General features: G+C 49.6%; 1 protein-coding gene and 1 pseudogene across 1 annotated transcript; one reads left to right on the forward strand and one right to left on the reverse strand.

Annotated features, from left to right (window-relative positions):
• The first annotated feature begins 28,148 nt into the window (after positions 1 to 28,148).
• Positions 28,149 to 28,759, forward strand: LOC140709328 (uncharacterized; annotated as a pseudogene).
• A 55,895-nt stretch (positions 28,760 to 84,654) lies between these two features.
• Positions 84,655 to 224,592, reverse strand: AJAP1 (adherens junctions associated protein 1). The gene is made up of 6 exons (XM_007980836.3): positions 223,861 to 224,592; positions 165,414 to 166,207; positions 106,789 to 106,876; positions 104,222 to 104,467; positions 102,203 to 102,334; positions 84,655 to 94,374 (listed from the first exon to the last, which is right to left on the reverse strand). The coding sequence occupies exons 1-5, from the start codon at positions 223,887 to 223,889 to the stop codon at positions 102,262 to 102,264; spliced, it is 1,230 nt and encodes a 409-aa protein (XP_007979027.1). The 5' UTR covers positions 223,890 to 224,592; the 3' UTR covers positions 84,655 to 94,374; positions 102,203 to 102,261.
• Positions 224,593 to 288,358: the final 63,766 nt, after the last annotated feature.

Raw genomic sequence — 288,358 nt, forward strand, 5'->3', positions numbered from 1 at the left:
AAGGTCTGGGGAAGAAATTTGAATTATTTCTTAAATTTTATGAAGCCCTTTTACTGAGAGGAAATCTAGTATAGTGGTTAAGAACTTGGACATGGGAATCAGACTGCCTGGTTCAGATCCTAGCTCTGTCATTTACCAGCTGAGCAATCTTGGGTAGTCAGTCTCCTCACCTCTCTGTCTTAGTGTCTGTGTGCTTGGTGTCCTCATTTGTAAAATAGGACAAAAATAGTGCCTACTTCAAGATTTGTTACGAGGATTTAATGAGTTAGTATATTGACAGTGTTTGGAACAGTGAGCACATAGAATTACAACATATCACCAGGTATTTCTGCTGTTCTTTGATGATGTATTCCCATTCATCGTTTTTGCTCTTTCTTTATCTAACTTTTTTCTTTTTGGGTAATCTTCTAATTTTCTTATCTTTTCTATATCACTTTGTCATCTTGCTACTTTCTTGGAAGTTTCTTCAGCTTATCTTAGAAACTTTCTATTGAATCTTGAATTTTTGCTCTTATCTTTTTAATATTAACTACTTTGTTTTCTAAATGTTCCTTTTTAACAACACCCTCTTCTTGTTTCGTGGATGTGATATTTTCTCTTACAACCCCAAGGGTAGTATTGGCAAGTTTCTTGTTTGTTTGCCTTTGGTTTTCATCTCTCTACATAACTGTTTCCTCCCTGGGGTTCAGTTTGCTTGTGTGGCATGTCCATGTTACAAACCTTCCTCAAATATTTTGGAGATCCTTGAAAGTCTGCTCATATTTAATAGATGAAACTTTAAGGCTGGTTGGAAACTGTAAGTGGGTAGTAGCACTTGTCAACTTTGGTCTTGTGGTAGGATGATCTGCCTGGGATGTCACTGGGGAGACGCTGCTGTCAGTATCTTTAGGTCTTTTCATTTGGGCTGGTCAGATTTTCCAGAAAACAATCTTCCAGTCTCCTGTCTGGAAGGAAGAGGTCTGAGGATTCTGGGAGCCAACTGGGGGGAACCTCCATTTAATCATCCTGTTTTCAATTTGTTCGTTGATCTAATCCTCACGTCTTCACTGACTCTGTTTTAGCCTCTACAAAGAATAAACCTAGTCTCCTGCCAAGGTCGGGAGGTTGTTCTTGCACACACAGAATCTGGAAGGCAAGTCAGGTGAGGGCGTGGTCCACCTACTTCCCACACCAACCTCTAATCATCCTCCTGTTTTTACTGTACCTCCACGTTTGCTTCCAGGATGTAAGGGGCCCCCAAGTTCTAAGCCCTTGGGAGATTCTGCAGGGCTGGTGACTCTGCCATGTTTTCTGTACTGCTGATTGGACTCTGCTTTCTTGGGTCAGCTGAGTCTGGAAACACTTGTCCTGCTTCTCAGCATGCAGAATAATGTTATTGTCTCCTCTCCTGTTCTCACTGATCTTGAAACATTATGTGTTGTTTAAATTTTTTTTCATTTACTCTCCTTTTTAGTAGGGTTCAGGTGGGGACTGGAGATAAATATGTTTGCATTCATTTTGAGACGAATAACCTAAAATCCTAGATGTCATTTAAAAATGACAGCATGTTTCATTGAGTGCTTTCTAAGTTATTTGGTTAATTTTCAACAAACTGCTCATCATCTTAGTGTCAAAAATTTCTTGTGGGCGTGTATTTAGGCTCCTTCATAGCCCTGAAGTAAATGGGGAGGACCTGCAGGGCACTAGAATGAGGTGGTTGGGGCTGGAGTTCTTGCATTCAGAGTCTATCTCCATCACCAGTAGCTGCATCACCTCGGGCTGAGTGCATGAACTCCTTCTCCTTTGGTGCCTCCACCCAGAAGAGGAGGATGGAGATCATACTATACCTGCCCAGTAGGGTCATTGTGAGTTATGTACAGCAATGTGTCCACAATACTTAGATTTGACCCTGATGTCTGATAAAGGCTAACTGTTCTTTTTTAAAGGCTTTATAAAATCTGTGATAAATATTGCCCCTCACCAAAAAAAATAATAATAATAAAATAAAAGCAGTTTCTATAGCCACTAGCAATGAGTAAGACATCGTTTCACTAGCTGGTTGCTAGAAAGTGTGTAGTCATTTCTAACTTGATAGGCAAACACACGCACACATTACACACACACTGTGTCTCATTGTTTCATTTGAATTTCTAAGTGTTACAGTTGTTGGACATTCTCCCATTCATTTGCTTCCTAGTCATATTTTTACATTTGTGGATTGCCTGCTCGTGGCTTGTGCTGACTTAGATTTAGGGCCCTCCTGTTTTACCCATTGTTTGTTAAGACACAGTCGATGTTTCCCAAGGAAAACTACAGAACAGGAAAGCGTTCACTGGCTGTTGGCCCCCTGCTCTTTCTAGAAGCATCTTTTCATCCGAGAAACCTAAACATCCAGAGGGCCAGTGTGGATGGAGAAGAGCTGTGTCCACGAGCTGGGTTCTGGAGGCCTATTCTGAGGGCACTGTCAATCTTTGGCAGCGTAGGGAATAGTACATGGACTCTTGCTTCCAACATCGCTGGGAAGGCTTGCAGACATCTAGGAACAGGGTGAGAACTTCCTGATTTCCATAATCAGACCCCTGCCAAAATGATAAACCTCTTTCCGTCCAGCAAATCTTGAGCAGATTTTCTCGGTGAGATCCCAGGCGCTCAGCTGCCCAATGGCTCGGAGCTGTCCTTGTAGATGGGAAACTCACAGTAGCAGAGAAGCCGAATTGACATTCTCGGGGAGAGCTGTCTTTCTTTTTGACAACTGTTGCAGCGAAGTGAAGGCAGCAGCCCTTGCCTTTTGCTTGGGGGAATAAGAGGGAAACACAGTCTCTGAAAATGAATGCCAGCTGATTTTTCAAACTGGAAGGCAGAGGACCAGCAGAAAGGCTGAAATGCCACCGACGACGATTCTCATCCCGCTGATACCGAGTAATGACTTTGCGGAGAGTGTTCACCCAGACAGGAAAAGACATGAGAGAATAGGAAAGCGGGTGGTTTATGTTGCCCTCCCTGTGCCATCTGTGGGGAAGGAAGGCTGATATTCCTTTTTATTCTGCTTTCCATGTATTTTCGTAAGTGCAAGTTGCCACTCAGTCATGGATAATTAGATGAGAGAGATTTTGTTATTTAATGAGCATTTGGGGACACATTTCCCAGGGGCATTCTTTTGGAAACTAGTAAGGAGATGATCCCACAAAAATAATATTCTATGGTATCCTGCACACCACACCCCACACCCTGCACACATTCGTGTATTAAAGACTCACAGAATCTCAAAGTTCAAGGGATTTGGTTTAGTCCAGAATTGAACAAAAGGATGGGATTCTGTACACTTCTCTTTGCGTCGTAGGAGACTTGCCCTCTCATTTAGCAAGGTCAAAAGGAGGAGAAACCTGCTAGGCTATGAGATTTTCAAGCCAGCAGAAGACCTGGGATCTTGAAAGTCTTGGTTCTGGGTTCTTTCTAGTGCTAATTAACCTTTCCAGACCTCAGCTTCCTGGACAGGCCATAAAACAACAGAGCCATCAGTCAGCACCTCCCAGGGCCAGTGCCTGTGAAGAAGGTGAGCTCAGCCAGCAATCACCCCCAGTGGGTGCTCAGGAGTCATTAACTGCAAAATGAACCAAGCACTGCATGCAGCTGATGCAGGGTAAGCTCTCGGAAGCATAACCGTCCAGATTTCTCTCTACTGCCTTAATTATTTCTAAAATAATTAATTAAGCTTTGACCAATCCTGGGCAACAATCAAGAACCCCAACTTAGTCCTCACCAGGCCCTGATTTCTGCACTTTGTGTATATTAATTCGGTAACTCCTCACTGCCCCATAAGATAAGGTTATTATTGTCCTCCTGTTGAAGATGTGATCCCGGAGGCACAAAGAAATTAAGGCACCTACCTACAGTCACTCGGCTGAGTCAGGAGTTGAGCCAGGACATGAACCTGAGCTACCCAGCTCTGCGCATGCGCTGATGCCACCCAGGCTGGGTGCTGCGGCTGCAGCTCATGGAACAAGAAGCTTAGTCCCACTTCTTGAGAAACGGTGACAGTCAATGGCCACTGCAGAACAGATCTCACTTCTGTGCCTTTGAAGATGCCAATAAAATGACTTAATAGAATAAATAATGGATAAGGGGAAAGACACTCAGTGCACGTTTCTAAAAAGCAAAATAAAAGGAACAAGATAGGCTTGGCTAATCCATTTATCCACTTGCCCTAGGAGCAAGCATCTCAGCTGCCAAGCTCCATGATGGTGCATAATGAACTTGGCCCCCAGCTGGCAGTAGTAGGACTTGCCCAAAACTCCAGCATGAGGCACAGAAACCCCAGGCTGACCCAGTGGCCCACATCCCATTTCTGGTTTCTTTGCTTAGACTCCCTCTGCCCTGAGACACTTGAAGGGGCAGCATCTGTCTAATCTGTCTCCTCTTTGCCACTGAGAGCTGTCTACTGACTTGTACCGGTGTCTCCAAAAAGCCCGCAGGGGATCTCTACCTAGCAGGATGCACCTGGTTCTTCCATATTCCTCCTCTGGGCCAGACAAAGTAGAATTAGGAAAAGGGCCTCGCTGTTCTCTTCCCTCCCAGTGCTTCCTGGAGGCTCTCAGGCCAACCTGAGAAAGAGTCTCCAATAGCCCAAGTGCATTCATCTCACCAAGATCCCCCTGTTCCAGCACTAAGAGGCTACACTCGGCACAGGAATGTGCCTCCGCGGAGAAAGGAGGCCAACGACCCAATGCCTGTCCTCAAAGGGAACACCTCAGAATTCCTTAGGGAGGGACATAGGGGCAAACAAGGGGAGTTTTAAATCATCTCATGCCTGAAGGAAAGAAAGAAATGCCTTCTGTTGCTGGGGAACATAACAAAACAAAACCACCCAGAGCAGAAAGGAGCTCATTAGTTTCCTGTTGCCCTGAGAGTGCCAGGTGGCTCTCAGGGCTGAGCCACGGGAGATGATTTGGGATTGTTGGCCCAAATCTGAGTCCCACAGAGGTTCTTGCACATCTATTAATTGGAGGGCAGTGCTGCTGTGTCTGCCCTGCTCCAGGCCCTCCGTGGCCTGGCCACAGTGAGTCACATTTCTAAATGAAAACTCCTCATTGAGCCATCATTACCGAGCCCTTCAAAGGCATCTTTCCAACGCATCTGTTAGGGTCTGGCTTCTAAAACTGTATATGAAAGTGAGGAGCTCTGGTGTCTTTGGCCTCAGGGTCCTCAGGGTGATGATTAAGGTAGAAGCGCTCTCTTCTATGTCCTCGCTGAATTTCTGTCCTCTCTCCCTAGGTTGACAGAACCCCCACCGAGTCCCCACCTGAAATCTCAGCACTCGCGAAGTTTCCATCCTCCACCAGCTGCTGGGAGAGTTGTTGATGCCTCCTTAGTTATGCAACAGGCTTTTGAGGATGGTTCCTGTATTAAGGTTCTCCAGAGGGAGAGAACTAGTAGGATAGGTGTACATATAAAGGGGAGTTTATTAGGAGAATTGACGCACAAGTTTCCAAGATGAGGTCCCACAATAGGCCATCTGCAAGCCGAGGAGCAAGGAAGCCAGTCTGAGTCCCAAAACCTCAAAAGTAGGGAAGCCAGCAGTGCAGCCTTCAGTCTGTGGTGGAAGGTCCAAGAGTCCAAAAGCTGAAAAACTTGGAGTCTGATGTTCAAGGACAGGAAGTATTCAGCATGGGAGAAAGATGGAGGCTGGAAGACTAAGACGGTCTAGTCTTTCCATCTTCTACCTGCTTTTTAGTCTGGCTGTGCTAACAGCTGATTAGATGGTGCCCACCCAGATTGAGGGTGGGTCTGCCTTTCCCAGTCCACTGACTCAAATGTTAATCTCCTTTGGCAGCACCCCCACAGACATACCCAGAAACAATACTTTGCATCCTTCAACTCAATCAAGTTGACACTCAATTTTTTTTTTTTTTTTTTTTTGAGACGGAGTCTCGCTCTGTCGCCCAGGATGGAGTGCAGTGGCCAGATCTCGGCTCACTGCAAGCTCCACCTCCCGGGTTCACGCCATTCTCCTGCCTCGGCCTCCTGAGTAGCTGGGACTACAGGCGCCCGCCACCTCGCCCGGCTAGTTTTTTGTATTTTTTAGTAGAGATGGGGTTTCACCGTGTTAGCCAGGATGGTCTCGATCTCCTGACCTCGTGATCCACCCGTCTCGGCCTCCCAAAGTGCTGGGATTACAGGCTTGAGCCACCGCGCCCGGCCTGACACTCAATATTAACCATCAGTCCCTTACCTCTACATCCCCGTCATGTGTGGGTCCTGTTCTGGATTCTGGACTGTGGGTGCTCTCCCACTCCTGGTACCTGGCTTGTAAAGCTGCCCTCATCTCAGCTCCTGAAGGACCCTTCTTCACCCAACACCTGTGTCCAGGGGCCACCTGAGTCTTTTGTGCTGCTTAAAGGCCATTCATTCTTGTAACTCCAGGCATTCCTTTTATGTCGATGTGTGTTTACTCAAAAGAGAGGCATTGGTACTTATGGTCTCTATTCTCTGTTCATTTTCTCACAAGCCAAACTCCCAGGCTCAGCAGGGAGAGAAGTCCCAGTTTCTTGCAGACCAGGGCTTGGTCTGTGACTTGTCTTCTGAAAGCTCCCAAAGTCCTCTCCATTTGGAGACCTCCAGGCCACTTAGGGCCGAGGTTCTCTACTGAAAATTCAATGGAGTAGAGCTGGGCTTAGCCTGGGGTACTTGTGGATGAGTCAGAAGAATGCCATTGTAGCTTTAGGAGCGTGTATGCACCTCCTGACTGACAGAGGTCAGGTTCGTGCTCCTTGCATGATACTGACTTAGTCATGAAATACAAGGTAGAGTTTGATTTGCCACAGCTCTTCATATTAGTCTGTTCTCATGCTACTAAGAAAGACATACCCGAGACTAGGTAAGTTGTAAAGGGAAGAGGTTTAATTGACTCACAGTTCCACATGGCTGGGGAGACCTCACAATCATGGTGGAAAAGTCAGACACATCTTACATGGTGGCAGGCAAGAGAGAGCTTGTGCAGGGGAACTTCCCTTTATAAAACCATCAGATCTCATGAGACTTATTCACTATGACAAGAAAAGCACAGGAAAGACCCACCCCCATAATTCAATCACCTCCCACTGGTTATCGCCCACGACATGTAGGAATTGTGGGAGTTACAATTCAAGATGAGATTTCGGTAGAGACACAGCAAACTATATCATTCATATACCCAATGAATTCACATTGTACATCTATCTATTCTGCATTTCCTAAGAGGGTTCCAGAGGCAGAGAGAAATGACCCCATAAAGTCCTTTAGAGTCAATTATCCTTTAGGTTTGAGCCCCACACCCCAGCTGCAGAAGGCTTACTTGGTTGCTTGGTTCTGTAGGAATCTGTGGATATGGCTGTGTCCAGTGTATTGGTCAGGGAATAAGTGGTCTCTCCATGCTTGCCAACACGGAAATAGATGTTTCCCCTTTGGCCTCACTGAGTCAGTTGACCCTATCACAAGGAAAATGGCCCACTGCCTGCGGCATGGAGAAGGGAAGCAGTCCTGGCTTTGATAAAGTAGGTAGTCCCTATCCTGAATGGTCACCTCCTGTCCTTCAATTTGTCACTCAGACTTTCAGTTATTTTATCCCTTTCTTGTATCCTTTGTGATTTTTCTAAGATTGCAGCTTCTCATGGCATAACAAGCTCCTCCTGCCTCTGCCAACTAAGACCACTGCCAGCAATACCCTCAGGATGTCCCCTGGGTCATTTAATGAGGAATGAGAGAGCCACAACCAACCGAGCCTTTGGAACAGGTGCATGGAAAGCCTACACTCCTGCCTTGCAGAGCTACAACCCCAGGCTCTCAGTGGCTCTTTTGAAAGTGCCTAGCTGAGGACATGGATCTCTCTACCACCCCATCAACAGAAACCACACTGGCCAGGCCTCCCAGGTCAGCAACCTTGGACTCAGGCAGCCACAGTATTTGCTGAAAAAGAAGATCCAAGGGACTCCTCCCGAGCCAGTCACTTGGGAAAGCAGGAGACTCTTGACCTTGACTTCACCATCAACACATCTCAGCTCATCAGATGCTGCTGAATGAATTGAACAACTTATCTTTTCTACCTTTTGTAGAGACAAAAGGTGAGGAATTTTCTCTCATGTTGAAAACCACCATTGAGCTGCCTTCTTGGTGGGATGAGAGGTGGGGAGGGACAAGAATCCAGACAAAGCGTTAGCCCTTCATTTCCCCCATGACATTACAACTGTGTAACTACATTCTGTATGTCCCAATGACAGGGGATACGTCAGCCCAGCACTCAATAAAAATACATCAAACAAAAGAATTAGTGAATGAATGAAAGATGCTCTCTGTCCCCACTCGATGGCTGACTTACTGACTGTCATGAATTAAAAGTATGTGGCCCCACAAAATTCATATGTTGAGATCCCAACCCCCAATGAGATGGTATTAAGAGGTGGAGCCTTAGGGAGGTGATTAGGTCCTGAGGGTGAAGCCTTTAAGTATGGGATTTGTGCTTGCTGTGGTTTGCAGCTGGTTTGTTTGTTTTCACCAAATCTCATGTTGAAATTTGATTCCCAGCAAACTGGCTAGCCATATGTAGAAAGTGGAAACTGGGTCCCTTCCTTACACCTTATACAAAAATTAATTCAAGATGGATTAAAGACTTAAATGTTAGACCTAAAACCGTAAAAACCCTAGAAGAAACCTAGGCAATACCATTCAGGACATAGGCATAGGCAAGGACTTCATGTCTAAAACACCAAAAGCAATGGCAACAAAAGCCAAAATTGACAAACGGGATCTAATTAAACTACAGAGCTTCTGCACAGCAAAATAAACTACCATCAGAGTGAACAGGCAACCTACAGAATGGGAGAAAATTTTTCCAAACTACCTATTTGACAAAGGGCTAATATCCAGAATCTACAAAGAACTCAAACAAATTCACAAGAAAAAAACAAACAACCCCATCAAAAAGTGGGCAAAGGATATGAACAGACACTTCTCAAAAGAAGACATCGATGCAGCCAACAGACACATGAAAAAATGCTCATCATCACTGGTCATCAGAGAAATGCAAATCAAAACCACAATGAGATACCATCTCACTCCAGTTAGAATGTCAATCATTAAAAAGTCAGGAGACAACAGATCCTGGAGAGGATGTGGAGAAATAGGAACGCTTTTACACTGTTGGTGGGAGTGTAAATTAGTTCAACCATTGTGGAAGACAGTGTGGCGATTCCTCAAGGATCTAGAACTAGAATTACCATTTAACCCAGGAATCCCATTACTGGATATATATCCAAAGGATTACAAATCATGCTGCTATAAAGACATGTACACATACGTTTATTGCGGCATTATTCACAATAGCAGAGACTTGGAACCAACCCAAATGCCCATCAATGATAGATAAAGAAAATGTGGCACATATACACCACAGAATACTATGCAGCCATAAAAAGGGATGAGTTCATGTCCTTTGCAGGGACATGGATGAAGCTGGAAACCATCATTTCAGCAAACTATCACAAGGACAGAAAACCAAACACCACATATTCTCATTCATAGGTGGGAATTGAACAATGAGATAACTTGGACACAGGGAAGGGAACATCACACACCCAGGCCTGTCATGGGGTGGGGGTCTGGGGTAGGGATAGCACTGGGAAAAATACCTAAAGTAAATGATGAGTTGATGGGTACAGCAAACCGACATGGCACATGTATACCTATGTATCAAACCTGCACGTTGTGCACATGTACAGTAGAATTTAATGTATAATTTTTAAACAAAGAAAAAAAGAAAAGAAAGAAATTCCCAGCATGGTGGTATTGGGAGGTGGGGTCTAGGCGGAGGTGTCTGGGTCATGAGGTTGGATCCCCTATGAATAGATTAATGCTCTCTCGGTAGTGAATGAGTTCTTGCTCTATTCATTCCCGTGAGAGCTGGTTGTTAAGAAAAGCCTGGCACCTCCCCTCTGTCTTGTGCCATGTGGTCTCTGCACACACCAGTTCCCGTTCACCCTCCCCATGGGTGGAACAGCCTGAGGCCTTCACCAGAAGAAGACAACGAATCATGAACATTCCAACCATCACAATCTGAGAAAAAATAAACTTTTTTATTATTTATAAATTACCCAGCCTTAGGTGTTTCTTTATAGCAACACAAAACAGACTAGGACAGGACTCCTGTAAAAGAGACCCAGGAGAGCTCTCTTGTTATTTTTCCACCATGGGAAGATACAATGAGACGCTGGTTGTCTGCAACAAGGAAGTGGGCATCACCAGGACCCAATCATGCCAACACCCTGATCTCAAACTTCCAGCCTCCAAAATGGAGAAATACATGTCTTGTTGATGAGCTGCCCAGTCGGTGGAGCTTTGTCATAGCGGCTCAAGTAAACAAAGACACTTATCCACCTTGCACCCACCTCATCCAACCAGCAAGCGTAAGCCAGATGACTCTAGGGGGAGCTTCTGGGCTGGGCTCTGGAGACTGTGAATTAATTTTAGCTCAGCCTAATTACTGATCAGTCATGTAACGAGAGTGGGATCAATGCCATCAACAACAAACTGTAACAGATGTGCAGACGTGGTGCTGGGTAGCACAATCAAGGAGAAGTTGGAACAAAGGGGCTGAGGAATAGCCAGAACACTCCATTGTAAATGAGAGGGGAGTATGTAGGGACTCCTCGGTATCAAGGCACAGTGGAAGCATCCAGAAACCATGTCTAGAATGACCAGGTTTAATCTTGGCTCCACCTCTTTGTAGTTCTGAAGCTCAAAGTAAATTACTGAGCCACTGAAAACCCAGGATGATATTGACTGCATGTGGCCAAGGATCCAGCGACATAGGGTCATGGACAGTGTCTTATTAGAAGGGCTGTGACCCCCAACTCCTTCAACTCTGACTTTGTCCATGCACCCAGCAGGGCTGCATTTTGAGGTGAAGACTGAAAGGTCTATCCACAGCTTCAGCTTGGAAAAATCGCTCTGTGCACAGCAGGTGGTCCTGGCTCTGGAGCTGGCTTAAATTGCTGGTGGGAGGGTGGGCCATGGCTGTGAAGTGTTGGAAGACAGAAGAGGTGCCAAAATTGCGTGAGATTTAGTCTGTGAATGGGGGCCTTCTGGAGGGCTCCTGGGGCTGGGCTGGCAAGCTCTGGGGACGAGCCCTGCAGAGCAGGTGCCTCTTGTTTTCTCCTGGCAGAGATCGTGGCAAGAAAATGTGGCTCCCCTGGGTCTTGCTAGGTACTTTGGGGGTGAGTTTAGCAGTGATTAAAAACCCAAACCAAACCCACATGTCAAGGGATTGGTGAATTTCCTATGTGAAGACTGAGCACTGCAGGGCACTTGAACACCGTCACCTTTCCAGCATGGAGGGAGCTCAGGGCTGTGTCGGCCCAGGGAGCCTGAAGAATGGCATCGGGGAGCCGTCGGCAGGCTCAGGCGGGCTCTCACTGGCATCTTAAATCTTTTGCAAAATGGAGTCAGCAAAACCATAACCCAGGGATATTTCTGAGAAATTGTTCTCTAGAATTAGCTGCAATATGGCACTAATAAAGAGAATAGTCTATAAAACATTATCAGTTCTAATTGATAATTGGAGTTTTTGTGTCGCCATAAGTAAAGTTAAAAGCTTTAGATATTGTATTTAAATTTCTACTTAAAAAAAAAATCTCAGGAAGCCCAGCCAGGCTCTTCTATTAGAGAGAAAGTTGGGGGGGTGGGGAGGAAGAGGGAAGGAGAGGGAGAAAGAAAGAGAAAAGGAGAGAGTAATTTGCATAAAATATGCTAGAGATAAAACTGGGAAGCTGGGAAGACAGGAGAGGACCTAGGCTTTGGTAATCCGGAGCGCTTAAAAATTATTTTGACTTCAATCTACTATTCCTAATCACTTTGCCAACTTTAGCTGACACTGTTATCTAAACGTGGGACAAGTTGGGTTTCAGCTCTGCAGGGTTAGCCCTAGGCAGCGTCCTTGGGCTTAGAAAGGGTCAAGCTCCACAAGGAGCCTTTGGCCAGAGGATACCATCTTGGGGGCAGTCCTAGCGAGCCTCTGTGCAGGGAGGGCTGGGGGACAGCACTGTTTGAAGACCTGCTGGTTTTGCAGGCTGAGGTAGAGAACTCTTTAAAGGGAGGGTCTCCATCCCAGAACCCAGTGCCAGAAGGGTCCCTAAGAGCATCCAGCTCAATACTGTCACTTGTGGGCTGAAAACGAAGGACTGAGCCCAATGGTCTCCAGAGGCTGTGGATTTGGGGGCACAGGTGTGAATTCTGAGTTCTAAGAGGGAAGGTACGAGCAGCAGCTGGTCAGGCATTGAATAGAACATAGTGCACCCAAATGTTCTTAGCACTGAAAAATTCTGCTCTGAAAGACTCATTCTTTGGGTTTAAACATTGTCCTTTGCTTCAAACTTGCAAACGATACAGAAATCATGGTATTGTCAGAACCCATTGGAGCTGATAATGACACATAAAATTTCAGCAGCCCTGCCTAAGTGTCAGGGATGGGGCTAGGGTAAAGGGACCTTTATCCTCTAAAGGAGAGAAGGCCACCCAGACAGCCCCTGAGCCTGTACTTCGACTTCCATCTTCTTCCTTCACAAGCTGAATTCTCCATTCCTGAGAGGAGAACGCAGCAGGCCAGGGAAGGAATCTGTTTCTCCAACAGGTGTTCTCTGGGAAACTGAAAGAAGAGGTGGGAGGTGATGGGCTTGGGGACACAGCAAGCGAGGTGCTGGGGGAACCCACTCCAGGTCCTCTGACCTGACCACAGGTTCTGGCTCTGCAGCTAAGGAGATTCACAGCATGGACAAGCCATGTCTCCAAAGCCCAGATTTCTCTGCCTGGCTGCAGAAGGGACTAGAATGAGCAGGTGTGAGCAAAGCCCTTGGTGTATAGGGACTGACCTTGGTGAACGGAGGACTGTGGATCAACATCTTTGCATTGTTCCCATTGCATAAAAGACCCCTACCCTCAAAGCACTGAGTGAGAGAGGAGGTTACAAAAGAAGAGTGTGTGGGGGGCATGCATGTGTGTGTATGGCAGGTTGTGCAGTGTGTGTGCATGGTGTGTAGTGCGTGTGCATGTGTGTGTACAGGGGATTGTGTGGTGTGTGTGGGCATGTGTGTATATGGGAGGTTGTGTGTGGTACGTGTGTGTGGTGTGTGTGTGCATGTGCATGTGCATGTGATACGTGTGTGTTGGGGCAGAGGGAGGCACAAGAAACAAGCCCTGGACTCAGTCTGGTTGAAGACTGTTCCTCCATGTGTCTGTGGCACCCACAGCCTTGATTCTGAATTTTCAAAGCATCTCCCTTGACTGTGAAATCTGGGAGCTTAGGGCCACGCTGTGCGGCAAAGGGCCTCTCAGGAAGGAGTGGACCCTCCATCCCTGAGGTGGCCTGGGTTCTGCCCCATATCTGCTCTGACCCCTCCAGAGGAGCTGGCAGTGCCAGCAAGGATGTGCCACAGTTCACCTCTGTTGTAACAGAAGAGTGCGCTCCTTACATGTGCCCAATTGCTACAAATCAGACTATAATCACTTCTGTTTACATTTCCAATTATGGAGGAAGTGAATTTTACCTACTAAACAATTCATCAGTTGAAATTCCCCTAGAGAAATACTACTGACTTTCTGGCTGTTGCCTCAGAATAGAGACCTGGGGCCAGCGGTGTGGAAGATGATAGGCACTCACCATCGGGCCTGGGGGAAGCTCCTTGCAGCTCACCTCCACCACTCGGCAGCTGGGAGAATGTGGCCTGTAGGAACATTTGCCTGTTTTCTTGGCCACATGGCCATTAGGATCAAAAGAGCTCGTCTACAGGAACGAGCATAGCCACCGCAAGCAACTGTACAGCAATACGGTGTCTATCGAATCCTAAAGCCCAGAGCTGAACGTCCCCAAGCGTGGTTGCTCAACACCTTCCTCACCCCACGTCACGATGGTTCCATGGTCCCTGCCACTCCCAGCCGCATTTCTGCCAGCCAGCCGGTGCCCAGGGCGAGGCATCAACACTGTCAGTAAAGGCATCGATGCCCATTGCCAGCCCTCACGTGGAACGTACCTTAGGGGTGGTCTGACCTGAGCCACATCCTGTAGCTGCAGGGCTTGGGGATGTTTGCTGCAGACTGGGCACTTAAACCAACAGAAACTTATCATCTCCCAGTTCTGGAGGTTAGAAGTCTAAGATCAAGGGTTGGTTTCTTCTGAAGCTGTGAGGGAAAACTTGCCCCACGCCTCACCTACCTGCTGGCGGTTGCTGGCAATCGTTGGCACCTCTGGGCTTATGGATGCATCACCTCGAGGTCTGCCTTTATCTCCATCTGGCCTTCTCCCTGCACCTGTGCCTCTCAGCCTGCATCTCCCCTTTTTATAAGGACACCAGTCCGACCAATTAGGGGCCCACCCTGCTCCAGTATGTCCTCATTTTGACTTAACCAATTCCAACCACAGGATCATATTTCTGAGTAAGGTCCCGTTCTAAGTTACTTGTAGGTAGAACTTCAACATAAGATTTTGGAGAGGGAACAATTCAACTGCAGCGTAACCCACCTCTCCCGTGATACGCTCACGATAGAGGAGCCTCGAGGGAATGCAAGTTAATGACTAATCATGAGGCCTCAGCAGATGGTGGACTGTGCCCCAGGCCGAGTCTCTCGCACCTCACTGGGCCTCAGTTTCCTCATCCATAAAGGGAATGTGGGACCCACTCCGGATGGAATATGGCCACGTGACTTTGCTGTGGGATCTGCTTTCTGGGGTCCAGGCAGATTCTGGCCTTAGCAGGGCACCTGCAGTTCCTCCACCATCAGGCCCGCTGCATCCCTGTGCCAACGCCCCGACATCTGACTGCAGGAGATCTGCCTCCACCTGCACCCCTGACTCCTATTTCGTGTCTGCTTCTTGGGCCCCAGGGTTGCACCATCTCAGCTCCCTCTGTCCTCTGTGGTCTTCCCACCCCACTGAGAAGGACCCAGACATTACAGGGTGGACTTGAGTGACCAGTGCTTCTGGGCTTGCTTCTGGAAGGCTCCTGAGGCTGCTTCCTCATCAGGGCCCATCCAGGATCCTAAAGACATAAACAATGTGACTCAGCACAGGGGATCATGAGCAATGGGGGGCTGCTAAATGCTTCCCCTGTTTGACTGATTTTTCCAGCCTCGGCCTTAATGTGTGCACTTCCCTCTTTGCTAGCCTCTTCTTTTACTGGCGATGATAAACTTCAGTAACGTAACACCCAGAGCTCCATCGGGCCGGGGTATTTCTTCTCTGCCTCCTTGGAAGCCTTGGAAAGCTCAGGACGTGGCTGAGCCCCAGGGAAGCCAAATTCCATGCCTCCCTCTCTCTCTGAGCTCTGCAAAATGTCCTCTTGGCACCTGGAATCCGGATCCACTGCCAGGATCACCCGAGTGGTCTTAGAAGGCAGACACCCCCTGAGAGGGCAGATTTTGTCATTTCAGGGGGGCCTCCTCCCACGCTTTTCATTTATTTGAGACAGCCCCCGTGGGATTGTCCCTGAGCATGTGCGACAGGACTGATGGCCTCCAGGCCGGGCCCTTGGCCGTTGTCTTCATGTCACACTAATGAGGAGAAGTGAACCTTGTGCAGTGAGTGCACCGCTAATGGGTGTCCACAGCAGCCTGCTCTAAATGAACTGACTCTCCTTTTCTCGTTCTATTTACCGAAAAAAGTTCCCTTTAAAAAATTAAGAGTTGAAGAGAATTTGTCAAAAGGCCATTACCTGCAGACGTGTCTACCAGGTTGTCTCTCGGAGTGCTTGTGCATAATTAATTAGCAGGCACAGCTCTTACAGTCTCTACATAAAAGTTAAAAACCCATTTTACCGTGTTCTATATTTTCTGCTCAGCATCACTGTCAGGCAAGTTTCAAGGGAGACAGGTATTTGCATACAGTGCCAAGCTGAAGTTTCCATAGCAACAGGCTTCCTTGGAGAGCTCTGCAAATGGGCTCCATCCTCACTTTCAGGTTCCACCCAAAACACTGTGGGTGAGAGCTGCGTGTGAAGGAGGACTGGCACCTCCAACACCTACAGCCACTGCAACTCACCTCTTGCCTGTTTATTTATGAAAATAGACTTGATGAGGTGAGATACTGACCAAAAAAAGAGTGTTTTGTAGTCACAGTTTCAGACTAAACAAGAAAGAAGAAGGCAGAGGAGGAGATAGAGGAGGACAAACATGAGGAAGAGGAAGAGAAGGAGAAGGAGGAAGGAGATGAGGAGGAAGAGGACCAGGAGAGGGGAAAATGAAGAGGAGAGAGGGAAGGAAGAGAAGAGAGAGGAGGAGGAGAAGGGAGAGGAAGAGAAGAAAAAGGAGGAGAAGGAGGAGGAGGAGGCAGCTCCTTTGACTTTCTTACCTTGGAGACAATGGACTTTTCTTTCCAAAATCCCAGGCTCCTCTGCAACCAGGGCTGCCATTTTATGAAGGAGGACAGCGTGTAGGGCTGGCATGAGCTGTTTTCAAGGGGGAAGCACATCAGGGTTGCACTATCCTGGAGGGAAGGAACTGGAATCTGTCATTAGGAAAGAGAAAAGTGGTCCAAACTTTGCAATTGGGATGTGCCAGGGACAGGACCCTAACCACAGGTGTTTGTAGAGGCTATGATTTTGAACATGGGTCCCTAGGGGCCTCTGCAAGATGCCTGGTGGCTAACCTTGGACAGAGGAGATTACTCACAATGGGGATATGAGCTTGGGCAGGGAGTCTCAGAGGCTTTTACCTGTCATGGATGGAGACCCTGCCTTGGGGACTTCTAGAGCCTCTGGTTCTAGGAAACACAGGAGAGGGAAAGGAGGATACAGAAAAATGAGACTTCTCTTCAATCATATTGAAAAAGGGCTAGAAATAAATGCATTTCAGAGATGCCATGTTTTAAATTGCACCTCATGTGCCATGGAGCTATTCCTGCCTGTTGTGTAGGGCAATTCATTAAGCAAAGCTGAACACAGATGTAGTTGCTGGGAAAATTATGCATATGAGAAGTTAAGGGAAAAGAATTTCTCCCATATGCACAGTACTTACAATTTATAAAACATATCCACACACTTCATGCCTTCTAAACTTGTCAGCGATCTTTAGAGGCTGCCTAAAATGGGGACTGTACCCCCATTTAACTTGTGGTAAAAGGGAGACCCAGAGAGGCAGAATGACTTGCCCAAAACTTCATAGATAATGATTGGAATCATCAGCGCTAACTCCTATCAGCCTCAACAGAATAATTCAGAATTGGTTCAAAATACAAAGATCATTTGGAAGCCTTATTGAAAAAAAAAGATTAAAAACTCAGGTGACAGGATTCTTGGGCTCCAATCCTAGCTCTGCTATAAGCTTCCTGCCCGACTGCACCTGTGTTTCATCATCAATAAAGTGGGGATAAAACTGGGGTCTCCCTTTGCTTTAGTCTGTTCTCACACTACTAATAAAGACATACTGGAGACTGGGTAATTTATTTAAAAGAAGAAGTTTAATGAACTCACAGTTCCACATGACTTGGGAAGCCTCACAATCATGACAAAAGGTAAAGGAGGAGCAAAGGCACATCTCACATGGCAGCAGGCAAGAAAGCATGTGCAGGGGAACTGCCCTTTATCAATCCATTAGATATCATGAGATTTATTCACTGTCATGAGAACAGCAAGGGAAAAGCCAGCCCCATGATATAATTACCTTCCACCAGATCCCTCTCATGACTTGGGAGATTATGGGAGTAAAATTCAAGATGAGATTTGGGTGGAGACACAGTCAAATCATGTCATTCCACCCCTGGCTCCTCCCCAATCTCATGTCCTCCCATTTCAAAACCAATCATGCCTTCCTAAGAGTCCCCCAGAGTCTTAACTCATTTCAGCATTAACTCAAAAGTCCATAGTCCAAAGTCTCATCTGAGACAAGGCAAGTCCTTTCTGCCTATGAGCCTGTGAAATCAAAAGCACGTTAGTTACTTCCTAGATACAATGGGACTACAGGTGTTGGGTAAATACATCCATTCCAAATGGTAGAAATTGACCAAACTGAAGGGGCTACAGGCCCCATGCAAGTCCAAAATTCAGCAGGAAAGTCAAATCTTAAATCTCCAAAATGATCTCCTTTTACCCCATGTCTTGGATCTGGGTCACACTGATGCAAGAAGTGGGCTCCCACAGCCTTGGGAAGCTCTGCCTCTGTGGCTTTGCAGGGTACAGCCTCCCTGCTGGCTGCTTTCACAGGCTGGCATTGTGGCTTTTCCAGGCACACAGTGCAAGCTGTCAGTGGATCTACCATTCTGGGGCCTAGAGGACAGAGGTCATCTTCTCACAGCTCCACTAGGCAGTGTCTCAGTGGGGACTCTGTTTGGGGACTCCGACCCCACATTTCCCTTCCACACTGCCCTAGCAGAGGTTCTTCATGAGGGTCCCACCCCTGCAGCAAACTTATGCCTGGACATCCAGGCATTTCCATATATCTTCTGAAATCTAGGCAGAGGTTCCCAAACCTCAAGTCTTGACTTCCATGCACCTGCAGACTCAACATCATGTGGAAGATGCCACGGCTTGGGGCTTGCACCTTCTGAAGCCACAGTCTGAGTTGTACCTTGTCCCATTTTAGGTATGGCTGGAGTGGCCAGGATGCAGGGCATCAAGTTCCTAGGCTGCACACTGCAGGGGCATCCTGGGCTTGGCCCACACACCATTTTTTCCTTCTAGGCCTCCAGGTCTGTGATGGGAGGGGCTGCCACAAATGTATCTGACATATCCTGGAGACATTTTTCCCATTGTCTTGGCAATTAACATTTGGCTCTTCATTACTTATGCAAATTTCTGCAGCTGGCTTGAATTTCTCCACAGAAAATGGGTTTTTCTTTTCTACTGCATTGTCTGGCTGCAAATTTTTCAAGATTTTATGCTCTGCTTTCTCTTGAACATTTTGCTCATTAGAAATTTCTTCCACCAGATACCCTAAATAATCTCTCTCAAGTTCAAAGTTCCATAGGTCTCTAGGGCAAGGACAAAATGCCAACAATCTCTTTGCATAGCAAGATAGCAAGAGTGACCTTTACTCCAGTTCCCAACAAGTTTCTCATCACCATCTGAGGCCACCTCTGCCTGGACTTTATCGTTCATATCACTATCAGCATTTTGATCAAAGCCATTCAACAAGTCTTCAGGAAGTTTTGAACTTTCCCACATCTCTCTGTCTTCTGAGCCCTCCAAGTCTCTAAGAAGTTCTAAACTTTCCCACTTCTTCATGTTTTCTTCTGAGCCCTCCAAACAGTTCCAACCTCTGCCTGTTACCCAGTTCCAATGTTGCTTCCACATTTTGGGGTATCTTTATAGCAGCATCACACTACCTGATACCAATTTATTGTATCAGTCTGTTCTCATGCTGCTAATAAAGACATACCAGACACTGGGTAATTTATAAAGAAAAAGAAGTTCAATGGACTCACAGTTCCACCTGGCTGGGGAGGCCTTACAATCATGGCAGAAGGCAAAGGAGAAGCAAAACTATGTTTAACATGGTGGCAGGCAAGAGAGCATGCGTGGGGGAACTCCCCTTTATTAAACCATCAGATCTCATGAGACTTATTCACTATCATGAGAACACCATGGGAAAAATCCATCCCTATGATTCAATTACTTCCCACAGGGTCTCTCCCACGACACATGGAGATTATGGGGGCTACAATGCAGGATGAGATTTGGGTGGGGACACAGCTAAATCATATCATCCTTCTAGAGTCATATGGCAGTTTGGTATTCAGCCTGCAGAACAGTTCTCCAGTTGGCCGTGGACCGAACCAGTTCTCCTCCTTTACTCACTTTTAGTTCTCAAGAATAACCATAGAACATGCTGAGAATACAATATCTTGAGCTAAGGATGAACTGGCTAGAACAGCCTGGGCTCCGTTTTTGTCCCTTGTAGAACAGAATGTCCTACAATGCTTTAGCCCACAAGTCATGTTTCACCCAGGATATAAAACGGAGGGTAGGCTGTGTTCCAGAGTTCCTCCGCTATGGAGAAATTAAGGAGAAAAGGTCCTTGCACTCTGAACAACTTACCTGAGTCTTGGAGAACTGGCTTACCATGAATCCCAGGCTTCTGTTGTTCCTTGCTGTGAGTAACAGGCTTAATGTGTCTTGTGTGAGGGTGTTCTGCCTCAGTAGACTCCGACATGTGATAGAAATTGTTCCAGCTCATGATACAGTGGATAAGGTGTTCAGAGTTCTCCCCTGGGATTGATACCAGTGCAGTGTGAACTTGCTTCACACAGACATGCAGGGTGGAGCACAACATTAGTGCATGTGTGAGCTAGTGCATGAGCTAGCCCATGAGTTATTGCAAGAGTGTTAAGGTCATGTTTGTGGCTGACTGGTGTTTACTGACACATCCATGGTACACCCAATAATGTGAAGACTTGACGGAAATTCTTCCCCCAAATTATTTTCCCATATTTAACTTCTCAGCTCTCCTACTAGGCTCTCAGACCTAGTAAGAATTTTCACATTCACTTCCTATGATGGGCACTTCCATGTGTCAACATGGCTAAGCTGATGTACCCAGTGACTCAATCAGACACCAACCTACATGCTTCAGTGAAAGTATTTGGCAAATGTGGTCAGCATCTACAAGCAGTTGGCTTTCAGATATGGCGATTATCCTTAATAGTCTGGGTGGGCCTTATCCAATCAGTTAAAAGGCCTTAAGAGCAAAACAGAGGTTTCTCCAAGGAAGAAGAAACTCTCCCTGGGGATTGCAGTGTCAGCTCCTACAGGAGAGTTTCCTGCCCGCCCTCCTGCTTTCCCACTGGACAGCTTCCCCAGTCATGTAAGCCAATTCCTTTTCAGTAAATCTCTTAATATAAGTGTATCTATGTATCTATGTCTCTATATCCACGTCTCTGTCTATATTCATATCCATCTCTCTCTATAAAGTTATATAGATATAAAGATAGAGATCTATCTATAAATATCCCTATATAGATGATAGATAGATTCAAATATATATATGATTATAAACATAGATACCCCTCTATTCTATTTCCCTGTACAGAGAGATCTTGGAGATCTCTCTCTTTCTCTTTATCCGGCTCTCTTTTCATAAACACACACACACACACACACGCACACACTGTTTTGTCTGTTTTGTGTTGCTATAACACAATACCACAGACTGAGTAATTTATAGTGAACAGAAATGCATTTGGCTCATAATTCTGGAGGCTGGGAAGTTCAAGATTGAGCAGCCTCTTCTGGTGAGGGCCTTCTCACTGCATCATCCCCTGGGGGAAGCAGAAGGAGAAAAGAACGCATGTGAGAGACAGCAAGAGATCAAACTGGCAGCCTCAGATCCTTTTTTAACCAGCATTAATCTATTCATGAGAGTAAAGCACTCATGGCCTAATCACTTCTCAAATGTCCCACCTGTCAACACTGTGACACTGGGGATTAAGTTCCCAACAGAGGCTTTCTGGGGGGCACATTTAAATTATAGCATGCACAGATACAGATATAAAGATACATGGATATAGATATGGAAATTAGGTATAGAGGTAGATATATCTATATCCATATTAATGTATCTATCATATGTATAGAGATTTATTTAACTATGTATCTATTAAGGTTGGTGCAGAAGTAACTGTAGTTTTTCCATTACTTTCTTTTTTTTTTTTTTTTTTGAGATGGAGTTTTGCTCTTGTTGCCCAGGCTGGAGTGTAATGGCACGATCTTGGCTCACTACAACCTCCGCCTCCTGAGTTCAAGTGATTCTCCCACCTCAGCCTCCTGAGTAGCTGGGATTATAGGCATGGGCCACCATGCCTGGCTAATTTTGTATTTTTAGTAGAGATGGGGTTTCTCCATGTTGGTCAGGCTGGTCTCGAACTCCCGACCTCAGGTGATCCACTGGCCTTGGCCTTCCAAAGTGCTAGGATTACAAGCGTGAGCCACGGTGCCTGGCCAGTTTTTCCATTACTTTCAATGAAAAGAAAAAGTAGTTTTGCACCAACCTAATACATCCATGTTCATATCTCTACATCTGTATCATATAACTATGGTTATACATGTAGAGATGTAGGTAGAGATATAGATGTAGAGATGTTGATACGGCTGTAGATATAGATCTTCTAGTGGTTCTCTTCCTCTCGTAGAATCCTAAGTGATACATTTCTTAAATGAGCAAACATTGCCAATAAGCTGTCCCCAAGGCAGAAAGTTATGAGGGAAGAGGAACCCCTTCGGATCCTCAAGATTCATCACTATCATACCCTGGAGATACTTTTCTCTTGCTGATGGTGAAAAAGTGTCTTGAATAAAACTCTTAGATTTCTGTGAGTTAGCAGCCGAGCATTGCACACCCAGGCAATACTGGAAACGGAGGCCTGTGTTTGTCTCAGTCTTCCTATTGCTGATCAGGCAGCCCCCACAACAAACCCCCCTGAGCCTGAGAGGAGAGGTCAGCCTTCTCTCAGATGCCTGGCTTTGATACTGTGTTGAGGCCGCTTCATCAGAACCACGCTCTGTCTCCTGCGTTGTACCGCGGGGTGGCAGGCACTTCACATGTGTTTATAAACACACATTAATCAGGGGCACAGGGATTCCTAATTGTCATCACTCTCTGTGAAACCCCGCAATAACCAGTTTCCCCGTGTATTTGACATCCGAAAGGCCTTGTTAAGGCTCTGTGTTTCTCAGTAACATACACAGCCAAGGAAGAATAAAAATGCATGGTGGTTGCTATGAACTCTAATCTCTCAGTGCATTGTCCTGCAAAATATGTAATAACAAGAAGACAGGTGAGTGTCTCCTGATACCTAGGTGGTGAATGAAATATCAAGGATGATAATGCCTGCTTGATTAACAATTACAGAATTTACTCCAATGCAGCACCCTACTGAAGCTCTTCATCAGCACTTTCTGTGTGTACCGTTGGCTCTGATTAGGCGTCTGGCTTGATGTGGGCTGTGGCTTCCTTATTCTTTTCCACTAGACTCCTCAGGGAAGTGTTTGCTCCCATAATGTTTTATGTGGCTGGTTTAATGAGCTGTGAATTTATGCCAGCGTTGCATAACTCCATCAAATGGTTCACCAGGAAACAAATACTAATTCAGGCCCTGCTTCTAAAGCACAGGTATGTTCAGTATATTTTCAAAATGTTGAAGTGAGAGTCTGGGGTGGAACTTTTTAAATGAAAAAATAAAGATTAGAAAATAGAGCATCTATCAGGAAAAGCGAACTTGGGGAAACCTGCTCTTCTGTGTGTTTGATTGTAGCTGGGAGAGAGAATTCGTTACAACATTAATCATCAAGTAGCAGTTGAATGTAATATTGATGATGGAGATAAAATATCATGGAATTCTGTAGTTTTTAGAGCTTTTTCATTTGCATTATGTAATTTTATCCTCAAATCTGCCATAGGTTTAAAAAAAAAAAAAAAAGGGTGGGAGTAGAGGCGAAAGAGGAAAAGCAGTGTATTAGGCCATTCTCGCATTGCTGTAAAGAAACACCTGAGACTGGGTAATTGATAAAGGAAAGAAATTTAATTGGCTCGTGGGTCTGCAGGCTGTACAGGAAGCATAACGGGTTCTGGGGAGACCTCAGGAAACTTACAATCATGGCAGAAGGCGAAGGGGAAGCAGGCTTATCTTACACGGCTAGAGCAGGAGAAAGAGAGAGTGGGGAGGTGCTACACATTTTTAAACAGTCAGATCTTTCGAGAACTCTACCACGAGGCAGCAGTATGGGGATGGTGTTAAACCATTAGAAGCTGCCCCCGTGATCCAATCACCTCCAACAAGGCTCCACCTCCAACACTGGGGATAGCAATTCAACATGAGATTTGGGTAGGGACACAGATCCAAGCCATACCAAGCAGGAGCAGGGGGAGGAGGATAGAAGAGGAGGAGGAGGAAGGCAAGCTTGGTACAGCTGCCAGCTGTGTAGCCCTTTGCAGTTTTACTGAGAGCACTCATTTGCCTCGGTTAGACGAACAACCTGAGAGGTGATTTTGACTTCTTCCCTGTTTTATGACTGAAGAAACTGAGGCCTAGAGAGTTTAACCAGCTTACTGAAAACCCCACAGATAGTTTGAGACTAGGCTTAAAAGCAGCCAAGAGATAAACCCTCCATGCTGAGTAGAGCAAGGGCTTGCCCACGGGAGCGGCACAAATGGATCAAAAACAACAGAGAACTGCTTATTGATCAATGGACAGGTTTGTCTAAGGGAGCAAGGTGACTCAGGGCCATGTATCAAGCTGGTGGCTGTTAGGCGCACCTAGGACCATGATGTCAAAGTAGCAATTGGTGAACCTGGGAAAGTATTTTGTGTATGACTTCTTTCACAACCTGGTCTAAAGTGGGAGGTTTTATTAGCATTCCTTTCCTTGGTGGGGATAGATTTTAAAAGTTAATTTGAAAAGTAAAGTCAAAACAGAGAGCAATCTGCTCATTTACTATGGTTAGAGGACTGAAAGGAGGGAAGACGCATCCCCGGGGAGTGGTTCGACTTCCAGGAAGACAAAGGCTCTGTGTCGTTCTTAATGGAAGAATGAATGAATGAAGAAAGGAATGGGCAGGTCAAGATTATTCCTAATTTAACTTTAGAGCAATGATGAAATCCTGCATATTAACAATGTACCAAGGCTTGCTGTTCACTGGCCACTTGTACCCACCACCTCATTCAGTCCTTACATCAGTTCAGTGAGGCCGGGATTATTTTCCTCTTTCACAGGTAAGGAAACTGAGGCTCAGCGATGTCATGAGACTTCCCTCCAAGAATTCCTGGTTTTAAGGATAAGAACCTGTGCCCCCACTCCCAGTCCCAACTCCTTCCTTCCATCCTGACTTCCCACATTGTCACGGAGGTGAAGCCCTGTGAGTCACACCCATGCTCTGCTCCAGGCGCCCACAGAAGCCACTTCGGTCAAAGCAGGGAGCTGGTTGTCAGCTTCCCGTTGGGGACATGGTTTCCCCTTCTAAGCTTCATCATTTTGAATTGGTGTGGTGGCTCTCATTCTGAATAGATGGAAGGCTGCTTCCCAACAATGGAAGCAGGCTCAGTAAAAGCCAAGCGCTGTTGATACTCTTGAGCTTGAAGAGTTTGGAGCATAAAGCTGTGTTTGTAGCTTGGCAATGCAATGCAATGGTGAGAGCGCCCTTCAAGCACCCCTTGGACAGTTCTTACACATGGATGAGTCTGCAACTTCATCTAGCGTGAGAGCCAGAGGACACAAACCAACCAAGCCGCTGAGATCAGCAGAATTCCAGGGTGGAGGGAGCTGGCGCTCACTGCACACACACAGCTCCAGCACAGCTGAGGAGCAGAAGGAGAAGTGAGACCCCCGACCTCATGTCATAAGGTGTCCCACCCACATTATAACATGGGTTCGTCTCCCCTGGGGATGATGTAAACTTAATGTGAAGGTCTGTGCTTCCTCTTCTCTGCCTGAGTGGTCTGCCCAGGCACAGAATCTCAGATTATTATTGCCCAAGCAATCAGTTCGGATCACTCCTCTGGCCCTGTAAGACTGGCTCAGGGTGGGGATGTGATGATGGCAGCTAACATTCACTGGGCTCTTGCAATGTGCCATCCACACTGTCCTGTGCTCTTGGTCTGCATAAGCCTATCTGAGTTTCACACTTTCCCTAAGCAACAGGTACCAGCCCTCTTTATAGATAAAGCTCAGAGAGGGTTGCTAAGTTTACCCAGGTCACAGGGCTGGGCTGCAAACCAGGAAATTACTTAGAGCTTGAGCTCTTGACTACCACACTTCAGTGTGTACCCCCAGGTCAGTTGAACTAGTAAAGGCAGAACTCTGGGGTCCACAGAAAAGATTGTCATGTGCTTCCTGCTCATCTTAATTGAAAGACTGTGAGGCTGGAGATGGCTCATCCATCTGTCACCATGATGGCAGAGTTAGAGCTCCCTGGCTAGAGTGTATAGAGGGAAAGCGGAGCTTGGCAATGAAAATTCTGAGAACTTTGTTTTAATTCTTGGTTTTAATTCTGCCTTAAGCTGAATACATCCCAATATTTTTGCTTGCATAAGCCAATAAATTCCCATTTTTGCTCGAGACAGTTTGTGTCAAGTTTTATCACTTTCAGTAGAAAGAATCACAACTGATTCAATATTCTCTCATTTTTCACAACATAAATAGAGTGTGAAATCTAAAGTTGACATTTCTTTTTTTATCACGACAGAAGCTGAAAGCAACAAAAAGCTATGTTTAGCATCTCAAGGCTACCTCTACAACTACAGAGTCAGACTGTGCTGCCCTGACTCCAACTCTTGGATTTGTGCTATGCCTTTGCCTCTGTTGTCAGCTTTGGGCCACCCCAACTCACAACATGCAGGAAATGGGTGGCTATTCCACATGCTGTCATCCCCAGTTCAAATCTGTGGCTTCCTTTATCACTGCACAATCAAATTTGGAGGAAAATTTACTTACATACATTTTAAACTTTCAGACATCGATGTCAGCAGGTGCCTGAAATGAGAAAGGAGGTGGGATGGGTGAGAAATAGGTAGCAAAAATAAATGTCAAGCTGTGTTCTTTACAGACAGCGGGCACTATGCTTGAAGGCTGGACTTTTCAACTGCAAGTAAGAGAAAATGAGATGATGGTGATGAGTATCTCTACTGGCGGGAGACCAAGAAGACCAAGTGCTGCTTTTTCTTCAACCATTACTGCTCGTTTATGCTCTTAACGGCATGATACTGTCTCTGAGCTCTTTCACCCACAGCTGATTAATGTGTTTCAGAATTTTCCCCTAACTATCAACATGGGTGAGTTGATTAGCACATTCAAAAATTTTTCTCTTTCTTCTCAGCAAGCACTAAATTACATTTGTCTTAATTCATTGATTTAAATTACCTATGGTTGCCCTCTAACATGTCTCAATTTCACAGGGAAAAATAATTTGAAAAGTTATTTATCTTAATGTCGATTAAGACTAGTTAATTAGACATAATGTTAGTGGCTTGGACTTACTGAATTATAGTCGCTTGAGTCCTGTGACGATGTTCATGAATCTGGAAGAAATTTGGAGAATAAGAAATAATACCAGATAGGAAATTTGCATCCAAGCACACCCTACTTCCCACCCAGGTTCATGGGTTTGTGAGGGCATCACTTTCCTCCTCTCCTTCTGCTACTGAAGTTGTTACATTCCTACTATGGGGTAGTATTAACAGTGGTAACAATAATAGCAATGCTAATCAAAATAAACAGTAACCATAGCCTGTGATATTATGCCAGGCAAGATTCTGAGCACTTTCTACATCATATAACAGTTAATCTTTACAACAAACCTTTCCTTCTTATTGTGGAGGAGACTGAGGCACAAGAAGATGCTATCACTCAGTCCAAATCCCACCACAAAGCCGGTATCCAAACCTGCATTTGTTTTCTCACATCAGTGCTATGGGCTTCTCCCTTGTCAGGAAGGGTTGGCATACAAGGCCACAAGGCCACAAGGCTACAAATGTGGAATCTGATTCTGCTACCACTGGGTAAGTCACTTAAACTTGAGTGTGTATGACTTTGTCTGTAAGTCAAGGGCAACAATGTCTAGCTCGTGAAGCCATTATGAACACCTGGGAACCAATATGTTTGGAAGAATCTGGTGTAGGGAAAACACTCAAGATTTGTGAATATGAATATGAATGAGATGGGAGATTACTCTATAATTAGGTCACATTAGATGGCAAAGGTGAAGGAATGTGCAGTGCAATTAAGGTCTCTAGTCACTCGGCTTTAGTTAATCAAAAGGGAGATTATTCTGGGTGAGTCTGGGAGATAGACAGATAAATGGGCAGTGGATGGATGGATGAATGGACAGATGGATGCACAGGTCGGGAGAAAGAGAGAGCGCACGTGTGTGTGTGTGTGTGTGTGTGAGAGAGAGAGAGAGAGAGAGACAAGAATAGATAGATAGAGTTGGGGCTCAGAAACTGATGTAGGGAAAAGAAAGGAAGATCAGACTGTTACTGTGTCTATGTAGAAAGGGAAGATATAAGAAATTCCATTTTGACCTGTACCTTGAAAAATTGCTTTGCTGAGATGCTGTTAATTTGTAACTTTGCCCCAGCCACTTTGCCCCAACCTTGTGCTCACAGAAACATGTGTTGTATGGAATCAAGGTTTAAGGGATCTAGGGCTGTGCAGGACGTGCCTTGTTAACAAAATGTTTACAAGCAGCATGCTTGGTAAAAGTCATCGCCATTCTCTAGTCTCAATAAACCAGGTTCACAATGCACTGCGAAAAGCCGCAGGGACCTCTTCCCTGGAAAGCCGGCTATTGTCTAAGGTTTCTCCCCATGTGATAGTCTGAAATATGACCTCGTGGGATGAGAAAGACCTGACCGTATCCCAGCCCGACACCTGTAAAGGGTCTGTGCTGAAGTGGGTTAGTAAAAGAGGAAAGCCTCTTGCAGTTGAGATAGAGGAAGGCCACTGTCTCCTGCCTGCCTCTGGGAACTGAATGTCTCGGTATAAAACCCGATCGTACATTTGTTCATTTCTGAGATAGGAGAAAAACTGCCCTATGGCAGGAGGCGAGACATGTTGGCAGCAATGCTGCTTTGTTATTCTTTACTCCACTGAGATGCTTGGGCAGAGAGAAACATAAATCTGGCCTACACGCACACCCAGGCATAGTACCTCCCCTTGAACTTAATTATGATGTAGATTATTTTGCTCACATGTTTTCTTGCTGATCTTCTTGCTATTATCACCCTGCTCTCCTACCTCATTCCTCTTGCTGAGATAGTGAAAATAATAATCAATAAAAACTGAGGGAACTCAGAGACCGGTGCCGGTGCACATCCTTGGTATGCTGAGTGCCAGGCTCCTGGGCCCACTGTTGTTTCTCTATACTTTGTCTCTGTGTCTTATTTCTTTTCTCAGTCTCTCATCCCACTTGATGAGATATACCCACGGGTATGGAGGGGCAGGCCACCCCTTCAAACTGATAACACCAAAATATGGTCCTTTGACATGCTGGACTAAAGAAGCAGTCTCAATGTCTCTCTAACCTTCTCCCCACTTTCCTGTATCTCAATCCTCTTTCTTTCTTTCTTTCTTTTTTTTTTTTTTTTTTTTTGAGACGGAGTCTTGCTCTGTTGCCCAGGCTGGAGTGCAGTGGCGCGATCTCAGCTCACTGCAAGCTCTGCCTCCCAGGTTCACACCATTCTCCTGAGGAGGCTGAGGCAGGAGAATGGTGTGAACCTGGGAGGCAGAGCTGCAGTCCCAGCTACTACAGGTGCCCACCACCACGCCCAGCTAAGTTTTTGTATTTTTAGTAGAGACAGGGTTTCATTGTGTTAGCCAGGATGGTCTCGATCTCCTGACCTTGTGATCCACCTGCCTCGGCCTCCCAAAGTGCTGGGATTACAGGTGTGAGCCACTGCGCCCGGCCTCTCAATCCTCTTTCTTTCCCAAAGCACAGGAGGAAGCTTTTCTCTAAAGTTCCCTCATCTGCCTGAAGTCTAGACCTGCCAAAGAAGAACACAATCACCTCTGGTTCCTTCCTTGAGTTTTCATTAACTTAACTCATATCACAAGAAGAAAGAACGCAGTCTGCCAACACACCTGGACCGACGTTTGTCCCAAATCATTGTCCTCTATTTCGGTCCCATTCAGAATTTCAAAGAAAATCATTTACCAGCCACTGTCTGCACTGTGGGCTCAACAGACTTTGTCCCGGGTCATTGTATGTCCTCCAAGTGCATTCATTTCTCCTCAGAATCATTTACTACCCTCAAATTGCCACGCTTCTCCCATCTCCCCTCTTCCAGTGAAGAAGAGTACATGAACACCTACATCCCACTGGGTGATTGGCGGATTGACCATTTTCGTGCTAATCCCCCATGCTAAGCACATTAAAATAAATTTTGTATACCTTTTATCCTATTAATCTGTCTTGTTTTTTTCTGTCTCTTTTCAGCAGACCTTCTGAGGGCCAGGGAAAGTTTTCCTTTGGCCCCAATGGTTATGGTTCTGTAAGCAGGGTAGCCAAAAACCACTGTGCTCTTCTGAAAGTCACAGTCGAGGAACCCCGGGACCTGACAAGCCAGCAGAGAGTAAGAAATTCTTACCAGAGTCCTGGTCTCTCTCTTCAGAATCCAGTCAAGTAGATGGTAAAAATCACTCTCTTTTTTTATTTTTATTTTTTTAGCCAAACTTAAGATTAATAGGAGAAAAGCATTTGTATAAGTAGGACTTTGGTTTACCGACCCTGATATATTTTTTGGTATAAATAAATACTCATATCACATGATTCCTTTTTTTCCCCAGAAATGGTCTGGGTTTCTTTTGCTTTCGTCTTTCTGTGCTGCTTGTCCCTCATGTCTTGTTTTATGTCCATGAGACCTTGATCTGTGACAGAGAGGGAGCACTGTTTCTTGGTCTTCACCATCCAGAGGGCATGATTTTCAGGCAACGTCTGGTGGCCAGATTAAAAGGACTGAGACCCCTGGGACACACGATATTCAGCAGCACTTTCTTCTGAGTGTGCCGAGTTCTCAGGGGAGTTTGTCTTATTAAGGAGTCTCAGCTGTAAGGAACTCTGATTGTCACAACTCTTGTTACCTGGTTCGTCCTGGGAAAGTCCAGTCCCCAGAGGGCTTGCCTGGTGTCATGGACTGATGAACCTGGGTCTAGCTAACCCCCACAAATCTGTGAGATGCTGGAGGCACCACACACACAAACGCCATCCTTACCCATCCGTGGCGACAGAAGTTCTTTTGCTTTCTCTACTCCTGAGAACGAAGTTTTGGGGGAGATCATAGGGCCTTGCATCTTCTGAACCCGTTTTAAAAATGCCGCTTACGTCCGTGGTATGCTCAACCTGGAGAGCTACCTCTGGGACTTTCCATGAAGAAGGCTTATTGGGTTGAGTCCTGTGTGGAATCAATAAACTGTCTATATGTAAAAGAAAACTTTTTATACCACTGTTGACTTAAATGGCTATCTTACTGGTACCTCTGAAAAGACACAAAAGAAACATAGCCTTAGAAACTCCACTGGCAAGATTTTTTAAAAGGCGGAAATCAGACTGGAAGCAAAGTTAAAATCCTTTGTACATGCAAACTGCCTTCATTGGATTCCCCGCAGAATTTACAAAAGGCCACCCCGACCTGTGGTCTAATGTCTAGGATTTCGCGTTTCATCATCCTGGCCCTGGAGTGATTTCGGATCAGGGAACCTGTCCCTTGGACATGTAAATCCTTTAACTCTTTTAATGAGAAAAATGGAACGTTTATAAGAACTAGTTTCAATTATTTGTTTGGAATTTATATTTGCATGACTCTTGACGTTTTGGAGTACTCATTTGTTATTGATGCTTTTCTCTCCACAAACAGCTATTATTTTCCTGGTTGCTTCTATTTTTTTCTTCCAGCTGTCTTTGAGGCTGGCTTTGGATCTTGTGAGGACTGTCTCTTTGCACCTCCTTGGCCATGTGTTGTGTGTACTTAGTTAAGTCATAAAAGGTGTATTTTTGGTTTAGTTCTGAGTCACTGCTAGATACATTTTTCTTTAAGTTTTGTTGTTGTTTTTGTTTCATTTGTTTTTTAAGCCAGGAATATTTGCTGTTTTTCCTGGCTGAAATCTAATAATAAGAAATTTAAAAGGATTTTTTTTTAAAGAGCTCTATGATTAAAAGTCAGCTTAGTTAAAAGCTGATGTTCAAGTTATTTTTAAAGCCTCTCTGTTCTTTTTTCGACTCCATTTCTCCCTTGGGAACTTCTTAGTTGACTAGGCCTACTTTTTCTCAAACTCCTGCTAACGAAAACTTCATTGGCCTTTCGGGGAAGCTTAAAATCTCCCCAAATTGGCTCTTCTAAAACATGTTCTTAATGAGTATACATGGACACAAGGAGGGGAACATCACACCCCAGAGTGTGTTGGGTGAGGGAGGCTAGGGGAGGGATAGCATTAGGAGAAATGCCTAACGTAGGTGACAGGTTGATGGGTGCAGCAAACCACCATGGCATGTGTATACCTATGTAACAAAGCTGCACATTCTGCACATGTAACCCAGAACGTAAAGTATAATAATAATAATAAAATGTTCTTCCACATACTTCCACCTCCCCTTCCTTTTGCTACCTGCAATACCACGTGAAAGGATCTAGAAGGGGCTTCTAGCAACCCTGAGGCTTCTTGAGGACCACAAAAATGGCACCACTGACTCCTTTCACTGGGACTGGGGTTTCCGTCTTCCTCACTGAGCCTCAAGAGTCTTGGGCTGGTTCCTCTTGGATGCAAAGTTCTGGCATCTCTTACATGAAGCCCCCGTTATTTTTCACTTTGGGATACATACGTGTGCGCTGTATGTCATGTCTATATGTATTGTATGTATATGCCTGTACATACATTAATATATATTCTACGTGGTACCGAGCTGACTTATTTTAAATGAGTTCTCATAAATTAAACAAATTAACCCAAATGTTTTTCAAGTTCACATGACCTTACTAATGTTTGGTAAATAAGGCTAGCTTTAAAATTGTTGGTAAAATAAAATGTCTTCAACATTTAACTCATACATTTTTTCCTAGGTCTGCTGGTCAGACAAATTTACACTGTCTCTGCTAGGTGTTTTAAAGACATAAAAGTGTTGTTTCTATGATATTGTTGATACTTGCTTGGGATTGTCTTTGGTTCTGAGCCTCTGAATTCTAGGCTGTAGACAAGCGGTCATGGTGAGGCCTAGGCACATAGGCATGGATATGTTATTAATATGTGTTCCACAGTGCCTGGGCCACCAGCTGAGCCAAGTCCAATATGGCCCCATCCTCCCTGGACCCCATTAATATGTGTTCCACAGTGCTTGGGTCAGCAGCAGGGCCAAGCCCAGTATGGCCCCAACCTCCCTGGACCAACTCTGCCTCCTGACTATGCTGGAGGGGTCAGATCCTCCAGACATCCTTCTCACAGCTCTGTCCTCTTTTCTGGGCTCTGCATCTTCTGTGTAAATCCAGGACTCAGATGGGCCCTTTCTTTAGTGACCATTCTGGGTACCATGTGGGTACTGGGGACCCAGGACAGTTGGAGGAAACATAAAAGAGGGTACTTGTGCTCAGTATATCAGTGGCCTTGGTTAAGATGAGGCTGGCCAATGCAGCTGTTGTCCAGTTTTGCTTTTTTAAAAGAAATAAGATGGCTAGCATTGTTTTCAATGAACAATTCAAATGTAGTTGTTAAAGCAAGTAAAACAGGTAAATGTAAAGAAGACTAATATTTACAAATGAACTTGTCATTTCAAAAATTTTTCAATAATTTGAAAACTTAAAGTCATGTTATATCAAATGAGGTAATAGATCATCATAAAATATCTCAGTGATTTCTAAGTAAGTTAATCAAAATATCAATTATTAAGCATAGGTTTAAGTTTACACAATTTGACATCCTATTGTTCTGTGATATAGAAAAGCTAAATATGTCTAGATCTGTTAATGAACATAAAACAATTGAGGAAACATAACTTTCTAAAAATTGTGAAATAACTTTGATCTACAAATACAGATATAAAACAATTCAAAGTTGCTCACTTCCTGGACTTTTTGGTAAAAATTGGAGTTACTAAGAGTTAAATTTGTATTTAATTTATTTATCTAAATCTACTAGATATAAGAAACAACTCTTTCTGAAAAGTATACAAGGAAAGTAAGATGTTATAAAGGTATGATGATGTGTTTTGCTGAGAAAAAGAATAACTTAGTCTAGTTTAGAGGTAACTTACAGGTTTTTCTTAGAATAAATGAATGGAGGAAAATATAGATAAGACAAAATGAATACAGAAAGTTGGGGAAATAATAAGAAAAAATTGATAAAAAGTTGTAAAAGCTTTGTGAAAATCTTGTGTAGTCAAAGCTGACTGAGATTAAAAGGATTTGTTTATAAGATTTTATTAAAAACAGTTCTGGTTTTAAAAGTACACTAATACAAAGAAAGAATTTGGTTTTCTCTTTTGAACAAGATTTTTTGTAATATTGCTAAAAGATAGCAAAAACTTGGTTCACTTTTTTAGTAAACTACAAATTAAAAAAAAAAAAAGAGAGAGAGAAAAAAGGAGAGAGAGAGAAGCAGATTTTATATGCTCCATGCAATCGTTACTGAGTCATTTGATTATTTGGAAAATGGAATCTCATCTCTATCAAAGAGTAAAGGTTTTTGCTTTTTGAATATTTGAATTATCATTTGGCTAAATGAATGACTATTACTTTGTAGTAACCTGTGATCCTGTTTTAATCAAGTGTTTTAAACCTTTGAAATATTTGACAGGCTTCTCAAAATCAAAATTTTAAATCTAAAATTAATCTTTTAAATCTCAAACTAACTCAGGGATGTTCCAAAAGGCCCTTGAAGCATCCAAAAGAGTGATACTAAACAAGCTTATCTCATATATTAAATTATACAGGAAACATCAAATAAGAAATAATGTGTAATCTTTTTCTGAGTTATTATATTATTATTAATATATTTATATGAATATGTTATTAATATGTCTCTAAATTGTATGAGATTTTTAAAAATCTGTTAAGTCTCAGTATATGTTGGCAGTCATAATTATGTTTAATTGTTGTAGGCCACAAAAAATGAGCAAATTTCTTTGCCAATTGTGCCTTTCACCATGGCCATTTTAATTCTCGTTGTTCACAGTTGCTTTCTGCTAATTCTTTTTTTTTTCAAAGTTCTTTGCAAATTATGAAATGTTGTGCCTTCAAGGAGGTTCACAAAAAAAGACTACAACAAGTACTCCAAAATACAGGTTTCTGACAACTTTGAGATCAGAAAATTGAACTGCGTAAGAATTTTGTAAACTTCAATTAAAAAAGAAATAGACTCATGAAATTGCTAACGTTACATCAGGTAGACTAAGAATTAATTACATGGTGTTGAAGTGATGGAGGATTAAATAATTTTTATGACTTTTTTGTTTGAAATATTGCTGATTCTTTTTATGTTTTGTTTTCTAGAGTCAAGAAAAATTTTTAAGGCAATTTAGAGCTTTACAACAATTTGGTAAAGTATACTTTTGCAAGCAAAATTGAAGCATTTACCTTTCTCTCTACCTGATCTCTTCAAAATCTGAAAACTATTCAATAGTATTCTCAGTTTACGGTAATATAATTATTTGCATAAATTTGATAAATATCTGTTTTCTTTTGTAAAAGGACACAATTGGAGACATTGGTTATTTTAGCAAGCCTCTGAATAAAATGTCATATTTTCAGATATAACCAGACAGCTTTAAGGAACTGAAGTTGAGATTATAAAACCAGTAGAGATCCTTGGAAAAACTAGCCTGATACTTCAAATAATGGTTCACATGGATGCCTTGTGGAGTAAAGAATGCCACTTTTTGACAGACCCAGGAACCTCAAGATATTCGGAGAACTTGAAAAGAGAGGAATTCGCCCAATATGTATGAGTATTGCAGACAAAATCACAGGGCAAGTCAAATTTTTTGATTGGCTTCCTTGCTTCTGGAGACTTTTAAAATCCGATCGAAGATTCCTTATGAAACGTTCCAGTAAAGCGAACTTAAAAGGAGCCTAAATGATACTTACATTCTTGCTGTACTTTATGCAAGTAATCAGGCCAAGTTAATGAAACAACATTTATTTTACAAACAGATTCGTCTTATCGTAAATATCTTTGGTAACAGTGGATCACCAAAGAGAGAGAAAAACTCTTTCAGAAATAAAAACAATAGTGTACTGGTTATTAGATTCCAGCCCTGCCCATTGTTTTTGAGGTTTCTCTTTTTTTAATTATCTGGGCTGATTTTTAGTTCTCTCCGATATCGGGCTGTGACTCTCCAGACAAACATTTTTAATTTTTCTCTCACCCTTCTGACTTGAAATCACTAAAAATTAAAAATGCCTTTTTCCTAAGGCCCTAGGAGCTGTAGCTCATCAACTTGACTTTGAAGAAAAATCACTGCGGCAGTTTATATTTGGACAAACTTTACACACAAACTGCAATCCAGGAAAATCCATCAGATAGCCACTGGGCTTCTCGGCTCAATTCCCTTCAGACTCTAGAAGAAACTAGTTTATAGACTACTCTAGACATTAATCGTTGTTTTTCTTCTGTGTCCATAGAAATGCCTTTTGCTAAAAAATCTGTTTGCCGGCATCATATATAGAGGCCTAGCTTTGAGAACCCATCTACAACACCATCTCTTGAAAGGCAACATAATTTTTCAGTTGGACTGGCCTATTCCCAGAAATGACAGACTGTTTTAATGAGAGCCTTGCCACTCTTGTACTAACTTGATTTTTCTCTCCACAGTCACCAACTCAGCTTTCAATGTGTGAGGTTTCTAGGGGAGTTTCAGACAGGGGAATGCCGGGGCTCAGAAATGAGTACCCCAAAAATGGTGTTTTGACATGCTGGACTAAAGAAGCAGTTTAAGGTCTTTCTGACCTTCCTTCCCTTCCTTCCTGTCTCTTGATCCTCTTTTTTTCCTGAAAACACAAGAGGAAGCTGTTCTCTGAAGTTCCCTTATCTGCCTAAAGGCCAGATCTGCCTAAGAACCTAATTTTCCCTGACTTTTCTTGAACTTGACTCATATTGCAGGAAGAAAGACTGAAGTCTGCCGACATACCTGGACAAATTTTTGTAGCAAAGCATTGTCTTCTATTTTGGTTTCATTCAGAATTTCAAAAAGAATCATTTATCAGCCATTGATTGCTCTGTGGGCCCAACAGACAGTCCTAGGCCATCGTAAGTTCTCCAAGTTAATTCATTTCCCCCAAACATCATTTAGTGTCCCTCAAATTGCCATACTTCTCTGTCTCCCCTTTGCCTATAAAGAAGGGTGTATAAACACCTGTACCCCACTGAGTTAGTGAGTAATCATTCTCATGCTATTCCCCTATGCTACACATGTTAAAATACGTTTTGTATGCATTTTCTCTTATTAATCTACTTTTTGTCAGTTGGCTTTGAGTGAAACATCAAAGGGCTAAGGGGAGGTTTTCCTTTGGCCCCTGCAATAGACACAGATAGGTTGATTATGCCGGTCAGATATTTTAATCTTAGCTCTTAACTTGTCCATTGAGTGGTGAGCTATATTTTATATTAGTTTTCTGTTGCTGCTTAACGAATTACCACAAACTTAATGGCTTAACACAACACAAATTTATCATCTCACCATTTCTGTGGGTTGGGAGTCTAGACATCAGGTAGGTGGGGCCTCTGCCTATAGTCTCACTAGGATGACATCCAGGTGACGGCAGAGGCTGCAGTCTCACCTAAGGCTCAGGGTCCTCTTCCAAGCTCAGTAGCAGGTAGAAACCCATTCCTTGTGCATGCATGACTGACTGAGGCCCTCAGCTCCTAGGAGCTGACCGTTGTCCCCTGCTAAGTAGCCCTTTCCACATTATGACAGTGAACTTCATTCCCAGACAGCAAGAGAGCATCTCCTACTTCGTGTCTCTTTTAAGGGTTCACCAGATGACGTTAAGAGCAAACTCCCTTTGATTAACTCAAGATCAATTAGTTTGATCAATCAATCAACGACACCTACAAAATTTCTTGACTTTTTCCATATGGTGTCATCTAATCACAGGAGTGACATCCCATCACATCCATAAATTTTGTCACATTCAAGAGGAGGAAATGTACAGGCCATGTACACCAGGGGTGGCAATTGTGGAGGTCATCTTAGAATTTTGCCTACCACCCATTAGAAATAAAAACCTATTTCAGTTCTACACCTTTGAAGATTTCCATCTCTGATGGTTTCTGATGTGGTTTGCTGTGTCCCCATCCAAATCTCATCTTGAACTGCGGCTCCCACAATTCCCACATGCTATGGGAGGGACAGAGTAGGGGGATAATTGAATCATGGGGGCAGTTTCCCCTATACTGTTCTCACGGTAGTGAATAAGTCTCACGAGATCTGATGATTTTGTAAGGGATTTCCCTTTTCTGTTGATGTTTATTCTCTTTTGTCATGGTGTAAGATGTGCCTTTCACCTTCTGCCATGATTTTGAGGCCTCCCCAGCCACGTGGAACTGTGAGTCTATTAAACTTCCTTTTCTTTGTAAATTACCCAGTCTCAGGTATGTCTTTATCAGCAGTGTGAAAACGAACTAAAACAGTTTCCAATGCCATTTGGTTGAGAACTTGAAACTTTCATGCTCATCTATCAAAAGGAAATAAATATCTGCCCTTCCTGCACGGTTCTTTCAGGGGTGCTTTGCGATGTGGGGAATAAAAATCCCAGCTCAGGTAGTATAGCAATAAGAATAATCTAGAAGTAAATGGTTTTCAGTTATGGTTTGGTCAAGGAACCAGCTCTGTGACTCTGTTTTTTGATTGTTCCCTCTCCGTGTGAAGGCTGACTTCTCTCATGGTGGACAAGTGACTGCAGGAGTGTGTGTGTGTGCATCAGCCGTCTTCAGAGTAGGCAGATGCTTCTCTTTCTCAAAACATCAAGCCACAGAATACCTCACCACTCCAATAAACCAGTCCCTGGGGCCAGGGAGACTCCGTGTGAAGATTAGCCTCTGGCTGGGTTTTTGTCCGTCCCTGAGCTCATCTCTGTGGCAAAGTGAGCAGGATCAGAGCCTACTGCCGACCCTGAGTCGAGAGTGGAATCAACTCCACCCAAACTGAGGCTGCTACAATTTAGGGAGGGCACAGTGGCTGCTTGAAAATTCCCCCTCATCACCACCCCCAACCCGGGTCCCTATGGTGCCCACCTCGATGTTGCTGAACTATAAACTCATCCAGTCTTATGGTACTTACCAAGCTGCGAGAGACACTAGGCTGAGTGCAGGGGTGGAAAAGGCAGACACGGCCCCATCCACCTGCTGCACACACCATCCTGGGGAGAAAAACACAGCTGAAAAATGCTAATAGGAAAGCATGAGCTTGTTGAGACGTGCACCACAGGAAGCCTGTCTTGGGACTGTCATATACTCCATGGATATGGACACAGTGGGTGGGTGGTACCTCAGAGGAGTGTGGGTGTGTGGTGCACAACTGGCCCACCCTCCCTGCTGGGCCAACTGTGCACTTGCCCCCTCCTATTTAAAGCACACTTTGGCTGGCCAGATGCAGAGGCTCATGCCTGTAATCCCAGGCAGATCGCTTGAGCCCAGGAGTCCAAGACCAGCCTGGCCAACACGGTGGATAAAACCACATCTCTACAAAAGATATGAAAACTTAGCAGGATGTGGTAGTGCATGCGGGTAGTCCCAGCTACTTGGGAGGCTGATGTGAGAAGATTGCTTGAGCCCAGTAGTCCAAGGCTGCAGTGAGCTGTGATTGCATTACTGTACTCCAGTCTGGGCAACAGAGGAAGACCCTGTCTCAAAAAAAAAAAAAAAAAAGGTACACTTTGGCTATCTATGGCATATAACAAATGGCTACAGTCCCAGCACAGGCTCAACACACGATCTATTTATCTCCCGGATTCCCTAGGTCGGGAGTCTGGGAATGGCTTAACTGTGTTCTCTCCTTAGGGTCTCACAGGGCTGCAGCTGAGGTGCTGGCTGTGCTGCATTCCTCTCTGGACCCTGGGATCCTCTTCCAAGTCCATGTCATTGTGGACACTATTCGGTTCCTTGCAATGTGGGCCTGAGGCTCTGGCTTCCTTGATGGCTGGCACTCTCAGCTCCTAGAGGCATCTGCTGTTCCTTGCCACGCGGCGCTCACAACACTGCAGTTTGTTCTGTCGAGGTCAGGAGGAGGGAGTCTCTGCAGCTTTAGATCTCTCAGCCTTCTTCTGTCTCTGTCCCCAAGAATCTCTTTTCAAAGGGCTCACCTATTGAGGCCTGGCCCACCTGCACTTAAGGGGTGGGGATATACAGGGCATGCAGGCCAGGAGCTGGGAATCTCAAAGGCCATCTTCCAATTCCGCCTGTCACCAAGTTCCACACCCCCATGCAAAGAAAAGCTTCTTGAGTGAATGGAGGCTTACAATTAACTATTTCTCTTTAAAAGTGCTACATTCTGAAGGCCACTGGGTAGGTAGTGATGAAGTGGCTGACATTTAGAGCCAGAATAATTGCAGGAGGGCATGCTGCTCCCACCACAGTGGCCTCAACTGCTGACTCCAGCAGATGACAGCTTGCACAGTCCTCTTGGAGAGATGTGCAAGGTCAGTTCTGTGCACACTCCACACCCCCAAGCTTTGCTCCTTCTGCAAGATTCACAGAGAACTTCTGCATCAGGAAGTACCAGGGTGCACCTGCCATCCTCCCACCCCATGTTCCTTGGGTGAGGCTCAGCTTGTCCTGCAGTTTGGCTGCCTGTTTAAAGGGACAGAGCCTGGTGATGGGGTAGCTCTGTAGACCCTCCATGCTCCCTGAAAATCCTGCTAAGGTTAGGAGCTGCCGCCGCTTGTGGAATCAATGTCCAATCTGCTGCTGTCCCACAAGAAACTTAAGTTTAGAGACAATTAGCTGACAAATTTGAAAAGACTAATAAGCCCTACTCAAACCTTCCTGGCAAACTGATATTGTTTTCTCTTCTGCAGCTTGCAGAGAGGATTCCTAACTTGTGGGAGGGACAGGGAGTGTGGAGAGGGGATTGAAGGCATCCTTTTTCTCCCTTCATTAAAAATGACACCTCTCGTTTATTTTGAAGAAAATGGGAGCTTTCTTGAGGTTTCCTGTCCTGGCACCTGGAGATTTTTCTCTGTTGTTAAGAACTTGCAAAATATGCAAATGTCCTGCATAGAATAAGGCAGCCATTTTTTTTTAATTGGTTCGTTCTGATGAAGACTGATTTTGTCCAAAAATAACTGGTTTTCTTGAGCTCTGGGTCTGTTTTCATTCTTCCGCCTTAAGTGAGATTCTGCCGTGTTTTTAACCTCTGCTTGGGGAGATTGCAGGTGAGAAAAGCGTAGTGCAACCTTGGCACCAGCTCATCCACCACGTGGCCACTTTACGTGGGGGTCACTTCAGTCCCAGGTGAGTAGCTCTGAGTCCCGATGGGGAGGAGGATGCCTCGTTTCAGACACTCATGGTGTCTTGGACTCAGCTGTTTCAGACTTGGTTGAACTAAGGCACACTGTCCCCTGAGTACAGGTAGGCTGCCCACTTTCAAAGAGGACTCCAGAGGGAATTGCTGAAACCACAATATACCTGTGTGCACACTTGCACACACGCGTACCTACACAAGCGACAATGCATGTACATGCGTAATACACGTATACACTTGTATACACTTGTACTAAGAAAATATCTTTATTTTATTTCCTTTCTCCTTTATCATGTGACATAAGATTTATTGACTTCACATCGGCATTTCAGCATGGTTATCTTTATGTAAGTATTCGGGTTGGGGATCAGTGCATTTCTGGTTGTACGAAGGAAAGTTGCATTATGTTAGGCATAATTATGACCTTATTATTGTCTTTATTTGAAGATTACGTATGATCTCAGGAATGTGTATGGGTTCAAGTTGACAAGGGGTGGACTTGTGATGGTTACTATTGAGTGTCAACTTGATTGGATTGAAAGATGCAAAGTGTACCTGTGAGGGTTTTGCCAAAGGAGATTAACTTTCGAATCAGTGGGCTGGGAAAGGCAGACCCACCCTAAATCTGAGTGGGCATCATCTAATCAGCTTCCAATGAGGCTGGAATATAAGCAGGCAGAAAAATGTGAAAAGAGAAACCAGCCTCGCTTCCCAGACTACATATTTCTCCCATGCTGAATTCTTCCTGCCCTCGAACACCAGACTCCAAATTCTTCAGTTTTGGGGACTCGGACTGGCTTTCCTGGTGCCTCAGCCTGCAGACGGCCTATTGTGGCACCTTGTGATCATGTGAGTAAATACTTAATAAACTCCTCTCATATATATATATATATATATATATATATATATATATATATATATTTTTTTTTCCATTAGTTCTGTCCCTCTAGGGAACCCTAATACAGTTCCCCATTCATTAAAGGTCCAATGCAGGTTGGTAGGGGCCTGAGCTAACTGTCATCCCTCAGGGAGGGAATCTGCCAAGCCTCCCTCTCGGAAATAAGGAACATGCTCGCCCTGTCATAGAAACAGGCAGAAGGGAGTGTGATGAACCACATACTGGATTTGGATGCTTCTATCCAGAATTCACACACATATCTCTGCCCACATTGCACTATTCAAAGCAAGTCCTGTGGCCATCCCCAACTTGAATGGGCCAAGAAGGTAGGATCTGGGTGTTCCCACCATATGCCCAAAAGAAGAACCAGAAATATCTGGTGATCAGCAACAGTATCTGCTACACCTCTGTGTTGGCTTGCTTAGGCTGCCATGACAAAGCAGCACAGACTGGAGGGCTTAAACAACAAAAATGTGTTGTCCCACAGTTGTCCCACCATACCAGGGGGCCAAGAGCCCAAACTCAATGTGTGGGCAGAGCTAGGCCCTTCTGAGGGCTGTTCAGGCCTCTCACCTACCTCCTGCTGGCTGCTGGCAACCTTTGGTGTTCCTTCACTTGTAGAAGCATCACTCAGTATCTGTCCTCATCATCACATGACTTTCCATGTGTGTGCCTGCATGCATGTCTCTGTGTCCAAATTTCCCCTTTTTATAAAACTACCACTCATATGGGATTGGGGCCCATCCTAGGACCTCATCTTATCTTGATTATCTCTGTAAAGACCCTATTTCTAATCAAGGTTATATTTACAGGTACTAGGAGTTAAGATGTTTGTATATCTTTGGGGGACACAATTTAACCCATGACATCTCCCACCTCCAAAGCTCTCCACTGGTATGAGCCATACCTTGCCCTCAGTCTTGGGAATAGAGAGATAAAAACCACATCAATTCTGATGTTGTGAGCCCAAGGAAACACATACATGTGATGAAAAGTGATAAGAATATAACTAAATGTTTATCTGTGATCTGTGATAATCCCAATCTTTCGATCTGTGACTGATATGGTTTGGTTGTGTCCTCACCCAAATCTCACCTTGAATGGTAATAATTGCCACTTGTCAAGAGTGGGGCCAGGTGGAGATAATTGAATCACGGGCGCCAGTTTTTCCCATACTGTTCTCATGGTTATGAACAGGTCTCATGAGATCTGATGGTTTTAAAAAGGGCAGTTCTGCTGCACAAGCTCTTCTTGTCCACTGCTATGTAAGACATGCCTTTGCTCCTCCTTCACCTTCCACCATGGTTATGAGGCCTCCCCAGCCATGTGGAGCTGTGAGCCAATTAAACCTCTTTCTTTTATAAGTTACCCAGTCTTAGGTATGTCTTTATTAGCAGCATGAGAACAGACTAATACAGTGACCCACTGAGGCGGATAGCAGATTCTTTGCTAAGGGTATACCCCTTGGTCAGAGATGTTGCCTGTTTCATGGACAAGAAGCCTGGGGCTGCACAGCTGATGTGGCCTGAATGTTCGTGTACCTCGCAGTTTCTGTGTTGTAATTCTAACCCTCAAGGTGATGGTATTAGGAGGCGGGACCTCTGGGAGGTGACCACCTTATGAAGGTGGAGTCCTAAGGAACAAGATTAGTGCCCTTATAAAAGAGGCCCTTGGCTGGGTGCAGTGGCTCACGCCTGTAATCATAGCACTTTGGGAGGCCAAGACAGGTGGATCACCTAAGGTCAGGAGTTTGAGACCAGCCTGGCCAACATGGCAAAACCCCATCTCTACTAAAAATACAAAAAATTAGCTGGGTGTGGTAGTGCCTGCCTATAATCCCAGCTACTCAGAAGGCTGAGGCAGGAGAATTGTTGAACCCGGGAGGTGGAGGTTGCAGTGAGCTGAGATCACACCACTGTACTCCAGCCTGGGCCACAGAGTGAGAATCCGTCTCAAAAAATAAAATAAAATAAAATAAAATAAAATAAAATAAAAGCCCCAAAGAGTACCCTCACGTCTTCTGCCATGGGAGGACATTGTGACAGGACAGCCGTCTGTGGACCCAGAAATGGGCCCTCACCAGACACTGAATCTGTTGGTTTTCTAATCTTGGACTTTCCAGTCTCAGAACTGTGAGGAATAATTATCTGTTATTTATAAGCCACCAGTCCGTGGTCTTCTGTTGTAGCAGCCCACATGGCCTGAGATGCAACTTTGGGACTGGGGAGATATCATTGAAATGTTTCTTTGTTCTTTAAGATTCCAGGAAAAAAAAATACTCAGCTTACATGCGGTGTGTGTATGTTGCAAGGGTATATTATAGGACATATGTTGGTGTGGGGACAAAGGGCTGCATCATCACTCAGTGCCAATGCCTCTTAGGCTGGGCCACAGGGCAGCCTCGTGGAGAACTGAAGAACAGCTCTGCATCTCGCCAGGCATCCAGCTGGAGTCAGCGTCTTTCTTGGTTCACCTACTCACAACATTCAAATACACATTTACTGAGAACCTACCAGGCACTGTTCTAGGTGCTGGGGAAATATTAAAATATTTCCCCATTAAAAGTAATGACAAAAACCACACTTACTTCTGCACCAACCTAGTAGCAGTGAACACAACAGACATACATTCCTGTCCTCATGAGCTTAAGAAAAAGTGAGATGTGGGGTATGTTCCAGAGTACCTGGCTGTATCCTGCAGATGCTAGTGATTTGAGGGAAGGTGTGGATTCACTTTGAGTAGAAGGTTAGCAACTCCACCAACACCAGCACCCTCTCCTTCCAGGAGCACTCCTGGCAGACATTAATAGACAATTGCAGCGTGGCAGACATTAGCAGATGATTGCAGCAATCTCTCGACTTCATGACTGCTGACATGGGAACAACTCAGGCAGCCCTCCCTTCCATTTGCTTTTCACCCTACAGCCACCCTAGAGTTACGGCCGTTATAGAGCAGAGACGTCACTCCGGATATAAGAATTGCTAATATGCCAGGCAGAGCTCTGAAAGCGTTCCTTTGCCAACCCATCCAATCCTCTCTACAGCTTCATGAGGCATAATTTTCTCTGTTTTCCGGGTGGGGGAACTGAGGCCACCAGAGTCGCCAACTCAGTAGCAAGAAAGGATGTGCAGCCTGGATCCAGAGACTGTGCTCCTAACAACCAAGGCAGATCCAGGCCCTGGGGCTTGGCTGGATGACTGGGTGCTGGCCACTCTTCCTCCATAGCACAGCTTGGAGTTCTGCAGAAAATCCGACTCCCAATGTCTTAGGAAAGCAAGGATTTGGAGACACGTCCCCTTGGGAAGTCTCTCAATTTTCCAAGCCCTCACATTTCCTTATCCATAAACTATGGATAAAAATACCTACCCCTTGGGATTCTTTAGAGAGTAAGAATAAAATCAAGCCTAGAGAGCCTTGCCATGAACAGGACAGGTGACAAGTGACAAGCACACCCTTTTCCCTGGTGATGACTTCATGGACATGCGACCCGAACATGGTCTCAGGGCCCTGTGCTTAGAAAGGCTCGTGCTAGGTTTAATATCTTACTATCACCATTTTGAAATTCTTAATAATTTATGAATAGGGAGAACTGATGTTTTCCTTTTGCTTTGGACCCTGAAAATTATGAACTCAGCCCTGCTTCCCCACCAGAAAATGGGCTTCTTCCCGGGAAGGAATGTCTTGGTGTGGTTGTCCTTGTCATCATTGTTGTTGTTTTCCATTTCTTTTCCTATGCAAGGTGGGCTGTGGGGATGGGAGGAAGGAAACACCCATGTACCCAGAGGATGCCCTGACCCCGTGGGCTGCCCCTTGGGAAAGGGAAAGGCGTGCTGACTTGGAGTAAGGGAGGCTGCTGGCCAGGCAGCAGGAGAAGGGGGTGCTCTGTTTTCTTGCTCTTGCAGGAGAGCTTGTGCCCACCGCTGGCCGGGCTGCTGTCCATGCCTGGCTTTGCTTCGGGAGCTTTCTCTTCTGACCTCATTTACTCCTCAGGACAGCCCTGCGGGTTGGTGTTATGCTCCCCAAGTTATAAACGAAGAAACTGAAACCCAGCAATTACTCCCCCACCCCCAAGGTCGAGCAGCTGGCAGCTGGATTGCAGCAACCTCCTGTTTTCTCAGGGCCAAGATGCCAATTTTCCTGAGACCTTAGTGAGCTGGTAAATAAGGCATTCATGAGAAAGAGGCCCAGCTCCATACCATGTGGAACAGAGCTGCTCTTAGAAGTCACTTAGCAGCATATTTTCAAGTAAATAAAATAAAGGAAAAAAATAGGAGAAGGAATGGGAGATTCAGGAGTTTTGCACGCTAAAAAAGGGGGACTCGAGAACCAATCCTGCTGGGCATTTGTACTTGCTTGTTTCCCCTCAACGAGATTTCCAAAAAGAGATGTTTAGACACAGTGGGGCCTGTCTGTCTGGACTCATAAAATGTTTGATAGCATCTCGTGGAATTTTTATTGGCAGAATTACTTAAATTGGCTGGGATCAGAACATTGTCACAAGAATGGAAGGCTGGATCATTGCTTGTAAATACAAGGTCATCATGAACAGCAAGGGGAGAGCACTGGAAGACTCTGAGATCTGTGGAAGTCCCATATTTCAATTAACTTCCCTGTCAATAATTAAAATAAGTAAATGTGGTTATCTGGGAAAGGGGGGTGTCGTGGATGTACTTGGAAACACAGATATTGTCTAAACATGAACAGCAATGACAGTGGTGATAATATTAACCAGTAAACCACCATAACAACCTCATAATGATGTCACCCACAGGAGTCCTGGTCAGCAAATCAGGAAGGAGCTGCTCAGACGTAGCCATGACTGTGGCATGTTATGTCTTTGAATCTGGCTCCAAAAGAATGGACTCCAGGCCATGACTGGTAAGCAGTGAAGAAGGTCTGGTTCAATGTAGTCCCACCTACTTCTGTGTTTACTTCCAACACTAAAACACAAGTGTCAGGAAAGCAGGGACTTCACCCGCCTCTCACCTCTACGACTCTGGAATCTGGCATTGAGCAGGCTAGAGGCGTGCTTCTGAGTCCATGAACAACACAAAAATAGCGAGGGAGTTTGACAATGGAAAAACCCCAACAGCTGACCCCGTGGTGTCAAGGTCGTCCTCAGGGTTGACCTGTATTAATTGGAATGGGCTCTGCAAAAGCTGATCTCCACCTTTCTCCCCAAACGTGCCAGTATCAGCGACAGCTCAGTTTCCTAGAACATGGCATAATTCACCTTCCGCAATGTTCTGCGGTCTGATCTTCATGACAGCCAGAAAAGGTACACAGAGCTGACGTTCTTACTGCCTTGTTTTACTTGCCAGGAAACAGAGACAAAAGGAAGGAACTGACTTATCTGGGACTTGTGAGTGGGGACGACGTGGGACCCCAGCCAAAATCACGCTGACTCCCCATACTGCCTCTGAGAGTCCGCGTCACCAGGACGTCAAGCCGCAAACCATCTCAACTGCCTCTCCAATATTTTCTAACCCTTCTAATATTCCTTCACTTAAATAATCACGAGTTCTATGATGATTGCATTGCAGTATGTTTTCATAACATCCACAGAGGATATTGTAACCGCAAGTGTTAAGCCACATCTTTTTCCAGTCCAATGTAACGATCCTGAAGAATCTTTGTCCCCCAGATGAATGCATTTATCAGTTCTGGTTCTGCTCTGGGGGAGGTGGGAGGAGCTCGCTGTCCACAGTCCGTGGCCTCTCGCTTCCCCCTCTTAGGGGTACCCCGCTTTGTGTATCTGAGGGAGGTGTCACAGCATGCCCTTAAGAGCTAAAGTTTCAGGGAGACAGGGCTTTACTTCCAGACTCCTCACAGTCTAAGAATTTACAGGTGAAGGTTGTATTCTACTTGTCAAATGAGTTCTCCCGAACTCTCACAGGTTTCCATTTTGTTTCAGGCCCACAGAATCATAAGCACAGGCCTCCTTTTCACATGAGGCTTAAGCCTGAATCTCCTCTTTCATGTTTGGGCCTCTGTGCTGGGCTCATCCCCCCTTCGGAATGACAGCTTCTTTGAGACCTTCAGAAACCGTAGACATGGGTAGGGAGTTACAAGACCTTCAATCTGCCCTTTTCCCTTTATCCTGGCTTTACAGTTGGACCAGGAAGTATTAATAGCGGATGCTTGCTCCAGGCCAAAGTGCCCGCTTTCTATCCCGTTGCGTGTGGGTCACAAGGTGACACTCTCAAGCCAAGGCCCAGATTTCTGAACGCTCAGTCCACCCAGCAGGTGGGGAGCAGCAGAGAGGCCTTCCCTGAGCGGAGCTCTCCTTCGCTGTCTCTGCCGGCAGAGCCGTTGGCTCTTGTCTCTTGGACTTCGCTAAAATCAACAGGAAGCTGCCTACCCATTTTCTGACTCTTTCCACCCAATTCTTCCCCAGCCTGTGGCTGACTGTCGCTGGCGTTCCGGGAATCCTAAGACTGTATCGAGGATGCTCTGAAGCACCTCAGCCTCCAGCTTGCGAGGCCCGGGTCCTCACTGCCTGCTGCCTGACAGACAAGTCCTGCATCCTTTTGTTTCATGTATGGCAGTTCCATTTCTGGTACCCATTGCTGTACTAACGAGAGAACAGTCTGCACAGGGCCCAGACTAACCACAGTAGAACTTTCCCTCCCATGGTCTAGCTCAGATGTATGCAGCCATGGCCCAAAGGGCAGCTGTGACTGCTCAGCTCACAACATCCTCCTGGGGTCACCGGGAAGCACCAGCCCTTGGTGTCACCCAGCCTGAGGAGAACAGAGGACCAGGGAGGGCATAGCTGCACCCTGAAGGGAAGACCCCTGGAACCAGCACACATCATTTTCATCTGCACCCCATGGCCTGGACTGAGCTCACATGACCTCAACACACAGGAGGATGCATAGGAAACGCAGGATTAATATGGGCAGCCACAGTCGTCTGCCCAGCTGGCAAGGAAGATGCCAGGACTGAAAGAAGAGAAGACAGGACCAGCAGTCTTCCCCAAGTGACCCAGGGCGAGCTCTGTCACCTGAGCCCCAGCAAGGAAAATAGCATCACTGCTAGTGTTGCCATGCGGAGTAAAAGGAGACCATCCACACGGAAGACGCAGTACGGTGCCTGTCACACTGAGAGCACTCACAAAGGACCACTGTCTTCACCACCAGCGCCATTTGCTAGTGACATCGGTTTGGGGAAAACGCTGATGAGGGCTGTTAGCACCTGAATCCCAGGACCAGAGCTAAAAGGAGGACAGCTCGCTCTCACAGAGTCCCGGCTGTCGTCCTGGCAGCATGAAGTCCCAGAGAAGGTAGACGACGGAGGTTGCTTCTGCCTCCCCGTGGACTTTTCCCTGGGGGGTGGTAAAGCTTTGCTTTCCTGCATGTCTCAGAGTGTTCAACGGCGTGTGTGTGTGTGTGTGTGTGTGTGTGTGTGTGTGTGTGTGTGTTTAGTTAAAACGTATTGTTCCCTCTCTCGGTTAGAACATGAAGCTACCCAAGAGGTCGGGGAACCTGGTCTGTAAGTGAAGGCATCCACACTGCCCAGCCCTTTGATCCTGCTTTGAGTCCCGCTGCTGGCTGGAAGAGGCTCCTACCCTCTCTGGCTGGGAGAGACTTCAAGTTTAAGAAGGAACCTCTGGGTGGAAATGAAGAGACACCCTCAACCCTACATATCCATTCCATTAGTGACGGAGACACAGACATTCCACGGCCCCATGAACACCCTTGCCTAGGTGAACACCAACCCTCACGGGGCCACCCCTACATATCCACACCATTAGTGATGGAGACAGACATTCCGTGGCCCCAGTAACATGCTCACCAACACATGTCACCGATGGAAGTCCCGGCCACACTCCCCACACGTAGATCCGCACACACTCTCCCACTTCCATGACAGCGGCACAGGGACACACGCACCCGCCCTGTGTACGCGGCTCACCCACGCACACCCAGCACAAACGCAGGGCACACCCTCTCAGCTCGGGGTCTGGGGATCAGTTTGGGTCAGGGGGATACCCTTTTGCAACATCCCTTTGCTTTTGCTCGGAAATCACACTCCGAACCACAACTTCATCATCCTCAATCGATAGGAAGCGATCTCAGCCATCAGCCTGTCCGTGCATTGACATTTATTGCCAGTAGGTGTCAGGCAGATATTATCTGCTCCTGCCTGGCAAGCAGCCCCTTTGGAGTTGAGTCCCCTATAGGGGAAAGATGTGTTAAGGGAAGAAACAGAAACAGGAGGGAAAAGGCGAGGGCCTTAGGGCTCTTAGCTCAGAGGTGGAGCCGGGGCCTGTGTGGACCTGGGCATTTCAGGCCCTTGAGTTAATATGGAGCACGCCTGTGGGCAGGTGGCAGGGGCTACATATGCATGGGTAGGATGGGGAGTTGTGTGTTGCCAGAAGTGCCCAGTAAGTGTGATGGATGTGGTGGGGGGAGGGCATCCCCGTGAACCTGCAAGGCCCTGTTGAGTGTGTCTGTGTCACAGAGCAAACCCCACAACTGGGGTTCAGCCTGGGAGACCATGTGGGTTCTTGCTTTCCTACAAGAAGGAATTCAAGGGCCAGCCAACAGAGTAAAGTGAAAGCAAGTTTCTCAAGAAAGTACAGGAATAAAAGGGTGCCAGAACAGCCCCGAGGGCTGCAGGGATTTTTATGGTTATTTCTTGATTGTAGGCTAAATAAAGGATGGATTATTCATGAGTTTTCTGGGACAGGGGTGGGGAATTCTCAGAACTGCAGGCTTCTCTCTTCTTTAGACCACATAGGGTAGTTTCCTGACATTGCCTGACATTTGTAAACTGTCATGGCGCAAGTAGGTGTGTCTTTTAACATGCTAATATATTATAATTAGCATATTATAATCAGCAAGGATGCCCAGAGGTTGCTTTTGCAGCCGTCTTGGTTTTGGTGAGTTTTGGCAGTTTCTGGCTGGCTTCTTCACTGCATCAGGTTTTATCAGCAGGGTCTTTGTGACCTGTGCTTTGCAAACCAGGCCTGCGGATTTCTATCTCACCTGTTCTAGATAGAGTCACTCTGGTGCAAAGGCCTCTGACATCCATGTGTGCGTGGGCGTGGGTAATTATATGACCACTTCCAGAGTGCGGGTGTGCAGACCCTTGTGGCCCCAGAGGTCAGATCATGTGGCAAGCAGCCTGCAGGTGGGCTGGGGTGAGGGTAAGGAGGGGGCTCTGTGTGAGCCTCTAGCTCACTCAGGCATGGCTTTGGGGCCTCAGCACACAGCTTGGTTTGGTGTTGTGCTTGCCACACAGAAGGGACTTGCATCTGGTCTGGGTCTGAATCAAAGGAAGTGGTGGCCCCAGAGCAGGGGCTGGAGGGCTGTTTACGAAAGATTTTGCTGTGTCTTGATGGGGGCTGCAACTTGAGGCTTCTGAATTCTACTTTCCATTTCTCAAGATGATATGTTGGCTGCCACTTAAAATATCCCAGACATTCCTCCCTGCTTTAATAACAATCATTAGACTCAGATAATGGCTATTGATGAGGGTGTTTTGTTATTGTTTGTGGTTTCTTGCTTTTTACCTGGCTTTTACAGTAAACCAGGTTTCTTATAGCCCCCATGAATTGTGGCAAGGCCCCTTCCTGGTGGAAACCAAACAAAATTCCAAGCCCCCAACCAACTGAACAGACACCACCTCTTGGCCAAGAGGATCCCACAGAAACCTGAAAAAGTAGCTCAGGCTATGATAGGAAGGGAGTAGGGCATACTTCCTTATATCCCCTCCCTTTGGAGTTTAGGCACAACTGACCAGAACTAATGTTAAAGTAGAGATCATAAGATGGACAAAACAGACTCTTTGTGGCAATAAAATTCCAAATTCCAACCTGACTCTGGTATAGCATCACCTGACGGAGAGCAGACCCTGAAGGAAATCAAAGTATTTTACTCTAAAATATATTTCTTTGACATATTTTGAAATGGCTCTGCAAAGCTGTCTCTTGTGGGGAACATTTACATTCAATACAGAATTTTCTTCCTTTTCTAGGTCTTTTCCTGTTCTAGGAGAGATTTAACTACAGCCTAACACCTTTTAAGTTCCCCAAGGAGACATTTACCCTCCATTCTCTCTGAAACCTGCTACTTAGAGGCTTCATCTACATAACAAGAACCTTGGCTTCCACAGCCCCCTTTATCTTAACACAACCATTTCTTTCTGCTGACTTCAGCTCTTAAGACAAAGCTTAATTCTTTCAACCAATTGGCCATCAGAAAATCTTTGAAACCATCATGACCTATAAGCCCTCCCCACCCACTACCCCTGCCCCACTTCAAGATGTCCCACCTTTCCAGGCTGAACAAATGTATACCTTACACATATTGATTTACGTCTTTGCCTGTAACTTCTGTATCCTTGAAATGTATTGGCTGGATGTGGTGGCTTATGCCTGTAATCCCGGCACTTTGGGAAGCCAAGGCAGGTGGATCACTTGAGGTCAGGAGTTTGCAACCAGCCTAACTGACGTGGCAAAACTCCATCTCTACTAAAAGTACAAAAATTATCTGGGCATGGTGGCAGGCACCTATAATGCCAGCTACTGGGGAGGCTGAGCCAAGAGAATTGCTTGAGACTAGGAGGGGGAGGTTGCAGTAAGCCGAGCTTGCATCACTGCACTCCAGCCTGGGCAACAAGAGTGAAACTCCATCTCAAAAACAACAACAACAACAACAACAAATCAAAGAAAAATTATCCAGGTGTGGTGGTGCATGCCTGTAATCCAGCTACTCAGAGGCTGAGACAGGAGAATAGCTTGAACCCGGGAGGCGGAAGTTGCAGTGACTGGTGATCAAACCATTGTACTCTAGCCTGGGCAATAAGAGGGAACTCCATCTCTCTCTCTCTCTCTCTCTCTCTCTCTCTCTCTCTCTCTCTATCTATCTATATATGTAATACTCAGAATAAACCTCTGTAAACATTGTTAATAGAAAAACATTAGACAAATTAAATCTAACAGAGTTTAATTGAACAAGGAAAAGAAAGAGCAATTCTTGAATTGGGTAGCCTCCAGAATCACAGCAGATTCAGAGAGGCTCCAGGGATGCCTCTTGATCAGAGTAAATTTATAGACAAAAAAAGGAAAGTGATGGACAGACAATGGAAGTGAGATTCAGAAGCAGCCAGATTGGTTACAACTGGGCATTTGCTTTATTTGAACACAGTTTGAACAGTCAGCAGCCTATGAATGGTGAAAGTCTGGCTGCTGAGATTGGCCGAGACTCAGCTGTTGCCACCAAGGCAGCCTCCTAAATCAGGTTTCTACTCTCGTCTGCTTACTAAGTTAGGTTACGATTCATCCACAAAGACTCAAGTATGGAAGTATGGAGGCTTTCTCAGGCTCTATTTAACAATATTTTACAGAGTTTGGCCTTTCTCATCAACACTGGCTTGAGGACTGTGGGCACATTATTGCCACAGTCTCTGCTCAGGGGAGCCCTCAGAGGCTTCTAACTGCAAACACCGAGTTGTGAGTCTTTTCCTGCGATGTACTTCAAGTAATACCCAGCTCCTAGTGAGCACCAAGGAAAGGTCAGCTGTTACTTGGTATTCTTGTTCAGCAGTGGCAAATCCACATGGGGGCTGGGAAGAGAGAAAGAGAAGGAGAGATTGAGAGAAAGATTCTCTCCTGTAATTCATTAATTCATTTATAATTCTCTCCTGTAATTCATTAATTCATTAATAATAATGTTACAGAAGGTAACTGGTCAGACATGCACAGGGCAGGAGAGGCCCCACCCAACACCAACCAGAAATATCAGGCGATGATCAAGTGATGGTTCAACCTGGGCGACAAGAGGGAAACTCCATCTCTCTCTCTGGGAGGAGAGATGTGTCTCCTCTCCTCATGCTCTCTCCTCATGCTAAGGGGCATGAGGCAGAGGGAGACAGTGAGGCAAGTTTTAGAGCAGGAGTGAAAGTTTATTAAAAAGTTTTAGAGCAGGAATGAAAGGAAGTAAAGTACACTTGGAAGAGGGCCAAGCAGGTGAGAGATTCAACGGCACAGTTCAAACTTTGACTTAGAGTTTTATATGTTGGCATACTTCCGGGGCCTTGTGTCCCTTCTCTCCTGATTCTTCCCTTGGGGTGGGCTGTCTGCATGCACAGTGGCTGCCAGCACTTGCAGGGAGAGGGGGCACCACATGTGCAGCGTGTTTACTGGAGTTGTGTACATACACACTTAAGGCATTCTTCTCTTACCAAATGTCCCTAGGAGGGGTCATAGGCCAGTTAAACTCCACCATTTTGCCTCTTAGTGTGCATGTTTGAACCCACTTGCCCAGCTCCTGAGATGTTATCAGGAAGCTGCTGATCACAAGCTTCAGATGTTTCTATCTATTGCGAAACCGCCTTTCCCTGGCGCTGGCTGCAACCAATTATTATTTTAGAGAAACAGTTTAACCGCTGCTTGACCATCACATGATCATTCCCTGATATTTCTGGTTGGTGTTGGGTGGGGCCTCTCCTGCCCTGTGCATGTTTGACCAACTACTTTTTGTAACATTATTATTAATAAATTACAGAAGAGAATCTTTCTCTCAATCTCTTCTTCTCTTTCTCTCTTCCCAACCCCCATCAAATGATAAGGTGCCTTGTCACCACTGCACACAGTCATCAGGGCTAAAGCTGGGGTGGTGGGGAGGGGAGAAGAGTGGCTTCCCTCATGGTATTAGTCTGGGCCTCAGATGGGTTGGTAGGGTGGAGGGGGTCTGTGAATCCCCTCAAAGAGTCCACAGTTTTGGGTTCACGTTACCTTCTCTGGGGAGGGAATCCATGACTTTTCTTAAAAAAGCAAAAAGTACAAAAGTCTCCAAGAGTGGCCAATTCCTGCTCCACTGGCCCTCCCTGGGGCTTGAGTTTCCCCCATTAAGGCACTGAAGTTCCTATTATTATGCAAATATGTTAATAGAATAACATTTCTACCCATCAGGAATCATTAACATGAGTTAATCTACAAATTTAGAATAAGAAATGAAGAGGACAGGGATCCTAGGGGAACAGCCTGACTTCAATGTGACAAGAACCTTGAAGGGCTTCCTTCAAGCCTGGGCATTAACTCTCTCTTGACCAAGAGGAGGCCACATGTGTCTCTGGGACTCCAGTTTTCACATCCACAAAAGAAGAGGGCCAGTACAGAAGACCCTCCTGTGGTTCCATCTTCATTTTAGTGTCTTTTTTATGGCAAAGCCTCTCATGTCCATTGTAAATCCTTTGCTGTCTCCCTGGGAGGGGCCCTGGAGCACTGACTACCTGTGGCTTTGATTGCAGCTGCATCTGGGAGTGTCCCGTGGGAAATCCAGGAGGTATGCTTGGGAGAGCTATGGGACCTGGCCAGGGACCACAGGGAGGAATGGTCGTTCTCTGGGAGCTGCTTTTCAGGGTCTCTTGTGGGCTCTGCACTTCCCTGGTTGGCTGCCTGCCTTTGGAATCGTTGATGTCCGTGGAAGTGATGTCATTGGCATTGTGCACTCTGTGCCCCATGCCACTGTGCCCTGGTGACCCTGTGTGTTTAAAACTTTCATTGACCACCCCTATTTTGCTGACATTGTTGAAATGTTAAAGTCATGAAATACAATATGTGTAGTGGAGCAAAAAATGACTTTACCCTTCTAGGTTCCTTGGCTGGGCTACAAATTAAATTGGCATAAGACAGATTAGCAGGAGAAAAATTATATTTAGTTGTGTATATGCACACAGGAATCTCACAAAACATTAGACTTCAAGAAGGGTCAGATGATTAAAATTTATACAGCATACTGAGCTATGAAAAGAAAAAAAACAGGAGCTTGGAGTTCTGAGGGGGGATGGGGGACCACAGGTTATGGCAGGGCAAGAGGAGAAAATGTATGGTGAAGAAAGGCGGTCTTGTGCAGATAAAAGGTCGCTCAGGTAGTAATAGTCTGGGCATGGTGTCAACTTCCAGTTTTCTCCCCTGTGATCAGAGTCAATCTTCCCTGGTTGATAAAATTTCTGGGGAAATGATTCATTACAAGGGAGCTCCTTTTGGATAATCCAGTCTTTAGGCAGATCAAGGAAGCTCAGAGAAAGCCACTCCCTGCATTTACTGCTTCCCAACTGCCTTCAGTTTGAAGTAGTCAGCACACAAAGCGGCATGTTTGGGGTAATGTTTTCTGAATACTTTCATTTGCATAAAGAACAGTGCATGAAACATCACTGTTCCAATTAATACATAGTTCTGAAGTACACGACCACGTAACCATCATTTGAACCAAGACATGGAATATTAGTAGCATCCCAGAAGGAGCTTAGGATTCCTTCAATACGGTTGGCCAATGTAGGAGAAAATAAAATTTCAGGACTCCTTAAATTTATTATGCCAAGGGGGAAGGTAAGCCCTGGAGACTGTGTCAGTAACGTGTTTCCAATTCGCTTCTTAGATTATAGCATGACTGTCTTCCTCATTGCTCTTGTTCTGTAAATGACTAGGAGAGACAGAGACCAGATCTCCCCTCTTTCATTCACTGATCTTTATTATAGATTAAGTTACTTTTTGTTGTTCCGTACCTAACTCTGACCAGATGGCCACCAAGTCCCCATGACTCTTACATCTTCGGTGTGGAAGGTTAATATACCTTTCCCGTAAGAAAAAGACCACCTTGACTAATAAGATCGTTGTAACTATCCATTAAGGCTTACGTAGAAAGATGCTGACATTCACATTCTGTTAAGCTTCCCCAAAATTTATCTATATACACAGTCCCAAGGTTCAACACTTCACAAGACTGAATGGAAGTCAGTGGAAGACTGGCTTCTACTCTTTGGCATCTGTGCTTTCCTGAGCAGCCTGTCTTCAAACTTTGGGCTTGAATAAACCCTATTTAAACTAGATTCTAACTCTTTTGATAATTTTAGGTTGACACCATCATCTTGACTTTCATTGTGACAGTTTTCTTGCTTTTGTTGTTGTTGCAATAGTTATGCTGCCTAAGTGTGTATCCCTAAATACCAGACATCAGCTTTGCCTGTTGTGGAACTTAACAGAATGTGTCTTATGTTGCATCTAACTTCTTTCATTCAAAATTACATTTGTGAGACTCATCCATGTGTGTAGATGTACTTCATTCATTTTACTGCTGCTTAAGTATTTTTTCATAAGCATATACACAATTCATGTATCTATTCTACCAGTGATGGAAATCTGGCTTGTTTCAGTGTGGGCTGTGAAAGTATATAATTCAAACATAAAGCTGTTGAAACTTTAAATTATTTTGAGCCTTGAGAGGAAAGTGGCTATGTGGCCTGAGTCACATAGCATGCAGCTACAACTTCTGCTTTTTCCTGTAAATGAATAGGAAAGGCCTTGTGGCACTAGAGATAAGATCCCTCAGATCATCGCCCCTCTTCATGTAGTGCTAAAGTGATCTTCCATGGAATATAGTGAAGTGTAACCAACCAAATCTCTGTAACATATGTACTGGCCTTGTATGGAAAATGTTGCAACCCTGTCAACAGCCTGTATAAAGGAAACCTTAACCTCCCCACTTTGGAATGCTGACCTAGTCTTTTGGAGTCTGTATTTTCAGGGAGACTGTTCTCAAGCTTTGTGCTCAAATAAACTCTCAGCTTCATCATATTTCCTGAATCTCATTATTTAAGGTTAACAGGGCTATTATAATAAATGTTGCTATGGACAATCTTGTATATACATACAGGTGCATTTAGGCACCAGGATATATACTTGGGAGTGAAATCAATGTGTCATACGAAATGTGTATATTCAATTTTGGTAGATAACACTCCACTGTGTTGCAAAACAGTTGTAACAATCAACACGTGTTTCTGTTGCTCTGCATCCTCAACCAACATTTGATGATGTCAGACTGTAACTTTTGCCAATCACATAGTACAAAGTGACATATTCTCATGGATTTCATTTGCATTCCTCTGATCATTTTTTTAATGTGTTTATTGGCCATAGGTTGATATTAAGAAAGATTCTTTGCTTGACCAAACTTTAGTCAGGCTCCTGAACCTTCTCCTTGGCCCATCTGTGCACTTCCTTGCAAAATTATATTTTAGCAAAAAATCCTGCAAAGCAGTTTAGCCAGAACACACCATGCTGGTTACCCTCAGTGATATCTGATGAGTTTCCTCATCCTCCACCCTCCCCGAGGTGAGGTCTGATCACCTTGGCCTGCCTTCAGCAAGGATCCTATTAGGTGATCTTGTTAGCAGAATGCCCCTCACTCCTGGTGTTTCTTTCCTCTTAGTCATTTTCCATGCATTGACTTCTCCCTGTTATCTGGCTATAAATGCCCACTTCCTGTGTTGTGTTTGGAGCTGAGCCCAATCTCTCTCTTCTACCACAAGACTCCTTTGCAGCGGTCCCTATGCCCATCACAATGGTCCTAAATAGAGTCTTCTTTCCTGTGCTTAACAAATGTCATTGAATAATTTTTCTTTAACAAGACTCTTTCTGAGGTGTCCGCTCAACATATTTGGCTCTTTTTAATGGGGCTATCTCACCTTAATTTCTTTTATTTGTACATTTGCTTGTTTAATGGTGTATTAGGATTCTCTGGAGGGACAGGATAAATAGGATAAATGTATATATGAAGGGTAGTTTATTAAAGACAGTTAACTCACACGATCACAAGGTGAAGTCCCATAATAGTCCAAGAGTCCAAAAGCTGAAGAACTTGGAGTCCAGTGTTCCAGAGCAGGAAGCATCCTGCGTGGGAGAAAGATGAAGGCCAGAAGACTCAGTCTATTTCTTCCATGCTCTTCTGCCTGCTTTATTCTAGCTGCACTGGCTGGCAGCTGATTAGATGGTGTCCACCCAGATTGAGGGTGGGTCTGCCTCTCACAGTCCACTGACTCAAATATAATCTCCTTTGGCAACACCCTCACAGACACACCCAGGAATAATACTTTGCATCCTTCGATTAAGTGGACACTCAGTATTAACAATCACAAATGGCTTGTCTGCCCCTCATCCCTTGAACAAATCAACTTCCAAATCCTTTCACTTTTTATCTCTAAATGCTTTTCCTCAGCTGTGCTCATTTTCCTCTGCTTTCTACATATCTAACTTCATCCCTAAGTCTTCTGTCTGACCTCTTGCAACTGCCTAAGAGGTTCACCTTGCCCATTACCTAGACATAGCCCATTCATCAAGACAGGGGAATTGCAAATAAGAAAGAGTAATTCATGCACAGCCGGCTGTGCAGGAGACCAGAGTTGTATTATTATTCAAATCAGCCTCCCTCAAGCATTCGGGGAGCAGAATTTTTAAGGACAACTTGGTGGATGGGGGGAAGCCAGTGAGCCAGGCGTGCTGATTGGTCAGGAATGAAGTCATAGGGAGTCGAAGTGCTCCTCTTGTGCTGAGTCAGTTCCTGGGTGGGGCCACAAGATCAGATGAGGCAGTTAATAGATCTAGGTGATGCCAGCTGATCCGTCAAGTGCAGGGTCTGCAAAATATCTCAAGCACCGATCTTAGGAGCAGTTTAGGGAAGGTCAGAATCTTGTAGCCTCCAGTTGCATGACTCCTAAACCATCATTTCTAATCTTGTGGCTAATGTTAGTCCTACAAAAGCAGTCTAGTCCCCAGGCAAGAAGGGGGTCTGCTTTGGGAAAGGGTTGCTATTGCCTTTTTAAACTATGAACTGTAAGCTAAGTTTCTCCCAAAGTCAGTTCATGAATGAACAAGGGCAGCTTGGAGGTTAGAAGCAGGATGGAGTTGATTAAGTTAAATCTCTTTTCCTGTCTCAGTCATAATTTTGCAAAGGTGGTTTTAATCTTACAACTTATTATCCACACAAGTGCCAGATGTGAGTATGGGAAATAAATCTCGATACCTTAGTTCCTGATTGAAACCCTTCATTAGTCAACATTCACGAGATACATCTAATTCTTAGTCGACCACGTGAGTGCCATAGGTGGAGACCTTGCTCGCCTGTCGGTGGGTTCTGCTGGGTCTTCCTTTTCATACTGTGGACTGTAATGCTAGACGGATTGCAGTTGCCCCTGCAGGCTTCTGTGTTGTTGCATCTAGTTCTTCATGCTTGCCCCTGGAATACCCTTTGTACTTTAAAATATCAGCTCTAGGCAGGGTATGGTGGCTCACATCTGTAATGCCAGCACTTTGGGAGGCCAAGGCAGGAGGATGGATCACTTAAGCCCAGCAGTTCAAGACCAGTCTGGGCAACATAGCAAGACCCTGCTCTAAAACAAACAAAAAAAATTAGCCAAGAGTGGTGGCACAGGCCTGTAGTCCCAGCTACCCAGGTGGCTCAGGTGGGAGGATTGCTTGAGCCCAAGAACTCAAGGCTGCAGGGAGTTGTGATCGCACCATTGCACTCAGCCTGGGTGACAGAGCAAGACTCTGTTTCAAAAAAAATAAAATTAACTTTACAGATGTGTACGTTAAAAGCCATAAAACGTATTCATTTTAAGTGTAGACTTTTGATGAGTTTTGGCAAATGTGTAGCCATCACTGACAAATATAAAATATTTTTACCACCCCCAAAAGTTGCCTTATGTTACTCAGCGATCAACCTCCTCACCCCCAACACTTGACCCCAGGCAAACTCTGATGTGCTTTGTGCCATCAAAAGCTAGTTTTGTCTATTTTAGAATTTCATATAAGTAACATCATACAGTGTGTGCTTCTGTTTTTGTTTGCCTTGCTTTACTCCTCCATACCAACATATCTATCCATATTCTGATCTCTTGTGTTGCTGACTAGTATTTCTGCATGTGGATCTATCTTCTCTTTATTATTTCACCTGAGGATGAACATCTGGCTCTTTCTCAGTTTCTGCTATTATGAATAAAGCGGCGTTGAGCACCTGTGAGCACATCTCTGTGGACATGCATTTTCATTTCTCTTAGGTAAACGTCTGGCAGTGCATTGCTGGATTGCACGGTAAGTGTATGTTTAACTGACAAGAAGTTATCAACACCATTTTCCACAGTGGTTGCTCATGACCAGCAAGGCATGCAGATTCCAGGTGATGCATCTCCTTGGAACACTTGGGATTCTCACTTCAATTTTAGCCATTTTAGAGGTACAAAGGGATATCTCTCTTTACACACTTTAATTTGTATGTTCTGATGACTGAGGATGCTGAGTGCCTTTTCTTTCTTTTTTTTTTGTTTTTTTGTTTTTTGGTTTTTTTCTTTTTTTTTTTTTTTTTGAGATGGAGTCTTGCTCTGTCACCCAGGCTGGAGTTCAGTGGCGCGATCTCGGCTCACTACAAGCTCCGCCTCCTGGGTTCACACCATTCTCCTGCCTCAGCCTCCTGAGTAGCTGGGACTACAGGCACCTGCCACTGCGCCCGGCTAACTTCTTTTGTATTTTTAGTAGAGACGGGGTTTCACTGTGTTAGCCAGGATGGTCTCGATCTCCTGACCTTGTGATCCGCTCGCCTTGGCCTCCCAAAGTGCTGGGATTACAGGTGTGAGCCACCATGCCCAGCCCTGAGTGCCTTTTCATGTGTTTATTCGTCACTCATCTTTGTGATGCATCCAATTGTTCTGCACATTTTAAAAATTGAGTTGTTTGTCTAATTTTATTGAGTTCTTTAAATAGTCTGGATACATGTTCTTTGTCAGGAATGTATATTGTGGATATTTTCTCCTAGTCAATGACTTGGCCTTATTTTCTGTTTATTTTTATTTTTATTTTTGTGAGCAACATGGCTGTTTATTTCACCTAGGTGCAGGTGGGCTGAGTCCAAAAAAGGAGTCAGCAAAGGGTGGTGGATTATCGTTAGTTCTTACAGGTTTTGGGATAGGTGGTGGAGTTAAGAGCAATGTTTTGGGGGGTAGGGGGTGGATCTCACAAAGTACATTCTCAAGGGTAGGGAGAATTATAAAGAACCTTCTTAAGGGTGTGGGAAATTACAAAGTACATTGATCAGTTAGGGTGGGGCAGAAACAAATCACAATGGTGGAATGTCATCAGTTAAGGCTATTTTCACTTCTGTGGATCTTCAGTGGCTTCAGGCCATCTGGATATATACATGCAGGTCACTGGGGATATGATGGCTTAGCTTGGCCTTATTTTCTTATTGATATGTTTTTTCTTTTTTGAAAAGTCAAAGCTTTTAATGTTGAATGAAGTCCAATTCATAATTTTTTCTTTTGTGCTTGTTCTTTTTGTATCCCATAAAATCTTTGCTTACCTCAAGGTCATGAAGATGTCTATATTTTATTCCAAAAGTTTATAGTTTTAGCTTTTACATTTAAATCTAAGATCTATTTCAAGTTAATTTTTACATATGGTGTAAGATAAAAATGAAAGTTCTTTTTTTTTTTGTATATGGGTGTTCATTGCCTCTGGACCGTTTTTGGAAAGACTATCATTTCCCCATTAAATTACCTTGACACCTTTATTGAGCATTAATTGACCACTGAAATGTGAACTTACTTCTTAGATCTCTGTGCTGTTCCACTGACTTATATGTCTATCCTTATGCCCATACCACACTGTCGTGATTACTGTGGCTTTATAATTCGTGTTGAAATCAAGAAGCAATAAGCCTCTTATGTTGCTATTCTATTTTCAAAAAATTATTTTGTCCATTCTAGGTTTTCTTTGCATTTCCAGTAAATTTTAGAATCAGTTTGTTGTTTTTTTAAAAAAAAATGTGCTGGGTTTTTAAATGGGGTTATGTTGAATTTTTGGTCAATTTGGGATGAATTAACATCTTAATATTGAGTCTTTTAATCTTTGAACAAGATATTTCTCTCCATGTTTGTAGATCTTTAATTTCTTTTAGCAATGTTCAGTAATTTTTTAGTGTATGCTTAATATACATATGTATGTAAACATATATCCCCAAATATTTATGTATTTTATATATTTGATATAGTATGTTATACATTATATAATTATACAGCTATATTGAATATCTATCCTTAAATATTTCACTTTTTTGATGCTATTATAAATGATGCTGTTTTATGTCTCATTTTTCATTCTTTGCTGCCATTATATGGAGATAAATTTGATTTTTATATTTTGAATTTGTTTACAGAGAACTTGTTGAATTTAGTTATTTATTCCAGTAATGTTTTTAGACATTCCTCAGCATTTTCTACATTCACGGTAGAAAATCTGTGAATAAAGACAATGTTACTGCTTCCTGTTCAATTTGTGTGCCTTTCACATATTTTCTTTGTATTGTTACGCTGGCTAGGATCTCCAATAACATAGCAAATAGAAATAATGAGAATAGGCATCTCCTTGTTATGTTTCTATAAGCGGCCAGCTTTTCATCATTCAGTGTGATTTTAGCAATACGCTTTTGTTCATGCTTTGAATGCCCTTAATCAATTCATAATGTTTCGTCTGACTTCTACCTTGATGAGAGTTTTCAACATTATAGGTGTTGAATTTTGCCAAACACTTCTGAAATGATCTTATGGGCTTTTTTCTATTAATATGATGAAATATATTAATTGATTGAAATATTAGACCTACTTCATCCCTGAATAAACCCAGTTGGTATACCCTTTTTATGTATACCTGAATTTGGTATAGTAAGTTTGTATTAAAGATTTTTGCATCTATGTTAATGAGGGATATTGGTCTACAGGGTGTGTGTGTGTGTGTGTGTGTGTGTGTGTGTGTGTTTCCTTGGTAAAGTCTCATTTGGCCCCAATGCATAAATGAGGGGGGAAGTATATATTATTTTATTTCATGAAAAAGGTATGGAATTTGTATTAGTTCTTCAGAACTGGCATTATTATTATTTACCAGTGTGAAATCATCTGGATCTGGCCTTTTCACTGTAGAAGGTTTTTAGTTGTGAATTGACTTAATAGGTATAGAGCTATCCAAATTTTTTCTTATTGTATCAATTTTGGTCACTCGTATCTGTTAAGGAATTTGCCATTTCATCTACATTGTTCATCTTATTGGCCTAAAGTTGTCCCTAATACCCCCTTATTGCCTTTTTCATGTTTGGAGTATCTGTGTCCCATCTTTATTCTGATATGTTATTTTATCTGTTTTTATTCATGATTTGTTTAGCTAGAGTTGATGGTTTCTATAAATATTTCCAAAGAATTCATTTTTGTTTCATTGATTTGTATTGTTTATTATTTTTTCTTGATTTTCACTCTTGTTTTTATTATTTTTATATTACTTTTGAGTTAATTTCTTTTTTTTCTAAATTCTTAAAGTGAAAAATTAGATCATTGTTCTTAGAACTTGATTATTTTATAATATAAATATTCAAAGTTATAACTTTTCCTCTAAGCACTATTTTAGCTGCATCACTCAAATTTTCATATGCTGTATTTTTATCCTCATTCAGTTCCAAATGTGTTCTAATTCTCCTTTGTGATTTCCTCTTTATGTTTTCATTGTAGTCTGCTTAAAATATTTTCTAATGTCTCTTCTAATTTTTGAGTGTTAATTTCTAAATGTTTAGATACAACGCAAACATGTTATTGTTTTTCATTTTGAATAAAATCAAAATCAGAGTACATACTCTGTATGATTAAAAATATTTTAAATTTATTGAAACTTGCTTTATGGCCCAATACATGGTTTATATTGGTGAATGTTGCATGTGCACTTGATAAGTATACATATTATTTTGTTGTTTGATGTAATTTTTGAAAAATGTCAAAAAGGTCAAAGCTATTGAAAGTGTTGTTCAAATCTTCTGTATCCTCCCTGATTTCCTGTCAAATTGTCCTGTCAATACTAAGGAGTGTTGAAACTATAATTCCAAGTATATCTATCTTTCAGTTCTGTCAGTTTTTCTTTAGTGTCTTTTGAAGTTCTGTCATTAGTTGCATAAATATTTAGAACCATAATGTCTTCTGGATAAGTAGATCCCAATATTTTTTAGCATAAAATACCCTTTTTATAAAAATTTTCTATGTCAGAAATTAATGTAACCACTCAAATTTTCTTATGCTTGTTAGTAACATTGTATATCTTTTACCATTTTTTATAGTTGCAACTTATCAGTGTCTTTATATTTATGGTGTATTTCTTATAAACAGTATATAGATGGGTTTTTAACAGTGATGTGCTGGGGCCAGCACATACTGACTCACAAGAGCTAATTGTTACATCTTCAGGAATTTTGCAAGATGGTAGATGTCACCTTGTACCTTGACATTGATCATAATGGAAGTCTTTACACCACAAAACCCACAATTGATACAAATTAGGACATTTATTCCTCTGGGGAGCTGGTTGTTAAACATTTAGCAGCAGACCACTGCTTCTTTCTTTTGTTTTTTTTTTTTTTTCTCTTCTATGATCTCTTCCTTTAAATAGAATATCACAACCATTTACATTTAATGTAATTACCAACATGGTTAAGTTTAAGTGTATTATTGTTCTGGTTGTTTTCCATATGTGTCATTCTTTCTGTTTTAAAGAAACAGACTTTATTTTTGGAGCACTTTTAGGCTTACAGCAAAACTGAGCAGAAAGTACAGAGATTTCCCAAATAGCCCCTGCCCCTACACATGCGTAGCCTCCCCCATTATCAATATCATCCACCAGAATGGTACGTTTGTTAGAACGGATGAACCTACATTGAAACATCATTATCACACAATGTCCATAGTTTACATGGGGTTGATTTTTGGTAGGGTACATTATATGAATTTGGATAAACTTATAATGATAGCTATCTACCATTGCAATATATACAGAATAGTTTCACTGCCCCCTAAATCCTTTGCCTATCTCTCTCTTTCTCCCCTCAACCCTAGAAACCACTGATAATGGTACTGTCTCCATAGTTTTGCCTTTTGTAATGTCATGTAGTTGGAATTATATAATATGTATGTAGCCTTTTTGTATTGGCTTCTTTCACTTAGTAATATATATTTAAAATTTATCTATGTCTTTTTGTGGCTTGATAGCTCATTTCTTTCTAGTGCTAATAATATTCCATTGTCTGAATGTACTACAGAGTATTTACACATTAGCCTACTAGAAGATTATCTCGCTTGCTTCTAAGTTATGGCAATTATGAATACAGCTGCTATAAATGTCTGTCTGCAGGTTTTTGTGTGAATATAAGCTTTCAACTTCTTTGGGTCAATAACAAGGAGTACAATTACTGACTCTGTTAAGAATGCATTCAGCATGAAACCATGAAACTGTCTTTCAATGTTACTGTGCTATTTTACATTGTCACAACAGTCAATGAGAGTATCTGTTGCTTCACGTCCTCATCAGCATCTGCTGTTGTCAGTGTTCTGGATTTCGGACATTCTAATAGATGTGTAATGGTATCTCACTGTTTTAGTTTGCATTCCCTAATGACTTACAATGTGGAGAATATGTTCATATTCTATTTGCCATCTGTATATCTTCATTGGTGAGGTGTTTGCTAAAGCCTTTGGCCCATTTTTAAATTGAGTTGTTTATTTTCTTATTGTCGAGTTTCAAGAGTTCTTTGTATATTTTGAATCACAGTCCTTTATCAGATGTGTCTTTTGCAAATATTTTCACCCAGTTTGCAGCTTATCTTTTTATCCTCTTGACAGTGTCTTTCACAGAGCAGAAATTTTTGATTTTGGTGGAGATCCAGGTTATGAGTTCTTTCATTTATGTATCATGCCTGTGGTATTGTATCTAAAAAATCATTACCAAACTCTAGGTCATATAGATTTTCTTCTATGTTGTTTTCTAGGAATTTAGTTTTGCATCCTACATTTTGAGTTAATCTTTGTAAATATGTAAGGTCTGTGTCTAGATTTATATCTTTGCCTATGAACGTCCAGTTGTTCCAGCATCATTTGTTAAAAAGGTTATCTTTTCTCCACTGTATTTTCTTTTGTGCCTCTGACAAAGATCAACTGACTATATTTATGTGAGTCTACTTCTGTGCTCTCTGGGTGTTCCATTGATCTTTTTGTCAGTTCTTTCACCAGTACCACATTGTCTTGATTATTGCAGTTTTATAGTAAGTCTTGAAGTTGGGTGATGTCATTCTCTCAATTTTGTTCTTCTTCAGTAATGTGGAGGCACTCTGTGGCCTTTTGGCTTTCCATATAGACTTTAGAATCAGTTTGTCAATATCCTCAAAATAACTTCCTGGAATTTTGATCAGAATTGCATTGAATCTATAGACCAAGTTGGGAAGAACTGACATCTTGACGATATTGAGTCTTTCTATCCATGAACATGGACTAGTTCTCCATTATTTAGGTTATTCAATTTATTTTATCAGAGTTCTGTCATTTTCTTCTTATAGATTTTGTACATAATTTGTTAGGTTTCTATCTAAGTATTTATTTTGGGGGGTGCCAATGCAAGTTATTTTACTTTTAATTTCAAGTTGCAAGTGTTCATTGCTGGTATACAGGAAAATGATTAAATTTGGTATGTTAATCTTATATTCTATAACCTGGCTATAATCACTTATTATTTCCAACAGTGTTTGTGTGTGTGTGTGTGTGTGTGCGCACGCGCCAATTCTTTTGGATTTTCTACGTAGATAAACACGTCATCTATGAACAAAGACAGTTTTATTTACTCCTTCCCTTCCCAATCCATGTACTTTTCTTTTCTTGCCTTATTGCCTTAGCTAAGACCTTCCTTCCAGGAGTTGAAATTCAAAAATGTTTGGGGGCCCCAGTGAAAACCTTAGTTTTTTTTTTTTTAATCTTTCATACTTGTTCACTATGAGGCCTCAGCGGTTAATCAGTTATTCTACCTTGGCCCTGGTTTCTGCGGAGGTTTGTGCTCTCATGTGTTGTGATTTTCTGTATCTACCATCTGTCTCTCCAATTTTGAGGGCAATGGTTTGCTTGTGATGTTACTTCTTTTATGGATCTAGGAAAGTTGCTGATCTTTTCCATCTATTCAACTTTTTACTTTTGTTAGGCTGAACTGGAAACTGTGTTTTAAATTTTTATTTTCCATCTTTTTCTGCCATACTTTGGATTAACTGAGTATCTTTTAGTATTCCATTTTATTTCTATCTCAGCTATACCTCTATTTTAATTTTTTAGTTATTTATGTAGGGCTTACCATATACGTTTCAACTAACCCTTGTCTGAATTCATCCTAATATCATACCATTTCATGTGTAACATGAAAACTTTACAAAAATGAACTTTTATTTCTCCCTACCATTCTTTGTGTTAATATTGTCATATATTTTACTTCAATATTTGTTTAGTCTCTGCTGAAAACTATGTTTTTTGCTTTAAGCAGTAAGTTATCTTTTAAAAAGTCAATAAAAATGTTTTGTATTTACTCACTGTATTACTCACTGTTCTCACACTGCTGTAAAGAAATACCTGAGACTGGGTAATTTACAAAGAAAATAGGTTTAAATTCGCTCACAGTTCTGCAGGCTGTACAGGAAGCACGATTCTTGGCTCCTGGGGTGACCTCAGGAAACTTACGATTATGGCAGAAAGCAAAGGGGAAGCAGACTCATTTTACATGGGTAGAGCAGGAGTGAGGGGAGCGGGGGTGGGGGCAGGGGGGAGGTGCCACACACTTTTAAATAACCAGATCTTGTGAGAACTCACTCACCATACAATACCAAGTGGGAATGGTGCTAAACCATTCATGAGAACCCTGCCAGCAATCCAATCACTTCCCACTAGGCCTTACCTCCAACATTGGGGATTACAATTGAACATGACATTTGGGTGGGGACACAGATCAAAACCATATCACCCCCATATTTACCATTTATGTTTTTCATTGTTTTGAGAAAATATGAGTTTCCTTTCAGTGTCATTTTCTTTCAACCACAAAAGTTCCAGTATTTCTTTGTGCAGGTCTGCAGATCATGAATTTTTTCAGCTTCTGTTGTCTCTAAAAGTTTTTATTGCCCCTTTATTTTGAAGAATATTTTTTCTGAGTATAGAATTTCAAGTTTAACATTTTTCTTTTATTTAAATTCAGAATTTCAGAGATTTAATTTCCTTGACTTCTGTCTTGAATTGTTTTCAATGAGCTGTCTATAATAAGTATTATCTTTGTTGCCCTCTATGAAAGGTGTCTTCTTAACCTGAATATTTTGAAGATTTTCACTTTATCACTATTTTTTTTTTTAGCAATTTGGTGATAATGTGTCTTTGTGTGGTTTTCTTTATGTTAATCCTGATGAAGTAGGCTCCTGATGGATCTATTTGGCTTCTTAGATCTTTGGGTTATATTTTCATCAAACTGAAAAAGTTTTCAACCATTATTCATTCAAATATTTCTCTGATCCCTTTCCATCCTCTCTTTCTGGGCTTCTAATTACACATATGTGACACTGCTTGATTTCTTGATTTTGCCCTACAGCTCACTAAGGCTTTGTCCTGTTTTTTTTGTTGTTTTTTTGTTTGTTTGTTTGTTTGTTTTTTAGTCTTTTTCTGTGCCTCAAATGGGTAATTTATACTTACGTATCTTCAAATTCAGCAATCCTTTCTTTTTACTCATTGAATCTGCTGTTAAGTTGATCTAGGGAATTTTTCATTTCAGACACTTTATATTTTAAGGTCTAGAAATTCCACTGGGTGCTTTTTAATATCTTCTATTTTTCTCATTATTTTGGTATTTTTCTTTAAATCCTTGAGCATGTCTATAGTTACTGTTTTAAAGACCATGCCAATTAATTCTATCATCTTTGTGGTTTCTGGGTCTGCTTCTGTTTAATAAGTTTTCTTTGCATAGTTGGTCAAATTATCTTTCTTCCTCTCATGTCTACTAATTTTTGATTTAATGGTAGACATTTTGATTATTACATTTTTAAGTGTCTACATTTTTTTATCCTTCAGAGTACATTGAGTTTTGCTCTGGCCAAAGTTAGGTTACTTGTGGATCCTTTTGACATCTCGGGTTTTTTTGTTTCATTTTGTTTTCCTTTTTGAGACAGTGTCTTGCTCTGTTGCACATGTTGGAGTGCAGTGACATGAACACAGCTTAGTGCAGCCTCAACCTCCTGGGCTCAAGTGATTCTTCCACTTCAGCCTCCCAAGTAGCTGAGACTATAGGCTCATGCTATCACACTGAGCTAATTTTTGTATTTTTTGTAAAGACAAGGCCCCACTATGTTGCCCAGGCTGGACTCGAACTCCTGAGCTCAAGTGATCAACCCACCTTGGCCTCCCAAAGTGCTGGGATTATAGGTGTGAGCCACTGTGCCCAGTCTCTGAGATCTACTTTTAACATCTTTTAATACAAGTCTATAGTAGCCTTTAATCTATAGCCCTTTTAATAAGGCATAACTCTGTGGTCTCCCTTGAGTGGCACAAGGTGTTAAACAAAGTGTCTCTATTCTGGCTGACCAGAACTCAGGATTCCAGGAAGATTTCTGAAGCTCTTTATGTCAACATGATTCTCTTTTCTTCAGCATCTAACCCTAGAACTTCCAGTCTCATTTTTCCCAAACTCCTGACTCTGTCTCTTCACCTCATTGAGGCTGCTGTTGTCTACTTAGGTTCCCCTTCTCTATGCCACAGTATGAAAAATATGGCCAGGGAGAAAGGATTTGCCTTACTTGTTTCCCTTTTCTTAGGGACAACAGTCTTATCCTGCCAGTTGTCCAGTGTTTCATAGTTTTTAAAATCCAGCTTTCTAGTTGTTTATGATGGGAGTACAAATCTGATTTTATCTGGCATGATGGAAACATAGCTCTATCTTCCTACCCACTCTTGAGTCAGTAAATCAGACCAGTCTGTCACTCAGTGTCTGGCTTCTCATCTGTAATTACCTAGAGGACATTTCCTGCCCTGCCATTATCTCTGAGTCACCATTTTCTAAAGTAAATTCCTTATCTTTCATTTCTCATCAGCTCTTCTTTCCAGCTCCCCTGTGTCTGTCAAGCTGAAAATCTTGGTCATCTTTAAATATGCACTTAATTGCTCATCTCCTATTTTTAATCAATTCCCGTTTCAAGGCATGCCAATTTTTCCTTGAAGATCTTTTAAATCTACTCCCTTCTCTCCATTTCCATTGCAGCCTTACTAGGGCAAGCCTCATCAATGCAATAATAACTTTCTAAATGGAAACTGTAGGGGGAAGCTGGATGAAAGCATGTATACCAAAGGCACAAGAATACCTCTGAATAATCAACAGGGTGCTTCAGAGATGCCTTGCCCACTTCATGTCCTGTGCCCTGAGCACATAAAGAACAATATTTATCCCCTCCACCATGCTTTTTCCCATCTCTGAATCATCCCTTGTAGTATTCCCTCTTCTAGACTCACTCTTCTTTCCAACCTCTCGTCCCCACTCCCAACCACAGTTGGGAGGATAAGGTCTACTTATCCTTCAGTTCTCAAATTAAATACTATTGACCCTTGAACAACATAAGAGGTAGGGGCGACCCACCAGACACACAGTTGAAAATCTGCATAACTTTTGACTCCCCAAGAACTTAACTGCTAGTAACCTACTCTTGACCAGAAGTCTTACTGATAATGTAAACAATCAATTAACACTATTTTGCATGTTATATGTATTACAAACTGTTTTTACAATAACATAAGCTAGAAAAAGGAAAATGTTATTCTAACAATCATATGGAAGAAAAAATATATTTACTATTCATTAGGTGAAAGCAGATCATCTTAACAGTCTTCATCCTTGTCATCTTCACATTGAGTAGGCTATGGAGGTGGAAGAGAAGAGGTTAGTCTTGCTATCTCAGAGGTGACAGTAGTGGAAGAAAATTTATGTATAAATGCACCTGCACAGTTCAAACCCAAGTTATTTAAGGATCAATTGTCTACCTTCTTTTAGAAATACTTCCCTTTCCTCCTTTTCACGGTTGGGGTTGGGAGGCCCCTGGGTTTCTTTCCCAGTGGACCATTTCTCTCATTGCGCAGTTTTGAAATTCTATCCTCCACTAGATTTTAGGATGAGGTTCCTGTAGCTTATATATTCATGGTGCTGCTACAATTACTACCCTATCAACAGTGCCTAACACAGGACCTGGCACAAGACGAATTATCACAAGATGATCAAGAAATATTTTTTGGGCTGGGTGCAATGGCTCATACCTGTAATCCTAGCATTTTGGGAGGCTGAGGCAGGCAGATCATGAGGTCAAGAGATCGAGACCATCCTGGCTAACACGGTGAAACCCCGTCTCTAATAAAAAATACAAAAAAATTAGCCAGGCATGGTGGCGGGTGCCTGTAGTCCCAGCTACTCAGGAGGCTGAGGCAGAAGAATGGCGTCAACCCAGGAGGCGGAGCTTACAGTGAGTCGAGCTCGCATGACTGCACTCCAGCCTGGGCAACAGAGCAAGACTCCGTCTCAAAAAAAAAAAAAAAAAAAAAAAAGTAATATTTTTTGAATAAATGAATACCCGGATGAAGAAGTAGAGTGATGTATACACTGTATGTTCTTGGTTCCATCAATACAATCAAACAGATTCAGAGATTTATAGGAAGTCAGAGTTAGAAAAGACCTACAGGTAACTTGGGCTAATCCTCCATTTAGAGTGGACACCCCCTTTGCCACTCCCTAAGCAATAGTCAGCCAGACTGTGTTGAATCCACTCAATAACTGGGAACTTATTTCGGGTCATGGCATCCTGTTCCATCTCGGAGCTATTTTATTGTTAGAGATTGCACCAGAATCTTCTTCCATATAACTTCTATCCACTGGTCTCAGTCCTCTCTGAAGGAGTGTAGACAAGTGTTGTTCTTTATGCCCATGATAGCTCTTAAGTATCTGAAGATTTTCTGCATCATCCAAGTCTTCCGGATAATGATAACAGCTGTCATTGTATCAGCTGATATTTTCAAGTGTTTACCTGCTCGCTTGAATTTTACAACAATCCCCCGAGATACTTCATATTTTCATTACTGTTTTAGAGATGAGAAAACTTAAGCTCACAAGAGGACCATGGAGAGATAGAGAGAGATGCCTAAGGAGCCCCAGCTCCTTGAGTCTCCCCAGCCCAGGCGCCACACACGAGTGTGGAAGTGGTCAGAGGATTCCAGCCTCAGCCACTATCCACTGCAACCATAGGAGAGACCTTGAGGGAGAACCAGTTAGCTGAAGCCAGTCAACTCTCAGACAAGCTGGCCATAAAAAATAAAATGACTGTTTTTATTTTAAACAACAAAGTTGTGAGTGGCTTATCCCACAGCAACAGATGACCAGACCGCTCACATCTTGCACTGTCCCTTTAGGCGGACATTAGGACAGACTGTACATTAGGTGTGTGCAGGGTAAATGCTCAGTAGATGGTACTGTTGTTGCTGCTCCACTATCACCAATACTGCTGTTACAGCAATGGGCGCTGTGCGACGGGCATAGCCAAATATTGTGGGAGGATTGGGCAGGGATTGAGTAAACCCAAGTGATAGATAGGAGTGTTCTGGAAGAAGGAAAAGTGTCAGATGAATTGTATCCTGGAGAGTATGAAATACCTTTCCTGGGAGGATAATGTATGCTGTGCAAACAACTCAAGCATGGGCCCTGAAGAATAAGTTATATTGGGGACAATTGCTTTAGTCCCTGGATTAAAGGGTAAGACGGGTGAGGAAGGGGGCTAAAAAGGCTGGAAAGGTGGGGAAGAGCCCGTCCAATCTGGTGTCTTTTGAGAAAAGGAAGCAACTTCTCATCGGCAGAAAAATAGCCAGGCTCTATAGTCTTAATGTTTTGGCTTTTCTCTGATGTCCCAGCCTGTGTGGGTTATCTTACTTGGGGTTCGAAAGCAAGAGTAATGGCCTTCCCACTTTATCTCAGGAGTGAACAGAGTGAACAGAGGATTTATCAGATGCTAACAGAAGGGCTACATCCATAAAAGATATGATCCTGATTTGGCCATTTCCCCACCATAGTTTTAGAAGTTGAGATTGTAAGGTCTTGCCTGGGCACTCTCCTTCTGGCTCCTTGTGTGCTCAGCCCAGCATCCCCAGCTGCAGGCAGGATACTGTGGAATGCTTGCCTACGCTTCCAGAACACAGTGGGAAAGGGCAGAGCAGAAGACAGATAGGCTGCCCCTCCCAGGTGTCCAGCAAAGGGCCTCAAAATGCCTCCATGGGCTAGTGTGTGTGCTTTCTGTGATGTTTGATATTCTTATACCTGTCACCAGCCAGAGCCAAACTTTAGTAAAAGGGAAATAAAGAAACCCCCTTCTGGTGGTGGGTTTCACCTTGGTCAGTTCCCAAAACTATGTACAGATGAGATAAGACACCCAGAGAATAGCTTTGGGAGAAAACTGCTGCCTGACCATAACTGAACTAGACCTAGAAAGCCTGGATAAGACAGAAGTGAGAATCCCCCATGAAGGAGAAAATGGAAATACTCTTAAAATAATTGGCTTTATCTTTGATGGAATAAAATACCCTCCCATTCCCAACAGTTGTCAGTTTCTGGGGGACTGCTCTTTTTTTTGGCAAAAAAAGTGATTTCAACGGTGTCTATTTCCTGGGTGAGTGGATGAAGTGAACCCCAGCTTTTCCTCAGGACTGTCACAGAGACAGAAGATGAATGAGTTTAGAGTTCTGTTAAGGCATTTAGACCAATAGGGAGCCACTGGAAGTTTGTGCAGAGAATATTAAAGGTCATGTTTGCGATGGCAAATATGGGAAGAAGAGGAGAGAATCACAATAAGGACGTGGTGTAGACAGACTGGGTGCAGGTTACTGAGGCTTCATCAGAACAGCATGTGTGTTAGTCCATTTGTGTTGCTACAACAAAATACCATAAGCTAGGTAATTTATAAAAAACAGAAAATTTATTTCTCACAGTTCTGGAGGTGGGGAAGTCCAAGATCAAGGCACCAACATCTGGTACTTGGTGAAGGTCTTCTTGCTGTGTCCCCTCATGGTCAGTGGGAGGGAAAGTGGGGAAGAGTATTGTGCCCTCACATAGCAGAAGAGCAAGAAGAGTGAATTCCCCACCCACTCTGTAAGCCCTTTTTAGAGCAGCATTAATCCATTCACGAGGGAAGATTCCCCATGGCCCAAACCCTCCCAAAAGGCCGTATCTCCCAACAGTGTTGCATTGGGGATTCAGTTTCAACATAACTTTTTGGAGAGGACAATAGCATTCAAACCATAGCAATGTGGGAGAGACGGAGACAGGGGAGGGTTCAGAGCCATTTCTGATGGGGGATCCCTGACACGCGTGGAGAGTTGGCCTCCCCAGTGATGGTGTCTTCATGCTTGGGTGGTCCTCGTTGGCTTCTTCGGGACTTGGAAGCTCCCACGTTCTGCTCTTGCTCCTCTGTCCTCACTCAGTAGCACATGCGTCTTCCTCCCATCTAGCTACCTTCCTGCCGGCTTGAGACACAAACAACTGTTGTATCGAGTCCAGTGGGTGGTGGGCAAGAGGGCATCCTGGAGGAGAGTTTGGGGTAATGGGACTCTCATGACCTGGCCAGGATCCAGGTGTCCATTTCCTCCCCAGATCACACCATAAGACCTTCTGCCCCTGCCCAGCCCCACTGTCTTTGTTACTTGTACACATCACTGCCAGGTCCTGGCTTGGGTTTGGAGCAGCTGTGTGTGGACATTTTCCAGCACAGACATCTGGCTTCCTGGCGAGTACCCCAGTTGGCCATGGAAACAGCTCTGTGTTTTGCTCCTCCTGCAGGCCTGTCCCCTCGGCCACGGGTCTTCCTCAAGTGGCCTGTTGGTCTGGCTGCCTGTTCTCAAGGCTCCTCTCTGGACTGCTGGCTCTAGTTTAGCTTCCCACTCAACCCCCTGCCTGTATCTCTTTTTTCAAATTCAGTCCTGTTCACAGCACTTCTTTGCTCAAAAGCACAAAGGGCTCCTCTACTCCTGAAGATGTGATTCTGCCCAGGTGGGGCACATCTGAGCCACCTGGGACACCCTCTAACATGAGACCCATTTAATCCGAAAGTGAGCCTCTTGTCCAGGTGACCCAGTGTGTTCCCCACTGGTCTACAGAATGAAGTCAAAGTGTCTGAGCTCAGCATCAAAGCCTTCCATTCACAGCCTTGACCTATCCCAACGACCTGCTGGAAATTGTACCTGGAAAAGCTTCTGTGGCAGACTGGTCTCCTTCATTTCCCAACTTTGCTACCATCTACAATTTCCCTGGATACCTTCCCATCCTAGCCTGAATATGAGGCCCTGCAGGACTTATGTGTTAATGCTTTATTACAGGGAGTGTCATTCTGGGAGTGAAACCGTTTGGAGGAAAGGAAGAGAGTAGGGGTGGAGGAAAACACATGCAAGCTGGTACTGAGTTATTGTGCTGGCCACAGCCTCCCAATGACCTTTACTTGGTCAGGCTGGAATTCTCCAGAGAAACCACCTAGCAATGCCCTCTTTGGAGCAATCCATTAGGGAAAGGAAAGAGAAGAATTTATCCACACAGCTCCTTCTTTCTTTCCTTCTCTCAAAGTTGGTCACTCAGTTTAAATGACCTGGCATAGTGTGGCAGTCTCTGGGGAAGCTAAGCCCTGTGTTTTACAGAGGGAGCTTCCAGGAACAATGTGCAGGGTGCACCACAGGCATGGGCCATGCACTGTCTGCCAACAGCCTCCAGCTGCATCTCACAGCCTGACCTTGCAGACAGGCACGTGTGTAAGGGCCAAACAGGTCTTGGGGCATCTCACACAGCTAAGGCGACAAGGAGGGTGGAAGATGGGAGGTGGGGGAATCAAATGAAGCCTTGTCTGGATGCAAGGGGCAGACACAGTGGCTTGAGAAGCCCAGTGAGCGGCTTGTTCAGGGGCCCAACCTCCACCATGGAGGCTGTGATGAAGCTCAAGGAGATTTTCTCCACCAGAGCCGTTCCTCTTCTCTGGACTTCATGGACAAGTCTGGTGCCTGAGGACCTTCCTGGAGCGGCATCAACTGCACCGGTAGAATGCCTGCACAGTGTGTCCTACGGAGGCAAATATAATAGGGAAGGTGCAGCATCCTCCCCTCCCATGGGGCCGCTGGTCACTTGGCCTGTAGGCTGCATCCCCTTTCCGGGCTCCCAGGCCCTCTCCTCTGTAACTTTTACTCGCACGAATCACACGCTGTCTTTCCTTGTTTATGTATGTGACTCTGTTTCCCTCCCTCTCCCGATGATACTTCTTCCCAGAACTTGCAAGTTCTCAAAGAATGCTGGTGGGAGAAGACCCTCTTCTAGAGGGCTAGGCCAGAAGCCACTCAGCCCCCATCAGTGTCTGTCGTTTAGTGTGGTCTTTGACTGGTAGTTTAGCAGGGAGGAGAAGCGTGTGGGCATGGAGGTTCGACTATTTTGGCCGAAGTCAGGCTGTGTGACCCAGGGCAAGTTCCTCAACCTCTCTCTGACTCAGGTTCTTCATTTGTAGAGCTGGATGACACTAATGCCTGCTTCATAGCATGGTCATGAGGAATAAATAAGGCAATGCAAGCTGTGTGCTTGGTGCTAGGTCTGCAGTCTGGAAGGGCTCGAACCCTCCTGTGATGCTGCCATGGAGCAGGAGGAGAAAACTCATGTCTCTCTGCAAAGCTGCAGGATCTCTGGCTTCAAGGCATTCACTCTTCCCCTCCTCACCTCCAGCAGCTCCTCCAACAGGGTAGTTTTCGTTTTCTTAGCAAAGCCCAGAAGGAAAGGAGAAAGGTTCCACTCAAGGGGGTGTTGAGGCTCTCCTCCTTAAGCTCTAAAAGGCAGGCCCCATTCAAACCAGAGTTGACATTCGGTAGGTGGGGGAGAGGGAGAAGGGAGGAGAGAAAGTAGAAAAAGGGTGGTATGTGGGAAGAGGGTGAGGAAAAGAGGAGACACACCATCCCCCGGGTTTTGGTTACAAATGGTCCATGGAGGAGACCAGCCCTCATCTTCCTCCTGCCCCTCCCAATGGCCCTGCACGGGTAAAAACCCTGTGTCGCGTGTCTTAGGAAAGCACAGGTATTCTGAGCCTTCCTGCAGAAGAGGAGCCGCACTACCAGTTTTCATCACATGTGAGTTCAACCTAGTTATGTTGCTAATCAGTATTTATGTCCAGGCAAGTTGAATATGATCTTGGGAATTGGGTTGGAGGAAGTATCTCTCAGCCACTTCTCCAAAGATTCTGTGTGGAAGGTGCCAGGGTGGGCTCAGGGCTTAGAGACTATGCAAGATGAGTGATCAATGGTTGGTGCATGAATATCTCCCAGCCCAGTCCTTAAAGGTGATAAAATTTTGCAGAGAACTACTGGAAGATGCTGTCACTACGGGAGCAATACCCTTGAAGATGTTGCCAGAAACTTGACTGTACCAGTCAGAAAGAGCCCACAATAGATAGGACTGTGTGTTAGTCTGTCTCACACTACTAATGAAGACATACTGGAGACTGGGTAATTTATAAGGAAAAAGAGGTTTAATGGACTTACAGTTCCACATGGCTGGGGAGGCCTCACAATCATGTCGGAAAGTGAAAGGCACATCTTACATGGCAGCAGGCAAGAGAGAGTGTGTGCACGGGAACTTCCCTTTATAAAATCATCAGATCTCGATAGACGTATTCACTATCATGAGAACAGCATGGGCAAAACCAGTCCCTATGATTCAATTACTTCCCACTGGGTCCCTCTCATAACACATGGGGATTATAATTCAAGGTGAGATTTGGGTGTGGACCCAGAGCCAAACCATATCAAACTGAAACAACATCATCTTTTACCTCCTTTTTAGCAGAACTAGTGGAAGATTCTGATTCGTACAGTGGAGGTTCTGCCACCTGGGATTGGACAGGCAGTAAGAGGAGGGGAAGAGGTGACCAACATTGAGTATGGCCTGGGGCCCACCCGGGGAATGCCGGGAATTGAATTGGCTAGTGTCTCCCACATTTCTCTGGGTGTCTCACCCTTGCTCCTCAGTCTCTGGCCACATTTCTGCCACACACTGACCACAGGAGACCAGTCTAATGCCCATTAACACTCAGAAGAAAAGCCCTAGGTTTCACTCCCACCCCACCAAGACCTGAGGGCCTCCCTCCTCCACATGTCCCTCCAGCCTGCCTTGAACTGGGGCTTAAATATAGAAGACATCATACAGAACCCAGCATTGCTTCCTGTCTCTCCCAGTACTAGATCCTCCAAAGACAGTTTCCTGTGTCATTGATTCCAGAATGAGATGTTCATTTGCTTTTGAAAATAACATTCAGAACCATTCAAACAACCCTCTTCAATTCCAATAAATCACAGAGGATGGAACGGGAGCTCAGGATTGTATTTCATTTACAGGAGCCTCACTCTCCTGGAGAGCACCCAGCATTTCCCAGTTGAAATACAGCTTCCTCCTTAATTTCATTCTACAAGCCCCCTGTCCACCGTCAGTTTGATTTAGGTGGTAATTCAATCCCAAAGTCAGCAACATCTTTGAATGGTTCTCATTATTTTCCTGCATAATGTTATCATATGTGAGGTCTTGGACTGAGACACTCACTCCCCAACCATTACTCAGCCACGGGCCACAGTGTCCAAGCCAGCAAGGTTCTGGTTCAGGAAATTAGAAGGAAATAGTTCAGGAAATCTGTCTCATCTTTGGGGAGATTGTGGTATGGCTTCCTTTCTCGAAGGAAGAACAAAGCTCAGCCAGATGCCCAAAATATGGCTTCATTATTGTTTTTCCTCCATGATCCAAAGCAATCCAGCATAACGGGAGGTCCCTTGCTGAATTGGAGAGGATATGAGATAACCCAGGTTTCAGGCGGAACTGTCTCTATGTGCAGCTTTAATAAAATCAAGGCCAAGTATTCTCAAGCCTGGGGAGGCTCTCCTCACTCAGCTGCCTTTGGTGATGACAGGCCCCACGAGGCCTGCTGGTGTTAATGGGATCCTTCAATAGGAGGTGGTGTGTGGTCCCAGGAAGGTCTGGTCTGTGTCCACAGCTCATTCAGTGTCATTAGCAAAAGCTCATTATTTTGTAGCTTTGCAGAAGCAATAGTTTGCACAGAGTTGCTCTCAATGGCCACACTCTGGGTGATTGTCTATAAAACTATCAGCAGGAGGTCTACATGTTCCAAAGAGTTCCAAAGAGAACAAGTGAACTGAGCCAGCCATCTCCAGCAGCAAGGACACTCTGGGGACCTACAGCCTTCTGGACCTGTCTGTGGGCGGAGCTGCAGGCACCAGAGCAGGACAGCCACAGACTCTGACCCGCTGCTAAGGCTGACTCCTCTCCATCCCACCCTGCCTCCTGCTTCAGTGCCTACAGCCTCACTCCTAGGAAGGCTGCCAGTCTGGAGAACCACAGCCTCGGGGGGTCGAGATTTTGCTGCAGCACTTCTGCCAAGTTCAAGGCTGAAGAGTTAGAAAACATGGGGAGAGCTTTGGAGAAGAGAGCACATAGAGAACAGAGTCTAGACAGATAACAGGGTTTCTTTGCAAGCCCAGACCATTTTGCTAAAGGTGAGCGGGAGAAGAAATGCTGGGAAGAGCCCACCGGGTCACAGGCAAGTGGCCAAATGTCTTTCCAGCAATGGAGGCCTCCTTCCCTCCTGCAGTGCAGCAGATCCTAACTGGGGGGCACTCTCCATGCTGCCAGATGAAGTGTGCCAGAGCCAGAGAGGAAGCTCAGAAATTCAGGGAAGAAGTGAAACAGAAATAAGAAATCGCAGATGCAAATAAAGAAGGAAAAAAAAAGAGGCAAAGCTCTGCATTTGCAGCTGTTCTCTGTGCAAGGAGTTACGTATTCCGCTTCCCTCGCTCTCCTTTTTTTCTAAGTTTTATGACAGCATATGACCGTGGCAGCTGCTTCACCTTTATCTGGCAACCTGAAACCAAAACAAAAACACTATTCTGGGGACAGTCACTTTAAGAGGAAGCTGCTTCTCCTTTTGAAGCCCAGCTGAACCTCCAACTAGAAACCCAGCTGCCTTGGTTTTAAAAGGTGAGGCCACCACCATCCCCATTGTTTCCTGGATGAACCCCCCTAGCTTCAGTTGGGGGAGGAGAAGGAACTTGAATCTCCTTTCTGGGCATCCCCTACCCCTTGCTGCCTGAGACCCTTCACGTTTTCTCAGGATAGATGCAGAACAAAGGAAAGTGGGGCAGGTTCCGATACAAACGATGGCATCTCTGATTCCCCAGTGTCACGGGTTGAATTGTGTCAACCCCCCTGACCAAACGTATGTGCTGCAGTCCTAAGCCCCAGCAGCTCAGAACGTGACTGTATCTGGAAATAGGCCCATTGCAGATGCAATTCATTAAGATGAGGTCCTACTGGAGAAAGGTGGGCCGCAATCCCACATGACTGGTATCCTTATTAAAAGGAAAAATGTAGACACAGACACACACACACAAGAAAGATGCCATGTGAAGGATGGAGGGAGGCTGCCACATGCCAAGTAACCACCAGAAGCAGGACAGAGGCCTGGAACAGACCTTTCCCTAGTGCCTTCAGAGGGTGCCTGGCTCTGCCCCTCTGGATCTCAACCTTCTGGCTTACAGAACTGTGATGCAACACACTTCCATGGTTTTAAGCCATCCAGTTTGTGCTATTTTGTTATAGGAGCCATAGCAAACCAAAACACCCAGGCTTTAAAAAAAACCTGAGAAAGAAGAGCTCACCCTTCGCTTCCTGAGATAACCCTGATGCTCCCTAAGGAAGCTGCTGGCTTCGGGAAGACCCGATGAGCAGTGACGATTCTTGATGACCCTCTGCATAAAGTAGGTCGACTTCAGCATCCCCCAGAACACTGCTGCCAATGTCAGCACTATTGACATTTGGGCCCGGATTGTTTTTGTCATGGGGCTGTCCTATGCATAGCAGGGTGTTTGATGGTATCCCTGGCTTCTAAATTCTAGATGTCAGTGCCTGCTGTACTACTTAGTTATGACAACTCAAACTGTCACCAGCTGGTGCTAAATCTCTCCGGGAAGAAAGTCATCCCCTGAGAACTGCTGTCCTAAAGGAACCTATCCTCACACCTTAGAACTTCATTTCTCAGCTCTGAAGTTAATGCCCATTAATAAAGCAGAGGAGATGCATCGATTTGAGCAAGCACTTATTACAAGTCACAACAAACGCAGAGAGCATCGCATCTGCAGACTAATAGGATCCAGAGTCCTACAGTCTCTCCCAACTTGGCACCAGCCTGGGTTGTTGGTTCCAGCTGGTTTTTGGAGAAGACCGAATGTGTACTTTTGACTCTTAGCCCATCGAATGGTCTTCACTTGAGGAATGTGGGGAGCCCCTAGCTTCCCAAAATCATATTTCCTGCCTCCAGTGGCCCCATACATTTGGTAACGACAGTTTCTAGGGAGAACCTGTAGTTGCACCAGCCCCTCCCGATGCCCAACCCGCCTTCGCTGCGCTGGAGGGAGTACCCACAACCTTGTTCAGTGCACAAGGTTTCTGTTGTGCTTGTGTGTTCAAAAGCCCATCACAGGCAACTCTGCCAAACTTAGTCAATCATATTGGGACCCCGTATTTACTGTCTTGGCTTCAGTTCAAAGGCAAGAGCTCTATGCACTAGCAAATGGATACTAGAATTTCAATTTCCCCCTCTCACTGGTGAGCAAATTGAGTTTACTTTAATGGTATCCAGGCTGTTGATTTGTCTAAATCAGTTAAATGACCAAAGTGGTATTGTTTTTTTTCTGCTTGTTAAAGACAGTTATGTATCCCATTCATCAGTGTGCCTGAGGACCTTAGGCCCCTCATTGACTCAGACTCAGGAGAGGGTGTCCTGGGGAGCCAGTGGTCACCTCGGCCATCTGCCAGTCTCTGGCCTCACAGACAAGCAGCAGCTCCCAGGGTGGGGATAAGGAGGAAGACAAAGGCACCACGGGATGCTGAGGAGGCTGGAATGGAAGTGCTTTTGTCACGAGTGCCCTGCGCCTGGTGCTGGATGAGGCACTGGGCAAATTGTCCATTGATTCTCTGCCAGGTGAGGGATGGGGACTGGGGAGGAGCACCACCTGCTCTTCAGAGCTAATTAGGGGAAAATGCTGCTTTTTCCAGGCTTGTAAAGAAGGCTCTTCACTCTGTGTTCAGGCCTCAGCACTCCTATGTCTTGGAGATGCCTAAGGCTGAGCATCTCTAGCTCTGCAGGCCTTTGGTGTGCATCCTTTTCCTACGTGCAGATTAGATCAGCTCTTGGTGTTGACTGAAACTGCAACCGTGCCTCTGACTCACCTCTCCCCCTCATCTTTCTGTGACTGGTCCTTGCCCTTGACAATGGTTTTGATTAAGAAAGAAGGGCCAGACCAGACGTGGTGGCTCATGCCAGTAATCCAGTGCTTTGGGAGGCCAAGGCAGGAGGACTGTGTCAGGCCAGGAGTTCAAGACTAGCCTGGGCAACATAATGGGACCATGTTCCTACAAAAACATTTAAAAATTAGATGGGCATGGTGCCTATGCCTGTATTCCCAGCCACTCAGGAGGCTGAGGAAGGAGGATCGCTGGAGCCCAGGAGTTTGAGGCTGTAGTGAGCTATGACTGTGCCACTGCACTCCAGTCTGGGTGACAGAGCAAGACCCTGTCTGGAAAGAAAGAGAGGAAGGCAGGCCAGAAAATGTAGCAGCAGGATAACTATGTTCTGGAGATGTGTCTGGAGGTGAGAGAGGCTGTGGCTGAGCTGAGAGGTGGGTTAGATGAGGTCTGGGTCCACTGGGACCTCCCCTCCTGGCCTAGGGACCCCTTGCCAGCCATGCCCGTGTCGCTTGCTTGGTCTGCCCCATTTGGCAAATGAGGCAAAGTCATACATGGGTGATACATATGACCTTGGTGATATGCTCTGGTAATTTCAAACATGTGAAAAGACATTGACAGGTTAAAAGGTGCTTAGCAGGTGTAGAGCACATCTGGGGCTGAGCCGCAGGGTTCACTAGAACACAAGGTCGCCCCGCCAGCCTTGCTTTCTTACCCTGAGGCTTAGCTCCAGCTGGCCCAGGGACTTTTGACGTTGATGTGAGGGCTTCACCTTTAAGTCCACACCAGGGCGAAAAATCACCCTGCCTCCCACGGGGAGCAAAGCTAAGTGCAGCATCCTACCCAGGTCTAAGAGTGAGTTTCTCAACCTCAGTTTCCGGGGCTGGACGACTGTGTAGGGGGGCTGTCCTGTGCTGTGTGGGGTGCTTACCAGCCTGCTAGACTCTGCACACTAGATGCCGGTAGCACCCCAACCCCGTAGTAACAACCAGAAATGTCTCCAGACATTGTCAGACGTTGTGGGGGTGAGGATCACCCCACATTGAGAACTGCTGGCCTAGGGGCAGGGGCCTTGCTCCCATATACTCTGCCTGATCCGAGCATGTCTGAAAGTGGGCAGAGCTCTTTTGCACCCTGCAAATACCGTGAGTGTGCAAGGTATCTCCTGGCTCTGATACTGGAGGCCCTTTGAAATGATTTGCCTTGGCACCAGCACACAGTTACAAGCCTTGGGCCGACCTTTTCCCCAGGGTACAGTTTCCTCTGCAGGGATCTTTGCAAGACATTCGCTGGCCTGCGACTGCCCATAAAGGAGCCACTGGAACCCCCCAACCCTGAGCTTGTGGGCATTTGTGGTCTCAGGTACAATGTGGTAGAACCTGACTGGTTCACTCAGACTCAGTTAATAACCAACCCCAGGGCCCAGACACTGCGACTTGAAAGTGTTTTCAGAGTTGTTTAACTGAGCAAAGCACTGGTTTGGAGTTAATGTAAGATTCAGGGAGGAAATCTTAGACTTTGTGAACCACAGGCATAGAAACAGCACCTATGTTCTTAGAGGAGGTCTCAGATAATATTGTTAAAAAATAAACAAAGAAGTAACATAAAAAAAAAAGTCCTTATGAGGTCATGGCCTGAACTCATGGTAATTCTTTTTTCTCTTCTTTTTTTTTCATATTATGTTTTTTTTTTTTTTTAATAGCAACATCAGAGTACTAAATATACACAGGAAAGTTAATATAGGTGTTTCATTTACAATGTTTTCCAAATACATAGCTTTGAAATACAGAAACAACTTAAAAAAATCTGGAATAAAAGTTCACCTGTACGGAAATCACACCCAGCCACCTGCCCCCCCGCCCCCACCCACATATATTGTGTCATTTTTGTTTATTAACATGATTATGATATGCATTTAAAGAAAAAAACACAACATTAAACTACAGGAGGTTAACTCTCTCGAGAAGATGATATATAAATATGTCTAGAGAGACAGCTGTGATATAGATACACGGAGAACATGAAAACAGAGAGGCTTTTGTTTCCTTTTGAAAAATAACAAGTGCTCCTTGTAAAAGTATAAATAAACAGTTAACAGTTTATTGTATCAGAAAATAATTTAGGAAAATGAAAATAAAACCAGTTTTGGTATACATGAGTAAGGGGGTGGGGGATTAAGTTCTAAAACATTCAATGCAAAACCTGTGAAAAAATAGGCCATGTGGCCGTTGCTGTTTAATTTCTTGTCCTGCGGTTCAGCTTCAGGTTTGTGAATTTCTAGTTCCATGGGTGAGCTGAGGAGGAGGAGGGGACAAAGGGCTCCATCTTTAAATAAATGCAGTGAGACCTGGTGAATTCAAGAGTTATTTGAACACACTACGAGCATCAACATGGACCTGGCTCCTTCCATTTCTCAGCTCTGTGATTCTTAGAGAGATGCCCCATCGGAAAAATCCAGTCAAAAATTTGGATGTTTCTCTGAGCATCCTGTTTATTCCACACCAATGTTCAGATGTGCCCAATGGCCGATGCTTGATGTTGTCAAAGTCAAACATCCAAATGGTTGACTGCCTTTTCCACTTAATCGTACACACTCTAATGATCAATGGGAAGTTTAGTGCATGACAAGTTCAGCTGGCAAAGATGCATTTGAAAGCTCATCAGACTTCATAAAACATACGTTGGAGCCAGACTTGTCCCTGGTGCTAACTCTGTGACTCGTCCCCACTCATTCAGCCTTCAGTGAACAGTTTCTACAGAATTAAACAATTGGAAGTTTTCAAACATTTCCCTTCTGTTTGGTTATTGGTATTTTCTAAATGGTTTGCAGTAAACATGTGTTCCTTTTGAAAAAATAATGTAAAAGACTCTAAAAATGTGATCAATGCATGGCCTCAAGCTTCCTTCAGTGTCCAGTTCAATACTTTCTGGGTCTAACTCACATTTCCAGGGCTCCTGCTCTGCAAATGTGTGGAGCAACCTGATCCTGATCCTGGCTTTTAGTCCCACTCACCTCTCATCAATCCAGGTACCAGTGGTAAGTTAGTAAGGGTCATTGATAAGGTCATTTAAGTTCATGTGAGGCTTTGCTGTCATTCTCCTTTCCATTTAAATCATTTCAGCTGGAGAGTGACCCCACTCTGGGCTCCAGCACCTGCCATCCTGTTTCTCCAGGAAAGAAAGAGAAGAAATGATCCAAATGGGGCTGCCAGAAGAGGAAATTAAACAAAAACGAAAACAAAACAAAACAAAAACACCTCTGAGAAGACCGGTATTTGGTGCTGCAAACTGGGCACATGTTTCTGCCGAATCTCAATGTTTTATATCAACACACTGTTTGAAGGAGCAGAAACTGATGTGGACTTTGTTCTTTCATCTTCACACCAAGCAACATGACATGTGACAGATCCTGAGACGTATGCTGAACCTCTGTGTGTCACCTCAGGCTGGGAATTCATCTTTAAGGATCACAGTTATCATCAGTTGACTGATAACTCACTTTGCCAGGGCCTTTCATCCTCTGGCTTCAGAGGAAGCAACGCAAACACAAGTGAAAACAAACCGGAAATAGAACAAAACACATTTGTGGATAGATTGTGGCAGTTAGATTCAAGGAGGGTGTGGCCAAACACCCCCTCTGGCATGCCAGCGGGCTTTTCAAAACCAGTTGCCCCGCTTGTCTTCCAGTCCCTTAACTGGGAGAATTGTGCTTGTATGTAGAAGTGACACCGTATCTAAGAGCACCTTAGAGAATCCTGCTCCCCACAGTTGCTAGGGTCCTGTTCATGCTGACTTGCTGCACACTCGAGAAAGAAACTCCCATGTTGTTTTGTAGGCCTTAGGTGGTAGGCAGTCACATAACTTGATATTAGAAATCCACATGTGTGTGAGAGAAATCATAGAGAATGGCATTTCCACCCCAGAATAGACTGCGGAGGCACCAGGAGAGGATTCCCCTGGGAGCAACAGTTGCCGCCCTATAGAAAACCTTGTCAAGAGCCATGCCATTGGCTTGCTGCTACGCCCGTACGTGGTTCTCGGCAGCCTGAGACTTCAGCAAAGCCCTTTCTCCCTCCTGCCCCAGGTGAGTCCTCCAAAGGTTGGAAATTAGGGTTGGGGTGTCACAGTGGGTTTTGAATTTTCCCTTTTGGCTTGGGATGACTGAAGAGTGAACAAGAACGGGATGATTCTGTTAGGAAATGAGACGCTGGCCTGGGCATTGGTACAATGGTATTCATCCCTGCAGCTCCCTGTACAATGATTTCAAACAATGATGCTGGGGCTCCTCAAAGTGTCCCCTATGCTGTATTAGCAGAGGCTGTAAGTCTTCACGGTACATAATGGTGCCAAAAACAAAACAAAACAAAAAACAGAGCCTAGGACTGCATAGTGTTCTTGCTCCTTCCATGGCCAAAGCTATCCCCAATTTTCTGGGGGCAAGAACTCGCCCAACCCAGTAAGACTAGAGTGAACTGCCAATTTGCCAACCCAGAAGCTATCAACATCAACACTAAGAAATTTTGTTGCAGAAATGGCGAAATCTGACAAAAGCTAACCAGTGTGAGCTGCTTATGCCCATGCAAGACCGATGTCTCCACGGAGTTGTTATTTAATGTTGCAAATATTTGGATGTTGAATTACAACATGAAAACCCGGGTCTCCAGGGGATTCTGTTTTAAGAGAGAGCCACCAGAGACAAAACTAATTAACTTGTATAAAGGAGAATTTCCTACAGTCCAACGCTCCCTGCATCCTTTCCCACCACATGTTACTTAACAGATGTTTTACTATGGAATCCAAGATATCGACAAGAGTTAATCCAGTCCCATGTGCATGTCTTAAGAACTCTCTTGGCTTGGCACATTAACCCATTTAATTGACGGTTATCTACGGCATACGTAGGTTCTCATTCCAGCCTACATGAGAAGACAAGTAGGTCATTTATATGGCCATTTATACAGTCACTGTTCCCTTCCCCCGCTACTCACTAGTGTTTAATCTCTATAAACCTGCGTGTCCCAGATGGGCAAACTTGGCCCAATTTATGTTATGCCTCTTATATATGACTGAGATTTATGGTTCATTCAAAAATGCTCTCTTGATTCTATGCACAGAACATTTAGCAGGGAATCCTTCAAGAGGAAAAGGCAATGGAGCTACAGGGAGGATTCATTTTATGCTTTTAGCTTCAAAACAGGCCCATCACCATCGAGTTGAACATTCTCTTCAGTCACCTTTACAATGGGGCATAGCCTGTGTGTTTACAGGTGTGGAGTGCGGACTTGTGGCTGATGTGTTTGGGAATCGATGGTGAGAAACTTTCTCCCCACGCCCTACTGCCTTAGGGACCCCAAGACTAACATCGCTTGAGTCACTGGATATTCCGGGGACCATTGTGCACACCGCTATCTTGGTCAGCTGTGGCCTATGTATTTAACTCCCTGCAACCAAAGTGAAATAAGATGGAAGATGGGACGTTCAAGTGCTTCTGCCCCAGGCTGGCTGTTCCAAGAGGAGCTGCTTTGTGTTTCAGGCAGAGGGCAGGGTGGGGCCACTCCTCTGACAAAGGGCAAACGTTCCCATGTTCCTATGGGCCCTTCAGCATGAAGGGAGGTTGTGCAAAGAGTTAAGTTTCCTAGCTAGGGATGGCTTGGTCACATGGAGGCCCGTATAAACTCTGGGGATTGCCTACTTTGTGCTCATTAGCTGAGACCTTTCTAGAACGATCTGAGATCAGAAGAAGCTCATTCTTTCTGTTCCACCGAGGGCTGGGGTGGTTTAAAAGACAGTGGATCTCAGCCTAGACCTGTTTTTAGTCACTCCTTACATCCAAATACAAGCTGTAAACCCAGACACACAAAACCACACAGAGCCATGCTTCACGCTCTTTGGAAGGAAGGGATGGTAGCATGTTTCAAAACCCCAAACAATCATTTAAGACCTCCCTGGGACCCCCAGATAAGGCTGAGTGTAACTAACACAGAGATCTGGGCTCACAGTGAGCAAAGAGGGAGTTTATCTTCCTAGCAGGCGGCACATCAATGTACAATAAGTGGGGAAGAATAATCAAAGATCCTCAGATGATGAGTTTGGCTCATTTATGTGGGCTGTGCTATTTACACTGGAAAACAAACAAACAATCAAAAAACAGTATGGCAGAGCAAATTGACAAACTGCACCAAAGTAACCACTCAAAAATTACATGAATCACGGCATGTTTTGGAATAGCTGCTTACTTAAAAGCAGATGCTGTTTAAGAAGGATGCCACTAAGTACGCTCAGTGCTGGGGGAGCTTCTGGAGAGGCAGCTGCCTTCTGGCACCAAGAGGAATGGCATCCCCATGGTGCCCGTGCCCTCTGGGCCATGTCACTGACGTTGAACCCCCTTTTCCTCCTTGAGACCTGGTTGACCTGAGACCTGGTTGGCCTGACAATCTGACAGGTGGGACCAACATGGGGAGGGGATGGGGCAGAGCCAGTGCCCAGAGATGGGGCAAGCTCATCTCCAGGACAGCAGCCCTCATCCTGCCCCTGCCCCTCTGCTTCCACTCTTGCTGGAATGGCTGAGGAATTCAATGAAGAACCAGGCATCGTAACAACTGTGATGTCTTATCTTCAGCTCTGCACTGAGTTTTTATCCAACAGCTAAGACCAAGGCCTTCTTGCTCCATCCAACACCAGTCCAACCCTCAAGCAGCAAGTGATAATTTCCCAGTAGGCGATGGATGGCAGGAGGAGATGCAGACAACCCCTTCCTCTCTTTCTTCCCCCTCGATCCCCGCCACTCTCTCCCTCTTCCCCTCTCTTTCTCTACACCCTGGCCCCATCACTCTGCTCTGTTCTCTTCCTGCCGCTTCTCCCTCTGGAAATTATTTTAGTTTTCTTTCACATTAACCATCCACCTCCTTCTACTATAGAATATAAGACCCACAAGGGCATAACTGTGCCAATCTTGCCTCCGACTGTATGGCCAGTGTGGTAGAAGTGGAACAAGTATTTGTTGAAGAAGAGGATGAATGACTGATCAGCTCATTATGGTGATCCAGAATGGGTTGTTTCTCTCCAGTGGCATATGTGAGTAGTGTCTTAAAGAACTCACGTGCTGAAACAAGAATGGTTCAAGAAATCAGGCATCTTGGTATCTTTTCCCACTGTTACTTGAGAAATGGCTTTGTGGAAGGGGGCAGGGGTAGGGGAGAAGACAGTCAAGTGGAGCATCACATCTCACGTACGCCCTGATGAAAGAGATCACCTTGATGAAAGAGGGTGATGGTGTCAACAGGTGGTCAAAAGAAGGTGTGTCCTGGTGCCATCTTGAACTAAGTATGGGAAGACCAAGCCTGACCATGAAAAGGCTGAGTGAGAGTCCCACTGAGTGAGAGTCCCATCCTCACTCCTGGTTCCTGGTCTTATCTTTCAAGATACAGGGTCAGTCCAGCTTCCTGAGCTACAGACAATCCTAGACCACCTGGGCAAAGAAGCAAAAGGGTAAAATACCTCTCCACGGGCAACAGGGTCAAAAAAGAGACCATCCAAGGTGACAGGGTCGATCCTTTGGTGTGTTCACCTTTTAACACAGTCTACACCTTAGGCATCGCACACAAAATGTTGACGACCAACCCCTGTAAGCACGGCTTTTCCTGATGCTAAAATATGGCTGTGAAAGAGTCATGTATTTTCAAAAGAAAGGACTGATTTAAGATGGTAAGATCACATTCATAGTAATGGGTTTCCTGGTGTCCCGATTCAAAGACTGGGTGGGGTTTGCTGATGAGTCCAGGTTTCTAATTTCACAATGTTCCAGGAAGGACTGGAGTGAATTTCTGGGAGTTGAGTGTAATAAGAGAAGTCCACTCAAATTCAAGATTGGGAAGGACTAGAAGTACTTTGGAGAAGACAAGTTCCCCTAAGTGGCCTCTCCCTTCTGTGTGCAAGGAGGGCAGTACATAGGAACAATAGCAGCCACCTCCACACACCCCAGGGTGTCACTATGCTTCCACGTTGCTTGAGAAGGCTTGGCTTTGTCTCGGTCATGGTTGGAATCTGAGCCCAATGGAAAACGATGAGGAAGCTCCCCGACCATGCCTGAAGAACCCCGCCTTTCTCACACCAAACTCAGAAACAAGAGCAATGACACACATATTCCAATCAGAAAAAAGTGACACCAAGCACAGGAAGATTAGCAGCGACTTCGTCTGGAAATGGACTGGACTGTACAACAAAGAGTGCATTCCCAGCTGTTTGTAAAGCTTTAAGGGCAAATGCAGGTGCCAGGAGGCTGCCAGGGGGTTTGCGATTGTGGGATCTCCGAGGAATAAGATGGAAGTGGACAAAAACTGGGAAACCCTAACAAACCACGTCACCCTTCCTTGGAGTTCTTTTCTTGAGGAATGAAAGCTCAAGCAAAGGTAAGGACCACGCCTTGGGTGGGGAAAGAGAGGTGTCTACTGTTACCCAGACTCTGAATTCCAGGGGCCAAGCAGGGGAAAGACGACAACAACTAGCTTGAGACACTACCCCAAGGTGCAGAAGGACTGATCAGGCCAACGCAGCAGCCACCGACACACAAAGTGCATGGGCATTACATATACATCAGGCCCGAAGCAGGACAATTCCGTGCCCTGGTGCAGACTTCACTGTGGGTGGGGCTGCGTCTCCAAGGCCCAGGCACTTTCACTCACTATCTCCTCTTACCTAGACGATGATCCCAGTTGAGGGGTCTGGGAGAGCAGGTAACCATTTAAAAAAGTAAAATAATACGTCTTTCCATACACTGCCTCAATCATCCAGAAATAGCCTTCACCCGTGTGGATTTACCTTGACGGATGTCATGTCGGTACACAAGCAGACTTTCAGGTGTGGAATGGGCATGCATTGGCTTGTCTGGTGGTTGTGCCTGTGTGGGTCTCACAGCCCTACCTTGAACCTGTGGCTCTGATGGGGGACAAGAGGGTTGTTGCTTTACACTTCTTTCCAAGGCTCTACGTCTCATGGACCCAGGAAAGAGTTCAGGGCATCCAGGGTGCCACCCATGGTCGGAGAAGGGGGCCGAGCAGCTGGGAGATGACAGAGCAGATACCAGGAGTCCCTCAGGAATCCTGGGTTCTCATGGTCAGTGAACCAACGGGGCCCCCCTGCTGTCACCTCCTCCTCGGTTGGGCTCACTTTGGAGCTCAGAACATCAGAGACCAAAGCAGCAACCCCACTGCCTGCTGGACGCTGCTAGCCCTCACCACGCACTCGCACCACGCTGTGCTCACCTGGAGTCAGGAGGCCCACCTCAGCGGAAGGGAGTGACTGAAGGAGAATGGGATGGACGAGGCCGGATGGCGCGCGGAGAGAGCTGCAGGCTGGAGCGCCATGCAGGTGAGTGCCAGGAACCTGGAGATGGCCAAATGCCAGTGGCGGATGTTTGCATTGTCTCGGGATGTGCCAAAGCTTGGGGGTGGAAAACGACAGAACAAAAACTAAAGAACAACTTTTCCTAATTTGTGAGCAATACCATGGATACAGATCTCAACACGGCTGTGTCACAGAAACAGCCCTTTCCCCTCCAGAGGCATGACTCTAGGTTCACGTGTTTCAGGAGATACAAAAGCGAACTTTTGAAGCATATCTCAAGGTGTTTCAGAGGGAGACTGAACCCGAGGGAAGAATCAGGTCATCAGCCTGGCCAGTGAGGGCAGTAAGGTCAGCTGTCTGCCTCATCTTTAACCTTGTCGCCTGGCCTGCGACACTTCACTGAACTGCCTCACGCACTCTACTGCTGAAATTAAAGTTCCACCTGGGCCATGTGTGAGAAATAGAGTCTTTGGAGACAGGGACCCACACCACATTAGGCATCTCCCATAGACAGGAAACATCCTCTAAGGAGGCACAGCGTGGGCCACAAGATGCATCCCTAGATCCCGACAGCACTCCCTGTTGACAGCAAGTCTGGGCCACCAGTGAGCCCGTCTCAGGTGAGGCTTGTGAGGAAGGCCCAGTGGCATGGCAGTATTTTTCATAAAGTGTGTGTGGTTAGGATTCTCTGTACTGAGGCTCGGGTCTGGGGCCCCTGTTTCCACTGGGTAGTTCTACAGTAGGATTCTCGATGACAACACAGAAACATCCATCGGCCAGTGGAAGCTGACAGGAGAACGGCATCTCTGCCGAGGCTTCCCCCAAGATTCCAAGTCACCCTCAGGGCCCTAGAAAAAGCGGGCAACACCTGTCCACCTGCGCAAGGGAAGGCAATGCAGCACAGGCCGGGCTGTGGGGCAGCCCGCGTGGTTCGCACACAGAATGACGATTTTTCGTTTTCAAACCAACTGGGGCCCTTCACGTATGTCTAAGTTCTGCCCTGACATTACACACACACATCGTAAGGATATATTCCTTTAATATTTGGAACTGGAAAACTTCTTAATCCAGTCTATGCTTGTATGACACACACGTCCAAGAATCCACCACCCACCCAACCCAGGGCTCAGGCCCGTTTGTAAGCAACCAGCTACATAAATGTGAGTGTGGCTGTTAGGCAGCATCTTCCAACATTTAAATGAAAAAAAAAATCATACGTATGCATATGTGTGTGTGTATATATATATACACACAAAAACATATATATACATATATGTGTGTGTATATATATACACACACATATATAAAACCACAGCTTTCTTAGTTCTGGCCCAAGATAGTAAGTCACACATTTGATGCCACTCACCAAACATCTAGCAAATGCAGGCTGTCATTTAAGGGCCTCCTTGTCTGGGTCGAGGCTGTCCCCTGGGGTGAACGGTGATGGAATACCAGGTCACCAGAAAGAACATGCTCACCTGTGGAACTGCATTTCCAATAGATGTGTCTATATGCATGTATGTGTATTGTGTGTGCATGCACACACGTGTGTAATATGTGTGTGACGTGAGTTGCCAAAGTAGAAAACACGGGTTTATTCTGTTCATACTAAGCATGTTAAATAAATCAGATTTTGTAACCTATAACACAATTCTTTTTTTAAAAAGGAACAGTTAAGATCTTCAAAAATTGCTACAGTACAAAAAAAGTGTGTGCGTGTGTGTGTTTGTATTTATATATTTATATATGTATATTAACCAGAAATAGCGACTCTATCGGAAGAGATTCCCACCCCTGTTTTCTGTAAGATTTCTCCGCGTGATTCGCTGGGCCCCGGCTCTGCGGCCGAGCCTTTCGGGTCAGTACATGGCACATAATGGTATTATTGGCACAGGTTCAGAATCGTAGGACGAATCCTAGGTTTCGGATGCTTCCTCCCGTCCCTTTTGTTGGGTATCCTCGTCTCTCTGCCTCCGGTTTCTTTCTTTCGTTTCTTCTTTCTGTTCTCCAAAGAAAACTCGGGGAGAAGGCAGAGTCACCCATAGGCGTGAGCATTTTTACAAAAATAGATTTTGGCCTAGAGCGTCCTGCTCTGTGAGTTTCCCACCGGCAAACAGAAGTGGTAGGTGCGGGGACCCTCCCCCTTAGATAGCTTAGTTTTAGGTTTTGTCTTTTTTGTTTTGTTTTGTTTGTTTTGTTTTTACAGGTTCACCAACGGAATCCTGTGTGGAAAGAAAACAAGAAGAGATTAAATGGCAGCAGGCCGAGGGTGCCACAAGTCCGTGGGGCTCTCGGGTGACCAGGACCCCCACACACAGGACCCCTGCGTGCAGAGTCCGATCGCTCCCTTTATCGGTTCACTGACATGGAGGGGTCCTTGGAACGTGGACAAGACCTCACTAGAACTGGTCAGCAGGAACTGGAAGAAACACTGGGAATCCCAGGGGTATGAAGTGGGGGCCTAAATCTTGTGTGAATTCTGGTCATCTACAGAGCTCTGAGCTTGCTACCAGGGGCTAGGACCACCCTGTCCACTAACTCATGGTGGGGGCGCTGGGGCATCTGGTGCCAGGTGTGCACGTCAGAGGGCCTGAGTGTGGCAGCCCTGCTCACTCCCTGTCCAGCCTCCTCCTGTGGGGGGTGGCATGGGGCCTGTTCCACTCCTTTGCTGCAGGAGGAAAGGGAGTCTGTGTCCGTCCACTGCTCAGCCGAGGCTCCCCGAGGCCAGGACTCAGGAGAGAGAAATGGACTGCATGAGGAAATCCTCCTCCCGTATCTCCCCAGAGGTGATCTTGCTGAAGAGAGAGAAGGCAAGTACCACCTGGGCGCAGGTCGGGTGATCTGACTGTGATTGCCACCTTCAGCAGGCAGGCTGAGAAGGGCGGCTGCCACTCAGCCAGCCCGAGCCTCAGAAAACGGAAAATGCAGTCTCCCGGGCTGAGTGAGGACCCCCAGTAGAACAGCATCCCTCAGAGAGTCACCCCAGGCACGGCCACGTGAGCTGGAACACATCACAGTCCCCCCCGGGGACCTTCTGCCCAAAGCTGCGTCTCCATCACAGGGATAGGGTGCTGTCTGGGTCCCTCTGTGGTCACTCAGAGCTCCTCTCAACTACAGGCAATTAGGACCCTCAATAATAGAAAGAAAAGGCTACCGCATCCTCATCTGTGCAGATGACATGTATCAGAAAGTGGTAGGATGGGGCGGGTGTACCCGCTGATCCCAAAGTGAAGTCGGAAAAGCACTCAGTGGGAGCTCTAGAAGTTTTCCAGCAGCTGCAGGCACAGCATGCGGCCAGACCGGCTCCATCATCACCATCGTGGGAGCTCTGCAGAAATACAGATTCTCAGGCCCACCTCTGCAGACCTGGAATCAGGTTCTCAGGGTGGTGCCTGCGAACATGAGTTTTCAGAGTTCCCCAGGTGAGTTCAGTGACTGCCAGTCCTGGGTCCATTCCCTGGTCCTTCCCAAAGACAAGAGTGTGGCTTTCTCTCCCCTGGATCAACTGAGCCCACCGCAGTGATTCTGGCTGGGACTGGGGAGGAAGAGCCCCAGGTGGGACAGGCCTGCCTTCTGCAGGACACATCCTAGGAGTGGACAGCGAGGTTGGCAGGCCCCAGGAGAGCTCCTCCTGCTCAGCACTGTGTCCCTGATCATCAGCACGGTGTCCCTGTCATCTCCAGGAGCCTCAGTGTGCCAGAGTCTACTCATTGAAGGTGAAGGTGAGAGGCTGGGTCTTTCCCTGGACCCCTCTGCATCTGGACAAGAGGCTGGGCCCTGGGCGTCACCTTCCTGCTTGCTGCCTCCAAATGACACCCGTATGGACAACTACAGTAGAGTGTCTGCTCAGCTACTGTGGGAGGACCAGCTGCTGTGGGCACAGGGGTCACTGCATGTGAAGAAAGGAGATGTCCTGGGCAACATGGTGAAGCTCCATCTCTAGTGAAAATACAAAAATTAGACAGGCATGGGGGCGCACACCTGTTATCCCAGCTACCTGGAAGGCTGAGGCATGAGAATCACTTGAACCTGGGAGGCAGAGGTTGCACTGAGCTGAGATGGCGCCACTACACTCCAGCCTGGGCAACAGAGTGAGGCTGTGTCACACACACACACAAACACACACACACACACACACACACACACACGGGGGGGGCGGGGGACGTGCCTTTGGGTCAGTGCCGGATCACTCTTGGTAGCCTTACTCCAGCTGTGCCCCACCCCTGCCCACCTCTTCCACATTCCCTGGATCTGGGGAAGAGGGGCTTGAAAAATGAAGTAATTATTACAATACAGAGAGAAATATCCCTCTTATATCCTGGTAATTTTTTTGAAAGTTAAAAAATGTGGAGACAAATGCTGTATGATTCTACTTATAGAAAGTACCAGAGCCACCAAATCCACAGAGACAAAGAGTGGAATAGGGGGCCAGGGGATGGGGGGAGACGGGGAGTGAGTATTGAGTGGGTGCAGAGTTTTAATACAGGGTGATGGACAGAGGTGAAGAGCTGGCTTGTGAAGATGCCTGCACAGCATGGTAAAGGCACTCATGCCATTGAACTACATATGCATAAAGGGTTAAAATGATATATATATATATATATATATATATTTTTTTTTTTTTTTTTTTTGAGACAGATTCTTGCTCTGTCACCCAGGCTGGAGTGCAGTGGCACAATCTCAGCTCACTGCAACCTCCGCCTCCTGGGTTCAAGCGATTCTCCTGCCTCAGCCTCCTGAATAGCTGGGATTATAGGCACTCACCACATGCCTGGCTAATTTTTATATTTTTAGTAGAGACGGGGTTTCACCATATTGGTCAGACTGGTCTCAAACTTCTGACTTCAGGTGGTCCGCCTGCCTCAGCCTTCCAAAGTGCTGGGATTGCAGGTGTTAGCCACCACGCCTGGCCTAAAATGATAAATTTTATGTTACATATATTTACTACAATTACAAGTTTTCTTAAAAGGGAGATAAAAATCCTGGGGCTTGGAGACCCTACATTGGGTCCTGGTGTCCCAGGACAGTCACCGGTTGTGAGCTGCTGTCCCTGTGTTCCCTGATCATTGATGATTCACAAGGCCAACCTTTCTCTCTGGAATGTGTTCAGGGTTGGACCATAAGTCATATGGCTGCCACCTTAATAAGAATGATTTCCTAAATGAACCTTGGCCCTGGTTGCTTTCCAGTCCTTGATCCTGACCTTACACAGGAGAATAAAGCCCGGAGGAGCAGCTTCCAATCCTTACGTCTGTCTGGCCAGGCTCTGGAGGTGCTCCCAGGTAGACTTCATCCTCCCACTTTCCCACGTGAAAGTCTCCCGTGTGAATGCGGACGTGGAGGTTGCAGTGAGCCGAGATTGAGTGGCTGCAGCCTCCTGTACTTCCCATGCTGGCTAATCAGATCCTTCTGCCCTGGGTGCTGGCCACCTTTCCACCTCGCTCTTCCTCTTCTTCCTCTCAACGTTCCAGGTTCCTTGATTTCACGTTGCAAATCTCAAGCCTCAAATCCTTCAGGGTTTGGCTGGAAAGATCACCTCCCTGGGAAGGCCCTCTTGGATGCCTCCATTCCTTCCTACACACACCCCCTATTTTCCTTCTGTCTCCTGGAGCACTTGCTTGGTGACATCTTGGGCATGGGACCATCTGCATCGAGCTTATTTGGACAGATGTGCAAGGCATCCCCTGCTGGCAGGACAGCACCCTGAGAACAGGGGTCTCCTGCCTGTTCACCACTGGTTCATGTAGGTTCCAGCTCTGTGCCTGGCCTGGAGCAGGGAATCAACACTGGATGAGGCTCAGAGACGCGGCAGGGGTGTGAAGCAGTTTTGTCCTCAGTCCCTGAGACCCATCCTTAATGGCAGGAAACCACCTCCGGGGACTGCCTACAGGTAGATGCTGATGCCGGGAGCCACAGACACGACATGGAAGATCAGTGAGTGGGTGGCAGCCTGTGCCCCGAGCGCCAGACATCCCCGGCTATGCAGGGAAGGGAGCCTCTTCCAAGACTACAGGCATCTCTCTCTGCTCTGTCTCAAGACGGAAAAGAGAAAGAGAGGTAGAGAGGGGGAGAGACAGAGAGAGAGAGAGATGGTGCCAATCCTGCACCTTGAATGACCATTTCCAGAGCCACGCTGGCTTTGCAGAGGGTGGAGAGGTTTCCTGCAAGACCAAGGTGTGGTCACAGCCTCTGGCCCCGGAGGAGGGTCTCAGGTTGTCCATGTTCTGCCAAAACTCTGCTGCTCAAACTTCAGCTTCTTGGGTTTTTCTGTGCCACACTAGCACGTGGCACTAAGCCCAGAGAAGGACTGAGGATCCCGGGCCAGCTGGGAAAGACAGATAAGGTGGGGCCTGGACCCCATGGCTGGAAAATAACGTGGCTGAAGGTGAATATCCACCCGAGGTTCCCTGGCCAAAAAGGGAAGCTGTGTGTATCTTGCAAAGCCATCTTCCAGATCGGGATCTGGGATAAATTCTGCCCTCTGCTGCCTGGAAGGAGATCCTTGGCTGGCCTGGCCCCGCTGGGCTGTATGCTTCACAGTGGGTCACTGGGTGTAATGACCAATGTCTGCTTTTGTGGGGGGGAAAAAAAAAAAAAGCAAACAGGCTACTGCCAGGTGTCCCTGGGGCACAGCAGAATTTCTTGACAATCTGAAGTGGCCACTTTCTCCCAAAGTTTTCGTGGTACCATTCTCAGCTCAGCAAGCACAGCTTCCAGAAGGGTATGGATGTTGCTTTGAAAAATAGGCTCCTTTGAATAACAAAAGTTTGATATTTTATTAATGTACATTTTGGAAGAACAAAGTGGGAAGGCACAGGTGCACTTCTCATTTTTATTAGTTATATCTTCAATGTGTTTTTGAAAATAATAATAATGCATGATTTATTTCTCACTTGCTTTGGATTCAACAGCTTTTATGACTTTGCAGGCTCCGTTCAGAATGAAGCGGCCTTGGCAAAGGGAAAGAGATCAACGTTAACGAGGTTTGCTGAAATTTACCTGCTGCATGAAAGATGACCGTGAATTAGACCGAGAGCCAATGCAGGCCTGCTCTCGAGGTCCCCTTCCTTGGAGCATAAAGGCCAGCTTCACTTTGTCCAGGGCAATCTGGCCCCACCACGAAGGTGGTCTGAGGCAAGAATGTGTTGGAAGCTATCAAATCCAGGGTCCACATTTGCCCAGGAGCCACTGGCATTCCGGACAACCACTTACAGGAAAATGAACTTGGCTGCCTTTGGGTCCCAAACATGCACATGGATTAGACTTAGAAGACAATGGTGTGGTAACAAACGACCGCATCATCATTAAAAATGCATTTGGAGAGGTTTCCCAGTCATACGAGAGAGAAGTAGCTCCACTGGCTCTTAAGCCTTAATTAAATGGTTTAGTATTAATTGCTATTTATTTAGGCACAATAAGTACCCCAGCAAATCTGAGAGATGCTTCTGGCTATTCTGCACCCGATGCTCATGTCCAGGCATTAATTGCAAGATTCAGGGGATACTTAGAATCCCAACGCTTCCATCCTAGTGAGTGATAAACGGTCTGTCCCGCAAGCGGCAACGGAATCTTATAAGCATTTATCAAGGACTAACGAGGCTGTGTGCGTAGCCCTCCTGGTCCGCAGCTACTGAGGAAGCCACCAGGAGTGGGCTGTGGCTTCGTGTCGGCAGATTCCGAGGCTGAGTGCAGCTGCCTTCAGTGAGTCTCACTGGCTCTTCTGAACTCTGCGGACGACCTACCTGACCTGAGAGCCACAGGGAGGGGTCGGCTCTTTAGACGCAGAGATGTTTCCTTGTATAAAGCCGGTGGTCCCGAAACAGCTCCTCAGGCACAGCTGGGAAGCGGGGTCCACCTGGGGCCCATCTGGGAGCACCTGTATCTCTTGCCTTTGCCTGGGGCTGCAGCACAGGGATAGCCCCCACCAATAGTGTTTCTGGGGGGTCTTCAGTGCCCCGTGCTGCTGGAAGGGGAGGACCAGGCTGATGAGACACGAAGGTTTTCTGGGGCAGATGAGTAAATAAAACACCTTTTTTCTGCCCTATTTTATCTTTTTTTTTTTTTTTTTTTGAAAAGTCAGCGCTGCAGCTTCCTGTTCTAATGGAAAAGAAGGATCCCTGGGCTCACGCCTTTGGAGTGGGTGGGGAAGTCCCGGAGCCAGGCAGCCAGCAGGTGATCCAGCCCCACCACTTACAACCTGACTGACCTCGGCCAAGTCATTTAACCGCCCACTGCCTCAGTTTCCCCACTTGTAAAAGGAATTGCTGGGAGGACTGGGTAAGTAAAACGTGTTCCACGAGCTGTCGTGCAAACATTAGAAAGCCGTCCCCTCTCCCCTAGGGAGCTGACCTCGGCCAAGTCATTTAACCGCCCACTGCCTCAGTTTTCCCACTTGTAAACGAGATTGCTGGGAGGACTGAGCAAGTAAAAAGTGTTCCACGAGCTGCCGTGCAAGTATCTATATTAGGCAGCTGTCCGCTCGAGTTGACCTCTCCAGTTCTGTGGGCCTGTGGCTCTTGGCGGCAGGGACTAAGGGTCTTTGACCCTAAGGCCCTGCATCTCCCAGGTCAATGAATTACACATTAACAAATTTTAAAAATCATAACAGAGATGCTGGCAACCACCAGGACCCAGTCCCTACAGAGGCCTTACCAGGCGGGTCAAGGACTACACGGCTAGCAAGCCGGCTTGCTGTGGCTAGCTTGGTTGGCACTCCAAAGGGGGTTCCCTTCATGAGGGGAGCTGCGGTGAGGCAGACAAAGGCACTGGCTTCTGACGGATGCTCTAGGCTGCACATCTCCCCATTGAATGGTGGGGACAACCTGCCTCTTACCTGCCGCAGCAGAGGCCCTTGCAGGGCAGCTCGGTTCCCACTCTAATCTAATTCCATTTCTTTGCCAGTTGGCAGAACATGTTGGCTTCAGGATAAGGAGTGAGGGCTGGAGATTTGATTTGGAGCAAACACGCGGTCCATTAGCGCCAGGATGAGGAACTGACCGATTCACTCCCCTCTCTGACTACAGCCGGTTCCCCGGCCACAGCTAGGTGCAGCCGGCTGAGTCCTCCAGACCTTCCCTGTCCCCGGGCCCCTGAGGACGTTGTCCATTCAGTCCTCCATATCAGAAGGTGGGCAAAAAGTAAGAAAAAACTATTTTCAAATATTGGTATTTCATCCTAGAAATAGGGCTCCCTACTCATGGAAGGGATCAGAGGTCACCTTTGGAAGGAAGCAAGATGAGGATGCAGAGAAAGCCCAGCATCGAAAAGAACCATGAAAACCACACGAAAACCTCAGGTTGCACCCATGGGCCGTGCTTATAGAATGCATGGGATGTGGGGCCATGAGAGCGAAATGCTCTCTCCCCTCAGCAGCCCGAGTGCTCCGAAGACTCAGCACAGAAGGAGGCAATTTAACGTTAGCATTAAAGTCAATATCACTGAAAGCAAACCAAATGTTCCCATCCAGCAGAGCGTGGAAAATTCATCCTGTTTTGGTGCCGGTTCCTGGCTTCAAATTAGTAGATGTCTCAACTCTTCCCTTTCTTTCTTTATCATTTTCTTTCTTATCTTTTATTTTTATAATTCAAAATTGTATTTTAATTCTGCCTTGCGCCCTCCCCCGATGTAAAGACATGTGACGGGGGCGCGATTCCTGCCTCCCTAGATGCTGCCCTAATCTCTTCCTGTTGCGGGAAAAGAGAGCTGTAATTGTCACTTGTTTCAGGGAATGACTTTCCCTGCCATGTAGGCCACGCGCGTCGTGGCCTTTCTGAGGGAAGGAGTGGCACTAGTAAGAATAGTGAGGACGTGGAATCAGGGTGTGTGAGCGTCTGTTACTCTCCTCCCCTGGGATGGGGAGGGCACTTCTACCAAATCCAACATCAAGATCAAAAGGCCAGGTCCCCGGCTCATGTTCAGAGAAGTGATGCCATTGGAAATCCACCCACCATGTCTAAAATGGTTCCCAATTATCCCAAAGAGTACAGGGGAGGGCAGTGGGGAGGGGAGGAAAGAGAATGAAAACAGGAATGTCCAAAGAGAGGTACCTACCATGAAATAAACACATGGCGTCTGCCCTGCCCCCAGGAGGTAAAAAAGACTTCGGCCAGTCAGCAGGAGATTTCAAACCATTTCTCAGACACGAAGGCCACAGGAATAAGATGCCGATCAGAAGAGGAGGGTCTGCAGTGAACAGAAAAATGGGCTTTGGTACATGACACATGACAGGCAAGCTGGGGCAGGCCTGCGGTGGAGACTGACTGGCTTCTTGAGAAAGGAAGCACTAATGTGGACTCCTGGCCTTGCCAGGAAGGACCCCCCCCCCATTCCCTGTGGCTGGGAGAAGTCCTCACCCACGAATGCTTTCTACCCTGGGAGGTTTTGGAGGACACAGACCGAGGGATCTGGGCACGCGAGCACTTTGCTGTGCAGGCTGTGCCGTCTCCAGATTTTCGTTTTTGAATTTGCAGGATTAGCCCAGAGCCTGGAGTCTCTGCCTCTGATGGCAGATTTGACCCACTTTATTGCACGTGACAGAAAGGATGGAACCTGGCTCCCAAAATGTCTCCCCCATATTTTGTCACCTTTGAGACTAAGCTATTATTTCCCAAGGCCGGTGAAACTCAACAGAGCATGACCTTGGGCCAAAAGGCAAGAACTCGTTCCATCCGATGCTTCCATGCCAGGGCCTGAGAGCACCAGCTGTGCCAACTCCGCTCTTGGACATCCCCCCACCCCACCTCCCTGCACAACACAGGCACAGAAGGTGGGAAAAGTGAAGCACCAGAGGCCAGCCCACGGCCCTCTGCCCTCTACCCACACAGCCCAAGCAGTCGCTGGCCCAGATTCATATCCAAGCCAACATCCACATATTCAGTGAAATGGTTTGGAAATCTGTTAGCCAGTTATTTGTGAACTCAGCCTTCTGGAAGGCTGGAATGGCACCCATGAGCTCCCCAAATGTCTGAGTGTAAAACCACTGAGGTTTAGAACAACAGTTCTGAGGTTCTGAGTGCCACTGTCCTCCCCTGCAAGGAAAGGGAACGTCTAAGACAGAGAATATCACAGATGGCAGAATGCAACGTGGACATGCAAGAAGAGGTGTGGCCAGAAGGTATTTCAGGAACATCTGCTCATTCTAGCCAACAGGACAAAGACACGTTAACCATGGATGCGACAGCCCCAGCAGCTCTCGCTCTCCAAGGCCCCTGAACAAATCAGCAAATAGAACGAAAGGGAGAATGCAGCCAGCCCCTTCTAAAACAACTCGAGTCCAGTCACCTCTCCCTGGGTTCCAGGGGAGCCCTTTCCGGGGGCCTGGGGCAGTGTTATCCTGGGTGCTAATTCTGTTGCTCACGGTGGAGCCTCCCAGCCTCCTCCTTTCTTCAAGTTGTTGGAGACTGTTTTATTTTAATTTACAAAACGATGCATAAATGTATGCTCACTTAAAGGAAAGCTTATTGATATTTTAATTTAATGCTGGACAAACCTTTGAAAGCTGACTCAAGGGTTTCTTAAATATTCTCACGGGTGGTTGTGGGGTATATTTTCTTTGAGGGATTACACATGAACGATAAAAAAGGAGAAGCATTTAGTAACATACGTCCGGTCTGGGAGTCTGGTCGGTATCTGATAGTTTTGCTAAATTTGCCGCTGACATTTTATTGACAGGGCTCAGAGACGCTGACTCTGGTGGGAGGCTGATGTGATCTGTTGATATTTAGGAGGCCGATAACCACCACGGGGCCGGCCTTTGAGCTCTGGGGCATGAAGGATGACAGCTCAGAGCGAGGGCTGGGAGACTATGCATTTCCCGCCACTGCCCACGGCCAGGGGTCTGGAAGGAAATTCCAGCCACTGTGTTCTCTGGGAGCAGCTGAACGCCTGTTTGCTGTCAACCCTGCCTCTCTCATTTTGCCAAATTAGCAGTCCGCCTTGGCTCGGGCCCTCAAAGCCACCTCAGGGAAGACCTAAACCGACCAACAGCTCTCAGCTCAGCCACCGTGGCCCCCGGGGGTCGGGACCACCAAGAGCTTCACGGCTGCAGGGTCTAGCAGAGCCCAAGCTTACCGGTTTCCATTAAATGTGGATTTGTACTCCCCCGTCGTCGAGTGCAGCGTCTCGTCGGTGTACACGGGCACAGACGCCCTGACGCACTCGTGTGAACACTGCAGGGTCTCGTTATAGGCCGTGAATATGTCCAGGCTGCTGGGCACCCGGGCCGAGGTGAAGTCCGTCAGGTTCTGACAGCTCTCTTCCTGCTGGTTGGTCTTCCGCTGGTGGCTGTTCCGACGAGTGTTCCCGCTTTGGGCACAGCTGGAAGAGAAAGAGGTTGGGGTGGGGGGACGGGCAGAGGCCAGAAACCCACAAGCACAACTGCAGACTTCCGTTGTGGGTCTTTCGCTTGCAGGCATGAGCTACGCATCATTTCATATTAAACGGTAATTCCCAGCCTCTTCAGAAAGATCAACCACAATCAAGCAATCAACTCTTTTTTTAAAAAAAAAAAAATGAAATTTGAATTTTAAATATGGCTATTACAGCAGGGAGGATGAGGGGTAAGTGGCGAGCCATTTGATCGCAGAGCTAGGGACCTGCTTAACTAAAGAGCATCAGCCAGACCATGGTGCTGACTCAGTGTCCCCATGAACGCCTCAACGGGATTAAAGCCGTGGTGGGTCCTTCCTGCCAGAGGGGCCTAGAGCGTGTGGGAACCTTTGGGCACAGGTTGGGGTGGTCCGTTCCTTCATCTCAGAATGGACAGTGGACCCGTCTTTGGGGAAAGCTGATGAGTGAGAAGGCCCCTGTCCTCAACCCCACCCAGGGGCACGTACACAAGCTGGAAATGACGAGCTGGCTTGTCCCTCATCCCTGATCAGGTCTGCGGAGGGAGGTGTCCTGCACGCCCTGCCTGTTATGGTCTAGTTCCTGTGAACCACAGGGGTTTCCAGAGGCCACTTAGAGTGACCATGGGACTTCCACCCCTGACTCTCCAGGGATTTGAGAAAGCAAGAATCGGGGCCGCTGGATGCCGCTTCTATGATGAGAGCACAGGACGGACAAGGGGGCTGGCTGGGAGGCCCCTCCCCTGCTGGATGGGGAGCCCACACTGGGGGCCATTTCCCCTGCCCACCCCTTCCCCTTCATGCTTAGGGCCTGTGCACAGGGAGGGGCTATGCGAAGGCAAGGGGCAGGGGGGATAGGCCTGTCTCCTAAGTCTTGGTTATTTCCTGCGTTGGTTTTCCCAATGAAAGGAATCCCGATTCCTGGAGTAGAAGCCCCCTACCCCATAAACCAAGGTCAGAAGGTGAATGCCAAACCCAGGGGCAGCCCCCCCAAAAAAAGTCTTCCTCAGAGGGAGGTCAGGTTCATCGAACTTGCTCATCCAGCCTCCCGGACTGTTCTCCCAAAGGGCTCTTTGAAGGTCTGCTATAAGCTCGAGTGTGGGAAAAGCAAGATGAAAGCTTGTCATCAACCTGTGACAGAATAGGCTACAAAGTCCCCTGTCTCTGGGGAGATGAAGCCCTTCACCGAGATGGCCCGTGGGATTTGTCCTTCCATACACCCACACAGTCCAGGGGTCCAAAGCCCCTCCTCTGGCCAGCCGCTGCCTAAGAAGCCCCGCTATGAACTCCATGTTGTTCTCTCAACACCTGTCTCCAGAAAATGCCCGGGGTTCCAGTTTGCTACCTATCAGGAGGTGGCTTTGAGCCCTCGCTAGCCGAGTGGGAGGTCTGTTGTGGGCTGTGCTACCTCCCACCCTCCCGTGTCCTGCCAAGGGGTCCCACCTCCTCTGATCCCAGAGCCTGGCTTTTTCTCTCTCACTTTCTTGTGCTCCCCTGTGATTCTGAGGCTCTGATGCAGTTTCCACCATCAGCCCTGTCTGATTCATATGGCTGTGTGCAGGCAGCAAGGGGACCATTTGGGTCTGTTTTTCTATGAGGGAGTTTTAAGCCTGGATGCCGAAAGGAGACACAGTTGCTGGAGGAGTGGCTGCAGGCAGGTGAGGTCCCCAAGGCGCTTTTGAACAGCAGGGTCTCCCAGCAGTCCCCTGATTTCTCAGGGGCTTATCAGGTGTGTACACCCAGCAAGGCCAGCCTCAAAGTAGGCCAATTTCCAGGAGGAAATAGGCAAAGGCAGGCTGCCTGGAGCAAAGCGGTAACCTAGTTCAGCACACAGAGTGGCTTTGAGAGGAACGAATACAAACAGGGCTGGTTCAGCAACTGGCCGCCAAGCCTGAGTGAGGGATGTGGGATCCCACTGGGTGCTGGCAGAAGGGCCGCATCCCTACCTTTCCAGGGAAGGGGCAGAGGAGACAAGAAATAGGGACTGTGTTCTGGGTGGACAACATCCCAACGGACACTGGCATCGAGAAAAATAATCTGGAACCCGGGACCACACACACCCTGAGAAGCTCTGTCATGAAGGCTGGGCTCGCTGGCCTTCTGCAGGGAAACCAGGATAGGGGCTGGGCCAAAGGGCAGCGCTGGACGGCGAGCAGCCCGTGGCAGCTAAACTGCCTGGGCAGAAGCCAGCAGAACAGGCTGGCTTTGAAAAGCGGGGGCCTTTCTGTGTTCACCACCCAGGGACCCCTGCAGTCCCCCATTTCTGGGCCAGAAGGGCCCAAGGAGCCTTACCAATTTTTTAAGACAAGAGTTGTGATGAGAGCAGCTATGACCATGATGAGGGAGACGGTGATGGTGATGATCTGATGGACAGCCAGACCTGGAAAGAAGGAAAGAGGGAAGAGGGCACCCGTGAAACCAGGTTCAGGAGGCGAGGGAGGGCCGGGAAAGGTGAAGGCACATCCCCCCAACCCAGCTGGGGATGCCAGGTCCCATCCACAGCGGGGAACTCGGGGCAACATGACAGGTGCTCAGTTCTCTCCTCCTGGACTGCAGGCCCTGGGCATGAGGCTGCTCTCACCTGGGGTCCAGGAAGGGGGAGCTCCAGCTCTGGGCTCTCTCCTTCCACCACCCTCTCAGTCTCCAAGCCGTGACTTGGATCATGGGCAGCTGTGTTCTTTCCTGCACCTGCCAAACCCTTCACCTACCTCGTCTACCCGGCGGCAGGTCAGTTCTGGGTGAGATATTCCCCGTGACCCCTTTCTCCCCTCACGCCCTGGGCCAGTTCTGCTCTTCTATTCTGGAACTGTGAGCCCCAGGGCTGCTGGCCTATGAGTGGGAGCGGGGTTTGCCTGACCCAGGGGGAGCCAGGATGGGTCAGTACATATTGGGGAGGTAAAAAGAAGAGGACATGGGGTGACACCCTCACAGACACGGGTCACTGGGTGGCATCTTCCTCTTTCCAGAGTCCTCGCTAAGAAGTTCACTGCTTCATGAGGTTCCAGGAATGAAAGTGTCAGGCCAAGGGTGGATGCTTCCCACAGCCCCAAAGGAGAATCTACGGTCTAGCCTTGTTGCCCTGGCCCCAATCCCTGAATGGGGAGGTGGGAGGCACTGGAATCGGCAGGACAGGGACCAGCCACTTCAGAAGTGGGGCAGGTAGAGCTCTGGCCAAGAGCTGTTTACTGACACCCACAGGCACGATGGCAGAAAGCAGGGATTCTCTCCCATCCCCCACCTGTCCCAAAACCTTCTGCAACATTTGCCACTAACCACAGACCCAGGACTGGGGAGACAGGAAGGCAGGTCTGCAACAGCTCCTGCCTCTGGTCCCTACCCCAGACCACCTTCTTCTCTGACTACACATCTGTCACATACTTCCTGGGACATATAGGACGCTGGGGACATTACTAGCCAGCCAGGGCTACCCCGAAGGTCCACTTCAGCACCTGAGAAGCTGGAAGATCAAGGCAGTGAGGGAGTCCGCCAAGCCCCCAGGTGGCAGCACCTCCTCCAACTCATCTCCCCGTGTCCTTCCGCCTGAGATCCAAGCAACGGTCCTGTCTCCACCTGGCGTTCCGCCTTGGTGTCTGCTTTGCAGAGACCTGCCCCTCACACCTGACCAACCTCTTGGGCTGCTGGGGTGAGAACACTGCATGTGCGTGTTTCAGCATGGTGGGTTTCAGTGTCAAGATTTTTCTGGCGGCCTCCCAAGGACAGTCTCTTAAACAGATGTTACCTCTCTGCTGGATATGATCCTTATGGGGGAAATTATTCATAAATGATTAAATGCTGGCACAGCTAGAAAACAAGCTTTGTCTTCCTGTTTCCCCCTCTCTGGGGGTAATTGTTGTTTTTCATGAGGGATTCCCCTCCAGGACCCACAGAATAACAACACCTGGCAAACAGTGGAGCAGACACATGAGCGTGGCGGGTCTCTCCCAAGCCCTCTTCTATCCATTGACTCAGGAACTGTTTGTTTTGCACCTATCGTGTGCTTGCCGCACTAGTAATGCTCACCCATAGGCAACAGCTGCTCTGATGCCCCCTGAATAAAGGTGCTGCAGTCACTGTCGTTCTGGCCAATGACCTCCCATAAACCTGTGCCCCAGCTGTGGCACCTGCTTTAAACCTCCAGGCAAGTCCCTTCTCTGGGACTGTCAAGTTGGTTTGCTAATGAGTTGAAAGCTAAGTTATGCCACAGGGACCACCCCTAATCCCACCAACAGTGAAGTGTCTACCAGCTCTGGTAATCCCTATGTGCCAAGTTTCATGAGACCCAACTCAGACCTCGTGTGCAGAGGAAGGATTGAAAAAGATGGACAGCTGCGGAGGGTAGGTTGCCTGTGCAGTCTCCTCTTGCTCTCTACCCACACACTCCCTCTGGCCCAGTCAAGAGAAAGCCATGCTGTCACGAAGTGTATGTGCTCATCCTGTGTCTGTGCTTCTTGTGATGAGAAGGAGGTTGCTGCTGATGGCGATGGTGATGGTGGTGATGATGGTAATGATAATCATGGTGATGGTGATGATGATGGTGATAATGATGGTGATGATAATAGTGATGGTGATGGTGGTGTGGTGATGATGGTAATGATAATGATAGTGATGGTGATAATGGTGATGGTGGTGGTGATGGTGATCATGGTAATAATGATGGGAATGGTGATGATGGTGATGATAATGATGGTGATGATGATAACGGTGATGGCAATGAAGATGGTGGTGATAGTGATAATGATAGTGATGGTAATGATGATGGTGGTGATGTGATGATGGTAATGATGATGATGGTAATCATGACAGTGATAGTGATGTGATGATGGTAATGATAATGATGGTGATGCTGCTGACAATGATAGTGATATGATAATGGTGATGGTGATGATGGTGAAGGTGATGCTGATGATAATGTGATCTTAGCTTCACGATTAAACTTGTAACTAAGAGGTAAAAAATCAGAAACCAAGTTAACAGAAAGAAGGATAATGATCTACTTCTGATATTGGCCTCACCCTGGAGGCCCTTCTCCTGCCTTTTGTGTAAATTTTCTTCATAGATTTCCCACATTAAAACGTGAAGGGTGCATTTTGGGCTAATCACCAGCTAAGACGGTCTGGGCAGACACACACCCGCCATACAACAGCTATGCTTTCTACAGGACCCCTAGATGCACCTAGCTAAGCCTTCACACCTGGTATCGATTTAACCCATCTCCACCCTGCATTTTTTTGTACCTGTCTGACAAACTGGGTGCCTGATGCTAAGGAAGAAAAATGACTTTCCCTGGTCAGCAAGCAGAGCCTGGACAAAGGTAATTCTCTGCTGTAGCGTCCCCAAGAAAACCAAACATCTAAATCAAAATCCCACACACCTGTGGCCACATTCTGTTGTTAAATAAGTTCAAGATCAACAGTTTACCGCCCCTGCACAGACCTTCCTTGCAAAGTAAACAGCCGTGTGCTTCAAAACCTGGAGCGTAGGTTTTAATGGGTTCCCGGGCTCCTGCTTAGGAAGTTACAACTATGAGAATAAACTACAGACCCTCATGATGGTTGGACAAAGACTGAGACTTCTGACATGTGGTCCCAATAATATTTCCAGGAAGCAGGCTGAAATATGGAAAATTCAGAAGGGCTCTTTATTATTTCCTCTCTTTGGAAGGCTGCTCACTTAGAAGAAAGCAAAATAACACAGGAGAAGTCATGCATGTGGTGTTTATAGCATGTGCCCCATTATTTAGTCTTCCCAAGAGCTAGGAGTAGTTTCCTCCATGTGGAAATCTTCATGTGGATCCCAGGTAGACAAACCTTTTCTTAAAGGACCAGACAGTAAATATTTTAGGCTTTACAGGCAGTATGGCCTCAGTCACAACTACTCAACTCTGCCATTGCAGCAAAAACAAAAGCAGCCACAGGCAGTGGGCAAAGAAGCAAATGGTGCTGTTTTCCAATAAAACCTGATTTACAAAAACAGGCAGTGGCCACGTTTGGCCCATGGACCACAGTTTACAGATACATGATTTAAGTGAGTAGCTCAAGGTGGCTCTGCTTATAGATTAAATACAAGCATATTCCTATTTTGGATGATTGGTTAATGCTTGGAATCAAACTGCAATTTTTTAGTTTGAAGGACTAGAACAACCCCCTCCCCACCACCAAAGCTTTGCTGTGTGCCGGTCTCTTCACTGGTCGCTGTTCAGCTGGTTTCAGAGAGACCCACAGCCTCTAGTTTATGGCTGGCTCTTAACACGCAGCAGCAGTGGCCGCACCCTGCTGGGTTTGTCCATACGAAGCCACTTGATGATAAATCACTTTGCATGAGGGTTTCCCTTGAGAAGTCAATTACACAGGATTTTTGATTTTGGGAAATCAAAACTCAGAAATTTACCAATTGATTCCTTCAATGGCTCTTAGAAATATTTCAGCCACGTCTATCTCAATATTCTCCATGTTAAAAAAATAGCATCTTGCCAAACACAAGAAAGTTCAGATTACGGAATCATTGTGTGGAGAGGGACCATCTCTTATTGGTCTGTGGAAAGGACTTTTCCCACACTATGCAAATGGCACCATTCTCAGGAGGCTTCGACTTTTCTCCGTCTTCACTCATGTCTCTCCTTCTTCACTCGTGTCTCGCTCAATACTCTCACCTTAAATAACATTCCCTCTGGTCAAGTTTCTGGTGGCTATTAGCTACCTCAGGCAGGAACACCTGTCCCACAAACCCTGCTGCCCCTGAGCAATCCTGGAAAGGTTTCCATGTCAGCTGTCCAGGGTCTATGACTGGATTGACAATGATGTCATCTAAAGGGAGCACACACTCTATGCCCTCAAGGAAGGAACACACAAGCAAACTTTTCCCTCTCCACTTCCAAGGTCAACACTGAATCCCATCTTCAAACTCCTTGCAATTCAGACCTGGTCCCAGAGCTCAGAAGCATGCTATGTAGGAATTCTTGCTTCCCCTTCCTGACAGGTGTTATTGTTCCTGCTAATGTGGGGGCTTTTTCTGCTTCTGGTAATTGCCACTGTATACTAATGCGTGAGGAATCAGCTGCCATCCAGATAATGAAAAATTATCCCCAGAATAATAGATGGGGACAGATGGATTACCAAGCTCTGCATCAATCAATAGGGCTTTTATGGTTATATTTGTGGTGGTTTATAATAAGATCAGGCCCTGAAGATTGATGTGGAAGTTTGTAATCCATCTCTGGTCTGAACAAGGTCTTATTAAATGAAGCTGAATCAAATACAGGCCATTGTCCATGGTAAAAACAAACCCACCAAGGGCTTTCTTTCTAGGACAGGAGGCACGTTTGGCTTGTACACTTGGATGAGGGCAGGAGTGATGGTCCTGGAATTGGCCAAGGCAAACAGATTGCTGTGCGTATCATAGCTGATTTCACAACACAGGAGTCTGCAGCGTCTGAATTATGCAAACAAAGAGCCATGGCCACGGGACACAAAAATGTCTGTCATGCAACAAGGGTAAGTATGACAGGTGACAGGTGATATTGGGACCCAAAGTGCCAATTCCATCCCAAAAAAGCCATTCCTTTTCCACAGTGACCTGCAAAATGTCAATTTCACTGCAGTCTTTGAAAAAGAGTCTCTGGGAACACGTTGGCCTGACTAGGGAGAAGCTCACAGCACCCAATGGTGGACAGATGAGAGGCAGCTTGACTTGCTAGAGTTGGAGGAACCTAAGCCATTAGGCTTAGTCTGAGTCAGTTGCTCACCTCCTGGGAACAGGCTGCTAAGAAAAAAATGCATCTTCCAAAACTGGGATGCTTACAGCAGAACAAGGCCACCAGCTTTTATGGCAGGGACACAAAGGAGTGTGCTGTTTTCTGAGTGACCCCGCAGAGTCTTCCAAGGGGTGAACGTATTCATCAGGGTTCTCCAGAGAAACAAAACCAATAAAATATAGAGAGATCTATAAGAAGAGATTTATCATGGGATTGGCTTATGTGATTATGAAGGCTAAGAAATCCCATGATCTTCTATCTGCCAGCTGGAGAACCAGGAAAATTGGTGGTGTCACTCAGTCCAAGGCCAAAGGCAGGAGAGGATGGATGACCCAGCTCCATCTACACCACAGGGGGTTTGGGTCAGTGGGCGGGGACACTGGTGGAAGTACCAGAGTCTAAAGGCCCAAGAACCAGGAGCTCTGATGTCCAAGTCCAAGGGCAGGAGAAGACAGATATCCCAGCTCAGATCTCTCTCTCTCTCTCTCTCTCTCTCTCTCTCTCTCTCTATATATATATATATATATATATATATATATATATATATATAGCTATGAGAATAAACTGCAGACCCTATGGTCATGACAGTTGGACAAGGACTGTGTGTTCTGACATGTGGTCCCAATAATATTTGTAGGAAACAGGCTGAAATATGGAAAATCCACAAGAGGTCCTCATTATTCCCTCTCTTTGGAAGGCTTGGGGGGAGGGAGAGAAGGAGAGGGAGAAAGCGGGGGAGAAAGAGGGAGGGAGGGGGAGGTGGGAGGAGAGGGAGAGAAGGGGGAGAGAGACAGGGAGGGGGAGAGGGAGAAAGGCGGCGAGAGAGATGAGGGAGAGAGGGAGGAAGAGAGAGACGGAGGGAGAGGGAGAAAGGGGGGTAGAGAAGGAGGGAGAGGAGGGAGGGAGAGGGAGAGAAGAGAATTTGCCCTTTCTTCGTCTTTTTGGTTCTATCTGGGCCCTCAACAGATGGGATGCTGCCCATCCACGTGGCTGAATGAGGGTCTTCCATACTCAGTCCACTAATTCACGTGCCAATCTCTTCCACAAACACCTTCACAGACACCCCCGGAAACCATGCTTTATCAGCGCCCTGGGCATTCCTCAGCTCAGTCAGGTTGATGCATAAAATTCACTATCACAGGGGGTGATGGCCTGGCTCAGGGAAGTGCTTCAAGACGACACTACGTGGAGATAAAGTCTCTCCTCATCGGAAGTCCTTCCAGCTTGGGACAGGATCACATGCTACAGAAACAGAACTCCCCGTAAGGAAATACCTTGCTGATATCTCACAGGACTCGGCTTGGACACAACACCACAGTGAAGGGCGGTCCCCAGGGAATCGCCCCAAAGGGCCTATGCAGGTGGAGCAGTGGTCCTTAGCCAGGGACATCTGGAATGTCTGGAGACACTTTGGGTTGTCATAGCTGTGGGTGGGGAATGGTTCTACATCTAATGGGTAAGGGCCAAAGATGATGGTAGATGTCGTCCGAGGCACAACACAAGCCCACAGGACAGATATCACTGCAGCTGAATCCTTGTGTTGGAGGGTTACTGACCCTCAGTGTGCCTCAAAGGGTGAGGTGTGAGTCCATCCCCGGTTGTTTCCTCTTAACACTCCTTCTCCCTCCAATGCTTTCCTTATCAATAACAAAGCCAGGCGAGGAGAGAGGTCATAGGGCTGACATCTTGGAGCCACCGTAGAGCCACCCCAAGTTTCTTGGTAGAGGGTGCTAAGCCTTGTGCCAAATAGTGCATTTGCAGCTCGCTACAGCAGCGTGAGGTGGGCACAAATGTTCCTCAAGTCCAGAAGGAGGGTAAGGGATTTTCCCAAGGTTGCACGGTGCCATTTGGGGTCCCCACAATCACCCTCAGGCTTAATAATTCAGCAGGGAGACTCACAGAACTCAGAAAGCCATTATATTCTTGGTTATAGTTTATCACAGCAGAAGGAAGAGCACCAGGAAGAGAAGCATAGGACAGAGTCCAAGGGAGACCAGGCACGAGCTTCCGGATGTCACCTTGCAGTGGAGAAATGTGGACAGCACTGTCTCATCCCAGCAATGATGTGTGACAATACTCATGATATATCGGAGAAGCTCCCTTGGGCCTTGATGCCCAGTGTTTGTGCTGGGCTCTGCCATAGGTGACCCTTGGCATGGCTGACCCCAGTCTCCAGCCCCTCTGAAGGCCAAGTTAATACCACAACACCCCACGACCCCAGTTCCCACCATAAGTTGTACTGTTGTATTATCTGGCCAGGCCCAAGGTCCCCAGGCACAAAAGACACACTTCTCAGGCAGGACATTCCAAGGGCTTAGGAATTGGGGGCAAGGACATTTATTTGGGCAAAATTAACCCTGTACTGCACACACAGCTAAGACATGGCAGACGTGGAATTCAACAGGCTTGCTCCAGGCTTCAGCCCCTCACTGCTGTCCGGCACAGCCTTTTGGAGGGTTGTAGGAAGCATAGTTGCATTATGTTAGGCATAACTATGATCTTGTTATTGTCTTTATTTGAAGATTATGTATAAGTTCAGGAGAGTGTATGGGTTCAAGTTGACAAGGGGTGGACTTGTGATGGTTAATATTGAGTGTCAACTTGATTTGATTGAAGGATGCAAAGTATTGTTTCTGGTGGGTCTGTGAGGGTGTCACCAAAGGAGATTAACATTTGAGTTAGTGAACTGGGAGAGGCCGACCCATCCTCAATCTGGGTGGGCACAATCAAATCAGCTGCCAGCACGGCCAGAACAAAAGCAGGCAGAAGAATGTGAGAAGACCAGACGGGTTTAATCTTCTGGCCTCCAGCTTTCTCCCATGTTGGATGCTTCCTGCCCTCAAACATCGGACTCCAAGTTCTTCAGCTTTGGGATGCAGACTGGCTTCCCTGCTCCTCAGCTTGCAGATGGCCTATTGTGGGAATTGTGGGACCTCATCTTGTGAACGTGTGAGTCAATTCTCCTTAATAAACTCCCTTCATATATACATCAATACTATTAGTTCTGTCCCTCTAGAGAACCCTGACCAATGCAGATTTTCGTTGTTCTCTGCACAGGGATGGTCAATGGCCATGGCATCAAGGTCTAGAGAGACTTGGAGATCTTCCTAAGTATCTGTCTGGCTCTGGGCCCCAGAAGGGACCTGAAGTTGTACTCATGTCCCTTAACCCTAGGACCAGCTACCAATGTCACCCATGGGTTTCTTTGTATTTGAAGATTGCTCTGAGCTTGAGAACACAAAATGCTACAGAGGGGACTCAGAGAGGCCAGGAGACAAGTCTTGGCTAGAAAGACCCCATGCCACCCAGTTGCAAGCCTAAACCAAGGCATCAACCCACCTTCCCTTCTCAGGATCATTTTCTTGGCAAAAAATCAGCACTGCCCCTTTCAAACCTGGGATTTTCAGCAGGAACACCGGGAATGGGGTGAGGACGACGTGGGTGGAAAGCTTGGGAAATGAATTCACTGGCAGTGAGGTTTACCCTCTGAGTTAAAAGGCTTTCCAAAGGCTCAGGCACCCTGGTGGCTCAGTTAGGGTCAAGGGGGCACAGAGCCCTCACCTCTTGTTTGCAAGATCATGAACCACCCAACAGTAGCCTTCAGAGCCATGATCTCCATGCACATTTCACATGGAGACTGCACAACCTGCAAACCTCAAATACGTACAACTGGTCCTTTAGGAAAAGTTTGTGACTCCTGGCCTACAGGATCCCAAGAATCCCAGAGTGGGTACTTTGTGTGTGGCATGACTGTGGGGGGGGCACAGATGGGCAGTCTCTGCTCATGCGCCCCCTCCATGGTGTGGCCACATGCCTTGGCGAAGGCCAAGCCTGCATATTCGCCCTTTATGGCAAACAGAAATGCTTAGACACATTGCTGAATTGAATATAATGACTATGAAATGGGTTACAGGCAGAAGGAAGCCAGGCCCCCTGCCCATCTGCTCCTTCTGACCTGCATTCAGAGAACACGGCCCAGCAGATGGGAGGGGATCAGAAGGCTGCATCGTGGCCGGGAAATGTGGCTCCCCAGCTGTGGACCCTGGGCCATCCCAGGGGAGTCAGATCTGCTCCGTGACAGGCAGCAGCATCTTCTCCGGAGCAGAAAGTCCAGTGCTGGGGGAACTGGAAACCCCCTCAGAGACAGCATTCAGCGCTTCCAGGGCAGCTTCCAAAGCGTGTGCACACACATGCATGAGCACACTCACATATACACACACATGTACATTCTCACACACACACAGACTCACACACGTTCACACACACATGTACACACACACACGCTCACACACATGCCCCCCACACACACCCACACAGACACACATGCTCACACACTCTCACACACATGCTCACACACACTCACATATTCACACACACAGGCTCCCTCACACACAGAGACTCACATACATGGCCTGAATTTTTGCCTTGTGTAAGAACAGAAGCCACTGATACTCGACTTTGAGCTCAGTGGCCAATAGGGAAATGACCCGTTTCTCTCACTGAACTTCCACTGTCATTTGAGAAGTTCCATAAAGGATGGTGGCTCTGGAGGTCGGTGCTGGGGGAAAGGAAGTCAGCCTCGCTGCAAGCTAAGGAGAGGTTCATGGTTTGGGGAGGAGACACCCTATGACCAGGGAGGCTTTGAACCAGCCGAGGGGCCTTCTGCTGCCGAGATGCTCCATCCACAGCCGGAGCCTGGCGGGAGGGGCCGGGACCTGCGTGTTAGCTGTGGAGTCCCTTCTGACAACTCCCAGCGCCACCAGCACCGCCGCACCCACTGTCTTCAGAGCCTACGATTAGCTTATAAAATAGTCAGTGCATCAAATCTCTAAGCAAATGGCGAGGCTCCCCCTCCACAAAGCCCGCCTGCACCTCACTCTCGGAAGCAGGGTGCTGTGACCTCACAGTTTCCATTCAGCAGACATGTACCTCATGTAGGTGGGAGAAGCCTTCCATGGCTTCTTCAGGGGCCCCCACACAGAAGGTCCTCAAAGAACAGTGGCCTCACCCTGGTTATGGTCACTGCAGAGTCTATGCAGAGGCTTGAGTCAGCTCCCTGGAGCAGAAGAGATGGGGCTGGGCACATCCAATGCAGTCAGTGGTCCAGGGCAAACATTCTGCAAACTGGGACTAACATCGGCCCACCCAGCTTCCAGCCCCAGAGGCCAGATTCTTCCAATATTTTTATTTTGAACTGTCTTTCAAAATATGCTCCCTGTCTCCCAGACACCTAATGAAATTAAACCGACTATAAGACATTTGCCTCCCTGTGTTTCAAGCTCTCACCATGGCCTTATTTTCACTGATGTTTCAACACTGACCCTGGTTCAGGACTGATGTGCCATCCAGCAGCCCCATCTAAGAGGATCAGGTCCATGCACACCTTTTAGAGTCAACACACGAGAAGGGGGAGCAAGGGATTCTCAGACACCAGCCGAGTATCACAGGGTGTGCCAAGCAGGCCAGAAAGAAGGCTCCTTACCTGCAGTGGCTGCAGACAGAAACAGTCACGGGGCCATGAACAATATAATGAACTTGACCAAGTATGGAGCTGGTTCAACCTGCATCCTGACCTGAGCTCTGGTGCTGACCCTCTTCAGAAGTACTCTGGAGTTTGCAGAGTGCACAGAAAGCCTGTAACCCAGCATCCAGCTCTGGGCAGGTGAGTGATCTGCTCTGTCCTAGGATCTTGGGTCAAGGGAAGAGCAGTGCCTGGGACTCAGCCCTGAGAAGCTGCCTTCAACTCCTCTGCACTCCGGCTGTCCTGGGAGCCATGCTGTCAATCAAGCAGCAGCCTGACATGTGCACCACGCTCCCCAGCACAGGGTGGGGTAGGATCATGGCTCCATGGTGTGCCCATAGGACCTCCTGAGATGGTTGTGTTTTGTGTCCCCACCCAAATCTCATCTTGAATTGTAAGCCCCATAATCCCCACTTGTCAAGGGAAAGAACAAGTGGAGGTAATTGAATAATGGGGGTGGTTTCCCCCATGTTGTTCTCATGATAGTGAGTTCTCACAAGATATTACGGTTTTATAAGGGGCTCTTCCCCTGCTTCACTCAGCACTTCTTCCTGCCACCCTGTGAAGAAGGTGCCTTGCTTCCTCTTCACCTTCTGCCATGATTGTAAGTTTCCTGAGGCCACCCCAGCCATGCAGAACTGTGAGTTGATGAAACCTCTTTTCTTTATAAATTACCCAGTCTCGGGTATTTCTTTAGAGCAGTGTGAGAACGGACTAATGTACTTCCTATGCCAGCCCCTGATGTTTCTTTCTCATGCCCGTATAGGGTCTGACAGTCTCCCAAGGAGACATGATTGGGGAGTGACACACTATATTAGTCTGTTCTCACATTGCTAATAAAGACATACCTGAGACTGGGTAATTTATAAGGGAAACATGTTTAATTGACTCACAGTTACCCATAGCTGGGGAGGCCTCAGGAAACTTACAATCAGGAAGGGGAGGCAAACATGTCCTTCTTCACATGGTGGCAGGAGAGACAAGTGCAGAGCAAAAGGGAGAAAACCTCTTATAAAACCATCAGATCTCATGAGAATGAGAACTCACTCATTACCACAGAAACAGCATGAGGGTGATCACCTCCATGATTAAATTCTGCCTCCCATGGGTCCCTCCCACAACACGTAGGGATTACGGGAACTACAATTCAAGAGGAGATTTGGGTGGGGACACAGCCAAAGCATATCACACCTTGCCTCGATATATTATAGAAAAGCACTCTTCATTCATTCAACAGCTGCTTATTCAAGACCTACTGTATGCAGGCACTGGGCTAGACCCAAAGGCTGCAGTAGGGGAACAAAAGCAAGCAGTGTCCCCATCCGGAACAGACTACAATCCAGGGTAATGAGGACACCAACCAACCAATCACAAATACACATGCCAGTGCACCTGTGACAAGAGCTTCCACTACCGGAGGTACCATGAGTGCCTGTAACAGACCCACTCCCCAGGTACCTGTGATGTGTTTCCACGGTGGTCCCAAATCTTCACCCCCTCTGGCCATGCTCATGCCAGGATGCTTTGCGGTTGCCTCTGGGCTGGGCCAGTGTTGGGAGCAAGGCGGTGCATGAGACGGGCCATTTTGTCTGTTTGCCATCATGGTGAGAACATGCCCAGCCCAGTCCACGGGAGGCTGAGAGACCCATGGGCCACAGCTGTCAGCCCCAGCCCCCAGCTGAAGCCAGCCCAGATCAGCCAACAGCTGGCCACCCCGGGGCATGTGAGTGAACCCCAGCAATATACTGGTAGCACTGCATGCCCCTGGGCCTGGCACTGTTTGTGGCATTTCAAGGCATAGCTCACTGACAGGGGAGGTGGAAAGGGGAGGGATCTGTGCTGAAGGCAAAGGAAAGGATCTGCTGAGAGAAAGACCAGAAGTGGGGTGGCCTCCACTGACACAGAGAATCAGATGTCTCCAGGAACCACATGAAATCCTCCCAGCCTTGCTGGGGCTCCCTTATCACCTCCCCAAACAATGACTCATGTGTAAGCCTCTGTGTCAGGCTCTCATCTAACTCCAGGAAACCCCAGGCTCTGCCACAGGCATGGGGGAAAAGGGCTGGGGGACAGGTAGATGTGGCTTTGTGACAGAAATGAGGCTAGGGAGGGCTGGGGGCAGCCTGAAGTTCCATACTTGGAGTGGGCGTTGCAGGCTCCCTACCCTTCCCAAAGACCCTTCTCAGCGTTCTGGGAAAACCCACCAGGGTTCTCTGCTCAAATCAGGGTGGGAATTCTGTGTAGGAAGCTTAGCTCCCTCCTGGAGATTCACGAAACTCAGGTTTGAGAGGCCTCCAAAAAACAAACCTTTTCAGGTTTGCTTAACCCAGCATTTCGCAAATTTGGCATCTGCGCCCTTCTTGCACACAGCCTAAGCATCTGAACCCCAGCAAAACAAATCCTCCATGAACTCAGCAGGACGTAGGCTCAGAGAGAGGAGCGAGCCTCCCTGCCTTGGGTTCCACTCACAGCAGGCCCTCCAAATCCAGCCATCTCTGTTCTGCCCTAGACCCTCCGTAAACATTTGTGAGATGGAGAGAAAGAGCTCAGCTTAGGAGACATTGACCCAGGAGGGCATTACTTGTTGCTGAATCTTGGTCCAGACAAGCCCCTGCTGAGGAATTTGGGTCAGAAAAGGGCAGGCCACGCCATGAGACCACCACACACCTGGCCCAGGCATCCTGAGCACTGGTCCTGGGCTCCCAGCCAGGGACTCCATGGTGCAGACACAGTCATTTCACTCCTTGAGCTGCTTTCGGCGGGGCCGAGCCCCTTACCTCCGTGGGCTTCTTCTGTTTGGGGGCCCGTGATGTGAAAAAGGACCACACTTCTATTTCTGTGCTGAGAAGTGCTTGCTCACTGATGCAGCTGCCAAACCCCACCAAACTCAGTAACAAAGATCCTCTGCCTGGCGAAACTCTCATCAGGCTTCTGCACCTTCTCCTAGGCTCGTCTGGGCACTTCCTTCTAAAGTCTATGCTTAGCAAAGAATCTGCTAAGTGAGTTTAGCCAAAACCCCCACCCTCTGTATCTGATCACCCTCCATTTCTGATCTGAGTGTCATCCTTCACCCTTCCCCAGGTGACGTCTGATCACCCTGGCCTGCCTTCAGCAAGAACTCTGTTAGGTGGGTTTAGCCAGAATCCTCCTTACCCCTGATGTTTCCTCCTAGTCATTTTTAATCCACCAACCACCCCGCCCTGCCCCTTGGCTGCAAATTCCCATTTGCCCAGGCTTTGTTCAAAGTTGAGTCCAATCTCTCTCCCCCATCACAAAATCCCATTGTGTGGTCCCTGTACTCGCTGTGATGGCCCCAAGTAAAGTTTTCCTTACTGCGCTCTAACAAGTGTCATTGAATAATTTTTCCTTTCACATCCAAGACATGCCTTCCAGCGAGGTCTGAGTCAAACCCCCAGAGTTAGACTGAGTCCATGGGCAGGCGCCACGGGTCGGGCGGGGTGGGGGGGGGCAGCTTAATCTCCCTGGAGCAAGGTCGGAAGCTAGCAAACAGAGCCCAGTGGCCAGACAGGGTGCTCTGCCTGCAAAACCCACTGGCAGTGTCAACAGAGCCAGCAGGAGGGAGATGGTTATCCCCTTGTTTCATTAAAATCTCTATGCAGCCAGCGAGTGGAGAAATTGCAACGCAATTTGAAGTGTGGGGGTGGTGTGAGAGAGGAGGGGGACATGTGAGAATCTCCTGCACCCACTTCCCACAGGGGTTCTCTGGGTGCTTTTTAAGGCTTCCTGCTGCAGAATATTGTTAAATTCAATGACAGCTGCTGCCTTTATGACACCAACAGCCATTGTATTAAAAACAATAAACAGATATACAGAGGCACTTGAAAGGCCCCCCAGTTACCCCCATACCTTCCCTGTTGCCTTGGACAGTCACCTGGTGCCCCTGCTCCCACCAGGACAGGAGTGGGCAGTGCCATCCAACCACGGCTCCATGCGCTGCAGCGAGGGCCCATGGTGAGAATCCCTGTGCTCGTACCACCTGGCTCCAAGGCAGAGACACCTGGTGGGTCAGGAGGTTCCTGCCCAGGCAGGGCTGGTCTCCCAGCATCTTGCCCACTGGGGCTGTTGCAAGTCAGGACATGAAAGGCCCAGGCAGTGGTGGCTGTGGGCACTGTCCCTACAAATGCCCTAGGTTGAGATGAGGGGACAGCAGGAAAGAAGGCACAAGGGCGGAAGCACAAGGCAGGGTCGCTCGCTTGGAAGAAGGAAGCCTCAGGAAAACAGCCACTCCCTGCTTTGCTCTGGGGTCCCAGTCACATCTTAATCCATGTTTCCAAGAAGACCTTTCAAAGCACAAGACTGAGGCCCCGTCACCAAAACCACACAGAAACAAACAAATAGACAAATGTTCAGTTTCAGTCTGGAAAATCAGAACCTGGGAATTCCCTGTGAGTTTAGAAGATGCGAGATGTTGTCGTCTCATCCCCAAAGTGGCAGCTGCTTAAAGCCAGGAAGCCATTCATGGGCTGGGAAGCTTGGAATGGAGGTTGGAACTGTCAAGGAGGATGGGCTATCTGAGAGGCTGGAAACTCACTTTCTTTCCACATAGTCGCAACCTACTGGCTAGCCAGAAGGGAAGGGCAGTCCTTGCTACAGGAGAAATTGCCTTGAGAGCAAGAACTGGCAAACTTTTCCTGCAAAGGGCCAGAGAGTCAATAATTTAGGTTTTACTGACCGTACAGTTTTGGTAGTAACCACACACTCCTGCCTGTGTAGCTCAGAAGTAGCCACAGACAAATGTAAACAAAAGAGTGTGCTACGTGCCAGTAAGACTTTAATTATGGACACTAGAATTAGAATTTCAAATAACTTTCATGTGTTGCAAACTGTTATCCTTTTAATTTTTTTCAACCTTCTAAACATGACAAAACCATTCTTAGCTCCCAGGCTGTACAAATACAGCAACCAGGCGGGACTGGTCCATGGACTGTAGTTGGTCAAGGTCTGATTTAGAGCCATGAGTCATCTCTATAACTTTTCATGCACAATGTCTAGCATTCAACACAAGATTACCAGGCATACCAGGGGACAGAACCAAGTGAACAAAAACCAAAGAGAAAAAATAAAAGACAAAAGACATAGTCTCATAGAATAAGTAAGTACTGGAGTTATCAGACACCAACCTTAAAACAGCAATTAGGCCAGGTGCAGTGGCCCATGCCTGTAATCCCAGCACTTTGGAGGGCAGAGGTGGGCAGATCACCTGAGGTCAGGAGTTTGAGACCAGCCTGACCAACATGGAGAAACCCTGTCTCTACTTAAACTACAAAATTAGCTGGGTGTGGTGGTGCATGCCTGTAATCCCAGCTACTTTGGGGGCTGAGGCAGGAGAATCGCTTGAACCCAGGAAGTGGAGGTTGCGGTGAGCTGAGATCATGCCATTGCACTCCAGCCTGGGCAAAAGAACAGAACTCCATCTCAAAACAAAAACAAAAACAAAACAGCGATTAGTATATTAAAGAAAATAGATTACAAGATGGAGAATTTTAAGAGAGAACTGGGACACATATAAATACTACTACCTTATATATAAATAATATATATGAATAATTTACATATTTATATATGAATAATTCATAGGCATATTTTTTAAGAAAATGGAGTAAATTCCTGCTAATTCCTGTGCAATCAGCCTTGGGACATTTTCACTTCCTTTTTGGGTGTGAGTTTTCCATCTGTGTAACAGGAAACTAGGCCTAGATCAGTAAGCCTCAAGGTGTTCTCTTGGGCCTTAATGTAGCTTCCAGGGGCTGGAGAAGAATCAAAGAGGAAGCTCCAGGGCACCCTCTCTCTCTCCACACACTGCTCTCTCCCCTCAACCTATTTTCCATGTTGGGGATGAAAGATTTAGCTGAAAAGAACTGTGAAAATCTCGGGACTGCTTAGCACACGGGGCTCTTCCAGCAGCAATGATATAAAATGCTGTAAAAGAAGGAGAAGATTCATGGTAGGCTCTCTGGCTGGCATCTTTAGAGGCAGGGATGGTACGGATGGAGAGAAGATCATGGAAGGGGACCCACTGGACAGTCCAGAACAAAGGCATGTGGCCAAGGAGCACCCCAGGAAAGGCTGGCAGAAAGTTTGAAGAGAACATGAGGAGGTGTGAGCAAAACAGGTTGTGTCTTCCGGGGCTCTGCAAGGCCTCCTTTTTCCCTAGAGGACCCAGTCTTTGTCTCATGCCTTGAATTCTTCCGCTTGGATCCTGGTTCTATAGTTGTCTTTCAAGAAGCAAACTCTCCTTAGAAGAATAAATTATTCAAATGATAGTGTAACTGGAGCATGGCGGGGGGGGCTTGAGAGTCCATGATTGTTTCTTTGTGGCAGAAGAGATGCAGGAGAGCAAGACAGTCCCAGTCTCTGAAGCAAATAGTGGCATCAAAGTGAGGGAAGGAAGGAGGCCAACCCTCATCAGAGCTGCATGCTGGAAGCTGTGCTGGGCTGCCTCCTGCTGATTTAATTTAAACTCCATAATATGATACTACTACTTGTTCAGAGCCCGCTATGAGCCAGGTGGACCACTGGGTCCCCATAGCTCATAAGATGGGGAATGGGGCTCACAGAGAAGGTACGGGCATTCTTCCTGGGCAATCCCATCAGCCCTGGGCACTGCCATTATCATCTCTAGAGCAATTACTGGTCATGACATCCTCTCTTGCCCCGATCCCTCACCTTTTGCATTCTCTTGTCTACTGGACATCTTTCCTGGGGAAATTCCCAGCTCCTCAACCACACAAACAACTGTTTATTTCCTTGTTCCTTCATCTCAGTGAAGCAGAGCCACCAGTGTCTTCTCATCGCCCTTTCCCTCCTCCTCTTCCTCTTCCGTCTCCTTCAACTCCTCCTCCTTTTCTCCCTCCTCCCTCCTCCTCCTCCCCTCCCTCTGTTCCTCCTTTAATGACATGCTGTGACCTTACTGCTTCCCTTTCTCATGTGTCTGAGATGGCACTTCCTCCACCCACCTGAGTCCTATACTTTGCAGTCACTTGCCCAGCTCACTCACTCCTGTGGGCACCACTGTTACCATCTAGCCAGATGCCAGGTACCTGGCATAAGAAGGTCTGGTTGCATTAGACTGTGGGGTGTGGGCAGGGACTCAGTGCCCCCTGTGTGACTCCTCAGCTGCTGTGTCCAGAATCACCTGTGAACTCAGCTTCTGCTCCGGCCCTGCCTTGGCTGCTTCTGCACCCGCGACTCAATCTTACTTTACACAAAGTAGAAACGCACCTTGCAGAGCGTGCGAGTGCTTCCTCCCTTGCCTTGTGTTTCAACTGCACTCTACTCCTGGACAAAATGCCATAATTGGTGTGGCCACCAGGCCTCTCCGCTCTTTGGAAGCACTGGCTGGGTCCTGGGTAAAGCTGTGAACAAGATGACTCCCAGACAGAATGTGCACAGCCAGGAGGACGAGCTGCCAGACCGTGGGCTCCAGGCAGAGGCAGGTGTCTCTCTTGTTCATGACTGCGTCTCCAGAGCAGCAGCCACATCACAAATACTTGGCAAATGAATGACTGATTGAACGAGTGAGTGAAGACGGCATCTGACTCGGTTCCAGGTGCCTCCCTTTCTTTTCAGCAGTCTCCTTGCTGGGGCACACCTGGCTGTGGGCTAGGACCTCTCTGCTAGCTCCTATGCCCTGCTGAGTCAGGAAGCACCAGCTAATAGGTTCATCGCAGCAGCTATGTTCTGGAACTGAGCGGAACTGGAATGTTTGTCAGTGGCCACCTCCACCAGGGGAGAGGCTGTGCTGGATGAAGGTGTCCAGCAACCAAGGCTGGATCCTTCTCAGGTCACCAAAGGCTCTGCCGGGTCCAGCCATGGTGCCATTATCTCCAGACCAAACAGAGGGGGAGAAATGGGTGGTCTGGAGGAAAAGCACCTGTCCAGGTAGGTTCCCAAGGCAGCCATGGGAGCGAGAAGCACTGGGGATTGTGCAGGAGGCTGCCTTGGGGTGACCCAGATGGATCCCATCATGGCCTGGTCACTATCGGGTGGTGACCTGCTAAAAGGGATCATCTGACCACTCAGTCTTGGATTCTACACTGGGGATTGGGAGAGGCTGACCTTTCCACTGGCCCTCCCAGCCCAGGTCAGGGGATTGGAGGTCTTTTCCCTGCTTCCTGGCACTTCCATCTAGTATGCCACCAGCTCCCTGGGACAACAAACAGTGTTGCTGGAGATGAGAATAACCACCTCACTCCTCCTCCTTCTCTGAAGATCAGATCCCTTCTTCTCTGGTCCAATCAGACAAACTTGGACCCCTGGTCTTCTTCCAAGGTGACAGCAGCATCCTCTAACAGTGATGGAGGAGGAGGGCGTGTCACTGGAGATTTCTGAGGCTCACTGTGCCCATCCAGCACACCTCACCTCCGGCTCTGCCCCTAGGGAACCCTCTCATCCCAGCCTGGCAGAGGGGACTGCTCTGTTGGCAACTGTGCCCATCCAGCACACCTCACCTCCGGCTCTGCCCCTAGAGAACCCACTAATCCCAGCCTGTCAGAGGGGACTGCTCTGTTGGCAACTGTGCCCATCCAGCACACCTCACCTCCAGCTCTGCCCCTAGGGAACCCTCTCATCCCAGCCTGGCAGAGGGCACTGCTCTGTCTGCAAAAGCTGTGGCTGCCACATGCACTTTTCACTTCAGGCTCACAAGCCATTTTCAAAACAGTTATGAGGATGACAAGGTGGTCCAGCAGGGCTCTGTGTCACCTCTCGACTCATTCTATTTTTAGCACACAGGTCTCCAGGGCAGTGAACAGCCAGGCTCTTCCAGCACTGGCAGCGAGAAGCGTGTTCACACCTCCATTACCCCCTTAGGTGCATGTGTGTGTGTACTCCTGCACATGCACACACAAAGGCATAAACACACACAAATGCATACACACACACACAAACATGGGCATGCACACAGAGACACACAGATACACAAACACATGGCCGGGGACAAATGCACATGCCCACACACACACATGCACACACAAACACGTATGCACTAGCATACACTGACCCAAATATAACCACACACACTGGCATATATAGATGCAAACACACACACAAATACATGCACACACAGACACAAACACATGGACATGAACATACACACATATGCCTACTAACACACAAACATACACACATGAAGGGACACATGTGTACACAAAAACGCTAGCATATATGAGCACAAAACCCAACACACACACATTTGCAAAGAGGGACACAAAAACACAAATGCACGGGCATGAACGAACACACAAGCATGCACGGGTGCACACACTCACAAGAACATGCAAACACAGGCACACTCTTAAAGGCACAAGCACTGCCACACACACACACCCACATACCCTTCATGGAACACCTGCCTGGATGCAAAGCCTCTGGCACACAGGACCGCTGCCTCTAAGGAGCTGGCGTCACTGTGTCCCTCCGTGCATAGCTCCCGGTGATGACAGAGATGCACCAAATACACTGGTTTGTTTTTTCCTGGTCCTCCCCACTCTTGCCTCCCCCTGGCCTCCACAGCGTGCCTCCCCACGTCCGTGGAGGACTGGGTTGCCCACCCTCCGGAAGCCGGCAGTGGAGAAGACAGAGGCATATAAGTGCATGACAGGAGCTGCACCCATGCGGGGATCCCACACATCTGGTGCCATAGCGTCTCGCGTCTCGCTTTTTACAGAAACCCCATGGGTGACAGGGTCAGTGGAAGGAACGCTGTCTTCATTTTGCTGGTGTAAAGGCTGAGGCTCCAGGGACAAGGTGACTTCTGCCAAGGGGAGGTATTCGGCTTCGAGCAGAGCAAGACTTGGAGGCAGTGCCTGACTCCGTGTCTGTGGAAGGTGTGTCCACCTGACATGGTTTTGTCCTGAGAGCATCTGCAGGTCCCAAGGGACCTGAGCGGGTCACACCCTGCCTACCGTGTGAGCTCATGGAAGGCTCTTCACAACCCAGCAGAGACTAGGACGCTGATGAGACTGGAAGGAGCTGGGCACTGTGAGCTGGACTGCAGGGCCCTGGCAGGCTGGGGGACAGTGTTGCTGGTTGAACCGTGTCCACCAGAAATGAGAGGCTGAAGTCCTGGCTCAGTCCACTCCTGCGGTTCTCACACCTTACCTTGGGTGACTTGTAAACACAGACTTTTTTCTCACAGTTCTAGAGACCGGAAGGTCCGAGATGAAGGTGCCGGCAGGTTCGGGATCTGGCGAGGGCTGCTCTCCGCTTCTAAGATGGCGTCTTTTGCTGCATCCTCATGTGGCAAAAGGGCAAAAAGACTCCAGGATGCCCTGTCATCCTCTTTTGTAAGAGCCCTGGCTCCATTTCTTTTTTTTTTTTTTTTTTTGAGACAGAGTCTCACTCTGTCACCCAGGCTGGGGTGCAGTGGCACGATCTCGGCTCACTGCAACTTCCGCCTCCCCAGTTCAAGCAATTCTCCTGCCTCAGCCTCCTGAGTCGCTGGGATTACAGGCACATGCCATCACACCCAGCTAATTTTTGCATTTTTAGTAGAGACGGGGTTTCACCATATTGTTCAGGCTGGTCTCGAACTCCTGATCTCAGGTGATCTGGCCGCCTCAGCCTCCCAAAGTGCTGGGATTACAGAAAAGCATGAGCCACCATGCCCAGCTAATTTTTGTATTTTTAGTGGAGATGGAGTTTCACCATGTTGGCCAGGCTGGTCTCGTACTCCTGACCTCAGGTTATCTGCCCGCCTCAGCCTCCAAAAGTGCTGGGATTACAGGCATGAGCCACCACACCCGGCCAGAGCCCTGTTCCATTCTTGAGGACCACAACGCTGCGACTACCAGTCACTCCTATGCAGTGCCTGCCCCTTGCAGGTGCTGGCCAGAGACACACACAACAACTCAGCTCACCCTGGCATCATGAGTAAGAGGAGATCATGCACGTAACACACCCAGCACAGCAGGGTGATCACACACGTGACGCAACCCACACAGCAGAAGCACTGAGATGGGACAGAGGCCACGGGAGGGTCTTCTGGGGTTAGAGTCAATGGAAGGGAGTGGCTGATGGACGGGGAGGGGAGGATGCAGGGGTGAGGATGAGGCCAGAGGCAGTGGCTGTGAAGACCAGGTGAGGGGATGGCCAGGTTGGCACTGTGTAGGGCTGCACCCGGCAGCAAAATCTGGGTGCTGGGACACAGTGGGTGGGGTTTGGGTTGGAGAGTAAGGAAAGAAGGTTTTTTTTTTTTTTTTTTTTTTTTTTTTTGAGACAGAGTCTGGCTCTGTCACCCAGGCTGGAGTGCAGTGGCACGATCTTGGCTCACTGAAACCTTGGCCTCCTGGGCTCAAGAGATTCTTGTGTCTCAGCCTCCCAAGTAGCTGGGATTACAGGTGTGCGCCACCACACCCGGCGAATTTTTGTATGTTTAGTAGAGACAGGGTTTCGCCATGTTGACCAGGCTGGTCTCAAACTCCTGACCTCAGGTGATCTGCCTGCCCCAGCCTCCCGAAGTGCTGGGATTACAGGTGTGAGCCATCATGCCTGGCCAAGGAAGGGAGCTTTCATCTGAGGTCGGCGACGGTGGACTTAAACTCAGCCTGACTGTGAGCTATCTGCTCCTTCCATGCATATGTGTGGATGGCAGGCAGCTGCTCTCACTCAAGGTGGAAGTTTTGCACATCAGGTAGAATGGGGCCCAAGAGGGACAAGCGGGAGGATGGTTTAGTGCCTAGGAGAGGAGGGGGTGGCACAGCCAGACCTCCCACGTGCTGGAGGACGGGGCTTTTGAAAGAAACTGAAAGGCCTGAAAGCCCAAGGAGGAGGAGGAGGCCCTGGCCAACCCTATCTGCAACCCTGTCTGCAAGATAGCAGTAAGAGACAGAAGCTACATGAGGGCTCCCAGGAGAGGCAACGGAGGCCGGGCAAGGTGGAGAGGGGGTCGGCATTTGGAGGAGTACGGGCCAGCTCAGGAGCAGCCAGGGGTGTGTCGGGGTGTGGGCAAGTGGAGAGGGCCAGAGTACAGGCCAAAGCAGGACATGCACAGAGCCCTCCCAGAGGAAGTGAGGCTGACAACGGCACAGCAAATGCCTGCAAGGACAGACCCCTCAGATCCCTCTGTGGGACATCTTCCTCTCCTTTTCTCCCCTTGATACCACATCTGTCTCCTTTGGCTCTGGCTGACATCTGGTTTTGTGTCAACACGGAGGCTGGGACAGTGGCATTCTCCCCCAGGTGACCTCACATGAACACAGTCTTGTCCTGCCTGGACTACAGAGTGAATGACTCTCTTCTCTGCAGACTAATCAGGTGCTTTTACCTTGGTGTACCTTGGTGTTCACCCACAGTCCCTGCAGCATGGGGTCACAAGGCTGGTGGTGAATACCTAGGAAGTGTCGTACCACCAGCTGCCTTGTCAACGAAAGTCCCAGTGGTGGGGAAGCAATTTCCCAGGCTGGGGAGCACACAGCCAATCTATGACACCCAAATGCGCAGGCAAACCACGAAGCCTGGGGTTCACTCTGTGCCCCTCTGTCACCCCAGAGGCTGCCTGCTGAGCTGCAAGGAATAGAATTCAATAGCAGTCGTTTGTACTAAGTAGGACAATTTTTCATTGTAAGCCCTAAAACGTATTTTCAATCATGGTACAAAATTAGCCTTAGAAGGCACCTGGAGTGGTCGATTGTTTGACAGTTGTGGTCCCCGGACAGATGCTTATAAGGGGTTACCATGTGTTGTGGGCCTTGCTCTATGCCAGGTGCTCTGCTGGACCCGTCCCATGCGTTATTGCTCATGTTTACAGTAACCATCTCACAAGGTGGGCGATGCAGGTTGAACGGTGCTCCCTCTCCCAAAAGATATGGCCACATCCTGGCTCGGATATGGGTGCATGGGACTTTATTTGGAGATAGGGTTGTGCAGATGTGATTAGCTAAGGATCTCAATTGCTCTGGACTCAGGGTAGACCCTAAATCCAGTGACAGATGTCCTTATAAGGAAAGGAGATGGAGATTTGAGACACATAGAGATACAGAGGAGGCAGCAACGTGATGATGGAGGCAGAGATTGGGGCGATGCAGCCACAGTCCAAGGAATGCCTGGAGTCCCCAGAAGCTGGAAGCAGTGAGGAAGGCTCCTCCCTGGGAGTCTCCAGAGGGAGCATGGTCCTAGGACACCTTCCTTTCAGACTTCTGGCCCCCAGAATTATGGAAGAATAAATTGCTGTTGTTTTAAACCACCCATTTCCGAAACTTGGTTGCAGCAGCCACGGGAAGCCAATGCAATCAGCTTCACTGTTTTCATTTTGCCAAGAGGAAAGGGAGGCTGGGAGAGGCTGAGACACTAGTCCAGTTTACCTGAAGTCTGGTCAGTGGTAGAGCCTGATTCCAGAACCCACGCTACCGTCACATGTCCCCAAGTCCTAGCCAAACACTGAAAGCAGTCAACTCACCCCAACAACAGAGGGACGTCAGGACGCTGGCCTTGGAGAGGAAGCGCTGCCCAGGACCCAGCAGCCTCCTTTGCTCAGACTCCACCCACCATCCCCACGTGACCTGCTGACTCTGACTCAAAGCCAAATGCACAAGGTATGTTTCACACCTCTTGGAGGAGGCCTTTCATCTCCCATCCTCTGTGCTCTGGGAGCCCCAAGAAGTGCATAATTCATTCCTAAGCACCAGCCAGTGTGAGAAGGGCACTGTGAACCGCAGAGGAGGGTAAGGCAGTCTGGGTGGAAGGAGGAGAGGACATGGAGGCTGCCTCAAAACCCCAGGCCCCCTCCTTATGTGGGGCGGAGCTTTATCCTTTCCTCTTCAGAGCCTGGCAGAGCCCTGCCTGCTGTCCAGGATGGAGGACAGGGCAACATTCCCCCCAAAGGTGTGGCCAGAAGCCAAGGTTGGTAACGGGGGAAAAAGGCAGAGCCCTGGAGACCCGGTCCCTCCCTCAGAGGATGGAACCCAGCGCACCTTGACACACATGCCCACAACAGCCTTCTCGGTGCTGGCAGAGGTGGGAGGACCCGAAAACAACTCATTTAGGAAATTGTCGCCCTAGACTCTCCAGCAAACTCCGGGCTTTTGAGGGTGTCTCTGAAGTCCATTTGTTATCATTGCACATTGTTATTTAGTATGATTGCATGTGATTATTTTGATTATTTCAATTCTAGCTGCGGAGGGGAAGAGCAGCTGGAGGTTCGGCTGGGATGGGCTCACTCAGTCTTTCCAAGGACGCTCTGTCTGAGGGCTTCCGCAGTGGCCTAACCGCTGGCCCCAGGACAGGGAGGTACAGGAGGGGTCTGGATGCTGTGGCCCCTCAGGAGTCTCCCAGACCCAAATCTGGGCCCTATTAGGTCTGCCTCTCTCCTGAAGCCCCGAGACCTAAGTGGGTGTGTGTCCTCTGCTTGTCTGTCACACTTAACAGTGACACTAGCAGGGGTAAATCATGTCTGGCCTGGTATTTGTCTTTGTGTGTGCATGGTGTGTGTGCCCACACCTGTGTGCATGCAAGTGTGGGCCTGTGTTTTGTGTCTGCATGTGGGCATGTGTGCCAGGGTATATATGATTGTGTGTTATGTGCACACGGCCAGACATGAGGGTGGGCGTGCTTAGGCATGCACCTGTGTGTGTGTGTGTGTGCGCGCATACACATGTGGGCATGTGTGCGTGTGCATGGGTGCCCCTTCATGTTGTGTGCACACAGCTGGGAGTGACGGTGTGCATGCATGGGTGCACCTGTGTGTGTGCACGTGAGCAGGTCTGCATCTGGATCCTGCCCTGTCTTTCTGGCTGGGCCCAGCCAGACCCACATCCTCCCCCGAGGCCTCTCCCCACGGCACTCAGCAACACGCGCTCTAATACAGTTTAATAATTGCTCTGCTGATTGATTCATTGACCTTGGACAAATCACTTACATTCTCAGCCCACTCATCTACCAGGGGAAAAAATACGTGAGAGTCCTTTAAAAATCACAGATCACAGAGCATTACACAAACGGAGGGTTCTGTGTGAGGCTTCCGAACAGCAGGAACGGCCGCACGTCAGACAAGACGCGCCTGCCATCAACACTCGGTGGCCAAGGCTCCTTCTGGGTCAACCTGCACACGCGTGGCTGCACCAGCTCAGGCCTGGCTTTGCTGCCCTTGACAAAATGACTCAGGCCCTCAAAGGCCCATTTGATCTACACACTCGGATGTCCCTGGAGGTCACGTCCCACTCTCTTCCCATGACCCCTTTAACTATCCCCTCCAGCCCTGTTCATAGAGATCCCAGCTCTCTCCCAGATAAAAAAAAACACCACATCACTTCACCTCCCCATCCCAACCTGACGTCCAAGCCTGGAGAGCTCTCACCGTGATGATCCCAGGCGCCGTGGCCCCACCTTCTGCCGTAATTATATCATCAAGACTGAATCAGCACACACGCATCATTGAAGTCAGGAGGCCAATTATTCCCCAATCGATTCTGACCAGGTAAGTCAGGGATTGTTCTCGGCGAGACCTCCCATAGATGAGGTTGATCCAGTCTGACTTTCATTTTGCAAACCTGTCCCAGCTGCACAGAACACTTAAGGGTTCAGGTCAGAAGGTAAAAGATAAATGCGCTGAAGGGTGCAGAGGGAAGAAATTAGAAAATCATTCTGGCCAACTGATTGCAAGCTCCTGGCAATGTCTCAGCATTTGTTTGCTGGCCCGCCGTCAGATGGATGGATGGATGGATGGATGGATGGATGGATGGATGGATGAATGAATGTGGATACACACGCATTAACACACGTCTGGATGAATGAGTATGCAGGGAGCAGGCGTGGGTGGCAGCTGCACTTCCTGTAAAGTGTGAGTTCTGTGTTTCTCCGTCCATCCTCAGCCCCTTCCCTTTTAGCTTTCCATAACCAGGTGCACTGTCTCGAGCCCCTTTTCTGCCCTCCTTCCCTGGCCCTGCCCTCCCGAACACACGCTCATCTCCAGCTAAGATGTGTACTCTTGTGCTCAGGTCTTTGCTTTTGTGACCTCTGTCTCTTGTTCTGTTTCCTCCTTGGGACCTGATGAAATTCCTATAACATTGACAAGAAACAGCCAAAATGATTCTGCAGGGCCCCAGCAGACAACACATGTCCATTTCAACAAGAACCTTTGAGGGTAGCAGTTGGGAGGTGGATGTCACTGCAGCCACCAAGGGGCAATCTGTGGGTGCAGGACAAGTTCCAGGATCCCCAAGTCATTCCCCAGGGAGCTGCGGAATCTATACAGGATCTGACGGGGACGGGGGACCTGAGGGGTATTTTCCAGAACATGCTAGCACACTTGCGTCTCTTGTCAGGCAATTTGACGTTGAAATCTGACCCAGTGGGTTGGTCAGTCGTCAACATCACCATCATGCCCACATTTTCCCCACCAGGAGGGGTCACCCAAAGAAAACAGCACAAAGACCATTCATGGTGCAGCAACCTCTGAATCAATATCAGGGCTTCTGGGGAAAAGTAAAAGTACGACCCCTAAACTATTTTCTAAATGGGCTGGGGTGGGGAAAGGGTTGTGCTTCATGAAGCCAAAGTACATTTTTCTTCCTGTATAGGTGTCTGACATTGCAGAGAGCGACTTAAGAGAGGAATTGAAAAGGCCGTCAGCTTTTATATTGCATCATTTGATTTATTTTACACTGTAGTTTAAAAAAATTCTAACTTCGAGGAAACAGGAAAAACAGGACAAAGACACCCTCAGACCTTCCCCAGAGCCCCCCGACCCTGATGCCCCAGGGGCCCCAAGCATGCAAAGAGATCTAGTTGAGGCTCCCAACTGGTCTTTCAATTGGGATCAATTTCCCAGCCCTTCCTAGACTTTCACGACCTTGGCATTTTTGAAGATTACAGGCCAGTCATTTTGTAGAATGTCCCTCAATTTTGATTTGTCTGACATTTCCTCAAGAACAGATCAGGTGATGAAACTGGGGAAAGAAAATCACGAAGCTGTACTGTGTTCTCAGTGACTCCGGTCAGGCAGCGCAGGGGCCAATCTGTCCTTTTACTGGAGAGTGGGGTGACTCGGATCGCTAGGGGCAGAGGTGCCCGCAAAGGATCTTCAGGGTAAAGTCACTCCCTGGCTTTGCGTAGCCAGCACTTCGTGGGAGATAATTGGAGATGAATGTCCCATTTGCCATCCAATGTTCACCCACTCTTTAAAACCCACTGATGTCTCCTGCCTGAATTAATCATCGCTATGATGGTTTCGATGGTTCTCATTCCGTCATTCCTTCCACGCGCATCACCTGGCATTCTACCGCAAAGAATTTTCCTTTTCTGTGTCGTATTCACTCACGGATTCCACTTTATTCTGTGAGTCAAACCATCATCTTTGTATTTTCTACCAGAAATTGTCTATGATTCGGCCAGTGGGAGCCCCTTTGGGCTGGCCTCTGGGTCTTTCAGACAGGTGCCCATCATTCCGTCAATACTTTCTTACTTTCTGGAACAAGATATTCCAGACTTGACTTGTGCGCTCCCTGCCCCAGTCCTGGAATCAGCCATTGACCCAATAAGCCCTGGTTCCAGGAAATTCTGCAAGCTGAGGCCTGGGTGCTGGGTATGACCATATCTGCTGGAGCATCACTGCCTAATGCCTCTTAATTGGTGAGCCAGGAAATGTATGTATGAACACTCACATTTGAAATCCTGAGTTTATACTGACACACCTCTGTGGTGAAATGAAAAATGTGTCCCCAAGTTCATGTCTACCCAGAACCTCAGAATGTGACGTTTTTTGGAATAGGGACTACAAGAATGAATGAAGATGAGGTCCCACATGACTCGTATACTTGTAAGACAGAGAGGACCCACAGACATGCACGGGGCCATAGGGAAAGAGAGGCAGAGATTGGAGCGGTGTGGCCACAAGTCAAGGGACACCACCAGCTCCCAGAAGCTAGAATAAGCTGGGAAGGGTCCTCCCCTGGAGCCTCCAGAGGGAGCAAGACCCTACACACACTCTGACTTGGGCTTCCTGCTCCAGACATGTGAGAGGATGCCATTTTCTACTGGGTTAGGTCACCCGGTCTGTGGTCCCTCCTTACGGCAGCGCCAGAACACTCAGACGACCTCCAAATCTAGCCAAGACCGTGGGCTCATTCTCATCCCTTCTCCCAGGGAGAAACCTAGCTCCCGTTTTGTGTTCATCCACCTGACCCCAGCGTGAGGCAGACCCCCCAGCCCTGCCAGCTCCTCCCTGTTCTCACATCCTCCTTGAGTGGCCACAGCCCCCACGCTTTCAATGAGACTTCGCAGTTGCAGAGTCGGACAGCAACTCTGCTGTGGAAACTCCAGGAAGTGTTCTTGGCCCCAGGTCTTCCTGAGGAAGAAGGTGGGTGCCAGACGCAAGACACCTGGACCCCACCCTGCAGGAAGCTCTCTCTGGCAGATCCTTTTTTTTTTTTTTTTAATTTTTAAATTGTGATAAAATGCACATAAGATGAAATTGACCATCTTAGCCAGTTTTTTTTTTTTTTTTGAGACGGAGTCTCGCTCTGTCACCCAGGCTGGAGTGCAGTGGCGGGATCTTGGCTCACTGCAAGCTCCACCTCCCAAGTTCACGCCATTCTCCTGCCTCAGCCTCCCCAGTAGCTGGGAATGCAGGCACCTGCCACCATGCCTGGCTAATTTTTTGTATTTTTTAGTAGAGATAGGGTTTCACCGTGTTAGCCAGGATGGTCTCGATCTTCTGATCTTGTGATCCACCCGCCTTGGCCTCCCAAAGTGCTGGGATTACAGGCGTGAGCCACCACGCCCGGCCAGCCACTTTTTAAGTGTACAGTTCAGCAGCATTAAGCACATTTACCTTGTCGGGAAATCACCACCACCCTCCAACTACAGAACTTTTTCATTTTCCCAAAACTGAAACTCTGTCCCCATCAAACACTCACTCCCCATTCCCTTCCCTCACTCTCTCCCCATTGACACTCACTCCCCCTCCCCCTCCCCCACTCTGTCCCCATCAAACACTCACTCCCCATTCCCCTCCCCCACTCTATCCCGATCAAAACTCACTCCCCCTCCCCCTCCCCCACTCTGTCCCCATCAAACACTCACTCCCCATTCCCCTCCCCCACTCTATCCCGATCAAAACTCACTCCCCCTCCCCCTCCCCCACTCTGTCCCCATCAAACACTCACTCCCCATTCCTCTCCCCCACTCTGTCTGCATCACTCACTCCCCATTCCTCTCCCCCACTCTGTGCCCATCACTCACTCACTCCCCATTCCTCTCCCCCAGGCCCTGGCACCTGCCATTCGACTTTCTGTCTCTATGCATCTGGTGACTCTAGGGACCTCATATAAGTAGAATCTCACAGGGTTTGTCCTTTTGTGGCCGGTTTACTTCGCTTAGCAGAATGTCCTCAAGGTTCAGCCACACTGTACCATATGCTGGAATTTCCTTTGGTTTTAAGGCCGAAGGATATTTCACTGTGTGGATGGACCACATTTTGTTTATCTGCTCATCCACAGATGGACCCCTGGGAGGCATGACTTTGAATATTGTGAATAACGCTGCCATGAACACGGGTATGTGCACATCTCTCTGAGACTCCGCTTTAAATTCTTTTAGATATGCCCCCTGTCAGGTCCTTTCCCCTTCCAAGATGAGAGCTGGACAGGGAGTAGCCACCATGGTGGGGAGCCATCCCGGAAGCCCTCTCAGGAGATGATGGGTGAGGCCTGGGGTGGGCTCTGCCCCTTATCAGACACCCTGATGCCAGAGGCACAAGAAGGAACCTCAGACTTCAGGAGGGACGCAGAAGAACGAAACACAATTCAACGTCGAGGTGAGGGCTGCCACAACCATGCTGTGCCGTGAAGAACAGAAATCACAAGTACAAAAGAAAACAGAAGAAAAAAAAAAACAACCAAAAACAGAACCTGCTGCCTCCTCCCCCTCTTCAGATGGTTTTTTCTCCTTTTAAAAATACGCTTCAAGGGTCATTTCTGTGCAGCGAGAGAACACGAAAAATACCAACAGCTCGTGTGAAATACCAGCCAAGATGACTAAGTAAGAAAAGATGAAATGCAAATTGATCTCTGCCTCTTGGGAACTGATTTAAGAATCTGTTCAAAATCAAATTAACGTTTTGACTTATTTCCCCAGAAAGCTCAGAAGGTGGCAAGGAGACCTGGAGTCAACACGAGGGCAGGGGGCGGACTGCATTCCAAATGCATTGCCAACAATGGGCTTCCTGGGCCTGTTGTGTGGCCGTTGCTGCCCACAGACAGGAGATGTCTGTGCTTGGATGAACCCACTTTCCAAGGCTGGCAGACCCCAAAGCCTGCGGATACTTGCATTGGGCAAAGTGGGAATTATTACACGTTTGCAGCATTGCAAGCAAAGTGGCATGCAGTGTGTGAGATCGTCCCTTCCCTGCCAGCAGTTTACAGTGGGGTTGCGGAAGAGCACCTCTGGGACGGGAAGGCTCTCCCGCATGTGTTTGAGTGGGACCTCCACCAGTTTTCTGTGTCATTTAGCTCTAGGTACCAAGAGTCACCAAGAATTCCGGTGCCCATGGAAAATGCAATCTCCTGGGAGAGAGGAGAGGCAGTGGCCCTGCCTCCCCGACATCTCAACTCCCAACATGAACATGGTGTCCAAACTCCCAGATGTGCCCCCATGCCTTTCCCACCTCCTTCTCCACCGAAGTGGTCACCTTGCCCTGCTGCCAGGGTCCTAGGTCTTCCAGCGGTTCTCTCTTCTCTTCTTCCCCTGCTCCTACGGGGCCTCCCTTCATGGAAGAGCCAAGTCAAGTGGTGGCCTCCACCCACATTTTGTCCATGCATGTCCTAGGCACTTTCACCTCCCCCTGGAGCGGGATCCCTAGCAGGGCTCCCTACTTCCCACAGCCTCTCCTAAACCCAGCAGCACGGGGAACCCTTCCAGAACAGAGCTGAGATCCTGCTGCTTCCCGGCTCAAACCCTCCAGCAGCTTCTCTCAGTCTCTGCATAGCCCTGCAGTGCTGCCATGGCCTGGGGGGCCTGCCCTGGCCCCCACCCCCTCTCCTTTCTCTTCCCTTCTGCTCTGTGCTAATCCTGCCCACCACATCTGCCTGCCAGCAGCTCTTACCAACACCTGCACTCCTGCCCTAGGGCTGGCTTCCCTCCCACCTAGAGTGCTCTCTCTTAGCTCCAGACCAGCTACCCCCTAATCACCCTCCCCTTCTTCAGAGAGAGCACCCTCATGCACGCAAACTCCCCAGCCAATCCACATTCTTCTTGCAGAAACTCTTATGCTATCCTGTGTATTGACCCAGTTTGCTCAACATGGTTGACAATTATGCATTTATTTGAGTGAAATTCCAGACAATCACCCTTGTGGGCCTGCTAGCCCCAGGAGAGCAGGGCCCCCATTGTGTTGACCATGCCTGATCATGCATGCCATGGCCTGCCATGTGGCTGGGGGCTGCATGCTTGAAGGACGCCTGGGCTTTGGGTCCCATTACTCTTCTGATATATCAGCAAGAGAAGAAGTATAACATTTGGAATGAGTAAAATCTGTACTCAGTACCAGGTAAAATCAAGCCTGGGAAGCTGTTTCCCCCAGGCAGGCGCTTTGCACACCTTTGGAGTTTAACCAGCTCTTGTGAAACTGAGTTCTGGGCTTCTTCAAAATCCACATGGAACCATGGGTGCAAAAGGCAGCTGGTTTTGGTTTTGGTTTTTTTGAAACAGGGTCTCGCTCTGTCCCCCAGGTTGGAGTACAGTAGTGCAATCATGGTTCACTGCAGCCTCAATCTTCTGGGCTCAAGTGATCCACCTGCCTCAGCCTCCCCAGTAGCTGGGACCACAGGTGCATGCACCACTACATCCAGCTAATATTTTAAATAATTATTTTTGTAGAAAACGGAGTCTCACTCTGTTGCCCATGCTATTCTTGAATTCCTGGGCTAAAGTGATTCTCCCACCTAGGCCTCCTAAAGTGCTGGGTTTACAGCTGTGAACCACTGCACCTGACCCAGAATTTCTTTAAAACCCACAACAAGGGACTCAGGAGTCTGGGACCTGGGCACCCTGGCCCTGCCTATGCACAGGCCTAAGGAAAGGATGACCTCACAGATCCTGGGGGGCTTCCGTCTCGGGGGTCTTCTGTCTCTGCTTGCACTTGCCCTGCGTCCTGTTGCTGCACCACGAAATCCAACATGAGCCTCAGAAAAAAGAAAAAAATTCCCACCCCACACATCCCCACCCCTGCCGGGTAATCAGTGCTATGGCATTTCCCTGAGAGAGGTGACGGGCTGAGGGGTGGGTGGTGATGGCGGCTTGTCCAGGGACTTGGCAGAGCCAAGGGGCAGGCTCAGACTCAGCCTTCGGAGCCTCGCTTTTCCCCGACCCTCTGCTCTGCTCCAAACTCCTCCCAGCCTGGCTTTGGTGAGAGCCTTCCCCTCCCAGGGGTGCCCATCCACAGCCCCACAGTGAACTGCAGGCAGGGAAAGGCCGTTCTCACACAGCATCCCACTTTGCTCGCGATGCTGCAAACAGGCATAATTCCCACTTTGCCCAGTGCAAGTGTGCCAACTCCGGTACGTTCAGCGAGTTGCTCTAGTTCATTCAACCCTTTTGCTCTAGAGAATGGCTGGATTAAGCAGGGCCCTTGCTTGGCCAGGGCATGAAAATAAGCCCTCGCAGGGAAGAATTCTCAGGCCTCAATCCGCACCTGGTAGCCAGCCCTGGAGTCCCATATCTGAGTCCTAGGGCTGCAGGTCCACATAGAAACCCTCTTTCCAACCAGCCCACCCAAGCTGTGCACTCCAAGTTTACCAGGGGCCCCTGCACGGTCTCCCCAGATACCCTGGGATAACTAGGGGTTTGAGCTACAAGGCCTTTTCTTCATTCTTTAATTTTCATTTGCTTATTCAATAAATACACATTGAACTCCCTACGTGTGCAAATTGCTCTGCCGTGTGCTATACAGAGGATAAAAAGAATCAAAGAGCACATCAAGGCTCTGGCCTGAAGGAGCTTGCAGGTTCACTGGGGAGTCAGGGCCTCACTTTTAATCCTATTTTGCAGTTATTTATAAATATAAATACAACCAGGAAGGCAGCATGAACATGTGAGGAAGGAAGAGATTACTTCTGGAAGAGGATTAGAGGAAGATTGTGGGAGGGGAAGTACTTGTGGCTGGTGTTTTTGGAGCAGAGTGAGCTGGGAGGGGGTAAGATGTGACCAGCAGAGCCAAGACCGTGGGAAAGGGAGGGCTGCCCACAGAGCAGCAGGCAAGAGGAGGCCAAGGCAGAAGGCGATCACAGCCTGGAAACCAGGTGAGAGCGCTTGAACTTTCTCGGGGTAGGCAGTGGGCAGCTATTGACAGGTCTTGAGCAGGCGAGGGGGAACATCAGAGTTGTGGTTTAGGAGAACTGATGTGGCAACTGTGTGAAAACTATTCTTGTAAACTGTCTCAGGGACACCTTTGTAGCTCTTACCATGTGCCAGGGCACATTCCAAGCCCTTTACAAACATTAACTCTTCGTCTCCTGACAACCTTGGGAGGTTAGCGTTCTTCTTACCCCTGTTTTCCAAACGGCGAAAGTAAGGCAGTAAGGCGCAGGTAAGGCAGCTTGACACTGCAGCAAGTACGGGGCTGATCTGGGGCCTTAAGCAACCCGAGCGCCAACGCTCTTCCTCTAAGCTCTGCTCCCCTCAATCTGACCAGCAATGGCAAAGGCTGAAGATCACTGTGGGCACCCTCAGGAGGCAGGCCCCAGGGCTGAGCTGCGGTGACACAGGGAAGGGGAGCCAGCTCCGAGGCCAGAGGCAAAGGCAACAGGGGCTGTGCCCCATTCTCAGGAAGATGGGACCCCGGAGGAGGAGGCGGCTTCGGGAGGGGCTTACTGAGTCTCCGGTGGCCGCACTGCGTGAGTCAAGCCGGGGCAGGGCTTCAGGGAGCAGAGGAACAGCGAGGAGCTCACACATCACACAGCAGGCAGAGGTGCCCACTGTGCGGCAGGCAGCGTGGGAGGAGAGACCCAAGCGTGCAGCCTCCCGAATGTGCCTGGTTATCCAGTGGGCTGTCTTATCTTTTTAAACCTTTCTGAGCTCTTAGGCCAGTGTTCCAGGCAGAATAAAGCTGCCTGCCCAGTGCAGTGGGTGCTGAGACTGCATACCAGGCTCCTTTCCTGCAAGATTGGATGGGTGACAGATTCAACCAGGAGAGTCCCAAACCTGGGGCCCAAGTTGGTCCCCTCTCCCAACAGGCGTTCTCACCCCCACTGACGCACATTGCACCCTCCCTCCCACACGCTCCAGGCTGGAATTCCAGAGATGACTTCTCTCCCTATCTCCCCTACGTGAGTGTCACAGAAGAAAAGACCTGCTGTGACCAGCTTTTGAAGTGACTTGAGCCCAGAATGCTTTTCCTGTCTTCTTCTAGCAGCCAGGAGGCCTGGTTCCACCACGTTGTGCGTGCTGTGGCAGGCTTTTGTAAGGGTGTGCTCCTGATGCTGGTGCGGAGCGCACCTAGGTGTAGAAGAGAAGCTCCTGTACCTGCCCCGCTGTCACTCCCAAGGGTCGCCAAGTACACAGAGCTCCATACACGTAAGCAAAGCAGGACGGCTCCCAGGGAAGCTGAGGTGAAGACAGTTGCTGCAGGCTGAGCTCCACCACGCGGCTCAGCTTGCAGGCGATGGACGGAGGAGTCGAGAAACAACACTGCCATCTGTGCTGGTGGACAGAAAGCCAGATGGAGGCTGAGTGCTCGGGGAAGAGGAAACGCCACTGTCTCAGGCCTCGGAAGCAGAAGATGCTTCCCGGGCCTTAGAAGCCCTGTCTAGGGGAAGGTGAGAGCCTTGGCCCTGCCACCATCACCGACCCCTCTTAAGTGCTGCCCTTCTCCTTCCTTCCAAGACCACCCAAAAGACAGATGGTGCATCACATTCAGCATCGCCCACAGGTGCCACTCCAGCCCCATCCAGTGCAGTCTGAGCTCCTGCAGGGATGAGGACTGACATTCATTCATGGGCAGACCCGGACAGACTCCTTAATCCTTGTCTCCACTTCCTGCTTTGTAAAATACCATACACCCAAGGGATGGTGGAGAAGACTGAAGGAGATATAGTCAGATGAGTGCAGGGTGTCAAAACACCTTCCCTGGAGCCTAGGTTTGAATCCTGACTCCACCCCCGTTAGGCTGTGTAACCTCAGGCAAGTCACTTAACCTCTCAGGGCCTTTCCTTCTGCCTCTGCTGATTTAAGATCAGAGGAATGCCTTCTTCCCAGGATCAGAGGAATGCCTTCTTCCCAGGACGTGGGTCCTGTGGGCCTTATGAGATTTAATTCGGGTCAGCTGTCAGAGCCTGGCTCCCGATAGGGACACAGTGCTGTTAATAGTGAGGCAGGAGGCGCAGCAGGGCGGGCCCTTCCCATTCCGGGGCTCAGCTGATGCACTCCTTTCATCTAAGAAGGAGCATCTGAGCGGGTGCCTCTCTTCCTCCACACAGAACAAGTGCATGGGTTCAGGGCCCTTGCAGGTCTGTATTTGGATTTTAATTGTCATGATTGAAGGGGCCTTTTGCAAATCGCTCTCACTTTTCCTGGGCTGAGCCAAGTCAATACTCGGTACGTGATCGCTTACAAAAGCCGCTAATTGGAGCTCCGGGAAGGGCCCTGCTCGCGACGCACACACCTCGCGTGAACCGCTCCATTCAGTTCCCCCCGCCCCCACCTCCTTTGATCCACATCTCATAAGGGCATCTTGCCCTAGAATTATGAGCACAGAAATCAGAACAAGAATCTTCTGCGTTCTATTTCTGGCTCTGACACAGACGACGGCGTGTGGGCAGATCACAATGCCAGAATTTTCTCTGGTCTCTGGGAAATAGCACAAGTCACAGTGGCCTTCTCCAGTCCCTGCCCACAAGGAGAACGAGGGGGAGAGGTGGCCCGTCCAGGACCAGGTCAGAGATGGGTCAGGACGAACCGAATCCTCTCAAGGCCGGCCTGCTGGGATTTCCCGTGCTCGGAGCAGGATCTGTGTTCCACATCCCATTCTTCCGGAACAAGGAGGGCGGGCCTCTGAGGACAGGAAGACAGCTGTGCAATTGGATTTGCTCCCCACTGGACTGCATGCCGTGTGAGGACAGGGGCTGAGTCTGTGTGGCAGCCTGTGAAGGGTAGCCCCGGGCACGCGAGATACTTTGGTCAGCTGAATGAATGAATGAATGAATGGTTGAACAGGTGAACAAGCGAATGAAGTTCTGTTGGGCAGCTTCTCGCTGTCCTGTGACCTGCATCTGTTGGGTTCTAAACCCAGGCTTCGGAAGTGATGACTCTTGGGGCCATCCAGCCTTGGGGAAGCATAGACCCGCGGCTCCCCTGGGATGCTGACATCCTGGGTGGGCAGATCTGAAGGCAGCATTGCATTTAAAAAATCACGCGAAAAACCTGAGCCAAGCCCTGGGGTTTCTGCTACCTTTCCAGCCCCAATTCTAAGAGCAGAAGGGGGTCTGCGGTGGGGGCTGCCCACTTCGTTGGAGGGGGGCATGAAATCCCGCAAAAGTTTCTTGAGGCAAAAATAAGCATTTTAACAGCTTCTTAATTTTTCTCAATGCAAACAGATTCTGAAATGTGCTGCTGGGCACAGAAGAGTCCAGAAATCCTACTTTCATTCATCTGTGGGGAATTTGGACCCCAAGAGGCCATAGCTAAAAGTCCAGGCTGAGATGTCTATCTGGGGACGCAGTTCCTCCAAGGATCTCCCGAGAACGTCAGGGGAAAGGGAGGAAACAGCTTCAATTTTCAAAGCAGACTTTAACTGACTAAGCCTTCTCTCATTTCCCTGGTCTGGAGAACTGAGCGGGGCCTGGTGTGGAAGATCATCTCCATTGTATCAAGGAGCTCACTGAGGCTCCGGACTCTGTGACTCACCCCAGGTCTCGCAGAAGGGCCAGGGGTTCACCCTCACTCCCTCACTCCTGCGTTCCTGTGAAGCTGCTGTCACCTATCTGCACAGGCACAGTGGGGCCTGGGACAAGGGACATTCTTGTTGACAGTAAGTTACAGCACTGAGAAGCTGTCTGTAGGCAGAGTGCAATTCTGGGGGGCCCTGTAGGAGCCCAGGTTGGGCCTCTGGGGCTCAGGGAACTGAGGGACAGCTGGCAGGCCATGTGAGGGAGAAGACCTAAGGTGGGAGGGCAAAGCCACAGGGCAGGGCAGCTTGGAGGTCCACCCTCCAGCAGCCACGTACAGTTTCTCCCTTTCCCTTTCCTATAGGCGTGGCCCTGCTCAGGTGGGCCCATGTGACACCCTAGCCATGCCAGGTCTTAGGAGGATGGCGGCAGGCATTAGGGCCTCAGGAACCTGCCTGGCCTCATCAGTACAGTAGACTGGAGGGAAGGTCTCAGCATCAGCTGCTCCCTTCTCAGTCTCTTCTGGGGAAGGGAGAGAAGGTGGCCGTGCCCTGTCCCCGCATCGTGGGGGCCTTGGGGCAAAAGGGGCTGGCTGGAAGGTGTTCCCTGTACGAACGTTCAGAGACCTAAGGAAACATGTCCCCTGAACCTCTCCAGGCAGCCTCTCCCCAAGAGCATATCCTGCTGGCCCTCAGAAAGGGGGCTCCTGAGTGTGGGGCAAAAGCTGCCGCCTCCCCACTGTCCCTAAGGCTGCTGCCTTTATCCGGAAGGGAGGCCTCCTGGCCACCCAGGGGGTGTGGAGGGAAGGGCAGCTCGGAGAAGATGGCTGCAGGTGACGCCCAGCCCCTCTCCATGAGTGTGGTGAGGGCTCCCAGCCTCCCAGGACCCACCTGAGCTGAAGGACAGGGGCGGAAGGGTAGGGGCAATTCTTCCAGGAGCTGAGTTTGGCTTGAACTTTTCTCCAAAAACAGCCAGAAAACAGCGGCGGCCCTGTGTGCTTCTCTAGCCTTCGTCTCAGGCAGGCTGGAGCCCAGGTGCCGGGCCTTTCTGGACCTCTGTGTAGAGCATCCTGCTGTGGAATGAGCCGGCTCTGTTGGGGACTCTGTATGTTACCAGCTAAGCTTTTGGGTCACAGGCCCTAAACCACCTGCTTCTTCCTCCTTCTCAAGCTGTCCCCGTAACTCCTGCAGGCTGAAGAAGTCCCAAAGCCCCTGGCTTTCTTACCTGTCACACACACCTTTCTGAAGTCTCCGGGGGCCACTAGAAAGGCAAAGAGCTGAGGATCTGCCTGGATCTGCCCGGCAGTGACAACATCTTGAAGGAGTCTGAGCAAATGTCAGCTCTTCAGTTGCTTCAAAAAACACAATCAGGCCAGTCGCGGTGGCTCACACCTGTAATCCCAGCACTTTGGGTGGCTGAGGCAGGTGGATCACCTGAGGTCAAGAGTTCAAGACCAGCCTGGCCAACATGGTGAAACTCTGTTTCTACTAAAAATACAAAAATTAGCCGGGCATGGTGGTGCACGCCTGTAATCCCAGCTATTCAGGAGGCTGAGGCAGGAGAATAGCTTGAACCCGGGAAGTGGAGGTTGCAGTGAGCTGAGATCATGCCATTGCACTGTAGCCTGAGCAACAGAGAAAGACTCTGTCTCAAAAAACAAAACAACAAAGAACAAAAAACAAACAAACAAACAAAAATCCCCCAAAACCTAAAATAAATAAAATTTTAAAAAATCAAAACATAAAACAAATGTTCTCATGGTGAAACATCTGCAATCTCCTTTTAAGTCAAGGAGTTGAGTTTATGAGTGAGACTAAGAGGACATACTCAAAAGGGGCAGGAACATACTTTGTGATTAGGGGAAAGAAGGGCTGCAGGCAGAGTTCGATCCAGCCAAGCAGGGGATGAGAACACTGGAGCAGCAAGTGCAGGAAGGCCCAGGTCTCAGCATTGCTTGAGATGTCTGTTCTGAGTCCCTCTGGGTATCCAACTCCAGGCTGCACTCACAGGAGCTCAAGAAATGCTGGCCCAGGCATGGCCTAGGTGTGGCTCAACACGGAAGGTCAGATATGGCTGGTGTTTTCCTCCTGGGGACGTGGGTCCTTTCCCCAGGCTTCTGGCTTCCGAAAGGTGGCCTGGGGGTGGACAATGCCTTTGCTAGGTGCAGAGGGGCAGCCCCGCAGAGGTTCCTGATATCTGGGTTAACAGCAGACACTGTGTGCCTTCCAGGAATCAATCACACACGCAACAGCTTCAGCAGAGGCAGCGGCTTGTGTTGTTGCTTTTCTTGAAAATTTGTAAAAATGAGAGGGATCAAGAGGAAGGTAGGCGCGCTCCCAACACCCGCTTCTCTGGGCTCCAGGCTGGGTGAGCTGCGGATTCAGCCTGGCTATGGAACAGCTGTGCCGAGCGGTTTCAGTGTCTGTGTGCTATTTTTCTCCCCAGCAGCCAAAGGTAACAATAAAATCTGAGTTTACAACACACCTTGGCTACAAACGCAGCAGCAAGCTTGTTTGCTCCCTGTCTCCTCCTCTAATAGGAGACACTAGCAGCCATGGAAATCTTCTGGAAACTTCCATCCTTGTAGGCGTGGAATCTGCCAGGTGCACAGGCGGCGTGGACATATCCCGCAGAGTCCCCTGCCCTCTGCGGACCCTGCGGACTTCTTACTGAATGCCTGTTTCTTAAAGGCTTCCCTCTTCTGGGGTTGCATGGGGGCCACTGCCCTAAGAACCATGTTTTGCTTACACAATGGGGAGGAGAAGGAAGGGAGGGTACTTTTGGGGCTGAACGTTATTCCTCCGGAAGACGCTAACGTCCAAATACACAGTGCCTTGAATGACACTTTATTTGGAAGAGGAGCTTGGCCAATGTGACTAAGGAGCTCATCCTGGGTGATGAGGGCGGCCCCTAAATCCAAGGACAAGTGCTATGGGTTCAATTATGCACCCCCCAAATGAATATGCTGAAATCCTAACCTCCACTACCCGTGAACTGTGACCTTATTTGGAGACAGGGCCCTGAAAGAGGGAATCAAGTTAAAATGAGGCAATCGGGGTGGGCCCTCATCCAATAGGACTGCTGTCCTTATCAAAAGGAGAACTCTGGACACAGACACACACAGAGGAAAGACAACGGGAAGCTCTGCTGGAGATGGCATCTCAGGGCACCAGAGCTAGGAGAGAGGACAGATCCTCACAGCCCCAGGAGCCAGTCCTGCTGCTCCTTCTGGTCTCTGATGCCTTCCTCTAGACTGGAAGACTCCACACTTCCGATGATCAACTGTCAGCAGAATCCCACCCCGTGCAGCTTGAGGTCACCCTGTAGGCACAGCTCAGAGCCCAGGAGCCGAAAACCTAGCTCACCAGGAAGGGCCAGGGCACAGCTCCAAGTCTCACAGGGCAGCTCCACACCGGCCAGCTGGATCCCAGGCCCCGAGTCTCGGGCCCTGCCCAGTGCTTCCCTCAGTCCAACCTGCACCCTTCTCACAAGAAAGGGAGACTCATTTGCATCCCGGGCTGCGAGGCTGGGCCCGCTTATCCACTCACCGTGGATGCTGTGCAGACTGTGGGAAGTTGAGATGGCTGAGTTTATTAATTAATGATCCGTCTCTTGGTGTTGATGTATAATTCATTTCAATGATTTTTTTTTTTTTTTTTTTTTCCTCAGGATGTATCAGAAGACTCGGCCCCGAGCTCACCAGGGCTGGAGTTGAGCAGCAAGGCAATGGGCAGCATCCTCGGGGTCTGCAGGCCCCACAGAGCCTCAGGGGCTAATGGAAACACGGATGTGCGGTCTGGCGGCTGGGCCCAGGGCCGGTGGAGCCCTGGAGAGCTCACATGTCCCAGGTGACAGGACGCTGGTTTCAATAGGGAGGAATGACAGAGAGCCCATTGGCAGGGGAGCCAGACTGAGCGAGCCCCAGGCCCAAGGTGGAGGGAAAACCTGACCACCCAAAAAAGTCAGTGCAGTGTCCTCTGAGGAGCTGGGGTCCAGCTATCAGCAGCAAAAGACAGAATTTTCTAGCACGTTGCAAAATGACCTTTTGCTGCAGAGGGACTCCTGGGCTCTGCAGTTGCACCTGAGGGTCTGTCCTGCTCTTTCTGCCTTTCCACAGAGCACAGGGCTATTCAGGAGCTGGTCCCATGGACACAGCCCACCCTGGAGCAGGTCAGGCCCCACGGTGACCGCAAGAGCAGACTGTGACGGCCGCGCACACCCCTACACAGCATCGAGGCAGCCACTGAGAGCAGGAGTCACTCAGATGCAAACCTCAACCCCAGGGCCGGGTGGGAACACGCAGGTGCATTTGGCTGTGGCAGTGTGAGTGCATTCCTCATGCTTGGACTAAAAGGCAACCATGGGCCACGCAATGACTCCAGGGAAAAAAAGCGAGTTTGGAATAACCCTCCAGCATGCCATCGGAAGGGCCCCGTGCTCCGCCAGGGTCCGCGGGGGCCCAGGGCTCCTCTCCAAGCTGCCAAAGGCCATGCCTCATCGGCTTCCATACTCGGACCCCCTGCCCATGACCCTCATTTCCCTGCGCATTCACCCAGCACCCACAGACCCTCGCCTGGCTCCAGGCTCTACGAGTTGTCTTTGCCAAGTAGCAAATGACCACAAACGTAGCGGCTCGACCACCTGTTGGTGATCTCTGGTTCGGTGGGCAGGAGTCTGGCGATGGCTTTGTTGGGTCCTCTGCTCAAGGTCCCTCAGGGAACGCTGGGGCCAGGGCCCTGCTGTTCAGAGGCTCTGTGTACCACCCGGGGCTGGGCTGTGCTGTCATCTGCAAGCTCATCTAGAGAAGTTTCCACTTTCAAGCTTATTCCAGGCATTGGCAGGATCGGCCGAAGGACCGAGTGCTAGGCCTCCTGATGGCTGTGGATGGGGGCCGCCTTTACTTCCTGGACACCTGCGAGCCCCTGCCATTTGGGTCCCTCCAGGCCAGCAGCAGGGAGCCTTCAATTACTAAACAGGGGAGAGTCCCATCACTGCTGCTGGAGCCGTGGGTTAGGGGCAGGCCATGGTGCCATTCACACTGCAGGGGAAGGGATTCCACGGAGGTGCAAATGCCAGCAGGTGGGCACCCAGGTCCACCTCAGGGTCTTCCGGGCACCCGGGTCCTGTGTCAGGGACGTGGCCCCAGCAGCATGCCTCTCTGCTGCCCAGGGGTGAGAATATGGTTGTAGAGGCAGACACGCAGGTGGAGGACGTCAGTGACCAAGTGCTGCAGATGCAGACGGGGTCAGGGCAGCATAACCAGAGACGCCCTGGTCCTTGTGGCTGTGCAGTCAACGCCATTTAAGGGAGACTTTAGCTTTCTGCACACTGTCCCCCACAGGAGAGGGCTGGAGGCAAAGGCAATGGGCTGGGACCCCTGAAACACAGGGAGGGTGGGGCCGGGAGCCCTCCACACTCCCTGGGCTCCAGAGGGGACAGAGAGGGCGAGAGGCCACACTGTTCTGAGGCTGTGAGGGTCCTCCTGGCCTCCCCTGCTGCCCGCTGGGCTGCAAAGATACAGCCTTCATCTGCTGCTCACCCGCCCGAGCCTGGGAACGGCCGCCTGGCACAGTGAGAGCTGTGTGCGCCCCAGCTCCGAGCCGATGACTCACGGCAGAACAGATGTAACCCAAACTGCGAAGCAACGGCAGCCCGCTGCCACAGGTGGCTCGCTGTGGCGGGTGGCCCACGCTGGGGGACTGGGCTCCCAGGGGCTCTCACACAGGGATCTGCATCCCCCAGAAGCCACAGTGAGGACACAGAGGGGACAAGCCTGGCCCTCATCTTCCCTCTGGGCCAAGCCTCCGCCTCTTGGAAGCTCTTCCGTGCCTGGTTTCACCAGACACGAAGGCAGCCCCATCCCCCAGGGACCCTGAAGGAGACCAGGCCCCAGCTCAGCAGCTGGCCATGCAGTGCAGGCCCCCGGCTCTCGGCTGCTGTTTCTGTGCCTCCCAGACCCATATACTGAAGACAGGGCTTCTGAAGGCAGCTTCCTGGGCCCCTCCTGCTTGAATCAGGATTTCTGGAGAGCGGGGACCAGAAATGTGCATTTAAAACCAATTCCCCAGGTGACTCCCACCTTAACTAGAGCCACACAGTGGGCGCTGAGGGTTCAAAACTCACCTTCTTTGGGTGTTCAGAACCTGACCTCTTCCTCTGGCCCAGACACCCCCACCGGATCTCCTCTAGGCTCCCATACTTGCTGCCATCCCAGGAGCACCCACACCTGCCCCCCTCCGAGAAGCCTCCCACTCCCCACAACTCCTGGAAGCAGACTCTGCTCACCCCACTGGGCTCTTGGGGTCCACTTCCCTAAATCACGCCATTATTCAAGTGCTCTCCCCTAAACACAGGATGATGCTGGAATACCGCACGCACACAAACCCCGGCCACTGTGAGTTTCCAGTACGGCCCCCCAGGGTGGTGTTCTCCACCACACCCTGGCACAAGCACTGCAGCCTTCAAGGATTCAGGGCCTGCCCCTGTGCCCAGCTCTCTGCAGGATTCAGGGCCTGCCCCTGTGCCCAGCTCTCTGCAGGATTCAGGGCCTGCCCCTGTGCCCAGATCTCCGCAGGATTCATGGCCTACCCCTGTGCCCAGCTCTCTCCATCTCTAGGCGGGGTTGCTGATGGAGCTCCATTTCCTCCTCCACCCCGCAAGGACTCTAGGTCTCCTGGGACCCTCTGCTTTATCCCAGCGGAGGCACTCTCCCAGGGGGACATGATCCCTGGAGGTGGGAGGTGTTATGGGTTGAGGTGTGTCCTCTAAAAATTTGCATGTTGACACTCCACCCCTTAATGTGACTGTATTTGGAGATAGAGCCTTTAAAGAAGTAATTAAAATTAAACGAGGTCATTAGGGTAGACTCTAATCCATGCTGACTGGTGTCCTCATAGAGTAGGAGATGAGGACACAGACACACAAAGGGATGACACGGGGGGAGGACACGGGGAGGAGACCGTGTGTACAAGCCAAGGAGAGATGCCTTGCGAGGAGCCAGCCCTGACGACACCCTGACCTCAGACTTCTGGCCTCCAGGACGGTGGAGAACATATTTTGATTATTTGTGCTGCTCAGGCTGGACTGCTTTGCTGCAGCTGCCCAGGACACCGGCACAGGAGGCCCCCGGTTCCGTTGACTGGGCAAGTCCCACCACCAAGGAAGGAGCTGGTGGCCTCTAGGGTGACATCCTGGACATTCTGAGTTCTCTCCTAGCCTCAAGCCGCCTTTGAAGGGAAGGCGGGTGTGAACAGGGGCTCTACCTATTCATTAAATGTGTACTCTGAGCATCGGTCTCAAGCAAGCCCTGGCCAGGCACGAGGGAGACCATGACCACAGACCTGCCCGTGAGCTCCACAGGGCATCCATGGGGCAGGAGAGGACATGGGATTCTACACCAAGTATCCCAGATGGCCCACCCCACTCACATTCCTCCCCCACACACAGGAAGTGAGTGCCCACTGGAGCAACCACTTAACCTAATGCACATCTGCCTCTTCCAGGGAACTTGAAACCCTCTTTCTTGCCTGCTGAGGGCTGGAGATCCCTTTACTACTCCTCTGCCTGGGTTAGAGGTTCCTGCTGCAGGCCGCTGTCTGCACCCACTGCCCAGGGACCAGCAAGCCTTGGCTGAACTGACGCCCCAGGTGCTCCCAGCTCTCTGGACCCTGAGGGCTGACAGGCAGTTTCATTGTTCACTCTGGGCACAAGCGTGGGCAGTCCAGAGCCGGAGAGAGTGCGCCGGGGCAGGTTAGCCCTGGGTCAAACCAGCATATGCAGCTTTGCTTTGTGTCTGGAGCAGGAGGGGAGGGTGCTCGTGGAGAACAGCACCCCCCTCCAGTGTTGGCATCAGTGACTTTTAAAAGCACGGCACATTATCACCCTGGGTTTTCATTTCCTCTTTCTCTTTCACCTAAAGATCGCAAGATCTGCCTGGCTTTCAGCACTTAGGAACCCGCTCCCTGCAGCTGTCTCTAAGCCCAGAAGTTGCATTTTAAAAAACGGTTCAGACAATGGCTATGGAGTTGGCTGTGGGCCAGGAAGGGTGCTGGGAGCCAGGGGCACAGCAGGTGCAGGATCTGGGGGCGGGAGGCTTGTTGTTGCCCCTCAAGGAGTCCTGGGCTAGGTGACAGCCTGTGGAAAGCACCGTGCAGGCAGATGACGCTGGCGATTCTTGATATTGGCGAGGGGCTGGGGACGGACGGGCAGGCCCACCTCTGGGCAAGTGCAGGTGGCCATAATGAGACAGACATCGTGGTAAATGCCAGTCAATGGAGACAAACCACCGGTGGGCAGGGGCATCTTCAGAGATAAGAGGGGTGGGGGCGGGAATGCAGGGTGGTGACCCCTTCTGTGACCAGATGAGGATGTCCAGCTCATGACCAGGTGAGGGGCCACAGGTGGGACCAGGCATGCCGCCAAGGCCAGAGGAGACAGAAATCCTCCCCTGGCCAACTCCTCCTCTCCAGTCAGACCTTGCTCAGGTGCCCCCTCTCCATGAGCCTTCCTCAACCCAGCTGCCATCACCCGTGGTTCTGCCTGTCCTCTGCAGGTGCCCGTGGCTGCCACACGTGACCTCTCGGTGCACCTGCTCCTTGTCCACCCCGGCCTGGGGAGGCTGCCCAGCAACGGCGGGGGCCATGTCAGTGCAATTCCCATGGAATTTCATTCCTCCAACTACCACGGACTCTCACAAGGAAAAGGGTAAAAAGGTCGGCCCTCGGGGAGAAACACAGAATTCGGAAACCAGGCTTCTCTTGAACGCCTCTTGAGGTCTCTACAGCAAGTTCAGCTCGTCACCACCACCTGTGCACGGGCGTCAGCCTCTCAACAACACACATCAGGCTTGTTCTCATCCCTTAAGGACTTGGCTTCTGTGTTGTCCCCGTTCCTCTGTCCCTGCCACATTGTCCATTTCCATTCTCTACTGGGTCATTTGCATTGGCAGACAGACGTGCCCGAATACTCCCACAATAAAAAAAAAAAAACAATCAAAATGAAACAGAAAACCAAAACCCTCGTCCACCTCTATAATCCTCCAACTACAGCTTCCCTTTCCCCAAACCCCTGCAGAGCAAAGCTCCTCAAAATACTCAGCTCCACCCACTGCATCTGCGGCTCACCTCCCATCTCCCTTCCATCGCCCTCGGACTCTTCCCTCACCCAGTGGCCTCCACCTCACAAAAGCAGCCTCTCTCACGTCTCTGGGAGCTCTGCCACAAGGACCCCTCCATGCTCTTGGAACAGCTTTCTCCTGCAGCCTCCTGGTCTCCTCCTCCCAGTGGGCTCTTCTTCATCACTCCCGACTGCCCCTTCATTCTCCCCTCTTGCAGTCCTCACTCTGTCCAAGTGGTCCTCACCGTCTCCATGGCCTTCCAGACCCTCCACACACCTGAGGCTCCTATAAGCAGCTGCACCAGCCCCCAAGTGGCAGACTCAGGAATCCAAGGAGTACCCACAGGTGCTCCCCCGGACGGCAGCCAGGGCGGCTGGATTTCACGTGAGTGAAGGTCCGGCTCCAAGGGCTCCTTTCAATCTGCTGCTCCCCAGCTTTTGCCTCTCAATTCAATGCACCCCTTTCAGCCAAAGAAAGGGTTGCTCAGACTAAAACCTCAGGGACCCTCTAGATGGTTCTCTCCCTTACTCCCCAGCCGATGCTCTCTTGGGGCCCGCGTCCCACCTCTCCACAAGTCATCATGTCCCATCTGGAATCATTGCCTCCTGTCTTCCCCCTGGGATGCACTCAGAGAGCAGCCAGTAATTCCGGCTCAGATCACACCTCTCTTCAGTGTATCCTGTGACCCCCAGCAGTATACTCAGAATAAACCCCAAATCCTCATGACAGCCTCCAAGCCTCCTGGAACCTTATCCCAGCCCAATGCCCTGACCTGTCCCAACCCAACTCACCATGACCTGCCTTTCCCAGCACACTGGGCCTGGATGTGACCATTCTGGGCCATCCAGGTGGGCCCTAAATCCAATGACAAGTGTCCTTAGAAGACACGCAGGGAGACAGCCAGGTGGAGATACAGCCAGAGACCAGAGTGATGCCACCACAAGCCAAGAAGCACCTGGAGCCACCAGGAGCTGGAAGACGCTGGGAAGGGTCCTCACCCAGGGCCTCCGGAGAGACCACAGCCCTGCTCGTGTCATGACTTCAGACTCCGGCCTCCAGAACAGCTGGAGAATAGGTTTCTGTTGTTTAAGCCACACAGACTGTGGCAATGCGTTACAGTAGCCCCAGGACTCACACACGGACGAAGGCTGGACCTCCCGTGCACAAGATGTGTGTGAACACAGAGGATGAGGCTTGTGCTGGGTGAACGTCTGCCTTCAGAATGTCTAGGACTACAGCAGGGATTCATAACAGAATGAGGCAGGGCTGGATGCCGCAGGCCCTGCCGTGCACAGGACAGGTGTGCAGACCACAGATCGCCTCTGTGCTGTGAACTTCCACCTGTCCTGCTGCTCAGTCCTGCTAACCAACACACTTGGAACCCAGAGGGCCTCCTCTGCGCCACATATGAACCCGGGGGATTCTCCAGTGCATGGCTGGAACACGCTGAAGTTCCCTCGCATGCAACCACCGAGTAAATCAAAAGAAGACTGTGCATTTTTGTCCCAAACATCTCTGAGAGTCGTTCATCATTTTGGAAAGTCACCTGCCCTCAGTGTGATGCAACTGTCCCAGCTGCGGCAGACGTGTTCCCAGTGACCCTATGCAGAGACCAGCCTTTGACCGCCTCAGCACACATACAGATAAAATGCTGCATATATGCACGTAAGCACCAGACCCCTCCAGTGAAGATGGGCTGGGGCACTTAAATGCACATATACAGCGTTTTACTCTAAATTACTCTCCTTTGCATGTCCTCCTCAGCACAGTTAGGACACTACATCACGATTTTAAAACACAGATTATATTTTCTATGCAAGGTGCATTGGTAGTGTGTAAAGGGAGTGTCACAAAATCCATCACAAACTTGGGCACTGGCTCTTCAAGGGTTAGGATAGTCTGGCCTTTCTTTCTCTTCTCTTCAGCCATCTTTGCCCAACCCAAGATTCCCCAGCAGCCCCTATCCACACAGCCTCTCTTCTTCCTCCCTGCCATAGACAGCACCGACTTTCTCCTTGCAGAGGTGAGAATAAGTGACAAGGACCCAAGGGGGGTCTCAGTAGCTTGGCCTTGGTCTCAGGACACATCCGTGAAGTCCTGGCCGGGGATGCACCAGAGGGTGTCTCTGAAATCACATGGTGGGGGACATCTGACTCTTCCAACTGCCTGTCATGGCTTTGCTGACATGATGGACAGGACCCCCCGGAGCTTCCAGAAGGGTCAAGAAGACAGGAATCTTCTTTGATCGTGGCCTTTGGCTTTGCTGATGGGCAGGACCTCCTGGAGCTTCAGAAGGGTCAAGAAGACCAGGAATCTTCTTTGATCAGTGGCCTTTACACACAGACCAAGAACTTCCACTTGGATCTAGACCCCACACTCAGGGCATCCTGATGCTTCAGGCAGAAGAGGTATGTGGTAGGAGGGTCCTCAAGCCCCAAAGAGCACCCCTAGAATCACAGAAAGTGCCATGGTCCTGCAGTCAGGAGAGCTGGGTTCTGCCCCAGTCCCCACTCACAAGTGCCTGGGCTTCTATCAGCTGCAGACCCCCCTCCTTCCTCCTTTCCAGGGTGGTTTGAAGAACAACACATTCGCTGGGCAAACTGTGAAGTGCTATTCTAGCTACGTGAAGGGAGGAGCTTGTGCAACTGTAAAGTGCTATTCCAGCTATGTAAAGGGGAGAGTCAGGCCCCTTGCAAAGGAAACGGTGCTAGCTCCACCCCCATCTCTGTCCCCCATCCTCTCCATGGGGCTCACACAAACTACGCCTCGGGTGTGTTGACCTGGCACATTAAGGGAGCCAGACTGAGGGCTTCCTAAGGTAGGTCTGACCACCACAGTGAGAACTGAGGCCTTCCAGGCAGGGAAAGATCATGATATGGACAGAACAGCACTGAGCAGGCAGCCCTACTACCTAACTGACCTCAGAAGAGGATATCAAAGGTCACAGAAAGCAAATGGCATTTTCCCACCACAAACACCATTCGATTACCCCGGCATAGCCACCAGTGAGGTGGGCTTCGTGCGTCTTTTAAGACCTGACTCAACTACGCATGCTCCCTACGGCACTCAGCTTCCCACGTGAGCTGGCACGGTCCCGTCTCAGAACAACCTTGTCAGAGAGAAACTGCTTCCCCATTTTGCAGGCAAAGATTCAGAGGACCATGGGGTCACATGGTGGAGCCAAGGACACCTGCAGCCATGGCCTGGGTCCATCTCGGCCAAGGTGGACGCTCTCTCTCCTGGCACCAGCTTTGTCCCTGACATGTCCCACCCATCGGTCACCTCTGGGGAGAGATTTTCAGTCTCTCTGTTCCTCCAACAAACTTGGTTTCGTCAGTGCTGAAAGAAACTTCTGGAAAGGGAAGCTTTTTCCCTTTATTTTGCATCATCGCACCCTTACAACAGACTGCAAGGCGGACAGTTGTGACATTCACTGAACCATGTTGAACAACATTGAAAGCAGGGACCCGAAGCCTGTCTTCACATCTAACCACGTGGCATATGGGTCCATCACGCGTTCGTCTGCCTCTGAATTTGGCTGAGTCTCTGGGACTGAGTGTCAGTGACCAACTGGGGAGCCCTCAAGCATCACTTGCAACTTATCTGCTGCAAAGATGAGGGTGATGCTTTTTCTACCAGCAGGATTCACATGGCAGCCTTTCAAGCTAGACATCCACAACACAGTCCACTCCTGGGCAGAGGTTGGGCAGAGGGTTCGACCAGGAGAAAGGGTGGCTCGCCATCACAAAATGGCAGCTTAAAATTGAACCCACAGCCATTGGTCCCACCTGGCCCCCAGCTTGCCTGTGTACATAGACCACGGAGCTCACTGCTGAGTCCCCAAGGCAGCCGACTGTGGACGCTGGCAGGGAGGGAAGGGGTGCACCTCTCCAGCATTCTTTCACTGATGGCAAGTTGGGGAAGGGGGTCCTCCAAAACCATCCTTCCTGCTCCTTGCAGAGGGAACACCAAGACTCGCCCATTCTTAGGGCAATTCGGAGCAAGAGGAGGGACCTTGGAGTCATCTTATTCAGCATCTGTTCCAGAGGCCAAGAAACTGAGCTGCAGGGAGGTGGAGGCCTGGCCGGGCTCCCTCCACTATCCAGGCCTGCAGGAGCTCTGCCTACTCTATCTCAGCCCCCCGCACCCCGCCAAGATGGGCTCTTGTGCCTCCCCTACCCACCCCAGGGCTCGGCTCCAAGAAACCTGCAACAGCTTCTGTCTGCTTCCAATCTGTATTGCCAGAATAACAATTGGGCAATTGATGAAGCTGTGGCTTGGTGACATTTCCTCTACCGTCCTTACCTGTCATTTCTCTCTTGTGCAAGGATATGTCTTTATCCATCTTGCTTTCCCAACTGGAATTTTTAACTCCTAAAAAAGAGGAGGAGGGGCCACGTTTTGCATCTCCTCACCCTGTTCCTACCCCAAGTAAGTGTGGCATTTACTATCAACTAAGCAGAGAGTTGATGGTTCATTGAATAATTGATTAAGAAGCCAGACATTCTAAAACTGGTCCTTGTAACACAGTAAAACAAAAAGTCTAAAAATGCTGTTCTAACATTTAATCTCAACACTCAGAATCATTCCCCTGTGAGCGGATAGAAATCATGAATTCAATTCACTATATATCAAACAGATTTGTTATCAATCCAGGGTTTTGTGACGTTCATGACGTAAGGAAAGGCATATCCTACAAGGGTGTGTTTTGTGCAGCCGCCAGCTACCTGAGTAGTCAGTGACCCCACCCATTCCCTTAAAGGAGACTGGTTTCCAGGTAGAGAGGGGTGTTCATTAAGGCCTTCCTCTTCTTGCTGGAAACTCCTGAACAGGTCAACAAGTAAAGGCACCTCTCCGGGGCCTGGTGAAGGAAGACAGAGTTGAACCCAGCAGCTGTCCCACAGAAAGTGCCTTAGGAGGCCGGGGGTGGTGGCTCATGCCTGTAATCCCAGCACTTTGGGAGGTTGATGCAGACGGATAACAAGGTCAAGAAATCGAGACCATCCTGGCCAACATAGTGAAACCCTGTCTCTACTAAAAATACAAAAATTAGCTGAGCTTGGTGGCACGTGCCTGCAGTCCCAGCTACTTGGGAGGCTGAGGCAGGAGAACTGCTTGAACCCGGGAGACAGAGGTTGCAGTGAGCCAAGATCGCACCACTGCACTCCAGCCTGGTGACAAAATGAAACTCCATCTAAAAAAAAGGAAAGAAAGTACCTTAAGTGGGCATCTCAGTTCTTAAGGATTAAAGACCTTTCACATCCCTAGCATGCCCTTGGAAGGAGAACGAGGGCCTGAGGCAATGAAGAAGCTTAAGAAGGACTACATGCAATAAGTTGAAGCCAGGAACATTTGAGAGGGAAATGCAAGAAGACCTACAACACAGTCGTGTCCAGAAGAATCAGAGGCTGGATTTTCATGAGTTGGAGCACACTTATCCATTGGGTATGAACACAAGTTTGCTCAACAAAAACACAGGGAGTGCTCTAAGTGGCTGACTGGGTCCAGTGAGATGTTGGCCAACATAAAACCGCAACCACAGGCCACCACCAGAACCATGGCACTCAGGATTTGCCACGCTGCGTCCATTCAGAAGATCCCAGTTAAGACCCTAAAGACCAGCCTCGCTGTGTATAAAGTTTAGGATCTTTTGTAGCGCTCCAAGCACTCATTTGTCCTTTGATTCTCTTATCCCAATTAAGCCACTCAAAACTTTTGAAGTTCATGAGTCATTTGCTTCATATATCTTTAAATTAAGGACAGATTCACTTCCCTGGTAGCAAACACCCAGCAATTAATTAAAAGGGGCTCAGCATTAAAACGGCCATTGCAGCTTTAAACCAAAGGGGAAGAGGACATCTCTCCCTGTGACATCTGCTTCTCATTTTCTTCCACTCCAATTCTGGTGTTTAGAAAATATTTCACCATCATAAGGCTTGCTCCTAAGGTTGGCTGCCTTGCATTGATGCTTAGGTCAGCTGACCACTGGGGTGCAGAGAAAATGACACCAGCTTGTCACCTGTGCTTACAGAGGGACATACCTAAAGGACACGGAAGGCCCCCCCACCCGCTCCCACTCGGTGACAAGGACAAAGCAAACTTGGAAATCATCCTTAGAAATGCATGAGTGAATTCCAATGTAAAAATTTCCAGGCCAGACTTGGATGACATCTGAGCCATCTCATCCTTGAGCTGCTGGATGTCACGAATACGTGACTGACTGAACAGAGGCAAACCCTGAATGACGATGGGAACCTAGAGGATTTCGGGGCCCCTCCTGGGTGGCGAGTTTTCTGAGAGACAGAACATGAGCTTGGGAAAGCGGCAGATTGGCCTGAGCAGGCGTGAAAGTCTTGGGGCCAGGTGCCAGCATGCAAGGTTTAGGAAACCTACATTGAACACTAACTGTAGACCAAGTACTCCTGCCCCTGGCATTCCCACAGTGGGCATATTCAGAAACCCAAATCAGTTGGTTTGAATTCTCCACAAGTTTCCTTTACATGTTTTGAGATAAAAGCTCAGAAAATGACTTTCTGTTTTTCTCCCAGGAGACTCTGTGATTCCAGATTCGAAAACTGATCAGCAAGAGAGCTGTCATAGAAGGCTGGGGCTGCACTGTGGGGTGCCTCCTCCCCGACCTCGAGCTAGCTTCTGACCCATCTGACGGTCACACTCTGCCAGTGCTCACATGAGGCTGGCGCTCAATGCCTTCGTGAACCTGCGCCAGGTGATTTTCCATCCCAAGAGGTTCCTGGCTAGTGCCATCTATACCTCTGCACAGAGCGCCAAGGTCAGGGACGTGGCTGCAGGAACTCATCAAATGACCCGTCAATAGAGCAGTAAAGGTAGTGGCAGCAAATTAGCACAATGATAACCATCATCATCATCACCACAATTATCATCATCATCACTATCATCAGCATCATCACTATCATCACCATCTCCATTATTATCATCTCCATCATCACCACCATCATCATCTATCATCACCATCATCACCACCATTTCCACCATTACCATCATTATCATCACCATCAACACCACCATTACCATCATTATCATCACCACCATTTCCACCATTACCATCATTATCATCACCATCATCATCACCATCATCATCATCATCATCACCATCATCACCACCATTTCCACCATTACCATCATTATCATCACCATCAACACCACCATTACCATCATTATCATCACCACCATTTCCACCATTACCATCATTATCATCACCATCATCATCACCATCATCATCATCATCATCACCATCATCACCACCATTTCCACCATTGCCATCATTTTCATCACCATCATCATCACCATCATCATCACCATTTCCACCGTTACCATCACTATCATCACCATCATCATCAACACCATCATCACCATTTCCACCATTACCATCATTATCATCACCATCATCAACACCATTTCCACCATTACCATCATTATCATCACCATCATCATCATCACCATCATCACCACCATTTCCACCATTACCATCATTATCATCACCATCATCAACACCATTTCCACCATTACCATCATCATCACCATCATTATCATCACCACCATTTCCACCCTTACCATCATTTTCATCACCATCATCATCACCATCATCATCACCATTTCCACCGTTACCATCATTATCATCACCATCATCATCAACACCATCATCACCATTTCCATCATTACTGTCATCACCATCATCATCATCACCATCATCACCATTTCCACCATTACCATCATCATCATCACCATCATCACCACCATTTCCACCATTACCATCATTATCATCACCATCATCATCATTACCATTTCCACCATTACCATCATTATCATCACCATCATCAACACCATTACCATCATTATCATCACCATCAACACCACCATTACCATCATCATCATCACCACCATTTCCACCATTACCATCACTGTCATCACCATCATCATCATCACCATCATCACCACCATTTCCACCATTACCATCATTATCATCACCATCATCAACACCATTTCCACCATTACCATCATCATCACCACCATTTCCACCATTACCATCATTATCATCACCATCAACACCACCATTACCATCATTATCATCACCACCATTTCCACCATTACCATCATTTTCATCACCATCATCATCATCACCATTTCCACCATTACCATCATTATCATCACCATCATCTCCATCACTATCATCCTTATCATCACCATCATCATCACCATCACCATTCTTATATTAACAGCAGCAGGTACATACTGAGAACTGTTATGTGGCAGGCACTGAGTACTTGACATGCTCTGTCTCACTGAATCTTTACAACAACATTATGAGATGGTTAACTCTATCATCCCCGCTGGCACAGAGAGGACAAGCACGTTGCCCAAATTTACACAGCAATCATGAGCTGAAGCCAGGAATCTGAAGACAGGTAGTGGGACTCTTAACCATTAACCTGAAACACAAAAAGATTTCCCAATTACTTCATAGGTAGGGTGAATCCTGACAGGGAACCCTTTAGTCATTCCAGCAGCTATCCCAAGTAATGTTACTTCCTGAGAAATTTCAGAGTGCCCCAAGTCACCAGCCACGTTTCCTCTCTGCGCCCAGCAATACCTGTGCTACAGACAGACAGAAAAATATGATGTGTCCCTTCTAAATATTTCTCTGCAGAAACAAAAATAAAATTTATAAATCCTCAAATGTGATACCAAAGATCTCTTTTTGGACAGGTGAAATTCACTTAATGGATGTTTCATCCACCTCCTAAAATTCCAATTCCAAATTCTGGGGTGCCCCACAGTGAGTGGCAAAGCTTGCTGTGTCTGAGATGATAAGACTCCCAAGTCCCTGGTAGCCTGTTCTGCCTCTGACACTGGAAACCCTGTCCTCCTCAGGCCACTCTTGCTGGGTATAAAAACAACTGATGAGTATGGAGAATTGTTTGGTGCCAGGTGCCTTATTTTATGCTCCATGTTCATCCATGAAACTCTCACAGCAACCGTTTAGGAAAAATATTTCTAAGCCTCAGTTTTTCAGGTGAAGAAAAGGAAATCAGGAGAGAAGAGACCTTTTCCAGGGTCACGTGGTGACATGCGACAGAGCCCAGATTCTCGCCCAGATCTTCAGCCTTGAGGCAGCTGCTAACTAACCGTAGCAATGCCTGGCCTCCCAGATTGCAGCTCTGGAATCCCCAAGACCACTTCTGCTGCCTTAGATGTCTGAGAAGTGTGAGTCGTGTTCACGTTCCACCAAATGCTGGGGGCCCAGATCTACATCTGATGACTGCCAAGCAAGGGAGTTCCAGGGAGTTCAGCCCTCTGTCCCATCACTCCTTCCATCTAGGGAAGCTTTAACAGTTGTTTTCCTCCCCCCTCCCCCATCCTCCTCTACTTGGGAACTCCAGATAAGGATAGTATGCAGCCTGTTCTCAGTGGCCTAAGCAAAGATCTCACCTCCTACATCACCAACCAGTACTTCCCAGTATCTAACCTAAATTGTTCTTGCTCTGGTCTAATTCATTTACATGGTACCCGCTGGTCTATGAGGAATCCCGTTAGGGGAACCATCCCCGCATTTCCTCTCTTCCCTTTGCCTTGGCCAGGAAGCTCAGGACGGTGGCCCAGCCCTGATGAGCGCTGCTGTAAACCACCTGTTCCCTTCCCTGTGGCCCAGCGTCGCGTTCCAGAATTAAGATTTCTCTGCATTAGAAACAAACACACATATTTTCCTCTTTTTAGATTTGTTTTGCTAAACAAATTAATCTAGCACCAGATTATATTATGAAGAACCATAAATCGCTTCCAAGATAAGCATCTGTCGAGATGGATTAGCAACATCCAATGCACTGTGAATTAATTTGCTAAGCCTACAACGCTGTCCCGTGTGTTTAACTTTAGTAATAACAAATGTAATTTGGAATAAATGGGAACTTGTTTCCTCATCCATGTCTATACAGTAAGTGATGTATACAGAGAAGGTGACAGTAAGGGAGAGGAGCACGAAATTCTATTATGAGGATGGCTGCTGAGTTTACTGAGGTGAAAATGAACACTCTGTAAACTGCTAGCAGGCGCCTGACAGTGCAGGATGAAATGCAGACCCTGCGTGTCCGTGGGTTCCCAAAAGAGGCTGCCTGGGAGGTAGCCGACGCAGGACCTCCAGAGTCTCTTCCTCCGGAGCCTCTTGCTCCAGAGCCTCTCCAGGCACGGCCCTCAGCATCCGCAGGGAGCCCAGGCTGTGCTTCCATAGAAACACTGCTCTCTAGGGAACAGGAGCTCAGAATAAAAACTGCAGGTTCTCTTGTCCAGGTGAAGGAAGAAAGTAGGTCAGCGGCTGAAGGACAAAAGCCACCCACCCCACGAAAACCTGTCCAACGACTGCCTGGTGCCTGCCTGCCCAAGATGAGGAGGAACCAGGGCCAGGATGCAGTCTAGCGAGGATGCAGAGGGCCTGGATGCCGTGCCGGCCGCCTGCAGATGAGCTCTGAAGAGCAGTTGTCTTCCCTCCCCTTGATTCTGCAGAGGCCTGGATGGAGCCTACCGTGCCCACAAGCTGGAGGTTGTGGAAAGCAAGCTGTGAGGAGGCCACAGGGCGCCCCCACCCATTTTGCACTGATGCCCTGAAATCTGCATCCAATTTTAAAGTTAGCAAATGTTGCTGCTTGTCTAGAATGCGCACACACAGATCTAGGTTGTGAACTTCTAAGCCAACCTGGCACATCGGGCCGTGCCTGTTAACAGAGGCAGAGAACACTGGAGGGAGGTGAGGGTGTGCCCGGGGCTCTGCGCTCTCCCCCGCAGGCCTGCCGTGAAGCCTGGTGACATCAGTGCTGGCTACCAGTTCAGGGACAAGCCCTGGCTTGGGAGATTTCCAAGGGCTACTCCTTTCAAAGCAAATGGAGGACAACGTATAGGAGGAAAATAAAAAACAACAAAACTGCGCGGGAGGAGATATTCCAAAGCCAATGAACTGTGTGTGTCCACAGGCAGCTAGGATAACAGCAGCAGAAGAACCAAAGCCCTTTGTTCTGATCTCCGTCCTCCAAACACCCTCCTGACACATCCCCAGGGAGCCGAACGCTGCCACCTGAACCACTGTCTGTGAAGCTTCTGTTAACACTGCTGGGAAGTTATTCCTTTTAGCTGGCCTCGGCCTTTCTTGCTATTTAAGGCCATTCCTAATCCTTGACCAAAGTCAAGTTGGCAGGCACCTTGCCCCCACCCATGGGTCCCACACCCTTGAAGACTTTTGAAGACTCCGGGGCAGGGGGATCCTTAACTGTATCACGAGACAAGCAAGCATCTTACTCAAGGGCCGGCCCCAGAGACAAAATTCTACGATTCTGGAAGACGTGGCTGTGTGTGGTGGATTCCACCAGTCTGTAACAGGGGTGCAGCACCTGGCAGATTCAGCTGATAACTAATGGCGGCACAAGGGGTGCAGCACACACTTCTAGATACATGCTAAAAAGGGAAACTCTCCCTTCTCACGCCCCCTTCCTCTAAGGCACAGCCTGTATTTGCCAGTCTACACGCATGTGCAAGCTCATGGACACATCACGCCTGCATCTCTTGGAGCCTCCACACGTAGCTTCACCCCAGGGACATCTAAGCATCTCTCCCGAGTCACGCCCCCAGCCCTCAACCCCAAGCAAACCCAAACCAGAAGAGAGATGGCCGTACCTGAGGCCTCCCCCAGAATCCTTGGGGGCTGGGTGACTTCCCCATTGTTGCTGGGACTGGTGGAAGGCTCTGTTGTGCTAACCCCACCTGGGATCCTTCTCCGGGGATCCAGGGACTCGGTGAACCCCTTAGTCTGCAGCATCATGGGGGTGGCCGTGGTGGTGGTGGTGGCGGCCACAGTTGTCTTCCGTGTTTGTAGGATGGAGACCGTGGTGGGGCCGTAAACGCCCGGAAATGTGTTGGACTCCAGGGCCTCCTCGTCCCCTGTGGGCCCCCAGGCGATGAACTCAGTCTCTGTGGTGGGCCGGCTGCCTCTGGAGTCGAAGCTGCTGAGACCGTCCCCCTGCAGGTGCCTCTTGCCCCTTCTCAGGAGGGCCTGCTGCTCCGGGGCCCCACCGGCCACCGCGGAGGACGAGGACGAGGATGAGGAGGCGAGAGAAGGGCTGGATTTGGCAGCAGCTGGGGGCTTGGCCAGTCCTGCCTTGGGCACGAGGGCGGCCGCCTGGTCCCGGGGCCTGTGAGCCCGTCTGGCTCGGGGCATCTGCATTTGCCCGTGGATCCGCTCCACGCGGGGCGGCCGGGGACTCCACACGGGGGCCGGGACCCGCGCTGGCTGTCCACTCCTAAAACTCCACAGCCGGGGCGGCCGGGGCGGTGACCGAGGCAGGAGCCAGAACTCGGGCCCCGGGCCCAGGGCCTCGCAGGCGGGCAGGTCCACGGCGAGCTGAAACATGGCTATCAGTATCCAGGCATGGCTTCCGAGGGGGCGGCCCGGCCAGCGGATGGACATGGAGCTGTGCGGAGGGGAGGAGAGAAGAGCGGTCAGTGGAAGCCTAGCGGGGGGCACTGGGCCCCGGGGCCCTCTCTCTCCACCCCCTACGGTGACAAGGACGCTCTCTTCTTCTAGAAAGAGCTCCTCCTAACTTCAAAAGGGAAGCCGAACCCCTTCCTCCCTTCACTTCAAAGGCTGACTCACGTGCGGTTTATTCATCAGATCTGAAAAGAACAGTGCGGGCTGCAAGGGTGCGGGGAGCTGCTTCCCAGCACCGCGGGGCTCAGGCGCCTGCCAGGCACACAGCTGGCTGGGGGCCGAATCGTCCATTTCACCGGAGGGAAAACCGAGCCTCAGAAACCCTCAGCCCTCAGGTCAGTCTTGACAAGATGACCTGAAAAGACCTGAGTCCCTCCTTCCTTTGGCCCATCACAAGACGAGAGGACGTCGTAAGTGAGAGGATGGCAGAACAGGACACCGGCCTCCACCTGGGACCCCAGGGCCAGGCGCTTTCCTCTACACAGCCCAGGCCACCCCCTGCCCACTGGGGAAGCGCCTCTCCAGGTCTAAGAGGAGCTGAGGTTTCAAGCTCCCAGTGTGAGCGCAGGCGCTTCCTAGCACTTTGCAAACACCACCCGCTCCCCCTGCCCCTCACCCGGAACCCGGCATGCATATCATAAACAGGCATTGCTTTAAATGCTGTACATGGGAAGGCGTTTACTTCTGGCCTCCTCTGGATCTACTCAGGGAAATGAGATCTGCTCTGGATAAACTGAAAGTTTATTGACGCGAAGTGTTTGTTCTGTTGACATTTCTGCTCCCCCTGTTTATCTGCAGTGCCGGTGCCCTTTGAAACCCTGTTATCCACCTCCTCAGCTCCCCGGAGGGCTGCAGAAAGGGCAAACCCTGTGCAGCCTTGAGGAGGGAGGGGCTGCCTCGACACGCAGCGGGGCTGCAGGGGAGCAGTCAGGGCCGCGGAGCCGCCCCTCCCCAGTTCACATGGAGCGGCTTTGTCACCAGGTCTGGGGTCGCCTCTGGACCAGTGGACTCTCCCGTGTCACGTGAAAACCAGGGCGCGGCAGAGAGCCACGTGGAAGGACTCAGAGGAGACAGGCCCACGCTCCCTCTTCCGCCAGCACAGATAATTGAGGACTGATTATAGGTGTCATTCAAAGTCATTTCTTGTCACCAGCCTCACATCTGAAAGTTAAAATGAATCCAAAAACCGTAATGACTGCAGCGGGTGGGGTGCGGGTGGGGGGTCTGAGGGTGTTCAGGTGCCAAGCACCAGCCTGACGCCGCCCAAAGCCGGGCCTGGAAAGCAAGTTGGGGAAGTTTTTCTTTATAAGGCGGTGAGTGACTTCACAAAGGAAGGAAGCTGTGTGTCATTGTAATGTGTGCACGGAAGTGTGTGTGTACGTGTGCCTGACTGGGTGTGTGTGCGTGTGGGTCAAGCTGTGTAAGTGTGCCAGTGTGAGAGTGAACCAGCATACGAGAGTGTAAAGACGCATGTGGGGGTGTGTCCATGAGTGTGAGAGACTGTACGTGAGTGAGGGTCAGGGCGTCTGTATTTGGCGCGTGTGATTGTGAGAGTACACTGTTGTGTGACTGTGTCCATGTGTATCAGCACAGAAGTGTGTGAGTGCATCTATGCTCATACGTGTGTCAGTGTGTATGAGTGTATCTGTGTGTCCCTGAGTGTGCGAGTCTGTGTCTGAGAGTGTGTATTTGTGTGAGTGTGTGTGCAACTGTATCTATGTGTCCCTGTGTGAGTATGCGAGTGTGTCTGTGAGTGTCCGTGCGAGAGACTCTGTGTGAGTGTGTCTGTGTGGGAGGGTGCAGCTGTAGCTGTGTGTGATCCTGTCCCTGTGGGCACGCCCTCTGTTCAGTACTGAAACCCTTGTGTCCAGGGCTGACTCTCCCTGATATCTGGGGAACAGATGGCCCCCCGGTCGTCAGGATGGTGCTCATTACCAAAAAGGACTAATCCCCAAACAATAAGGCTTCAGTTTTTTAATCGAAATAGAAGTGCTTTGCTGCAGAAATGAAGACCTCCTCATTATGCTCATCTTCAGCACCGTGTTTCTGCTGGTGTGCAATTTCTCTGCACTAGCAGCCAAGCTCGGGCCAGGGACCAGGACCACTGTCACCACAAGGAAGAATTTAGGTTAGGGTAAAATTCCCCTGTGTACACACTAAGCTAGCGCCTCTGTGGCTGCAGGTGACCTAGCAAGGATGGGAGCTGGTTTAGAATCTCTAGTTCTCCCGTGACCTGCCGAGCTGGGTGGGAGTCTAGGCCCCAGGAAGATGAGATGCTGCTCTGAGCAGGTGCAGGGCCTCACCAGGCCCTACCAAGTCCCTTCAGGATCCACTAGGCCTCACCAGACCCCACCAGGCCTCACCAGACCCCACCACACTCCACCAAGCTCCACCAGGTCTTACCAGACTGCACCAGACTCCAACAGGCCCCATCATACTCCACCAGGCCCCACTAGGGCTCACTAGACCCCACCAGGCCTCACCAGGCCCCACTCCACTCCACTCCACCAGGCCCCACCGGCCCCCACCAGACAGGCTGAATCAAAAGCCATGACAAGCAAACCTGCCTGTCATCAGTACTTGGAGAAATATTGCCCCAGGAAATTAAAACCATAGCACCTAAGCCTGTGCCTGCCTCCCTGGCATAGCTTCACACACAGGATATTTCTGTGATTTTTCACCAATCATGGCTGTAATTGGTTACTATAGAAACCCCCTCATTTCCAAGACACCCAGCTGTTATGCAGAAAAACCAACCAATTGCAACAGTGGCAGGGAGAGGTCGATTTATTTTTCCTCTTCAAGTCTGGTTTCCTCCTTTTTAAAGTGATCGATTTGTTCAAAGAGGAGAAAAAAGAGGGCAGGTCCAGGACAGAGGCCCCAGCCCACTCCCAGCAGCCAAGAAATGTGGCGGGCAGAGGGAGAGCCCCTCCCACAGGAAGATGTTTAGGGGCCACCGCTCCTTTCTGTGCAAGGCCAAGGGTCCCAGGCTCTGTGTTGCCATCAAGCCGGCTGAGCTTCGTGTGCTGCCTGGACCTGGTCCTGAGACTCTCGGGGACCCCTCGGTGAGAGGCTGCATCACTGCAGGAGGAGGATTTGGCTCTATCTCCAAGGAACACTGAGCAGCACAAACAATCTCTGTCCTCATGCCTTGGGGGGCTCTGAGATGAGGCAGGGTCTGGGAACGCTCTTCTCACTGATCCTGCTCAGCCTGGGGCTGGACCCTGAGCAGCTCTCATTTCATGATGAACAGGTTCTGAGAGGGCCTCACCCCATAGGGCATCCATGGCACTGTCAGACATGCACCAAGATGGCAGGCGACCCCACACCTCCTTGGGAGGCAGGCCCTGCGGCATGGCTGCCAACCACAGTGCCAACCATCAGGAGGTGAGGTTGTGGGGCAGGCAGAGGTGGCACCGGCTCCCCCAAAACTCAAGCATCCACAGGCCCCTTAAGAACATACCACCTGGCCAGGCACCATGGCTCACGCCTGTAATCCCAGCACTTTGGGAGGCTGAGATGGGAGGATCACGAGGTCAAGGGATCAAGACCATCCTTCACAACATGGTGAAATCCCATCTCTACTAAAAATACAAAAATTAGCTGGGTGTGGTAGCACATGCCTGTAGTCCCAGCTGCTGGGGAGGCAGAGGCAGGAGAATCACTTGAACCCAGGAGGCAGAGGTTGCAGTGAGCCAAGATCATGCCACTGCACTCCAGGCTGGAGATGGAGCAAGACTGCACCTTGAAAACAAAAACACAACAAAAAAACATACCACCCGTGTCACACCCACAGAGAGAGCTACAAGCAGAAAGACTGAGAACATGAAGTGCTGGCGAAGACACGAGGAGACAAGAGAACTAGTACGCTGTTGGTGGGAATGAAAACCAGAATGCCTCTGAACAAAACAGTTTGGCAATTCCTTGGAACCCTAAAGACAGAGTTCCAGTGACCCTGCTGCCCCTCTCTCAGGCACAGACATCTGTCCACATGAAAACTTGCACAGGGAGGCCCAGGACGACACTCACAACTCACAACAGCCAAAGCTGACTCAGCCCACATGCCCGTCAGCTGAGGGATGGATAAAGGGGATCTGGCGTTACGTTACAATGGAGTATCGTTCAGCCTTTAAAAGTATGGAAGGATTACTTGATCTATGCTACGATGTGGATGCACCTTGAAAACCCTGAGAAAGGAAAGAAGCAAGGCACTCAAAGCTACACGGTGCAGGGTTCCATTTATAGGAAATGCACAGAGTGACCAAATCCATACAGACAGAAAGATGAGCAACTGCCCAAGGCTTGGGGAAGGGTTATGGGGTAGGGGGTTTCTTTTTGGGGTGACAAAATGTTCTGGAATTGTGTGTGGGGGTAGCTGTACAACTCTATGCCTATATGAAACCCACTAAACTGTACACTTGTAATAGGTGAGTTTGGTGCCATGTAATTATATCCCAACACAAATCAAAAGGAACATGCTAGAGAATGGGAGGCGTGCAAGGGTTGGGGGGGAAATGTGGAGTGTGTGGCACGGCATCCCGATCCTGGCCCTGGCGGATGGGTGGAAGGCAGAGCGGCCCCTGGAGCTGCAGGCACGTGGGCAGGAGGAAGCCATGCAGACTGAGTTCATCCACCCAGTCCTCGCTGGGACACCCTGAACATGAGACAGGGTCCCTGCCTGAGCACCTGAGGACCACATCCACACCCTTTGAGAGCAGGCGGGGGCACCTCCCTCTCAGCAGCCTCCAGCCTATGATTTTCAAAGAAAGAACAAACTCCTTAGCCACCCCCACCCAGCTGCTTCCAAATGGGGAACTACTGCTTCTAGTTTGTGGCTTTCGTGCTTCTCTTCCTTTTAAATTTTTATTGAAATCGTTTTTCCCCAAGAACAGTTTAATAAGACTTGGTGAATTGAGATTCAATTCAGTACCTTCTGTATATTTTCTTCACAGAAGAAAATCACTGTCAATTAAGGGGACAAAGACATCTCTTCCACTTAAAGTTGCACCTTTCACCGAGCCGGGAGTGTGCAGTGTGAGCCTCCCGGGAGCAGCTGGTATCTGCCTTGTGGGAGCACCGGTGCAGACAGAAGCAGGCCAGGCCCTGGAATTGTTCCACCAGGGAACAGCCCAGAATCTTCAGGGTGGGACAGGACCTGGGAGCTGTGCCCATGACCAGTCCACCCCAGTCCTTCCATGAAGACACCCACTTCCTGTGACTCCTCCAGGTCCTGTCGTTCACTGGCTCTGTGGCCTGGGAGAAGGATGCTGCATTTGATGGAGAAGTTAGCTTGGCATGGGCTTGTAGCTTCCCGCTCTGCAAGCCTCATTTTTTCTGTCATTCACACCAGTGAGTTGGGGCAGGTGGGCTCTGAGGTCTCCTCCTCCCTGTTGAAGAAGACCCGTGCTTCTATGGTCAATAATTCACAGGGGACCGTTAGAAATGATCTCCAGGAAGCAGAAGGAATAGACACAGACATATTTGTTGTATGACACAGCGGTCCCATTGGCTTTTTGTGAGTTCCTGCTCTTTCGTGGAAGGCCCCACCCCAGAAGTGGACCTCCTTTCCCTGAGGGCCCAGGGTCTACACCTCGGTCCCCAATGACCCGTGTCCAGATGCTTCTTGACTCCCACCTTACTTCTATTGGTTTGCTTCAAAAAAGCTTTTTATTTTAAAATAGTTTAAGATATTCCAAAAAATTCCAAAAGAGCCCAGAGTGGTGCTGGGAACTCATCTCCAGTTACCCCTGAAGGGACACCTCAGATCACGATGCCACAGCATCATGGTGCGTAACCAGGAACTACACACGTGGCTTGGACTTCTCTAGTTTTCACTTAGCGTCCTTTTTCAGTCCCAGGAACCCATCCAGAACCCCACGTGGCATCAAGTGGTCACATCTCCTTGGGCTCCTCTTGGCTGTGATGGTTTCTCAGGCTCTCTCTGTGGCTGATGACCTTGACGGGTCTACGGAGGACTGGTCAGGGATTGCATATGATACTCCTCTTCATTGGTTGATTGGTCTGAAGCGTGTCCTGTGATGAGACCGGCCTTCTGTGTTTTGGGGGATGCCCGCAGAGGGGAAGTATCCTCCTCACACAGGCTACCCAGGGCACCTGCTCTCAACAAGACCCCTCCCTGCTGAAGCTGACCTTGAATAGTATTTGCCGGGATGTCTGCCTGGTGCTGTCACTGGGAAGGCAGTCCTGCTCCTTTCCGGAATCTTTGGAAGCAGGTCAATAAGCACAATACGCATTCTTGGAGGGGGAGGGGTACTCATTAAAAAAAAAAACAACTCTTCAAAACTTCCCCATTTGGCAGCTGGAGCAGGCAGGAGGGAGCAGGACTGGCTGGTGTAAGCGGGTAATTCTCCACAATACAGTGGATGGGGAACAGGGCACTATTTTTCCTTTCCTTAACACCTACCTTCAATGTTCCAAACGTTTCTGGGCTTTGGAAACATACAGGGCGCTGTGGGGAGAAGCAGGGTGAAGGGCCCTAAGCTGCCCAGGCTCCATCTAGAGGGCAGAGAGCCTGCACTGCCAGGGATTCCTAACCCAGGGAGCTCAGGAAGGCAGGAGGGGAGCCTTCTTGGAGACTTGTTCTCAGGGACATTCAGATGCATCTTCTCCTGAATATGGCAGCATATTCTGTTCTTTGCAAAGACAAGAGATCAAGGGGCCTGGGTTCGGGGACCCCCGGAGCTGGTGTCAAGCCCTCTGCGACTGGGGTTCTGTGCTGACCGAACTCCTGACCTTTGGGTAGGATAAAACTTCCTACCTTGGGAAGGAAGTACCTTGGGCCTCTTTCTCACCATCCTAACCTCCCGCTCGCTGATAAGATATGAGTTCCACCAGGAAGAGAAAAATGATGTTAGGTGGGATGCGAGATTTCAGTTCAGATGTGAAAATGGCCTCGTTATCCCTAAATTCTCCTCTAATTCCAGGTTCCCTGGTGGTTCTGCCCTTGAGAGAAAGGGGAAGTGTCTCCCAAAGCAGATAGACTTCCATCCCTTTCCCCTTCACACAAGAACCTCTGACTCCCCCAACTCAAGAGCAGGCTCACTCTGTGTCCCCCTGAGTCACCACCAGGATGGTGCAGATGGCTTCCCGCTGAATTTCAGAGGAGAGACCAACCCCCTCTACTCAGGGGACATGGCCGTCCCCCAGTCTCAGTCCCCGGCCCTGGCGCAGGAAGGAACACCCACTTTCTTCTGCAGTCCCTGGTTCAATTTCCCTAATGAAAACACATTAAGCCATGATTCACTTTCACGGCTTTCCCAGCCTGATGTCATTGTAATGTCCTGTCAGAGCCACTCTGCGCTCTACCTCTTGATTTAATATGATTAAAAACATCCCTCCTTTTTGGAAGGGAGCTCCAGGTTGCCTAGAGGCTTTCATCATCAGAGGCCCATTGGCATCCAGCGCGCACGCGATACTTGACTCATGGAGAAGCAGTAGCGTAGGGATGACTCACTTGGGTTGGACAGAAACCTCCAGAACCACAAGAAGGCTTTCCGAATCCCATCACGGAATCTCTGGCTACTGTCTTTCCCAGAGCTTGGAAATCAGCCTTGGTTGTCTGGGGTCCTCCCAATGCCCCATCCCCAGGACAGCAGGTCTAACTCCTGCTCTGAGATCAAGGCCCACAAAGCTTCCCCAGACAGCTCTGGGAGGTGGACCAGAACCTGGGGTTGTCCCAGGACAGTGTAGAGGAGAGCACCCAGTGGAGGCTCCTCTCAGGAGCCAAAATCGCCCCCTCCCTGCCCCGGCACAGCCAGGGGTCACACTTACAAGGAGGGGCACTCCCTGCAACTCACCTGCTGGCCTCATCGGGAGCCCCAGGACGCCCCGGGGCTCCTGGGACCATGACAGTAGTCTGGCCCAGCAGTGAGCTAAGTAAGTGAAGCCAAACTCTAACTGACCTCCTTTCCACAGAACATCTTGGGAACCGGTGGATCGTTACTTTGCAGGCCATACGTGACAAAGCACTAATCTTAATCCAAACCTGGTTAATGCCAGTGTGAGACCCCAAAATGGAGTGGCCTGACTCAGGTCACAGTGAGCTGGCCTCTGATATGGACTCAGAGTCTAGGCCTCAGGGAACCTGAGATCTCTGCTCAGGAATGAGGTCCCGACAACACTGCAGCTGTAGGAGCAGGGACACGTTAGAACCCTGGGGACGTGTCAGAACCCCGGGCACACGTTAGAACCCCGGGGACGCGTTAGAACACTGAGGACATACTAGAAAACTAGGGCAAAATCAGTAACTCCTGTGACCTGTAACTTCGGGGACTACTTCCTGGGCAATCTATGAATGCCTGTGCACGGCGGGGTGCTGGGGGAGGAAGGGGAAGGGAGGTGAAGGTGGCTGTGCCCTGTGGGGAGGGACATGGGGCACACCTTGTGCCTGGTAGGTGCCAACCTGCATCTACACAGCATCACAGCCCAGCGGCACAGCGGGCCTCAGTGAACCGCATGGCCCCTTGCAGAAGATGGTAAAAATGGCATCCTGTGGTGCCGCAGACCATTCAGACACATCACCAGTTCTTACCTAAGGGTGATTTTACCCCTCAGGGGACATTTGGCAATATCTGGAGACATATTTGGTTGTCACTATTCAGGTTTGCTACTGGCATTTAGTGATAGAAACCGGTGATGCTTCCACATATCCTGCAGTGTAGACAGACCCTGCCACAAAGATCAGAGGGCCGAGGCTGGGAAACCTGATGGCACGGGCACCACTTGCTCCTCCCAGGCCCAGTAAGGGAGGAATGATGGTCTCATCTCCAAGAGGAAAGAGGCTTGCAGGCTCTGCAGCTCTCCATGGCTGACCTACAGCTGCTCCCAAAACAGCATGGCGAGGGGGTGACACGAGACGGCTTTGGCGCTTGGCACTGCAACCCGCCAGCTGCGTAAGCGTGACTCATCTGTGTAACCACCCTGTGCTTCGGTTTTCCCACCTGTACACCTGCCACCGAGTGGCAGGGCTGTGCGGGAGACTAGACGGTGCATATTTTAAGTCTGGTTCTTTGTGAGTGCTCACGGGAGCACCCAGCCCTCCTCCGCTCCCATCCCCTTTCCCCAGGAGCTCTGGAGCACAGAGTCTGCAGCCACTTTGGGGCACGGGGGATGCTGCTCGACAGCCTTCGCAGGTGCTCGGAGGAGACTGAAGGATAGCAACGGCGCTGGCGTTCTGGTTGCCTGGGCAACATGCCCGCAAGCATTCCGGAGGAGTGAAGTGGTGACAAGCAGTGGGTGGGCAGGATGGTGGGCGGCAGTGTTCTCAGTCCCTGGGAGGGGGAACCTGGCTCTGTGTCTTAGCTGAGCCCCTGCTGCTGGGCCCCGGTCCCCTGTCCCTACTGCAGGGCAATTCCACAGGAGGACAGAGGGGCGGCCATTCCAGACCAGCTGCCTCATGAAGGGCCCCACAGGTCCCCTTGGTTCAGCCTGCTCCTCTCTCACCCCACATCACATCTGTGCTCTCTGGGCAGCACTCAGGATGTGAGCAGTGCAGCCTCAGCTGCTGGGCAGCCTTGCCAAGTGCCCCAGGCCACCTCCTGTGCTTCCCCTGCATGTGTGGACAAAGTTCCCAGACTAGGCCCCCACACGAAATATCCCATCCCAGCGTCAAGCACTAGCTCTTCTCCATCTCCCCCTGAGCAAAGGGACAGACTGGCAAAAGACATGAATGGGGCAGGAACAGAACTCACTGGCTGGGAACCTCATCCCCTGGGGGTCAGCTCAAAGCGAGGCAGCTCAGAAGAGCTCTGGGAGGGCAAGGTCTATTGTGCAAAGCCAAGGAGAGGTTCTCAGCCTGGGCTTCACATGAGGATCCTCTGGGATCGGGGAGGAGGGAGTTCAGAAAATGCTGAGGCCCAGGCCTCAGGCAGATCCACTCACGGGTGCCTGCGGGGGCGAGGCCTAGCACTGGTATGTTATGGAAGCCCCCAGAGTACATCCTGGGTTAAGAGCTGAGGAGTGCCCCCAGGGCCTCCCTCAAACCTGGTTCCATCCTACTTTATGTCTATTTCAACAGGAGATACAGGATGTGGGCAGTGGGCAAGAAGGGTGCCACAGGCTGGCCCGGTGATGAGGATCCTTCAATACGAAAGAAGGAGATGGATCAGGAGCACACAGCTGCCCTGGCACCATGTGACACGGCCCCTTCCGCAGCTCAGGGCCCCTCAGCCAGAGCTGCCAGGCCAGGAAGACGCTCAGGGGAGAGCTCTACGCAATCGTGCAAAGACACAAGCGCCATCACACAGATGCATATTTAACTAGAGAAAACTAAACTGAAGAGGATGGCGCGCAGAGAGAAAAGACGGCGTAGGATACTAAAATAATACGCCACAGGGATCCAGCCACAGCGACATGCCAGGCACTGAGCTAAGCATCTTACAGGAATTGTCTCATGCTGTTCTCACGGTAACCCTAGGGGAAGAGTTGGCATCGACTCTCTTCTTGCAGAAGAAGGAAAAACACAGAAATAGTAGCTGTGTCTTTCTCTGGAATGAAGTCTCTTAAAAATACAACTGAAAGAAGGTGGGGCTCAGGGAGGGAAGTATTCGGCTGCAGGGAGATGCCGGTTCTAGGAAGGATGTGTCCCTCCAAAGGCTTCAGATTCTCAGGACGGCTCCATCATCTCTCCTACATTGGGCAAATGCATTCCTCACAGAGAGCATTCCACAGATCGCCGTTTCCCAGTGACAGCGCTATAGCTCATTCTTGACGGTCTTGTCCCTGAAAAGGGAACTGAGAGGAATAAATGTCAGGTTATCGCCAGCTTCCAAAACACTCACTGCAGCCCCTCTGTCTTCATAGGAAATATCTATTTTGGTTTCGTGGCAATTGTTATGTTGGTATTTACGAAACTCGGTATGCATGCCAGGAGCTTTTGAAGCCAACCAAGAAGGATGGGAGGAGAACAGCAAAGGCTCTGCCTCCGGAAACAAGTGCGTGGCTGTTCCGTGGGTTTCTAGAATTTGAAGACAGGAAAAGAATGGCATTGGTGGAGGTGGGCAGGGTGCAGCGTGGGGCCAGGAGAGCAAGATGGTCACGAAGAAGCTTGAGGTTAGGTGGGTTTGGGCAGAGCATCAGCTTCTCAGTGGGCTCACTCACCATGCACCCTGGGGTGAGCCCCTTCACCTCACCAGGCCCCAGGGTGGGTGTGACGATGATCACATGCTACCCTTGTTAGGAGTGTGAAGGAGGTTCTGGACTCTGGTCACAGGAGGCCATGCCCTCCCTGTCATGGAGGGGGCACACAGCCGCAGGTGCACCGGGGAGCCAGCAGCAAGGCAGAGGCCAGGGTCTGGGACCCCTTAGCTGTCCGAAACCCTCCCAAGCCACTCTGACCTGCAGAAACACCCTCGGACCATCCTTAGTACAAGCTGCAGCCAAGGGCTTCCGTTCCAGGGCACCACTGAGAGGGGCTCAGTGTGGCTAAGGCACCTTGGGTTCTGGCACATCAGAGGGCACACAGTGAGGAGGACAGAATCGGGAGTTTCAGAACTCAGAGCCATGGCCAGGGGTAGGCCTTATGCAAGAGCTGAAATTACAGAAGGATCTAGAGCAGCTCAGAGTTTCCTGGGAGGCACCCACGTGTGTGACCGTCATGCAGAGGAAGGATGACCACTCCTCAGGTGGCCAGGGGAGGAGGCCCTGCAGTTGACTGAGGGTGAGAGAGGGCCAGTGACATCGAAGGTTCCTCTGAGTCTGTGATCACTGGATTTCGGGGGAGGGGGAAGGCCGGCCTGGCCTCACACAACTGAAGGTGTACAGCAGCCCACCTAAGGTGTTGTGGAGACCTCAGAAGTCCTCAAACGGCCTTCTCCATATCCTGCTGTGAACACCACCATCCCCAGTCCCTTATACCTCAGTGCGAATGACGCCTTTGCAGGGGACCAAGGCCTATGACATGAAGGCTCATTTGGTGGCCTCCAGGGAACACGTGGCTCCTGAGAATAAGCACAGCCCCAGAGGCTCTCAGGGGGCAGGGACGTGGCAGCAACATGTCCTCCAGCTTCAGGCCCCTTGGCGGCCCATCTACTATCCCACATCCATGGTGACGAGCAAAGAACGTAGTGATGGGGAAACATGCTGGCCTAGCCAGAGGACGTGAGATCATCCGCACAAATCACTCAATGGAGGCTGTGGTTCTGTCTCATCTTCAGCTACAGAAAGTTTCCATTTTCTCATCAGGAGAGGAAATGAAAAGAAGCGAGGCTCTGCTGCCTCAAAGGAGATGCCACGATGACTGCACAGCGGAATCTCCTCCCGGCTGCCCGCCACCACCCCACGCTGGTGCAGAGTGAAGCCGGCTGGAGGAAAAGAGCACGGAACGCGGATTCAGCAGTCCCCTTGGCTCTTACTTCTCCTCCGGCCACTGGAACGCTGCCCTGAGGACAGGCCCAGGACCAGGCAGGTCCAGATCCAGCCCATCAGTGGCCACTGCGAGTCTTGGCCCTGCCTTTGCTGAGGTGGGTGTACTCCATGGCTCAGCTCCTGTCCAGGTCTTCTTGGGACCATCCTGTGAGATGTGTGCACACCCTCAGGAACAGACACGCTACTCTCCCCATGGTACCCCTGAGGGGCTGGCGTTTTGGAGATGGTGGCACACGTGCCCAAGGTCACCAGCTAGTAGGTGGCACAACACGGACCTGGCACCAGCCTGTGGGACTCGGGTGCCCATCTTGAAGCTGCACAGAGGAAGGGGAGCAAGTCCAGCCATGGTCACTCAGAAGTAGAAGAGGCCTGGAAAGAGTTGTCCTGAGGTGATGTCACTACAGTAACAGCCACCATCAGCATTTTCCCAGCCTCTGTTTGAACACAAACTATGACAGGGAACTCATTACCTACAGGGACCACTGAGCGAATGCTGGCCAGGGCCTCTGTTGGAAAAGCATTCTTTGTGTGAAGCCACAAATGGCTTCCTTTGATTTCTCCTGCATTCCCATTGCCAGCCCTGTGCCGTGGGCACCCAGGATGGATCTAATCCTATGCTGCACTCACATATACAGGTCACATGTGCATAATGCACACACACAGACACACATGCACAAATGCAGGCATGCACAGAACATAGGCGCACACATACAGCCACATACAAACGAATACAGTCAGGCACACACACACAGAATACAGGCACACATCTATACATGCAACCTGAGCGATACATGCATATTCAGAAAACACAGGCACATAGACACACATGCACACACAAACTAACATACACACACAGACACAGGTGCACACACACAACACACCACGTGTGCATACAGAGAAAGCATGCACACACAAACTAACATACACACACAGACACAGGTGCACACACACACCACACCACGTGTGCATACAGAGAAAGCATGCACACATACACACACGCACGTGTGCACATGCAGAGACACACGTGCACACAGAATATGCATGCATGCACACACAGTCACATTCACACACAGAACGCAGGTGCATGCACACACAAACACACCATGCATGCACAGCCAGTATACAGATGCACATGCACACCGAACAGTCACTGGCTGCAGTTTCCAAGTCCTTGCAAGGTTCCCTCTGCAGCCGGGCTGTGAAATCCCACCACCCTGGCCAGCCCCTGGGCATGAGCTTTCTCCCTGGGTTCCCAACTGGAGTGTCTAGAACAGACACAGCCTGGCATACAGCTGCCCTGGCGGCTGCCCGTCAGCGTGGGGATGAAGCACTGTGGGTTGGGTAATTCTTTCCCAAAGGGACACAGCAGAGTCAGGGCAGCCAGGCAGTCCAGGGACAGGGCTCCCCTGGGGCTGGAACTTCCAACTCCCCCTAATGAGATCATCCCATCCGGAAGCTGTTCCTGAGAAGGTGTCAGGAGGACACTTGCTAAAATATCTGGGATGCGTAGCAGCCTTTCCAGGAAGCCCTGGCGTTTCTGAGCAGTGGCTATGGCTTGAAGGGGGCAAAAAACACTGTTTCCTGGGAAAGCCTATGTTTCTGAATGACCAGGAGCCAGCACTGCCTGGGCCAGGAGCCTCCCTGCCCCCACCCTCATCCCAAAACCCCTGTGTCTCACGTTCTGGTTGGCTTTTTATAGGAGCCACTCCCTGACCACCTGCTGGCTGCTTCCAAGGAGAGATGGGTCTCAGACACACAGAATTCTCCACTCAAGATATGGCTTACTGTGATTATCTAGAAAGTTCTCCCCCTAGACACAAATGGCCGTGGAGTTACTGATGAACCCCCCAGTACGAGAGAATTGAGAATGGGTGCAGCAATGTCATCCCACAGGATCGTGCTCCCATCTCCCTGAGGCTCTGCTAGGGGATGACTTGGGTCTCCTCAAGTTCATATGTGGGAGCTCTAGACCCTGGTGTGACTGCATTTGGAGACAGGGTCTTTACAGAGGTAATTAAGTGAATACAAGGGTATTAGGGTGGGCCCTAATCCAATATGGTCTTAAAAGAAGAGATGAGAACAGACACACAGAGCCCAGACCACGTGAAGGTACAGGGGAAAGACAGCATCTACAGGCCCAGGAGAGGCTTCAGCATGAACTAGCCCTGCAGACACCCTGATTCTGGACATCCGCCTTCGAAACTACGAGGAAACACATTTCTCTTCTTTAAACCACCCAGTCTGTGGTACTTTCTCGCAGCAGCCAGGCCAGCCTGAACCAGGCTCCTTCCTCCTCCCCGGTTCCCACTCTCCGTCTCCACTCTCCCGTGCAGCCTCATGGCTCCAGGTACTGTGTTTGCAGGGGACACTCACAAGCATGGGCCCACCTTGGTCTCACCTTACCTGGCCAGCTGCAGCCTCCTGACCCTCATGGGCAGCTCACAGCGGAAACTCAGCATGGGCCCCACAAAACCTTTGACCACTTCTACACAGTGTGCTCACCACAGTGCCCAAATGCCACCACTGCTCACCATGGAGTGCAGCAGGAAACCCCCAGACATCGGAGCCCACCCTTTCCTCATGGTCCCAAAATACTTGCTCATAGGCTCTGCTCATCCTCCCTCCTGCAGGGGTCTTAGTCCCCACATGGCCACCCCCTGCAGGGAGGATAGCATCCCTGCCTCTACCCACACAATGCCCACAGCACCCTCCCCCAGTTTGTGACAACCAAAAATGTTCCAGACATGGCCACAGGTCCCCCGGCGGCCAAAGTACCCCCAGTGTAGAGCCTTGGGTCCATCCACTCCTCTGGTCCCATCTGACTCCCGGCCATCTCCAACCCTCCTCTGGCTTCCATCCTGGCTCCCCACAATCCAGTGTCCACTCTGCTGCCAAAGCAATACGGAGGCTAACTCGACCATGACCTTCCTTCCTGCACAGCCTCCTCTGTTCGCTTCCACTGTGCTCACAACCTAAAGCTCCCAGGGCAGCCCCTACTCATGCTCGGCTCCCCGGGTACCTGCTGGCTGTGGGTCTCACCTCCAGCTGCACTCCTGCTCCCTGCAGCCATGTGGGGCACTGGCACTTCTCCTCCTTCACCCCAGCTGAGCGTCGTCTCCCCACCTCCACCTGCCCACCTAGGGGAGACTCCTTGCGGGGCCCACGAGCTCATCTCCTTGTCGGTTTGGTCATTCTGTTTCTGACAGTTTAGTTTCTGATGTTCCATCTGCTGTGGGCCTGGACCACTCGGGAGTTTACGCTCCGGGAGAACAAGGATGGTGTCTGTCCCCCTGACCAGGGCGTCCCAAGGAGCAGAACAGGCCCAGGGAAGAGGAGGCTCCCAAAGATGTTTGTTGAGAGACTGAATGAATGAATGGTGAGGTGACGTGGCCACGCCAAGCCTCACTTTCCTTCATGTATCACACTGAAAATAATACTCACTGTGCAGGGCTCAGGAGCCGAGAGCCAGGCCTCGGAAGCACTCACTCTGCTCAGTTACAAGTTTGTAGGTGGGGGCTGGGATTATGACAGCATCTGATTGTTTAGGGGCCATCCCCACCCTGGCAGAGGAGCTGAGGGCATGAAGCAGGTGCAGATTGGCACCTATGCCCCTGAGCTGAGCTGGTCACAATGGACTATGGGAGGCTCATCCCACCCCTCCCAGCTCTACAGGGCCCAGTGGCCACCAGGAGCGGCCCTGGGAGTGTACTGGGCAGGTGGAGGGGCAGCCCCAATGCAGGTCTACCCTCCTTCGCTTGTCCCACCCCGCCTGCCTTGTGAACGAGGTCGCACTTTTCCCGGCACTGCAGTGGGCTGGAGTGTCCCCGGAAGCCTCTGTGGAAACGTAATCCCCGTGCCGCAGCATCGAGGTGGGACCTGGAAGAGGTGAGGGGCCCTGAGGGCTCTGTTCCCTTGAATGGCTGAATGCCACTACCTCCCCCGAGTGGGTTCCTCATCAAAGGATGCATTTGGCCCCTTCCGCCCCTCCATGTGTTCTCTTGCCCTCCTGCCTTCCACCATGGGACTACGCAGCAGAAAGCCCCAGCGAGATGTGGGCCCCTTGACCTTGGGTGCCCCAGCCTCCAGAACTGTGAGAAATAAATCTCTGCTTTTTATAAAATACCCAGTCTCACATATACTGTTAGAGCCGCATAAAACAGGCTAAGACAGGCACTAATCAAATCTGACATGAGCTGGCAACTCTTCCTCCCTCCCGCTCCCAGTTCCCTGATGCCCAACGCACAGGCTGCCAGCCCCGCGTGGGGAGGAAGGGCCATTCTGCAGTCGCTGGGTTTGGGCTCTGGTGCCTCCAGGGAACGCTTGGAGGCTCGGTCTTAGCCCAGAAAACCTACCTGCTCCTGCTTGGGCCTCCTCCAATCCCTCTCCCCCACTCACTGCCTCCAGGAAGCCTCTAGGACTCCCAGTCCCCTATGGGGTTTTTCCCTCTGAAGCCCAGAGTCCCTCTCCATCAGCACATGCCCCTGACGTCCCCGACCACGGGCTGCCTCTCCCCTCAGTCGAGTGGCCTGGTGTCTGAAGTTCTCACGGGTGCCTCCCCACGCGGGTGGGCCTTTGGATCCTGGGCAGCATGGGGCCTTCATGGGGGCTTCTCCAAGGTTTCCTCAGTTTTTCCCCATAAACTGGGAGAAAATCCGGCCCTGTCAACCTCCCTGGGCCATGGTGAGGGAACGGTGGCTTCCAGAAAACTGTAAAGCACAGCTGAGGTGGGCATTTAGGAAGCTTAATTCTTATTTAGTATTAATTACACCGTAATAGAAATATTAACTTTCCTTATTTTTTTTATTATTATACTTTAAGTTCTAGGGTACATGTGCACAACGTGCAGGTTTGTTACATATGTATACATGTGGCCATGTTGGTGTGCTCCACCCATTAACTCGTCATTTACATTTGGTATATCTCCTAATGCTATCCCTCCCCCCTACCCCCTCTCCACAATAGGCCCTGGTGTGTGATGCTCCCTTTCCTGCAGCTGGAAACCATCACTCTCAGCAAACTACCGCAAGAACAGAAAACCAAATACCGCATGTTCTCACTCATAGGTGGGAATTGAACAATGAGAGCACTTGGACACAGGAAGAGGAAACTTTCCTTATTTTTATGCGGTTATTTGATAGCCACCTAATGAAGCAGATGCAATCATGAGCGCTGGGTTCTAGAATGGGGCACATCTCGTCCCTTCCCTGTCTAGTCCCAGCACAGAGCACAGGGCTGGGCTTGGAAAAATGTGCGCTTAATGCCCATTTGTGGGCCAACAGACGGAGGGACCCAGATGGGGAGTTCACAGTCCACTGGGGGAACAGGCATTTCAGCTGACGAGATCTGGAGGGAGGACAGCAGAGTGCCTCCCTCTTTCAGAGGGAGAAAGCAGGGTGGTTTCACCTCTGCTTGGCTGAGCCTGGAAGGCTGCCTGGAGGAAGTGATGGGTCTCCAATGCCAGGTAGGAGTTGACCCGAGAGAGGAGGCAGGGAAAGAAGAAATGGTGAGGTTTGATTTGTGGGGTCCACTAGGGAAGGCCCCGTCATGGTCAGGAGGCCTGCGGAGGCCAGGCTGGGGTTGAGCTATTTTTCTCTTTTTCCAGGAAGCTCCTCCCAGCCCCCTGGGGTGGGGGATTTGGGGGCAGGTGCTTCCTTGGGATCTGGCCAGCAAACCAATTACAAGTCCTCCTAACGATGAGTCCCACAGAGGCTACGTCCCTCGGCTGCACCCTCAGACCTGCCCCTCAGCCTCTCCTGCAGGCTGAGGGGCCAGAAGGGAAAGGGCTGCATGAGGGGCACAGAGACGGAGAGAGGAGAGCGGCCCAGGGCGCGGGGTGAGGAGCCAGAGAACCCTTGACAGCCCTGTCCTGGTGGTAGGAGGCAGCAGCAGGAGCCTGCCTGGCACAGTGAGTGTCTCTGTGCCTAAGTTTCCTCACCTACAAAGCCAGGCTGACTCCTAAGCCTTGAGAAGGCGGCGACGATGCAGAGATACCACATCCACGCAGGGCCGGGCGCCACACTGCCTGCCATTTCTGGGAGGAGCACAGGGCTGAGCGGAAGAGAAGCCCCAGGGCCACGGCCAGCCTCAGGGACACCCGGCCTGGGGCAAAGGCTGTTTGTTCTTGGCTCCCTCCAACCCTGCCCCAACCCCACATCCCACCCACACCTTCTTCTAAGCCCTGGAGAGCCTTGTCCCTCCGCAGGTTCCCAACACTCCTGAGTCAGGAATAGGATGGAATGGATTTTCCTGCAGGCTCAGGAGGGGAGGAGGTAGGACTCCCTGCCAGGCGGTCCTGGGTCTGCAGGTCATGGGCCCCCTCTGAGTGCTTGTCCCCCATACGTTTTCACCACCGACCTCAGAGCCCTTGCCCTGTACCTTTCTCTCTGCCACTTGCGCCTGCCCTTCTCCTCCCTTTGGGTCCCGTCCCTCCTTCCCAAGCGACCCCTGACTCCCGGAGTCAGCTGATGGGTCACTTTTGCTATCCAATGGCAAGTGCCAGTGTCTGTCTGGGCATCCCCTGAGCTGGGAGTTAGCTCCGACTCTCCTCCAGCACCAGGGATTTTGGTCAAGAGGCACACAGGACCCGGCAGCCCAAGCTCCTCTGTGGAGCCACTCCCAGGCCTAGCACCATTCCCGAGCCCCACTGTGCACCCAGCCCAAAGGGCCAGCCGGCGGCGGAGACACCTGTCACCTAAAGCACTGGCCCTGCTGACAACAGAAGCGCAGGGCACCTTGTCCACAGCCTCCACAGACTCTATGACCTGGAGAAGACAAAGGGGGGCGGTCAGTGTGCCCCGCCTGACCCTGGCTGCCCAGCTCCAGCCAACCTGGGAGAAGGTGGCCTGGTCCCAGGAAGGCCAGGAGGGAGGGAGGACACCCGAGGGTGGCGGGACATCCCAGCCCCAGAGGCTCTTTCCCAAACAGGAGCAGAGTCTGTTTCAGGAGCCTGATGGGCACTCTGGGCTCCTGGCTTCTGGTCCCAGCTTAGTCACCACCATAAGCACAATGAGCTCACGGCCATGAGTCACCCACAGTGCATCAGCTTGTGTTTCTGAACCTGGGGTTGGCATCTCGCTCAGTGGCCCTCCTCACCCCAGGCCTCAGCCTGGCACCCCTGGCTTCAGGCTTATCCGGTGACCAGGCAGACACGGCCTGCCCTTCTGTGAGGCTGAGTCCAGCACAGGGGATGGGAGTCAGACCCAGGCCAATGACCCAGCACACACTTGACCCCCAAGGTCCCTGCTCCCGGAATAAGAAGTCAGGTGGACTCAGGCAAAGACACCCCTTGCTCAGGCACCCGTGGCCGTGTGGAGGCTTCCGTCCTGCCGGAAATGGTCCCAGGACCTGAGTGTGGACAGAACTCAGGGAAGTTCTCTCTCTGTGGACTGTGTGGCCTGAGACAGCTGTTTATGCTTCGTGTCCCCATCTGTAAAATGGACACTAAGATGCCTGTCTCCGGGATTTGTGGAGAGGATCAGATGAAATAATGTCTGTCTGGATCCAGGACTCAGGCACCGTGACACCCAGTGAAAGTGGGGGATGCCGTGTTTCTCCCAGACAGGGGCAGTGCTCTGCAACCACCAGCCAAGAGGCGCAGAAAGCAGCCGCGATGTCCCCCTCTCCCGTGCTGCAGCCACCTCCACGTGCCCCTGGTGACAGCTCCTGGTTGTGGCTCCATGATGAAGGAAAGGCGTAGCTGCGGGGGCTGCCAGTGGCTGCTCCACAGGCTCCCATCCTTGAAACAAGAGGTCACACAAGTAGCTGAAGGTGGGGAAAGGCTGGATTTTGCAGACCCAGCTCAGCATCTAGGACCTCTCAGTGGCAGGAGGGTGGGCAGCGGCCCTACCTCGGAAACAGGCCCTGGTGGCAGTGAAGGAGCCAGTGGGGCTGCCTTCAGAGCCTGCAAACCTCCTGGAGGGTCTGGACACGCGCAGCCCCTCCTCGGGCCTCCTGGGGGGTAAGGGGCATTTCCTGGCCCTGGGCAGTGGTGCCGCCCCATGCTCCACACTACCCCTCCAGGGCAGGCACTGAGTCTTGTCTTTGTCAGCGAGTGGGAAATGCATCCTTCGTTGGCCAGGTGTACACCCAGTTCCTACAGGGCCAGGAGGTAGGGGGGCTGGGGGGTCTCAACTGGGGGCAGTGATGAAATGTGGATGCTGCCCCAAGCCGGGCAGCCTGGCCGAGGGACAGTCACCCCTTTTCTTGTTGGAAGGAAAGCCAGAGAACCAGCCTCTCCCCAGACCTGTCCCCTCCAGGCTCTTGTCCCCTCCACTGCTGTGCACCCACGAGAGGGGGTGGCCTTGGTGGGGCTGTTTCCCAGCGGCCAGGATTTCTCTGCCTCTCCTGAATGTTTTCCCAGGCTCAGCTGTGCTGGGAGTTTGACAGCTTGAAAGTGGTTCATGCTCGTGCTCATGCCGGATGCTCATGACTCCTGGGAGCAACAGTCAATCCCGAAAGCTGTGGTTCAAGGTGGAGGAAATGGACGCTCCAAGTCCAGTATCTTTTCCTGGTGCTTCTCGCCCAGGGAGGTGAAACCAAGCCCAGACCTTCCAGGCGTGTTTCTGCCCTCTGCCTGCTCATGGGTGGGCTGTGCGAGGCTCCACTCTCCTTGCCAATAAATCAGAAAATAGGTATTTTAGGTGCAACAAATTGCTTGTTCAGTTGTTAATCAGGCAACCCTTCGGCAAGGGAAAAACAATTGAACCACGTTAATCAGCTGAATTCATACCAGGCGCGTCGCTCTGATTTATCAGTAACTGTCTCTGAAACCTCTTTTGGGGCGAGGATGTCGGTGTGTTTCTCTCTCTCCCCACAGTCTGTCAGGGACCGTTCTGGACACCCATTCCCACGACACAACCTCAGGAACTGAAGACCAAAGCCGCAGGCCGTGGTCCCCTAGGAACCCCCACCCCCCACAGGCGAGTGAGGGGGGCAGGCGGGGGTCTCAGACTCAGCCTGAGCACATATGTGAGAGGCTTTCTTCCCACCGGTGGGTACTGGAGGGGCACCCGCTCTGAGTGAGCAGGGCTGGGTGGTTCACCAGATGCCTCCCTGCCTCAGTTTCCCCACCTGTAGAAGGGAGATAATGGGCTCGGCGTCCTCCCGTGAACTTCCCAAGTTAATACAATTTGAGTATGGGGTCATCGCCATGTCAAGGAAAACAAGAAGGGCATCAGGATCCTTTCCTTCTTTCTTTCTTTCTTTTTTCTTTTTTGAGACAGAGCCTCACTCTGTCACCTAGGCTGGAGTGCAGTGGCACGATCTCAGCTCACTGCAGCCTCTGCCTCCCGGGTTCAAGCAATTCTCCTGTCTCAACCTCCTGAGTAGCTGGGATTGCAGGTGCACGCCACCACTCCCGGCTAATTTTCTTTATTTTTAATAGAGATGGGGTTTCACCATATTGGCCAGGCTGGTCTCGAACTCCTGACCTTAGGTGATCTGCCCGCCTCGGCCTCCCAAAGTGCCAGGATTACAGGCGTGAGCCACCATGCCCGGCCCCATCAGGATCCTTTCTTTTCCAGAAGTCTATTTTCAAGTTAATCACTTGTTTGTTTTTAAGTGAGAAGCTACACCTTGAATGTTTTCACTACATAAGACCGTGTTTGAATGTCAACCAGAATAGCTACGTTTCTCACAGGTTGCATTTCATTCCTGAGGACTTCAGTCTCTCTCTCCCTCTCTCACTGTCTCTCTTGGATGGCACCTGCCCCGCGTGTGGTCACAGTGAGTACATGTTCCCGCTCCCCACGCACACCAATGCCCTGGGCAACGTGCCACCAACCTCCTAAGTGTCACTTCCCTCCCAAGACTACCAGGCGCTCCAAGGCACCCCCACCTCACTGGGGCCACCTCTCCAGCCTAGCCCAGCACAGCCCAGCCTCAGCTGCCCCTTTCCTCATCCTGGCTCCCCACTGCTGCGTCCTCCAGCCTCAGCAGAAACGCCTCCTGCCCTGGAGGCCTTCCAGCTCACTGGGACAGGTTGGACCCCAGGGAAAGGTTCTGTGGGCCCTGCTCTTCACCAGTGACCACTCAGAGCTGCAGCCCCTTCCTCAGCTGTGCAGAGTTTGTTCATCATTGGCCTCGTGTGTGGCCTGGTGTCTCAGTTCACCTCTGTGTCCCCAGCACCTCCACACAGAGGCCTGGTGGATAAAGGGGGCTGAATGAATGAATGAGTGAATGGACGGGTGGATGGATGAATGGATGGAGCTGGTGCCCCTGCCCTTCCTTGACACCTCCCTGGGCTGGGCGTTCTGCCTGGGCTGACGCCCTAGCACAGAGCTCTCGTTCTTCTCAGAGTGACAGGGACGTTCACTCTATGATTCAGTTCGGCACTGAACAGCTGTGGCTCGAGTCATCACAATCCAGGTGCCAATGTCCTATTTTCCTAAAGCAGCCGTAACTACCAGAGGGCAGAACCTTCCACTGTCCTCCCCTGAAACTCCTTGTTCCTTCTCTGTCTTATCTGGTCACATTTGACCTTTGCCCTCCCCATTGGACAGCAGGGGTCTTGGCCCCAGCCCAGAGGCTGCCCTCAGGCTGCCCGGACCAAGGCTTGACCTCACGCTGGGCAAGACCTGAATCAGTACTTTGAGGCTGATGGAGGGCGTGCCAGCATTTCTACACATTTTTATGCTCGGCTTCAGGGAAAGTTATCTCCAAATAACAGCTGAGGCACCAGTCATGGGAGATTGTGGAAACCCATCCACAGCTTCCCAGAATAAACTCTCCCAGGGTCTCACTACAGAGCGAGTGCCCATGGTGGCTTTCGAGAGGCGTTCAGGTCCTCAAGCCTGCATTCTGGTTGTGATCGTGATTTCGAAAACTAAATTATTGTCCATGTCTATGGAATGGATTCTGTAAAGAGGAGGAAAGGAAAGAGAGAGGCAAAGGCAAAAATCTCCATAGTGGAAAAGGCCTACACAGAGGTTGGAAGGAGGGATGGGGCTCCAGGTTCCCATCTCCATCCACGGTGTTGAGGACATGGCCGTGTGGGGGTTGGTTGTGCTCTGCAGCTGGCAGAGGCAGCCCTGGTCAACTTGGGCAGGAAGTGGGCAGCCCAACCTCAGGGGCACTCCATCAGCTCTGACCCTTCTGCAGAAGTGGAGATTCCCTTTGCTTGGAGGTTGACATCCTAGAAGCAGGGCTAATAAAAGTGAGTGCATCAGAGAACAGAGGCCACACTGAGAGACTGGAGGGCACGCAGCTTTTGCAGGCTGAAGGGGACACAGGGTCAACGGGGCTCAACTTGCCCCAGAGCCAAAGGCCAGGGCCACACTGGCCTCCTGACCTCAGCCGGGAAGAGCAAGCCTTTCTAGAAGAAGAGCTCCATACACGTGAGCATCGAAGTGACTCTTCCTTTTTATTTCATGGCATCGAGATCGGAACAGTAACAGTGAGAAATGAATTCCCATTGAAGGCCTCCTGCTCGGCAAAGCTCTGCGGAAGGCTGGCGTGGGTTTATGCACTCCTGCAGAACTGCTGTTACCCACAAAGACTCTGGGGTTTATAATTGTATTTACCTATCGAAGCCGAATAACTATGTATGGGGTGCTCCTTTTGGAGATGGGGTTATTCTGGGAGCCCAAAGAAACTGATGGACTTACCCACGCACTCAGAGAAGAAAAAGAACTTGAACCCAGCCGCAGCCAGGCAGAGGAAGGCGGGGCAGTCAAGGGTAGGAACGTGAACCTCGAACCCAGCTCATCCCACCATGACTTTGGACTTCTGGCTGCCAGACCGAGACAACAAATGTCTGCTGCTATAAGCCACCCAATTCGTGGAATTTTTGTTTGTTTGTTTGTTTGTTTGTTTTGAGCTGGAATCTCCCTCTGTCGCCCAGGCTGGAGTGCAGTGGTGTGATCTCAGCTCACTGCAAGCTCCACCTCCTGGGTTCACGCCATTCTCCTGCCTCAGCCTCCTGAGTAACTGCGACTACAGGTGCCCGCCACCATGCCCGATAATTTTTTATATTTTTAGTAGAGATGGGGTTTCACCGTGTTTGCCAGGATAGTCTGGATCTCCTGACTTCGTGATCTACCCGCCTCAGCCTCCCAAAGTGCTGGGATTACAGGAGTGAGCCACTGCGCCCGGCCCAATTCATAGTAATTTGTGATGACCACACCAGGAATCTAACACAGTTGTGGTTATTTGCTAAGGAGTTGCTTAGTGGAGAAGATGCTACTGGCTTCAAGGAGGAGTGAGGATGAGGCCACATCATTTTGTCAGCAACTATCAACCATCAGCCGTCTCGTGCCTGGCACGTGCCAGATACCTGGGCAAAACCTCCAAGGAAAAGAAAACTCTCTGCCCTCAAGCCTGCAGTTTGGATTTACCTGCAGAAAATAGGAGGTGATCCCTAAAGGAAGGGGTCCTTTCAAATTTGGGGCACATTTGATGGCCACCCAGGTCCCTCTGTCCTCTGACACTTCCTGCCATCCCCAATCCTGACAATGGGCTACAATGACCTTGCAGAGTCCAGCCCCACAGCCTCTGGATGACCAGATGGCACCTGACCCCACCAAGGAGGCAGAGGGGAGGCCCCCACGGTGCACCCTAACATGGCGCCAAGGAGCCTTCTCTGTGGAGCTTGCCTCTCCTTCGCCTGGGGTGGGGTCTTGGTCTCGGGCCCCGGCAATGAGCTCCTCCAGCAGCAGCTGGAAACCAAGACACTGTGCTGGGCGATGTGTCGATGCCATTGGATGGGATTATGGCTGCCACCAGGCTCCAACAAATTGTGAAATACAGATTGTTAGCAGCTTGCAGACCATTTGCAAATAAACCATCACAGTCCGGCATTAAAACACCCCCTAAATAAGCATCCTCGGGAAGGTAGTGACATGGGAGCTTGTTTATATCCTTTCTATTTGACACTTGTTCCATCACAGGGAGGCTGCGCTCAGCACTGTGGAGAGGCTATGCAGGCGGCATTTAAAATGCAAAGATCTGCTGATTTTTCATACGGAATTATACAAATGGAACCGCTCTTCCATTTTATGATTGAATTAGGTAATGTATTGATGGTGCAGAAAGAACCAAGGTTATGTCCTTGTTTTCCATGATTTATGGACTTGGAGCGTTTCACAGCTCCTGGTTCTGGACACAGCCGTACACCATCACTGTGTTTCTGGTGCCGAGAAAGCTGGCTTTCACACAGCCGCTGGACGCTGGACAGAGCAGAGGGGGTTCGCGGCCATGACTGCATCCTCCAGAGAAGCTCTGCTGGGAGAGGAAACTCCAGCATCAGGAGAGTGCCTGTGTTGTTGGGCCTTTTTTCCTCCTGCCGTAATGACTTATGACAAAAAGCAGAAGACAATGGCTTGGGATCAGGTCTGACTCCATCCCCTGAGGCTGCCAATGGGCCTGGCTTCTCAAGAAGGAGATCTGCTGGCTCCTTGTGGCACCTTGGACAGTTCTGGTGGAGGAGGCTGGCACAGCCAAGGGGCTGGGGGAGGTGAGGTGAGTTCAATGGAATCAACGGCGATCCCATTGCATGGAGATGGGGGGTTTTAGATCTGCTCTGCATTCACCAGCAGCCCCTAGACAGTGATACCTTTGTGCCTCAGGGTTCCCACCTGTGAAATGGATAGATGTCTGTCTGTCTTGAATGACTAAGATATAGGTCCATTTGGAGGCATGTGAGAAGCTGGAAGTGCTTGCAAAAACCTTCTCAACCCAGGATTCTACCCAGAAAAGGCCATGGCTTGAGAATGTCTAAGAAGTGGTGAGAAATAGCTCCTGGAAAGAAGGTCCCCCTGGGAATGTGCTCAAGGTACTCTCTTCCCCTCCCCCAGGTGGCCAGGCTGGCCATGAGGCCGCCCTAGACCTTGCTCCCTGGTCCTGCAGTCCATGACGGTGATGACTCAGAAAGCAGGCACTCAGAACACTCATAAAGGCGGATGTGCAGCTTCCTAGACCCAGGCGGGAGGTGAGCCTCATGGCCTCCTCCTCCCGCCTGCCCCGTGAACTCTTAAACCTGGAGATGTGCTGAGCCAGGAGCGGATGGAATGAACATGGTTTCCACCGAGCAAAATTATCAGTGTGTTAACAGCTGCCCCCCAGGCAGCTGGGGATGCATTCCCAGCCCTGCACATGCAGACAGCAGCAACATTAGCTCAGCCTGGGGGCTTCAGACACAGGCATGAAACTAAATCTTCCCAAATCCACTGAGGTGAGTCCAGATGTACCAACTCAGAGGATCTAAAGGCTCGGCCTTTTCCAGACCATTCCTGGGGCTCTCCGCTCACTCCCCTCCTTCCTCCATCTCCTTCCTTCCCATTCTTCATGCCTCCCTCTCACCCTGCCCTGTGTGTCCGTGTCTCATGAATGGCTGTGCATCTGATACTCCCTGGAAAGCCCCTTACCATGCATACTCCTCTTCAGTACCCCCTGTCCTACGCATCAGGCTTTCCTGACCTTCTCACGCTGCATCTGTGCAAGTCCCACCCTGGCCTCTCTGGGGACAGCGATGTTCTTTCCTTGCCCCCTGAGCCCCATCCCCACTCGGGAGCTGGCACACAGGGAGTGCCCTCAAATGGCTGTGGGACAGGTGAGAGGAAGGCGGTGTGACGGTTTGTTTTCAGCCAGGTGAGTCCCATGGAGATTTGAATCAAGTATATTTGCAAGAGTCCCCAGGGGAAAATGCTATGGGTACCCAGTGCAGGATGAAACATTTTCCTAAAACCCGTAGAAATTCCTTCCTACATTTCTTTACTTTCCTGGATGTCTGAGGTCACATTTGCCTTTCCCATACATTAATGTCCCAGTGGACCCACTGAAATGGATGGACAGGTTCAGGGGTCCTCAGAGTTGGGTCCCCAGGCCAGTGGCACCAGTGGCACCTGGAACTGGTAAGAAATGCTTACACTCAGACCCAGCCCAGACCACTGAATTGGAAATACCGAGGGCAGGCCGAGGAAGCTGTATTTTAACAAGGCTTCCAAGGATGCTGATTCTGAGCTCGGCGGGTCAAGTGAGACTATCAGCTGATCTTCTCTGGGCACTCTGGGCAGGCCCAGTGCCAGGCACATTGTCCCATGAATCATTTTACTCTTCCCGTGCCCCTGAAGGAGAGATGCTGCTATTAACCCCATTCTACAGATGAGAGAGTGAGGCACAGAGAAAGGGAGTACTACAGCCAAGATTACACAGCAGGTAAGAGTCCAAATTTGAACCCCCACCATCTGACTCTTGCCATTAAGAGTGCTGGATCTCTGGCAAACAGGGCACTTGGAGCCTACACAGTATGTGGCTGGACTCCAAGGGGCCAAGGGCCAACTGGGGCCTGAACTGACACAGCTGGAAAACGGTGCAGCCTTGCTCCTTTTGGAATAATCACAATCATTCTCATTATCATCACCATCACCATCATCGCCATCTCCAACATCATCACCATCACCACCACCATCATTACCATCACTACCATCACCATCACCATCATCGCCATCACCAACATCATCACCATCACCACCACCATCATTACCATCACCACCATCACCATCACTATCATCGCCATCACCAACATCATCACCATCACCATCACCATCATCGCCATCTCCAACATCATCACCATCACCACCACCATCATTACCATCACTACCATCACCATCACTATCATTGCCATCACCAACATCATCACCATCACCATCACCATCATTACCATCACCACCATCACCATCACCATCATCGCCATCTCCAACATCATCACCATCACCACCACCATCATTATCATCACTACCATCACCATCATCACCATCACCAACATCATCACCATCACCATCGCCATCATCGCCATCACCAACATCATCACCATCACCATCATTACCATCACCAACATCACCATCATCACCATCGCCATCATTACCATCACCACCATCACCATCATCGCCATCACCAACATCATCGCCATCACCATCACCATCATTACTATCACCAACATCATCACCATCACCATCGCCATCATTACCATCACCACCATCACCATCTCGCCATCACCAACATCATCACCATCACCATCGCCATCATTACCATCACCACCATCACCATCATCGTCATCACCAGCATCATCACCACCATCACCATCATCACCATCACCACCATCACCATCACCACCATCATCACCACTATCATCATTAGCATTACCACTGTCCTCATCACCAGCATCATCATCACCATCATCACACTCATGTCTGAAACCCTACAAAGGACTCGGCATAGCTCTGGTTGGCTTTAGGGGTTGGAGGGAGGCTACAGGAACCACACAATGCAGTCTTGGGTAGAGATCACCACTCATGAAAGAGCACAAACCAGGCAGACTCCATGCAGAAGCCACAGAGCACAGATGGGGCCATGAAAACTCAGGGCTGGTGGAGCTTCAGCTGCCAGAAAGGGCTGATAGGGCCTCATGGCTGGGCTCAGAGAAAAGGCATTCTGGGCATAGTCTTGGTGGAAGTGGGGCCCAAGCATGGTTGTGGGGAGGGAGATGCATGGGGGAAGGTGGTCAAGCTCCACTTGGGAATGAACAAAGCATCTCTGAGGCTTGAGAACGGGAAGCTACTATTTTAGCAACTACAACAGCAATGATCAGGCACCATATGAAGACCATCGATGAGCAGCGCAGCCTGCCATGTCCACACCTCCATATTTCATGGGTTCTAACATGCATGCAGCCTGCATGTTTACCAGCTCTGAAGTTGGGAAATTGGATGTGTGGCCAATTCAAGGCCTGTCGGCATCATCAATGGACCACAGTATCGTTGGTGGAGTCTGCATCAGACTCCCTAGAGCAATCCCAGCCCTGGCACTTCCTGGATGTGTGGCCTTACTATGTTCCTCGCCCTCTCTGTGCTTCAGTTTCCTCATCTGTAAAGTGAAGATCATTACAGGATTGCTATGAGGATTGACCAGACCTCAGAGCAGCATCTGGAACTGGCAGGCTCCAGAGAAGCTTTTCCGGTGGCTGCTGTCATCCCCTTCATTTTGCAGGTGGGGAGACAGAGGCAGAGATCATGAGTGAATCATCCAAGTTCATACAGCTCACCACTGTGCCCCATCAGGTGTGTCTGACCCCAAGCGTGCGGCCTTCCTGCACGCGGTCTGCCTCTCCTTTAGAGCAGAGAGGGACAAATCCAGGGTGCACTATTCTGGAAAGACCTTGATTTGTCCAGTGCCTCTGATGGGAGTGAGGCTTGGTCAGAATGAGAAGGCAAAATATTCTGCCCCAGGCATGGCCTCTGTCTAAGCCTTTGCTATCTGCCCCAGCTGTACCTGTCTGAACAAGGTAAGCAGAAATGTCCAGAATACGGCCAGAACCTAGCCCTTCTGCAGGCCAGAAGACAGAGCCCGAGGCACAAAAATTACTCCCTATGAGCCCTTTCCTAGAACCCTGGCTGCCTCATGGGTCTTCCCAGAGGCCTGCGCCCGGGGTGGGTGTGGCTGGCGGCCCCTGCCTCGCTCTGGCAGGCACCCAGCCTCCTTTCCTTGGCCTGGGGCTGGCAGAGGGGGACGCCGACAGTGTGGCCCAGTTGACACTCCTCTCCCTTGCAGTCTGTGGCAATTTTGCACACTGTCCGTGCTGCTGAAAACATGGGCTTCCAAAGGGCTTTACCAAACACTGCGGGCATTTAGCGGGCTGCGGGTTAACAGTGGGGCATTTCATCAAACTGTCTGAAATAACACTTGATGTTTGTCCAGTCTAGACAAAGGGATTTTGTATGAGTTTGGCTGTTTAATCTAAAAACTGCACCTGTCTCTTTGATTTATTTAACTCTTCCCCCCAGGATTTTAAACCAATAACGGGTGCTAGAGAACACTCCATTTCAAACAGAACTTGCTCAGAAGTTTATCTTTGCTATATTTCCAAATCCGCCTGAATTCGAATGCCAAAGCCCTATTATTTAGCTCATATATTGTACAGGTTATAAGACACTAAAATGTAATCTTGCACAGAAATAGTCCATTTCTACTCTACTTCAGCCAAAAGTCCATATAAAAAACACCACTAGAAAGATGTTTGGGATGGAATCAAAGATCATAAGTAGCAATGCTACACTGAACTTCACCATTCTTACTGGAATGGAAACAAATTTTATACATTTATATATAAAAAACTCCAGTGCACCTGAAAACACAGCTTTAATTCCCTTTTTCTGGGAAGTCATTTATGCCCAGTATATGTGCCAGACTCAAGGGTGGCTTTACATGAGAGATAAGTGGACATCAGTGGCCTGGATGGTGGCCAGCTTTGTAATGGTCATTCATTCAGAAACATCTATGGGGCAAGGCTCTGGGCACTATAGGGTAGAAAAGAAAGAAAGCCAGCTGACCCACAACCCAACTCCTACCCATCTTCTGTTTCCCATAGGAGGATGTAACTGGGTGGAATAGTGCCTCCTGTCCACTTTGAACCTCAGATTGTGACCTTATTTTGAAATAGGGACTTTGAAGATGTATTTAAGATGAGGTCATATTGGATCACCATGGACCCTAAATCCAGTGATGAGAGGGTTAATTTTACTTGTCAACTTGACAGGGCTACAGGGTGCCCAGATGTGTGGTCAAAGATTACTCTGGGTGTGTGGATGAGGGTGTTGCTGGATAAAATTAACATTTCAATCAGTGGACTGAGTAAAGCTGATTGCTCTTTGTAATGTGGGTGGGTGTCATCCAATCAGATGAAGGCCTGGATAGAAAAGACTGACAAAGAGGGAACTCTCTCTGTCTGACTGCTTTGAGCTGGGACATTGGTCTTTTCCTGCCTTCAGACTCAAACTGAAACATCAGCTCTTCTTGAGTCTCAAGCGTGCCAGCTTCTGAACTGGAACTACAACATTAGCTCTTCTGGTTCTCAGTTCTACAGTCTCAAATGAGAACTTACACCATCAGCTCTCCTGGGTCTCCAGCTGGCTGGCTGCAGATCTTGGGGCTTCTCAGACTCCCTGATCATGTGAGCCAACTCCTTGTGAGTCTCTCTCTACACACACACACACACACACACACACACACACACAAATTGGTTCTGTTTCTCAGCAGAACCCTGATTAATACAACTGATGCCTTTATAAGAAGAGGCAAGGACACACGTGGATGGAGGAAGGCCATGTGAAGTGGAGGCAGAGATTTGAGTGATGCATCTATAAGCCAAGAAACACCAAGGACTGCCAGCAACCACCAGAAGCTGGAAGAGGCCAGGAAGGATTCTATCCTACAGATTTCAGAGGGAGTATGGCCCTGCCAACACCTTGATTTTGGACATCTAATCTTCAGAACTACAAGAAAATATATTTCCCTCATTGTAAGCCACCCAGTTTGTAGTACTTTATGGCAGCCACATGAATCTAATGCAGACAGCTTGAAGTCCTCACGTCACTTATGATCTGAGGCCCCTAATAAAGATTCCACAATATAAATAACATTCATTCATTCATTCATTCATTCATTCATTCATCACTCAGATATTTCTTGTGTGCCTGCTATTTGTGGGTCTTTGCTCTAGTAGCTGGGGACATGGGACAAAACTCACTGCCCTCCTAGAGTTCAGGTCCCAGGAGAGGAGACATGCAGGAGAGAAGCCAATGTGTAAAGTGTACAGTGGACCCCATGGTGATGAGTACTGTAGAGAGAACTTACTACATCAGGCAGCAGGTTGCCAAGTGTTAGGCTGCTGTTTGAAATCGGATGGTTCTCTTCCAAACCTGAGGAAGTTGGCAAATGCACGGCACTGAGCTGTCTCCCAGAGTCCAGGTCTTGGTCAGCAGCTTGCCCTTGGCCTTCCAGGATGAAGCAGTTAACGGCATGTGCACCTGACTGTGCAGTTCGAATGCATGCTGTGTAGCCTTGTGCAAGTTACTGAACCTCTCTGTGAATTGGCTTTCTGAGCTGTGCAATGGGGTTTAGGATAGGAGCATACCTACTGGGTTGTTATGAGGATTACATAAGATGGTTCAAATGAGATGCATCTGGCTCACGGTCCTGTTGAGTCAATAAATCTTAGTGATTATTTGGAACTGCCCAAATAGAGTAACTGACCACAGCGGTGAACATGCTCTAAGGAGGCAAGCAGGGTCCCTACCTCCTGGTGTTCAGTCTTAGATGGCGCATTCCCTTGAGTGTGGGTGGGAGGACCTATGACTCACTTCTAGCCAACAGGATACAGCAAAGGTGATGATGTTACTTCTGTGATAATGGTACATGAGATTGTAACACCCATCTCGCTAGGGGACTCTCTCCCTTGCTGGCTTGTTGTGAGTTATCATTTGGAGAGGGCTGCAGGGTGAGGCACTGACAGCCAGCGGAAAACAGAGGCCCTCTGTCAGGCAGCCTTCAAGGAAATGCATGCTGCTAACAACCACAAGAGCTTGGCAGTAAATCCTTCCCCAGTTGAGCCTCTGATGAGATCACAGACCCAGCCAACATCTTGGTTTCAGCCTTGCACAGGGCCCAGCTAAGCTGTGCCCAGACTCCTGACCCAGGGAACATGTGAGATAATATGTATGAGTTGTGGTCATTTGTGAATGAGCAGTAGGTAACCAATAGATAGCAGTGCACACTCCTGGACCAGATTCACTCATATTTGTGATACAATTGCAAGTGCTCATTTCTACCCAACACCATTCTAACTGCTTCACAAGGATTCATTCTTCTTCAACTGCACCCAAAGGAATGCTGTGAATTTCAGGCCACAGGAAATATTCATAAGGGAGATGGTAATTCAACATAGCCCCTAGCACTGGCGAAAGGGACACCCTGCTCCAGTCTTGTGGACGTGGCTTTCTCTGCTGTGTGTGGGAAATGCATCAACCCACCCCACTGGGAACTGCTGTACCCCCCATCTGACAGCACCAGGACTATCGACACGCTTCACAAGCCACCAGGAAATGTGCTACTCATGAACATAACAAGTACTCCTCCTCACCTGATATTTATGTTTTACGAAAATGAGTGAGTTGGCATTCCAACTGGAAGCAATAGTTGGCTCCAGCACCATGGACAGAGAAACGAACTGTGTCATTTTCATCACTTATGAGATATATTTAGCTACTGGTTTCTAATGACCTCAACACACAAGCACACGAGGTTTTTTTGTTTTTTTTTTTTTTTTTGAATGCCATGTCATTTGCATTCAGAGCATTACCTGGAATATCTTCTGCCCCATATGAATACCCGCTGGCTGACTTTTTAAAATAGTTTCTCCTGCACACCCTGGCTTTATGCCCACTGAATGGCAAGCCTTGGTTTCAGATGTTAAATTTTTTTTAATCCTTCCTTCCCTCCTTAATCCCTTCTCTGTCATCTGCTTGGCGTCACAGAATAGGCCAAGAGAGAGGTGGAATCCCCTCTGGAAAGAGAAGAGAAAAGCCGCTGGCCAGCTCCTGTGGAAGCCTTCCTGCATTTGAAGAGTTTATTTACTAGAAATAAAAGCAATTAATCAGCCGGGCAGCTGTACATACAGGGCAGCCTCTCTACTCATGGCATCAGGGACGTGTGAGGTCAGAATCCTCAACCTTTAGGAGCCCTACAAAGCAAGAACCTGCAGACAACTGCAGCTTACCCTGACCGTCTGCTGGCAGGTCTCCTCAGCAGCATCCCAGCCACATGTCACTCACCCAGACTCACCAACCTCTGCTCATGTGAAATTCATAGCATCACATTAGAGACATTTTGGTTAATTGCTTTTCTTTTATTTTTTTGAGATGGACTCTCACTTTTGTTGCCCAGGCTGAAGTGCAGTGGCACGATCTCAGCTCACTGCAACCTCTGCCTACCAGGTTCAAGTGATTCTCCTGCCTCAGCCTCCCGAGTACCTGAGATTATAGGCACCCACCACCACACCCAGCTAACTTTTGTAATTTTAGTAGAGACAGGGTTTCACCATGTTGACCAGGCTGGTCTCAAACTCCAGACCTCAGGTAATCCATCCGCCTTGGCCTCCCAAAGTGCTGGGATTACAGGCGTGAGCCACCATGCCCGGCCATTTTATTTTCTTTTTGAAACTCTGTAGCCAATAGCATTGCACATGTTCTTCCCACTCTTGGCAAATTTGAGAATGCAATACCCCTTTTGGCATCTACAGGCTAAAAACTTCAAGTGGCTAATTGTGTGCTGCCCGTCCCCCTTGGTGCAAATACTGAGAGCAAAGATCTGTTTGAGAGTATGTTGTCCCCAAAGGCCGGATGACAGATGAGCTGGGCACCCGACAATCCTGTCTTCCTCACTCTCATCCCCCCATCATCTCCTGATTACTTTGTGGACTGGATTTCCCAAGGAACGGCCCTTCTCTCAGTCTCACATGATTTTGAAGCTGACTTCCCAGAGTCCCTGAGGCAGCACTGGTTTCACTGTTTCTGAGAAGGGGTGGTGCAGGCGGCTTCAGACCCCCAGGAGGACGAGAGCTAGGGTCAGAGTCTAACCAAGCCAGCTGGACCGGAAGCTTCATGTTCTGGGATGCAACCAGATGCATTTCAGAAGCGGGTGGCCTCTTCTGGATTTCTTTGCCAAAGTTTGGATTCTACTGATTTGTCGTAAATAAACTCAATTTTCACTCCCTTCACACAAATCATCTTTTTTTGGAACTGGTTAAAAAAAAAAATAAAGAATGCGCAAGTGCATGGAAGATGAGGAAATCGGAGGAGCGTGACTAAGACACTAGCCCCAAAAATGACACGAGGCAGCAAGGCCAGTGCACACTGGCCTCTGCAGCAGTGGGCATCATGAACTCGCCAGGGATCCTCACCCAAACACACAGAGCATCCAGGAACCAGGAAAGAGGAGGAGATGCACAAAACGAGCAGCGTGCAACCTAGAGGGAGGCGGTCCCTGCACGCGGACACAGAGCTGGGAGCAGCCCACAAGATGGGCTTCCTCCTAAACGTGGGCGTCCCAGCCCCTGCAGGAAGGCGAGCAGACTCCACGCGGCTTCTTTGCAGCAACTCCACCGTACCCTCCAGAATGTCTTCCTTAGGGGGAGAGAAACCACTCACCATCTTCTCTCCTAAAATTTCCACCCACACCATCTTCCGGGCAGGTTTAACTGGCCTGGGCTACACCATTATCAACTGTAGAATAATGTGAGGCACCTGGTTGCTGGTGTAAACCAGATTGTTTAGTAAAGAACTTTGCCCAAGAGAGGTCAGACCTTTGCCCTGGGCTCCTGGAAGGCATCTCTAGGCCCCTGGCATGTCCTGCCTGATAAGAATTTCTATCTTTGCCTGGGAGCCTTGGCCACCAGACGGTGGAGCAATGTGATTTAGGCTAGAAGCTTTGGGTCAGATGGTATCTGCTCCACCTCCCAAGGGGCAGGACACTGAGGTAGGCCGTGTGGTCATTCAACCAGGTCTATGTTAAGAGGCCCCAGTAATAAACGCTCGGGACACCAAGGCCAGGGGCTTCCCTGGCTGGCAACGCTCCCTGGGCACTGTCACTCACTGTTGCCGAGAAAGCAATATATCCTGACCTCAACGGGAGAGGATGGCCGGAAGCTCCACGTGTGGGTCCCTCCTGGCCTCTGCCCTACGCGTGTCTTCCCTCGGCTGGCTCTCATCTGTGTCTTTTCCTTTTAATAAACCATTACTGTGAGTATGACAGCTTTCAGAGAGTTCTTCAAGTCCTTCTAGTGAAATATTGCAGCGGAAGGTGGTCCTGGGGACCCCCAAACACTGCAGTTGGTGTCAAAACTGGGAGTTGTCCTGGGACCCCCAAATGCTATCGCTGGCCTCAGACGTGGGGGTGGTCCTGAGGACTACTCCCTCCATCCTCACACAAGCTCACTCCCGTTGCTGGCCTGAGGACGAGAGGAGGGCACGGGTTTTGCTCTGTTTTCCCCTGACCGCCCTCCAGCCCTGATGGCTCTGACTGCTGCCCTCCTGGGCTCCACGGCAGAGGGACAACAGCATTCTCAAGCCTGCAGGACGACGGTTCAGCCAGCGCCTGAGACGACTCCTCCACGGCCACATGGCAACGTGACTCACGCCCTGTGCAGAATCTCTGTTTGAAAACGCTGAATGTCAAAAAGGAAGAGCAGAGGCAGGCAACAAGACAGAAATAGGCGCGTGCAGATGAAGCAAGGCTTTCGTTTGCATGGAACTTTCTGCCAGAGATCCAAAACACGAGACAAGGAGGCAGAGCAGAACGCTGCCTGCTCACTCTGCCCTGGGCCCTGATCGATCCGTCAGAGAATTGGAGCTCTGAGAGCTTCCCACTGAACCAGAGCCCAGCAGAGGGAGGCCCCAAGACCAGCAGCTGAGAGCCGCAGCACCAGCCACTCCTGAAGGCCTGGCCAGCCCCCTGGTGCCTACCCAGCTGCTGGGGCTCAGAGGTCTCCTCATATGAAAGTCCCTCGTGTCTGCCTTTATATTTCACTCCACCCTCTGTCCTTCTGCTTCTGCACTGACCTCTGAACCCAAAGCAGGGGTCACTGACCTTTGTCTGAAAAGGCCCAGACAGAAAATGTTATAGGTTTTGCAGGCCATTTTCTGTCACAACCACTCAACTCTGTCCTTATGAAAATCAATGGGCATGCCCCTGTGCCAATAAAACTTCATTTGCAAAGTCAGGCAGCCAAGGGCCATGGTGCCAATAAAACTTTGTTTACAAAGTCAGGCAGCCATGGGCCATGGTGCCAATAAAACTTTGTTTACAAAGTCAGGCAGCCATGGGCTGTGATGCCAATAAAACTTTATTTACAAAGTCAGGCAGCCACAGACCACGATGTGCCAACCCCTGACCTAGAGAACAGCTACTAAAGCTTAACTAGAGCTCAGCGAGGCCTCCTCTCCAGGGCCCTCTTCTGCCCACTGCCCTGCCCTCTTGGCCGATTTGCAGTCTCTGGAAATCGGGTGGCTAGATTTAAGCAAAATACAGAATGCCCAGTAAGATTTGTATTTGAAAGAAACAATCCTTTTTGTTCTTTTTTTTTTTTTTGGTGGGGGGATAAGCCTATCTCATGCAAAACCTGGAACATACTTAACCAAAATACATTTGTTTGTCTGAAATTGAAACAGAACCAAGCATCCTGTTTTCTTTTATGTGGCAGCCCTATTTGGGAGTAATGAAGTTCAATTCATTTCATGGAGACCCTGACTTCTCGCTCCTGGCTCAGGAGTAAGACCTCTCCAGAGCCCATGATTCGTATAAAGCCTTGATCAGAGGACATGAAGAGTCACATCTAAAATGCTGATAATGAATTCATTTATTCATTGACCAAGCCAGAGCCAGAGCCAGGACTCGCCCTCATCTGGCCAATTCCAGAGACACAAAGCCAGGACATGCCCTGGGAAGGCTGCCTGGCGGCCTCTGTGTCCACAGCCCCAGCACACAAGCAGCCTCATGATCCCTGCCCCTCCACACCTCCAAATACAAAGTGCAGGAAGGAGGGAGTGAGTGGAGGCTCCCGAGCTGGAGCAGAGCTGCGGGGGGCGCCACACCGGGTCAGGTGTCCCCAGAGTTTTAGTGGGACTGGGTTGAAGGCCTGTCCACACCTCACTAGTTTACAATTGTCTCGACACTAATTTTGGAAACAAGCACGAGCTCTTGTTAGAAGACAGACAGAAAGAGAACAGAGGAAGAGGGATGAAGGGCAGGGGAGGGGACAGGAAGGAGAAAGGAAATGAGAAAGCATGAGAAGACTGGGCCGTCAGGGGCACCTCATTCATGTATCCTGTGTACTTAGGTAGCTATCTATTGAATTAGTTAGCTATTGCTGGGTAACAAACTACCCCAAACACAGTGGTGTAAACACCCCCTACCCCCCACAACCCCACCTATGAGCTCGCAGTTCCATTGGTGCGAAGACTGGCTAGATTCTCTGCTCAGGGTCATCTCGCTGGGCTGACATCAAGGCATTGGTGGGGCTGTGTCTCCTTCTGGAGATCTTAGGGAAGAATCTGTCTCCAAGCTCATTCAGGTTGTCAGCAGAATCCAGTTCCTTGTGGCTGTAGGACAGAAGTCCCACCTCCTTGACTGGAAGCCCTCCTTCATCTTCAAGCCAGCCACAATACTGTGTCAATCCTTTTTAAGTTTCAGATCTCTCAGGCCACCACCCTCACCCTCCTGGCCACATCTCTATCTCCTCTTCCACCTCTACACCCAAGGACGCCTGTGATGATACTGGACCCACTGGGAATAACTGAGGACGATCTCCCTATCGAAGGGTCAATGGATTAGAAATCTTTCCTACCTCTGCCAAGTCCCCTTTGCTGTCTGGGGTTATGTATTAAGGGGTGTGGTTTCACATCCCGCTCACAGCTCTGGGGACAGGGGTGGAATCTGCCTGGGATCCCACCTTCTCACTCACACAGCCTGGATGCACACACTGAAAGGGCAGTGGAGCACCAGGCGAACCCAGCCCCATTCCCTGGAAGTGACTTGGCAGACAGCTCAGGTGAGCAATGGAAGGGCCTCTACCCCGGGTTCTGGTCCACAGGAAACAGCTGCCTGGGAGCCTCCTGAGGACGTTATGCCAGATAGTGTGGTCCTGGGATCCCCAGGCTGATAATTTTCCCATCTATCTAGAAGCAAAACACAGGGTCTTGAAAAGAAATAGGAAATATTCCCACGTCGTGTGGGGAAAGCAGATGCAAAACCAGTCTTCCATCACTGTAATGCACCCAGGATGAAAGTGCCTGGCTGTGTCTGGCTCCGTATTCTTGACTGTGGCCCTTCAGGGCTCCTGGCGGAATGATTGTTTCATTGCTGTCTGATACACTTGGCGCTCCTGCATGGTGCAGTGATTTGGGACCCAGTAACTTCAGTGACATTTGGTGGCAATAAAGTCCAGCTCTACAGGGCCCAAGTGACCCCCAACCACTCCCTCCTCCTAGTCCAACGTTGAGCACTTCACAACAATCCCAGATAATAATACACACCCCGGGGAAATGCCAGGCTCCTTACTTTACACGTGTGTGTTACAACATGATTCCCAAGCAGCTCTGCCAGTCTCAAGCATGACTGCGCCCAGGCTGATAGGAGCCCTGGCATGGTGGGTGAGGGTCTGTCTGCAGGGCCCTGAGAGATGAGGAGAACAGCGTGCCTCACAGCTCTCCTTTTTGAAAGTCTGCTCCGACGGCAGCACCTGAGAGCAGTGGGGACGTCTGCACACCAGGTCCCTGGCTAAACCACGACAGTAAAAGCAGGCTCTGACCAGCTTCCTCGTGAAGCGCCTTGTTTCCATTAATTACATTTTCTGGTTACCCAGGGATTCCATTTTGCTCAGTCTCTGGATTTACAAAAGCAGGAAAAATAATGGGCTTATACCTTTCAGATTAAAAGCAGGGCTAACAAGGTTTCCAGGTCAATATGTTCACATTGTTTGATGAATGGGGATACGGCAGTCGCAGTACTGGAAGAGGTGTGAGGGGAAGAATTGCCAGAGCTGGTGGGTGCATTTGCTCCTGGTGGTGCATTTCCTCCTGGTGGTACTCAGGAAAACAGAGCTGTCTGTGGCCTGTGGCTCCATACCTTTGAGATGGAAAGATCACAGTGCCCTGGGCTCTAAGTGGGCTGGGGATGAAGGGAGATAATGGATACAGTACACATGCCACAGCATCACGTCCTCCTGACAACGTGACAGTCCGCTGCCATTCTTTTATTATTATTATTATTATTTTATTTACTTTTTTGAGACAGAGTCTTGCTCTGTTGCCCAGGCTGGAGTGCAGTGGCGTGATCTCAGTTCACTGCAACCTCTGCCTCCCAGGTTTAAGTGATTCTCCTGCCTCAGCCTCCCTAGTAGCTGGGTTTACAGGCAAGCACCACCATACCCAGCTAATTTTTGTATTTTTAGTAGAGACGGGGTTTCTCCATGTTGGTCAGGCTGGTTTCAAACTCCTGACCTCAGGGGATCCACCCACCTCGGCCTCCCAAAGTGCTGGGATTACAGACGTGAGCCACCGCGCCCAGCTTGCCATTCTTACTGTTACAAAGACTGTCATCAGAATGTCAGTATTATGACCATATTTACACTTTTGCTGTACTTTAGATATCGGTTTCTTCTATAAAATAAACAAAATCATCCAACACGATCCAGTGTTGTAAAGGACAATGGAAACAAATGCAGCCAAAAGTGTGATGTGGACTTATTTTTTTAATTTTTTTTTGAGATAGAGTCTCACTCTGTTGCCCAAGCTGGAGTGCAGTGGTGCAATCTCAGCTCATTGCAACTTCCGCCTCCCGGGTCCAAACAATTCTCCTGCCTCAGCCTCCCTAGTAGCTGGGATTGCAGGCGCCTGCCACCATGCCCGGCTATTGTTTGCATTTTTAGTAGAGACGGGGTTTTACCATGTTAGCCAAGCTGGTCTCGAACTTCTGACCTCAAGTGATCTTCCCACCTCGGCCTCCCAAAGAACTGAGACTACAGGCATGAGTTACCACACCTGGCCTGTGGTGCAGACTCTAAAAGACCAACACGTGTGCCTATTACCATCACCTCTGTGGAGAAATGATGAGATGACACAGGATCTCAGCTCAAATGACTTGCATGACAGCACATCCCTTAGAAGGGCCTTGAAGGGCCACAGTCATGAATATGGAGCCCAGACACAGCCAGGTACTGTCATCTTGGGTCTGTTACAGTGATGGAAGACTTTGTTTCTGCATGCTTTCCAAAAACAGAAATGTTTGTTGTCATTTGCTCTGTTCCCTCTCCTCCAGAAGGGAAAGGGAAGAACATTCTGGAACACTCTGGAAAACTGTGTTGCAGTTAATTTGTTTACTTTCACACAGTTTCCTGAGCAGGCTGCCCAGTGGGTTCTTGGGATAGGAAACTGGAGACCAATGAGGCTGGTTGATGAGACCTGCACTCGTCACAGCTTGACAACCCAACCTGGGCACTGGAGTGGGGCAATAAGACAGTTTCCAGGGAGCCAGCAGCAGCCTAGGCAGCATGCTTCCATGCCAGCAAGAATGCTGCTTCCAATGAAAAGTGACAGGCTCACAAGCCAGGGCACCGCCAGGGAAGCTCCCAGTTCACTGTACATGGGTGGGTCACAAGTTCCTTGTCACTGTGGGTCAGGGCTGGTGTCATACTAAAAGGATCAATGTCAGCCTGGGTATTTTTCAGTAGATCACACGGCTCAGCTCTGAGGTCCAGGAAGAGGGGAAAAGAAAAGGCACCAAGAATAAGATTCATCCCGGGGCAATTGCTTTAATCCACTCCCAAAATGGTTCATAATCCCTCTTTAGTACAGAGCTGATAAAAAATGCTGCTTCTCACTGAGCCTCCTCCCTGGGGATGTGTGAGGAGTAAAGACAGACCGGCTGCCTCAGGCCCAGTGCTGTGGACAAGGTGCACAGGCATAGCGAGGCCTGTCTGCAATCTAGGATGAGGTGGGGAAGAAGCCTGCATTGGCTCTGTTGCTGGGCAGCCACCCCTAAATGGCAAGGGGTCACCATCCTTCCAGCCCTGTGCAGGGCTGAGTGACATCCCCGTCCTTCAGATGAGAAAACTGAGGCTCAGAAAAATCATGGGAACTTCCAAAGATCACACAAGTGCTGCAGCAGTGCCCTAACCAGGCAACTGTGGATAAAGTCCAAGTCCAAGAAGTGTTGATGCCTAGGTATGTCCCTCAAAGGATCAAAAACAGGGACCAAAACAGACACCTGTACATGTGTGTTTTCAGCAGCAATGTTCACAGCAGCCAAAAGGTGGAAACAGCCCAAATGTCCATCAGTGGATGAACAGGCACACAGCACGTAGCCTATCCGTAGTGTGGCACAGAATTCATCATAAAAAGGAGTGAAGTACTGATGCACGCTACAATGTGGGTGAACTAACAAACATCATGCTAAGTGAAAGAAGCCAAGCACAAAAGGTTACATACTGTATGATGTGGTTTGGCTGTGTCCCCACCCAAATCTCACCCTGAATTGCAATAATCCCCACAATCAAGGGCGGGACCAGGTGGAGGTGATTGGATCATGGGAGCGGTTTCCCCCATGCTGTTATTGTGATAGTGAGTTCTCATGAGATCTGATGGTTTTATAAGGGTCTGGAATTTCCCCTGCTTTCTCTCACTTCATCCTGCCACCCTGTGAAGAAGGTACCTGCTTTTCCTTTGCCTTCAGCCACCATTGTAAGTTTGCTGAGGCCTCCCCAGCCATGCAGAACAGAGAGCCAATTAAACCTCTTTCCTTTATAAATTACCAGCCTCAGGCATTTCTTCATAGCAGTATAAGAATGTATTAATTGTATGATCTCATTTATTTAAAATGTCCAAAACAGGCCAAACTGAAGACACAGGAAGTAGGTAAATGGTTTCCAGGGGATGGGGAGTGACTGCTAAAAGATATGGAATTTCCTTTTAGGGTGATGAAAAGGTCTTGGAACTAAAGAATGGTGATGGTTGCACAACATTGTGAATACACTAAATGTCACTAAAGTTTACACTTTAAAATAGCTAATTTTATGTTATGTGAATTTCACTTCAATTTTAAAAGCAAGCTAAAAAATGTTGGCTGAGTCTGAGTCCCTCCTGTTGGCTGAGTCTAGGTCCCTCTCATCGACTTACTCTGACTACCTCCTGTAAAATTCAAATATGTCCTGTGGCAACTGACATAAATCCTACCTACTTGTGACTCACTGGGAACACCAGAATTCCTACATAAGGAATTGTCATGGAATTCAGTCTCTCACTGAAAATAAGGGAGGGAAAATAAAAGGCAGGCAGAGCACGGCAAGAAAGCCTGGCCTGTGAAGGCTCCACCCTGTGGACATTAACCCTGGATGTGCCCTGTCTCCCAGGCAGGGGACCCCGGCTCCAGGACATGCATAACCTGCGGAACTAGAGATGGATGAGCCTCCATACTCCCCAGGAATCCCCATCCCAGGACTGAGCCACCAGAGCCTGAGTTACGGGCACACTCCTCTTGGAGTCCTCAGGTACCACTCTGCTGACTTTGTATGACCTTAGGAAAGTTGCTTACTCCTCTTTTGCCTCAGTTTACCCAACTGTGAAATAAGGCTAATAATATTTCCTGACCTTGAAGGTCTGCTGAGAGATTTTGTTAATTACATTTTTAAACAGCTTTTCAGTTGATGAAGGAAAAGTACAGACATGTATTACTCGGGCATTTTAAAGTCAACTAATGCCTCACGCCTATACCCTCACAACACACAGACACACACACACACACACGCATGCACACACAGCACTGCTCTCTAAGCTACTTTAAGAAGAGGGCTTTTAGCTTTCAAATACATAGGATTGGCCCCACACAAGGAGGAAGAAAACTGCCATCCTAATGGCATTCTTTTCTTTTCTTTTTTTTTTGGGATAGAGTCTCACTCTGTCACCCAGGTTGGAGTGCAGTGGTGCGATCTCAGCTCACTGCAACCTCTGCCTCCCGGGTTCAAGTAATTCTCCCGCCTCAACCTCCAACTAGCTGGGATTACAGGCACCTGCCACCACGTCTGGCTAATTTTTGTATTTTTAGTAGAGATGGGGTTTCACCATGTTGACCAGGCTGATTTTGAACTCCTGACCTCACGTGATACTCCTGCCTCTAACTCCCAAAGTGCCAGAATTACAGGCATGAGCCACTGCACCTGGCCTCACCCTAAGGGCATTCTTTAGGGAGGAATCCAACTCCCCGGAAAATCTTCCCCTTCCCACTTGAAACCTCCACCTTCACTCAGTGCTGTGGGCTCATCACCTTGTGTCTCAGGGGTTCTTCACAAAATTCAGACCCACAGCTTGGGTGGGATGATGACTCCACCCCAAGCAGCACCTGAGTGGGGGTCCAGTTCTCTAAGGAAGGGGTCCCCAACCCTGGGTCATGGACCAGTACCAGCATCTGTTAGGAACTGACCTCACAGCAGGAGGTGAGCAGTGGGTGAGCCAGCATTGCCATCTGAGTTCCGCCTCCTGTCAGATCAGCAGTGGAATTAGATCCTTCCAGGAGCACTAACCCTACTGTGAACCGAGTATGTGAGGGATCTAGGTTGTGCACTCCTTATGAGAATCTAATGCCTGATGATCTGTGGTGGAACAGTTTTATCCAGAAACCATCCACCCTGGAAAAATTGTCTTCCATGAAACTGGTCCCTGGTGCCAAAAAGGTTGGGGACCACTGTTGTAAGGTGAGGAGGTCCCCACGGAGTGGGCAGAGCAGGTAGCAGGTTGGGGCTGGAAGGGTGAAGATAGGGGCCCCTCTCCAAACCCTCCTGTGATTCACAGGTCCCTCTCCGCAACCCTCCTGGGATTCACGGATCCCTCTCCGCACCCTCCCGGGATTCACAGGTCCCTCTCCGCACCCTCACGTGATACAAGGGCCCCTCTCCGCACCCTCCCGGGATTCACAGGTCCCTCTCCGCACCCTCCCGGGATTCACGGATCCCTCTCCGCACCCTCCCGGGATTCACGGGTCTCTCTCCACACCCTCCGGGGATTCACAGGTCCCTCTCCGCACCCTCCCGTGATACAAGGGCCCCTCTCCGCACCCTCCCGGGATTCATGGGCCCCTCTCCGCAACCCTCCTGGGATTCACAGGTCCCTCTCCGCACCCTCCCGGGATTCACAGGTCCCTCTCCGCACCCTCCCGGGATTCACAGGTCCCTCTCCGCAACCCTCCTGGGATTCATGGATCCCTCTCCGCACCTTCCCGTGATTCATGGATCCCTCTCCGCACCCTCCCGGGATTCACAGGTCCCTCTCCACAACCCTCCTGGGATTCACAGGTCCCTCTCCGCACCCTCCCGGGATTCACGGGTCCCTCTCCGCACCCTCCCGGGATTCATGGGCCCCTCTCCGCACCCTCCCGGGATTCACGGGTCTCTCTCCGCAACACTCCTGGGATTCACAGGTCCCTCTCCGCACCCTCCCGGGATTCACAGGTCCCTCTCCACACCCTCCCGTGATACAAGGGCCCCTCTCCGCACCCTCCCGGGATTCATGGGCCCCTCTCCCCACCCTCCCATGATTCAGGGGCCCCTCTCCGCACCCCTCCTGTGATTCACGGCCCCTCTTTGTGCCCTCCCATGATTCATGGGCCCCTCTTTGTGCCCTCCCGTGATTCAGGGGCCCCTCTCCACAACCATCCGTGATTCACAGGCCCCTCTCTGCACCCCTCCTGTGAGTCACGGGCCCCTCTCTGCATCCCTCACTCCCCAGGGTCTGTCATTCCCTTTCCACTTGAACGCACACGGGCAGAGAGCATGACACTTTCCCCAGGACGCTGGATGGCTCCCAGCCCCCAGGATAGAAGCGGGAGTCCTGACGCCCACTGGTCGTTCCAGTCTCCTCCAAGCATCACCCCCCTAAACATGCACCTTCCTCTCCAGCTTCATGGAGCCAGCTCCTAAGGGCTGACCCAAATACACCTGCCCCGCCCTCCCCTGGGTGGGCCGGAGGAGCCTCAGTGGGCTATGTCACTGCGGTGTGCCTCCACATCCCCATCTGTGCAGCACACCCACCACCAGTGCTCAGCCAATGGCAGCCACCCCATTCCCTCTGCCTGGCTGTCCCTTCCTCCTCGGGCCCAACGGGCTTCCTTCCTCTCATCCTCTGAGAAGGGGGTCAAATGCTGCTACCTCCAGGAAACCTTCCCCATCTCCTTTTTCCTCTTGGCTCCTGCAATTCCATTTGCTCCTCTGTCCTCTCCTCCTTGGAGTTCCTATAGGACCAGGAGAGGGGTCTTTTCATCCCTGTGCCCAGCACAGCACCCAGCATGCGGTGGCCACTCATCCGTGTCTGCTGCATGAAAGTGTCTGGATGTCAGGCCCATAGACAGCCTGTGCCAGGACAAACCTCAGTGGCTGTCATACCTGTCACGCTGCCCAGCTCTCACCCGGGGCCAGCAGACCCTCAGGGGACCACTTGCGTGGCTGGTGCCACAAAACTCCAGCCCCGCACTCCCCAGGGACCATCGGGGTGAGAGCCTGAGAAACAGACGGTGTTGAAGTGAGTGCAATGGCTCAGGTCTTCCCAGAGCATCAGGCTTCTGTGGAGAGAATCAAATTAGCCCGAAAAATGCTGAAGGAAGAAGGAACCTGGAGCTGTGAGTGCTCAAAGAGACCCTCCAGGGTAGTAATGGGCAGTAAATTAGCCCAGTACTGGGGCTTAATCAAGAGTCCCCAAAATGCCCCTGGAAGCCTGCACAGTGTAATGCCACAGCATCCAGGAGACCCGGACGCCTAATGGGGCCATTCCATCAACATTTTCTGGGATTTTGAAATGCAGTGTCATAAAAATAAACATGCTTACTCTTGTCTCGCATAATTGGCTCCCTAAAGAATCCTTGCCTTCTGAAAGCCACCGTGTCCCTCAGCAGGAAGCACAGCTTTTTTCAGCATCTGGGTACGGTCTTGAATTTTCTCTTGACAAAAAAGAGGGGGGTGGGGGCGTCGACTGAAAACCGACTCTCATGGGGCTTTTTTTTTTTTTTTTGCATTTTTACCACATTCCTTTCCAAGCCAGAGAGCATAGTCCTCAGCTGGTCCTGGGGCGGAGGCTTCTGCCACAAAGGCTGGCATCGTGGTTCAGAGAGGTTCCTTGCTAACACAAAAAATACAATGATCCTGCCTAGTAACTGAATCTTTTCAAAAAAAAATATATACAGATATGCACACACACACACACACACACACACACATCGTAGCTGCATGCCTAGGAAGTCTACCGGCGCCATCCGTGGGTGATTTCTTCACCCTTGCCTAAGATGGCTCTTTGCAACCATTCGGGAAATTGAATCCACAGCGGGATGCTGACTTCTGTCTGATCAGGGCTGTAGTCAGCCTGGGAGGGTGGTTACACGACTCTGTCATCGAGTCATTCAGATGCTCTGAGTAGAGGCGCTGAGTTATTCAGATGCTCCAAGTAGAGGCAAATCAGAGCCAGGCAGATGCCACCAAAGGGCAGCCCAGGAAATGAGCAAAATCGCCAGCTCTCTCCTGGGGCCATTTTTTCTTCACCTGCGTAAAGATGACACTCTGGATGCACCCCCAGCAGAAGGGCATGACCTGGGCTCCCCAGCTGATGGTGGGGATCAGCTGGTGGGAGGCAGTCCCTGCTGCAGCCTAAGCAGGACTGACTCTTGGGCCCAACTGCATGGACAGGCTGCTGCTGTCACCTGGGAACTGCACCACCATTGTCCCCTCTACCAGGCTCAGAACCCATGAAGTTCCAGGCATGTCCTTTCCACCTCTGTACCATGGACATCCATGTGTGTTCCGTGTGGTGCCAGGCAGCAAGGAAATTGGCCCTGGATGCTGGGCTCAAATCCCATACTTGGCTGCCTGCCCCAGCCTGGTGGATGCTGTATTCCTTAAATACATCCAATCCAATGTGTTCTTCTAGACTAGGAAGAACAGGATGTAACGGTTCAGAGGCCAGATGCTGGAGCTGAGTGCCTGGGTTTGAGTGCGGGCTCTGCTATTTACTTGCTGTGTCGCCTGGGGAAATTCATTCAGGTTCTCTGTGCCTTCTCTACAAACAGGAGATCCTCAAAGCGCTCCTACCATAGCAATGTAGGAAAGAGTTAAGATACAGCACGGGCATAGAACAGCGCCTGCTACATAGTGAGTGTCACGCAACTGTTCACTGATATTTTGTACACACAGGCCTCAGTGAAGGTGTTTATGAACAGCAACCTGTGGCTATGAGCAAGCCCGGCACTCAGGCCTCCTGAAAAGGGCAGTTCTGCAGCACTAGAGCCACCCTTCTTCCATCCCATGTCCCATGCAGACAAGGCCAACAGTCTATAGGCACTTTTCTCCCTCCAAATCCCCAGAAGGACTCAGAATCCTTCTCTACACAGAGCTCGAAGAAGCAACTACCAAAGAGGCCACACCGGTTGCCAGAGTTGAGATCTTTTCCCCACCCCTAGGTCTGGGGAGTCTCTGCCCCCGACACCAGCTAACAACTTAGCAGCTGACTACAAAGACCCTCTGGGGCCAGTTGGGCCGAGACCCTCATCCACACGCACGGGGCTAGCACAAGAGGGATACCAGGAGCTCCTCCAGGGGCCACCCTCCTCCCACCTGCAGCCTGAATTTGAGCTGCCTGGGCGCCATGGGTTTGTTGTCATTTACCCCAAGGAGGGGAAATGTTCTCTTCATTTTTCCCTCTTCTGCATTCGGGTTCTTCCAAGTCTGTGGCTGGTGCCGAACAATCCCCATCATGGAATTCCTGGAATCCATGGCCTGCTTGAGGGCTGCCCCTTCTGTGAGTGGCAGCATCCAGCACCCAAGACCCATGCTTTCTGGGGTGCTTCCCACAGCTCTGTCCTGTGCCTACGACCCCTGGCACTGCCTTGTCCATCAAAAATGATGCCTGGCTGGATGCAGAGGCTCATGCCTGGAATCCCAGCACTCTGGGAGGCTGACGCGGGATGATCGCTTGAGCTCAGGCATTCGAGACCAGCCTGGGTAACATAGCAAGACCCAATCTATTTAAAGCATAAAAAAAATAAAATAAAAACAAAATGATGCCCTTCAGCCCTCACTCCATGAGGATGGTTTCCCCAAACTGGCCCCACTGCCCCCCTGGGAAGGAGGAAGCACAGCTGCCTCCCTTACATTCCCTGGAAGGCCCCTGAAGCCCACACTTTCCACGTGCAGGGGAGTAGGCACAGTCTGGGTCCTTTGAGAGACCACTGACCCTCTTCCCTCCACCTCCAGGCATCTGGCCAGACAGGAGTCCTTCTAATGAGTCAAAATGTTCCCCCTTATACCAGGGCAGAGTGGAAAAACCTGTTCTCCTCTATTGAACCAAAACACATCCCTGTGGCAGAATGCACTCGATGCTCAATAAATGCCTGTTGAATGAGAAATGTTGGAATCAACAATGGCTTATGTGTAGGGAGTTCTCTTTAGAACAAAAGGAAGGAGGCTATCCCACCCCAGAGCTGGACTGTGGGCGCCTAGCCCAGCACCCATCTAACAACACATAAGGGGTTTCTCGTGGCCCCACCGAGCACTGACGTCTGTGGTTATAAAGTATAAAGTGGAGGCAAGAGAAATGAAAACAACATCCACCAAGACACGTGCACACGAAGTTCATGGCAGCACTGTTGCCCCAGCCCCAAGATGCCAGAAACCCAACCCTGCATCAACAGATGAATGGGCAAGCAAACGGTGGGATGTCCAAACATCGGGATACCATTCAGGAACAAAAAGGTAATGAAGTGGCAAGCTATGGCATAGACACACCTCGGAACGTGACACTAAAGAAGTCATACAAAAATGACCACACGCCGGATGATTCCATTTACAGGAATAGCAATGATGGGCAAATCCATCAGAGCCCAGAGGAGTGGTCGTCAAAGGCTGGAGGCAGGAACAGGGATTGCTACAAACAGCAAAAGGGATCTTATCAGGGGCGAGGCCACCGTGCTGAAACTGGACCACGGCCATAGTTGTGCAGCTCAGCCAATATCCTAAAAATCAATGAACCAGACACTTTAAATGGGTAAATTTCATTGCATGTGAATTGTACTTCAAAAAAAATGCATGCACACACACACGTGCACACACACACACACAAATATATACATAAAGGGTAATTCCTTTTACCCAGGCTTCTTAAGCTAAACCCAACTTTCTCAATGTGATCATTCATTGATTTCCACAGCTTTTAATTTCAAGAAAGCTCTCAATAGAGGCCTCCTTGGATTTGGTGACATATTTATTTTTAATTATTAAATAGATTGAAGAGCAGTATCTGTGTCACAGATAGGTTTTCATCTCCCCGTGGCGTTTCATTAATTCTTTGCTGCAAAATAATTTGTTATTTGACCATAAACCTTTTACTTAAAATCATGGGTGCCAGAGAAAGACTTGTGATTTCAGAGTCAGCTGAACACATGGCTAAATCCATAAAGTGCTGACTTGGCATCGCAGCAGCTGGGTCCTTCTTGCTTTATTTTTTGTTGTTGTTGTTTTAAAATTTTGTTTTGTGTTTCCCAAAAGGGCAATCTGTAACTTAATAAAGTGAGTAAGAAGTAGATTTTGTATGAGACAAGAAAGCCACAGAGGTCAGCTTAAGGAGCATGAATGGACTTTCGAGTCCTGGAAACCTGGGTTCAAATCCCACCTCTCCCATGAGCTAGCTGTGTGACCTTGAGCAAATTACCTAACCTCTCTGTGCTCCAGTTTTCTCCTGTGTGAATGGGAGCAATAATACCTGCCTTGCAGGGCCACCATGAGGATTATGAGGGTGGAGTGGGACAATGCAGAATGGCTGGACAGTTTAGCACAGTTGGATCACTTAGCACAAAGCCTGGGTTAGGAAAAGGGCTAGCAGTATTACAGTATTAGTTCCAGCACCTCCCATCTGGATGTGAAAGGAGAGAGAAAGAGTATCGGGTGTAGGTCGTGAGATCTCAGAAGTTCACAGCCAAATCTGAGACAGAGCTTCCCATTGTATCTCCCAGTTTCATTCAATAAGCCCTGAGAGAGCACCCCCCACACCCCAGTTCTTTTATCATAAAGCCCCAAATGAGGTGATAAAAGCAAAGCCACAAACCACTGTCTGTCTTCTCAAACTTCAGGCTCATGTTCCCCTGATCTAGAAACAGGAAACCAGCTGTTTTTGTGTTTGACTTAAAACCCTCAGAGTATGGTCTTGAAGCCTATAAGCCAGGGTAGAAAAGTGAGGCTGACCCCCAAAAGCTGCTCTGTTTTCAGAGCTGACCTAATTGATGTAAAGATGTGGACAGATCTTCTTATCCAATAATTATGCACGAAGTCATTTATTACTGTCACCGATGACAGATCTCATAACATTAGCAACACCACACGTTCACATGCTGCTGAATTTTTTGTTCTAAAATGTGTGGCAGAGACACGACCGAGCAAGTTTTGTAAAGCAATCTTTTTCACCCATTTCCCCATTTCCACATCACCTTTGACTGCTGTTAAATAGAAATATATGACCCCTAAAAAAGCGAAATACTAACATACACACACGTGTGTGCACGCTCGCCAGTCAGATCAGTTAGGCACTAATCTCTGACAGATTAGTAGAGAATGTTAGTTTGTTTCTTTTAATTAAACCTTTTATTTTAACTGTGGAATTACAGGCATTGTAAGACATAATACAGAGAGATCCCGTGTACCCCTCACCAAGATTCCCCAGTGGTAACATTTGCAAAATGACAGTACAGTAATATAACAGGATTATGACATGGATATCGTCAAGATAGACAACGTTTCCATCACAACAAGGAGGCCTGATGATACCCTTTTGTAACCACACCCTCTTTGCTTCTGTTCCCCACCCCTTCTTTCATCCCTGACAACTACTACGAGTATTGTACCAGGTCTATAATTTTGTCATTTTGATGCAGGGCAGGCAAGCCCCAAAGCTAGCTGTGTGACCTTGAGCAAATTACCTAACCTCTCTGTGCTCCAGTTTTCTCCTGTGTGAATGGGAGCAATAATACCTGCCTTGCAGGGCCACCATGAGGATTATGAGGGTGGAGTGGGACAATGCAGAATGGCTGGACAGTTTAGCACAGTTGGATCACTTAGCACAAAGCCTGGGTTAGGAAAAGGGCTAGCAGTATTACAGTATTAGTTCCAGCACCTCCCATCTGGATGTGAAAGGAGAGAGAAAGAGTATCGGGTGTAGGTCGTGAGATCTCAGAAGTTCACAGCCAAATCTGAGACAGAGCTTCCCATTGTATCTCCCAGTTTCATTCAATAAGCCCTGAGAGAGCACCCCCCACACCCCAGTTCTTTTATCATAAAGCCCCAAATGAGGTGATAAAAGCAAAGCCACAAACCACTGTCTGTCTTCTCAAACTTCAGGCTCATGTTCCCCTGATCTAGAAACAGGAAACCAGCTGTTTTTGTGTTTGACTTAAAACCCTCAGAGTATGGTCTTGAAGCCTATAAGCCAGGGTAGAAAAGTGAGGCTGACCCCCAAAAGCTGCTCTGTTTTCAGAGCTGACCTAATTGATGTAAAGATGTGGACAGATCTTCTTATCCAATAATTATGCACGAAGTCATTTATTACTGTCACCGATGACAGATCTCATAACATTAGCAACACCACACGTTCACATGCTGCTGAATTTTTTGTTCTAAAATGTGTGGCAGAGACACGACCGAGCAAGTTTTGTAAAGCAATCTTTTTCACCCATTTCCCCATTTCCACATCACCTTTGACTGCTGTTAAATAGAAATATATGACCCCTAAAAAAGCGAAATACTAACATACACACACGTGTGTGCACGCTCGCCAGTCAGATCAGTTAGGCACTAATCTCTGACAGATTAGTAGAGAATGTTAGTTTGTTTCTTTTAATTAAACCTTTTATTTTAACTGTGGAATTACAGGCATTGTAAGACATAATACAGAGAGATCCCGTGTACCCCTCACCAAGATTCCCCAGTGGTAACATTTGCAAAATGACAGTACAGTAATATAACAGGATTATGACATGGATATCGTCAAGATAGACAACGTTTCCATCACAACAAGGAGGCCTGATGATACCCTTTTGTAACCACACCCTCTTTGCTTCTGTTCCCCACCCCTTCTTTCATCCCTGACAACTACTACGAGTATTGTACCAGGTCTATAATTTTGTCATTTTGATGCAGGGCAGGCAAGCCCCAAAGTGGGGTTTAGACCATGAGGGTTTTTGGCTTTGCCTAGAAAAGAATTCAAGAGCAAGCCAGTGATAGAAGACAAACAGCTTTACTGAGGAGGTGTTCCAGCTCTGGTGGTGTTACCAGGCTGGCAATGTGACAGCTCGGGGACTGCCCCTGCAGAGCAAGGCTGCCCCGTAGGCAGTGTGCTGAGAGTGGCAGCTCAGGGCAGCTTTGCAGTTGTATTTATACCTACTTTTAATTCCATGGAGATTAAGGGGCGGCTTATGTAGAAGTTTCTAGGGAATGGGTAGTGATTTGGGGTCATCAGGTCATCGCCGTGGAAAGGGCAGTAACTCCTGGGTGTTGCACTGGCAGTGGTAAACTGACATGGCACACTGATGGGCATGTCTTATGGAATGGTGCTTCCATCCTGTCCCTGCTTTAGTTAGTCGTCAATTTGGTCCACAGTCTGAGTCCCACCTCCAGAGTTGAGTCCCACCTCCCACCTCAATTTCAATGCTATGAAATCATCATATAGTAAGTAACCTTTTAGGATTGACCCAGGAGTAGCCAGTCCCCCTCTCTCCTCCTGGTGCCTGATCTTATCCCAGCTCCGAGGTGGATGTACTTGGGGACACCCCCTAAGGGCCACCGGAGATCGGATGTGGACACCCTCCAGCCTGACTCTCTATTCAAGGCAGATTAACTAAGAGTTAATCTGAGTTATGTAACCACCACCACTCCCTACTCCAAGGCCTCATGACTCACCAGCCCCTTTCAATTCCTGGAAGGGGTCTCAGAGGAAGAAAGAACGGAGTCGACCGTCCACGTTTGCTTGTTCTAGCCCCAGAAAGCCCCTGCCCCGTGTCCTCCTTGTGTCTGATTGGCACCAGGCAGGAGAAACCCTCTCAAGCCAGACTTCAAACATAAAATCTAGATCAAGGATATATTTGGCTTTCCAAGTTAATCTTTACATCAATTTGGTCTCTACTGACTTGTAACCCTTTGAAGAAAACTTGGCAACTACGTATTTAAAACAGATGACTCTTACATAACCCCAGAGAGGAGCCCCTGGGCTCTTGAAGGCTCAGCTGTTTGCATTCCAGTCAGGGTTTTATGTTTACCTACTTCATTGTAACCCAGGGTCACGCTCCAGGCACCCTGTGGCTTTCCCACAAAAAGCTCAGGGAAATGCAGAACCCAGGAACACGCAGGGCCCCACCTGCCAGACACCCTGTTTGTGTGCAGGTCAGAGGGACTGGGGCTGTGGAAGTGGAGACGGGGTTGGGGTCCAGAAGCACCTCCAGCGACCCCCCTCCCCCCCCACTCCCGCCGCTAGAAAGACACAGATGCAAGCCTTGGGGAAGCTGGCGCTGCTCTGCCTCCAGGGACCCAGAGACAGCTGTCTCCGGCAGGCATGGGGCTGTCTCCATTCCTGAGCTGTGTTGCCCTACTCCCCTCTCCAATGTATGGAAGAAAAGGAAGCAGGTGATCAAAGTAAATAAACAACAGGGACAGACCGGGAGGAGTCTGCCACCAGCTCCTCCACTTGGACAGTGGATCCCCAAGGTAGGGGTGAGCGTGAAAGGGGGGTATGTACCAATGTTGCCCAAAGATTTGAGCTGCCTGCTAAATTTGCAATTTAGTCAAGCATGATCGTCCCCGAGGAGTAGCACAGCCACTGACACTAGATGGATTCCAGTTGCAATCAATTTAGTAGCAGCAGCTGGAAATCGGCGCGAGCCAGGATTCACCGGGAGCGCAATGTTTGTGGACGGAACATTTGACTTCATCCGCCAAAGCTGGGCTGCACAGTCCCAGCTGCCGAGGGACTCTACAGCGAGGACAGTGACAGCCAAGCCAATGGATCCCTGCCATGAGGCCCAGACATGGTACAGCGCGCACTGAGAGGGCTTGGGGAACTGTGAATTATGTCATCACACACACCCAGGGCCTCCCAAACAAAAGGGGCCCCGGAACCTTAGAGCGGGAGAACAGATGGGATGGCCGCAGGGACATGGGCTGGGAATGAGCTCGTGGCACTCTGCTACGGATCACAGTCCTGAGCACAACCCAGCAAACCAGCAAATGTATTCGGTGAATGCTCAGCGCTCCTGAGGAAGCCACAGCATCTGAGGTTTGCAGCCTGGGAAGCGACTGACAACCAGGAAGCCAACTCTAAACTCTAGGCTGCTTGCTGAGTACGCAGCCCCTTCACGGGTGAGCTCTGGCAGGGCTTGTCAAGCCACTGGGTCTCCTTCCATGGCTCCCTCTCTCTGAGCTGATGGAAAGCATCTTTGGGGCTTTGCTACAACTATTAAACACCACTGCAAAAGACACAAAAGCAGTTCAATAAGTCTCAATCTGCTTCTCCCTCTTGGGGGGAAAAAAGAGCTCCACATACAGCTCAGTTCCAACGCAGAAGTAAATAACCAAGCCCAGACTTCGCCTCAGGGGCCAGAGCTAAGAAAGCCCAGCCAACCCTCACCCCGGCCCAGCAAGTTAGACTGCACCGCTCCCATGGTGCAGGCCAGGCCTTCTGCCACCCCAGCTGGAGGCTCAGTGTGTACCTGTCCTAACCAGGCTCCAAGCTTGGCAGCAAGACACCCAGTGCTCACCTGGGGAGCCATGGAGTGGCTTGCAAGCAAAGATGAAGGGCTGTCTTGAAAGAAAAAGTCCATTTCCAGACCTTGAACTTGCAACCCTTTGGCTCTGAGTCCCCAGGTGCCCATTGTGATGCGAAACCACCCAGACCCTCTGGGCACAGGCCTCCTTCTCTGGCCAGGAGACAGCAGTAACAAGACAGCTCTCCCATCAGGATCCCAAATAGGTGACAGCTCATCCTTAAAGGCACACTTACAGAAAATCTCCTGTGCTAACATCGAGGGGGGAAAAACAAAAGGTCAAACTTCAAAAGAACCAACAGAACTGTTTCCTAAAGCAAAATCCCAAGATCCGGCTCAAGGAGGCTTGATAGGAACTGTTTTAGTAAATTTCAAACCAAAAGAGAGGTTTCTCTCCAAGATATTTGCTCTCCTCTCCCTTTATCAAAATGTACTCATCTTTTAATCTAGCAACTTAGCAATAAAAAAAAATGTCTGTTCAAATAAGTTGCCATCAGGAATCAAGTGGCAGATGGCAGCTCAGGAAACAGGTCAGAGCTGAAGACCAGCCACTGGCCAGGGTGGGGACCCGTCTGGTCATTCACAAGGCCTTGGAGGTCTTGCTGAGACCTGGGACAGTCCGGGGCAGAGCAGGGGATGGCAGGCCTGCAGGGCACCTGGATCAGGGTCATTCCTGCAAAGCTGTCCTCGCTCCATTTTGCCGACATCCCAAAACAGTCCAAGCCTAAACCTTATCTAGCCCAAGCACACTTATCGATTCAGGCCAGGCCAATATCCAACACCCAACACAATCGGTTCCATGATTAACCTTTGAAGCCCACAGCAAGATCGGCCACTGCGAGAAGGGAAGCTAATAATAACATCTGACAATGTTCACTAGATGTGTTACACAGGATTCACCTCTGGGTGCAGAATCGGCTCATAAATCAAGGGTCGCTAGAAAACACTTGTCGTCCCCGTCCCCTTCCGATTTCTCAAAATCAGGACACGCACTAGATCCTCCCTCCCTTCGCCTCACTCCCCGCTCAGCTTTATACAGGAGTGGGGGCGGCTCAAGCAGCCGGCTAACAACTACTGGCCTTTTCGTCCCCAACGCGGGAGCGCAGTGCATCCCAGTGGACAAACTCGAGAACCGCACGCTGCTCTCCGCCTCCACCTCTGTCCTCCCCGCTCGCGGTTCCAACCCGGGACCCAAAGACACGAGCTCCGTGAATGCCCGGCAGGAGGGAGAAGGCTCAGAGGCAGCCTGCCCAGCAAAAAGGACAGCTGTGCTCCCAGGCTGAAGCCGGAGAAGCCCAAGAACCCCGGCGGGCTGGCAAAGTTTGCCGAGAAGGGTCTTTCTGGACACCCCCACCGCGGGCTCTAGGCTCGAACCCCCTGTTTCATCTGGCCCTGGAGTCCCAGACACAGACAAGCCCCGGGCGCGCCGGCGGGCGTGTGTGCGTGTGTGTTTACAGAGGGGTGGCCGCCGGCGCTCCCCAAGAGCCCCAGCTCTCCCGCCCCAGCTGCCCGCCAGCTGTGGGCGTCCGTCGGGCCCGGAGGTCACCCGCAAACAGCTGGGTCGGCAGCTGGAAGCCTGGGAGGCCCCTGCTCAGCCCCGGGGCCCCGAGAAAGAAGGGCTGGCGGAGTGGCTGTTCGCCTCTGGTTTCCTCCAACTCCGCCTGCGAAGCTCTCGCTGGGGGCCCGGAGCTTTAGCTTTCCCCAGCAGCCCCGGCCCCCGCGCCCGCCGCGCCCAGCAGCCCGCGCCTCGCCCCGGGCCCCGGGGAGGAGGCGCGCCGGGGCAGCCGGCCAGGACACTGCGCTGCTGGCGCCTGGAGCTGCGGGCGCGCCCGACCGGCCCCACTGCCACGGTTGCTGGGGCGGGCGCCGCTGCCCGGACCCCGGACGCACGGAGCCCTGGAGACCCAGCCGCTCCCCGCTGGGGCCGCGGCGCTCCAGGCTCCGGGATCAGGGCGGGCGCCCCTATCCGGTTCCCGGTGCACCCCGTGGCCCGCTTGCGGGAAGCGAAGAGGGGTCCCTTGATTTGCAACAGAGAGGAAAGCGCCGCTTCCGCCCAGCCCGGCACCCACGCGCCCACACGCACCCGGCGCCGGCCGGGTCGCTCACCTGAGTCCTAAAAGCTGTTGAATCCACATGGTCACGTTTCGGGGAGCGGGGCCTCAGACCTGGCTCGCCCGGGCCATCTGCGCGGCGCCCGCGCCCGCTCGCTTCCGTCCCGCGGCGCCGGTCTCCGGCTCTCGGTCCGCCGCCTCCCGCCGCCCGCCGGCCGCGGGGCGCACAGCGAGTCAGAGCGCGGCCGCGCGGGACTCCATGCCGGCCGGCGCGCCGCCGCCGTTGGGGCGCATGGCTCAGGCGGGGCGGCCCGCGGGGGCGCACATCCTTCGGCCGGGGCGCGGGGCTCGCGGCCCCCTCCGCGGACTGCACAGCGAAGGCGGCGGAGAGGCGGGGCGTGTTCCGGCGCTGTCGCCGCGCAGCCAGGGGCTGGGGAGCTGCGGCTTCGCCCTCCGGGGCGGTGAAGAGGGAGGCCGGCGGCGCTGCCGCTCACGGTGCGTGTCTCCCGGCGCGCGGCTCTTGCCTCCAGTCGGAGCTCCACGCCGATGGGGCGGCGCTGATTAGGGTTTGGGGCGACGCGACGTGGGCGGACGCGGGTCCCCTCCGCGTTGCCGGGTCGGGGGGCTCTGCTAGAGGCTCCGCTGCCAATCGGCGCCACTCAAGTTGCCCGGGGGCTCCGTCTGAGCGCTCGCTCTGCAGACGGTCGCGGCCCGGAGGCTGGCAGGAGGCGGGCACGGGAGGCGCGCGGGGCGAGGGCGCCGTGGAGCGCGGGGCGTGGGGACGCGCGGCGGCGGCGCCGCGCGGAGGAGGCGCGCGGGGATCCCGGGGCCCCGCCGCCCGCGCCCACCGCGCCCGCCGCAGAGCCGCCCGCGCTGCTCGGCCGCCTCGCTCTTCGCGTCTGCCTCTCAGCGCGCTCGCCCCCGCCTCCCGGAGCCGGTCCCAACTCCGCCCGCCCGGCCCGGCTCACGTCACCCGCCTTCCCCGCCCCTCGAACGGGAGCTCGAGTCCCCGACCCGGCCCCGGCTCCTGCTCGCCGTCCCACCTTGCGGGGGCCGGGGTCGCCGCGGGGCGGGGGGGTCGGAGGGCTGTGCCCAGCGAGGGCGACAGCGCAGGCGGGGGCTTTTTCAGCCCCCTTCCCCATCCCCGGTCGCGTCCCGGTCCCCACCTTGCGAAAGGCTCGAGAGAGGCCGCAGGCTCCGATTGGACCGCCGGGCGCCGCCGGATGGTGTTGCCAGGGTAACCGGATGGCATGCGAAGCTGTTCGAGGTTCCGACCCGGTTACGGGGACGCCCAGTGGACCCGGAGAGCTACTTTGGGGAGGGGGCGGCCCCGAGGAAGAACTGGGTGGGGGCGCATGGAGCAGGGGCTGTGCGAAAAGTTTCCCGGGGCGGAGCTGCGCCACGCGGGCCGCGCAGGAGCGTCTGTCCGAGGGTCCCCTGCGAGGGACTCCTCTGCTCCGCTCCGCGGGCTTCTGCGTTGATGAAGTCACCGCGTTCCGGGTCGGAGCTTCAGCGCTTCTGCCCGGAACCCAGCGAAGCCCAGTCCTATGCCCCTGATTACCCAACGGTCTCTCATCGCCCAGCGCAGCTGCTGCCTGGCCAGGCCCTTGCTCCGGAGGAGTCACTGGAAAGTTCCAGGGAATCTGGGCCTCCCAGACTCTCCACCGGCGTTTCACTGCTCCCTCCCCATGCCAGGACTCCTCTGTGCCTACCTGGTTAGTCTGTATTTGCAAAAAAACAAAAACAAAAACAAACACACACACACACAAAAGGGGGGGGCACTTAAAGGAGGACAGACACTGGGTGGGGAAGGAAGGACAGACACTTCTTTCCCTGAGAGAAGTGACATGGGGCGGAATCCTCCACAGACCCGCTGACGCTTTGAGGAACCACGACAAAGCCCTGCTTTTAATCCTCCATAGGCTGAGGGCAGTGCCGAATCCGGGCTTGGAAAGGACGCTGGTGCCACCCTTCATCTGGGAAAGGTGCAAGGGGCGGGGGATACCAAGCCGAGTCTTCGCTCTGCGCTCTGTGCAGGTGCTTGACCCAGGCCAGCTCTGGAATCGCCCCAGGCCATGCGAGAGCCGTGGGAGGGAGGTGGGGGGCGGGGGCGGGAAGCACTTCACAGGTGAGGCCTCCCTGGGAGGGGCAACCAGTGAGGGGGTGGAGGGGCAAAGCCTGGAGGACCATGGCTTGGGGCTCAGTCTCCCAGGAGGACCATGACTTGGGGCTTAGTCTCCCAGGAGAACCATAGCTTGGGGCTTAAGTCCCCCAAGCAGCCCTTTCACCCCCAGGCCTCCAGGATCTTTGCCAAGGGTCTTGAGGAGCCAGGCACAGGATTGGACTCTGCCCAGGCAGGAGGACGAAGACAGTGACTTCCCCACAAAGACTCCCAGGAGAGGGCCAGAGGCAGGGAGGTGTGGTGGCAGGAGTGCCAGCCTTGCCGTGGGTAGACCAGGGGCCAGCGCTTGCTGAGGCGGGGTCCTGGCCGAGTTGTCTGGCCTCTCGGACCCTCGGTCTCCTCTTCTGTAAGATGTGGAGCCCACAGTCCCTGCCCGGGGAGGTGTTGGCAGGGCCCCATGAGACCTCACGCACGGTGTGGCTACGGTCATCTGTGAGCCGGCCAGAGGATCAGAGAGGCAGCAGGGTGACTCAGCAGTTTCCCTGCCGGGCCGCCCCTGGGTCATCGTCCCCTAGAACCTCTCCCTGAGGGGTGTGAGGGAGCGGATCCCATTACGAGTCGGAGGAGACAGGGAGGTCCTGGAACCAGCGGGGCCCATGGCGGCGGGCGGGGAAGGAGGCGCCCGCAGTGCTGCCACCTAGCGGGATGAGGTGGCGGTGCTGCACCAGGGAGGCCCTTCCTGCAACCCGACTGGACCGGGAGGAGGCCGGCTTCGCAGACTAGGAGCCAGGAGGGCAGGGAGGGACTCCGGACCGGACCGTGTCGGCTCCAGGAACCCCTTGGGCAGCCTTGTAGACACCTGCTAACCTCTCTCAGAATGCCTTCTAAATGCATAGATGAAAAAGCCCAGGATTATTAGGAAACCAATTATATGCAAATGCATTATCAAAAGAGTAATAAAAACAAATTTCTGACATAGCCGTACATATTTTGTATTAATACACTTAGTAAGCAATTGAAAGCTCTTAAATTACCTTCCTTTCGAAGTCCAGATATGCAGCAATAATATTCTGAGGTATCTGCAGCCATGGCAATGTGATATGAAAATGCCTGTGGTTTCTATGTTTGACGGTCACAGGCACTGTGCTCTGCCACCTACATTTATAATGAAAGGAAATGCCAAGTTTCAGTTAGGGTTAAATAAAGATGTCAATTTTCCCCATCTGAGTTGAAAGACCCTTTGAATTCTATCCAAGTACCCTGGGAATCTCTGGGCAAAGAAAATAATAGAAGGAAGTGTTTCCTGAAAACCGAGATGGAAACAAGCCCTACAGAAGTCTCCAGGCGAAGTCAGAACCTAAAGACCACAGCTGCTGCCCCCAGTGAGTGAGGGCCTCTTCAGTCTGTGGGGAGGGAGGATGCCCTCTGCCCCCACCCAGGCTCAAAATCATGATTTGGGACTAGGGTGCACTAATTTCCTTTTTCTCTAGCGTAACTCAGGTCCACCTCTCTCCAAAAAGAGCAATCCACCTATTATTCTTATTTTATTATTATTATTCTTGAGATGGAGTCTCGCTCTGTCACCTGGGCTGGAGTGCAATGGCGTGATCTCAGCTCACTGTAACCTCTGCCTCCCAAATTCAAGTGATTCTCCTGTCTCAGCCTCCTGAGTAGCTGGGATTACACGCATGCACCACCAAGTCCAGCTAATTTTTGTATTTTTAATAGAGACGGGGTTTCACCATGTTGGTCAGGCAGGTCTCAAACTCCTGACCTCAGGTGATCCACCCACCTTGGCCTCCCAAAGTGCTGCAATTATAGGACTAAGCCACCACGGCCGGCCTATTATTATTTCGATGACAATATCATTGTCTTTTTTACAGACTGTAAAACAAAAAAACCTTAACTTGTATTTCAGCATTTCTAGAACTGGTTTCCTATACTTCGATGGCTCTCATATTTCTGACTGGTTCAGTTTTCTTCCCTTGGGGATTGGGAAGCTGTGTGTATGTCACTCCCACTCAACACACACACACACACACACACACACGCGCGCGCGCCTCCCAGCTTCAGCAGATACAAAAGGGAACTGTTCAGATATCCATGCTGTTGAAAGTTCTTCTGGTCACCCTGCTAATTCTGGCCCCTTCTCCCTGCTGGGGGAAGTCCACAGCCTGGAACCCTGGGGAACCCCTGCGGTCTCCTCACCTAGTCCCCTCCCCTATTTTCCCAACAAAGGAGCCAGCAGGCCCCCGCAGGAGGTCCTCTTTGAAGCTCTCTGAGGCCATTTATCTAATGGCCTTCACAGACTTGACTATTTTTAAAACCCATCCAAAGCCAAATTGAGCTGCCATTGTTCATTTTTCTCCCAAGGAGGTAAATGTGTCTTAACCATGACATTTGATTAAGTAGCTAAGTTTGTGATTTTAAATGGAAGGGAAAATGCTGATTAAAATTATTATAAGTTTCTTGAAAGCATTCACAGGAGTATCTTCCCTGACTCTCCTATCTTCCTTGCAACCCCCTCCCAATAAAACGTGCAGGAAGCTCATGGTTGTCGGGGGCAAGGGGAATGACGCAAAGTCGCTCTTCCTTCTCAGGGAGGTTATATGCTGGAGATTTGGGGTTTCCTCCCCCTGGAACCTGAGTTGTTTCCTGGGTGAGGCTGCACACAGCTGCACTACGTGTACCAGCTGAGTGCAAGGCAGAGACCAAGCCTTGGGGCAGAGGTGGGAGCCAAGGAGTTGTACTCCCACCAACAAAACGACTCACAGGACAATCATCCTGCAGCCCAGCAGCGGCCGGGCAAGAGAGGATGCCAGGCCTGAACTGTCTGTTAAAGTGTACCGTGCATCAGGGAGAGGAAGAGGGGATTCCTGGGCTTGCTCTGAGCAAGTGATAGCCTCCTGGTGCAGAAGGAAAGAAGGCCATCCAAGAATTTGATCTGGCCCAGGATGGAGAAAAACTCTCATCTCAAGGCTTTTATGGATCTTCTGTGTCGATAGGTTTGCCTCTTCTCTTTAGATGGAAAGGGATGAAGAGAGAGAAGGTTAATCTAAATTGCAAAGTAAAGTGACAGGATTTGAAAGCAGTTCCCTGGCATTGCTGGGATTGGAAGGTCTGGAGTGGCAAATTAGAGAGAAGAGGGGAGTCCAAGAGTGGGGTCCACACCAGGGAAGCCCCAAAGGGGAGGGCCAGGGGGCTAAGGTGACCAGTGAAGCCCTTATGCTTTCTCATAACTGTGACTGAGACAAGAATCTCAGGTTTCAATGTTGCAGCTCTGTCCCCTTTTAGAAAACCTCCACAGAGCTCAGGCTTGTGCTACAGGTGTGTGGAGGAGTGATGGAAGGGGTGTCTCTACTGTGGGGCAGCCAGAGGGGGAGGCTATAGTGGCCAGAGGAGCAAGAGGAAGAACTGGGACCCTCTGACTAACTTAGAAAGAGACTTAGGAAATAGGACCTCCCTTCCTCATATTATAGAGGATTCTGGGCCTTGCATGGGGGACAAGAGAAGTAAATGCAGAAATTCACATAGTCCTCAGGATGAGACTTGAGATAAGTAGTTTGGATTCAAGGGAAGGGGGAATTGGGGACATGAAAGAGTCAGGCACTTGGTTTCACGTAACATTGAGAGATAACATCAGTGGCCCTGAAGGTCTGGTTCCACTAGTAGGAGAGGTGTGTGTACGCACTCATCTTGTTGACTGAGCCTTGAGTAAAGGAGATGGGAGTACGTACTCATCTTGTTGACTGAGTCCTGAGGAGAGGAGGTGAGAGTGTGTACTCGTCTTGTTGACTGAGCCCTGAGTATGGGAGGTGAGAGCTGCACTCATCTTGTTGACTGAGCCCTGAGTAGAGGAGGTGACAGTATGTACTCACCTTGTTGACTGAGCCCTGAGTAAAGGGGGTGAGAGCTGCACTCATCTTGTTGACCGAGGCCTGAGTAGAGGAGGTAAGAGTATGTACGCATCTTGTTGACTGAGCCCTGAGTAAAGGGGGTGAGAGCTGCACTCATCTTGTTGACTGAGCCCTGAGTATGGGAGGTGAGAGCTGCACTCCTCTTGTTGACTGAACCCTGAGTAGAGGAGGTGGGAGTATGTACTCCTTTTGTTGACTGAGTCTTAAGTAGGGGAAGTGAGAGTATATATTCATCTTGCTGACTGAGCCCTGAGTACAGGAGGTAAGAACATGCACTCATCGTGTTGACTGAGCCTTAAGAGGGTAAAGAAAGTGCTAGTGAGTGAGGGTCATTGAGAACAATCAGGGCCTGGGAAGAGGAGCTCCCAAAATGGATGATGTGCAAGCAGGTAGAGCTGGAGGTCTGACCTGGGAGCAGCCGACCAGGGTCTGGAGACCATCAGCTCCACGCAGAAGTAGCAAAGCTGGACACCAGCTTTGAGCCTGGGCTACTGATGCCTCTTCCAAGTCAATTCATAAACCACATCAGCCAGCTCACACTAGATTATATTGCAACAACAAACAACCCCAAGAGTTGGCTTAACTCAACAAAGGTTGATTTCTTGTTCATGCTCACAAATTGCAACAGCTGGCATTTGCCCTGCTCCATACTGTCTTCATCCTGTGACCCAACCTGAAGGAGCTGCTCTTACCTGGGACATCCCAGTCACATAGCACAGGGCAAGGAATCATGGCAGATTCATGCCATAGCCCTTGCGGCTTCTCCTGGGAAGGGGCATATGTCACCTCCACTCACATTTCATTGGCAAAGCAAGTCACAGGGCCAGGCTGATGTTGGGTGGGAAGTAAGGAAGCATAGACCTCACACAAGGAGGACAGGGGACACTGCACATACAAGTCATACGATCTTCTACACTCATGGACACCAACAACTCCAGAAGATAATTTGTATCTTGTTTTTCTCAGGCCCCTAAACTTGATAATGTCAGAATTTGTGAGAAAGAAAAATGCATGTTTCCCATGAAGGATGCTGAGTTTGCATCCCTTCCTCTGCCTCCAAAGCTCTGATCCATGAGGTAGACACCAGAGGCGGGGGCTTGTAAATGACAATGGGCTGTGGGAGTGATGGGTTCACCTCTAATTCTAAGACGGCTAGATAATGCATCTTTCAGGGTTGTGCTTCTGTCTAGAGGGGAGAGCTGTGATCGTTCCATAAAAGTCCTCAAGAGGTTGGTTAATAGGCATGTTTAATAGTAGAGTAGGGTGACTATAGTCAACAATAATTTACTGTACTTTTTTAAATAGCTAAAAGAAAAGGATTGGAAAGTTTCCAACATGAAGAAAAGATAAATGGTCAAGGGAATGGATATTCCGATTACCCTGATTTGATCATTATGCATTATATACATGAATCAAAATATCACACATACCTTCAAAATATGTACAAATATTATGTGCCAATAAAAAGTCATCACCATCATTACCATCACCATCATCATTATCTCCATCATCACCACCCTCCTCATCACCATCATCATCACCATCACTACCAGCATCACCACCATCATGACCACCACAATCAACACCACCGCCATCTTCACCACCACCATCACCACCACCACCATCACCACCACCACCACCATTATCATTGTCACCACCACCATGACCATCACCATCACAACCTCATCACCATCACAACCACCATTATCATCACTATCACTATCACCACCATCACCATCATTATGACCACCATCACTACAACCATGACCATCACCACCATCACCACCACCATCACTACCATCACCACCACCACCATCACCACCACCACCATCACCACCACCACCATTATCATTGTCACCACCAACACCATCATTATCACCACCACCATGACCATCACCATCGCAACCTCATCACCATCACAACCACCATCATCATCACTATCACTGTCACCACCATCACCATCATTACAACCACCATTACTACAATCATGACCACCACCACCATCACAACCATCACCATCAGAGCCACCATCGTCACCACCACCACCATCACCATCACACCATCAGCATTATTTTTTTTTAGAGTTTTGTTGGAATTCAGTATCTGCCAAGATACCCATTCTTAAAACATGAAAATGCAGCTGACCCTCCTGTGGCCCCCTTTTTGGCCAGTCATTGCAGGACCTCATCTTCCCCAAGTAGCAGATCTGGCAGCATACAGGCCACTCACCACCAACGTAGAGAGTAACTGAGCAGAAAAGTCACTTCCTCTAGCAGTGCCCTGTCTGAGCTGCTGTCCTTGGACTTGAAGAAGCTTCTGGAACATGCTGGGAAGGGAGGAAAACATTTCACTTATTGAGTGGCCTCATGCAGAACAGATACACACCTGGTTCACTCTAGTTCAGCCTAAAACTCACCCTCGTCTATAAGCATCAGCCTCAGCAGGATGCATTTCACATTTGTGATCTCATTTAACCTCCACAAAGACCCAGAAGGGTTGGTAACATTAGCATACCCGGGCCTACTATTTTAAAAATTTAACACCCACGCAGCCCAGGCACTGAAGTGGAGGCTGGCCACAGACAGAGCCAGGCAATCACTGGCTTTTCCTTAGACGGAGAGATGGTTCCTAGGAGAGGAAGCTCCAGGCTGGGGTCCAGGCTATGACCCAACCGGTGTTCAGGTATTCAGTTTTGCAACATCCACCATGGCTACCTGATCAAGTGAGCATATGTCAGAGGAGCCTTCAGCTGGGAAGGGCTGACAAGTGACCCAGAGTTGACTTGCCCACTGCCGAGGCCTCTTTTAGTACCTCCCATGGAGGACACTTGAGACAAAGTCACAGCTCAGTCCATTTATTTCCCACACTCTGACTACACCGTGCAGGAGAGCCCCTGGCAGGCAGCATGTGTTCAAGGCAGTGATAGCCAAATGCTACGAATTGCTGTCCTGATGGTTATTTTCCTACATACAGTAGAGTTGATCCCTGCACAATGCTGGTCCTGAGTTTCACCTTTGATATTGCGCTGATGTGCAAATGTCCACTTTTGTTTTATTTGACGGAACATGGCTAATTGCTAAGAATGTGACACGCTGCTACTGGCCATCCAATGTTCATTCTCCTCTTCTTCCTTACTAACAAAACTGCGGTGGCGGTGGTGAGGGGTGGGAGAGGGCATAACAAATGTGCCAAGTCAAGAGTTTATGTTTGCAAACCTCTCTTATACCTAGGGTGGATCGTAACACGGTTGTGGCCAATGATGTGTAAGCAGAAGTTGTTTGATGTGACTTCTGGCAAAGCTCTTAAGGAGAGGACTGACCCGTTACCACATATCTTTTGCCTTCCTTGTCCTTAGTCCTGGCTGGGACGCAGATGAGATGCAAAAGGTGGAGAAGCCATGTTGTCATCATGTAGTCACAGATTTGAGGGTAGAAGCTGCACTCTGATAATACCAGGGAAAAATAATACCAGTAGTCCAGGGCCCTGAGACATCACAGATGTCCATTTGAACCCCAAATTACCTGTCTCCAGATTCGCTATCAGGCAATAAAAGGAAATCTTTCATTCGTTTAAGCTGTAGTTTACTCCAGTTTTCTATAACTTTTGGCCAGCTATAATCCTAAATTGACAGAGGGAGCAAGTGCTTATCTGCAAAGCAGTTAAAACCCAAACACAGGCCTTCATTTCTTCAGGGTTCTAATTTTTCTAGGGAACAATCTTACCTACTACTACTAAAAGTTATGATCGGCCAGGGACGGTGACTCACGTCTGTAATCTCAGCACTTTGAAATGTCCAGGCAGGTGGGTCACCTGAGGTCAGGAGTTCAAGACCAGCCTGGCCAACATGGTGAAACCCCATTTCTGTTAAAAATACAAAAATTAGCCAGGCATGATGGTGCATGCCTGCAGTCCCAGCTACTTGGGAGGCTGAGGCAGGAGAATAGCTTGATCCAGGAGGCAGAGGTTGCAGTAAGCCAAGATTGCACCACTCCACTCCAGCTTGGGCGACAAAGTGAGACTCTGTCTCAAAAAAAAAAAAAAAAAAAAAAAAAAAGGTTGTAATCAAAGAGGAAGACTGAGATAAATGTAGAATCAAAGGGCTACATAGAAACATAAATATAACATGTGAGTTTTAAGCTAAACCTTCACATTATCCCTTATACATTTTTATCTACACCTATTTCACCAAAGCTCAAAGTCATATTATTGGCTGAGATTTGCATTGGGATGGGGTGGTAAAGCTAAGAAATTCGTCATCCCTTTGTTCCAGTGCTTCTGGACTTTTCACTGAGTGAAGAAGTAAATGCTGAGTCTCCCAGGAGGCTGACTCCTCCTGGCTTTGGGTGTGCATTCTGATGAAGATTCTTAATTGTAGGCACCAACAGGAGGCTCGTGAGAGGGCAACATGGATCTCCGTGTCTGAGCAGATGTTTAGATGCTGAATCAGGCCCAAGGCTTCCCAAATGAACTCAAGGAGTTTCTTTTTCCCAAGCTATAGAAAGTGGCAATAGCAATCCAGGGTCTGCACTGGGGAGGAGCACTGCCAGGACACGTCCCTCCCTGCCGTTCCCCCCACCCCCAGGACACGTCTCTCCCTGACATCCCACCTGCCACCACACAGGACATATCCCTCCCTGCCACCCCACCCCCTTCCCAGGACACACAGGTCCATGAAATCAGCATAGACACTTGTATCAAGCAAGAGGAAGCATGTTACTCAGAACACCACAATTTTTTGCTTTGTTTTTGTTTCTGGGTTTTGTTTTTGCTTTAGGAATTAAACAAATAATTTCAAGTTCTACCTCCACCTCCTACCAGCTGCATGATCTTAGACCAGTGACATCACCTCCCTGGCCGTGATTTTCACGTCCAGAGAATGGGGCGGGGGGGAAAGAACCGTGCCTCAAGGACCAGGCTGAGGATGAACTATGAAAACCTGTCCTATTGGGCATTCTCAAACAGTCACCATTGTTGGTATGAGGCCCACTATCAGTGAAACTGATTGAAATTGATGTACACCTGAGGACAGCCATCAAGTGTCTATTAACTTAAGTTTTATGCAGCAAGCATTTATTGCATATGCTCCTAGGTCCCAAGTATGCTTTGGTAAATTAAACACCCTTGGTCCCTGCCCTCACAGGGTTTTCACAATATAGACAGACACGTAAGATACAAATGCACAATTGTTCATTGAAAATCTCTAAAAGTCACTGGCTGACTATTTTCTGTGGTTCTCAGCACCATCACCACTCTTCCAAATTATCTCCTATTCTCAGGGATTAGAAACCTGCAAACTACATTCCCTAGACTTCCTTGCCTGTAAGAGCAAAAAGATCCCATGTATGACTGTGAAATGATAGTGTCTGGATCCCAGAAGATAGTTAGTAGAATCAGAATGCAGGAAAGCCTGTGCCACAGCCACACATGTTCGTGAGAAATCTCCTTGACTTGCAGGTGACTGTTTTCTGGCTGTGTCCTCATGTGTCCCCAACTTCCCCCTGTGTGTGTGTGCATCCCTTATGTCTCTTCCTCTGCTCATAAGAAACCAGCCCTATAAGACTAGGGCCACACTCCTATTACCTCATTTAACCTTAATTACCTCCTTCAGGGCCCTTTCTCCAAATATATTCAGTGGAGGTTTGAGGCTTCGGCACAGTAGTCTTTGGAGGCCACAGTTCTGCCCAGAACACAATGACTCTATCCACCAGGTACCGCCACACCAATGGCTTTCAGCATTAGCCAGAGCCCCTCCCTGGGGATGTAAACCCACCTGGGGTGTTAAGAATGAGGAATGAAAGTCCACACAGGTACACACATGTTAATAGCAACATTATTTACAACAGTCAAACAGTGGACACACCCAAATGCCCATCAGCGGATGATGGATCCATGCAAGGTGATTTATCCAGACAGTGGCATCATGCTCTGTGGCCAGAAACAGGAGGGGAACGCTGGCACTTGCCACAACACGGAAGACCTTTGAAAACATATTGCAACAGATTGAATGAAAAAAAAAACAGAAGAATCCAGCCACCTCATATAATTTCTTTTTAACTTGGAAATGTTATTTTTAATCAAAATGTTATTTACATGGCGCTGAGTGTACGGACAACCTTTGAAAACATGGCGCTGAGTGTAAGAACCAAACAGGAAAGGCCACGTGTTATTCATTTATAGGAAATGTCCAGACTAGAACGTTCTAAAGAGACTGAGAATGGATCAGTGGCTGCTTAAGGCGGGGGTGGTGGAAGGAGGATAGAAGAGTGATAGCTAAAGGGCACAGTTTCTTTTTGGGGTGGCGGAATGTTCCAAAATTGACTTTGGTGATGGTTGCACATGCTGCAGATACACCAAAATTCACCAAGTTAAATTGAAATGCACACTTTACACTATTGAATTATACACTTTAAATGGCTGAATTGTATAGCATATGAATTACATCTCAATGAAGTTGTTTAAAGAAATCACGCATGGGTAAAATGTCCACTCAGAGTAAGATAAACCAGTGGATTGTAATGTAATAGAGTCCAAAAAGCATGGGTGTGGAATTCTCCTTACAACCCATCATTAATCAACCACCACTTATCAAAGAAACGTCCACTTGTCAAATTTCAGGGTGATGTCAAATAAGATCCCCAGTGTTACCTGAGAAGGCTGGTAAGACACTCATCTCTTTTCTAACTAATTGGAAGTTTGAGGCCAGGTTCTTTTCCTATTCTTCAACCAAAACAACATATTGCAACAGATTGAATGAAAAAACAGATAGAAGAATCCAGCTGCCCCACGTAATTTCTTTTTAATTTGGACATGTTATTTTTAATCAAAATGCTATTTACATTAGCAATAAGAATTTAAAAAAAAGAAAAAAAGAATGAGGCTTGAGACGGAGACTCAGTGACTGAGTCTACTGGCCTCAGTTGTAAAACAAGCACTGTTATTCCCGAGCCAGCATAGCTGCTCATTCACTCATTCAAAAAGAATCTTTGAATACCCACTCCGTGCCGAGATGATGAGGATGAGGATGAGGACGATGGTATCAGTACTAGCTAATATGATAAACTAGCTGCTATGTGCCAAATGCTTTCCCAGTCTGAGCCATTTAACCCCACAGCAGCCCTGGAAAGTAAGAATCATTAGCTCCAGGAGGCAGCCGCAGGGATAGGTCTGTGGTGTGTGTTCCAGAGTCGGAGTCCTGGCCAAGGTCTGCTCTGGCCTTTTGCTCACTGGGTGACCCACACAAGAGGCAGGAGGCTAGCTGTCTGCTGCTATGTCTAACACACAGGCTTTCCTCTTGGAGCTTGGGGAGGTAGATAAGTTACTGTTCCTAACATTCTTAGCCTGACTGAAGTGCTGGCCACTCAGTCACTCATTTGTCCCTCCCTCCCTCCCTTCCTTCCTTCCTTCCTTCCTTCCTTCCTTCCTTCCTTCCTTCCTTCCTTCCTTCCTTCCTTCCTTCCTTCCTTTCTTCATTCGGTGATATATATCAAGTGTCCACCATGAGTCAGAGTGAGACGCTCTCCTGAGATCCCAGGATTTCTTAAACAAAATACACAAAGCACTTATGTAAAAGATGGATACACTGACTACATTTAAATTAAGAACTTCTGTTTATTAAAAATTCCTTCAAGAAAATGAAGACAAGCTACAAACTGGGAGAAGACATTTCTGACATATATAATTGAAAAAGCGTTAGTATTAATTATATATATGTGTATGTATATAATGTGTATATATGTGTGTATTGTGTGTGTATATATATTTAAAACCAGACATCATTAATGCAAAGATAAACGCACCAATGAGAAAGTGAACAAAAATATAGAAACAGACATTTCACAAAAGAGAAAATAGAGCTGACCAATAAACATTTGAAGAAAAATCCAACTTAATTAGTAATTGGGTTGAGTGAAAAAAAGCAGGTACCGAAAGACTACATATAGCATGATATTCTTTATCAAAATAAAGGCCAGAAAATCAGATAACATAAATAATCTGCTCTTAGGCATCCACATAGATATGACACAGCTATTTTCAGAGAAGGAGTGGTCAGCACTAATCCTGAGAAGTCTAGGCACATGCAAGTCATTTGCTAGTTATTTTGCTAGTTGCTGGGTAGCATGGTAGATTCATGGGAGTGCCTTGTGTTGTTAAAAATAAAGAAACTAGGCCTGGTTTGGTGGCTCATGCCTGTAATCCCAACATTTTGGGAGACTGAGGCAGAAGGATTGCTTGAGCCCAGCAGTTCGAGACCAGCCTGGACAACATGGTGAAACCTGCCTTGACAAAAATACAAAAATAAGCTGGGTGTGGTGGTGCATACCTGTGGTCCCAGCTACTTGGGAGGCTGAGTGGGGAGGAACACTTGAGCCCAGGAGGTCAAAGCTGCAATGAGCCGGGATCACACCACTGTACTCCAGTCTGGGTGATAGAGTGAGACCCTGTCTCAAAAAATAAATAAAATAAAGAAACTAAAAATAACAACAATGATAATGATAATAATAATAATAATAGAGTAGACACAGTGGATCACGCCTGTAATCCCAGCACTTTGGGAGGCCAAGGCAGGAGAATCACTTGAGGTTGGGAGTTCAAGATCAGCCTGGCCAACATGGTGAAACCTCATCTCTACTAAAAATACAAAATTAGTCCGGGTGCGGTGGTTCACACCTGTAATCCCTGTACTTTGGAAGGCCAAGGCAGGTAGATCCCCTGAAGTCAGAAGTTCGAGACCAGCCTGGCCAACGTGATGAAACCCTGTCTCTACTGAAAAAAAAAAAAAAAAGATACAAAAAATTAGCCAGACATGGTGGCAGGTGCCACCAAGTAATCCCAGCTACTTGGGAGGCTGAAGCAGGAGAATCGCTTAACCCTGGGAGGCAGAGGTTGCAGTGAGCTGAGAGCTGAGATCACACCACTGCACTCCAGCCTTGGTGAAATTCCATCTCAAAATAAGTAAATAAATAAATAAGCCAGGAATGGTGGCACGCGCCGGTAATCCCAGCTACTTAGGAGGCTGAGGCAGGATAATCACTTGAACCCGTGAGGCAGAAGCTGCAGTGTGCCAAGATAGTGCTACTGCACTCCAGCCTGGGCGACAGAGCTAGACTCTGTCTCAAAAAGTAACAATAATACTAGCAGAAGTGGGCCAGGCATGGCTGGCGAGTCATGAACCCAGGCATGGCATTCATCAGATTACGTGCACCTGAACTCTGCAAAGGGAAACAAATAAGAATTGAAAAGCAAGGCATCCTGGCGGTTCTCTGTCCTTCCTTCCCTGCACTCTGTCTGCGTCCTGAACAGCAACAGTGCTGACCCCATGAGCCTTGGCCAGCAGGTAAGGGTCACCTTCTCTTCCCTGCACTGAGGTTCCCAGAGGTCGTGAACCAAGATGGAATCATTGCCTCATCCTCTGTTTACCAGAAAATTCTCTAAGCCAAACCTTCCCATAGCCTCTGGTCACTTCACGCAGCCGAGGGTTCCTTTGTATTTGGAGGGCAAAGTGGGCTCTGCTTCCTCTGTGTCCTCTCACTGGGGTGGAGAAGTCGGAAAACTCACCTTCCCCCGTTTGCCCCTGACAGTACCCTGTTAACAAGAGTTGCCCAACTTCCTTAAATCATCCTGTCACTTCCTCCTCATTTCGACACCTCTGATGCTTGAACGCCTGGGAAACCCCGAGTCGTTTGCTGTAGGGCCTGCAGGAGGACTGTCCCCACCCCGACCCTGCACTGGACAGGGGAAGGGAGAACACCCGGGGAACTGAATCTTGAAACGCACGAAGGGGACACCGTCCTGCCATCTTTTCAAGGCCATTTCCCACAGAGAGCCTGCAAAAATAAGTGTCGTGTCTGGAGAGCACATTCCAGCTCCAAAGGCTCTGTTCCTTTCACTTTCTCCCGCGATTTCTCTTATTTTTCTGCAGCTCAACAAGGCCGGTCCGCTGATGTGAGCATCTTGTGATCCCTCCCCCAGCGCAGCCTGCCTGGCAGCTTCCTGTGCTCCCAGCACGAAGTGGAGGATGACCTTCAGCCAGACGAGGGAGCGCAGCGCGGATTAGAAGGACGTGGCGCGGGGACTGGCCTGCTTGTTGGGGCGGGGACAGAAATCCATTTCCCTCATTTTCCTCCACTCCAGTGTGGGCCACTTCCTGAGTCTCCGCACACACCACTGTCTGAGGTGCTCACTGACCTGCTCCAAGGTGAGGGATGCCCTGTATTTGGGGCAGAACAGACGTTCCCACCCCGCAAGGCTGCAGTGCGGGACAGACACGTGGCCTGGCCCCGAGATGCTGCGGAATATTTGTCCTGGATTTTAACACGTTTTCGTCCCCGGTGGTCCCAGCGGCTGCTGCCAGGGACTAAATCACCTTTGTCAGGTTTTCGAAAGTCCCAGGGAAGAGAGGGGAGAGCCCAAGGTGAGCGCACTGCTTTACCCGAGGCCCTATTTCTGCACCAGAAACTTTTCTCAGCCTGATCACATCCCTGCTTCTAGGAAGGGCCTGGTTCAGGCTTTCAGCCTGAAGCCAGAGAGCGCAAATGAGCCCTCCCCTGAGTTCAAAAATAAAATCCTGGTACAGTATGATGATCATGATTATTGTTACCATTATTACCAGCACTGCAATCATTTGTGCTCTGGCCCTTTCATCCCAGAATTTCAAAGCAGAATGCTTTATAAGGAGATGGCTATTCATTTGTTCAGTGAGAGGCACCCTTTGAAAATGGAGCTTTCAGACTCTTGACGAAAAAAAAAAAAAAAAAGAAAAAACCCTCTGATTTCTACTCAGCATGATTAAGCAGACAAGGGCTTTCCTGAGAATGAATGTGTCTGTTGAGTGGGGTCCAGACACTGAGGTCAGAGGCGAGGTCCCGAAACACTCCAGGAAGCGGCGCCTCGGGTGTCCAAGCTTCTGAGACTCTCTGCAGCCCCCTCCCATGGTCACCCTCTTCTCAAGAGCTGCAGGATGAAAGGTCACAGGCACACCGGCCGTGTGCTGCCGCAGGGCAAAACGGCTACACCACAGGTTCTACCAAGTGTCTTGGGCTCAAACCCGAGCTTTGTATCCGAAATTCCAGCTGCACGTCCTCAGGCAAGTTACTTAACTGCTCTGTGCTTCAATTTCCGCTTCCATAAAATGGGGTTAATGATAATTTCCACCTCTCGTGGTTCTGTTAGCTGAGTCGTCACAGGCCCTGCCCTGGAAGCAGCATCGGGCACAGAACAAGTTTTCAGTAAGTGACAGTGATGGCGGTCCCCGCCGTGGGGATGCCACTCCCTGACTTGAAATACAGCAAGGGCTCCCTGTTGCTCTGATAGGACACAGATCCTCCGCACAGCGCTGGAGGCTCTCCAGGGCCTGGCCCCTCTTTCCTCCGTGCATGCTCCTTGGCACTCACCATTGCTCTGCCCACTCCTCCCTCAGCCCTGCCATTGCCTCGTGTGCTCGTCCCCGAAGCCCTCTGTCCACTTCACTCACCAGTAGGCCCCTGCGTCGGCCAGCGCTTCCTCTTGGAGAGCTCCTCCTTGCACTCATGTCCCTTGGTCAATCTGCCCTAGTCCTTTAGGACTCCTGTGAGTGTCACCTCTCCTGAGAAGTTTCCCAACTTCCCTGTTTCGATCAGCTGGATCCCCCTCCAGTGCCACAGCCCATGGCAGGGTCTCCTCCTCCCCTTCCGCCGTCATCTTTCTTTTTCTCCTCCGCCTTCTTTTTCTGTTTCTCCCACTGGACCCTCGTTCTGGCAGTGCAGGCCTTGCCTCTGGCCATCTCAGTGCCTGGTCCTTGCAGGCGCCCGGGGGCTGCCTGGGAAGCCTCTCCCACCTCCGCGAGGGGTGCTGCAGCCTCAGCGTATACTTCGGTGTTTGAGAACAAGGCAATGTCCACACTTGTCAAGGAAGCTCTTTCCCTTCTATTGGGTGTTTCTGGGGTCAGAGCAGAGATGACAGGGGAGTCACATGCTGCCTGGCTCACCAAAGGTGCTGAGTCCTTAGTATGGAGCAGATGGACGGGTGTGTGAGAAGGTGAATGGATGGGTGCGTGCACAGGTGGGTGGCACAGTTCATTCCAGCTGAGACTGAAGTCCCTCTTCGTCCTGCAGGCAAGGCTCCCAGTTCACCTGGTAAACTCATTCATCTGTGTCATCATAAAACCCTCTGACAAATTAATGGAAAACGTAGAGTGACTTCTAGGGAGACCTCCAATGAGTAAACAGCTTTTTTCATTGTGGTTAAATATCGTAAGTAGCAAGTTCATTCTGGAAACATATTACATACAAGAATTGTATAGTGGTTCACGCCTGTAATCCCAGCACTTTGGGAGGCTGAAGCCAGTGGATCACTTGAGGTCAGGAATTCGAGACCAGCCTGGCCAACATGTCTCTACTAAAAATACAAAATTTAGCGGAGCATGGTGGTGCTCGCCTGTAGTCCCAGCTACTCGGGAGGCTGAGGCAAGAGAATCAATTGAACCTGGGAGGTGGAGGGTGCAGTGAGCCAAGATCGTGACACTCACTCCAGCCTGGGCAACAGAATGAGACTCTGTCTCCAAAAAAAAAAAAAAAAAGAAAAGAAAAAAAGGGAATTTTACTCAAGAGCAGACCCTTGACTGCGTTTGAGGTTACCTGGCTGAGAACAAGAAGGTGGTTAAACCAAGGGAATATGTTGAATAAGGACTGTGCACCGGTGTCACCTTCAAAGGTCAAGAAGCAGCAGGGTGTCTTTGTTCTTCATATTATTTATTTATTAGCTGACATATTAATTCATTTATTTCATAAAAACTGTTGAGCCTCAGCTCTGCTGTGGGGTCACCCAGTCATATGAAAACACGAACTACGTAAGAGGAAAGACGTAGACATACTGAAAAGCTGTAAAAGAATCACAGTTTGGGATTACACATGTCCTCTGGAGACTGCCTGGTCCCACTGCTGTTTTCAGTTAGTGAATACTAGATGGAGGCATGAGGGCACAGAGAAGCCTAGACACTAGCCTGAGGTCACACAGCATCTGCACGTGATCACTGTGCTGTGCTGCAACCCAGTCCTGCAAACTCATTTCCCCAGTGAGCAAACCTAAGGCACTCGCCAGGCTGGGAAGATGGCCTGCAATATGCCAACTGTCAGGTCACTGGCCCTCCTGGCATCCAGCCTTGTGCAAATGACCAGTTAACCCCTATAAAGTCTGTCTAACTCCACCCAGTGCAGAAATCCCAGTGTGTTGTTCGGTGTTTGTGAGCAGGAGGACGCATTCTGCTTCTTGGGGAAGGGCTTCCTTTCGTCTTGAACGTTGGGGATTGACAGCAGTGGCTCTGTTGCGGGTCCGAACACGGAGGAGTGGCCCAGGCTTGCAGACAGGATCTCACGAGGTTTAGCCTTTCTGAAGTCAGTACTGTAGAGACAGGCAGGTTCCCATAAATGGCCTTTATGTGCCTGAAGAAGATGATGCTATTTTGGGCTCTGGAGACTTTTAAAAACAAATTAGAGGCAAAACACAATAGCTCAGGATGTCTGACTCACTCAGAAGCAAAGCAGGCCCACCTTCCACGCAAGAAGACACCAAGGATGCAGAGAGACGGGGTTTCCCAGTGGGAGGACTCGGCCGCAGGAAGCAGATGGCAACAGTTGTTTATTCTGAGCTAACACGAGCTCATCCACTGATGTCCACGGTTCCTCCCAGCACAGGTCATGTGGGTGAGGGGTGAGCAATGAAGCCACACCTTCTGGAACTGAAGGGAGGCTGGTGGGATTGGAGGGGGTGGCACCCCCAAACCTCCAATGCTGCCTGATGTAGCGGCACTCAAGTCCTGCTGTGAGGAAGCAGCCAGGGGCTGGGTGTCCCCAAGGCCTCAGCATCTCCCAGGGTCCCGGGTACCCGTGGCTGGCATCGGAAGTTGCTGGTGGTTGCTCTTTGTGGTTCACAGGTTCCTGGCTGAGACAGCATCCATGTTGGAGGAGAGCTGGGGAGAAGGCAGGGCTCTTCCGGGACAGAGGTGGGGAACCAGCTCCATGGCTGCGCTGCTGGCTTCCTGCAGCCTCCCACTCCGAACAGGACTTGGACATGACAGAGATTTCTCACCTGTGCTAATTTGAGGCAGGCTCCTGACCCCCGCCTCCAGCAAGGCCCATGCCCGAACTTCCCTATGAAATCCAGTTTTACCAAGAGCCCTGCTAAGTCATTTTGGCCTGAAACCCCCACCTCCAACATCTAATTAGGTTCCTTATACCCCACCATCCCCCAGGGAAGTCTGACCACCCCTGGTGTGTTTGGAGTTGATCCTGGTTCTATACCCAGGTCTCTTTCTATTGTAATTGTTCCTGAATAACATCTGTTCTTATCGCTTCAGCTACCATCCACCACGGGTTTCTTTGACAGATGGGACTCCTTGGCCTGCACTGCTCAGCACTGAGGTTGGCGGGTCCGGCCTCAGACAAGCGAAGTGCTGGCCCCCAACGCGGGCTCCTATGTGGATGCTTCTGTACCCGCTGCTGCACTGGGCACCCGGGGCCCGAGCCCACCTGCCCTCTGAACCATTCTCCAGGTCAGGCAGGCAGCACGCACCCTGTGAACTCCCTCTGCTGAATTAATCCACTACTTCACCGCATGCATGAGGATGTACCCCCTGCTGTGTGCTGCATGCTGTGTGCTGTGGGCTGTGGGCTCTGGGCTGTGGGCCATGTGCTTTGGGCCGTGGGCTGCATGCCAGGCACTTAGGAACCAAGGCACAGCATGAGCGAGTCCCTGCCTTCAGGAAACGTCTGGTCTGGTGTGAGAACAGGCATGTAGACACTCAGTCGTAGTGCAGGCACAGTAGGGTTTGGCATAGCTACGGATCATACAGAGATCATCTCCTCCTGTGGCAGCATAAAAATGTCCCCCAAAGATGTCCTCGTCCTCATCCCAGAACCTCACAGGGGGCCTTTTTGGGTGGGATTAATGTAAGGATTTTGAGGTGGGGATTTATCCTGGAGTAGTCAGGGTTGCGGGGAGTGATGCCATCACAGAGGTCTTTGTAAGAGGCAGACGGGAGGGCCAGAGTCAGAGGGGGAGATGGAAGGAGGAAGCAGAGGTGAGAGAGAGATGGAAAGATGCTGTGCTGTTGGCTTTGAAGACGGAGGAGGCGGCCATGGGCCAAGGATTGCAGGCGGCCTCCGGCAGCTGGGAAAGGTAAAGAGAAGGAGGCTGCCCTGGAGCCTCCAGGAGCCAGTGCTGCCGACACCCTGATTCTGGGACTTCTGGCATCTAAAAATGTAAGATAATACATTTGTGCCATGCTGAGTCTCTAAGTTTATGGAGACACCAATTTGGTACAGCAGTCATAGAACACAAATAGCTTATCCCCTGACACCCCCCAAAAAAATCTGTGGATGAAAGAAAACAGGGTCGTGAGCTAGAGAGCAAGCAGAAGAGGGTACACGCAGACACTTTAAAATCTTTACTGGGTTGGAGGGGGTGACCTCTGAGCAGAGGCTTGATGGGTGACGAGGGGCCAGCCCAGGGCCGTGGACGTCTGAAAAGTCAGCGAGAGCCAAGGCCAGTGTGCAGTCAGCAGCACAGTCTGAGGCTGTGCCCAGCGCGACTGGCTCCACCTCCTGTCCTGGTTCAGGAGTTTTTGTTCTTCCTATGGTCCAGCACTGGATGTGATCCCATGATCCCCAGCCCAGAGCCCCACCCCGACCGCACAAAGCTCTTTCTTGGATTGCCCCAACCCCCTCCTAGTCTGGGTGGTGAGAGACAGCTCCAAGGGTATGGTCTGGCCTCGGGAGTGGGGGGTCCAGAGGAGCACCCCGTGCAGTAAAGAATGTGGCCTGGCCTGCAGAGAGGTCTGCCCTTGTCAGTTTCTGGAAGGTGCTTTGTTGAGACTGTGACTGCGCCAGATCTTCAGGTGGGGTTGACCATGCCAGAAAGACCAACCCTGTGGCTCAATCAATCAGTCGTGCACAGGGAATGGAGCCCCGACAAAGCCCCGGACACTGGGGCTCGGGGAGCTCACCGGCTTGGCGGTGCACCGTGCCTCTTGTCACGCCTCGATGCCAAGAACGTGACACATCCTGACTCCACAGGGAGAAGACACCGGCAGCCTCAGGTCTGGAGTCCCCGGCCCCGGCCCCGTCTCCTCCTTGGGTTGACTCGATCTGTGTCCTTTCCTGTGATAAACCATGGTATGAGTAGAACAGCTTTCAGTGGACACCGAGTCTTTCTAGCAAGTTAGGAAACCTCAGGAGTTTGGGGAAATCCCCCCAAGCTTGCAGTCCATGTCAGAAGTGCAGGTAATGGTCACCTGCATGAGACCGGGTCCCCTAAACTTTGCCATTTGCCGAGTTCTGGGTAGACCCTTCCATCCTGGAGGGGTAACCCTGGGGTCCTGCAGGCCCAGCATTGGCTGCAGGCCCCAGTTGCTGACCTGTTTGGCTGGGTCTGACTGTGCTGCCTGTCCTCAGCTGTCCCACCCCAAGAAGGGCTCGAGAACCGAGGGTAGCTGAGCAACCGCTTTCACGTTCTGGGTCCTTTGCTGTTCATTGTTATGGCTTTGAGTTTCCTGTCAAATGTGAGTTAGAAAGTCAGCCGCACTGGTTGACCACCTCAGAAATGCAAATCGGTGTAATTTCAGTCAATACATGCGCACTGAGCGTTAAAAATGCAAATTTCCTGCTGTGCAAGAGAGCAAGAAAGAGCAGCACCTTGTTTAGGAACAAAACTCGGGACGGCAGGAGAACTTTTCCACTTCCCCAGATGGACACTGGGTCCTTCTCTGGGACAGAGGATGAGGGTGTGGCCACAGCTCTAGGTAAGGGACCTCAGAGGCATCTCATGGCCCCAGCTCAGTCTGCAGTGTTATTAAAAAACAAACAAACAAACAAACAGACTCTGGCGCTGTGGCCAGCCAAGCAAGCCAGCCCTGCGGCCCCTTTACATCAGAAGGAAAGAGAATCGCTTCCTCACCCTAATTTGCTTTCTTGATTCTCTTCCACTTTCCTTTCCTTTCTCATCTGAGCCCACAGTGAGAAGAACCACTGTACTGGGTGGGGCCTCCAACTCCAACATGGGAGCAGAAGTGAGAGAAGACCTTTGGGAAGGCTCTGGAAGCCACACCACCAAGGGTGCACCTGGTCCAGGCTGGGGGAGAGCTCGGAAGTCCAGGCCCAGACCTGTCCACACCTGGGTTGTGCTGAGGGCAGGTGCATGTCTGTGCCTTCCGAGCCAGCACACCAAACCTAGGTCCTGAGTTTGGATCTGTGTGGGTTACAAAGCTTACAAGGACCCGGAGGTAACACTGATGTTTCGGAACCAGTTTGTGTTTCCAGAAAGGTGCCCTCCACTTTCCTGGCCCGGTCTAAACCCCCGCCCCCAGCACCACCACCAAGGGGTCTCCCTGCACCAAAAGCCTCAGTTTTGCAGCATAGTCCGGCTGACGCATGTCAACATGTGAATGTCTGACCTTGTCCACCTGCGTCTCAGTTCCTGTGGGCAGGTGCCAACTCTGCTTTTACTTCAACATGTGCCTTGCAGAAAATGTGTTGCAATGAATGAATGAATGAATGAATGATACCCATCTCCTAATCTGTTCAGAAGCTCAGAATAATGAGTTATAGATTCCAAGGTCTATTCTGACCTTTTACCTAGACAGGACGTGCCTGCGCAGCACACCCGTGGGATGGGCCCCCCCAGCTCCTGCAGGGACTGGGCGCTGGGTGTCTGAGCCAGCTGTCTATGGTGTGAAGGAAATCACTACAGATTTAGAGGCTTAAGCCACACCCATTCATTATCTCACAGTTGCTGGGGGTCAGGAGCCAGGCTGGGTCGTTCGAGGGAGTCTCACAGAGTCCATCAAGGTGTCAGCAGGGGCTGAGGTCTCATCTGAGCTCAGGGTCCTCTTCCAAGCTCCAAGGGTTGCTGGCAGAATCAAGTTCCTTACAGCTGTGGAGCTCATGGTGACTTCCTTCCTCAAGGCCAGCAGAAGAGAGAGTCTGGGGCTCTGGCTCAGAAGGGCCCTCACCTGATTAGGGCAGGCCCACCCAGGGGAACAGCCTTTTGGAGGAACTCAACATCGGCTGATTAGGGACTTTAATGATGTTTACAAAAGTCCTGCCCCTTTGCCATAGGCTATTGGCATGGAGCAAATCACAGATCCAACCTTATGTGAGGGTGGACATGCCCACAGGGCCATCTGAGAACTCTGCCAGCTGTAGCATCCACAAGTCACCCATCCCCAGCCTCCTGTGACTCGAGGGTGACTCCTTCCCATGGGCTGAACCTCACATCATTCTTGGCCAGGCAGCCTGGCATGGCCCCTCCTCCACCCCTAACACTAGCCACCCGGGACACCCCCACACAGTTCTCTGCACTCAGCTCTGTGCAGCTCCCCCACGGCACCCACTCAACCCAGGCTGCCTTTCTGCCTGGAAGGCCCCTCCTCCTCCCCCAGGACCTTGCTTTCCTCATTTCCTCCCCACTCCACATCCCAAAGCAAATCCATCCCAAATGTAGCTCCCTTCCTCCACTTCCATCCTGGCCACGAGCAGCCTTTTCTTCTCCAGACTCAGACTTTAGACTGTTCCTTGACCCAGCCTTTCTTTCAGAACCTGTATTTTTGCTGCGTGGCTCACATCTAACCCTTCTCCTTCTTCCCAAAGCAGCGTCCTGGTCAGCCTGCCCCATGGCCTTAGCAAACAGACACCACCCATCGCTATCCTGCACCTGGCCCTAGGCGGCTGTCTGGCAGGACTTTCTGGTTGGTTCCTGTGTATCTGGGGAGGCCGGGAAGGACAAGCAACCCTAGCTCACCTCAAAAGGAGGAAGGTCTGTGCTGGGCCGTGTGCTCGTGTTGCTTATCCGGAATCATCTTGCCTCCCAGCGTGGATATTGTTCCTCATTTTAAGGATGAGCAAACTCAGGCTGTGAGAAGTTAAGACCTGCCTGGGTCTCAGTGCTGCAAGATGAAATACAGGATGCCTCGTGTCATTTAAATTTCAGATGAATGAATGAATGGTACCCGTCTCCTCATCTGTCCAGAAACTCAGAAGAATGGGTTCTAGATTCCAAGGTCTAGTCTGCCCTTTTTACCTAGACAGGAAGTCTAGAACCTATCTAGTACCCATCATTCCAGCCTGGGCTAAGTGAGTGACCTGGAGGAGCTGCATGGATCTGAGAGCAGAGGACTGTGCGGCGGAGTCCCGGAGAGCAAGTGTCAGGGGTGGCAGAGGGAATAAATATAAACGTAAGCTTAAGTGTACCTCAAATATAGCATGGGCTATACTTACACTAACACATGCCCATTGATCTGCGATTCAGATGGAACTGGGTATCTGTCTCTTTATCTGCTAAATCCAGCCACTCTACCTGGGTCACACAGCTAGTAACTAACATAGGAAAAGGAAGCGGAGTCTACATCTGATGCCGGACATCAGGCTCTCATCCTCTGGTTTGCTATCTGCCTGGGGATAGGGACTTGTCACCACCTCTCACTCTGCCTCGCTCCACTGGTGAGCAGGGCCTCCAGCAGCAGCCCTGGGCAGCCTGGTGGCAAACTCTGAATGCCCATGCATGAGTCGGAGGAGACAGCGGGTCCTTGCTGTTACAGGGATGTTGTCCACACTGGCTCTCACTCTGTAGTGCAGGCTCAGCTCCCTGCAGAGGCTGCTGCCACTGGTCCCTTTTGGAAGGCCTCACCCCTACGCCTGCGGCCCTTGCTCTCTGCCTTTGCTATTTATCAACGCAGAGCAGGCCTGGTATATGAAACCCTCAAATTAAAAGTTATGTGGGGTAGTGATTCCAGCGATCCATCTGCACTGGAAGTGGGATGACTTTTCTTCCTTTGCACGTCACCGCCCATATTAAAGTGTCATATGTAAATGATTAAGCCGATGAACAGTTGTATTTCCTCCGGCAGCTGACAATTCCACAAAATGGAGAGATTTTAATTTAAAGGGGCACAATAAAGAAAACCCTTCTGGCTGCTGGGAATCTCAGGAAGGAGGCTCTGAGGGATCCCCAGGAGCCTGTTGCCCAGAAGATGAGGAAGCCTCTGCCGTTGGCTGGGGACTGATTCTGGCCATGGGTAAGTCATTTCTGCAGCGCCCATGCCAAGAGTCTCCTGGTTTGGGACAGCCGGCCAGTCCCCTGCATTGGAACATCTCAAACTCTGTGCTTAGAGGGTGGAGACAAAGAGCTGCTCTGTCTGTCTGTTTTTCGGTCAGTTTTGGACTGTTTTTACTTCTTTGTGGATGGTGAGAAGGTCTAGGCTTTACATTTGTAGTTGAGACACCTGTCAGAGCTCAGCTGTCCCCCCAGCACAGCCCTGGGCTCCTCTGTGGGGTCACTCGCCCTCTGTTCCCACAGAGGAAGCCCCAGATGGAGCTGCTCCCGGCTGTATCCTGGGCGAATGGGCTGCTGCTGCACCCCCAGCAGCCTGCAGTTTGGCTGTACCTGGGTCCCTGCAGCCCTGTACCTGGGGCTGCTGGTAAAGGTGAGGTGGAGGCTGCTGCTCCCCCAGGAGCTGTCCAGGCCAGCCTTTCCGTGTCCAGTCCACTGTCCATCCCCTGCCCTCACCCTGAGACTTGTTGAGCAAACTGTGTCTGGCTGCTGCACTCCACACCTGGCCTGCCCTTCCTTGTCTTGTGCACTGCAAGCTTACTCACAGAAAAGAAAAAATTCTGATAGAAAGTCTCTGCCAATCCTCATGGTGTAAATGCTCCCAGCTGGGCCAATTTAAGCCACTATCTGTGTAACAACCTGTTCACAAAATTCCTGAACACCCAACAATCAGCTCTAGTGTGCTTGCCCACACTGGCTCCTGACCACAATGGCACATACCGCAAGTTGCCCACATCAAGGAGTTGGGTTGCTGTGCTTATGTCTGTTTTGTCTCTTCTGGACACTTCCTTCCATAGGGCAGGGCAGGACTCACATGCTGCATCGTCCTTGCATCTACAGGACCAGGCTCTTCACACTCAGCAAACATTGCCCACCTTGGTGATGCATGCTGGGACTGCCATCCCCAGGCCCCAGGGCTCACCTCGCCCACCTGCCCCCTTCCACCTTCCACCTCCTCCTCTGTGCCTCAGCAGCATAGAACCTGTAGCTTCCACTTGCCTGCACCCAGCCCTCCGCCTGGCCCCAGCTCCCAGCTGCCTCAGCACAGGTGTGCCGTCTCTTGCTCCAGGAGTCTCTCCCTGGTCAGTCACCTCTTGGCCAGGTTAAGGACCCCCCCAAGCCCTGCACAGGTCTCAGCATGTTCTCTGCACTTCACGTAATAATTGTCTGTCGTGTTCTCTCTGCATGAGTGGCAAGTCTGAGGTCTCATTTAGACTTCAAGACATGCACCAAGAAGCACACTGCCTAGAACACAAGGGTCAAGGGAACCTTGACTGAATGAAAGAATGGAATCTGCCCAGGCTGCAAACACAGCTTCAGGGCAGCAGGGGCCCATTGGTGGAAAACCCCAGAAGCTGCTTCATCCCAGCTCCTTGGGGTCAGGTCCTGTCCTTCCGTTCCCTCTTGGATCCACCTGGGCAGGCCCAGGAGACACTGACCGCGTGCTCAGCCCCATAGGCCACAGTAGGTGCTCAATAAAAGTATAATTGGGGAATGGATACAGGTGGCTCCTGGAAGACAGTGTCATTCATTAGCTCATTACAGACCCAATCACCGTTGAGCGGAGGGAGGCGAGGTTTGCTCCGGGTTTGCAGCTCCTCCTGTCAGAGAACCTTTGGAATGAAGGCATCGGCATTAATGGCGACAGATCCTCTGAAAAGCCTTCCTGTTTATAATTTGGACAAATTGCCCCGCGTCCTCTTGCCGCGTGTCTGTGTGTGATGTACCTCAGGGAGGTATTGATTTATTTTTGGTCGTAAGTGAGAGTTAATACTGCGCTGGCGGCTGTTCCCTGTAGATGCGGGGACATGGCCTTCCCCTGGAGGCCACAGAGCTATTTCAAGCACAGAGCCTTCCTCTCCAGGGGGACTGGGTGCTCTGCGAGAGCAGGAAAGAGCCTGGATGGAGCGGCAGCCCAGACTTGTCTATCACTCCTTGGGAGGCATGAGACAGGCGGTGGCTATGCCACTCACTGCAGAGGACCAAGGACTGCAAAGCTTTAAAGATACCCCAGTCCCCAGTCTCTGCTGCCCAGCGCAGGCCTGGAGCCACCTCAGAGTGAGCCACGTGAAGGCAAATGGAGGTGGCACCCAGTGTTCACCCGGACGTGGGTTCTGGAGTCAGACACATCCAGGTTCCAGCCTCCACTCTGAACACAGCAGCTGAGTGGCCTGGGCTGAGTTAGTGAGGGCCTCTGGGTTTCAATTTGCAAGAAACGGCGTGGGAGTCGGGGATTAGGAGTGGGGGGATGTTACCTGCCCGGGTAAGCATGGTGTTTGTACAGCATCCCTCCCTGCGAGAGCCATGGCCTCCCACTCTGTGGGTTCCTGCCAGTGTCCATTAGCTGCCCCATTTTACCCTGGCAGCTACAGGCTGGCTCACAGGGAAGCCTCCCCAATTTCTCACTTGTAGTTCTCTCCTGTAGAATGTGCCAGAAAGTAACACCCTGAGTTAGGGAGGAATTGGCCGGAATAGCCCAGGCTCTATTCCAGCCCCACCACCCCCCAGAAACAGATGTCCTTTAGCTCAGTGGGGCCTGTGGCCCCAAGGTATGAAACCCAGGATGGGCTACTTTCCAGGGTCCTTCAGCTGAGGTGCAGGTGGGGCCAGAGCAAGAAGGCTCCTGCCAGGCTGGGCAGCTTTCCTGAGCCTTGGGGAACCAGCTCGCCATGAACTCTCAGCTCTGCTGCCTCTTGCTGCCCATATATGAGGCATCGAGCTGCTTCATGTAGTCTGTGTGAATGTCTGTCTCACCACACTCAGACAGGTCGGTAACCAGTGCACAGGGAATCTCCTTCATACCCGTCCCTCCCCTGCAGCAGGGAGGAGGTGTCACCAAAGCAGAGCCTGTTGGAGTCCCTCTCTGGTTGTGATACAGACCTTGGGGATGAGAACTGTGGGGGATGCTTCTATGGGTGCAGTGACCCTTGTCCCCTTCCTCCTGATTTCCTGCTCCCCGTTCCCATAAGCCGTGGCCATGCATCTGCCGGCAGCTGGACACTGGACAGAAGCAATGGATTCCACCTCCAGGCCTGGCCAACCAACCCTCTCAGAGGATGCCCCCATGGGCTTTCCTGTTTCGGTGGCAGGGATGGAGATGGCCCTCTGGGTGACCTTGGGAAGAGCCACACATGGAAAGAGTGTGGGCCCATGGATCAATGTCTTGGAAAACCCTGGAACGGTAACTCCTAGACAGGACCAGACACAAGCAGAAAACGAACTCTATTCTGTCGAGTCCCTGTGATTTGGGGTTAAACGGAGGAAAGCTGGCACAGGGAGCAGATGGCAATCCTGGCCCGCCTATGTCAATCTCGCCAGCCCACGCAGAGGATGAGAAGAGGGGAGATCCCACAGAGAGAAGGCAAGTGAGTGGGAGAGCCGTGGCTGTGGGGTTTGGGTTCAAGGAGGTTTGGCCCCTATCAGGGACCGGCTGCACCCCAGACCACCAGGCACTCTGGCAGGTGGATTTTCTCTGTCTTTTTTTTTTTTTTTTTTTTAAGGGAGATTGGCTTGGTTTTCTGCCTTGTGGGTGCACCTTGTCCCAGGGATGTGGTGAGAATTTGCTGTGATGGTGGACATGAAACTCGCAGCACTGTGAGTCATTGGTTCTCATGGACATTCACTCCCTTTCCCTGTCTTTTCCCACCACCCAGCATTCATGCAAGTGAGAGTGACAGAAGGATGCTCACTCATGGCGTCCAGCCCGGCTCCCTGGGCAAAGGCACTGCAGGAGGGCATCTCTGCCAGGACCGGACTGAAAGGCTCTCCTGCAGGATGCATGGGCCAGGGCCACTCACAGAATCTGGAGGAGCCATTACAGCTATGGTCTCTGTAGAAATAGGGAGTGTGGGGGCAAAGCTGGGGAGAGGGGGTGGGGAGGAAAGCAAACCAGGTGACCGCGTATGTGTGTCCCTTGGAACAGGGCTGGTGGAAGCAGAGTCTGCTTTGGAGTCGGGAAGTACTGGTTTGCTGCTCACCTGCCTGGGACTCACCTGGAAATCTTGTTAGAATGCATACTCATGAGTTCCTGCCACGACAGATTCTAACTCAGTGGGTCTGGTAAGGGTTCAGACACGTCTGTGGAGGCCCAGGCTGAAGATCGCTTGTAAGAGCAGTTGTGGCAGCCCCCAGGTGGTGCTGGGTCAGCTACGCCGCCTGGAGCAGCTGGATGAAGTGGGGGTGTCAGCTCTTTGTTCCTGGGGCTCATGGAAGATGGGACACCCCCGGGCAGTGTTAGTCAGTCATCCCTGTAGGGTGACCATCATCTGGTGACGTGTTGCCCCGGCACCTGGTCAGTTTGGCATGTGTGTCAAATTTTTCATTTTCTAAACAAGTTTATTGTGAACACTCATATTAATATAAGCAGGACGTGGTCTGGTAGACTCCACCTTGATCCCCAGCTTTGGCAATGATCTTGCCCACTAGTGAGTGAGACATGTACAACGAGCAGTTTTTAATTTGCCCTGTGGTTCGAGACCACTGGCAAGGACCCGTTAAGCTTGTTTTCAGCTCTTCCCAGACCCAACAGCCACCCCTCCCTATCCAGGACTATACCTGGGCACCACAGAGGAAGCTGCTCAGGCATCAATCCAGGGAGAACTACCTCCTTCTGGTGCCAAGCAAGAGGGCAGAAATGTCCCACGTTACTGCCCCCGCCCACCGTGGCCAACATTTGGTGGACAACTGTGCTGTGGCCCATGCCACACCCGAAAGATGTCAAAGCCACCAGATGCCAGTCGTGGGATCCGTGGGACATTACAGGGCAAAGGTGTGAAATGCAATGAAGAAATAGAGGCCGGGTGACCCTAAACACAGACAGGGAGCTGCCACGCACTCTTGCTACAGGTGATCATCGCTGTTTTGTGGGATGAACATACAGTAAGTTAGTTATTTTCTCGCTTGCTAGTGCCTTTACAATTTTGTAATAAACCTGTTTGATAACAATGAGCTAAAATAATGGAAGTACATGTTTAATGAAAAAGCACAGAATTTCCATTGGCCATTCATATTGATGATGAAGCTGCAGCTTGCACAAAATACGTATTGGCATTGTTCTGACCTCAGAAAAGCCAAAGGATCATCATCTGCTAAAGAAACAGCCACATCTACTTCCAAAGACGGTGGTCGAAGGCTTTGTTGAAGACAAGGGCATGCAGCACGTGGCACCAGAAGGTCAGAGCATGGGTTTTCATTGAGATCAAATGCTGCTCTTCTACACTCAGCTCACACTTGGCAGCCAAGCTTCCCTGTGCAAGTCTGTAAAGTTAGGCAGTTAACTGTTCATGTTCCAGCACCACCAGCAGAAGAAAAACTCAGCAAACGGTCACTGAAGCCAGTTTCAAATGACACCATCTGATACTTCATGTAGGAAGTCACTGAATTCCAGCAATGGGCCCATGTTTTTCAATCCCATTTGTGAACTAAAAAAGCAACTTTCAGAATTTCATTCTGGCCTGCAAATCCAGCATTTTGGGAGGCTGAGGAAGGCAGATCACCCCAGGTCAGGAGTTCAAGACCAGCCATGGTGAAACCCCGTCTCTACTAAAAATGCAAACGTTAGCTGGGTGTGGTACTGCACGCCTGTAGTCCCAGCTACTCGGGAGGCTGAGGCACGAGAATTACTTGAACCTGGGAGGCAGAGGTTGCAGTGAGCTGAGATTGGGCCATTGCACTCCAGCCTGGGCAATAGAGTGAGAATCTGTCTCAAAAAAAAAAAAAAAAGAAAAGAAAAAGAATTTCATTCTCTCTAAGGGGAGACATTTAAGACTCTAATGAGGACTACTGCAAATTCAGTGAAAAGGTTCCACACTGAGGCCAGGAGCAGTGGCTCATGCCTGTAATCCCAGCACTTTGGGAGGCTGAGGCAGGCAGAATCGCCTGAAGTCAGGAATTTGAGACCAGCCTGACCAACATGGTGAAACCCCGTTTCTACTGAAAATACAAAAATTAGCTGGGCATGGTGGTGGGCACCTGTAATCCCAGCTACTCGGGAGGCTGAGGCAGGAGAATTGCTTGGATGTGGGAGGCGGAGGTTGCAGTGAGCCAAGATCATGCCATTGCACTCCAGCCTGGGGGACAAGAGGAAAACTCCGTCTCAAACAAACAAACAAACAAAGGCTCCATACTGAATACGAAATTCCTTGTTTCATTGTGGTGGTCACATGTGGACATACTAGATAACAGTTTCCGGGTAGAAGTGATATTCTTATTACATGAAGATACCTATGGAGCAAATAGGAACCACAAATGGATTGCAGGACACCTTCATTCAAACTTGTGTCCAACCAGTTGAGATAATCTAACAATCAAACAATATAAGTTGTGGTTGCACAAACTTACAAATATTTATATGCATACAGTTGGAGTAGCTGAATTACAATACTTTGTGACAAAGCGGATTTTGTCCTTTTTTTTTTTTTGAGACAGAGTTTTACTCTTGTCCCCTAGGCTGGAGTACAGTGGCGCAATCTCATCTCACTGCAACCTCCGCCTCCTGGGTTCAAGTGATTCTCCTGTGTCAGCTTCCCAAGTAGCTGGGATTACAGGTGTGCACTATACATGGCTAATTTTTGTATTTTTAGTAGAGACAGTGTTTCACCATGTTGGACAGGCTGGTGTCGAACTCCTGACCTCAGGGTATCTGCCCGCCTTGGCCTCCCAAAGTGCTGGGATTACAGGTGTGAACCGCCGCGTCTGGCCACAAAGTTGATTTTTAATTTTAAAAAGATCTCAGTGTGCGGCTATGCCCTCTCCCTGTGCCCATGATGAGGGAGATTCTACAAACCGAGCCCGTAGAAAGCTGCCTTGTAAGTTTGGGTCCTACCCTGCAGTGAGGCTTTTCGTAAACGAATCCTCTAAATTTTGGTTGCACCAAATAATTTAATGTATTCAATGATAGAGCAATGACAACAATAAACTTCAGTTTCTTTTTTTTGACAGGGAATCTTTTTCTGCCACTCAGGGTGGAGTGCAGTGGCACAGTCACGGTTCACTGCAGCCTCAACCTCATGGGTCCAATCAAACCTTCCACTTCAGCCTCCTACGTAGCTGGAACTACAGGTATGTTCCAGTTAATTTTTGTATTTTTTTGGTGTGTGTAGAGACAGAGTCATAGTCTGTCGCCCAGGCTGATCTCAAACTCCTGGGCTCAAATGATTCTCCTGCTTTGCCTCCCAAAGTGCTAGGAGAACAGGCATGAGCCATCTTGCCTGGCCTCAAACTTCAGTTTCTAAAGCTTCTAGAAAATTGCAATTGTTGAAGACAAAGCTTGCAAACAGGAAGACATTAAATATACCCCTTACAAGTGAGGGAGGGATGAGATAAATTAAACAATGAGTATGCTGACAGCTTATAAGATTAAATTTTGAAATTATATAATTTTGCTTCAGAATATCTCAACATGTGGAAGGCATCTTTTAATGAAGCCCTAGTTTTAATTAAACTCATTTATAAACTGTACCAACATGAGACAAAATTAAAAGATATACAAGTTTGCTGTAATCTAAAATTTGAGAAATATTGAAGAGAAACTTATAGAGAAACAACTCCAAAATAGACAACTTATTTAATGAATTTTCTCTTGTAAATGTATCTGAATGGAGCCAAAAAGCCAACATCTGGAAATGCATTTGAGTGAAATATTTTCACTTTTCAGTGTGAGAAAAAAAAAACACAAAACAGTGAGCAGAATTTACTTTGAGCTCACCAGGCACCTCTGCACCTGCAGAGAGAAAATTGTCTTAATTAAAATAGTTACGGTCTAACAGAGAGGAGTCAGTTTAAGGTGTCAACAATTTCTAGTGTACTAACCAAAAAAAAAAAAAAAGAAAAAAAAAAGCAACTTTGAAGAAGGGCATAGAAATTTTAAGAAAATATTTCTAAAATGTTAGAACTCTATTGAAAAGAAACTCCTTTAGAAAAATTTCAATTTCAATTGGATTCACCAATACATTGAAATGAATTTACCAGTCTCTCTATATATTTATATATAATATATGTTATATGTTATATATGAATTAAATATATATCTAATTAAATAATAAATTAATTATATAAAATAGTTACATTTATTAAATATAATAAATATATATCTAATTGAATAATAAATATATTACATTTGCACAAGAGTAATTGTGGCAGACCAGGCATGGTAACTCATGTTTGTAATCCCAACACTTTGGGAGGCCAAGGCAGGTGGATCACCTAAGGTCAGGAGTTCAAGACCAGCCAGGCCAAAATGGTGAAAACCCATCTCCACTAAAAATATAAAAAATTAGCTGGATGGGGTGGCAGGAGCCTGTAATCCCAGCTACTTGGGAGGCGGAGGCAGGAGAATCACTTCAACCCAGGAGACGGAGGTTGCAGTGAGCCGAGATTGCACCATCGCACTCCAGCCTGGGCAGCAAGAGTGACACTCCACCTAAAAACAAAGCAAACAAACAAAAAATAGAGTAATAATGGCAAAATCATGATTACTTTTGTAGCAATTTAATATATATTTTTATAAATTTATACAATAGTATATATTCTGTTTATATTATATAATACATATATGCTACATATTTAATTAAATAATAGTATATATAAAATATGTATTTTATATATAAATAAATATATATCATATATATTTATTACATAATATATAATATGTATATTACATATAACATGTATTTTATATATAAATAAATATATATTCATTTATTTTCAGTAGCTCCTTCCCTCTATAAAGTGTCCTCATTTGGACAACACTTGGACACAGGGCGGGGAACATCACACACTGGGGCCTGTCGTGGGATGGGGGGAAGGGGGAGGGATAGTGTTAGGAGAAATACCTAATATGATAATAAAAAAATAAAAATATCATAAAAATAAAAAAATAAAGTGTCCTCAATTAGATGGCAGATTGAATAACTACCCTATGGATTATCAAAGTGTGTCTAGAACAGAGGTTTTCAAATTTTAGGTTTTCCAGGATGGTTTATTTCATTCTGACGCATGTGGTTTGAGGCCTTTTTTAAAACCCGAGGTATAATTGAGAACACAGTAAGTGTACCCTCCAGTAAGTTCTGATCTACGTATACATCCAGGTGACCAGCACCCACTCAAGATAAGGAAAGTTCCCATCACTCTAAAAAGTGGTTTTGCGCCCCTTTTGCAGCTAGTCCTGCCTCCAGAGGTCACCACCCTTCTGATTTCTGTGGCTGTAGACTATGTTTACCTGTTGAGAGCTACACTCTGAGAAGTTTGGGTCTCCGATCTTTGCAGGCCCTGGGATAGAAAGTACAGGTTGTCCTGGACAGGCCCTGATTCTGCCCTATTTATTACAGGGTTCTGTGGGTGTAGCGGAGGCTGGGGGCCCCTTAACAGAGACCCCAGAGGCCTGGAGGGCCACTTTTGGATAGCACAGCAGAAAGCGTGCTGCTCCAGAGTGGGGAGATCACAGGCAGGGGCATCACAGGGGCTGGCCTCCCAGGGACTCAGCCTCCCTGGCCTGACACTGACCTGAGACCCAGCCCTGCCCCTGCCCCTGCCCTTCCCAAGTCAGACCTCAGCACCCCCGGCCCCTCCACCCCAGGCTGACCTGGCTGTTCTTGCTCCTCAAGACTCTGTGTGACTCATTCCACCTCACAGGTGTGGCTTCTGCTGTGGACACGCGGCAAGACTTGGCGGGATGAGGAAAGATGCTCAGGGTTGGTCCTTCCCTTTAGAGACTGAGAAGTCTCTTTCCCTTTAGAGACTGAGAAGTCCTCTTCTTTCAGGAGAGGAAGGTTTGGGTATCAGAGCACTGAAGGTGCCCGAGTCTCCACCCTGGGCCAGGGAGGACCAGGCAGCACTTTGGTCAGACGGCAGAGCCCAGCCCCTGCCCAGCCCCTGCGCGAATGCATTAGTGTCCACCTTCCTACCCCACAGGCTCGGTTCCTGCAATGTAGAGGTTGAGATCCAGGTAAGGACAGCAGCACCGATGCTCAAGCCGTTACAGACCAAGGCTGGGGCGAGAACAACACGCACCGAGCTGTGATGGGAGTACCAGGAAAGAAATCAGGCCTTGTGGTGGGGCTTCTAGCCTCAGCAGGGCCTGTCACGAGTTCAAGGGCAGCAGTCAGTGTGTCTGCAATGACGGGGGTCCTCTAGCCTCAGTGGGGCCTCTCACGAGTTCAAGGGCAGCGGTCAGCGTGTCTGCAATGAGGGGGGGCCTCTAGCCTCAGTAGGGCCTGTCACGAGTTCAAGGGTGGTTGGTGCATCCACTATGAGTGCTAACCATGACCAGGACCCCAGTCAGGGCAAACGCCAACTCTGGGGGAGCAGCAAGTTGGAGGCGAGGGAAGGGATCATGACCCCACCAGATACTAAGGTGTGGAGGAAACAGCTGCGGGTGACACCCCACAGTGGGAACTCAGGAGGATGTGGGTCCGAGCCCTGACTCACCACAGACCAGCTGTGAGCATCCTCTGGGCAAGCCGCTCACACTCTCCGAATGACAGCCCAGCCCAGGGCCACCGAAAGACAACAGGAGTGGATAAGGTGGTTGGCACAGGGTTGAGGATACAGTGAGCACTCAGTCAACGAGAGTGAGGGTGGAAATGATAAAGAATAGGGTCCCACTAGTGTGGGATTCTGTCTCCATGGAGGAACTGAGATGATGCGACCTTATAGTCTGATCTGACAAGGCGTCCTTCTCTCCCCTTCCAGTCTACCAGGTAACCTACCTGCCTATCAGGTGGCCTAGCTGTATCAGAGGTGTTCTCTCTGCCTACCAGGTGCCCTAGCTGTATCAGAGGTATCCCACCTGTCTACCAGGTGCCCTAGCTGTATCAGAGGTATCCTACCTGCCTACCTGGTGCCTTAGCTGTATAAGAGATTTCCTACATGTCTACTAGGTGTCCTAGCTGTACTTGTCTACCAGGTGTCCCACCTGTCTGCTCAAGCTCCCTGCAATCTTCCTTCTTTAGACTGTGTGCACCCCATTGTCTGGAATTCTGTCTTCTCCCTGAAAACTCTTCTCCCTTCCTACTCCAGGAGGGCTCCATGCATTCCCCAAAGACATGCCACACGTGTCCCACTCATCTGGAGCCCTCAGCTCAGGTCTACCCGCTCAATGACACACCAGCGTCCCTATTGTGTGCACCGGTCTTAACACCCAACACAACCCAAAACCTGCATAGGAGGCGAGCCTCAGAGCCTGGCAGCTGACAGCTATGTGAGTCGGCAGCTCTCCTTCACCGTAATTAGTTACGAATGACAGGACGATTACGAGTGCCTGGGAAATGTCGTGTCACACACGGAATGTTAGACACCCTGCGTGGTAAGCCTCACTGTACCCACTGGATAGGTGATATAGCTGAGGCTTGGATAAGTTAGGCTACCTGTACCTGTGAGAAAGCGCTGGGTCCCGACTCTGAGGCTGGCTGCCCCGCGTCGCTCCACCCGGCCTCCCCACTGGAGGGGTGGGTGTGCCCAACCTGCCTGTGCCCCCTCCTTGACTAGACCTCAAGGCCACCTGTGCCCACTTCCAGAGGCCCCTATGCAGCAGACCTGGCCTGTTAGGAAGTTCCCAAGAGGCTCTGACACGAGGCCTACAGGGGCCCCCAGACAGTGGGGCCAGTGTTCTCTATAGCCCCTGCACCCTCAGGGTGTACCCCCAGGGTTGACACTCTGTTACCCTGAGGGGGACAGGAGGCCTCTGAGACCCTCCTCTGGACCCAGCAGCGCCACTCCTACCCCCGTCCCTGCACATAGGGGGAGATGAGGAGCCCAATGTGTCTTGCCAGACATCAGCCTGGCTTGCATCTGCGCTCCACACTGCCAGCGCTGCAGGGATTATTTTTACCTGCGATCGCTCGTTGAACGTGTCTGATAATGTATTTATAACGGCCCGAGTAACTCAGCTAGTAGCAACCGCCCTGAGTGACAAGGAAAATGGTTAGAAATTGTTCCCTGTAAAAATAATGAGCTCCGCTGAAATGAGCCAATCAAAACAGCCTCTGAGTGGCTCCCGCACAGCCAGGTGTGGGGTGTGGAGGGGGCGGGTGCCAGCTGGCAGGGCCGCCTGGTCTGCTCGTAGTACGATTTATGGGGCAGGATCTGGGTGGCCAGGGGGTCCCTGTCCATTCCTCGGGCCCTGCCAGCAGTCTGTCCGCAGACACCGCACTGGGGAAGCCCAGCTATGATGGGGTTGGCCCAGAGGATGATGTAAGCAGTTTGCACCGTCCCCTGAGGAATGACCCAAGCCCGTATCTACACAGCCGCAGGAGCCTGAGTCCCAAGGCCAGCCCACGTGAGGGTCCCCCAGTCGTCTGCCCACAGGCCGAGAGCTCTCAGTCCCTTCCAACCCACGCAGTGTGACCTGTCCCCTTCGGCCCTCATCCACCACTCTGGAATGTCCCCCTCCTGGCCTCCCCATTGCTCCCTCTGCCAGGAACCTTCCAGCATCTCCCTCTCCCAGCTCACCTTGTCTCTTCCCCCAGACTCCTTTCAAACAGCACCCGCCTCCGCAGGGACCCTCACTGCCCGGCTGGGAACAGGCCTTTGCTCTGAGTCCTGCAGAGCCACAGGAGGCTGCCGCCTGAACTCAGGGCTGGGCTGGGTCTCTGGACACCCGTCTGCTTGTCTGTTTGCTCTGCTGGAATGGGGACCCCCTGGGGCCTGAGGCCACTCCTTCCTTTCCCAGGTAACTGAATTGTGTGAGGTTGAGAACAGGAGCCTGAACCTGAGCATCAGAGGAATCAACAGCAGAAGAGCGGGAGTTTGCACAATTGCCTAATAGAATCCAGGGGATGCTTCATTACAAATCACAGATGACCTGTTCTCCAGCACAGATCCTTATCTACCTCATCCTGTCTCCTCCTCACCCTGATTCTCGGTGGTCAGCTCTGCAGATTTGCCCTCTAACTTTATCTTCATGTCTTCCTTGTCCCCACGTCCACCCCAATGAGCTCAGGGCTCATCAGCTCTTGCATTGGCCCAGTCTGTGGGTGGACAACTGGTCTCCCTGCCTCTCTTCAAAGCTTTCTTCCTTGGGGTCCAGTCTGACTCTGCTGCTGCTCTGTGTCTCACTCCTCCGGGGCTCCCCAGTGCCTGGACAGTGGAGGCTGAGCTCAGTCCCCGTGGTCACACTGCTTCTCCCCTGTAGCCTAGGAAGTCCTCAGTCCCAGCTGCAGACCTGACACACTCCTACAACGAGTCACTCAGTTTCTCACTCAGGAGGCTTCACTCACATTGTCCCTTTCCCCCATGCCTGCCCTCCCGAGCCGCCCTCAGGGCCCTCCATCCTGCCTAGAGCCTGGTCACTCCTGGAGACCCTGCCCCTCTGCCACACCCGAGCCAGGCAAACACTCTTGTCTGCATGCCTGGCGGGGCGTGCGTTTTAAACGCAGGAATGCATGTCGCTGTCTTTGCACCTCCTGTGTCGCACCTGGATCCTCTCTTCATGGGGCTTGCCCATGAGCTTATGGAGTGGGGCAGAGGACCATGTTCCCTCTCTTCTGAACCCACACTTACAGGGGCCCTGCATTCCACAGGCCAGGGCTGAGCTCACACTGGAAGTAAAAATTGGTCCTGCAGAGTCCAAGTCAGAATGGCAAGGGCTTGTTTAAGCCTTGTTAAGTGATTGCGGGCACCTGCCCCCGATGTGCACATGGCCTGACCTCATCCCCAGGATGGCTTTGTGGGGTTTGGTGGTTACTCTCATTCTGCAGACAGGGAGCACGGTGGGGACAGTGTCAGGCTCAGGTGCAACCAGGCACAAATATTTCCAGGCCCCACCATGCCTCTGCCGCACCCAGAAGCCCCCACGAGAGTCCCATGGTGGAACTGTTGCAGAAGGGAACTGAGGCAGATGGTCTAGAAACAGAGCCCCTATTGAAAACTAGGGGCTATCGAAAACTAGCCCCTATTGAAAACTAGGAAGGATGTGGTGTTGCAAAACTTGCCAATAAAATGTCTAGGGGCTTTTCTTCTAGTTCCAGGTAATTTGGTGTCTCTGTCAGGGCCCAACCAGTGTAAAGGAAGCACATGGTATATGAACAAGGAAAGACTAATTCAAAGCAAGGCTCATGATAACAGGGGACGGGACCAAGCAGGGCTCAGCCTGAGGACAGAGGCCCTGAGCAGAGAGGTCTCCTGAGGCTACAGACTCTGCCCCAGAAGAAGATCAGATGGGCCCAGTGCCAAGGGCTGGACGTGAATTCTGAGAGTCCCAGGCTGACTTCAGAATCTAACTATCCTACTGTTTAAGTGGATCCCAAACTTAGTGGAATAAAAGCCTTTTCTCTGCTGCTGCCAAATGGTGAGTGTAAAAGTGATGGTGTCTGTGTCAGCACTTGGTTCAAACCGAGTCACGGATGAGGCAAATTGGATCGTTATTCATTTTATCGGTTACTTATTTTTAGAGCAATTTAACAATTACATGTAAAGTGCAAAGCACAGACCCGATTTACAGCGAAACTGTGAATTTACTGCCTCCACTTGGGCACCTGACTATTTATGTGCTTCCGTTCAGCATCTTTTTCCCTTCCCTTGGGTGCCTGGGTTTAACATCATCTTCCTATCAATTTATAGGAGAATCCTTCAGGAAGACGAAGGTGTAAAGAAGTCGGAATGAAAGCCACTAACACGTGGGCTAGTCCATGTTCTAGAGTCCTGTGGATAACCGGGGCCTGTGTGGATGCCACGGAGCCCCACAGTCCTTTGTGGGGCAGGTGGGGCAGGAGGCAGAGGGAGAGACCCTCCTAAGAGAGACCCCAACCTCATCCCTGGACTCTGCAGGCTTCTCTGATGGTGATGGTGTGTCTAGGGGATGGGATCATCGTACAAATGCTTTGAACCCTCAGAAAAGAAAGAGACATCAGTCCAGTAACCCTTGCATCCTCAGGGGAAGCCTTCCTGGTGTGGACTTCGGGACGGGGGTGTGCTCCTGACTGTTTCTGCAAAGCATACCCACCCTGGCAGCCCAGGAACACCCAGGAATGCCAGGCTCTGCTGAGAGAAGATTCTGACCTTGGTTGTCAAGGCAGCTGTCATGGTGTACCGATCCTACAGAGAGATTAACAGAGAAGGGGAGAGGAGGCGGGGTGGCAAGGAGGGGAGGGAGAGGAGGCAGGAGAGGTATGGGGAGGGGCAGCCTCCTACCTGAACTCAGGCCGCAGGCCGCCTGGACTCCATGTCTGTCTTATCATGGACCCCATCGGGTCTGTGCCTGGGTGACCCTGGGGACTGTCTCTGTGTCCTTGCTGGAGGGCCACTGTGGCTGGCTGCAGGGAGCCAGGACACATTTGCGTGGAGGAGCGGCAGGGAGACTGCCCACCTCCCACCACCACCACTTTCCCTGCTAATTGAATGCTGGGGAGATGACAGGTCATTGCCTCCAGTTTTATTTGTTGGGAAAATGCAGGAAAGTGCTACAGATCGTGATCGGGAACAAAGCGGAGGAGATAACAGGAGACCCATCTTGGGCCTGTAGAAAGACAAAACCCTGTCCCTGATTAGACACTGCGGGCAAGGCTGGGAGGGGGCTGCGGGTGGGATGTGGAGTGTCATTTGATTGTCTCTGCCGGCAGCACTCCCCGGAATTGCCATTTAAATTATTCAGCGTGTTTAAGCACCATTGAACTTGGGGTATTGTCAGCTGCAGCAGGGAGGCCGAGTGTGGGGCTGCCTCAGCCCTGGCAGCTGGATGACGCATATTCTCCTATCACGGTATTTCTAATGGTGACTCTCCCTCTCTGTAGCGGGCACCATCCTCACTCCTCCTTTAGGAAAAGGGTACCCACATCTCCTTTGGGGACCCCCACTTCATTCTGTCTCGAGGAGCCTGGAGGCCTTCCTGGTTTCAACTGATCAGCAATTCCCATGGCCCTGGCCCCAGGGATCCATGCACAGGTGGGCACGTGGCTTATGTTGGCCCCACTCGAGGGACCTCCCACCACCTTCTGGGAGGGGTGAGACAGACCAGAGCTCAGTCTCTCCCACAGGATGGGCAGGGGAAGAGAACAGCCCTGGCCCAAGGGGTTGATAGTCATTAGCACTGGTGAAAGGAGAGTCAGCCTCAGAATGAGACCTGAAAGCAGGAAGAGGCAATCAAGCGCAATCAGGTGGAGTGGGGCATGGGTCAAACTGTGGGGCCAAAATCCATGCCTACCTGGAACCTAGAATGTGAGGTCTTTGCAGAGGTCATTAGTTAAGACAAGGTCAGCCAGGGGCAGTGGCTCACACCTGTAATCACAGCACTTTGGGAGGCCAAGGCAAAAGAATTGCTTGAGCTCAGGAGATTGAGACCAGCTTGGGCAACATAGTGAGACCTCATCTCTACAAACAATAATAATTTTAAAAAATAGCTATGGTGGCACACACCTGTAGTCCTAGTTACATGGGAGGCTGAGGTGGGAGGATTGCTTGAGCTTAGGGGGTTGAAGCTGCAGTGAGCCAAGACCTTGCCACTGCACTACGGCCTGGGTAACACAGTAAGACCCTGTCTCCAAAACAAAAAAAAATGAGGTCATACTGGAATAGGGTGGCTGGATGGCTATACAGGCAATATGACTGGAGTCCTTATGAGAAGAAAAGGAACCTCACAGAGACTCATTGTAAAGATGGCCGTGTGAAGAATGAGGCAGAGATGGGAGCAATGCAACCACAAGCCAAGGAACAAGAAGGATTGCCAGGAGCCACAAGAAGCTATGAGAGAGACTCAGATGGAGCCATCCCCAGGGCTTTTGGAAGAGGGATGGGCCTGCTCACAATTTGACTTCACATCTTAAGCTTCCAGAACAGTGAGACAACACCTGTTGTTTCAAGCCAACCAATTGAGTTATGTTGTTACTGTATTTAGGGAACTCATCAAGAAGTACAACTGGGCTTTGGGTGTTGAGGCTTTCCCACCCCTGGACCAGACAGTGGGATTAGCTGGGCTTCCAAATGCCCTGCCTTGCTTCAGCCAGTTTAAAGTGGGTCATGGTGATTTGTGACCAGTGGATTCCTAATGAACACAGCCTTTGCAACAAGCAAGGGAACACATCTGGCTGGGCAGGAGAAGGAAATGTGCATGTCAGTGCAGAAAAATCGGTACCTCAACCACTCAGTGAACACATTCCAGACCCCTCCCCAGGCTCCCTCACAGCCCAAATAATCAAATACTTAGCCTGCTTTTGAAGAGCTCACTGTGCTGCTGGAAAAAGAGAGATGCAAGCTACTTAACTACAATGCAGCTTACTACAGAAAAGTCACCACAGGAATCCACAGATAGCTTGATCCTGCCTTGCCATTTTGATCATCAAAGGCTGCATTTAGAGGGCAACATTTAAAATTAGACATTTCAAAATTAGGCATTTAAAATCAGACATCTTAATGGATTGGGGAACATAAATTATTTCTGAGTAACATTTTAATGTACTACATATCCCTTCAATCTAAATTACCAAAGTTTATAAACATTGAGTTCCTACTGATGAAGAAGGAAATATTTAGCTCCTTACTGCTATGACCATGAGATCACTTTTCAAAGGGTGGAGCTGAACTTGACCTACTTTACTCACTTCTGTTGTTTAGTTCTTGGTCCCAGTCAGGAAAGGAGGAGAGAGCGCACTGTTTTTGAGTGCTTATGTGCCAGGGTTTGGACTATGCATTTTCAGGTGTCTTTTCCAAATTTTCATAACAACCCAATGAGGAACATAGTATCTGTCTATTTCAGCTCAGGAACTAGGTTTAGAGTGGTTAAAAAAGCTTTCCCAAGATCACACAACTGAGTAGTGTTTCAATGTGATTCTGTCTGGTTCTAAAACTCATGTTTTTTCATTTCTACCAAACCATGCTTCATCTCTACAGGTTTAAAAGGAAAACAGGCCCAAAGTGGTTACAGCCTAGCCTAAGGTCACAAAGAGGGTCAGGGGCAGAACTGAAGATGGAGTTAAGACTCGCCTGGTTGGTTCTCAGCTCACCCTCTGTGCATCCCTTGCTCTTCCCTGTGTGTGCTAAAATGTTACATAAGCCTCTTAATACGCAGAAGTAATCCTCAGAAAACTCATTTGCATTTTGTTTTCCTAACAAGGAAAATGGAGCAAGCTTCACTTTGTCTGTCCTTCAGGGGAGCAAATATTCCAGAAGGAAGTAGTTTTGGATTGTTGAAATCTGGTCCTTCTTACCCCTGGGTGGGGTGAACTGACTCCTTTTAAAATGTCTCTAATCTAATCTGGGCTTTTTTTCCCTATGGGCAGCCCATGCACATGCCAGCTGGACCAGAAGGGAGGATGGGAGGAGGGAAAGTGGTACTCTGGGCCCTGAGATTTGGCTACCTGAGCCTCATTCTGACAACATGTGCCCAGGGACAGCAGAGGGAGCAGCGAGAGGGCTGGCTCGGGGCGGCCCAAGGCAGGGGCAGCTGTCACCTGTGTCTTCCCCCAGGCACCCACAGGTTAATTATGAGCTCAGTAAGGAACTGGGGAGCATGTGCATGTGTGCTGGTGAGGTGCAACAGGCAGGTCGGTTCACCCCACTCTGGAGATAGGGAGAAGAGGACCCCGTTTGGTTTCTCTCTGGGGTTTTACCTCTCCTGGTTTCTATTCAACAGCTGGGCCCCCAAGGTCCTCTCCTTCATGCTCTGCTTTATTTATTTATTTATTTATTTTTTTTGTGGATCCTGATCTCACCCTCATCTGGGGAAGTCTCACCACCCAGAAGCAGAGCCTCTGTAGTACAACCACTACCTCCCCTCCTCAAGCACTGAGGGCCGCTCTGTGCCACTCCTGCTCTGAAAGACAGAAGCATTATTTTCCCCACCCACGCCAAGGTCTTATCTTTTCATATTGAGAATATTCCTGCAACAAGCCGAAAAGCCACCTCAAATGTCATGCTGCTATTATGGGCGGTTCTGCCCAGCCTGTGAGACAGGCAGAGGCTCTTCCCTTGATCTACACAGGAGATGGCACCTGTTCATTTAAGAAACTCATAAAACAGTGTGGTGGGCTGACAGGTGGCCCCAGAGAGAGAGGTTGCATCCTAATCCCCAGAACACGGGAATGCCGCCTTAAGTGACAGAAGAGAGAATGTTCCCTTTTATGGCAAAAAATGTGATTAGGTTAAGGATCTTGAAAAGAAGAGCTTATCCTAGATTATCTGGGCAGGCCCCAAATGCAATCATGTGTATCTTTATAAGAGAGAGACAGAGGGAGTTTGGGGACAAATACATACAGAGGACAAGGCAATGTGAAGACAGAGGCAGCGATTGGAGTGATGTGGCCATCTGTGAGGAACGTCAGGAGTCCCTAGAACTTGGATGAAGTGGGGAAGGACCCTTTCCCAGAACCTTCAGAGGGAGCATGGCCCTGCTGATGCCTTGACTCTGGACTTCTTACCTCCAGAACTGTGGGAGAATAAATTTCTGCTATTTAACGCCATCAAGTAGGTGGTATTCTGTGACAGCAGACAGAGGAGACCATTCACAGAGTAAACTTCTGCACTGAACTGGCCGGGAGAGGATGCAAGACAGCACAATTCCATTTTTGGATCTGCTCCCTCTGGGGCTCCAGGGACCCAGCGCCTCTAGGTCCTAATCCAGTTCTCTGGGTTCTGGACACTCTCAGGGTCTTCTCGCCCTCCTGGCTTTCTGAGGCAGCAGCCCGCTTTCCGTGTCCTGGACTAGGAGCCACCAGGGCTGGGCAGGTGGCCTTGTAAGAGTCTCACTCACGTCTGTTCTGCACAGAGGGTGGCCAGGGATTTTTCTGCTCTGGCCCAGAGCTTGAGAAGCAGCAATGCCCACTCCTATAGGCAGGGGCAGAGCGGGAGAAAGTGATGAGCTTTGAGTTTAGAATGACCCACATCTGGGCATCTCAGCGATGTCTGGCCCCCGAGCCCTCCCCATCTTTTCCATGGGACTAATCATAACCAGAGCAATTCCTCCTGCTGTTCATCCCCTCCACTGAACCCCCCTCTCCTCTGGAACTTTCCCAAGTATTTGTAGAAGATGTCATCACAGCCTCCATGGTATGGACGATGAGGACTTGGCAGTGAACAAGCAGAAAAGCCTCATAAAATGTCTATCCCAGCTGGACATAGTGGCTCATGCCTGTAATCCCAGCACTTTGGGAGGCTGAGGTGGGTGGATCACCTGAGGTCAGGAGTTCGAGACCAGCCAGCCTGACCAACATGGTGAAACCCCATCTCTATTAAAAATACAAAATTTTTAGCTGGGCATGGTGGCACATGCCTGTAATCCCAGCTACTTGGGAGGCTGAGGCAGGAGAATCACTTGAACCTCCAAAGCGGAGGTTGCAGTGAGCTGAGATCGTGCCATTGCGCTCCAGCCTGGGCAACAAGAGAGAAACTCTGTCTCAAAACAAACAAACAAATAAACAAACAAAATATCCATCCTAGGAGAAAACCAACAAAAAAGGTGAAAAAATAAAAAGAGAGGGAGGTCATTCCAAAACATAGTGACTACTCGAGAGAAAGAAGCAGAGAGATGAGATGTGGAGGGTCAGGACAATGTGTTCTGGGCTGTGTCCCTCCAAATGTACCTGTTGGCGTCCTTGCCCCCAGGAGCTCAGAAAGTGGCATATTTGCAGACAGGGTCTGTAAAGAAGCCATTAAGTTAAAATGAGGTCATTAGAGTAGGTCCTGATCCAATCTGACTGGCGTCGTTATAAAAAGAGGACATGAGGACACAGACACAGAGGGATGGCCATGTGAGGACACGGAAAGGTGATGGCATCTAAAAGCCAAGGAGAGAAGTCTCCGGAGAAACCAGCCCTGCCAACCTTGGTCTCAGGTTCCAGCCTCCAGGGCAGTGGGAAAATAAGTTCTGTCGTTGAAGCCCTTTGGCCTAAGGTGCTTTGTTATTGCATCCTAAGGAAACGAATGAGCAGGCACAGGTGCAAAACATGGCTTTAGAGAGGTGGGCGGAAGGGGTGCCTGGGGGCTGGTTGGTGAGACATTATGTGCTAAGGGTGGGGAAGAACCTGCCAGCTAGAGGACATGACAACGAAAATGCCCCAGCAAAGACCCGTCCACAGGACGTCTTGTGGACTGTACTAAGGGGCTTAGGTTTTGCTCTAAGGACTCAGAAAGTTATGGAAAGATTTTAAGCAATGGATTTGGTTTACATTAAAAACAAAGAAGCCAAACAGAAGCCACTCTGGCTGCTTGTGGAGAGCAGGCTCTGAGGCATGAAAAGCCGTGGGAAGATGGGTGGGAGCTACTGCAGGAATCCAGGACGCTGATGGGCCCATGATGGGGGCAGTGCAGCAGATACAGCAGGTACAGGGATCTCGAGCCTTGCAATGACCCAGCCAGACAGCAGCAGAGCCGAGTGAGGATTTGAGTGCGGGAGGAGGAGAAAGCACAGTATCTGGAGCGCCTTTCGAGTTTTGGGGCGGTCAGATTCATTGAAAGGCGGAAGACCAGTGAGGCACAATGCCAGGGCAGGCAGGAGACCAGGCTGCCCCTGGGACATGTTGAGCTTGAGATGTGTGGTGCATTTTCAAGTGGAGAAGTCAAGCAAGCAGCTGGATGTGTGAGACCAGAGCCACGGGGAGGAGACCGACGTTTGTGAATCATCAGCCCACAGGGTGATTTAAAGCCATGGGATTGGATGATGAAGTTAGAATCAGTGGAGATAGAGATGAGAAGGGGTCAGGAGTGAGACGGGGTGCTCCGATCTCTAAAGATTGAGCCAAGGAACAGGAGACAGCAAAGTAGTTTGGGGAGGAGTTGCCAGGGAGGTAGAAAGTGACCCAGGGAGGGGTGACATGAGAGAAGGAGGACCTGCTGTGCTAAATACTGCAGAAAGGTTGAGCATGATGAGCACAGACACATCCCTTAGATTCAGCCACGTGGAAGTCCTTGGCAACCTTGAAGAGGTTGGGTTTTAGTGATGAGGATGGAATTGACCACGTGCCAGGCAGGTTGCTGCTGCTGAGAATCAGAAACAATTCCTGGAATCCACTTAACCCACTGCTTGGCATAGCATCAGTCATTTCAGCCCCCATTGCTAAGAGCATGTTATTATCAGGTCATGCTTGAGATTCTTCCAGCCGTGAGGTCTGTTGTAAGCACTGATATGGGCAATGTGCAGAAGAACCTTGTTTTCCAAGGGCGCGCGCCCTCAATTTTCCCAGGCAGTTGTTGGGTACTCGCACAGTAAATTCTCTGGGTAGCATGGGAGCTACATAATTAACATTCCTGTTTTCTCCTTTTCAGTGGTCTGGTCAGCCTCTGGGACCAGGACAAAGGCTCCTGAAGAAATGTAATAACCAGAGGGGTCACGTTCCCAATCATGGAGCCTCACCTCATCATTAAGATAGCCTAAACATGTTGGAATGGCTGGAGTCACCCCGTATGACCCCAGTAGCCATGTTATAGGCTAGAGAGGATGTCTGGAGGCTGCAGCCCAGAAGCAGGAGTCCAGAGTTCCAAAGTCCCCTTGCAAATGCTCCCGAGGGTTACCACATTAAGGTTAAAAGGTATACCAGCAGGCTCAGAGGCTTCTCCGCCCTTTGCATCAACATAAATATTAAATATTGTATTTTTGTATCATGTTAGTATAATTATATATGTATAAATACGGAGATTCCAAATTATGTTCCTGTGCATTTGTTAACTTCAAAACCAAAGCTGCCTTTTGTTCTCCTATGTGACTCCTCTAAACCTGAAAATCTTTGCAAACACCTGTTGGGGAGACACTCCCAAAATACAACTGGACTCGGACAATGAATTCTGCCATTTTTCTGTCTACAGAAGATGATAGAACTTTGAAAAACATGAACGCAAACCCCTCCAGGGGCAGTATTGACTCGACCCTGAATGGGAACTAGGAACATGGGGAGTTGTCCCTGCGGGGGGAGCCCCGAATGGTCCCTGTCTGCAGTCAACTCTAAAATTCCCTGGAATGTCCCAGCTCCCAAGGCTGCATCTGAGACCAAGCAAGACTGAGATTTGTTCCCAGACAAGAACCTTCATGGTACCTTTAGAAGTCCACCCGCCCAACCTCTATCCAGAAAATAGATTCCTATAACCTTGTTAATAGGGTCAAGGCCGAACACGTCACATGAGACCCTCCAGGCTGTGAGCCGTGCCCACCTCACGTGGCACTTCCAATCCTCTTCCTTGCTAGCGCTATAGGCATAGAGAATCTAGCAAGGAGGTGTGATTGGAGGTCATGGCCAAAGCCTCCCACTGGAGGCAGGTCTGACTCTGATGCCAGAAGTACGGCTGACTCTTTATGTTTTGCCTTTTCCTGGTTGAAAACGTTTTGCGAGCCACCAGCCAAGTTGGCAGTTTCACTATCAGGGCAGTTGGCAATCCTGCCCTAATGGAAAATGAAGGGGAGCTAACGTGGTGTTCACAGTGCGCCTTTCACAGGAAACTTCTATTACCTGGTGGATGGCCTAATGCCCGGCTGTCAGACCCATGACCAAGCGTCCCTCCTGGGGAACTTGGTCCTTCTGGTAGATGCCCGGCTGGCTTTTGTCTGAGCCGTGTCCGGTTTATGCCTGCCTGACTGTTGCTCTGGTGCTGGAAGCCCGGCTTTGCGTTCTCCCTGGCATCTCAAAGCCTGGGGTAACACCTAGATCCTCCGACGGAAGGCACGAATTCAGTGCACACCACAGTAGGAAACGAGTTTGAAGACTTTTTACTTACAAATCCTGGGCAAGGAGCGAGCAGTGAGTTGGGGAGGGCAGCCCTCCGTCCTCCCAGGCAGAGACATAGTCAGGCAGAGAGACAGAGCGTGTGGCAATTGGCAGTATATATAAGGAACAGGGTGTGAGTCACTTTAAGATCACGGGCAAATGCCTGAATCGTCCGCTTAAGGGAAGCGGCAGGAAAGTGCTGGGCAGAAGAGATGTCTCTGGGTTCTTATTTCTGGGCACCGGCTTGAGCCATTTTGGTGTAGGGGAGAACTGGAAACTGTTCAGGGTGACTGAGCCCTGCTCCAAGCTACACCTGTATTCAACATTCTTACAAATGGACGTAAGGATTGACTACAGAAGAATGCTAGACTCCTCCCAGGCCATGCCTGCAGTCCAGCTGCGCTTCTTGAAGGCAGGGCTAGCAACTTCCACCCTGGGTTGCCCAGGGCTTTGTATAGAAACTCCCATGCAAGAGGCACTTGGTAAATCATCCTTAGATGACTCAATTACTTAAAATAAAATTCGCAAAACGAACTGATCTGGCCTGCTCAGTGCTCAGCCATTTGCCAGAACACAGATGCCATCCAAAACAAAGTGTTCTTTTTAAAGGTTTTCATGGGAGGTGTTTCCTTCCCCTGAGTTTTAGTATCGGTTTCTCTGCCAAGGCCACCAGAAGGGCAGCTTCCCCCAACCTTCATTCTCCTGTGCCCACGTTCACGAAAGCTATTTCACTCCATGAATCTCCCTCTTGCTATCTGGGTCTACGTGCTTGTGTCTGTTAAGGTTCTGCCATGAGCCATCTAGAAAATCATTCTCAGGTCTCAGAAGGAATTGCGTTTTGCCAGCCGATACACGGGTTTGTATGACACTGTTGGGTGCAGCTCCTTTTCTTTCAAAGAGAAGATTGCTAAAAACAATTGGAAACCTACCAGGTTGACAAGTGTGAAAACACATAAAGCAGAGAGACGAGCCAGCCTCAGGATACAGTGTCCATCAAGAACACGCTGGGGCGGTGCCTCCACAGACTCAAAGCACCTGCCTGGCCTGGCCTTAGGTGCCACTCCCTGACTCCTGTCAGGGCCTCGACTCAGAAGTCCACCTAAGGGAAAGAAAACCATTCGTCCTTTAGTCCTCAGGAGAGTTCTTTCACAGAGGCCTGGACTTATCCAGGGTGAATCCTAGTTACAGTAGAAAGGCTGGGGGGCGGGGTGTAGGGCACTGTCTGGCACTTAGTTTGTTTTTGCTGTGAAAGGGGAGTGGTGAGGTGGGGACCATGAACTGGCAGCAGACGCTGTCCCTTTGTGGCCAATCTCTATAGCGTCTTTGTCCTACAGAAATTCTACTATTTGTGGAATTAAGATACAGATGGAAATGCATGCCTGTTTCGGGGGTGATTGTTTGGTTACCTGGGAACCCTTGTTTTCAGAAGGGGAGTGAGGCAGTTCTGGGGATTCTAAAACTCACTAAGGGAGAATAGTGTGTGTCCGTCAGGCTCCTGGGAGCTTAGAGTACACCTGCCTCAAGGTGAGACCAGGTCAGGCTGCCATGCAGCGGCCCCCACTCTCATTCAGGCATGGGTGCATTACTGGGCCTGCCAGGACAAAGCAGCCCCAGATGGGAAGATATTCTGACTGCAAATGACCCAGGGAGGGGATGTCACAGCCTCACACACACTCAGCCTCGGGGCTGAACAGCTTTTGCCGAGACCCTTGAATCACCAGGCTGGGTGGGAGTAGGGAGTGCCACTCCTTTCTGCTGCTCCAGGTCACATCCTAGAAAGAGCCGACCCCTGATTCTCAGCTTCTTGGTGTTGTGTGTTGACAGTCACACCCACTGCATGTTTCCATCAGCAGCCAGCGAACCTGACAGGAATAGGATTGACGGGAACTGAATAGAAATCACTCTGTTAGTGCCAGAGAATTTGGTTCATCAGAAGGCAGCAGGGTGTGATTTTGTCCATTTGTTTAAAGTCAAAAAGGAGAAGGCAGGGAAGGGGGTGAGCTGACTTTCCAGGGCAACTGAGTCCAAAAGAAGATAGCACTGGGCTCCAGTGGCGTTAGTTTTCATTAACTGCAGGGACGGGAAGAAGGCAGAGGGTGTCCTTCAACAACTGCAGGGATGGCAGTGCTGGGGCTTGAATCCAGAGGGACACTTGCTCGGGGAGGACACAATCTCACCACTCATATGCCTGCATTCTCTTTGCATCTGCCCCCTCCCTTTTCGTATTTCCAAGTGACTTGAGGACCCCACAGTCATCTTGATGCATGAAAATTACGATTTGGGCAACAGCAAGGGTAGACTGATGTCTGTTTGCTTTTCTTCGCCTTTTCTTAACTTGGTTGGATCAGCAGAGGTGGCCCACTCTCATATCTGAGCTTGTTCTGAGAAAGGTTGTGAAAGATCACTGACCACGCCTCTAAGTAGCCACGGACTCATCCACCCAGGACGGCCAGCACCCAGCAGCCAGGAAAGATCACCAACCCGGTGACCAAGTAGCCATGGACTCATCCACCCAGGACAGCCAGCACCCAGCAGCCAGGGAAGATCACCAACCCGGTGACCAAGCAGCCACGGACTCATCCACCCAGGACGGCCAGCACCCAGCAGCCAGGGAAGATCACCAACCCGGTGACCAAGCAGCCATGGCCTCTGCCACCCAGATGCCAGGCACCCAGCAGCCAGGAAAGATCACCAACCCGGTGACCAAGCAGCCACGGACTCATTCACCCAGATGCCAGGCACCCAGCAGCCAGGGAAGATCACCGACCCGGTGACCAAGTAGCCATGGACTCATCCACCCAGGACGGCCAGCACCCAGCAGCCAGGGAAGATCACCGACCCGGTGACCAAGCAGCCATGGCCTCTGCCACCCGGGACAGTGAGCACCCAGCAGCATGGGATTGACTTGCAGGCTGGAAACAGGCTCCACTCCGAGTGTGGAGGGCTGAAGGGAAGAAATGACAGGTGTGCAGCCTGGAAGAAGACAGAACAGAAGAGGGGCCGAGAGCCATGCTGCTGGTGCCAGAGAAAGCTTTCCCTGGGCCAGAGGGGCTGGGAGGGACAGAGCTCCCACCCATTCATCCTGAGCAGAGCCTGGGGTGGGGAGCAGACTCAGTGGGCCCTAGAACCAGCAGGACCTGGGTTGGATATGCCTGCTGTGCCACCCTGGGCACATTTCTCACCGCTCTGAGCCCCAGTTTCCTTGTGGGCTTTTGTGAGGGTTGATAGCATTAATGCACATACAGGACCTGGTGAGTCTCTGTACCAGGTATCACCACAGTAAACACCCTCATGTGCTTTGCAGGCCCTATGCAGGGCTCCAGGCCGAGGCTGGGGCTCCGGGGCGGTGTCTGTGCCTCAGGCACTGGAGAACCGCCCTGCACATGGGAAGATCCCAGGAGGAGTGGCAGTACCTCCTCTACCCAAGCCTGACCTCAAAGGGAAGAAGGAGATGTGTTCTTCCCTCCGTGAGAGTTTATCTTATGAGACGTCTTACTCATACCTAAGCAACAGCCACACAATCCTGGAAATCCCCAGTGAAATGCTCCACACACTGGCAAGCCCAGAGGCAGCACATCTTCCGAGCCAGGCCCCCAGACGGGTCCTGGAATCCTGGGAGGGAGCTTCACCGGGGCTGAACTCCAGAGCTGCCACCAGCCGAGTTGCCACCAGCCAAGCGACTCAGGCCGGGCCCCTGACCCTCGGTGGATCCGTGGGTCTTGGCTTCATCATCTGCCATTCTGAAGCTGGTCCCAGGACAACAGAAGCCCCTTCCAGGTGGGGGCATTAGGACTGGGCTCTGTGCAGGCACAGGGCTGGGTCTATGCCAGGGATTTTGTCAGATAGGAGGTCTGGGATGAGGCTGACACCTCGCATTGTTAAGGAGCTCGCAGGTGTTGGTGCTGCTTTTCGGGCAGTGAGACTGCACCCAGGCCCTCAGGCAGTGGGATCTGCCTCCAGCCTTCTCCGGGCTGGTCCTATGGCTGGTAAGGGGCAGGCCGGCCAACCCTTCAGAGACAGAAGCTGCTATGTCACCCTCATCAACACCAAGCCTGCACCCACAGGCTGCAAGGGAGTCGCAGACGCCGCTGAGAAGGCATCATTAACAATCACATGCATCGTGCACACGTCTCGCTTCAGGCAAGTCCCAGAGGCTAAAACCCAAACCCACCCCCACAGATGCACTCAGCAGACCCCAGCTAAAGCCCCCATCAAAAGTGGCCTCTGTCTTCTCGTCCCACTCCTGTTCCCACCCTTGGGACGGTGCTGAGCTGGGCGGGAAAGAGGTGGGAGCGTTCTAGGACAAACACCCTGTGAGCATCTCCCTCCTGACATGTCCTGTGCAAAAAGTCACAAATCACTCTGTACGTCACACAACTCGTGGATAGCACAGGGATTAGAGAATCTGCCTAGTTCTCTTCACAGGGCGCTGGTGAGAATAAAACGAGACGGTGGCAACTGAACTTCATAAACGCTGAAGTGCACGTAAAACACAAGTCACCATAGACTCATCTCTCTATGCACAGTCCCCTGCCCAAGAGAGCCCTTTCTAAACTATCTACTTCCAGAGCCTTTCATAATAGGGAATGGGGCCACGGGTTCAAACTTTCTCTGTCCCTCTGCAGTTCTCCTTGTTGGGTGGGCTCAGAGGTGAAGCCATTGGTCCAGGATGTGCAGCTGCACAACCCCTGTCTCTCTGGCCCCAGAGCCTCCCCTGCTTGCCCTGTCCCAGTCAAACTCAGCCAAATCCACCTCCAGCCCCCTGCCCTGGAGCTCAGGTGGCAGTTCTCTCACCCAGGCCTTTCCAACAGCGCCTTCAGCAAAAGACAGATGTTCCCTCAGTCCCCAAGGCCTTGCTCCAGCTCACGGTCAGTCTTTCATCTCCTTGCTTTCGTGGCCCCTGCAGCCAGGTCACATAGCCTCTCTCCTCCGGGATACACTAGGCCCTCCTTTGAAGCTCCTGATCATGTCTCTCTTCTGTCCCAAATCTGTCCGTGGCAGCCCCTACTTTCTGCAACATGACCTCTGCCTCCTCAGTGCTCAGCATAGCAGACCCGTGGCAGAGAGGAGTAAAAAACCCACAGGTGACTGACAGGTTCCTGCAATCACTGGAATTTTGTTAGGGCTTGGGTTTTAGTTATGGACAACAAGGTGGGCGTGGGAAAGTGGATTAGTCAGCAGAGGAGGGGGCCGACTGCAACGCCAAGCACCCACATGTTTACAGCTTCTCCCATATTGCCTGGAGCCTGCAACTTACTAGGTGATGTGTAATTTACTAGGGAATAGGGAAGTAAATACCTACTAGGCACTAGGCATTCAAATACCTAGGATTTCTTTTTTTAAATTTCTTTTTTTAAATTTTACTTTAATTTTACATGTGCTAATTTTACTTGTAATAATAAATTACTTGATAATTTACAAGTAAAATTTTAAAAATCTTACTTTAATTTTACATGTGCAGAACGTGCAGGTTTGTTACATAAGCATGCATGTTCCATGGTGGTTTGCCACACCTATCATCCCATCATCTAGGTTTTAAGCCCCGCATGCGTTAGGCATTTCTCCTAATGCTCTCCCTCCCCTTTGCCCCCACCCTCCGACAGGCCGCAATGTGCAATATTCCCCTCCCTGTGTCCAAGTGTTCTCAAAGTTCAACTCTCGCTTATAAGTGAGAACATGCAGTGTTTGGTTTTCTGTTTCTGTGTTAGTTTGCTGACAATGATGGTTTCCAGCTTCATCCATGTCGCTGCAAAACACGTGAACTCATCCTTTTTTATGGCTGCATAGTATTCCATGGTGTATATGTGCTACATTTTCTTTATCCAGTCTATCACTGATGAGCATTAGGGTTGGTACCAAATCTTTGCTATTGGAAATAGTGCTGCAATAAACATAAGTGTGCATGTGTCTTTATGGTAGAACGATTTGTAATCCTTTGGGTATATATCCAGTAATGGGATTGCTGGCTCAAATATTATTTCTGGTTCTAGCTCCTTGAGGAGTCTCCACAATGTCTTCCACAATGGTTAAACTACTTTACACTCACACCAACAGTGTAAAAGCGCTCCTATTTCTCTGTATCCTTGCCAGTATCTGTTGTTTCCAGACTTTTTAATGATCGCCATTCTAATTGGCGTGACATGGCCAAATACCTAGTATATCGTAAGTTTAAATTAAACACCTAGTATTTAATAGCTAAGTTTAAATATGAGGTATAGATAGTATTGAAATAAATAGGTATTCGACTACCTAAGATTTGATAAGCAAGTTTAAATACCCAGTGTTTAATAAGTAAGTTTAAATATGAGGTACAGGTAGTATTTAGATAGTTGGTATTCAAATACCTACTATTTGATAAGTAAATATGTAGTGATTTACAAGGTCTTGCCTAGAAAATCTGATGACATAATTGTGAAATGGTGACCGTGAAAAAGGACTCCGGAAGGAAATCCACACCCGTGCCCTGGTAGATGGGAAGGGGGAAGACGTGTCTCTCCCAAATACCAATCCCTGGGGAGGGGTTGTGTGTGGGACCTGTCCCCTCCCTCCAGCTGGTCCAGGAACACTCTGAAGGCAGGATGCTTGGTGATCCCTGTGTTCTGGTGCCAGTCCCAGAGGTGGAGACATTTAAGTCATTTCTAAATCAATAAAACCCACCTGCAACATTTCCTCAAATCATACGTCCCCTGGGGCACCTAAAGTATGATTTTATTAACAAACATTTTGATTTTATTAAGCAGTCCAAGAACTTTCCTAGCTTGAGCGAGGTTCTCTGTGGTCGGCACGCAGCTGGGTTTCCTCCAAGGAGCTCCTGTCGAGAAGGCCGTGTGGGAACCTGATGGGAGGGGCCCGGCCGTGTCGGTGCTGGGGCTCAGTCTCCAGGAGGCTCCTCTGTCTTCTGATGTTCCACAAGCCACAGGCCACCTCTGCACCAGAGCTGAATTGTCTGGAGAGGAGTCTGCACAGGTGGCTGACCCCACCGGGCTCTGATACCCCTAAAGAAGAAGGGAATCCACGGAGTGCCCAGGACACAGCACCGCAGTCGGGGAACAAGCAATGCCAGGGCTGGCCGAGGGGGCTCCAGAGGGGACGGCCTGCTTGTCACTGTGTAAAAGGCAGATTCTAAAGACCAAGCCCCCAGGCCCAGTGACATGGGACATGCGATGATGCAAGCCGGGCTCCAGCCCTATTCTCGGAGGAGGTGCTACTCAGAGTGCCAGCCTTGTGTGTCATGGACTCTCTAGGACCCCACTCACAGTGTGCTTGCGACACTGGCAGCTTTTACTAACTGTAGTTAGTCAGGGGCTTTTGAGTGATTTTCCTGGTGTATCAATGTGGGCTGCTTCAAAGCATTTTTGTGCTGACATCCCATGGACCCTTCCTTAGCCATGTCCCCTGAGCCTGGGAGTGCCGCCTGGCACAGCTTGGCCTGTAGTGGGTGGCTGGGACATCACAGTTGCAGGGTGCCTTGCTGGCCACACCTAGCTCTTACATGCCTTGAGATGGGAGGAAGTCCAAGACCCCCCACTCCAGATGGGGAGGGCGCTGAGGAATAAGTGATGCATTGATCCTGCCCAGGACTCCACGCCCCCAGCCACGGTAACCCCGGGGTACTGATGTTCGCAAAGCCCCAGCAAAGGCCTCCAGCACCCCAGCCGTGTGGGGCCCAGCAAGCCTCACAGAGAGGACAGCCGGCCTCCATGCTCCCATGGAACTTACTCTGTCCTCAGCCGGCTCCTCTGGGCAGAGGTCCTGCCCAGATAGAGGGCTCCAGAGGGGACTGCCTGTTCACCACTGTATAAACGGTAGATTCTCAAGATCAGGACCCCAGCCAGGCCAGTGTCATGGGAAGTGCAGTGGTGCAGGTTGGCTCCAGTCCTGTTCTCAGAGGGCCCGCTGCTCACAGCACCAGCTTCGAACTTCAAGAAATATGTCCACACTATCCCCAGCATAACCACTGACCTCACCCAAAGGAACGACAATCCCACTGGAATGAAAGCCCCTCTGGGTGACTGAGTCAGTATGCTCTGTCCCCAGCCCCTAGAAGGAGGCCTGGTTTACAGAAGGTCCTCCCTAAATACCTGTGGAATGAATATTCCACGCGCTCCAGAGAAGCCTGCAGCACACAGGTGGCTGGGGTTTATGGAAACGCTGGAATCCCTGTCTGGGGAGTCACCATCGCACACAGCTGAAGGTGCCAACGGAGCAAACGTGGCCACTGGTGCTAGGATGTGGCACTGTTCACTTGGTGCCGTTAACTAGAATCTTGTTAGTTGGCACCCAGAATTTCTTAAACATCTGGTAATGCCTTTTGCAAACACAAACATGTTCGTGAGTGTAAACTCCATTTTGCAGAAGGAAAATCGGATGCCCAGGGATCAATGGGAAGAGGTAGGGTGGCCGAAAAACGCCGGAGAACCCCAAGGTTAGATTCCAGATGATGTTTATGGAGGACCTGCTGTAAGCCAGGCCTCCTCCTAGGAGCTGGGGACAGAGCACACTGCCTCAGCCACCCGGAGGGGCTTGCGTTCCAGTGGGACTGCCGTTCCTTTGCGTGAGGTTTATGGTTACATTGAGGATGATGTGGGACATGTTCCTGGAAGTTCGATTTTGGAAAACCGCCTGTTATTCTCTGAATTGCAGAATATGCAGGTGACTGCATGTGCACCAGCTTGTTGAGTTTTCATAATTTTTAATTTTATTTTATTCTGAATGGACATCTTGCCACCCGGGGAGACTGTGTCCCCAAGGGTCAGCAGGCCTGCAACAGGGTCAAAACCAAGAGAGAGCCTGGGCCCGGCCTCACTGTGTTTCTGGGTGTGCTTGAGTCCCTACTCCATGCAAGGAGGGAGTCACCCGGGGCTGGGACCCATCGGGGCGTGGGTGCCCAGGGTGGGTTCTGGCATTTGGAAGGGATGGTGAGATGCCAGGGCTCTGTCTGCACAGGGTTTGGAAACAGTTGTTGGGCTCACTCCTCCCCACCAAGTCTGGGCGTGCAGGCAGAACCCAGGCGTGGGGGTGGCCTGGAGGCGCAGGCTGTGCAGACAACGGCAGGAGGGACCAGGTGCCTGCAGAGGCCTGACGGACGATGGCCGCAGTATCCACTAGAGGGCTCAGGCTTGCGCAGGCAACCCTGGCTCCCCAGGAGGGCAAGGCCACCTGGCCGGCACAGCTCTGCTGCCTGTTGTCGGCTGAGCTGAGCTGAGCCAGGGTCCCGTCTGAGGGCTGCCTCAGAGGCCTGCAATGACTGAGCCTGTTTGCAAAGAGACAGGGCCACCTAAGGGTTCTCCCCTTCAGTGCTCAGTGGATGCATCCAAATTTGGCTCCTTTTCATACTTATCTGCCCTTTTTCTCCCTCTTCAAATACCAGAGGTTTTCTGTAACCCCCAGAGCAGTCTGGAACTCACTGCCTCAGTGGGAATGGCAGGGGAGAGTGAGCTATAGAGCAAGATGTGCAAAACTCACCCCTTCCAGCTGGGGCGGGCCGGAGGCTGGTCCTGCTGCGTGTTCAGCCTCAGACCAGGCCCCCACACCTATGACACACCAGCACCAGGACGGACCCTCAGATGCTGCCCCCAAGATGCTCACAAACTCGCCAGTGGAGGGTGCGGAGATGAGCTGTTTGTGGTTTCTGACATCATAAAATCCTTTATCAGAATGGGTGGGGGATCAATAGTGGGTCCCTCAGTGGCTGTGGTCAGCTGAACAGGGGCATCCACATCTTAATCCCCAGAACCTGGGACCATGTCACCTTCTATACGAAGAGGGTCCTCACAGATGTGATTAAAGGCTTGGGCTGGGGAGATGATCCTGCACCTTCTGGATGGGCCATGCATGCATCATGCATGTCCTCCTTCTCAGAATTCCGCTTACTCCTTGGAATGCCCACCCTGGAATTCCCATCCTGGAATGCCCCATTCTCTTTCCCCCTCTTTGCCCGGAGGCCTAGTTGAGACCACAGGAGTTGACATCTGAAAGAGACATTCCCTCAGCCTGCACTCCTAGGGGAAAGAAGTGATGGGAGAATTCGCTTGGAATTCATTCTTGGAAGTGTGTGTCCACCTGCTTCCCAGCAGTGCAGGGCTTCCAGGAGGGGGCAAGAACTCTTAACTGGCCTCAAAATGGCAGTCACCTCTAGTCCCCAGGATTAGAGGAAAGAGCTCAGACCTGTTAATTGGGTGGTTTTTCTACAACGGCCGAATTAGTGAAGGAATGGCCAGGCTCTGCCAAATTCCCCACAAAGCCTCCAACAGAGGAGTTGGGCAGAGGCTGGACGTGTCAGTCTGAGTCGGCCTGCCCCACCCTGCAGGTGTGCATGGATTCTGGGCCCTGGGGTGAGTGTGGGAGAAACACTGAGCCTGTTTGCAAAGGACGGGGCCACCTAAGGGTCCTCCCCTTCAGTGCTCAGCGGATGCATCCAAACGAGGCTCCTTTTCATACTTCTCTGTCCTTTTTCTCCATTCTTCAAATACCAGAAGTTGCTTGTAACCTCTGGGCCTTCTGTGACCCACAGGTGGCCACAGAAAGCAGAAATCTGTTCACTCCATTATCAGGCATTGACTGAGCAGCAGGCACTGTTCTGGGCACAGGAGAAACAGCAAGAACAAGAGTGACTCACACTCTACCCTCATGGAACTCACTTTCCAGGGGAAGCCTGAGGAGAGACCAGCAAACAAAACTCAAGTCAACACAAAGCATGGACGACAGGATAACAGGTGCTGAGCGGAAAAAGAAATCACGGAGTAGGGGCATTGGCGTGTGGACGATGCGGTGGCACTGAGGGAAGCCGCCGTTTAAATAGGGCCACGGGGAGGTCTCACTGGAGCAGAGACCAGAGGCAGCGTCTCCAGGTGGGAGTTACAGAGAAGTTTGGGTGACAGCATCCAGGCAGAGGAAGTAGCCGGTGTGAAGGCTGGCTCACCCTGCGGTGAGAGGCTACTCCTGCAACGCCCACACTGGAATACCCATCCTGGACTGCGCCGTTCTCTTCCCCCCTCTTTCCCTGGAGACCTGGTTTTACCCCTCTTTCATCGCCCTGTGGTGAGAGATCCAGCAGTGACAAGGACAGGGCACCTGGAGTCAAGTGGAGATAAAATGCTTCCTCGGTAACACGAAGCTTGGGGCTCTGAAACTGCCCTTGTCAGAGTGAAACTGGAGGGTTGGAGACACCAGCTTTTGTTGCAAGCAGGTGACTGGCTGGCTCTGCTTTCAGGACCTAACAGGCAGAGGGAGGGGTCAGGGCAGCTTTCAGAGAGCAGCTCCTCCGCAGGGCCTTGCAGCACTCAGGACCCACCAGCCCGCATGAGACTCAGCGGCTTCCCAGTGCCGCTGAGGAGCCGGGCGGCGTCAGCGGAATCCCAAACCCACGCGAAAGCTTCCCAAGGACGGGTGCCAATTTCAGGCCCATCATCACGGGCTGGCCCCACTCCCACTGCTCCCCTTTTTCCGAGAATTTCCTCCAAGCTGCTTGGTGCCTGTGGATGGCAGAAACACTGATCTTGGTCAACCAAGACAACATGAGTGTTTCTAGTGCTGAACCTCCAAGATCCCTTGTTCAGAGATGGCCAGGCCTGGTTCTGGGGAAAGAGGCCCCTTTGGTTCAGTGGAAAACCTGACACGGAGATGCCGTTGGGAACGGGGTGCCTCCTGCATGCTTGTTTTGTCCTAGTTGCAACCATGGATCACCTTGCTGGGGTGACTGTGGAGAAAAAGTTAAATATTAAATTTGAACTCAATTGAACATGGACACAAACAAGGGTCACCAAGTCCCGGAACAGGTTGTGTGAGCCCCTTGAGGCGTTCATCAGTGCCGTTTCAGAGAAATCTCTATTTCGATCTATTCCTATACATTAGTTATTAAAAAACAATAGACAATCGCCAAAACAAGTTGACATTTTGTGTTCCCTGAGCCCAGTCTCGAAGGGCCCTCGTGACTGGGCCTCATCCTAAACAACTGCTTACAAAAAGAGCTCGGGTCCCAGACCGCGCCGAAGCTTCAGGAGACCTCTCCTCGTCTGTGCACGGATGAGTGGCGGACTCTGGAGCCCAGGCCGTTGCTCCCCAGTCTGGTGGTGAATCCTCCATAGTCTGGTGAGTGTAAATATCTCTTCCCTTCTCCCCTTCCCATTGCAATTTGCTTATTAGATCAATCTGCTTATGATTATATCATTTGCTTATTATGGTTCCATTGCCATTTACGTGAGATAAAGCTTGTTTACCCTTAAAGGTATTGTGTGTGTGTGTGTCTTTTCTTCTCCCCTCATGCGTTTCCCACACAGAACATTTCTGGCATCACGAACAGGATCCAAAATCAAAAGCACGCCATTTTTCGGTGGCAAGGACCAGCTGGGAGCTCAGGGACTTCCCATATCCTGGGATGGGAACTCCCCCAGTACTCCCTCTTGGCCATTGAGCAGTCCAAGGGAACCGACCTTTGTGAAAACTGGGGATATAAATTAGTGCGTTTCGAACCGTTGGCTGTGCGTGAGGTGCTGCAGGGAATAGCAGTTGGTAAAGGGGACACTGAGGGAATTTCCTGGCATGGATGATGCTTGCTTGCTGCTTATAAGTTGATGTATCAAGATAGGAACTGGTTGCTTCAAGAGAAATGTAAGCTGGAAAAGGAAAATGCGAATCTGACTTCCAGACTGGCCCTGGCCTGATGCCAGGCCTCTGTCTTGACTGACCAGCTCAAAGCTCTCAGCCTATTGCTGAAGAGAGCAGCTGTCTGAGTAGCCCAGTCAGGGTAGAACTGAAGAACTAGTCAGCTGAGGCTTGGAGCAGGTAAAACCCCAGCTCTAATCTCAAGGATAAGAAATTAACCCTAGTAAAATTTGAAGACCTGCACAAACTGTAAAATTCCTTGGCATCCTGTGGAATGCAGGGAAATAGTTTATTTTACCCAAGGCTAAGGCTAAAATACTAGAATTTGCAAGCCCTACCACTAAAAAGGAGGTCCAAACCTTTGTTGGCTTATTTGGATTCTGGAGACATCGTATTCCCCACTTGGGTAACGTATTACAACCTCTGCATGCTGTCACTAGAAAACACTATGACTTTCACTGGGGAGAGAAATAGAGCATGGCTTTTAACAAGCTTAACAAGCTAAACAAGCAGTACAGTTGGCCCTGGATCTATGGCTCTTACGGGATGGGCCAGTAGAACTGCAACTAACTGTCGTAGAACAACATGCTAATAGGAGCCTTAGGCAGAAACAAGACGGGAAGAGGGTATCTTTGGAGTTTTGGACCCAGAAGCTGTCAGAGGCTGGCAAAGCTTATAACCCTTTCAAAAATCAGCTGTTAACTTGCTATTGGGCCTTGCTGGAAACAGAGCACCTCGCTTCAACCGTGATGTCTTTGTGACTATGACTCGAGTCATGAGTTCCCCCAGAACTCACCGGTTCTGATGAAGGAAGCGGTGGGAGCACCAGCTGGCTGAATAGGTAGCCGTCCTCCAAGCTATTTAGGACGAGGCCAGAGGGATTTCTCACTTGTATACCAATTCTTGGTGAGTAGCAGGTGGTCTTACTACCTGGATGCCCCAATGGCAACAAAACAAATGGTTAATTGGGAATAAAGAGGTTTGGGGAAAATAACACTGGGAAGATATCCGGATCCTGGTGCGCACCACCATTATCACTGTTCTCCATGCTCATGCTCATGTGTCTCTGCTTTCTCTTAACAGACTGTTTAATCAGCAGGCAGATCAACAGGCCAACATTTCCACCACATCTGCAAACTTGAATGTGGATGAATGGTTTACAACACGTTCAAGCCTTACAATGAGAAGCATTACAGTGTATGGTGATATAATTGATCATGATTGCTGGGGAGAGTTAAAACTCATTGTGTATAATACCACTCCAAATTCTTTTGCTATAAAACCACAGATGTGGGTTGCTCAATTATCAGTGGTACCTTGTCAACAATTAACCCCTGAGGAAATTTCTGCCCCAATAGAAACAACACATAGAACGGGAGAATTTGGGTCAGTCGGAGTGGGTAACTTAAAACCTGGAGCCAAAATATGGGTACAGCGTCCATCAGGTCCCGCCCCTAAGGCTGGTCACCTTGTAGCCATGGGAGCAAAAAATGAAGGCAAAATACTATTTCCTAAAGATGAAAAACAATGCCATGTTCCCCTCTGGTTTTGTTATTACGAATAATCTGTCTGCTAGAAATCTGGCCGTCATGTCTGAGGCTGAGAACGAGTTCATCAACTGGGTAGCCACTGCCGCAACAGAAGCCAACTGCAGTCAGTGCTGCCTGTTCATCGAGGAATGGGCTACCTTGGAGAGTCGTCCCTGCTCACATTTCTGAATGGATATGCCGACGCCAATGGGGATGGGATAATACCATTTGTAATCCAACCTGGACTTCTTTTAACCAAAAAACTGTCTATTTTTGCCCAAGCTCAAATGAGACACAGCACCTTTGTTACTTAAATTACACATTATAGCAATACAATTATAGCAGAGCTCTTCCTATTCCCTGGGGGCCCTCTGGGTATGTGGATCCCACAGGTGGCGATACCTGCCCCCACACTGGTCGGGGAGATGCACTAGGGGGTGGCCATTAATTCCATTCATGATCTGGGATAATATTCCCCTCCCCAGTAGTCTAGATGGTTACAAACACCTCTGGTGGCGAATGCGCCGGACTCCCTGGTGGTGGTACCCTATCACAGTATTCTCCCCGCCGCCGGGACAATCCTGTTTCAGCAACAAATTTAAATACTACGTTTTCATGTAGGAAAGCTCGAAATGATAGTAGCCCTGGACTTCTGTTGTTATCAGATGAGTTTGCTCAGTTGCATACTGTT

This window comes from Chlorocebus sabaeus, chromosome 20 (assembly GCF_047675955.1).
Source record: "Chlorocebus sabaeus isolate Y175 chromosome 20, mChlSab1.0.hap1, whole genome shotgun sequence".
Classification (NCBI taxonomy): Eukaryota; Metazoa; Chordata; class Mammalia; order Primates; family Cercopithecidae; genus Chlorocebus; species Chlorocebus sabaeus.

What these genes read in the sequence shown, in the direction of transcription:
- AJAP1 (XM_007980836.3), bottom strand. Translation starts at nt 223,889, where the DNA reads ATGTGGATTCAACAGCTTTTAGGACTCAG. An exon ending in CAACAGCTTTTAGGACTCAG is followed by an intron (nt 166,208 to 223,860) that starts GTGAGCGACCCG and finishes CCCTCCGCACAG; the next exon opens with CTCCATGTCCATCCGCTGGC. An exon ending in ACTCTTGTCTTAAAAAATTG is followed by an intron (nt 104,468 to 106,788) that starts GTAAGGCTCCTT and finishes TTTCTCTTCCAG; the next exon opens with CTGTGCCCAAAGCGGGAACA.